Source organism: Aquarana catesbeiana, linkage group LG08, assembly GCF_042186555.1.
Source record: "Aquarana catesbeiana isolate 2022-GZ linkage group LG08, ASM4218655v1, whole genome shotgun sequence".
Taxonomy (NCBI): domain Eukaryota; kingdom Metazoa; phylum Chordata; class Amphibia; order Anura; family Ranidae; genus Aquarana; species Aquarana catesbeiana.
In genome coordinates, this window is record NC_133331.1 from 302,177,289 (window position 1) to 302,392,128 (window position 214,840).

The window sequence follows — 214,840 nt, forward strand, 5'->3', positions numbered from 1 at the left end:
GAGAGAGAGAATGAGAGAGAGGCAGAGAGAGAGAGAATGAGGAGAGGGAGAGAGAAGGAGGGAGAGGGAGAGAGAGAGAAGGAGAGAGAGAAAGAGAGAGGGGGAAGGAGAGAGACAGAGAGAAAGAGAGAGGGGGGAGGAGAGAGGGGGGGAAGGAGAGAGGGGGGAAGGAGAGAGAGAGGGGGGAGGAGAGAGAGAGGGGGAGGTGAGAGAGAGGGGGAGGAGAGAGAGAAAGAGTTGGAAGGAGAGAGAGGGGGGAAGGAGAGAGAGAGATGGGAAGGAGAGGGAGAGGGGGAACGAGAGAGAATGAGAGAGAGAGAAGGAGGGAGGGGGAAGGAGGGAGGGGGAGGAGAGAGAGAGGGCGGAGGGGAGAGAGAGAGAGGGAGTGGGGAAGGAGAGAGAGAGGGAGGAGAGAGAGAAAAGGAGAGAGGGGGAGGAGAGAGAGAGAAGGAGGGGAAGGAGAGAGAGGAGGAGAGAGAGAGAGAGAGAGGGGGGGAAGAAGAGAGAGGGGAAGGAGAGATAGAGAGGGAAAAGGATAGAGAGGGGGAAGTAGAGAGGAGAAGAGAGAGGGAGAAGGAGAGAGAGAAAGAGGGGGAAGGAGGGAGAGAGGGAGAATGAGAGAGAGGGAGAGAGGGAGAGAATGAGGGAGAGGGAGAGAGAGGGAGGGAGAGAGAAGGAGAGAGAGAAAGAGAGAGGGGGAAGGAGAGAGAGACAGAGAGAAAGAGAGAGGGGGGAGGAGAGAGGGGAAGGAGAGAGGGGGGAAGGAGAGAGAGAGGGGGAGGAGAGAGAGAGAGGGGGGAGGAGAGAGAGAGGGGGAGGAGAGAGAGAGGGGGGAGGAGAGAGAGAAAGAGTTGGAAGGAGAGAGAGAGATGGGAAGGAGAGAGAGAGATGGGAAGGAGAGGGAGAGGGGGAACGAGAGAGAATGAGAGAGAGAGAAGGAGGGAGAGGGAAGGAGGGAGGGGGGAGGAGAGAGAGAGGGCGGAGGGGAGAGAGAGAGAGGGAGTGGGGAAGGAGAGAGAGAGGGAGGAGAGAGAGAAAAGGAGAGAGGGGGAGGAGAGAGAGAGAAGGAGGGGAAGGAGAGAGAGGAGGAGAGAGAGAGAGGGGGGGAAGAAGAGAGAGGGGAAGGAGAGATAGAGAGGGAAAAGGATAGAGAGGGGGAAGTAGAGAGAGGGGGGAGGAGAGAGGGGAGGAGAGAGAGGGGGAAGGAGAGAAATAGGGGGAGGGAAGGAGAGAGGGGGAAGGAGAGAGAGAGGGGGGAGGAGAGTGGGGGGAGAAGAGAGAGGGAGGAGAGAGAGAGAGAGGGGAGGAGAGAAAGAGGGGGGAAGGAGGGGGGGAGGAAAGAGAGAGAGGGGGCAGGAGAGAGGGGGAGGAGAGAGAGGGGAGGAGAGAGAGAGAGGGGAGGAAAGAGAGGGGAGGAGAGAGAGGGGGAAGGAGAGAGAGAGGGGGAGAGAGGGAGGAGAGAGAGGGGGGAGGAGAGAGAGAGGGAGAGAGGGAGGAGAGAGAGAGGGAGAGAGGGAGGAGAGAGAGAGAGGGGAGGAGAGAGCGAGATAGGGGAAGGAGAGAGGGGGAGGAGAGAGAGAGGGGGAGAAGAGAGAGAAAGGGGGGAAGGAGGGAGAGAGGGGGAACAAGAGAGAGAGAGAGAATGAGAGAGAGGGAGAGAGAGAGAGAGAGAGAGAGAGGGAGGGAGAGAGAGAGAGGAGGGAGAGGGAGAGAGAAGGAGGGAGAGAGAGAGAGAGAGGAGGGAGAGGGAGAGAGAAGGAGGGAGAGAGAGAGAGAAGGAGGGAGAGGGAGAGAGGAGGGAGAGGGAGAGAGAAGGAGGGAGAGGGAGAGAGAAGGAGGGAGAGGGAGAGAGAGAGAAGGAGAGAAAGAGAGAGGGGGAAGGAGAGAGAGAGAGAGGGGGAGGAGAGAGAGGGGGGAGGAGAGAGGGGGAAGGAGAGAGGGGGGAAGGAGAGAGAGAGGAGGGAGGAGAGAGAGAGGGGGAGGAGAGAGAGAGGGGGGAGGAGAGAGAGGGGGGGGAGGAGAGAGAGAGGGGGGAGGAGAGAGGGAGAAGGAGAGAGAGAAAGAGTTGGAAGGAGAGAGAGGGGGAAGGAGAGAGACAGATGGGAAGGAGAGGGAGAGGGGGAACGAGAGAGAATGAGAGAGAGAGAGAAGGAGGGAGGGGGAAGGGGGAGGGGGAAGGAGAAGTAGAGAGAGAGGGCGGAGGGGGGAGTAGAGAGAGGGGGCGGAGGGGGGAGAGAGAGTGGGAGTGGGGAAGGAGAGAGAGAGAGGGGGAGGAGAGAGAGAAAAGGAGAGAGGAGGGAGGAGAGAGAGAGAAGGAGGGGGGAGGAGAGAGAGAGAAGGATGGGGGAGGAGAGAGAGAGGAGGAGAGAGAGAAGGAGAGAGAGAGGGAAGAAGAGAGAGGGGGAAGGAGAGATAGAGAGGGGGAAGTAGAGAGAGAGGGAAGGAGAGAGAGAGGGAAGGAGAGAGAGGGGGGGAGAGAGAGGGGGGGAGAGAGAGAGGTGGAAGGAGAGAGAGAGAGAGAGAGGGGGGTGAGAGGGGGAGGAGAGAGAGAGAGAGAGAGAGAGAGAGGAGGTGAGAGAGAGGAGGGAGAGAGAGAGGAGTGGGAAGGGGAGGGGGGGAAGAGGAGAGAGAGAGAGAGAGAGAGAGAGAGAGAGAGAGAGAGAGAGAGAGAGAGAGAGAGAGAGGGAGGGTATACAGAAAGAGAGGGTATACAGGGAGATATACAGAGAGGTATATAGGGAGAGAGGTGGAGAGGTATACAGGGAGATATACAGAGAGGAGTATACAGGAAGATATACAGAGAGGAGAATACAGGGAGATATACAGAGAGGAGTATACAGGGAGATATACAGAGAGGAGTATACAGGGAGATTTACAGAGAGGAGTATACAGGGAGATATGCAGAGAGGAGTATACAGGAAGATATACAGAGAGGAGTATACAGGAAGATATACAGAGAGGAGTATACAGGGAGATATACAGAGAGGAGTATACAGGGAGAAAGGAGCAGAGAAGATATAATATAAAAGAAGATGGATGGACAGAGAGAGGGAGGGAGACCTTCAGGGTGAAAACATGTGCTCTGCTTGCAGCCTCCTATTCACTTCTATTCACTTCACATTCCCGCCCTCCATTTCCTGCTTTCTGGTCACATGTTTCCTGTGACATCACTAGGTGAATCTGCAGTATAGGAACTAGCCGTTACTCCTGGGTGAGGGGTGAGGAAGTAAGAAGAAAATATTGTTGGAACTGGCAGCAGAGGAATTAAAAATATTAATTTATTTAGAAGGATCTCTACAAGGACATCATGATGGAGAATCAGCCGCCCCTCACACCACTGGGTAAGAGGAGACTTTATTGTAAAGGAGAGAGCAGTACGGAGGGTCCACCTAGATCCCCCATCATCTGATAAACACATAGAAACAATGTATTCAGTCACTGTGTGTGTTTCCTACAGATGGATCCAGTAATGAGAACCCACCAGAGAGATTTCCCGGTCCTCTGTATTCCCGGGATTCCAAACAAGAAGATCACACCATCCCTCACCATCATCAGGTAGGTGGGACTGAGCAATTAGAACTCAAATAGGTTGTAGAATTCTACGCTTCGAAATAACATTCTTCTATTTCATCTCTTGTTTCCTTTTACAAATACGTTCTATCATAATTGCACTTTAGGTTGAAGAACTGAAAGACATCAAAGTTGAGGTTAAAGTAGAAAAAGAAGAGAAGTTTGGGGATCAGCAGTCTATGGTAGAGGGTGATCCTCTGTATTCCCGGGATTCCACACAGGAAGATCACACCATCCCTCACCATCATCAGGTAGGTGGGACTGAGCAATTACAACATAAAAATATTCTAAGCTATGAGATGATATTTTTATATTAAATCTCTTGCTCTATTTATATATTGTTCTTTCATCTTTGGGGTTTAGGGTGAGAGATTTCCCCCTCTTCTGTGTTCCTGGGATTCCATGAATGAGGATCACACCATCCCTCACCATCATCAGGTAGGTGGGGTTGGGCATCTAGATGTCCTAGACCTAAATATATACATTCTAAGCCATGAGATTTCATTATTCTGTGTAGTCTCTTGTTTTGTTGAAGTGCAGCCTTTGTTACCCACAACCCCCATTCCCGTTTCTAGCTCCTTTTGAGCGCCCTACATTTTTCACGCTTCATTTTTATTTTTTAATATACATTCCTTTCCTCTGTGGGTCTCAAGCCCAGCCAAATGTCATTGAGGGTCCTCTTCATCCTTGTTTTGTACTTTTATATCTGCCTTGAGTTGACTAATAGATGTTTTCTATTATTTTTGGTGTAGGGTGAAGGGCAGATTAATATTAAAGCTGAGGTTAAAGAAGAAGAAGTAGAGATGTATGTGGGGGGTGATCAGTGGTCCATGGAGGAGGTCGGGATGATTATGAAAAGTGAACAGGAAGAGATTTCTCTACCTATCGACACAGGTAAGCAACAGACACTATGGACAAAACAGGTCACAGTCTCATTTTACTTCTGAGTATAAGGATTGTAGTTTAAGAAAAAATGTTAGATAATTATCAGATCTTCACATCATCCATTAGGCAGGTTTAAATATGTGTGGACCAGATGGTATCTGATTGGTCAGCACCATCACATGTAAATCGGAGACCAGGAGGGTGGGGAGGGGATCTGGTGTTAGGTCAGCTCTACAGTTCTTCTGTAGAGGTGATTGAACCATTGAAACTATTGCACTAAGGGCTCATTTACACTTGCTTCGGCTTCAACACACAGTAAAGCGCCTACTACATCAACATGCTTTTTTGATGCTTCAATGATGCTTCGGCTGTGTTTCAGTAGTGCTTTGGTGATGCTTTGATGATGCTTCGATGGTGTTTCAGTGGTGCTTCGGTAATGCTTCGATGATCCTTAAGTGGTGCTTTGGTGATGCTTCAGTGGTGCTTCAAGTGAGCTTTGTCATAGAACTCTATGGAGGCTTTGAAGATGCTTTGAAGCACCACTAAAGCAACATAGAGTATCATTTTTGAAGCAAAGCAAAAGCAAGGTGTAAACAGGACCGTGAGCTCACCATTTTATTTAGTGACAGGAGCCTTTGACTGGCGTTCAGAGAGCTTTAAGGGCTCATTTACACTTGCTTCAAAACAAGGCTTCAGACATAATGATTTTTTTAAAGCTCTCTTAACGCCAGTCAAAGCCCGTCACTAAATAACATGGTTGTCTTACAGTCCTGTTTACACCTTGCTTCAGCTTCGCTTCAAAAATTATACCCCATGTCGCTTTAGTGATGCTTCAAAGCATCTTCAAAGCCTCCATAGAAGTCTATGAAATCGCTCGCTTGAAGCACCTGCAGCTTTTGAGAGACTTTAATTCAGCTTTAGTTTCGCTTTGTTTTGGAGAAATTACAGGTATGAAATATCCACACACACATACACACATCTGCCAAACTTCAACAAAGCTTAAAAAGAGCATCACCGAAGCATCATAAACACATCATAAAAAAATTGTACCCCATGTCGCTTTAGTGGTGCTTCAAAGCATCTTCAAAGCCTCCATAGAAGTCTGTGACAAAGCTCGCTTGAAGCATCACCAAAGCACCACTGAAGAATCAAAAACAAATAAAAACATGTTGAAGCAGTAGGCGCTTTAATGTGTGTTGAAGCTGAAGCAAGTGCAAACTAACCTAACAGCTTAGGTTGTCTCCACACTGATGGAGGAGGGGTGGAGCCACCCTAGGACACCAGCATTGTAAATCTTGGAGGAAGGTTTTTTTCATATTTTGATGTTAAAGTTGTACCCAATTCCATGCCAGATCTCTGTGAAAGTGTTAACTGTTAGACCAACGTGACTTTTTTTTTTTTCTTGCTGACTCAGCTTGGAGTCCATATATGATCTGCAAACTCTTCATAATATAAAATCCAGCCAATCCGATGTAGTAACAATCCACTAACGCGTTTTGGATAATGAAGCCTCAGTCATAGCTATTTATTATTATAGAATTAGCAGATCATATATGGACTCGGTGTGAAGACTTTTCTGATTGATTTTGGAGGGAGAACAGGAGCCCAGCTGTGAGATCGGCATTTCCACTTATTCCACCGACGGGGAGGAGGAGCTAAAACTCCAGTTATTTGTCATCTACTGAGATTTATTATATTTTTTTACTTCTTTCCAACAGATGGATGTGATGTCAGGAATTCCTCGGAGAGACATCTTCTATTATCTACTGATTGTAAGTCAGAAGATAATGTCATCACACAGGATCCTCCAGGAGGAAATCCAAATACACAAAATATACATCACAGACCTTCCTGTCCGGAGACATCAATGGATCCCTCTGATCAGGGGGAATCTTCTCATCAATCACATACTATGATTGTAAATATCCATGTAAGATCTCACACTGCAGATAGATCAACAGATCTTTCTAATCCCGAGGAATCTTCCTCACCCCATGAAGGAGATCACCGAGGTGACAATCTATTCTCATGTTCAGAGTGCAGGAAATCTTTCACTCGGAAAGGAAACCTTGTGCAGCACATGAGAATTCACACGGGTGAGCGTCCATATATATGTTCAGAGTGCGGGAAATCTTTCGTTTACAAACCAAATTTTGAAAAACATCAGAGAATTCACACGGGTGAGCGTCCCTATATATGTTCAAAGTGCGGGAAATCTTTCACTTATAGATCAAGCCTTGTGAAACACCAAAGAGTTCACACAGGTGAGCGTCCTTTCCCTTGTTCAGAGTGCGGGAAATCTTTCACTCTGAAGGGAACACTTACTAGACACCAGAAAATTCACACAGATGTGCGTCCCTTTTCATGTTCAGAGTGCGGGAAATCTTTCACTCTGAAGGGAACACTTACTAGACACCAGAAAATTCACACAGATGAGCGTCCCTTTTCATGTTCAGAGTGCGGGAAATCTTTCACTCAAAAAGCAGTCCTTGTTACACATTTTAAAATTCACACGAATGAGAGTCTTTATTCATGTTCAGAATGTGGAAAATCTTTCACTCGGAAAACAGAACTTGATGCACATCAAAGAATTCACACAGGCGAGCGTCCTTATTCGTGTTCAGAGTGCGGGAAATCTTTCACTCAGAAAGGAGAACTTGTTACACATAAGAGACTTCACACGGGTGAGCGTCCTTATTCGTGTTCAGAGTGCGGGAAATGTTTCAATAGGAAAAGAAATTTTATTCAGCACCAGAGAATTCACACGGGTGAGCGTCCTTATTCGTGTTCAGAGTGCGGGAAATCTTTCATTCAGAAAACAGAACTTGATGCACATCAAAGAATACACACAGGTGAGCGTCCTTATTCGTGTTCAGAGTGCGGGAAATCTTTCCCTCGGAAAGGAGACCTTGTTACACATAAGAGACTTCACACAGGTGAGCGTCCTTATTCGTGTTCAGAGTGCGGGAAATGTTTCAATAAGAAAAGAAATTTTATTCAGCACCAGAGAATTCACACGGGTGAGCGTCCCTTTTCATGTTCAGAGTGTGGTAAATCTTTCCGAAAAAAAGATCATCTTGTTAGACACCATAGAATTCACACGGGTGAGCGTCCTTATTCATGTCCAGAGTGCGGGAAATTTTTTACTAACAAAGCACACCTTGTCACACATCAAAGAATTCACACGAATGACAGTCCTTATTCATGTTCAGAATGCGGGAAATCTTTCACTCAGAAAGATCGACTTGATGTACACCAGAGATTTCACACGGGTGTGCGTCCTTATTCATGTTTAGAGTGCGGGAAATCTTACACTCGGAAAGGAGAACTTAATGCACATCAAAGAATTCACACAGGTGACCGTCCTTATTCATGTTCAGAGTGCGGGAAATCTTTCACTCGGAAAACAGAACTTGATGCACATCAAAGAATTCACACAGGTGAGCGTTCTTATTCATGTTCAGAGTGCGGGAAATCTTTCACTCTGAAAAGACAACTTGTTGCACATCAGATAATTCACACAGGTGAGCGCCCTTTTTCATGTTCAGAGTGCGGGAAATCTTTCACTTTTAAGGGAGTCCTTGTTAAACATCAGAGAATTCACACAGGTGAGCGTCCTTATTCCTGTTCAGAATGTGGGAAATCTTTCACTGAGAAAGGAACCCTTGTTACACATCTTAGACTTCACACAGGTGAGCGTCCTTATTCATGTTCAGAGTGCGGGAAATCTTTCACTCATACGGGAACATTTGTGAAACATCAAATAGTTCACATGGGTGAGTGTCCTTAGTCATTTTCAGAGTGTGGGAAATCTTTTACTCATAAAGAATGCCTCATTGAACATCAGGTGAGCATCCTTTTTTATGTTCAGAGAGCGGCAATTTTTCACTAAGAAAGGCAACCTTGTGCAGCATCAGAGAATTCATATGGGTGAGCTTTCCTCAGGGATATTAAACTAAACCTGTTATACTTATCTGCTCTGTGTAATCATTTTGCACAGAGCAGCTCCGATCCTCCTCTTCTGGGGTCCCCCACTGGCGCTCCTGGCCCCTCCCACCTGCCGAGTACCCTCAGAGTAAACAGCTGGCTATGGGGTCACCCAAGCGGGCTCATTCTTGAGCTGTGGCTCTGTGAGTCTATTCAGGCATGGAGCCTTGGCCCTACCCCTCTCTCCCCTCATTGGCTCACTGGCTGTGATTAACAGCAGCTGAAACCAATGGCTCCTGCTGCTGCTGCTTCAGCCAATGAGGACTAAGAGTCCCCGGAGAGACGAGGCACTTGTGCACATCACTGGATCGAGATGGTGGAAGGAGATCTGCCAAGGAATGTAGTGTGGATGGTGGAGGAGATCTGTCAGAGAATGTAGTGTGGATGGTGGAGGAGAGCTGTCGGAGAATGTAGTGTGGATGGTGGAGGAGAGCTGTCGGAGAATGTAGTGTGGATGGTGGAGGAGAGCTGTCGGACAATGTAGTGTGGATGGTGGAGGAGATCTGTCAGAGAATGTAGTGTGGATGGTGGGAGGAGAACTGTCGGAGAATGTAGTGTGGATGGTGGAGGAGATCTGTCGGAGAATGTAGTGTGGATGGTGGAGGAGAGCTGTCAGAGAATGTGGTGTGGATGGTGGTAGGAGATCTGTCGGAGAATGTAGTGTGGATGGTGGAGGAGATCTGTCGGAGAATGTAGTGTGGATGGTGGAGGAGATCTGTAGGAGAATGTAGTGTGGATGGTGGAGGAGAGCTGTCGGAGAATGTAGTGTGGATGGTGGAGGAGAGCTGTCGGAGAATGTAGTGTGGATGGTGGGAGGAGAGCTGTCGGAGAATGTAGTGTGGATGGTGGAGGAGAGCTGTCGGAGAATGTAGTGTGGATGGTGGAGGAGAGCTGTCGGAGAATGTAGTGTGGATGGTGGGAGGAGAGCTGTCGGAGAATGTAGTGTGGATGGTGGAGGAGAGCTGTCGGAGAATGTAGTGTGGATGGTGGAGGAGAGCTGTCGGAGAATGTAGTGTGGATGGTGGAGGAGAGCTGTCGGAGAATATAGTGTGGATGGTGGAGGAGAGCTGTCGGAGAATGTAGTGTGGATGGTGGAGGAGAGCTGTCGGAGAATGTAGTGTGGATGGTGGAGGAGATCTGTCGGAGAATGTAGTGTGGATGGTGGGAGGAGGAGATCTGTCGGAGAATGTAGTGTGGATGATGGGAGGAGAGCTGTCGGAGAATGTAGTGTGGATGAACCACCTTGTCTCCCTTTCCACTTCAGTCAGTTACCTGCTTCTCTGCACCACTCTGTGAGTTCCAGCCTCCCATTACCAGCTCCTGTGCACTCCCAGCCTGTGTTACTCCTCTGTGTGTCCATGCACTCCTACGGAGTTAAGTACTTCCTTGTGTATCCACTGCCCCATATTCAGTGTTTCTCTTTCCACGTCATCCATTCAGCTTTTGAAAATTAATTTTCCATTTTGGATTTGCTCTTCAGCTTTGTAATATCTAGGGGTTCATATTCCGATATCTGATTTGTCTCACCACTTTTCTCTGAATATTGAACTCCTCTTTAATAAGACTGTATAGATATCAAAAATTATGAAAGGGAAACGCTTTTGTGGTTTAGAAGGATTAATGCTCTTGGACAATGAACCCCATTGACAGATTTTTGTTTTTTGTTTTTTTAAACTATCCCAATTTGGGGCCCATCTTATTATTATTATTTTTTTTAATTTTCAAACACTTTACTACTTTTGTCTGGATTTCGATACAACCTCCACTGAATAGTAAAATATTGTCTCTAACAAGAAAGAAGGCACAGGTGCCCCGGGCATTTCACTTTATTATCAAGCATGAGTCCTGGTGAGGCTTCTCCACTGGGTCCATAACTTTCCATTTAAGTTGTGGGTCCAGATCGATCAGTCTTTATCCCAACTTGATCTCTGGTCTCTCCCATGGACCTTACCAAAAAAAAAACTGAAGGACACAGGTTTTGTATTTCCACCTATGGACCAAACCCTAATTTAGTGGAATAAGTGGAGCACTACTTCCAATATGTCTGCATAGGTAGGCCCAATGACACCACTATTTGACAATCCGTCTTTTCCCATTGGTATACATAGATCCTTTATTGGTCCCTGGAGTGAAGCTTTAAAGTTCAATATCTTCTTCTGCCAATTCTCCATCTTCCCTCCTCAATATTATCTCTAATTTACCTGGAATACAGACTTTGTTCTCGAACCAAAAACTTACTTCTTTCATCCAATCTTTGCCAGACAGACGCAGGTTGGTTTCTTAGAGTACTTAGAGAAACTATTGTTATGTGGCTCCCCCCCCCCCCCCACTCGATTACCAAAATTTACACAATATTGTCTACTCTTGCTCACCCAAAACTTGAGAAAGAGAATTAGGCACAAAATTCAGCAGTGAGGATCGGTAGAAAGCATTTACTTTCTCTCATACATATTCTGTTGGTTATACGGTCCAAGAAATGAGCTTCAAGAGTTTCACAAAACAAGGAGATATGTACATGGTATTGTGAATAAACAAAATCTGTCACAGGATACAAGGTTATACAGAGAGATAACCTCACCTGGCATAATCCTATTGTGTTCAAGTGAAGGACTGTTTAAATAGCTAACACCTTGGCTAACAAAACTCATTGTATGAACTTTTAGGATGGTTTAGACAAACAAGTCATTTCTAAACACCCAGTGGGAATGTTCAAGGTCCATCTCAACACGTTAGAAAGAGTTGAATATTGTGCCAGTCAAAAATATTTTAAAAGTATCTATAAGGTTATTATAAGTCATTTCAAACTATTTATGACATTGTAGATCACAGAGACATATTATAATTTTGGCATCTGCGGACCCAACAACTTTGCTATGAAGAAAATGTATATGAAAGTGTGATTTTATAAGTAGAAGTGTTTTAAGAAACAAATTAGTATTAGGAAAAACATATAATTAGGATTATAACTATATAAGAGACTGTAGCCTATGCTTGGATAAACAAATATTCATTGGAGATACCAGAAGTTATACAGGTATCCATATAGATAATCATTTTTATGTAGTATTGATGAAATATAACAACGTGTGTATTTCCTAGATAGACCAGTCTTTATAGACATACATTTATAGAGACACATATATATGTAACCAGTGTATGTAATAGTGATTAATCAAGATTATACTGAGTGTATTTTACATTAGACCGATTACCAGAATATTTAAAAGTATATACTATCTTTACCATTATACACATTATGAAAATAGAACGTATTAACTTAAAGGATGGACTCAAAACACATGTGAGAGACCTGGTGGTTGAAGGTGGTATTATTTGAACTCACTAAATTTCCAGAAGAGGTTAATAATTAAGTCTCCTAACCCAATGGGAAGTGGCCACGTCCTTTTGGGCAGAGCCATTATAATTTTATGGTCTTATTATCTGAAATGGTATTTAGAGGAAAGTAAAAGAAAAAAAAAAGGGAGGAAGAAGAGAGCTCAGGGGGAGAGCTCAGGGATCCACCCTGAGGGGGGACACTGGGAGACACACACACTCCCAGACTGACACTCATGCACCATGCATGAATACATATCTTTACATCCATGAAGATTCCTCAACAACTAAGACTTAGAACTCGGAGGTCACAAGAAGTAAATCCTCTTTAAGAGTATCCATTTTGAAACTACGGCAGCCATCTTAACTCTGGTAACCAGCCGATAGGAACAGTAGCCATCCTGGAATGGGTAATTATGTCATGTTGATTTTATCTTGTATGTTCTCTCAAATATTGATGTATTGAATATTATTCAATTGATAATAATTCCCCCGAATCAATAACCGCCTTGTAGATTTTTCTCTAAAGATTCAAATTTTTCATTATAGTTTTCTTTTTGCATAGTTGCCACATTTATTGACAAAACAAACGTCTAATTTATTTCACAATTTTAACCACTTACTTACCTGCAGCAAAGTAACGGTTGTACGTGTGAAATACAGATGTTCTGTTTAATTGTCAAGTTCACAAGGTTATTGATTCTACCGAGAAGTTATCATGGTGGTATTATGTCAAAGGGACGGTACGCCCATTTTTGCAAGTGTTTTTATTGATTTTGAAGACGTTCATGTAACGCAATCGGTATCTTAATTTCATGTGATTATTTGTGTTTGTTTACCAATAAATTTCTATTTCGTATGATCACACGTCTCCGTGAATAATAGAGAAAATTATGCACTAAGTGTGCATTAGGGGTCGCCCTTAATGGATATTAGTGGCCACAAGTGAGTATTAAATCTCATAGATTGTTATATATAAAAGTGCACTAGAGTGCCATCTTTATTAAACACATTCAATATATAAAAAAATATAACAGTAGAATTTACAATTGTATAAAGTGCAAATACAAACACTATACATTCGCTTGCATATAGAGGATATAGCACCCATGTGCCTACAGCCCGCAGCCTGTATATGGAGAATCAGGCGGATGAGGTGTATGGCGTGTACCCGACATGTTTCGGAAATAGGTATGTATTACTCCTTCATCAAGGGATTTATGATTGGGTGCTCAAATCTATCTGTAAATATCAAAGGACAAAATAATAATAGAGAATATCTATGTCGTCATAAATTATATGCGACTGCATTTTTGCAATATATGCGATTTTAGTAGTTATTGAAAGAAGTAGTATAGAAAAGGTCTGGTATGGACTAATTATACTTACATCAATTTGATTCATAAAGACAAAAAACAGCAGTTAAAACAGTATAACTGAGAGCAGGCTGGCTTCTGGTTCACATGACACAAGGTGGGCAACCAGGAGTGTGATGCAGAGCGTTGCAGCACTTTCACAAGGGATGACCGATGGAGATCTGTGTATTTAAAGAGTGATGTTTGTAAGTGTACAAGGCATATAATTAAGCCAATGCTTTGCTGAAGGATAGAGTGACACAGTCATCCAAGGCCCACAAACTCAATCAACATCAACCACGCTAAATGTAGTCAACCTATCATCATATTCACTTAATGAACACGAATTGGCTGTTCTAGGACGTGGCCTCACTTTCTGCCCAGACACCCGTCTGGACAGATTTGGAGCCATTAAAGACATACAACTATTCATCCGCAAGGTTTTACTAAAAAGTCTATATGCAAAAAAACCCATGACGGAACAGAAGCTCACAAATCAAGAGATTCAAGCATTAGATAATCTTGTTGCTTTGCTAGACGAAAACGAACTTGAAAATCCTCTGACTCAGGAAAACACCCATGACCCCGACAGGAACATGGATGTTATACCTACCCCACATACGCAAGTATGTACATTGAAAAATAAATCCACCCTATATCCCTCGCCTAGCTCCAACCCCAACGCCGCAGCTTTTCTCAAATTGGTATCAACAGATATCAATAGAATGAAAAACTTCCCACATCCATACTCCAATTTCAGCCGTGATGAACGGTTGGCTCTGGAGGCGCTGTCACGTAACCACGACGTTGTCATTAAACCCTCTGACAAGGGTGGCAACGTCGTGGTTATGGACAGTGCACAATATACTGAGATGTGCATGGATATATTACAAAATCATGAGTGGTATCGCCCCATCCCCAAATCTCTATTGGACAAATTCACTCACGACTTTTATACACTTGTTGATACTGCATTTCAATATAATGCAATATCCAAACAACTTTGGGAGTTCATTAGGACTAGCCACCCCAAAGAGGCAACTTTCTATGCGTTACCAAAGTTGCACAAACAAAAGAAAAAACCACCGGGCAGACCTATCATCTCAGGCTGCGGAAGCCTAACAGAAAACCTCAGTCGTGTAGTTGATAACCATCTAAAGCCTTTAGTTACTTGCCTATCATCGTATGTACGCGATACAATTCATTTCTTACAGATTATTCAAGACATACACATAGAAGAAGGCACCCAATTGGTAGCCATCGATGTGGAATCCTTGTACTGCACCATTCCCCACGCTAAAGGGTTATCGGCCATACAACACATTTTGCAACAATATAGCGATTCTGAACCCAAATATATTGAATTCATCCTGGCCTCTCTTGAGTTTATACTCAACCATAACTTCTTTTGCTTTGACGGTTCCCACTACCTCCAGGTACAGGGCGTGGCGATGGGGACTTGTTGTGCCCCATCGTACGCCAACCTGTACCTGGGGGAGTGGGAACATTCACTGCTTGTCCAGGAGTCGTTGTCTGTGTATATGCGCCATGTTATTACATGGCGACGTTACATAGACGATATCTTCATGATATGGGACGGGCCAACTGAATTACTACATGAATTTCTTAATTGTATTAACAAGAACGACTTCAATTTAAAATTTACAATGACCCACAGTCCAAAGGAAATTACATTTTTGGATGTACTGGTCCAAAGATCACCAGATGGCAATCTCTCCAGTGAACTATACCGAAAACCCACAGCCGGTAATTCATTGTTGCACGCAAGTAGTTTCCACCCCAAGCCCCTTCTAACCTCTATACCATATAGTCAATATCTAAGAGCACGCCGTAACTGCTCCGATGATACTAGATTTAAAATGGAAGCCAATGTCCTAAAAAAGAGACTCCTCGAAAGAGGATACTCAAACACCTGTTTAAAAAAAGCGTATAAACGAGCGCTCAACCAATCTCGTCGTGACCTACTTAATGCACAAAAACAATCCAGTAAAGATGAAACAACTAGAATCATCACGACATATTCTTCAGAACATAGGCAGATAAAGCGCATTCTAAATAAATACTGGCACTTATTAACTATGGACCAAACTTTGGCCCCCTTTGTCCCCAGTGCCCCAACAGTCACCTATAGGAGGCCACCATCTATAGGAGACAAAATAGTTAACAGTGAGTACAAAACTTGCAAAGGCGATCCATGCAAAGTATTGGGAACATATATGTGTGGGGGCTGCCACTATTGCCAATATATGGACAAACGAAAAAATATTATTCTGCCTAATGGCCAAAGGTTTACCCCCAAGCACTACGTTAATTGCAAAACCCCAGCAATAGTATATTTACTGACTTGCGAATGCGGGTGCTACTATGTTGGTAAGACCATAAACGAGTTCTGGAAACGCATTTACCAACATCTTGGCACCATACGCAAACGCGATCCAGACCTCCCTATTGGTCGCCACATGGCAATGGCTCATCCCTCATCGACCCCCAAAGTATACTTTTTGGCCCTTGATCGCATCCACTTCAGTCCAAGAGGAGGAGATTCTAACAAGCGTCTTCTCCAATGCGAACTGAGATGGATACACAATCTACGGGCCAACCATCCACCTGGCCTAAACGGGGCCTTCAACTTCAAACCTTTTCTGCCTGGGTTCACATCAGGGGTCTGCGAACTAGATCTATAGGGACCTCCTAATACATCCCACTGTTTACTTTTACACTTTAATCTAAATGTCTCACCTTCTATTATGTTTTTTTGTCAGCTTCCAGACTTCATGTATTAAATAGTATTCATCGGTGTGGTAAAACATTTCCAGATAGATACAGGTATGGATACAAGACATTGTGCCCATATATATTTAGACTGTCTTTGATCTAAATCATCGTTATACGATAGGTCTGAACAATATGTATATCTGGGTTCCTTATACCGTTATAATACAAATTGCTCGATTACAATAATGAACACTTTGTGTTTACTTTAAAGATTTTGAAGATTTTGTTTATTTTATCAACATCGTTTGAAATTGACTGTTATTTCACAAACTGCCCATATGTAACCTCTGGTCATTTACAATATGTTTCCTTTTTTTTCTTGTTTTGCTCTTTTATGCTTCCTCATTTATTCACCTTTTTTATTCTTATTTTTCTTGTAATCATGTACAGCAGGCTGGCTTTTTGTTGATTCATTTTTGTTCACCTTCTTACATCCATCCACTAGATGGCGCAGTTTCTCCTTGGTGTGGATGTGCGCGTGCGCACGGACACCCGGCGGGTAAGCTCTACGCATGCATGGCCATGGGGCAGCACTTGGCTGCGCGCCCCATAGGCCTTCTGCATGTGGACGAGCTCTCGCACGGTTCCCGGTGTGGATTTCGTTAATCGCGCCGGTGTCTTATCGAATTCAGTCCCCTATCATATAGTGTCCTCCCTGTACTGCGCAGGCGCAGTACGGAGGACAAAAGAGACGCCGAAAGTCTCCGAAGTTCAACAGCTGATCGTCAGCTGTACACGGCGCCTGCGCATTTATTCTTACCCTATGTCCAGGTTCATTCCCTACTATCCAAGTGGACATAGAGTTAGAATAAATATTTGCCGAGCGCAGCGAGGCCGTGCCCGAAGCGTGGCGAGCGAAGCGAGCCCGCGAGGGGCCCTCTTACACAGCCATCCCTAACAGGTGCCCGAGCGCCGTGTACAGCTGATGGTCAGCTGATCAACTTCGGGCATTTTCGGCATCTCCTGCTCCTCCGTACTGCGCAGGCGCTGCGCCTGCGCAGTACGAGGCGGACACTATCTGATACGAGGACACTATATGGCAGAACACCGGGACCGCATACCCGCCGGTGACGTCAAGACGCGTGACGTCATCACGCCCCCATGGGCGTGGCTACGCCGCGCGCCTCGTCGTCTGGGGGATGCCCGATCTCCACACATGGCTGCTTGTTTTGCAGCTGACTATGTGGAGTGGACACTGATTGGCTGATGTCCAATCAGCTGTCCTATTTAGGACACAGACACTCCTTTGGCATCTGTCAGTCTTTTGAACTGCTGCCTGGAGGTCTGGTCTTGAGAGATCACTAAATAGCCACAAGGTAATTTGAATAGATACTTTGTTCTAGATCATCTGAATACTTTTTCTACACACCTACTCTCCCCTTTTAACCACAGCTGAATGACCACTCTATCCTTCAGCAAAGCATTGGCTTAATTATATGCCTTGTACACTTACAAACATCACTCTTTAAATACACAGATCTCCATCGGTCATCCCTTGTGAAAGTGCTGCAACGCTCTGCATCACACTCCTGGTTGCCCACCTTGTGTCATGTGAACCAGAAGCCAGCCTGCTCTCAGTTATACTGTTTTAACTGCTGTTTTTTGTCTTTATGAATCAAATTGATGTAAGTATAATTAGTCCATACCAGACCTTTTCTATACTACTTCTTTCAATAACTACTAAAATCGCATATATTGCAAAAATGCAGTCGCATATAATTTATGACGACATAGATATTCTCTATTATTATTTTGTCCTTTGATATTTACAGATAGATTTGAGCACCCAATCATAAATCCCTTGATGAAGGAGTAATACATACCTATTTCCGAAACATGTCGGGTACACGCCATACACCTCATCCGCCTGATTCTCCATATACAGGCTGCGGGCTGTAGGCACATGGGTGCTATATCCTCTATATGCAAGCGAATGTATAGTGTTTGTATTTGCACTTTATACAATTGTAAATTCTACTGTTATATTTTTTTATATATTGAATGTGTTTAATAAAGATGGCACTCTAGTGCACTTTTATATATAACAATCTATGAGATTTAATACTCACTTGTGGCCACTAATATCCATTAAGGGCGACCCCTAATGCACACTTAGTGCATAATTTTCTCTATAGTTCCAATTTCCAGGATATTGGCCCCCCTCCTCCCCTTTTGTACACACCTTGCTCTCATTTTCCTTTTATGTCTCCGTGAATAAGTTTCACAAGCATAGACAGTGTCATATTGATTGATTTTGTATCTTAAAAATATCTTCGTTAAAAATTACTCAATAATAATTATTGTACGGGAAACCTGTCCTTAAAAAGGCACGACTTATTCTGACTGAATATTCACGACAATTTGTATGTGTATGTTGTGAATGTGTGCATCAATTTAACTGTTTTTCATTCTTTTGTTTTGCCATAATTAAAAAGAGGGATGAGCCGAATGTATGTGTAATATATATATATATATATATATATATATATATATATATATATATATATATATATATATATATTTTTTTTTTTTTTTTGTCTGTAGGAAAAGGGTGTTTTCAGGTAGCCTAAAGGTCGATATTAAGAAAAAAAATCCTTCAAACGGCATGCTTAGGGGATGCATTAAAACTGTACATTGTTTCATAAATCATTTTGCAAAAATCCAAATCTTCAAGTGTCAAGTGTCATCAAAATAAATTCCAAGGCTGATAGCTGCACTCACTAATTATCCACACTAGAAAGAATATAAACCCATACAGGTGTTGTGCCGTCATATAAATAATCAGTTCACATGTGCTGCCAATCAAAAAATAAATAATATAAATCGAAAAGTCCCATTACTATCAAAATGAAGAAAAAAGAAAGGAAAATAGTCCAGTGAAAATACATTTCGCCAGTGAAAGTCTTTCAAAAGGAATAATTCAACGAAAACGCAATTCACAGGTAAAAAATCCTCATCACCACAAATGCATCCAAATGTGTAACACAGATTCTGCCTCCCAGAGGGTTAGACCCCCTATTCCAAAGAGGTCTAACAGCGCTTATGGGGGCACATCCCACCAATGGATGGATGAATTGTTAGGATCTGCTATCTTCAATTACACAATTTAATAGCTGGATGGATGGATAAATGAGTGTAAGCCTCCACATGCCTTAATTGGTAAGTGATTTGAAGTCAGCCTCCACATCTGTAATACGCCATCCTGGACGACAGGTGGATGGATTAGAGCAGGGGTCTCAAAATGGCGGCCCTCCAGCTGTTGCAAAACTACAAGTCCCATCATGCCTCTGCCTGTGGGAGCCATGGTTGTACCTGTCAGCCTTGCAATGCCTCATGGAACTTGTAGTTTCGCAACAGCTGGAGGGCTGCCAGTTTGAGACCCTTGGATTAGAACCTCCACTCCCACAGCTTGTTGCCCAAATGTATGGAAGCTATGCGTGTATCTCCACTGATTCAAGACACCACTGAGAGCCATCCTTCTCAACAGATTAAACAGGCAGCCCTCTGCTCAGCCACAAAGAAGGCAGCATATAAAAGAGGAAGAGAAAATTGCTTGTGGTGCAGTAAAAGACAAATTTATTTAGGAAAATCAGGCATCTACTCAAGTAGATAAAAGTCAAACAGCAAGTAAAAAAAACTCCCACATTGAACACCCCGTGGGATGACGTCACTGCTGAAACTCAGCCCTACGTCTTTTGTCCGAACGGACCTTGCCACTGGGGCAACGAATAACATTACAATTCTCAGGGACATGATCAGTGACAACATATTGTGTCATCAAATAAATTACATATGTAATCATTTTATTTTCCTTTCTCCATTGGCTCACATACAACAGTGGCAACCCAGTCCAAAAAAAGTCTTTATTAGGTAGGTTTTTCAAAGACAACACATTTTTGTTGTAGCAGTGTCAGACCATAAGTGAGCGCTGAAAGTAGCAGAGACAATGTGGCTACTACATACTAAAACAAAGAATTCAGCCACCTGTGCCTTAAAGCGGAGTTCCACACAAAAATGGAACTTCCGATTTTCGGAACCCTCCCCCCCTCCGGTGTCACATTTGGCACCTTTCAGGGGGGAGGGGGGTGCAGATACCTGTCTAAGACAGGTATTTGCACCCACTTCCGGCATAGACTCCCATGGGAGTCTATGCCTCTTCCCGTCCCCACCGCGCTGTTTGATGGGAACACACAGCTCCCAGGAGAGAGCGGGGACCACTTGGGACGCGCAGCGCGACTCGCGCATGCGCAGTAAGGAACCGGGAAGTGAAGCCGCAACGCTTCACTTCCTGATTCCCTCACCTAGGATGGCGGCGGCAGCTGCCGAGAACCAAGCGGGTTCTCGGCGTCCCCTGCCGACATCGCTGGACCCTGGGACAGGTAAGTGGCCATGTATTAAAAGTCAGCAGCTGCAGTATTTGTAGCTGCTGGCTTTTAATATTTTTTTTTTTGGGCGGTGTGGGTGGACCCCCGCTTTAAGAGTGCTGACTACCAAACCCTCCTCCATTCCGTCATGAGAAAACTTAAGGATGGAAACCTCATCCTCCAGGCGAAAACCCTTAGATGTATGCCAAGAGTTATAGCAAGTAGATGGCTCTTGTCGCCTTCTTTCTACTGTTCGGAAAAGTAGAAATAAGCTTATTGGATAATACCTTTTTCCTCAGGATTTCTTCTTCCTTTTTGGCAAAGTTGCTTTTTCTAAGATAGAGCAAGTAGATTGCAGCCAAAAATAAGAAAGTCTTTTCTATTTTTTTCAAGAATGAGTCAAATCAACACATTTTCACCATAGTACAGTCTATAGCACATGTGTTGACTACCTGCCTCACTGATGTTGTGCCTGTAACAGAATGTCCCACACTCCGCTTGAGTGCTTCCATCATATACCACTTCCTCTAGTCTGAATATAAATATTAGATATTATAGCCGCATGTTAAAACCAAGAACTAGGCAGGACTCGTTTGGCTGGAAAGCTGGAACTGTTTATTTGAACAAGAATGGCTAATCCCATCACAGAGGATCCTTAATTAACCACCTGGATGACTCAGATATCTCATTGCAGGTCAGACTTGCCGACTCCAAGTTTAGGCTGGATTCACACCTATGCAGTTTTAGTGCTTTTTGCATTTTGCAGATTTGCACTACAGTCCATTTAACATGGTTTCCTATGGAACACATTCTGTAGTGCAAATCTGCAAAATGCAAAAAGCTCTAAAAATGCATAGGTGTGAATCCAGCCTTAGAAGGTAAAATACACATAAGTATAAACTTTCAGGCAATAGGTGAGTTAATTAGCACAACTAACAATGGGTGAAAGACCCTTAGGAGGCACAATAGACCTACTTGCAATAAACACATTATAGTAGACAACCCCAGACAGGTGGCTTTCTGATGACATCAGCATCTGCTATGAGTCCCACAGTTTAAAGCAGTCCGTTCTGGAAATGTGGCATTTAGGCCCTTAACATGGTTTCAAGAGTCTGTGTGTCTTGGGGAGACATGGAATTGAATCTAAAGTAACATTACTCCAAGGGTCCCCAGGCATATTCCCAGAGCCATCTTTAATACTGATTGGACCCTGGGCAAACATTTTCTTGCCCCCCCCCCATGCAATTTCGCTCTTCATCTGTTCTGATTCTACAATAAATAGCAACTAGACTCAAAATCAGTTTACTGAATCAGATCAGCCAGCATTTGCGATTGGTTGCCAGAGGTTACAGTGTATCCTTACCACTCGCGGACTGGCTGCTAGAGGTTATAGCACACATTATGGCTCACGTATTATTTGCTAGAGGTTACAGCACATGACTTCTGTTTGTTGATTGGTTGCTAAAGATTACTGTACATCAATACTGCTCACTGATTGGTTGCTGGAGGTTACTGGACATCCTTAACACTCACAAATTGGTTGCTAGAGGTTACTGCACATTATTACTGCTTACTGATTGGTTGCTAGAGGTTACTGCATATCCTTACTGCTCAATGATTGGTTGCAAGAGGTTAGTGCACATCATTAGTGCTTACTGATTGGTTGTTAAAGGTTACAGCACATCATCTACTCACTGCCTGCACACCATAAACTGGGGAGGTGAGGGGACCCATCAATAGACAAAAAACTCCTAGAGATTTTAGGACTTCTGGGATCAGTGGCAATGCTGGCGGGAGAAGGGGTGTGATCAGTGGCAATGCTGTGGGGTTGATGGGATCAGTGGCAGTGGTGGGGGGATGGAATTAGTTAGGAGGCAGTACACTGTGGTAAATTCTGGATCATGTAGAGCAAAGCTGGGAATTTTTCACAAGTATATAGTGGGGGATTCTACAATGACCACCAATGTAATGGAGAATTTACAATGAACACCAATGTGAGGGAGGATTTACACTGACCACCAATGTGAGAGGGAATTAACACTGACCACCATGTAACAGGGGATTTTATGTCACCTACCAATATGAAGAGGGATTTCTTCACTGACACCAATAAAATAGGAGCATTTACACCAACTACCAGTGTAAGGGGGAATATACAATGTCCTCCATGTAAGGGGGAATTGGAATTTACACTGACAATCATGGTCAAGGAGATTTGTACTGACCATCAATGTGAAGGGGGATTTACACTGACCACCAGTGTAAGGGCAATTCTGTGCTTACCACCAATGTAAAGGGAAATGTACACAATGTAATGAAGAATTTACACTGACAACCAATGTAATGGGGGATTTTACATCAGCAACCAATGTAGTGGGGGATTTTACATCAACAAACCAATAAAGGGGGATTTCTACACTGCCCACCAATGTAAGGGGGGTTTACACTCACTACCAACTTAAAAAGGGCTTCTACATGGACTACCAATGTAAGGGAGGATTTGAAACTGACCACAAATGAAAGTTTGGATTTTTTTACTGATTACCAATATAAAAAGGAGTTTCTACACTGGCCACCAATGTAATGGGGATTCACCCTGACCACTAATGTAATGGGGATTTACACTGATCACTAATGTAATGGGGATTTACACTGACCACTGATCTAATAGGAGCATTCACAGGAACCACTAATGTAGGGTGGGATTTACACTGACCACAAATATAAGGGGGACCTTCACACTGGCCACTAGTGTGAATGAAAGGATTGTACACCAAGCCCCAATCTAATGAGAGGATTTCTACTGACCACCAATGTAACTGAGACATTTAGCCTGCTTTCACATTTGAGTGTGTGTCGGGAAAGCATTCAAAATTGCTTTCCTGACACCACAAAAATGTACTGCCCTTTAGCAGATACACAGAAGTGCCATTTATTGTTAATGACACCCTCGGGCATCGGCTGAGATGTGCGTATTCACATGCACCACAAGTTACGGTGCTGTGGCACCATGTTATTTTGAAAAAGGGTTCCACTTCCAATTTGCTTACCTTTGCAGAACAGGCTGTAGGACTTTCAAGCATGCCCCTTTACCTCCCCAGTGGGCAGCATTTAGCAGAAGTGATGGTGATATGAAACCAGGGGGGCATGATATACATATGAATGCCGCCTCTATTAGAATATCAATGCAGCCTCTCTGCAGCTATTTACATATTAATGCAGATGCTATTTACGTATCAATGCAGGTTATTTACATGTTAACACAGGGTCTGCAGGTGAGTCATCTGTACACGGCAATAGGCAGAGCTGAGCAGCATTAGTAACAGAACTTCACACTAAGATATCAGGACACAGCACGGGACTAAAACTTCAAGGGACAAGGACATTTGAGCTGGAATAGTTGGCAAATAGGAATGAACTTCAAGTTCGAGTCAAACCCATGTTCGACTCGAACATCGCCTGTTCAGTTGTTCGTCGAATTGTGAACGTTATGGGCCGTACGCGCCAAATTCGAGTGGAGTGTCACGGCCCATAATTCACTGCGGCATCGCAGTGCATTGCTGGCTGATGATTGGCCAAGCATGCACTATGACCCGCATGCTTGGCCAATCACAGCGCCGTCTGTACAGAGAGCCGTAATTGGCCAAAGCCAGGGTGGCTTTGGCCAATTATGGCTCAGGCAGTTTAGTACACGCCCCACACTATATAAGGCCGCCTGCGTGGCGGCCTTGTGTCGTGTGTTGTGGCGGCAGAGAGAGATAGACAGAGAGACAGTGTCATTTGATTTAAGTTAGATAGAGTAGGCAGGCGAGTCAGTTTGCTGCACTTACAATGTATTGTGCATATATATATGCATCCCAGGTGTTGTATATATATATATATATATATATATATATAAATATATATATATATACTGTATTCAGTTTAGCTAGATCCGTTCCTGTTATTCTCTTTCTAATATACTGACAGGCAGGCAGGTGTTTTTTACAGTATTTACAGTAAGTGTACTGTGTCCTCTGCACAGTGTGCAACTAAAGCTACCTGAAGACAATTGCTGGTGTTCTGATCCTATTAATACCACAGGCAGGCAGCTGCAGTATTTACAGTTAGTGTACTGTGTCCATTGCACAGTGTGCACCTAAAGCTACCCGAAGACAATTGCTGGTGTTCTGATCCCATTAATACCACAGGCAGGCAGCTGCAGTATTTACAGTTAGTGTACTGTGTCCTTTGCACAGTTTGCACCTAAAGCTACCTGAAGACAATTGCTGGTGGTCTTCTGATCCTATTAATACCACAGGCAGGCAGCTGCAGTATTTACAGTTAGTGTACTGTGTCCTCTGCACAGTGTGCACCTAAAGCTACCTGAAGACAATTGCTGGTGTTCTGATCCTATTAATACCTCAGGCAGGCAGCTGCAGTATTTACAGTTAGTGTACTGTGTCCTTTGCACAGTGTGCACCTAAAGCTACCTGAAGACAATTGCTGGTGTTCTGATCCTATTAATACCACAGCCAAGCAGCTGCAGTATTTACAGTTAGTGTACTGTGTCCTCTGCACAGTGTGCACCTAAAGCTACCTGAAGACAATTGCTGGTGTTCTGATCCTATTATAACCACAGGCAGGCAGCTGCAGTATTTACAGATAGTGTACTGTGTCCTCTGTACAGTGTGCACCTAAAGCTGGTGTTCTCATAATAATAATAATACTGGCAGGCAGTTGATTCTGCTAGCTGCAGTATGATCAGTATATATATACATCCCAGCTTTGTGCAGCTACATCTCACTGCAGGCCATTAGTATGTCTGGAAGGCCAACAAGGAGAGGCAGACAGTCACAAGCCAATAAAAGAGGGCAAGCAGGCTCTGTGTCTAGAGGCAACAGTGCTGGTCGTGGACACGGTGCATCCTAATCAGCACGTGGCCGTGGGACACGCTTGTCCTTTTTTTCGGGAGCTGGCCGTGTTGAGCCACAACATTGCCAGATGAACTTGTAAGTGGCTGCGGATCATGTCGTCCTTAGTGACCCAGAGGACTCTGGACAGAATGTCTCAGCAAACCTACGCTGCATGGCCTCCCTGATTCTGCAAAGCCTGCGGAAGGATCCTCGTATTCGTGGTATCAAGGAGAGGGATCAGTACTGGCAACACTCCTTGATCCACATTACAAGGGTATGGTTGTGGACCTTATCTTGCCATCGCAGAGGGAGCAGAGGATGGAACATCTTTGGGAGGCCTTGCAGAAAGGTCTGTGCAACGCGTTCCCAGAGACTGGGAGGTTGCAAACTCCTGTTCCTGGACAACGTGTTGCTGAGGCTTTGGTCAGTCAAAGAAGGAGCGGTGGAGAAGGTGGCCGTCTGACCGATGCATTCAGGCAATTTTTTAGTCTGCAGCCCCAAGGTACGATCAGTTCCAGCAACCATCGCCAGCGTCTGTTTTACATGGTGCAGAAATACCTAGGGGCAAGATCAGACTTGGACACCTTTCCCAACGAAAATCCTCTGGGTTACTGGGTCTTGAGGATGGATCACTGGCCAGAGCTTGCACAGTATGCAATTGAGTAGGGATGAGCTTTGTGTTCGAGTCGAACCCATGTTCGACTCGAACATCGTCTGTTCGCCCGTTCGCCGAATTCCGAACGTTATGGGCCATTCGCGCCAAATTTGTGTGGTGCATCACGGCCCATAATTCACTGCGGCATCGCAGTGCATTGCTGGCTGATGATTGGCCAAGCATGCACTATGAACCGCATGCTTGGCCAATCACAGCGCCATCGGTAGAGAGAGCTGTAATTGGCCAAAGCCAGGGTGGCTTTGGCCAATTATGGCTCAAGGGGTTTAGAACACGTCCCACACTATATAAGGCCGCCTGCACGGCGGCCCTGTGTAGTGTGTGTTCTGGCATTGAAAGAGAGATAGATAGACAGAGAGACAGTGTCATTTCATTTGAGTTAGATAGATTAGGCAGGACAATCAGTGAGTTAGCTGCACTTACAGTGTATTGTGTATATATATGCATCCCGGGTGTTGCATATATATATATATATATATATACACTGTATTCAGTTTAGCTAGATCCGTTCCTGTTATCTTCTTACTGACAGGCAGGCTTGTCTTGTTACAGCATTTACAGCTACCTGAAGAAAATTGCTGGTGTTCTTTTGATCCTATTAGTATCACAGTCAGGCAGCTAGGCTATTTACAGTTAGTGCAGTGCGTCCTGCTCACAGTGTTCAGCTAAAACTACAAGTTAGTGTAGTGAGACCTCTGCACAGTGTTCATCTAAAGCTACAAGTTAGTGCGGTGCGTCCTGCTCACAGTGTTCAGCTAAAACTACAAGTTAGTGTGGTGCGTCCTCCTCACAGTGTTCAGCTAAACCTACAAGTAGGGATGAGCTTCGTGTTCGAGTCGAACTCATGTTCGACTCGAACATCGTCTGTTCGCCCGTTCGCCGAATTGCGAACGATATGGGCCGTTCGCACCAAATTCGTGTGGCGCATCACGGCCCATAATTCACTGCGGCATCGCAGTGCATTGCTGGCTGATGATTGGCCAAGCATGCACTATGACCCGCATGCTTGGCCAATCACAGCGCCGTCTGAACAGAGAGCCATAATTGGCCAAAGCCAAGGAGGCTTTGGCCAATTATGGCTCAGAGGATTTAGTACACGCCCCACACTATATAAGGCCGCCTGCACGGCGGCCCTGTGTAGTGTGTGTTCCGGCGTTCATAAATAGAGAGAGACAGACAGTGTCATTTGATTTGAGTTAGATAGATAAGGCAGAACAGTCATTCAGTTAGCTGCACTTACAGTGTATTGTGTATATATATGCATCCCAGGTGTTGCATATTTATATATATATATATATATATATATATATATATATATATATATATATACACTGTATTGAGTTTAGCTAGATCCGTTCCTGTTATCTTCTTACTGACAGGCAGGCTTGTCTTGTTACAGTATTTACATCTACCTGAAGAAAATTGCTGGTGTTCTTTTGATCCTATTAGTACCACAGTCAGGCAGCTAGACTATTTACAGTTAGTGCAGTGCGTCCTGCTCACAGTGTTCAGCTAAAACTGCAAGTTAGTGGGGTGCGTCCTGCTCACAGTGTTCAGCTAAACCTACACGTTAGTGTGGTGCGTCCACCTCACAGTGTTCAGCTAAACCTACAAGTTAGTGCGGTGCGTCCTGCTCACAGTGTTCAGCTAAACCTACAAGTTAGTGAGGTGCGTCCTGCTCACAGTGTTCAGCTAAACCTAGAAGTTAGTGTGGTGCGTCCTGCTCACAGTGTTGAGCTAAACGTACAAGTTAGTGCGGTGCGTCCTGCTCACAGTGTCCAGCTAAAACTACAAGTTAGTGAGGTGCGTCCACCTCACAGTGTTCAGCTAAACCTACAAGTTAGTGCGGTGCGTCCTGCTCACAGTGTTCAGCTAAACCTAGAAGTTAGTGCGGTGCGTCCTGCTCACAGTGTTCAGCTAAAACTACAAGTTAGTGTGGTGCGTCCTCCTCACAGTGTCCAGCTAAACCTACAAGTTATTTTTTTGCGAGCTCTGTACAGTGTTCAGCTAAAGCTACCTGTAGAAGGTTGGTGGTGTTCTCATACTACAGGCAGGCAGTTGATTTTGCTAGCTGCAGTATCACTACATATATATATATATATATATATATATATATATATATATATATATTCCAGCTTAGTGCAGCTATAGGCCATTAGTATGTCTGGAAGGCCAAGAAGGAGAGGCAGACAGTCACAAGCCAATAAAAGAGGGCAAGCAGGCTCTGTGTCTAGTGCTGGTTGTGGAGACGGTGCATCCTCATCAGCATGTGGCCGTGGGACACGCTTGGCCTTTTTTTTGGCAGCTGGCCGTGTTGAGCCGCAACATGCGGAAGACTTGGTCGATTGGATGACCAAGCCATCCTCATCCTCCTCATCCTCTCTCACCCATGCCCAGGGTACTTTGTCTGGCAAAGCAGAGGCCTCTTCCCTTGGCTCAATGTCATCAGTGACTCCTTCCCTAGCCCCACCATGTCCTCCCGAGGAGTCCCTCGAACTGTTTGACCACAGTGTTGGGTACATGCTCCAGGAGGATGCCCAGCGTTTGGAAGGCTCTGATGATGATACTGAGCTCAATGAAGGCAGTAACGTGAGCACGGACAGAGGGGGTGCCCAGGAAGGACAGCAATCTGGCAGTCATACTCCCCCTGCTGCAGCATACTGCCAGGTTTGCTCCAGTGATGAGAAGGGAGGGGATGATGAGGTCACTGACTCAACGTGGGTGCCTGATAGGAGAGAGGAGGAGGAGGCACATCACCAACGAGGCAGGATGCCCTCCAGTGGCCAGCCTAAGGGCAGCACATTGACTGCATCACACCCCAAAGCTCCACATGTGCAGGGCGCTGCAGTCTCTGCGCGTTATTCAAAAAGTTCCTTGGTGTGGGCCTTTTTTGAGACGAGTGCATCAGATCGCACCACTGCTATTTTGCAACATATGTCTCAAGCGTATCTCGCGTGGCCAAAACATCTCCCGCTTGGGTACCACATGCTTGACCAGACATATGTTGACCTGCCATGCAGTTCGTTGGCAAGTGTATCTAAAAGACCCACACCAAAGAACAAAGAGGACCTCTCCTTGCTCCTCATCAGCTGAGATCTCCAACCCCACTATACCTTCAGTCCTCTCTGAGTCCTGCACTGAGAGGAATGAAGGTGTAGAATTAGGTGTGTCACAGCCAAGTACTTGTGGGCAATCTGCTTTTGGTACACCGACGTCAGATTGTTCCAGGCAAATTTCCCTGCCCCAGCTGCTGCACCGCCGAAAGAAGTTTGCTCCCAGCCATCCACATGCCCAGCGGTTGAATGCTAGCTTGGCAAAATTGCTAGCACTTCAACTGCTGCCTTTTCAGTTGGTAGACTCTGCCCCCTTCCGTGAGTTTGTGGAATGTGCGGTTTCTCAGTGGCAGGTACCCAAACGCCACTTTTTCTCACGGAAGGCGATTCCGGCTCCCTGCCGGCATGTGGAAGGCAATGTCCATGCCTCGCTGGACAGGGCGGTCAGCGGTAAGGTGCATATTACCGCTGACTCATGGTCCAGCAGGCATGGACAGGGACGTTACTTAAGTTTCACGGTGCATTGGGTGACTCTGCTGGCAGCTGGGAAGGATGCAGGACAAGGTGCAGTAGTGTTGGAGGTTGTTCCGCCACCACGCCTCCAAAATGCTAATGATTGTGACACACCTCTCTCCTCCACCCCCTCCTCTTCTTCTTCCTCCATGGCCTCTTCCTGTGCTTTTTTCTCGGAACCAGCGGTGCTCCGTAGCCGTTCAAGGGGCTACGCAAGTACGCAAGCCAAAAGATGCCAATGCGGTGCTTGAGCTGGTGTGCTTGGGGGACAGGAGCCACACTGGGGCAGAGGTTCTGTCAGCTCTGCAGGGGTAGGTTCAGAGGTGGTTGACGCCACGCCAACTTAAGGCAGGAATGGTGGTTTGCGACAATGGCACCATGCATGCATCAGTGACACTGTCCCCCTTGTCCACCTGTTGGAGCACACGCTGCGTGGAATAATGGACAGGGCACTTGAGGCAGAACAGAGGCAGGAAGAGGAGGACTTCCTTAGCTCTCAAGGCCCCCTTTATCCAGACAGTGTTCCTGCGTGCCCGCCGATCACACAGGAAGAGGACGAGGAGGAGGAGGAGGAGGAGGAGGAAGATTGTGTCAGTATGGAGGTGGAGCCTGGCACTCAGAATCAGCAGCAGTCTTTAAGGGATCAGTCCCAAGAAACACATGCACTTATACGTGGCTAGGAGGAGGTGGCTGCGGACCATGTCGTCCTTAGTGACCCAGAGGACTCCAGACCGAATGCCTCAGCAAACCTACGCTGCATGGCCTCCCTGATCCTGCAAAGCCTGCGTAAGGATCCTCGTATTCGTGGTATCAAGGAGAAGGACCAATACTGGCTGGCAATCCTCCTTGATCCACGTTACAAGGGTAAGGTTGCGGACCTTATCTTGCCATCGCAGAGGGAGCAGAGGATGAAACATCTTCGGGAGGCTTTGCAGAAAGGTCTGTGCAACGCGTTCCCAGAGACTGGGAGGTTACAAACTCCTGTTTCTGGACAACGTGTTGCTGAGGCTTCGGTCAGTCAAAGAAGGAGCGGTGGAGAAGGTGGCCGTCTGACCGATGCGTTCAGACAATTTTTTGGTCCGCAGCCCCAAGGTATGATCGGTTCCAGCAACCATCGCCAGCGTCTGTTTTACATGGTGCAGGAATACCTAGGGGCAAGATCTGACTTGGACACCTTTCCCACCGAAAATCCTCTGGGTTACTGGGCCTTGAGGATGGATCACTGGCCAGAGCTTGCACAGTATGCAATTGAGCTACTGGCCTGTCCTGCATTCAGCGTTCTTTCGGAACGCACATTCAGTGCTGCTGGAGGCTTTGTAACCGATCACAGGGTGCATCTGTCCACCGACTCGGTCGATCGACTGACCTTCATAAAAATGAATCAGGCTTGGATCACCACCACCTACCAAGCACCTGATGCTGATGTAACCGAATAATTTTTTTTGAAATCTCAGATCCCTTCAAAGACTGCCTATGCTGATGCTGAGTGACTATCCCTGAGTAATTATCCACTTCCTCCTCAATGATCACGCTGATAGCTTGTAAGAACATTTTTGGTTCTGGGCGCCACCACCAGTGCCTAAGGCCCAATTTTTCAGCCCCTGTTTAACAGGAGCGTGTAATTACAATTTTTGATGCAATACTTTGCAGCAAGGCTCGTTTCTGCATTCCAACTAGAGTATCTGTGAGGGGTTGCAGTGTTGTGGCACCAGCACCAGTGCCTAAGGCCCAATTTTTCAGCCCCTGTTTAACAGGGGCGTGTAATTACAATTTTTGATGCAATATTTTGCAGCAGGGCTCGTTCCTGCGTTCCAACTAGAGTGTCTGTGAGGACTTACAGTGTTGTGGCACCAGCACCCCCACCACCACCAAAGGCCCAATTTTTCTGCCCTTGTTCAACAGGGGCATGTAATTACAATTCTTGATCTAATATTTCACAGCAGGGCCCATTTCTGCACCCACCAAGAGCGAGTGAGGACTTACAGTGTTGTGGCACCAGCACCACCACCAAAGGCCCAATTTTTCTGCCCTTGTTCAACAGCGGCATGTAATTACAATTCTTGATCTAATATTTCACAGCAGGGCCCATTTCTGCGCCCACCAAGAGCGAGTGAGGACTTACAGTGTTGTGGCACCAGCACCACCACCACCACCAAAGGCCCAGTTTTTCTGCCCTTGTTCAACAGGGGCATGTAATTACAATTCTTGATCTAATATTTCACAGCAGGGCCCATTTCTGCGCCCACCAAGAACAACACCTAAGGCCCAAATTTCTGCTGAGTATATAGGGCAGGCCCCTACTTTCAAACATCTAACTTACAAACGAGTCCTACTTGCAAACGGAAGGAGACAACAGGAAGTGAGATGAAATCTACCCCTAGGAAGGGAAATTCTCTCCTGTAATATGGGAAAAACATTTCTCCTTTCCACTGATGCTTTCCAATCCTTGTTCCACAAAAAAACCCAAATTTTCAAAAAACATTTGTCATTGGGACAAAAAGTGAGGTGAAATCTTCTGAAGAGGAGGACAGACAGCAAAACAAATGTCACAGGGGTGATAACCCTTCCCTATGTTTTCCAAAAAGCTTAAAAAAGATTTTTTGGCTGCAGCTAAACACGTTAAAAATGTACCCGTTCAAAATTACAAACAGATTCTACTTAACAACAAAACTACAGTCCCTGTTTTGTTTGCACCGCCTGTATACTGCTGTTCAGAGTATATAGGGCCTGGTGGCCCCACACCTTTCCTTATTTTAATTTGGGTGCGGGGTTCCCCTTAATATCCATACAAGACCCAAAGGGCCTGGTAATGGACTGGGGGGTACCCATGCCATTTGTCTCACTGATTTTTATCCATATTGCCAGGACCCGACATTACATTAAAGCCGCAAGCAGTTTTAAATGACTTTTATTCCTTTAAAAAATAGGATTTTTTTTATAACAGCTTAAATGTAAAATCCTTTTCTTTTGATGTACATCACGGGACACAGAGCCTCAGTAAGTACTGATTGGTTATATAGGGTATCACTAGGTGATTGGACACTGATCACACCCTAAACATGAAGTTCAACCCCCTATATAATCCCTCCCCTTTCAGGGATACCTCAGTTTTGTAGCAAAGCAATATAAGTGTATTAGAAGAGGGGCGGGACCTCCGTGTCCCGTGATGTACATCAAAAGAAAAGGATTTTACAGGTAAGCTGTTATAAAAAATCCTATTTTCTTTCTCGTACATCACGGGACACAGAGCCTCAGTAATTACTGATGGGACGTCCCAGAGCAATGCTATCTGAGGGGAGGGGACCACACAACATAGGGTGTAATCAGACCTGAGGACCTCGAACTGCTGCCTGCAGCACACTACGCCCAAAGGCGATATCCTCATGCCTTCCCACATCCACCTGATAAAATCTGGTGAATGTATGGACTGAAGACCAGGTTGCGGCCTTGCAGATTTGAGCCATAGAGGCCCGGTGATGCACCGCCCAAGAAGCACTAATAGCCCTAGTGGAGTGTGCCCTGATCTGAAAAGGAGGAATTTTCTGTTTCAAACCGTAAGCTTGAACAATCATTTGTCGAATCCATTTAGAAATGGTAGACTTTGATGCTGCCTGTCCTCTATTGGGACCTTCTGGCAGCACAAATAAAACATCCGTTTTGCGAAATTGAGCAGTTGCTTCCAAATAAGCCTTGACTGCTCTTACTACATCCAAGGAATGTAGTGACCTTTGTTCCAGAGAACAGGGATCTGGAAAAAAGGAAGGCAGAACAATATCTTGGTTTAGATGAAAATCTGAAACCACTTTCGGTAAAAAACTAGGATGAGGGCGCAATACCACTCTATCCTTGTGTATGATTAAATAAGGCTCTTTACAGGAAAGAGCTGCTAATTCTGATACTCTTCTAGCAGAAGAAATGGCTACCAGAAAACTTAACTTTCTTGTCAACAAGACCAAGGGAATTTGATGTATTGGTTCAAAAGGCTGTTTCTGTAAAACTGACAGAACCAAGTTCAAGTCCCAGGGGTTTAGGGGCGCCCTAACCGGAGGATTAAGACGCGTCACCCCCTGCATAAAGTTTTGGACCAAGGAATGTGAAGCAATTGGCAGTTGGAACAATACTGATAAGGCCGAGACCTGGCCCTTGATGGTACTCAAGGCCAGCTTAATTTCTAATCCCATTTGTAGAAAGTCTAGAATTCTACCTATTACATATTTTCTGGGATGCCAACCCCTGGATTCATACCAGGATACATAAGCTTTCCAGACTCTATGATAAATTACTCTGGAAGCTGGCTTCCTTGCATTGATTAAGGTAGAAATCACAGGCCGTGAAAGCCCACGACTCTTCAGAACGTGGGTTTCAATAGCCAAACAGTCAAATTTAGCGTTTGTAAAGCAGGATGGAACACTGGACCTTGAGATAACAGGTCTGGACGTGACGGTAGGGTCCACAAGGAACCCACTGTCATCCTTACTATTTCTGCATACCAAGGGGGCCAGGCGGGGGCTACCAGAAGTACCGACTTCCTTTCCTGCCTGATCCTGCGAAGGAGTCGTGGCAGTAGCAGAATAGGCGGGAATGCATAAATCAGTGAGAACCGATGCCACGGAATCACCAACGCATCTGTCCCGTATGCAAGAGGATCCTTTGTCCTTGCCACAAACTTGTCGATCTTTTTGTTGAATCTGGATGCAAAGAGATCTACATCTGGAACCCCCCATCTTTGGCATATGGCCCGAAAGACGTCGTGGTGAAGAGATCATTCCCCTGGGAACAACCGCTGGCGACTTAAATTGTCCGCCTGCCAGTTTTCTATCCCTGGAATGAAAACTGCCGATATGCATGGTACATGCTTCTCTGCCCAGATTCAAATCTGGTTCACTTCTCTTTGAGCTGCCAGACTCCTGGTGCCTCCCTGATGATTGATATAAGCCACTGCTGTGGCATTGTTGGACTGGATCCTGACCGGGCAACTCTGTAGCATGAGAGTCCAGGCCTTTAGGGCTAGATATGCCGCACGGATCTCCAGAATGTTGATGGGTAAGGTCCTCTTGGTTTTGGACCATACCCCTTGGACCGCAGACTGTTCCAGAACTGCTCCCCAACCCGAAAGACTGGCATCCGTTGTTACCACCGTCCTGGTAACCGGTAGAAAGGATTTCCCTTTCTGCAGGCTTTTGGGTATTAACCACCAATTGAGGCTCTGGCGCACTGCATGAGACTGGTGCATCGGAAAATCTAATGCCTAAACTTTCTGTTCCAGGCCGACAGGATACTGTGTTGCAGCAGTCTTGAATGAAACTGAGCATAGGGAACTGCTTCGAATGAAGCCACCATTTTTCCCAGCAGCCTCATACAAAGGTGGACAGTAGGACCTTTTTTGGTCCTGACTACTAGAATCAGCTCCCTTAAGACAGTAATCTTTGCCTGAGGTAAAAATACCTTCTCCTGGCTTGTATCTATGATCAGACCCAAATACTCCAGTCTTCTTACTGGTTTTAGGAAAGACTTCTCTAGGTTTAGAATCCAACCTAGGCGTTCCAGATACTTGACTGTGGTCATCAAGTTCCCGCTCAAACAGGCTACCGACCGGTCTATTAAGAGCAGGTTGTCTAGGTATGCTATGACAGTTATACCTTGAGCCCTTAATCTGGCCAGAGGAGGAGCCAAGATCTTTGTAAACACTCGAGGTGCAGTGGCTAGCCCGAAAGGTAGAGCCACAAACTGGAAATAGCGCCCTTCTATTTCGAAGCGCAAGTACTTTTGATGAGCAGGAAAAATGGGTACATGCAGATACGCATCTCTGATGTCTATTGATGCCAGAAATTCTCATCCCTGCAGGATGGAGACTACTGACCGAATTGATTCCATGCGAAAGGATCGAATCCTTAGGAATCGATTCAGATCCTTTAGATCCAAAATGGGTCTGACATCCCCATTTGGCTTTCGGACCGTAAAAAGGTTGGAATAAAATCCCAATCCTTGATCCTTCGTGGGAACCACCATGATGACTTTTTGCGACAAAAGTCGCTCTAACGCTAGAAGGAGCGACTGCTTTTTCTCTGGATCTCTGGGGACATTTGATCTGAGGAAACGAGGAGAGGGGAATTCTTGGAACTCCAGTTTGTAACCTTAAGTTACCATGGAGATTACCTATCTGTCCTGGAAATCCTCCTGCCAGAGCTTTGAGAACTGTAGCAGTCTTTCCCCCACTCGAGCGAGCGGGGGCACCCCTTCATAAAAAGGCCTTAGCGTCTTGTCTAGCAGGCTTCTTCCCCAGGACTTCTTTTGTCCCTGGGGTCGACTCTTGTTTCTAGACCCGGACGGAGGAGGCCGTCTCGACTGCCTGGAGGCTGATGCTCCTGGCACTGGGGAAAGAGTCCGTTTGAAAGAGAGACGCTTACTCTTTTTCTTAACAGGTAAGAGAGTGCTTTTCCCACTAGAGATCTTTTGGATATAATTGTCTAGATCTTCTCCAAACAGCCTTGCACCACAAAATGGAAATCCAGCCAGAAGTTTCTTACATGGTGCTTCGGCTGACCAATTTTTCAACCATAAGATTCTACGCATATGCACCAACCCAAGTGAAAGACGAGAGGTTTGCATGATAGAATCTCTGATGGCGTCAACAGCAAAACATAAGGCCGCTGGAAGGTTAGCCAACCCCTGGGCCTGCTGTTCAGGTAGAACTTTGATGACCTGCTTAACATGGTCTCTAAAGTATTGACAGACTCCGATCGCTGCCACTGCAGGTTGAGCTACTGAACCTGCTAAGGAGAAAACATCCTTCAACAGGGATTCCATCTTTTTATCAATAGGATCCCTGAGCATCTGAGCATTGTCTACCGGACAAGTCAGACTTTTATTTACAGAGGAAATGGCGGCATCAACGGCCGGTATCCCCCACATCTTTGTAAACTTTTCTTCCATAGGATAAAGTGTTGAAAACTTTTTAGGCGGAAAAAAACGCGTATCTGGGTGATCCCACTCAGAATAAATGAGCTTTTCAAGTAAATTATGAACAGGAAAAGCATGTGTTGTTTGAGGAGGCTTCAGTGACCCCAAAGAAGAAGAGGGTTCTTTAACTGATATAGATACGGGTACTTTAAATGTGGAGCGGACCAATCCAGCAAGGATCTATACTAAGACTTTCTCATCCTGAGAAGCCAAAGAGGGCCCTTCTCCATTTGATTCCTCAGAGGAGGAATCATCCTTCCCATCCCGATCCTCTGAAAGGGATTCTTCTCCTTTATCCCAGAGTTCCTCAGCCTGAGGGTCAGGGGTAACAGAGGAAGACCTAGTGCGTTTTCTTCCACTGAGTGAAGATGCAATTACGGCCATTAATCTTTCCTCTAAACCATTAATGGTTGAGGAAAAAACCTCCTGTGTAATGTGAACAGGGGCTGAAGTGCCAGAAGCAGATGCAGCCCCTGACCCCAACGGCTCTCCCTGGCTAGCCGTTCCTGGTCCTTCAGGGGGGGAAGGTGCTGCAGAAGGGGGGTCCTCAGAACCTGAGGGAGATCCCCTAGAGCCTCTGGTTCTTGGGGTATTTGTACCTCTTCTACCCATAGTGCAAAGCAACAAGGTGGAGGTATCACAAAAATGAACACTGACTGCTGAGCGATGTAGTCCGGCAACAGCCACTGCTACCAATGCCCAGTCTAGTGTTTCTCAGTAAATGCTGCCTAGGGAATGCCTGTATCCCACCTTTACATGCGACCGTCAGCTCTGTGTCCCTCCATAGGCTGTGTGCACCTAACAAGTGTGCTTTATATAGCCTTGCAGCCGGCGATGTGGGCGTCTAATCACGCCGGACGTCGCACTGACGCTCCGCCTGCCCCCCTCTGACCACCCCCCCTTGTTTTTTTAAAAAAACAGTGCTTTCCCGCGCGACTGACCCTCCGGGACAAGTGTGGAGGGGAGGCTGGGGGTGGAGGAGGAAGGAGAGAGGCCAACAGCTGATGGGGGCTGCCATATGTAATGGCGGCGGTGGCGGCAGCGGTGATAGAGCGGTATACTACCGCCTCACATACCATCCTACCTGGAGCTCAGCTGGAGGAGCTTGTGCAGCGTGAACACCGAGACAGACAATCAAGTATGAGAAGGTATGTGCTCTTGGCAGCCCCCGGTGGCGACAATAGGCATAGCATACATTTACTTAAAGGAGAAACCTACTAGAATTAAAAAATTCTGTGGAATCTCCCTTACCTTATCCAGCTGCAGGGTTCTGTTACACAGACCCAATCTTCACCTCTCACGGTGGGCTCCGTTTGGAAAACCTTCAGAGACTGGGGCCCCCTATGGATAGGGGGATCCGCAGTTCTGGGCCTGTAAAGCACCCAGCCAAGAATAAGGCTAGAAAAAACAAATTCTGAAATGCGGGGTCCAGCTCTCTAAAAAGAGGAAGCGTTACAGGTAAAACCTCGTTTCTTCGGACACGAGGCCCGGGTACCATCCAATTCGGCCTAGAAAGGACACTTTGAAATGGATCCGGTTCGCCTGGCTTGCCCCAGTATAGGATATAGGATATTTCCTTTGGAGCTCAGCACAGGACATCTTTTACACGTCTAACACCTAAGACACTGGCGAAAAAACTGAGGTATCCCTGTAAGGGGAGGGATTATATAGGGGGTTGAACTTCCTGTTTAGGGTGTGACCAGTGTCCAATCACCTAGTGATATCCTATATAACCCATCAGTAATTACTGAGGCTCTGTGTCCCGTGATGTACGAGAAAGAAATGTCATTTTGTGCAGGGACTGTTCTAAGCACGGGAAACACGTGCCACTTTACAGGCATACTATAGACACCCCCCCAGGTACGATATTTAAAGGAATATTTCACTTTTTTTCCACTTTAAGCATCATTAAAATCACTGCTCCCGGAAAAACGGCAGTTTTTAAAACTTTTTTTGCATTGATACATGTCCCCTGGGGCAGGACCCGGGTCCCCAAACCCTTTTTAGGACAATAACTTGCATATTAGCCTTTAAAATTAGCATTTTTTGTTTTGACCGTTCGAGTCCCATAGACTTTAACGGGGTTCTAAAGTTCGCGCAAACTTTTGGTCCGTTCGCAGGTTCTGGTGCGAACCGAACCGGGGCGTGTTTGGCTCATCCCTATTGGCAAGTATGAGGCACCTGCTTCGGGCCCCACAACAGTGATGAGGCCCAGGGCAGATGCCCCTTTTGCCCTGCATATGCCTCACAATGAGTAGTGTTCCCTTAAAAGCCAGGGCCCATAGTCAGTAGGCAAGAGGCTAGCATTCAGTCCCCTCCAAAAACCTCTGTCCCGGGTGAGTCTGTCACAGTGCCTCTCCCTCATTTTCCTACTTTACAATATCTGGCACCCAAGTGCAGTAGCAGACCATATCATAATGCCCCTCACTGCAGCCAGTTTGACAGTAGGCTGCAGAAACATGTATGCCAATTGGTTTTCTCTGCCTGTTGTCACCTTCCGCTATGCTTCCATTGCTCTCCTCATTTGTGCAGTTTGCTCCCTGTACACACTGCCTCTCCTCTCTGCACACAATGTCACCCTTCCTGTAAACAGTGCCCCCCTTTCCACTGTAACCCCCCTGTACACTTTTCCTCCTTTTTTCTGCACATACTTCACCACTTCCTGTACACACACCCCACGTCCCCCCCCCGTTAACTCTGCCCCCTTTTCCCGTGCACGCACAGCCCACCCTGCTCACACTACTCCCCCCCTGTACAGATTGTCCCCTCCCCCCTGCCCCCGTACACAAATAGTTTTTTTCTGTCAATGCTGACTGCAGCTCCACCTTGCCCCTGAAGGTTAAAATACAGGCATCCCTATAGGGGAGGTACAGCCAGCATTGAGCCCCACCCCCTCTCCATTCTGATGCACTCTGTCTCCTTATCTCTTCTGTTTATTGCAGATTGAGGAAGACCCCACCAGCAGCTATTTAGGGCAAAAAGAGTGAAACTTTCAGCTACTACCAGGGGCATAACTAGAAATCACAGGGCCCCATAGCAAAATGTTGTATGCCCCCCCCCTGCAAATAGCCCCCCCCCCCCCACAAAAAAAAAGGAACTAATGCCATTGAACAACAGATTACCACACTCATGTGGCACAGTACCCAGGCAACAGCTTATATTAATTTTGAACAACAAAGTATGCAGTATACTGTATGCAGCCCCTGAAGGCCACACATGCATACCCCCATCAGTACAGACACCCACTACCTCAGTGCAGACCCCCCAGCAGTACAGACACTACCCTTAGTACAGACACCCTCCTAGTGCAGACCCCCCAGCATTACAGACCCCCTCTCAGTGCAGACACCCCCCTCAGTGCAGCACCCCCCCCAGCAGTACAGACCACCCCCTCAGTACAGACACCCCCCCAGTGCAGCCCCCCCAGCATTACAGACCCCCACAGCATTACAGACACCCCCTCAGTGCAGACCCCCTCGTTAGTACAGACCCCCCAGCAGTGCAGACCCCCCTCAGTGCAGACCCCCCTCAGTAGTACAGACCCCCCTCAGTGCAGACTCCCCCCCTTAATGCAGACCCCACCTCAGTGCATACCCCCATCAGTACAGACACCCCCCAGCAGTGCAGACACCCCCCTTAGTACAGACACCCCCCATTACAGACCCCCACAGTGCAGACACCCCCCTCAGTGCAGGACCCCCCAAGCAGTACAGACACCCCCCCAGTGCAGACCGCCTCCCCCAGTACAGACACCCCCCCAGTGCAGATCCCCAGCATTGCAGACACCCCCCTCATTGCAGACACCCCCCTCAGTGCAGGACCCACACAGCAGTGCAGACCCCCCTCAGTAGTACAGACCCCCCTCAGTAGTACAGACCCCCCTCAGTGCAGGACCTCCCAGCAGTGCAGACACCACCCCTCAGTGCAGACTCCCCCTCAGTAGTACAGGCCCCCTCAGTGCAGACCCCCCTCAGTGCAGGCTCCCCCTCAGTAGTGCAGACCCCCCCTCAGTGCAGATCCCATCTTAGTGCATACCCCCATCAGTACAGACACCCCCCAGCAGTGCAGACACCCCCTTAGTACAGACAACCCCCCCATTACAGACCCCCCCTCAGTTCAGGACCCCCCCTAGCAGTACAGACACCCCCCCAGTGCAGACCGCCCCCCTCAGTACAGACACCCCCCCCATTGCAGACCCCCCTCAGCATTACAGACCCCCCTCAGTGCAGACCCCCCCTCAGTGCAGGACCCACCCAGCAGTACAGACTCCCCCTCAGTAGTGCAGACCCCCACCTCATTGCAGACCCCCTCTTAGTGCAGGACCCCCCAGCAGTGCATACCCCCCCTCAGTAGTACAGACCCCCTCAGTGCAGGACCCCCCCAGCAGAACAGACCCCCCTCAGTGCAGACCCCCCCTTAGTAGTACAGACCCCCCTCAGTGCAGACTCCCCCTCAGTAGTGCAGACCCCCCCCTCAGTGCAGACTCCTCCCTCAGTAGTGCAAACTCCCTCTCAGTAGTGCAGACTCCCCCCTCAGTGCAGACTCTCCCTCAGTAGTGCAGACCCCCCCTCAGTGCAGACTCCACCTCAGTAGTGCAGACTCCCCCCCTCAGTGCAGACTCCCCCCTCAGTAGTGTAAACTCCCTCTCAGTAGTGCAGACTCCCCCCCTCAGTGCAGACTCTCCCTCAGTAGTGCAGACTCCCCCCCTCAGTGCAGACTCCCCCTCAGTAGTGCAGACTCCCCCCCCTCAGTGCAGACTCCCCCTCAGTAGTGCAGTTCCCCCTTAGTAGTGCAGACCCCCCTCAGTAGTGCAGACTCCCCCTCAGTGCAAACCCCCTCAGTAGTGCAGATTGCCCCAGCAATATAGACGCCCCCCTTACATACCTCAGAACAGCGCTGACAGTCTCCAGATACACACAGCAGAGTGTGTCCCTCAAAGCTCGAGCGCCGGCTCTTCCTCCTCTGTGGATGTAAACAGAGAGGAGGGGAGGCGGCTTTGGTCCGCGCAACTCAGGGACAGCGAGCGGTGTTAGTGGTGTGGCTGCCGCTACCCAAGGGTTTCACCCCTATGGCAGGTGTCACCCGGTGCGGCCCGAGCCCGTCTAGCAATGCCACTCATTGGGCCCTAACTCGACTGCTGGCCCCATAGCACCCGTGTGGGTCGCTATGGCGGTAGTTCCACCACTGGCTACTACATTTTCCTCTCTCGGACCAGTGTAGTAACTGGCTTGTACTGTTGTCAGCTTGTGTTTTGGTAAGCGAAAATGCACCTCTGGTTCTAGGTCCAGGCTCAATCTGCAAAAAATAGGATAGAGGAGGAGGCAGAGCACTTCACAGCAAAAGTTAGAAGGAGGAGGAGTAGATGGGAGTTATATGTGCTCTGTGTGCACTGCCTGTCATGCCCCTCTCCCTCAGTCTAGAACTCCATCTTCATTTGTCAGTATTGTGGGATATTGGCGGCAGCTATATGTCAACTGCTACTGTTGGACTTCTGCACAAATCTAAAGATGGACTGGTTTATAAACCGGATACATCCTAAATATAGAGCCATTTATCCAACTGTCCATCCAGAGCCTCTGGTTTATAGACCAGATACATCCTAAACGTAGGACCATTTATCCAACTGTCCATCCAGAGTCTCCGGATTAAAAGCAAAATACCGTACATCTTAAATATAGAGCCATTTATCCAACTTTACATCCGGAGCCTCTGGTTTATAGACCGGAGGCATCCTACATATATAAACATTTATCCAACTGTAGATCCAGAGCCTCTGCTTTATAAACCAAATACATCCTAAATATAAAGCCATTTGTCCAACTGTCCATCCAGAGCCTCTCATTTATAGACCAGATACTTCCTAAATATAGAACCATTTATATGGCTGTATTGGATTGTGAATGCAACCTTACTGTTTACTAGACATGTGCGGTTAGTTTCGTACGAATCGAAAATTCATACGAATTTCCGGAAATTCATTCATTCCGAAGCATCCGAAATACGAATTTCTATGCTTCCGAATACCATAGGAAATATTAAAATTTCATTGACGAATTTCGGATCCAAATTCCGGTACAACGGAAACATGACTGTTGTTTTGTTGACCAATCAGAGGTTTTCTTCTGCTGCTGAGTGAGGGTTGGGAAAATTGCCTTTTTTAATATGGGAGTGGGAGACTGGTACTGGTAGTCGATGGGAGATTCAGAATCGGACAAAATAAGAATGATCGTTAATATCTTTTTATTATTGTCATAATAATTACGATTATTCGTTATGATGAATTTAAAAACACAGGAAGTCAGCACAGCACAGGGATGGTGGGAGCCCCTCATATTAAGCACAGCACAGGGATGGTGGGAGCCCACTCATAATGAGCACATCAGGGGTACAAACCCAGGAAGTCAGAACAGCACAGGGATGGTGGGAGCCCCTCATAATGAGCACAGCAAGGGTACAAACCCAGGAAGTCAGCAAATCACAGGGATGGTGGGAGCCCCCTCATAATGAGCACAGCAGGGGTACAGCCCCAGAAGGAAGTCAGCACATCACAGGGATGGTGGGAGCCCCTCATAATGAGCACAGCAGGGGTACAGCCCCAGAAGGAAGTCAGCACAGCACAGGGATGGTGGGAGCCCCTCATAATGAGCACAGCAGGGGTACAGCCCCAGAAGGAAGGCATCACAGCACAGGGATGGTAGGTGCCCCCTCATAATGAGCACAGCAGGGGTACAAACCCAGGAAGTCAGCACAGGGATGGTGGGAGCCCCTCCTAATGAGCACAGCATGGGTACAAACCCAGAAAGTCAGCACAGCACAGGGATAATGGGAGCCCCCCATAATGAGCACAGCAGGGGTACAAACCCAGGAAGTCATCACAGCACAGGGATGGTGGGAGCACCCTCATATTGAGCATGGCAGGGGTACAGACCCAGGAGGAAGTCAGCACAGCACAGGGATGGTGGGAGCCCCTCATAATGAGCACACAGGGGTACAGCCCCAGGAGGAAGTCAGCACAGCACAGGGATGGTGGGTGCCCCCCTCATAATGAGCACAGCAGGGGTACAGCCCCAGTAGGAAGTCAGCACAGCACAGGGATGGTGGGAGCCCCTCATAATAAACATAATGAGTCCGACGACTGCCATATTGAGAAAGGTATTTTTTGCTTTTTAAATTAATCGTAATTGTTACGAAAAGTTAACGAACGAAAATTCATATTTCGTACAAATCCAAATTATATTTCGGACACGAATTATAAAATACGAATTAACGGCAAATACGAAACAGAACGAAACTAAACAAATTTATTGACGGCGCACATGTCTGTTTACAGTACTATGACTTACTGAAGTTGGGTCTACATCTATCAACCTGATATACTTTTAGTAGAAGTTTTTTTTTCCCTCCGTTGAGGAAATGGGATTTAATTTCATCCGGTCGTTACTAGTAAGCCCTGTTCGGCTAATGTTAAGAGATAAGTGACATAGGTACGAGGTGTAACCATTTATATATTTCTGTTATGTACCATAATTTTCATAAACAAAAAATCAATAAATAAATATGTTAACAATATATATATATAGAACCCTTTATCCAACTGTAAATCCAGAGCCTCTGACTTATAGACCAGAGGCATCCTAAATATAGAACCATTTATCCAACTGTTCATCCAGAGCCTCTCATTTATAGACCAGATATATCCTAAATATAGAGCCATTTATCCAACTGTCCAACCAGAGACTCTCATTTATAGACTGGATACTTCCTAAATATAAAGTAATTTATCCAACTGTAAATCCAGAGCCTCTGGTTTATAAACCAGATACATAATAAACATAGAATCACTTATCCAACTATCCATCCAGAGCCTCTGGATTATAGATCGGATACATCCTAAATATAGAACCATTTACCCAACTGTCCATCTAGAGCCTCTGGTTTATATACTGAATGTATCCTAAATATAGAGCCATTTATCCAACTGTCTATCTAGAGCCTCTGGTCTATAAACCAGATACATCCTAAGTATAGATAATTTATCCAACTGTCCATCTAGAGCCTCTGGTTTATAGACCAGATACATCCTTAATATAGAACCATTTATCCAACTGTCCATCCAGAGCCTCTGGTTTATAGACTGGATATATCCTAAATATAGAGCCATTTATCCAACTGGTCATCCAGAGCCTCTGGTTTATAGACTGGATATATCCTAAATGTCGTGAATAATCAGTCAGAATAAGTTGTGCCTTTTTAAGGACAGGTTTCCCGCACAATAATTATCATTGAGTAATTTTTAACGAAGATATTTTTAAGATACAAAATCAATCTATATAACACAGTCTATGCTTGTGAAACTTATTCACGGAGACGTGTGATCATACGAAATAGAAATTTATTGGTAAACAAACACAAATAATCACATGAAATTATGATACCGATTGCGTTACATGAACGTCTTGAAAATCAATAAAAACACTTGCAAAAATGGGCGTACCGTCCCTTCGACCTAATACCACCATGATAACTTCTCGGTAGAATCAATAACCTTGTGAGCTTGACAATTAAACAGAACATCTGTATTTCACACGTTCAACCGTTACTTTACTGCAGTTAAGTAAGTGGTTAAAATTGTGCAATAAATTAGACGTTTGTTTTGTCAATAAATGTGGCAACTATGCAAAAAGAAAAATATAATGAAAAATTTGAATCTTTAGAGAAAAATCTACAAGGCGGTTATTGATTCAGGAGAATGATTATCAATTGAATAATATTCAATACATCAATATTTGAGAGAACATATCAATATTTGAGAGAACATACAAGATAAAATCAACAGGACATAATTACCCATTCCAGGACGGCTACTGTTCCTATTGGCTGGTTACCAGAGTTAAGATGGCTGCCGTAGTTTCAAAAATGGATACTCTTAAAGAGGATTTACTTCTTGTGACTTCCGAGTTCTAAGTATTAGGTGTTGAGGAATCTTCATGAATGTAAAGATATGTATTCATGCATGGTGCATGAGTGTCAGTCTAGGAGTGTGTGTGTCTCCCAGTGTCCCCCCTCAGGGTGGATCCCTGAGCTCTCCCCCTGAGCTCTCTCTTTTCTTTTCTCCTTCCTCTTCCCTGGCATCTTACTTGCCTCTAAATACCATTTCAGATCATAAGACCATAAAAATTATAATGGCTCTGCCCAAAAGGACGTGGCTCACTTCCCATTGGGTTAGGAGACTTAATTATTAAACTTCTCTGGAAATTTAGTGAGTTCAAATAATACCACCTTCAACCACCAGGTGTCTCACATGTGTTTTGAGTCCATCCTTTAAAGTTAATACGTTCTATTTTCATAATGTGTATAATGGTAAGGATAGTATATACCTTTAAATATTCTGGTAATCAGTCTAATATAAAATACACTCAGTATAATCTTGATTAACCACTATTACATAAACTGGTTACATATATATGTGTCTCTATAAACGTATGTCTATAAAGACTGGTCTATCTAGGAAATACACACGTTGTTATATATTTCATCAATACTACATAAAAATGATTATCTATATGGATACCTGTATAACTTCTGGTATCTCCACTGAATATTTGTTTATCTAAGCATAGGCTACAATCTTATATAATTATAATCATAATTATATGTTTTTCCTAATACTAATTTGTTTCTTAAAACACTTCTACTTATAAAATCACACTTTCATATACATTTTCTTCATAGCAAAGTTGTTGGGTCCGCAGATGCCAACATTATAATGTCTCTGTGACCTACAATGTCATAGATAGTTTGAAATGACTTATAATAACCTTATAGATACTTTTAAAATATTTTTGACTGGCACAATATTCAACTCTTTCTAACGTGTTGAGATGGACCTTGAACATTCCCACTGGGTGTTTAGAAATGACTTGTTTGTCTAAACCATCCTAAAAGTTCATACAATGAGTTTTGTTAGCCAAGGTGTTAGCTATTTAAACAGTCCCTCATTTGAACACAATAGGTTTAAGACGGTATTATGCGGACTCCTTAAAATTTCCAGAGAAGGTTAATAATTAAGTATCCTAAACCAATAGAAAGTGAGCCAAACCTTCTGGGCTGAACTGGTGATATTTTTATGAGCTTATTATCCCAATTGGAGATAAAAGGCGAGGAGGGCCAAAAGGAAGGGATCACAGACCCCACACTGGATGCACTCCTGACATCAAGAAGTCTGTTGATATTTAACCCTTCCTGATCCTACTGGACTTTATGACGAAAGCCATTTGACGCGCTTAAACTTTATCGGAATTTGACTCTTCAGCTGATTGGTAAGATCCAGACACCAAATTTATTTAACTTCTGTCCTTGAAATGACGGATTATATGGTAGAGGTTATGTATTGATGTTTATGGACTGTCTGATATTGATCATATCTTAGAGGTTAATTATTGATGTTTATTGTTTGTTTAGGGGTGTAGTACTACCACCGTGTTTTAGGTAATTTAAACCAATATTTACATCGCTTTAAATGTCTGTAGCCCCAGGGAAGCTTTGTGACTCCATTTAAATTTTAGCTCTGTTGGTTTAATAAGTAATTCAAATGGGCAGTATGGTTCTGTTGACTCGGTGAGACAAAACTTTGAATTTCTTCCGGCCGGAGAGATTTGAAGAAGCTCTCCCCTGAGCAACAAGGGATACTGCGTTCTTGAAGACAAAGGGTAAAATTATACCCATATTTTTCCAACAGACCATTGTGACTCCTCTGGGTGATTATAATAATTTTCCTCACTACCCATACTGATGTTTGATAATGTATGTGTGAAGTCTCAATCACCAGAAAATTATGTTCTGTATAAAATTGTATGAATATATCCGCTAATGAATAAAGGGCAAATTAGTTACCTTTCAAGTTTGTTGGGACATATTTGATACATTGGTATGAAAACCCCATAAATCAATCAACTCAGGAAAGAATTGTGGTGTGCACCGAAAGTAGGAACCAAATTTAAAGAAATTACCGTAAGGTTGGAGGCACTGAAATAAATACTGAATCTTCATTAAGATTCCATACCACACTCACAACATTCCGAATACCATACGAAATATGAAATTTCGTTGACGAATTTCGGATCCAAATTCCGGTACAACGGAAACGTGACTGTTGTTTTGTTGACCAATCAGAGGTTTTCTTCTGCTGCTGAGTGAGGGTTGGGAAAATTGCCTTTTTTAATATGGGAGTGGGAGACTGGTACTGGGAGTCGATGGGAGATTCAGAATCAGACCAAATAAGAATGTTCGTTAATATCGTTTTATTATTGTCATAATAATTACGATTATTCGTTATGATGAAGTTAAAAAACACAGCAAGTCAGCACAGCACAGGGATGGTGGGAGCCCCTCATATTGAGCACAGCACAGGGATGGTGGGAGCCCCTCATAATGAGCACAGCACAGGGATGGTGGGAGCCCCTCATAATGAGCACAGCACAGGGATGGTGGGAGCCCCTCATAATGAGCACAGCAGGGGTACAGCCCCAGAAGGAAGGCATCACAGCACAGGGATGGTAGGTGCCCCCTCATAATGAGCACAGCAGGGGTACAAACCCAGGAAGTCAGCACAGGGATGGTGGGAGCCCCCCATAATGAGCACAGCAGGGGTACAAACCCAGGAAGTCAGAACAGCACAGGGATGGTGGGAGCCCCTCATAATGAGCACAGCAGGGGTACAAACCCAGGAAGTCAGCACAGGGATGGTGGGAGCCCCTCATAATGAGCACAGCATGGGTACAAACCCAGAAAGTCAGCACAGCACAGGGATGGTGGGAGCCCCCCATAATGAGCATAGCAGGGGTACAAACCCAGGAAGTCATCACAGCACAGGGATGGTGGGAGCCCCCTCATATTGAGCATGGCAGGGGTACAGCCCCAGGAGGAAGTCAGCACAGCACAGGGATGGTGGGAGCCCCCTCATATTGAGCATGGCAGGGGTACAGCCCCAGGAGGAAATCAGCACAGCACAGGGATGGTGGGTGCCCCCCTCATAATGAGCACAGCAGGGGTACAGCCCCAGTAGGAAGTCAGCACAGCACAGGGATGGTGGGACCCCCTCATAATAAACATAATGAGTCCGACGACTGCCATATTGAGAAAGGTATTTTTTGCTTTTTAAATTCATCGTAATTGTTACGAAAAGTTAACGAGCGAAAATTCATATTTCGTACGAATCCAAATTGAATTTCGGACACGAATTACGAAATACGAATTAACGGCAAATACGAAACAGAACGAAACTAAACAAATTTATTGAGGGCGCACATGTCTGTTTACAGTACTATGACTTACTGAAGTTGGGTCCACATCTATCAACCTGATATACTTTTAGTAGAAGTTTTTTTTTACCCTCCGTTGAGGAAATGGGATTTAATGTCATCCGGTCGTTACTAGTAAGCCCTGTTCGGCTAATGTTAAGAGATAAGTGACATAGGTACGAGGTGTAACCATTTATATATTTCTGTTATGTACTATAATTTTTTACATCATAGATTTTTATTGATTTTTGCGAAAAACATATATTAATACAATGTGCACATTGTATAGTAGATACATTACAATCGTTTAGATGTATACAAATAAACAGATTAACTGGTTATCGCTATAACATATAGCAAAGAACTGTCTTATTACCAATTTCGATAGCGGAAGTTAATTGTTGCATGAGTAGCACTACCCCTAATGGGAACACTTTTTCACCTGGGGGAGTGGCACTCTATGTGGAAAGTCTCTGACTTAAAGAGATCAGAAGTAAAAGAGGACCTATATTCAAAAGCAGTAGCAATATTCAAAAAACTTATCAAGAAAGAATGTTAACAATATGTTGCTTGTCAAGAAAATAAGAAAGGGTTTATAGATCGTCAGGTGCTCGGCTATGAAAGGAATGATGCAGCTCCAGACCACAACTCCCACGGCTCCCACTTATATTTCACAGTGTGTAAGAGGCCTGTACTAGAGGCCATCATCATTTCAAAACTGTAGTGGAGGTTCAACGTATCTAGAGTATGTTCAACGGAGGGGGTAGTATCCGTTTTCCATAGTCTTGCGATACATAATCTTGCAGCCAATAAAATATGAGTCACTATGTATCTGTATGGTGTCGGTACTGTTTCAATAGTGAGGTTCAGAACAGCTAAATCAGGTGTTGGGTGTAAGTCTTGGTGTGTAACGTCTGAGAGTATTTGGAAGATCGTGTTCCAGCAGTTACGCAGTCTTGGGCATGTCCAAAAGATGTGGAGTAAGTCTCCCCTGGCTGAACAGCGCCAGCATTGATCACTTGTAGAAGGATTAAATTTAGCAATTCTGGATGGGGTTAGGTACCATCTGAGATGCAGTTTTTGGGTGTTTTCCCAAAGCGTGGCGCATTTTGTGGATTTATAAATTGACTGGAGCGCTTTCTGCCATTGGTGTTCCGTGTAGGTCTGACCTAAGTCATGTTCCCAGTGTATATGGGGGGGTTTCTTGGTAAACTGCAGTTTGTGGTGTAAGATATTATAGAATAGGGATATTCCTTTGCGTTTGGGGATGGAGGACGTTAGATATTCCCATTCTTTAGGATGTATAGTGTACATCTGAAGGTGGGAGTCTCTAAGGCAGTGCGTGACTCGCAGGTAGGTGAAGAGGTCTGTTTGAGGTAAGTTAAATTCTTGTTTCAGGAGGGTGAAAGATTTGGGTTTGTCGAGGAGTAGAATATTTTGGATGGTTCAGATGCCTTTCTTGGCCTATTGGTTTAAATTCAAGTCTGGAGAGAGATGGTGAAGAGATTCAATAGGGATAGGAATGGGATGAGTGTTGGGTGTGTTGTTGCTGTTGTGTATTAGTTTTTTCCATGCTGAGATTGACGCCACCATGGTGGGAGGTGTTGCCGCCGATAGTTTTGGACCCCAGGGTGAGCTCATTATCCAAGATTGTAGGTTTGGACGAAGCAGGTGTGAATGCTCTATTGAGCTCCAAAGCTTGTTAGGCTTTGTGCTGAACCACTCATTGAGCTGGTCCAGTATCGCTGCTGTGTGATAGTCTTCGAAGTCTATTGTCCCTGAACCCCCCACCGATCTGTGATTTCTAAGTGTCGAGTGCGCGCATCTAGGTTTGGTTGCATTCCATATGGTTTTGTTAAGCATGGATTGCAACGATTTAAAGTAGTATTTAGGCAGGGGTATGGGGAGGGTTCTTAACATGTATAGAATTTGGGGTAGGTGGAGCATTTTGAATGCTGCCAGTCTACCTGACCAAGAAAGGTTGTGTTTGGTTATGGCTTGTGTTTCTACCTTTAAATTGGCGAGGAGAGGTTTGAAATTGGCTGCAAATAGGTGTTTAACTGATTTTGTAAGGTGGACTCCTAAGTATGGGATGCTTTGGTCAGCCCAAGCAAAGGGGAATTGTGCTTGTAATAGGTTTCTAGAAGTAGCGTCCAGTTTAAGGTCTAATATATGAGACTTGGTTACGTTAAGTTTGTAATACGATACGCGTCCGAACCAGTCTAGTAATTTTTGGGCTTCAAGAAGGGAGGAATTTGGATTGGTGAGCAGTTTAAGGTCTAATATATGAGACTTGGTTACGTTAAGTTTGTAATACGATACGCGTCCGAACCAGTCTAGTAATTTTTGGGCTTCAAGAAGGGAGGAATTTGGATTGGTGAGCACTAGTATGACATCATTAGCAAAGAGACTGATTTTATGTGATATTTTTCCTATCGTCAGTCCTGTGATTAGGGGGTTTGAGCGAACGTGTTCCGCGAGTGGTTCTATGAGCATGTTGAAAATCAGCGGGGACAATGGACAGCCCTGGCGGGTGCCATTTGTGATGTAAAATGTTTGTGAAAGCATATCTGCAGAGTACACCTTCGCAGATGGGACAGTATATAGAGCCAAGATAGCGTTGTATATGAGGTCTTTGAATACAAGTTTAGTTAGTACTGCTCTGAGGTAGGACCAGTGGACCCTATCAAACGCCTTCTCTGCGTCCAAAGAGAGGAGCAGAGAAGGCGTTCCGCTAGATTCGATATGGTGTATTATGTTTACCATCCTCCTGGTGGCATCAGGGGCTTGTCTGCCTCTAATGGACCCTGATTGGTCCGTGTGTATGAGATCAGGCATAACAACCATAAGGCGTCTGGCAATAGTTTTGGCATATATTTTTACGTCAAGATTCAATAAGGAGATAGGGCGGAAGTTTTGGGGGAGGTAGGATCTTTGCCTGGTTTCGAAATAGTAATTATAAGAGCGTTTAGTGATTCATCAGGAAATGTTGAAGAGGAGGCAGCAATGTTGAAAAATTCTGTCAGCTGGGGGAGTAATGCCCCGTACACACGGTCGGATTTTCCGATGGAAAATGTCCGATCGGAGCGTGTTGTCGGAAATTCCGACCATGTGTGGGCTCCATCGGACATTTTCCATCGGATTTTCCGACACACAAAGTTGGAGAGCAGGAGATAAAATTTTCCTACAACAAAATCCGTTGTCGGAAATTCCGATCGTGTGTACACAAATCCGACGGACAAAGTGCCACGCATTCTCAGAATAAATAAAGAGATGAAAGCTATTGGCCACTGCCCCGTTTATAGTCCCGACGTACGTGTTTTACGTCACCGCGTTCAGAATGATCGGATTTTCCGACAACTTTGTGTGACCGTGTGTATGCAAGACAAGTTTGAGCTAACATCCGTCGGAAAAAATCCTAGGATTTTGTTGTCGGAATGTTCGAACAAAGTCCGACCGTGTGTACGGGGCATAAGTGTCTAGAGAACCTTTTATAGTATTCTCCCGTTAGACCATCCGGTCCTGGGGCTTTGCCCTTTGGCAAGGAAGATATCGTGTCGAGAATTTCCCTGTCTGAAAATGGTTCATTGAGGGAGGTCAATTGAGAGTCTGTCAGCTTTGGTAGTTTAATTTGTTGAAGAAAATTATTGATATCTTCATGAGATGGTTGGTAAGTAGTGTGGTCATGTTTGATGTTGTAAAGTTTGCTATAGTAGTCGCTGAAGGCGTTCGCTATGTCCTGGGGGTTAGTCAGAGTGTCTGTTGAGTGTGGGTAGGATAAAGTTGGAATTTTTGATTTGATCCTTTGTCCCTTGAGGCGTTGCGCTAGTCTTTTACCTGCTTTACTGGATGTGGAGTATGTGGTAGCTTTGAGCTTGCGCTGGATCAGTTCATAGACATGGAGAAGAAGTGAGCGCAGGTCTTGTCTTAAGGTCAATAGTTGGGCTTGGGTGGTCGGGTCTGGGTTAGTCTTATGCTGGGATTCAAGAGTCGCAATTTGGGAAGTAAGGATGTCTATTTGCTGCGTCCTCTTCTTTTTACACACGGAGCTCAATTGCATGATAATGCCTCTAATAACCGCTTTGTGAGTGCTCCACACCGTCACGGGGTCCCCCACTGACCCTTTATTTAAATCAAAATAATCGCTTATATGTTTTTCTATATCTAGGGAGTAGGTGGGGTGTTGCAAGATATAATTATTCGCTCGCCAGAGGAACGTATTCTGCTGGGGCGGCGTATCATTAATGGAAATAGAGATTGGGGCGTGGTCTGACCACGTCACGGTGTGGATTACAGATGCGCTGATGTTTTGTAGTAACCATTTGTCTGTAAGCAACAAATCAATTCTGGAATAAGAATTGTGGCGGGGTGAGAAATAGGTAAAGTCTTTTTTTGGCCCATGATGGCATCTCCACACGTCAAAAATTTCATGTGACGTGAGGAGCTGCCTCAGGGGTGACTCTCTTCTTTTCGCAGGAGAAGTAGAGTCCATGTGGATATCAGGAACCATTTTGAAGTCCCCGCAAATTATCAAGTGACCCTTGCAGACTGCTCGAGCCTTAGTGAAGGCTTTCTTCAGGAAACTGATCTGACGAGTGTTGGGGCGTAGATATTCATTAAGGTATAATTAATTTTGTTGAGGGTGAAGGATAGAATGAGATATCTACCATTGGGGTCAGGAATTTGTTGTAGTAGTTGGAAGTCCAGCCCTTGTTTGATAGCTATGAGAACTCCTCTTTTCTTGGAACTATAGGTGGCATGGTATATTTGGGGGTATTGACGGTTGTGGCATAGGGCTGTTGCCGTGGGGAGCAGGTGAGTTTCCTGGACACAGAAGATGTCACAGTCCAATTTTACAGCAGTGTGCCAGAGGGAGTGGCGTTTTTCCGGGTGATTGAGGCCCTTGGCATTGAGGGACACAATGTTGCAGGGCATGCTCAGAGGTTAGTGGGTGAGGTGTGTTGAGTGTAGAAGTATCAATTACAGTTAGTTGCTTGTAGCGTGCGGGATGCTGGTGATGGTGTCGGTGATGAAGTTGCTGGACGGTCGTTCACTTGCGTGTTGTTGGAGATCCGGATCGGAAGCCGCAGGAGGGAGCTGAAGGGAAGCAACAAGTTAAAAGGCTGGAAGAGCCAACAATAAGAACAAGAACTTATAGTAGATTTATCTTTCTACTGCAATCTCGCTGTATAAGGAACGTGGCGGCGTAAATATCAGAGAGCTTATATGAAGCTATGCCGCAGGTGGGGGAAAACAGTTAGTGTTCAAAAAGAGAAAAACAGAAAAACTAGGAGCATTGCTCAAGGCAGCGAGGGAGAAATGAGCTGCAGAGGTTGTGACCCAACTTATTCAGGTATTCGTGTGGGTATGGTGGATCTTGGGATTCTGGTTGTTGCGCCTGTGGGAAGAATTTCGTTGTGGCAGAGGGGGGGATCCCTTCTGTTGGGGGCTCTAGAATGATGCCCCATTCATGCAGAAGGCGCAGACCCTTCATTAGGTCGTTGATAGCGTGGGTGGTGCCATTTTTCGTGATGAGGATGGTCGCCGGGTACCTCCATTTGTACAGGATTTTATGGTTGGAGAGGCCTTTTGTGATGGGGTTCAGCTTCCTCCTCATTTGTAGAGTGAACTTGGAAAGATCTGGAAAGATCTGTATTGCCTCGTAGGGTCTGGGCAGGGGAGCTTTGGCTCTGGCTTCTGTCATCATTTTTTCTTTAATGTGGAAAAAATGGATTCGCATGAGGACATCTCTTGGTACTGATGCAGCTAGGTGAGACGGTTTGGCAATCCTATGAATTCTATCGATAACGATATCTCTGGGGGCCGCGTCGGGTAGAATAGTGTGTATGAGGTCTTTGGCATATTTAGGGAGATCATTCGGGGGTATAGACTCAGGGACCCCTCGCAGTTTGACGTTGTTGCGTCGGGAGTGATCTTCCAAATCGGCCAGCTTGGCCCGGACCCAGTGTTGCTCATCTTTACTGTCATCCACCGCGTCTATAATGTCATTCATTGTGGCTGAGCACTCTGTCATGCCCCTTTCCATATTAGAGATTCTATTGTCCATAGAGTGCATCTCTGTGGAGATTTTACTTAATAGGGATGATAAATCTGTCATCAGAGAGGTTTGCAGGGACATCAGCATCTCTTTTAGGGTTGTGTCTATTGCTGGCTGGCCTGAGGTGGGGAAGGATGCCATGGAATTGTGCAGGGCCTGGTTAGACTGAAAGGGGTTGAAGGCCTGGGCCTGGGCTGCAGTGCTGACATGAGGAGAATGCGGGTGCGGTGTATCCATCCGCATCCGAGCCTTAGCAGGACTGGAAGTTAGGGGATCAGATCCAGGGTCATGAGTAGGGGATATAGGCAGAGGAGCTGTGCCCATTTCATTGTGGATGTCATCAGGGAGGTCTGTGTAAGCCTCTCTTGTTTCTGTCAGGCCGCCAGCGCCATCTTGGAAAGCACTGACCTTGTCCTGTGGAAACAGGAATGTGGTGAGTTTTCTGAGGCCTCGTTCTCCCATCCGTTTGCGGGACATTGTCGGTCGGCACTGTGGGCAGATGTGAGGTGATTTTGGGGCGAATCGCTCTGGTCTGTCGGGCGTTATTCGATCCAGTGTTCTCCCTCGCTGTGGAGCTGTGAGATCAAGCAGCCATCTTCAGTGCCGGCTAGCCACGCCCCCCATGTACTATAATTTTCATAAACAAAAAATCAATAAATAAATATGTTAACAATATATATATATATATATATATATATATATATATATATATATATATATATATAGAACCTCCAGAGCCTCTGACTTATAGACCAGAGGCATCCTAAATATAGAACCATTTATCCAACTGTCCATCCAGAGCCTCTGGTTTATAGACCAAATACATCCAAAATATAAAGCCATTTATCCAACTCTCATTTATAGATCAGATATATCCTAAATATAGAGCCATTTATCCAACTGTCCAACCAGAGACTCTCATTTATAGACTGGATACTTCCTAAATATAAAGTCATTTATCTAACTGTAGATCCAGAGCCTCTGGTTTATAAACCAGATACATACTAAATATAGAATCACTTATCCAACTTTCCATCCAGAGCCTCTGGTTTATATACTGAATATATCCGAAATATAGAGCCATTTATCCAACTGTCTATCTAGAGCCTCTGGTCTATAAACCAGATACATCCTAAGTATAGATAATTTATCCAACTGTCCATCTTGAGCCTCTGGTTTATAGACCAGATACATCCTTGATATAGAACCATTTATCCAACTGTCCATCCAGAGCCTCTGGTTTATAGACTGGATATATCCTAAATATAGAGCCATTTATCCAACTGTCCATCTGGAGTTGCTGGTTTGTAGAACAGACACAAAATAAATATAGAGATTGAGATCTTTGCCTATTATATTGAGTGGAACACAGAGACAGGAAGAGTGTTACGGTACAGACACAGGAAGTGATACTACAGCTGGAGAGGAAGTGATGTCAGGTGCAGACAGGAAGTGATGTAACTAAGGAAAAGGAAGTGATGTAGGGGTCTAATAAAGGAAGTCCTGGGTGGGAGGTGAGTTGTGAGGAAGGAAAGAAAGAGAAGATGTTGTTGGATTTGGCAGCAGAGGAAGTAATTATATTCATTTATTTAGAAGGACACAAGGATCTCTACAAGGACGTCATGATGAAGAATCAGCCGCCCTTCACATCACCGGGTAAGAGGAGACTTTATTGTAAAGGAGAGAGCAGTACGGAGGGTCCACCTAGATCCCCCATCATCTGATAAACACATAGAAACAATGTATTCAGTCAGTGTGTGTGTTTCCTACAGATGGATCCAGTAATGGGACCCCACCAGAGAGATGTTCCCATCCTCTGTATTCCCGGGATTCCACAGAGGAAGGTCACACCATCCCTCACCATCATCAGGTAGGTGGGACTGAGCAATTAGAACTTGAATATGTTGTAGAATTCTACGCTTCGAAATAACATTCTTCTAGTTCATCTCTTGTTTCCTTTTACAAATACGTTCTATCATATTTGCACTTTAGGTTGAAGAACTTAAATACATCAAATTTGAGGTTAAAGTAGAAAAAGAAGAGAAGTCCAGGGATCTGCAGTCCATGGTAGAGGGTGATCCTCTTTATTCCCAGGATTCCACACAGGAAGATCACACCATCCCTCACCATCATCAGGTAGGTGGGACTGAACAATTACAACATAAAAGTATTCTAAGCTATGAGATGATATTTTTCTATTAAATCTCTTGCTCTATCATTTTTATTTTTCTTTCATCTTTGGGGTTTAGGGTGAGAGATTTCCCCCTCCTCTGTGTTCCTGGGATTCCATACAGGAGGATCACACCATCCCTCACCATCATCAGGTAGGTGGGGTTGGGCATCTAGATGTCCTAGACCTAAATATATATTCTAAGCCATGAGATGACATTATTCTGTGTAGTCTCTTGTTTTACTTCGACATCTGAAATGCAGCCTTTGTTACCCACACCCCCCATCCCCGTTTCTAGCTCCTTTTGAGCGGCCTACATTTTTTTTACCCTCTATTTTTATTTTTTAATATAAATTCCTTTCCTCTGTGGGTCTCAAGCCCAGCCAAATGTCATTGCGGGTCCTCTTCCCCCTTGTTTTGTACCTTTTTATATCTGCCTTGAGTTGACTAATAGATGTTTTCTATTATTTTTGGTGTAGGGTGAAGGGCAGATTAATATTAAAGCTGAGGTTAAAGAAGAAGTAGAGACGTATGTGGGGGGTGATCAGCCATCCATGGAGGAGGTTGGGATGATTATGAAAAGTGAACAGGAAGAGATTTCTCTACCTATCGACACAGGTAAGCAACAGACACTATGGACAAAACAGGTCACAGTCTCATTTTACTTCTGAGTATAAGGATTGTAGTTTAAGAAAAAAATGTTAGATAATTATCAGCTCTTCACATCATCCTATAGGCAGGTTTCAATATGTGTTTGCCTACTAAAGGGTTAATGTGTGGTGTTGTGAGAGTTAGCACTTTTTGCTGTGATGTTCCTTCCCCTGCATGTGTCACTTCCTGCTTCTGAATCAGACCGGTCCTCATGGTCTGTCCATGTATGGGAGATGATCAGTGAGAACGCTGTAAAGAACTGAACTGTACGGTGGAGTTTTCCCTTAGCGGGACCACAGGATGGGTTCCAAGAAGGGTTGGGAAAAGAGGTGGGCTGGAGGTATGGCTGTCCTGGGTACAATGGTTTACTGTAGGGATGGGGGCGCCTTCTTTCTGTTACAAGGCTGATAGGAGTAGTGATGGCGACAGTGATTGACAAGGGAGTGACTGATCGGCGTAGGATCCCCTAAACTTGCACATCACGAATGGGGAGTGGGCGCAGTTTGGCATCTTTGCCCTGGGCACTGGAAGACTTTGTCCCAGCACTGGTTCCAAGGACTGGACTTTTGATGCTATTTACTAGGATGCAACTAAGCTATAAAAAGTTATGGACAACGCCGCACAGCCAAACTTCTATGGAACCTGGGCAGAACTGTAAATATAACTTTATTAACTAAGGAACTTATTGTTTAAGAGTAACCATCTGTGTTACTTTGGAAGAGAAGGGACTTTACAGTGTATTGGGTAGACCTGGGGAACAGAATGTACAATTCAGTTAAGTCTTGATGTCATGGAGTGAAGAGTGATAAGAAGGAGCCTCCAGTTCCGGGCAGAGAGAATGGTGGTGGCCAATGAAAGAGGTTCTGTAGATAAGGGTAGTTTGGCACCTGGCTGGACTCCTATGTTAGGGACCACTGCAGAACAGAACCCTGATAAGGACCCTGCTTGGAACCACGTTGTGCAAGGCCTTGCAAAGTGAGTGTGGTGGTTCCCATCTTTGCCATGTGCTGGGTTGTAGTCCATGCCAAGCTGACAATCTCCATCCTTTGGATGCTTTCAGCTTCTTGTACACTTCACATGATTGCATATTTTCCATCAGATTTATTCCCTTGTATTGCGGTATAAGTGAAGTGCAATCACCCTGCCACCTTTTTCTATTTATTCAATTTTCATGGAGTACGGAGCTTTACAATATTTAATATCCATGAATAGTTTATACAGAGTTGTCACAGATACTGGTACACCAGTGTATTTAGGTGTGTATATATACAGAGTACCGCCTCCTTTAACCCTTTCTTTGCCACTAATATATGATATACGCCAGCAGCAGATGGTTTTACACTGGACCCCATTCCCCCCCACTCCCGGTCCTCACTGTACTTACCGTCAACCATTCTCAGCTGTCAGGGCACTCTCACCACTCCAATGGTCAGGGGATATGAAATACCCCACTGCTCTCTCTCTTCTCCATACTGAGCTGCCAGGATGGACCAGATGGTATCTGATTGGTCAGCACCATCACATGTAAATCGAAGACTAGGAGGGTGGGGAGGGGATCTGGTGTTAGGTCAGCTCTGCAGTTCTTCTGTAGAGGTGATTGAACCCTTTAATAAACTATTGCACTAAGGGCTCATTTACACTTGCTTCAGCTTCAACACACAGTAAAGCGCCTACTGCTTCAACATGCTTTTTTGATTCTTCGATGATGCTTTGGTGATGCTTCAATGATGTTTTGGTGATGCTTTAGCGGTGTTTCAGTGGTGCTTTGGTGATGCTTCAGTGGTGCTTTGGTGATGCTTCAGTGGTGCTTCGGTGATGCTTTAGTGGTGCTTCAAAGCCTCCCCTGATGTTTATGACAGCTTACTTGAAGTACCATCAAGCTACCACCAAAGCTTCATTGAGAAATCACCAAAAACATCTCATAAAAGCATGTTGAAGCAGTAGGCACTTTAATGTGTGTTGAAGTTGAAGCAAGTGCAAACTAGACTAACAGTCTAGGTTGTCTCCACAGTGATGGGTCCATCCTAGGACAGCAGCATTGAAAATCTGGGGGAGGGTTTTTTCCATAATTTGATGGAACAGTTGTACCCAGTTCCATGCCAGAGCTCTGTAAACTGTTGACTGTTAGACCAACGTGACTTTTTTTTTCCTTGCTGACTCAAGTTGGAGTCCATATATGATCTGCAAACTCTTCATAATGTAAAATCCAGGAGATCCGATGAAGTAACAATCCACTAACGCATTTTAGCTACTGAAGCCTCAGTCATACCCTGTTTTCCCTAAAATAAGACCTAGCGTTATTGTCGGTGATGGCTGCAATATAAGCCCTACCCTCCAAATAAGCCCTACCCTGTTTCCCCGAAAAAAAAGCCCTACCCTGAAAATAAGACCTACAAGGACTTTAACTAGGGCTGATTTGGAGGGTAGGGCTTATATTGAAGCCATCGCCGACAATCACGCTAGGTCTTATTTTAGGGGAAACAGAGTAGCTATTTATTATTATAGAATTAGCAGATCATATATGGACTTGGTGTGAAGACTTTTCTGATTGATTTTGGAGGGAGAACAGGAGCCCAGCTGTGAGATCGGCATTTCCACTTATTCCACCGACGGGGAGGAGGAGCTAAAACTCCAGTTATTTGTCATCTACTGAGATTTATTATATTTTTTTTTTTACTTCTTTCCAACAGATGGATGTGATGTCAGGAATTCCTCGGAGAGACATCTTCTATTATCTGCTGATTGTAAGTCAGAAGATAATGTCATCACACAGGATCCTCCAGGAGGAAATCCAAATACACCAAATATACATCACAGACCTTCCTGTCCGGAGACATCAATGGATCCCTCTGATCTGGGGGAATCTTCTCATCAATCACATACTATGATTGTAAATATCCATGTAAGATCTCACACTGCAGATCGATCAACAGATCCTTCTAATCCAGAGGAATCTTCCCCACCCCATGAAGGAGATCACCGAGGTGACAATCTATTCTCATGTTCAGAGTGTGGGAAACGTTTCACTCGGAAAGGAAAACTTATTCAGCACAAGAGAGTTCACACAGGAGAACGTCCTTATTCATGTTCAGATTGTGGGAAATCTTTCTCTCATAAACATAGTCGTGATAGACATCAGAAACTTCACACAGGTGAGCGTCCCTTTTCATGTTCAGAGTGTGGGAAATCTTTCCCTCGGAAAGGAGACCTTGTTGCACATAAGAGACTTCACACGGGTGAGCGTCCCTTTTCATGTTCAGAGTGTGGGAAATCTTTCACTCAAAAAGCAGCCCTTGTTACACATTTTAAAATTCACACAGGTGAGCGTCCTTATTCATGTTCAGAGTGCGGGAAATCTTTCACTCATAAAAGAACACTTGTGATCCATCAGAAAGTTCACACAGGTGAGCGTCCTTATTTGTGTACAGAGTGCGGGAAATCTTTCCCTCGGAAAGGAGACCTTGTTGCACATAAGAGACTTCACACAGGTGAGCGTCCTTATTCATGTTCAGAGTGCGGGAAATCTTTCAATCATAAAGGAACACTTGTGATCCATCAAAAAGTTCACACAGGTGAGCGTCCTTATTCGTGTGCAGAGTGCGGGAAATCTTTCACTCATAAAGGAACACTTGTGATCCATCAAAAAGTTCACACAGGTGAGCGTCCTTATTCATGTTCAGTGTGCGGGAAATCTTTCAATCAGAAAGGACATCTTGTTACACATCAAAGAATTCACACAGGTGAGCATCCTTATTCATGTTCAGAGTGCGGGAAATCTTTCACTCATAAAGCAGACCTTGTTACACATAAGAGTATTCACACAGGTGAGCGTCCTTATTCATGTTCAGAGTGCGGGAAATCTTTCACTCGGAAAGGAAGACTTAATGAACATCAAAGAATTCACACAGGCGACTGTCTTTATTCATGTTTAGAGTGCGGGAAATCTTTCACTCGGAAAACAGAACTTGATGCACATCAAAGAATTCACACAGGTGAGCGTCCTTATTCGTGTTCAGAGTGCGGGAAATCTTTCCCTCGGAAACAGGAACTTGATGCACATCAAAGAATTCACACAGGTGAGCGTCCTTATTCATGTTCAGAGTGCGGGAAATCTTTCACTCGGAAAACAGAACTTGATGCACATCAAAGAATTCACACAGGTGAGCGTCCTTATTCATGTTCAGAGTGCGGGAAATCTTTCACTCGGAAAACAGAACTTGATGCACATCAAAGAATTCACACAGGTGAGCGTCCTTATTCGTGTTCAGAGTGCGGGAAATCTTTCACTCGTAAAGGAACACTTGTGATCCATCAAAAAGTTCACACAGGTGAGCGTCCTTATTCGTGTTCAGAGTGCGGGAAATCTTTCCCTTGGAAAGCAGAACTTAATGCACATCAAAGAATTCACACAGGTGAGCGTCCTTATTCGTGTTCAGAGTGCGGGAAATCTTTCACTCGGAAAACAGAACTTGATGCACATCAAAGAATTCACACAGGTGAGCGTCCTTATTCGTGTTCAGAGTGCGGGAAATCTTTCACTCGGAAAACAGAACTTAATGCACATCAAAGAATTCACACAGGTGAGCGTCTTAATTCGTGTTCAGAGTGCGGGAAATCTTTCACTAATAAAGGAACACTTGTGATCCATCAAAAAGTTCACACAGGTGAGCGTCCTTATTCGTGTTCAGAGTGCGGGAAATCTTTCCCTCGGAAAGGAGAACTTGTTACACATAAGAGACTTCACACAGGTGAGCGTCCTTATTCATGTTCAGAGTGCGGGAAATCTTTCACTCGGAAAGGAAGACTTAATGAACATCAAAGAATTCACACAGGTGAGCGTCCTTATTCGTGTTCAGAGTGCGGGAAATCTTTCACTCAAAAAGGAACACTTGTGATCCATCAAATAGTTCACACAGATGAGCGTCCTTATTCGTGTTCAGATTGCGGGAAATCTTTCCCTCGGAAAGGAACACTTGTGAAACATCAAATAGTTCACATGGGTGAGTGTCCTTAGTCATTTTCAGAGTGTGGGAAATCTTTTACTCATAAAGAATGCATCATTGAACATCAGATGAGCATCCTTTTTTATGTTCAGAGAGCGGGCAATTTTTCACTAAGAAAGGCAACCTTGTGCAGCATCAGAGAATTCATATGGGTGAGCTTTCCTCGGAGATATTAAACTAAACCTGTTATACTTATCTGCTCTGTGTAATCGTTTTGCACAGAGCAGCTCTGATCCTCCTCTTCTGGGGTCCCCCACTGGCGCTCCTGGCCCCTCCCACCTGCCGAGTACCCTCAGAGTAAACAGCTGGCTATGGGGTCACCCAAGCGGGCTCGTTCTTGAGCTGTGGCTCTGCGAGTCTGTTCAGGCATGGAGCCTTGGCCCTAATCCTCTCTCCCCTCATTGGCTCACTGGCTGTGATTAACAGCAGCAGGAGCCATTGGCTCCTGCTGCTGCTGCCTCAGCCAATGAGGAGCAAGAGTCCCCGGAGAGACAAGGCACTTGTGCACATCACTGGATCGAGATGGTGGAAGGAGAGCTGCCAGAGAATGTAGTGGGGATGGTGGAGGAGATCTGTCGGAGAATGTAGTGTGGATGGTGAAGGAGAGTTGTCGCAGAATGTAGTGTGGATGGTGGGAGGAGAGTTGTCGGAGAATGTAGTGTGGACGGTGGAGGAGAGCTGTCGGAGAATGTAGTGTGGATGGTGGAGGAGAGCTGTCGGCAGAGGCGGCTCTAGGCTTTGTGAGGCCTTAGGCAAAACTTACACATGAGGCCCCACGGACTGGGACGCTCCATGATGAGGCCGCTATTCCTCAGGCTGCGGGCAGTATCTGATTTGTCCATCAGCTCCTAAGCCACAGAGTCCCAGTGGGGGTAGGCGGAGCCGCCGGCATCAACTTCAGTGATTGAGAACAGGCAAATTAGGAGGCTGCGAGGCCCCTGTGAGTGCGAGGCCTTAGGCGACCGCCTAATTTGCCTAATTAGAGAGCCGCCTCTGGCTGTCGGAGAATGTAGTGTGGATGGTGGAGGAGATCTGTCGGAGAATGTAGTGTGGATGGTAGGAGGAGATCTGTCGGAGAATGTAGTGTGGATGGTGGAGGAGAGCTGTCGGAGAATGTAGTGTGGATGGTGGAGGAGATCTGTCGGAGAATGTAGTCTGGATGGTGGAGGAGAGCTGTCAAAGAATGTAGTTTGGATTGACAAGGGAGTGACTGGTCAGCGTAGGATACCCTAAACTTGCACATCATTAATGAGGAGTGAGCGCAGTTTGGCATCTTTGCCCTGGGTGCTGGAAGACCTTGTCCCAGCACTGGTACCAAGGACTGGACATACTGGGGAGAGCTGTCGGAGAATGTAGTGTGGATGATGGAGGAGAGCTGTCAGAGAATGTAGTGTGGATGGTGGAGGAGAGCTGTCAGAGAATGTAGTGTGGATGGTGGGAGGAGGAGATCTGTCGGAGAATGTAGTGTGGATGGTGGAGGAGATCTGTCGGAGAATGTAGTGTGGATGGTGGGAGGAGATCTGTCGGAGAATGTAGTGTGGATGGTGGGAGGAGATCTGTCGGAGAATGTAGTGTGGATGCTGGAGGAGAGCTGTCGGAGAATGTAATGTGGATGGTGGAGGAGAGCTGTCGGAGAATGTAGTGTGGATGGTGGAGGAGAGCTGTCGGAGAATGTAGTGTGGATGGTGGAGGAGATCTGTCGGAGAATGTAGTGTGGATGGTGGGAGGAGAGCTGTCGGAGAATGTAGTGTGGATGGTGGGAGGAGAGCTGTCGGAGAATGTAGTGTGGATGGTGGGAGGAGAGCTGTCAGAGAATGTAGTGTGGATGGTGGAGGAGAGCTGTCGGAGAATGTAGTGTGGATGGTGGGAGGAGAGCTGTCGGAGAATGTAGTGTGGATGGTGGAGGAGAGCTGTCGGAGAATGTAGTGTGGATGGTGGGAGGAGATCTGTCGGAGAATGTAGTGTGGATGGTGGGAGGAGAGCTGTCGGAGAATGTAGTGTAGATGGTGGAGGAGAGCTGTCGGGGAATGTAGTGTGGATGGTGGGAGGAGAGTTGTCGGAGAATGTAGTGTGGATGGAGGAAGAGCTACTGTATAAAGGATTGTGTGTCATGTCACACTTAACTGTTCTATGCTCCAACTGCAGGCCATTCCCTCTGTGTCCGTCTGCTTCCTCTAGCGCTGCAGCCAATCACACAGGGGTCACTATCTTAAAGGGCGAACAAGCGGTTGCTTACTTTTTGAATCACACATTCACATGCTAGCTGCCAGACCCCCTGTGTTCTCAGATGGTCTGTCTAGTGTTTTTCAGTACGGTCTCCATGACTTCTAGCGTCCGTCCAGCTCCTCTGTGTCTCAGCAGTTCTCAATCAGTCAATCCAGCCTGAACCCCTGAGCCTGATCTTGTGATTGTCCAGTGACCCTGTGCATTCCTGCCAGCATCTATTCTTCAAATTTTCTTCTTCACCACCTTGTCTCCCTTTCCACTTCAGTCAGTTACCTGCTTCTCTGCACCACTCTGTGAGTTCCAGCCTCCCAATACCAGCTCCTGTGCTCTCCCAGCCTGTGTTACTCCTCTGTGTGTCCATGCACTCCTACGGAGTTAAGTACTTCCTTGTGTATCCACTGCCCCATACTCAGTATGTCTCTTTCCATGTCATCCATTCATTCTTTTGAAAATGAATTTTCCATTTCGGATTTGCTCTTCAGCTTTGTAATATCTGTGGGGTTCATATTCCGATATCTGATTTGTCTCACCACTTTTCTCTGAATATTGAACTCCTCTTTAATAAGACTGTATAGATATCAAAAATTATGAATGGAAGACGCTCTTCTGATTTGGAAGGATTAATGCTCTTGGACAATGAACCCCATTGACAGATTTTTGTATCTTTTTTTTTTTTTAAACTATCCCAGTTTGGGCCCAACTTTATTAATTTTTTTAAATTTGCAAACTCTTTACTACTTTTTGTCTGGATTTCGACACAGCCTCCACTGAATAGTAAAATATTGTCTCTAACAAGAAAGAAGGCACAGGTGCCCCAGACATTTTACTTTATTATCAAGCATCAGTTCTGGCGAGGCTTCTCCACTGGTTCCATAACTTTCCATTTAAGTTGTGGGTCCAGATTGATCAGTCTTTATCCCAACTTGATCTCTGGGCTCTCCCATGGACCTTACCAAATAAACTGAAGGACACAGGTTTTGTGTTGCCACCTATAGACCAAACCCTAACTTAGTGGAATAAGTGGATCGCTACTTCCAATATGTCTGCATAGGTAGGCCCAATGACACCACTATTTGACAATCTGTCTTTTCCTATTGGTATACATAGATCCTTAATTGGTCCCTGGAGTGAAGCTTTCCAGTTCAATATCTTCTTCTGCCAATTCTCCATCTGCCCCTCTCAATATTATCTTCAATTTACCTGGAATACAGACTTTGTTCTCTAACCAACAACTTACTTCTTTCATCCAACCTTTGCCGGACAGACGCAGGTTGGTTTCTTAGAGTAACTATTGTTATGTGACTCGCACCCCCCCCCCCCACTCGATTTCCAAAATTTACACAATATTGTCTACTTGCTCACCCCAATCTCCCACCTTATACAATTACTTGAGAAAGAATTAGGCACAAAATTCAGCAGTGAGGATCGTTGGAAAGCATTTACTCTCTCTCATAAATATTCTGTTGGTTGTACAGTCCAAGAAATGAGCTTTAAGATTTTTTATCTATTGGTGTAGATGTTCAGATGTCCTTCACCATATCAATCCAACCTTGCCTAACGTGTGCTGGAGATGTCATAATTCAGTGGGCTAGACTTGACCAGATTGATTTACAGTGATGTCAAATGTGTAATTTTACTATGAAGGGGCATGAACGATATTAAATAAATGAGTCCTTCTGAAAGCGAGAAATACCTAAACATATTTCTGCAAGAAACACTATTTTTGGCCAGACTCTAGATTGCCAGGCTCTGGATTAGGGGAGCTCCCCCCACGCTGCAGCAATGGATCAGAGCTGTTAACGACACCCTCCCTTACAAGAAAGTGCTATACATCCACCGGGCTGCCCAAAGAAATACCATAAAATCTGGGACAGATGGCTGGAGGATTCCTCCACCTGCAACGAAGAAGATTAGGCACACCCTCTCCCGATTATCCCCCTGGCCCACCAATGTACATTCCCACTCCCCCCAGGTGGGCTTACACCACTGCACAATTTGATGGACTGTAATATGCCAGCACCCTTTTTTTTCCTCCCTATCTCATTTTGTCAAGCCGCAATGTATGTCAACAAAGTTATCCTGTATGTAGTGCCTGTTGCACTTTTCTCACACGTATGTTATACTTTACATGCTCAATAAACGTTGTTCCTGATCAAAATAAATGAGTCCTGTGTATATTGGTAATCATTTTAGAACATTGTTAAAAATTCATATATTAATATATATAACATTTGTATGTTGTGAATGTGTGCATCAATTTCACTGGTTTTCAATTTTTGTTTTGCCATAATTAAAAAGAGGGATGAGCCGAATGTACCTGTTTAACTCAGCAAATGCTAATAAGGTTTGAATCCTGAAGCCGTACCTTCGATATCAGTAATGGCCATTTTCAGGGCTAACAGGCAAGGGATTGTCAAACACAGAGCCTGAAGAATATGTACCAATGTTAAAAAAAAAAATATATATATATATATATATATATATATATATATATATATATATATATATATGTCTGTAGGAAAAGGGTGTTTTCAGGTAGTCTAAAGGTCGATATTAAGAAAAAAAATCCTTCAAACTGCATGCTTAGGGATGCATTAAAACTGTACATTGTTTCATAAATCATTTTGCAAAAATCCAAATCTTGCGCTAAAGTGTCATCAAAACAAATTCCAAGGCTGATAGCTGCACTCACTAATTATCCACACTAGAAAGAATATAAACCCATACAGGTGTTGTGCCGTCATATAAGTAATCAGTTCACATGTGCTGCCAATATAAAAAAAATCCAAATAAAAAAGTCCCATTACTATCAAAATGAAGAAAAAGGAAAGGAAAATAGTCCAGTGAAAATAAATTTTGCCAGTGAAAGTCTTTCAAAAGGAATAATTCAATGAAAACGCAATTCACAGGTAAAAAATCCTCATCACCACAAGTGCATCCAAATGTGTAACACAGATTCTGCCTCCCAGAGGGTTAGACCCCCTATTCCAAAGAGGTCTAACAGCGCTTATGGGGGCACATCCCACCAATAGATAGATGAATTGTAAGGATCTGCTATCTTCAATTACACAATTTAATAGCTGGATAAATGAGTGTAAGCCTCCACATGCCTTAATTGGTAAGTGATTTGAAGTCAGCCTCCACATCTGTAATATGCCATCCTGGACGACAGGTGGATGGAATAGAGCAGGGGTCTCAAAATGGCGGCCCTCCAGCTGTTGCAAAACTACAAGTCCCATCATGCCTCTGCCTGTGGGAGTCATGGTTGTAACTGTCAGCCTTGCAATGCCTCATGGGACTTGTAGTTTTGCAACAGCTGGAGGGCTGCCAGTTTGAGACCCTTGGATTAGAACCTCCACTCCCACAGCTTGCTGCCCAAATGTATGGAAGGTATACGTGATGCCACTGAGAGCCTTCCTTCTCAACAGATTAAACAGGCAGTCCTCTGCTCAGCCACAAGAAGGCAGCATATAAAAGAGGAAGAGAAAATTGCTTGTGGTGCAGTAAAATACATATTTATTTAATAAAATCAGGCACCTACTCAAGTAGATAAAAGTCAAACAGCATGTAAAAAAAACTCCCAGATTGAACACCCCGTGGGATGACGTCACTGCTGAAACTCAGCCCTACGTCTTTCGTCTGAACGGACCTTGCCACTGGGGCAACGAATAACATTACAATTCTCAGGGACAGGATCAGTGACAACATATTGGGGTTATTTACGAAAGGTAAATCCACTTTGCACTACAGTCACTGTAGATCTGAGGGGGACATGCAAGGAAAATAAAAAACAGCATTTTAGCTTGCACATGATTGGATGATAAAATTAGCAGAGCTTCCCGTCATTTCAGATCTTCGCCTCAGATCTACAGCGACTGCACTTTCAGTGCACTTGTAGTGCAAAGTGGATTTGCCTTTCATAAATAACCCCCATTGTGTCATCAAATAAATTACATATGTAATAATTTACTTTCCTTTCCCCATTGGCTCACATACAACAGCGGCAACCCAATCCAAAAAAAGTCTTTATTAGGTAGGTTTTTCAAACACAACGCATTTTTGTTGTAGCAGTGTCAGACCATAAGTGAATGCTGAAAGTAGCAGAGACGATATGGCTACTACGTACTAAAACAAAGAATTCAGCCTCATATACCTTAAGAGTGCTGGCATTATTTGCAATAAACACATTATAGTAGACAACCCCAGACAGGTGGCTTGCTGATGACATCAGCATCTGCTATGAGTCCCACAGTGTAAAGCGGTCCTTTCTGGAAATGTGGCATTTAGGCCCTTAAGATGGATCCAAGAGTCTGTGTGTCTTGGGGAGACATGGACTTGAATCCAAAGTAACATTACTCCAAGGGTCCCCAGGCATACGCCCAGGCCCGTCTTTAATATTGTTTGGACCCTGGGAAAAATTTTTCTTTCACTCTTAACCTGCTCTGAGTCTACAATAAATAGCAGCTAGACTCAAAATCAGTTTACTGAATCAGTACAGCCAGCGATTGTGATTGGTTGCAGGAGGTTACAGTGTATCCCTACCACTCACGGACTGGCTGCTAGAGGTTATAGCACACATTATGGCTCACTTATTATTTGCTAGAGGTTGCAGCACATGACTTCTGTTTGTTGATTGGTTGCTAAAGATCACTATACATAAATACTGCTCACTGATTGGTTGCTGGAGGTTACTGGACATCCTTACCACTCACCAATTGGTTGCTAGAGGTTACTACACATTATTACTGCTTACTGATTGGTATCCTTACCGCTCAATGATTGGTTGCAAGAGGTTAGTGCACATCATTAGTTCTCACTGATTGGTTGTTAAAGGTTACAGCACATCATCTCCTCACTGCCTGCACACCATGGACTGGGGAGGTGAGGGGACCCATCAATAGACAGAAAAATCCTAGAGATTCTAGGACTTCTGGGATCAGTGGCAATGCTGGTGGGAGGGGGTGTTATCAGTGGCAATGCTGGGGGGTTGATGGGATCAGTGGCAGTGGTGGGGATGGGATTAGCTAGGAGGAAGTACACTGTGGTAAATTCTGAATCATGTAGAGCAAAGCTGGAAATTTTGGGCAAGTATATAGTGGGGGATTCTACAATGACCACCAATGTAATGGAAAATTTACAATGACCACCAATGTGAGGGGGGATTTACACTGACCACCAATGTGAGAGGGAATTTGCACTGACAACCATGTAACAGGGGATTTTACATCACCTACCAATGTAAAGAGGGATTTCTTCACTGACACCAATAAAATAAGAGCATTTACACCATCTACCAGTGTAAGAGGGAATATACAATGTCCTCCATGTAAGGGGGAATTTACACTGACAACCATGGTTGAGGAGATTTGTACTGACCACCAATGTAAAGGGGGATTTACACTGACCACCAGTGTAAGGGCAATTCTGTGCTTACCACCAATGTAAAGGGAAATGTACACAATGTAATGAATAATTTACACTGAAAACCAATGTAATGGGGGATTTTACATCAGCAACCAATGTAGTGGGGGATTTTACATCAACAAACCAATAAAGGGGGATTTCTACACTGCCCACCAATGTAAGGAGGATTTACCCTCACCACCAATTTAAAGAGTAGGGATGAGCCGAACACCAGAACATGCGAACAGGAAAAAAGTTTGTTCGAACACGCGAACACCGTTAAAGTCTATGGGACACGAACATGAATAATCAAAAGTGCTAATTTTAAAGGCTTATATGCAAGTTATTGTCATAAAAAGTGTTTGGGGACCTGGGTCCTGCCCCAGGGGACATGGATCAGTACAAAAAAAGTTTTAAAAACGGACGTTTTTTCAGGAGCAGTGATTTAATAATGCTTAAAGTCAAACAATAAAAGTATAATATCCCTTTAAATTTCATAGCTGGGGGGTGTCTATAGTATGCCTGTAAAGGGGCGCATGTTTCCTGTGTTTAGAACAGTCGGACAGCAAAATGACATTTCAAAGGAAAAAAGCCATTTAAAACTACTCGCGGCTATTGCATTGCCGGTCCGACAATACACATAGAAGTTCATTGATAAAAACGGCATGGGAATTCGCCACAGGGGAACCCGGAACCAAAATTAAAAAAAAAAAAACGGCGTGGGGTCCCCCCAAAAATCCATACCAGCCCCTTATCCGAACACGCAACCTGGCAGGCCGCAGGAAAAGAGGGGGGGGACGAGAGAGCGCCCCCCCTCCTGAACCGTACCAGGCCACATGCCCTCAACATTGGGAGGGTGCTTTGGGGTAGCCCCCCAAAACACCTTGTCCACATGTTGATGAGGACAAGGGCCTCATCCCCACAACCCTGGCCGGTGGTTGTGGGGGTCTGCGGGCGGGGGGCTTATCGGAATTTGGAAGCCCCCTTTAACAAGGGGACCCCCAGATCCCGGCCCCCCCTGTGTGAAATGGTAAGGGGGTTTTGTACCCCTACCATTTAACTAAAAAACTGTCACACATGTTAAAAATGACAAGAGACAGTTTTTGACAATTCCTTTATTTAAATGCTACTTCTTTCTTCTATCTTCCTTCATCTTCTTCTTCTTCTTCTGGTTCTTCTTCTTCTTCTGGTTCTTCCTCGGGCGTTCTCATCCAGCATCTCCTCTGCAGCGTCTTCTATCTTCTTCTCCTCGGGCCGCTCTGCACCCATGGCATGGGGGGAGTCTCCCGCTCTTCGCTTCATCTTCTTCTTCTTCTTCTTCTCTGCTTCATCTTCTTCTCTTCTTCATTTTCTTCTCCGGGCCGCTCCGCATCCATGCTGGTATGGAGGGAGGCTCCCACTGTGTGACGGCGTCTCCTCGTCTGACGGTTCTTAAATAACAGGGGGCGGGGCCACCTGGTGACCCCGCCCCCCTCTGACGCACGGTGACTTGACGGGACTTCCCTGTGACGTCACGGGGAATGCCACAGGGAAGTCCCGTCATGTCCCAGGCATCAGAGATGACCCCGCCCCCCATTATTTAAGAACCGTCAGAAGAGGAGACACGTCACACAGCGGGAGCCTCCCTCCATGCCAGCATGGATGCGGAGCGGCCCGGAGAAGAAGATGAAGAAGAGAAGAAGAGAAGAAAAGAAGAAGATGAAGAAGAAGATGAAGAAGAGAAGAAGATGAAGAGAAGAGCGGGAGCCTCCCCCCATGCCATGGGTGCGGAACGGCCCGAGGAGAAGAAGATAGAAGATGCCGCGGAGGAGATGCTGGACGAGAACGCCGGAGGAAGAACCAGAAGAAGAAGAAGAAGATGAAGGAAGATAGAAGAAAGAAGAAGCATTTAAATAAAGGATCTGGTATGGATTTTTTGGGGGACCCCACGACGTTTTTTTTTTTTTGTGGCGCGGGGTTCCCCTTAAAATCCATACCAGACCTGAAGGGTCTGGTATGGAATTTAGGGGGACCCCCGTATCATTTTTTTTTTTTAATTTTGGCAGGGGTTCCCCTTAATATCCATACCAGATGTTAGGTACCTGGTAGTTGAGCCCGACTGGTAGAAGGAGACCTCTCTTAAACGCTGGTTCAGGAGCCACTGGAAGTGGGAAAAGTGGTCTCTTGAGCACAGTGGGTAGGAGGGCCTGATGCAGGTTCCTGCGGTAGCAAACACTGAAACTGGGAAGACGTCCATCCGAAATGGCTGAGCTGCGGATGCAGGTAGGCTGAAGCGGATCAGTAGGCAGACAGGTGGATGATTTGGCAGCAGCAGAACCTGGAGCTTGGCAGAGCAGGCTGGAAGCAGCGTCACAGGACACAGGCAAAGCAGAGTTAGACAGTCCGTTTGGCAGGAGATCAGGCAAGTATATAGCAGGAGGGATAATCCAAGAATAGTCAGGCAGGCAGGAGTTTGGCAACGGGTCACAAGACATAAGTGAGGTCAGGCAGGCCGGGTCGGATTGGAGACAGGAGAATGGTCAGACGGAGCCGGGTCACTAGCAATACAACAACAGGCAGGATACAGGAACTCAGGTGCAGAGCTGCAGATGAACAGCACCTGATGGAAGCATCTGACAGTCTTTTAAAGGGCCCTTGGCGCCAAACAGCGCTAGCACGAACGGGCGCGTGCACGGGTGTGAACGGGCATGCACGGGAGCGCTCCGGCACCCCCTGGTGGAGATTTCAGCAGAACTGCCCTGGGAAGGCCCCTCTTGCACCTGCACGCATGCATGTTCGCCCGACGCCCACTGATATGCCCCTGACATTGCCCCCTCCCAACGGGCAGCCTCCGGATGCCCAGATAACTTTTCTTTTCAGGATGAGCAGAGAAATAGGCATGGATCAAACGTTTAGCATGAATATTACTGTGAGGTTCCCATGAGTTATTTTCCGGACCATACTCCTTCCATTTAATCAAAAACTGTACTTGCCCAGATCTCTTTCTGCAATCAAGGATGGCCTCCACTTCGTATTCCTCATTTCCGTCCACCAAGACAGGTTAAGGGACCCTGGCGCCCCTATCAGGAAAGGGATCATCTACAGCAGGCTTCAAAAGCGACACATGAAACACAGGGTGGCTTTTAAGTGAGTCAGGTAAACACAGTTCATAGGATACCGTTGATTTTTCTTTTCACAGGGAAGGGCCCAATAAATTTAGGAGCAAGCTTTTTGGAAGGACAAGTCAACCTAATATTATTGGTAGACAGCCATACCTTATCTTATCACCAGGCTGAAGGTTTAGATCACCTTTTCTTTTTTGATCGAAGATCCTCTTGCTGTCTGCTTGTGCCTTGGATACCGCTTCCTGTAACATCCGGTTATTATGACTGAGGAACTGCACTGTGTCCTGGACCGCTGGAACTGAGGACTCTGGAAGAAAATCTGGTAAAAAAGATACATGAAAACCATAATTGGCAAAGAAAGGAGATTGATCAGTGGCAGAGTGACTAGCATTATTATAAGCGAATTCCGCTAGGGGCAGCAGGGACACCCAATCATCTTGCACAAAAGATGTGAAACACCTAATGTATTGCTCCAGTGACTGGTTTGTCTGGGAATGGTATGCTGAGGACAGGGCTAGTTCAATTTTCAAGATCTCACATAGGGCTTTCCAGAAGCGTGAAGTAAACTGCACCCCCCTATCGGACACTATATTTGCGGGGACTCCGTGCAGCCTAACAATCTCCTTGATGAACACACGGCCCGTTTCAACAGCAGAAGGTGTTCCCTTTAGGGGCACGAAGTGGGCCATTTTAGACAGCCGGTCGATGACCACAAAGATCGCCGAACATCCTTCAGAGCATAGTAGTTCAACTATAAAGTCCATTGCTATCATCCTCCAGGGTCTATCTGGTATAGGCAATGGTCTCAGTAGTCCCCAAGCTCTGTTCCTGGAAGTTTTATTCTGAATGCAAACAGAACAAGAGTTAACATACTTTCTGCAAAATTCCTGCAGGTTAGGCCACCAGAAAGTGCGTTGCACAAGCTCAAGGGTCTTGCGGACTCCAAAATGTCCTGCAAGTGGGTGGTCATGCAATAATGTCAGCACCTTGACTCGGGCGCTCTCCGGTACGAATATTTGACTTCCTCTCCACAATAATCCATCTTGGGGTGTTAAAGAGGATCCCTGGAGACTTGAAGGTTCTGGTGATGCTTCTCTGATCATGGACAGGAGATCCGTTTGAAGAAGTAGGAAGCTATTTGCCGGCAGGTAGGTGTCAGGTACTGAAAGGTCTTTAGGGTTGTCAAACATGCGCGACAGCGCGTCTGGTTTTACGTTTTTAGATCCAGGCCGGTAAGTGATGTGGAAACAGAAACGTGTAAAGAATAGGGCCCATCGGGCCTGTTGGGGTTTCAGTCTCTTAGCAGATCTTAAGTATTCGAGATTCTTGTGGTCAGTATATATCAGCACCGGATGGACTGCGCCCTCTAACAAGTACCTCCATTCTTCTAAAGCTGTCTTGATAGCAAGTAGTTCCCGGTCTCCCACATCGTAATTCCGCTCAGCTGGTGAGAGTTTTCTAGAAAAGAATCCTACGGGGTGCATCAGGTCCTTGTTACCCTGTCGTTGAGAAATGACAGCACCCACGGCCACTTCGGAAGCATCAACCTCCAGGATAAAAGGCAAGGATGGGTCAGGATGGCTAAGGATCGGAGCTGAAGTGAAACATCTCTTTAATTCTTAAAAGGCCCCCTGAGCCTCCTGGGCTCCAGTGGAAACGAGAGTTCTGCTTGGTTAGCTGCGTGATGGGGGAGATAATGGCAGAAAACCCCCTAATGAACTTTCTATAAAAATGTGCAAATCCAATGAAGCGTTGCATGCCCTTCTTGTCCAGAGGAGCTGGCCAATCTAGCACAGCGGACACCTTCTGAGGGTCCATTTTGATGCCGGTTCGGGAGATGACTAACCCCAGAAACTGAATCTCCTCTTGTTCAAATTCGCACTTTTCCGCTTTAGCATACAGTCCGTGCAAACGAAGAAGGTCCAGGACCCTACGGACATGTTCCCTATGTTGATTGAGAGAACTGGAGAAGATTAAGATGTCATCCAAGTAGACGATTACAAAGATGTCCAGGAAATCTCTGAACACATCGTTGACCAGATGCTGGAAAGTGGCAGGAGCATTGCATAGGCCGAAGGGCATGACCAGATACTCATAATGTCCGAAACGGGTCCGGAAAGCCGTCTTCCATTCATCTCCGGCCCGGATGTGGACCAGATTGTAGGCCCCTCTCAGATCCAGCTTGGTGAAGATGATGGCAGACCTCAACTTCTGGAACAGTTCAGGTATCAGAGGCAACGGGTAGCGGTTTTTGACCGTAACCTTGTTTAACTCCCGATAGTCCACACATGGACGAAGAGTCTGATCTTTTTTGGAGACAAAAAATATTCCGGCACCAGCTGGGGAAGTAGAAGGTCGAATAAAGCCCTTTTCGAGGTTTTCATTTATCTATATCTTAAGTGCCTCTTGTTCTTTTTCAGACAGCGGGAAGATGCGCCCGAAAGGAATCTCAGCCCCAGGGAGCAGCTCAATTGGGCAATCATAGGGACGATGGGGTGGCAGGGAGTCTGCTCCCTTTTTGCTGAACACATCCGCAAATTCCCGATAGGCCTCTGGTATGGTTTGAAGCAGGTCTTCGTCAATGTCTATACTAAGTAAAGTAGCAGCAGGCTTAGAGGGTTCAGGTAAGCAATGTTTTTGGCAGTAGGGTGACCGGAACTTGATTTCACTCGTAGACCAGTTAACGTGAGGGTTATGGGCCTGGAGCCAGGGCATGCCCAAAATGATCGGAAATAATGGAGATGAGATAACGTCCAGAGTTAGGCTCTCTTTGTGTTGAGATAAACAGGTGGCAGACAGAGGAAGGGTTTCTTGAGAGACTTGTCCTGATTTTATGTGGGACCCATCGGCCAGAAAAACTGAGAGTCTGTGTGTCTTGTCTTTTAGGGGAAGATTTTGTTGAGTAGAGAAGAGAGTAGCAGAGTCAATAAAGCAGCTACATGCCCCGGAAGCAATTATGGCGTTGACCTGGATTGTTCTTCCCTGGAGCTGTAATGAGAGAGGGAGAGCAAGTTGAGTTGCATTGGCGGTTAAGGCGGATAAACTGGCCGGAGTAGAAGGAAAACACTTACGAGTCTTGACTGGACAGTTGTTCACGTAGTGGCCCGCCCCACCACAGTAGAGACAGAGGTTTAGCTGGCGTCTGTGCGCCCGTTCTTCTGGGGGCAAAGTAGAGCGCATAAGTCCCAGTTGCATTGGCACAGGAGCATCAGGTGTTTGGGTGGCCGGACTTGGGCAGACAGGAGGTAGATACCGGGAGGCAGTCATCCACATAGGGTGCGATTGCTGGGAAGAGCGTTCAGACCGGCGCTCACAAAGGCGTCGGTCAATCTGGATGGTAAGAGCAATGAGTTCTTCAAGGGTATCGGGCATCCCTACCCAGGCAAGCTCGTCCTTTAGACTCTCAAATAACCCCATGCGGAACTGATGACGTAAAGCTGCGTTGTTCCATTGAGTGTCTGCGCTCCAGCGTCGGAAGTCCGTAACATAGTCCTCGGCCGGCCTGCGGCCTTGCTGGAGCGCGAACAAAGCTGCCTCAGCGGTGTCCGCTGAGGGTCCTCGTACAACTGGGCCATGGCTTCGAAAAAGGCGGACAAAGGCTGGATCTGTACAGAGTTGGTTTCAAGCAGGCAGTGGGCCCAGGTCTGGGGTTCCCCTTGAAGAAGGGATATAACAAATCCCACTTTAGTAGCCTCCAAGGAAAAAGTCTGTGGCTGCAGGGCGAAGTAAAGTTGACAGGCGCTGCGGAAGGCCAGAAACTTGGTTCGGTCACCAGAAAACCTCTCAGGGATGGGGACCCTTGGTTCAGGTGGGAGCATGACCACAGAGGGTGGTGCAGCGGCCTGTGCTGGAGCAGCTGCGGAGGCAGAGGCCACACCTCCAGGACCACTAAGGTTCAGCACTTGACCCTCCAGTCTGTTGTAGCTGTCTTGTAAAGTCTTTACTGCCTGGGTGAGTGCCGCTAGGTGCGTACAGATCTCCTTGATGGGAGAGGTCTCTCCTGCGGGCTCAGTCATGGCTGTTCGTACTGTTAGGTACCTGGTAGTTGAGCCGGACTGGTAGAAGGAGACCTCTCTTAAACGCTGGTTCAGGAGCCACTGGAAGTGGGAACAGTGGTCTCTTGAGCACAGTGGGTAGGAGGGCCTGATGCAGGTTCCTGCGGTAGCAAACACTGGAACTGGGAAGACGTCCCTCCGGGATGGCTGAGCTGCGGATGCAGGTAGGCTGAAGCGGATCAGTAGGCAGACAGGTGGATGATTTGGCAGCAGCAGAACCTGAAGCTTGGCAGAGCAGGCTGGAAGCAGCGTCACAGGACACAGGCAAAGCAGAGTCAGACAGTTCGTTTGGCAGGAGATCAGGCAAGTATATAGCAGGAGGGATAATCCAAGAATAGTCAGGCAGGCAGGAGTTTGGCAACGGGTCACAAGATATAAGCGAGGTCAGGCAGGACGGGTCGGATTGGAGACAGGAGAATGGTCAGACGGAGCCGGGTCACTAGCAATACAACAACAGGCAGGATACAGGAACTCAGGTGCAGAGCTGCAGACGAACAGCACCTGATGGAAGCATCTGACAGGCGCGCGCACGCGCGAACGGGCGCACGCGGGAGCGCTCCAGCGCCCCCTGGTGGAGATTTCAGCAGAACTGCCCTGGGAAGGCCCCTCGTGCACCTGCGCGCACGCATGTTCGCCCGACAGTCACTGATATGCCCCTGACACCAGACCTGAAGGGCCTGGTATGGAATTTAGGGGGACCCCACGTCATTTTTTTTTTTAATTTTGGTTCGGGGTTCCCCTGTGGGGAATTCCCATGCCGTTTTTATCAATGAACTTCTATGTGTATTGTTGGACTGGCAATGCAATAGCCGCGAGTAGTTTTAAATGGCTTTTTTTCTTTGAAATGTCATTTTGCTGTCAGACTGTTCTAAACACGGGAAACATGCGCCCCTTTACAGGCATACTATAGACACGCCCCAGCTACGAAATTTAAAGGGATATTACACTTTTATTGTTTGACTTTAAGCATTATTAAAATCACTGCTCCTGAAAAAATGGCTGTTTTTAAAACTTTTTTTTGCATTGATACATGTCCCCTGGGGCAGGACCCAGGTCCCCAAACACGTTTCATGACAATAACTTGCATAAAAGACTTTAAAATTAGCACTTTTGATTTCTTCCATAGACTTTTAAAGGGTGTTCCGCGGCATTCGAATTTGCCGCGAACACCCCTAATTGTTCGCTGTTCGGCGAACTTGCGAACAGCCAATGTTCGAGTCTAACATGTGTTCGACTCAAACTCAAAGCTCATCCCTATTAAAGAGGGCTTCTGCATAGACTACCAATGTTAGGGAGGATTTGAAACTGACCACAAATTAAAGTTTGGATTTTATTTACTGATTACCAATATAAAAAGTAGTTTCTACACTGGCCACCAATGTAATGGGGATTCACATTGACCACTAATGTGATGGGGATTTACACTGACCACTAATCTAATATGAGCATTCACAGGAACTACTAATGTAGGGTGGGATTTACACTGACCACCAATGTAAGAGGGACCTTCACACTGGCCACTAGTGTGAATGAAAGGATTGTGCACCAAGCCCCAATGTAATGAGAGGATTTATACTGACCACCAATGTAACTGAGACATTTAGCCTGCTTTCACATTTGTGTGTGTCGGGAACGCATTCAAAATCGCTTTCCTGACACCACAGAAATGTACTGCCCTTTTGCAGATACACAGCAGTGCCATTAATTGTTAATGACACCCTCGGGCATCTGCTGAGATGTGCGTATTCACATGCACCACAATTCACACTGCTGTGGCACCATGTTATTTTGAAAAAGGGTTCCACCTCTAATTTGCTTACCTTTGCAGAACAGGCTGATAGTAGGCTAAATGACCACAGTTGCAGGCAGGACTTTCACACATGCCCCTTTATCTCCCCGGTGGGCAGCATTCAGCAGAAGTGATGGTGGATATGACCCCAGGGAGGCATGATATACATATGAATGCTGCCTCTATTTGCATATCAATGCAGCCGGTTTGTAGCTACAACAGTGATGGGGCCCAGGGCAGATGCCCCTTTTCCCCTTCATACGCCTCACAAAGAGTAGTTTTCCCTTAAAAGCCAGGGCCCATAGTCAGTAGGCAAGAGGCTAGCATTCAGTCCCTTCCAAAAACCTCTGTCCCGGGTGAGTCTGTCACAGTGCCTCTCACTCACTTTGCTCCTTTACAATATCTGGCACCCAAGCGCAGTAGTAGACCACATCATAATGCCCCTCACTGCAGCCAATTTGGCAGTAGGCTGCATGAACATGTAAGCCAATTGGTTTTCTCTGCCTGTCACCTCCCTCTATGCTTCCATTGCTCTCCATATTTGTGCACAGTTTGCTCCCTATACACACTGCCTCTCCTCTCTGCACACAATGTCACCCTTCCTGTACACAGTTCCCCCCTTTCCCCTGTAAATATCCCCCTTGTACACTTTCCCCCGTTTTCCTGCACATACTTCACCATTTCCTGTACACACACCCCCTTGTATACTCTGCCCCCTTTTCCCCTGCACGCACAGCCCACCCTGCTCACACTACCCCCTCCCTGTACAGATTGTCCCCTCCCCCAGCCCCAATACACAAAAAAATTGTTTTTTTTCTGTCAGTGCTGGCTGCAGCTCCACATTGCCCCTGAAGCCTAAAATACAGGCATCCCTATAGGGGAGGTACAGCCAGCATTGAGCCCCTGACAGCACAGAGGTACAGCCCCAGGAAGTCAGCACAGCACAGGGATGGTGGGAGCCCCTCAACATGAGCACAGCAGGGGTACAGCCCCAGGAGGAAGTTCCTCCTGGGGCTGTACCCCTGCTGTGCTCATTTGGATCCGAAATTCGTCAACTAAATTTCGTATTTTGTATAAAATTCGGAAGCATAGCAATTCGTATTTCGGATGCTTCTGAATGTACAAATTTTTGGAAATTCGTACAAATTTTCCTACGAAACGAATCGCACATGTCTACTGGTTTATAGACTGGATACATCCTAGATATAGTGTCATTTATCCAACTGTTCATCCAGAGCCTCTGGTTTATAGACCAGATACATCCTTAATATACAACTATTTATCCAACTGTCAATCCAGAGCTTCTGGTTTTATGAAAACAAAGATTTGGAAGGGAACCAGTGTTGGAGCGTACCCAGGGATCACTGCCACATCCCAGAAAAGGAGGAAGACCAAGGAGGAGGATGTGCCCCAAAGGGGATAGTACAGGCAGTGTGTCACTGGGAAATTAATGAATGGTGCAAGCGTCAAGTATACAAAATATTATTGAAATTATTGACAAAAGTTTATTGGGTACAAAATAATACATAAACATATAAAATCACATGAGTAGAAGAGGCAATAGATAAAGGGTAATCAAACTGCTGAGGTGCATTGGTATGTCTTCCCAACAAGTTCAAAAATGACCCGCTGGAATGAAAATACCGTAGCACAGAATACTCTACATGTTTCGGAATATAGAGGAATTATGTTCCCTCTATGCAGTTTTTTGCTGTTTTTCTAGAAGAAAGACAAAGGAATATGTATATATATATATGTAGGGGTGTAAATCAATCAATGTATTTAGCACCAACATAGAGTATAAGAACGTTATATCTAGATATATGAGAGACTGTTAAATTTCAAACAAGGGATACGGACAGAACAGAATCTTAGACTGAGCAGATAAAAATTGTATAAATTTACTCACAAAGCGTGTGACTCTTCATCATATATGCGATATACAAGTAGGCTAAGAGAAGGACTCCCACTTCCTAGAGTCCAGAAGATTGCATCAATTTGTCAGAGATCCAAATATTGGGTACAGTTTTGGTAGATAGGAGCCCAAGAGAGGGGGTATAAGGTGATTTGCAAGTTCTGGCCTTGATAATGAACCCCGAAGGGACGGCAAACCAGGGCTCACAAGAGCCACCACTGCTGGGCGGACTGCACATGCATCTACAAAATCAGAAATAAGGAAAAAAGAAAATGGTTTTATTGAGAGGGGTATGTGTCTCATATTAGAGACATTGGTGCTAGTAAAGTTTGTTATATGTATGCAAAGGAATAAACTTTAGTAATAAATGTCATCACACAGCAAAGTGTGTGGAAAGTTGAAATAAGTGTGTGACAGGCATAATAAAGATTCACATACCTGGTCTCTGATGCTTTACAACATGAACCTGTCCTGCAGGGGAAACTCACTCCTCTTGGCTTGTATAGCACAGGAGGGTATATGGCAAAATAGTGCCATATATTCTAAGTGGAGTGGGGTGTGACACACTACTGACCAATCATTGATTGGTAAGGCGGGGTAACATAGGATAATGATAGCACAGCTGATTGTCTACCAAACCGAAGCAAATTGTCCGGCAGAGACATCAGCTGTGTATGGGCACGTTTGCAGCGTCCGCCCACTGTGGCTCCTCGCTCCTCGGCCTTAGGCACTGGTGGTGGTGCCCTGAAACAAAAATGTTCTTAGAAGCTAACAACATGAACATTGAGGAGGAATAGGATAGTCACTCAGCATAACAGGATAGTCACTCAGCATAGGCAGTCTTCAAGGGATCTCACATTCATAGAAAAATGAATCGGTCACATCAGTATCAGGTGCTTGGTAGCTGGGGATCCAAGACTGATTCATTTTTATGAAGGTTAGCCGATCAACTGAGTCTGTGGACAGGCGCACTCTTTCTTTGATCGGTTACAAAGCCTCCAGCAGCACTGAATGTGCGTTCAGAAAGAACGCTGGATGCAGGACAGGCTAGTAGCTCAATTGCAAATTGTGCAGGCTCTGGCCAGTGATCCATCCTCAAGACCCAGTAACCCAGTGGATTTTTGGTTGGAAAGGTCTCCAAGTCTGATCTTGCCCCTAGGTATTTCTGCACCATGTAAATCAGACGCTGGCGATGGTTGCTAGAACCGATCAGACCATGGGGCTGCGGACTAAAGAATTGTCTGAACGGTCAGACGGCCACCTTTTCCACCACTCCTTCTGTGACTGACCGAAGCCTCAGCAACACGTTGTCCAGGAGGACCAGGAAATTGTAACCTCCCAGGCTCTGGAAACACATTGCACAAACCTTTCTGCAAGGCCTCCCAAAGATGTTTCATCCTCTGCTCCCTCTGCGAAGGCTGGATAAGTTCTGCAACCTTACCCTTGTAAGGTGGATCAAGAAGGGTTGGCAGCCAGTAATGATCCCTCTCCTTGATACCACAAATCCAAGGGTCCTTTTGCAGGCTTTGCAGGATCAGGGAGGCCATGCAGCGAAGGTTTGCTGAGGCATTCGATCCGGAGTCCTCTGGGTCACTAAGGATGACATGATCCACAGCCACCTCCTCCCAGCCCCCTTCAAGTCCATGGGTTTCTGGGGACTGAAAACGATCCCTTGAAGACTGCTGCTGATGCTGAGTGCCAGGCTCCACCTCCATGCTGACACAATCCTCATCCTCCTCCTCCTCCTCTTCCTGTGTGATTGGCGGGCCCACAGGAATAGTGTCAGGATAAAGGGGGCCTTGAGAGGTAAGGAAGTCCTCCTCTTCCTCCCTCTGTTCTGCCTCAAGTGCCCTGTCCATTATTCTATGAAGTGCATGCTCCAACAGGAAGACAAGAGGGACAGTATCACTGATGCATGCACTGTCACTGCTCACCATCCTCACCAGCCAAGCTCCACTGACCCTGTCCTGGTGCCATACTAACACAGGTACTCATTGATGGCACTCTGCTGTGTGTGCAGCCGCTGCAGCATTGCCAACGTTGAGTTCCAACTGGTGGGCATGTCACAAATGAGGCAGTTTGCATTCCTTTTGAAGGTCAGCCAGCCGAGCACTGGCCTTATATGACCGGCGGAAATGCCCACAGACTTTCCTGGCCTGCCTCGGGAGATCCTGTAAGCCCGGGTACCTGCACAAGAACCGCTGCACCACCAAATTAAGGATTTGAGCCAAACAGGAAACATGGGTCAAGTGTCCCTGTCGGAGGGCGGAGAGGAGGTTGGTGCCATAGTCGCAAACCACCATTCCTGGCTGAAGCTGGCTTGGCATCAAACACCTCTGAGTCTGCCCCTGCAGAGCTGCCAGAATCTCTGCCCCAGTGTGGCTCCTGTCCCCTAAGCAGACCAACTCAAGCACCGCATGGCATCTTTTTGCCATAGCGTAGCCCCTTGAATGCCTACGGAGCACCGCTGGTTCCGAGGAGAAATCTGCAGAGGAAGAGGCCATAGAGGAAGAAGAGGAGGGGCTGAAGGAGAGAGGTGTGGCAGAATCACCACTACTAGCATTTTGGAGGTGTGGTGGCAGAACAAGCTACAACAATACTGCACCCTCTCCTGCATCCTTCCCAGCTGCCAGCAGACTTACCCAGTGCGCCGTAAAAGAAAGATAATGTCCCTGTCCATGCCTGCTGGACCATGAGTCAGCGGTAATATGCACCTTACCGCTGACCGCCCTGTCCAACGAGGCCAAGACATTGCCTTCCACATGGCCTTCCGTGAAAAGAAATGGCGTTTGGGAACCTGCCACTGAGGTACCGCAAATTCCACAACTTCACAAAAGGGGACAGAGTCTACCAGCTGAAAAGGCAGCAGTTGGAGTGCTAGCAATTTAGCCAAGCTAGCATTCAGCCGCTGAGCATGTCTATGGCTGGGACCGAATTTCTTTCTACGGTTTAGCAACTGGGGTAGGGAAATTTGCCTGCTACAATCAGGTGTTGGTGTAGAGATAGCAGATTGCCTGCAAGCACACCTAATTCTACACCTTCACTCCTTTCAGTGCAGGTTTCTGAGGGGACTGGAGGTATTGTGGGGTTGGAGATCCCAGCTGATGAGGAGCAAGGAGAGGTCTGCCTTGTTCTTTGATGTGGGTCTTTTAAGTGCTGTTGCCAACGGACTGCATGGGAGGTCAACATATGTCTGGTCAAGCATGTGGTGCCCAAGCAGCTGCTGTTTTGGCCACGCTTGATACGCTTCAGACATATGTTGCAAACAGAAAATGTGCGATCTGCTGCACAAGTATCAAAAAAGGCCCACACCAAAAAACTTTTCAAAATACGCAGGGAGTCAGCAGCGTCCTGCACATGCGGAGCTCTACGGTGTGATGCAGTCGGTGGCTGCCCTTAAGCTGGCCCCTGGAGGGCATCCTGCCTCATTGGAGATGTGCCTTCTCCTCCTCCTCCCCTCTTCTATCAGGCACCCACGTAGAGTCAGTGACCTCATCATCCCCTCCCTCCTCGTCACTGGAGCAAACCTGGCAGTATGCTGCAGCTGGGGGAACATGACTGCCAGTTTGTTGTCCTTCTTGGGCACCCCCTCTCTCTGGGCTCATGTTACTGCCTTCCTCAACCTTCCTCAACCTGGGTACCATCATCGGAGCCTTCAAAATGCTGCACATCCTCCGCTCTGAGGATGAGGAGGATGAGGATGGCTTAGTTATGCACTATACCAACTCTTCTGCATGTTGTGGATCAACACGGCCAGCTGCCAAAAAAAGGACAAGCGTGTCCCACGGCCACGTGCTGAGGATTCACTGTGTCCACAACCAGCACTGTTGGCTGTAAACACAGAGCCTGCTTGCCCTCTTTTAGTGGCCTGTGAGCGTCTGCCTCTCTTTGGTGGCCTTCCAGACATGCTGTAAAATTTTATTAGCAAAACACCGCCTGAAGTTTACTAGAAAGAGTACACCAGGAACGGCCTGCAGTCAAATATAAGCTTGGCTAGACTAGAATGCAGTGTATATATATATATGTAGAAGACAGTATATATATTTTATGCACTACAGATCACTGAATCACCTGCCTGAAAGTGTATTTGAAAACGTACACCAGGAACAACCTGCAGTCAGATATAGGCTTGGCTAGACTAGAATGCAGTGGATATATATATCTAGGGGACTGTATATATATATTTTATGCACTGCAGATCACTGAATCACCTGCCTGAAAGTGTATTTGAAAACGTACACCAGGAACAACCTACAGTCAGGTATAGGCTTGGCTAGACTAGAATGCAGTGGATATATATATATATATATATATATATATATATGTGAAATACACTGCAGCTAACTGAATCACCTGCCTGCCAGAAGGATAGTAGAAACAGTGAGTACACCAGGAATGTACTGCAGTGAGATCTAGCTAAACTGTATGCAGTGGATATATATGTATATATAAATACTAGACTGACTGTATATACAGTATCTCACAAAAGTGAATCCCCCTCTCACATTTTTGTAAATATTTTATTTTACCTTTTCATGTGACAACACTGAAGAAATGACACTTTGCTACAATGTAAAGTAGTGAGTGTACAGCTTGTATTACAGTGTAAATGTGCTGTCCCCTCAAAATAACTCAACACACAGCCATTAATGTCTGAACCGCTGGCAACAAAAGTGAGTACACCCCTAAGTGAAAATGTCCAGATTGGGCCCAATTAGCCATTTTCCCCTCCCCAGTGTCATGTGACTCGTTAGTGTTACAAGGTCTCAGGTGTAAATGGGGAGCAGGTGTGTTAAATTTGGTGTTATCGCTCTCACTCTCATACTGGTCACTGGAAGTTCAACGTGGCACCTCATGACAAAGAACTCTCTGAGTATCTGAAAAAAATAATTGTTGCTCTACATAAAGATGGCCTAGGCTTTAAGAAGATTGCCAAGACCCTGAAACTGAGCTGCAGCATGGTGGCCAAGACCATACACAGGTTTAACAGGACAGGTTCCACACAGAACAGGCCTCGCCATGGACCACCAAAGAAGTTGAGTGCACATGCTCAGCATCATATCCAGAGGTTGTCTTTGGGAAATAGATGTATGAGTGCTGCCAGCATTGCTGCAGAGGTTGAAGGGGTGGGGGGTCAGCCTGTCAGTGCTCAGACCATACACCACACACTGCATCAAATTGGTCTGCATGGCTGTCGTCCCAGAAGGAAGCCTCTTCTAAAGATGATGCACAAGAAAGCCTGCAAAAGACAAGCAGACTAAGGACATGGTTTCCTGGAACCATGTCCTGTGGTCTGATGAGACTAAGATAAACTTATTTGGTTCAGACGTAGTCAAGCATGTGTGGTGGCAACCAGGTGAGGAGTACAAAGACAAGTGTGTCTTGCCTACAGTCGAGTATGGTGGTGGAAGTGTCATGATCTGAGACTGCATGAGTACTACCAGCAGGGCAGTATTCCAACATAACAACCCCAAACACACCTCCAAGATGACCACTGCCTTGCTAAAGAAGCTGAGGGTAAAGGTGATGGACTAGCCAAGCATGTCTCCAGACCTAAACCCGATTAAGCATCTGTGGGGCATCCTCAAACGGAAGGTGGAGGAGCGCAAGGTCTCTAACATCCACCATCTCTGTGATGTCATCATGGAGGAGTGGAAGAGGACTCCAGTGGCAACCTGTGAAGCTCTGGTGAACTCCATGCCGAAGAGGGTTAAGCCAGTGCTGGAAAATAATGGTGGCCACACAAAATATTGACACTTTGGGTCCAATTTGGACATTTTCACTTAGGGGAGTACTCACTTTTGTTGCCAGTGATTTAGACATTAATGGCTGTGTGTTGAGTTATTTTGAGGGGACAGCAAATTTACACTTTTAAACAAGCTGTACACTCACTACTTTACATTGTAGCAAAGTGTCATTTCTTTGGTGTTGTCAAATGAAAAGATATAATAAAATATTTACAAAAATGTGTACTGTATATATGAAATACACTGCAGCTAACTGAATCACCTGCCTGCCAGAAGTGTAGTAGAAACAGTACACCAGGAACGGACCGCAGTGAGATCTAGCTAAACTGTATGCAGTGGATATAGATAGATATATATATATATATATATATATACATACTAGACTGACTGTATATATATAAAATACACTGCAGCTAACTGAATCACCTGCTTGCCAGAAATATAGTAGAAACAGTACACCACCAGGAACGGACTGCAGTGAGATCTAGCTAAACTGTATGCAGTGGATATATATATATATATACTAGACTCACTGTATATATATATATATATATATATATATATATATATGAAATACACTGCAGCTAACTGAATAATCTGCCTGCTCAATCTAAATGACACTCTCTCTCCGTCCACGCCGGCAATGACATACTACATGAGGCCGACGTGCAGTCAGCCTTATATAGTGTGGACATGGACTTAGTCCCCCTGAGCCATGATTGGCGAAAGGCACCCTGCCTTTGGCCAATTATGGCTCTCTTAGCTGAGGGCGCTGTTATTGGCCAAAGCATGCAGGTCATGGTGCCTGCTCTGACCAATCATCATACAGCAATGCACTGCGCGAATTTGGCACGAACGCCCCATAATGTTCGGTTTACGACGAACAGGCGAACAGCCAATGTTCGAGTCTAACAGGAAGCTCATCCCTAATCCTAAATATGGAACCATTTATCCAACTGTCCATCCAGAGCCTCTGGTTTATAGACTGGATATAACCTAAATATAGAGCCATTTATCCAACTGTCCATCTAGAGCCTTTGGTTTATTGACCAGATACATCCTAAATATAGAACCATTTATCCAACTGTCCATCCAGAGACTCTGGTTTATAGACCGAATACATCCTAAATATAGAACCATTTATCCAACTATCCATCCAGAGCCTCTGGTTTATAGACCAGATACATCCTAAATATAGAGCCATTTATACAACTGTCCATCATGAGCCTCTGGTTTATAGACCAGATACATTATTAATATAGAACCATTTATCCAACTGTCCATCTGGAGTTGCTGGTTTGTAGAACAGACACAAAATAAATATAGAGATGGAGATCTTTTCCTATTATATCGAGTAGAATATGGAGACAGGAAGAGTGTGACTGTACAGACACAGGAAGTGATACTACAGCTGTAGAGGAAGTGATGTTAGGTGCAGACAGGAAGTGATAGATGCAGAGGAAGTGATGTAACTAAGGAAAAGGAAGTGATGTAACTAAGGAAAAGGAAGTGATGTACAGGATCTAATAAAGGAAGTCCTGAGTGAGAGGTGAGTTGTGAGGAAGCGAAAAAGGAGAAGACTTTGTTGGATTTGGCAGCAGAGGAGGTAATCACATTATAATTTATTTAGAAGGTCATCAGGATCTCTATAAGGACGTCATGATGGAGAATCAGCCGCCCTTCACATCACCGGGTAAGAGGAGACTTTATTGTAAAGGAGAGAGCAGTAAGGAGGGTCCACCTAGATCCTCCATCATCTGATAAACACATAGAAACAATGTATTCAGTCAGTGTGTGTGTTTCCTACAGATGGATCCAGTAATGGGAACCCACCAGAGAGATGTCCCCGTCCTCTGTATTCCCAGGATTCCACACAGGAAGATCACACCATCCCTCACCATCATCAGGTAGGTGGGACTAAGCAATTAGAACTCAAATACGTTGTAGAATTCTACGCTTCGAAATAACATTCTTCTATTTCATCTCTGGTTTCCTTTTACAAATCCATTCTATCATATTTGCACTTTAGGTTGAAGAACTGAAAGACATCAAATTTGAGGTTAAAGTAGAAAAAGAAGAGAAGTCCGGGGATCAGCAGTCTATGGTAGAGGGTGATCCTCTGTATTCCTGGGATTCCACACAGGAAGATCACACCATCCCTTACCATCATCAGGTAGATGTGACAGCAATTGCAACATAAAAGTATTCTAAGCTATGAGATGATATTTTTCTATGAAATCTCTTGCTCTATTGTTTTTATTTTTCTTTCATGTTCGGGGTTTAGGGTGAGAGATTTCCCCCTCCTCTGTGTTCCTGGGATTCCATGCAAGAGGATCACACCATCCCTCACCATCATCAGGTAGGTGGGGTTGGGCATCTAGATGTCCTGGACCTAAATATATACATTCTAAGCCATAAGATTACATTATTCTGTGTAGTCTCTTGTTTTATTGAAGGGCAGCCTTTGTTACCCACAACCCCCATTCTGGTTTCTAGCTCCTTTGAGCGCCCTACATTTTTCACCCTCCATTTTTATTTTTTAATATACATTCCTTTCCTCTGTGGGTCTCAAGCCCAGCCAAATGTCATTGCGGGTCCTCTTCCCCCTTGTTTTGCACTTATATCTGCCTTGAGTTGACTAATAGATGTTTTCTATTATTTTTGGTGTAGGGTGAAGGGCAGATTAATATTAAATCTGAGGTTAAAGAAGAAGAAGTAGAGATGTATGTGGGGGGTGATCAGCCATCCACAGAGGAGGTCAGGATGATTATGAAAAGTGAACAGGAAGAGATTTCTCTACCTATCGACACAGGTAAGCAACAGACACTATAAACAAAACAGGTCACAGTCTCATTTTACTTCTGAGTATAAGGATTGCAGTTAAAGAAAAAATGTTAGATAATTATCAGCTCTTCACATCATCCTATAGGCAGGTTTAAATATGTGTTTGCCTACTAAAGGGTTAATGTGTGGTGTTGTGAGAGTTAGCACTTGGTGCTTTGATGTTCCTTCCCCTGCATGTGTCACTTCCTGCTTCTGAATCAGACCGGACCTCATGATCTGTCCATGTATAGGAGGTGATCAGTGAGAATGCTGTAAAGAACTGAACTGTATGGTGGAGTTTTCCCTTAGCGGGACCCCAGGATGGGTTCCAAGAAGGGTTGGGAAAAGAGGTGGGCAGGAGGTATGGCTGCCCTGGGTGCAATGGTTTACTGTAGGGATGGGGGCGCCTTCTTTCTGCTACAAGGCTGACAGGAGTAGTAATGGTGACAGTGATTGACAAGGGAGTGACTGATCGGTGTAGGATCCCCTAAACTTGCACATCACGAATGGGGAGTGGGTGCAGTTTGGCATCTTTGCCCTGGGTGTTGGAAGACCTTGTTGGACTTTTGATGCTATTTACTGGGACGCAACTAAGCTATAAAAGTTATGGACAGTGCCACACAGCCAAATCCAGTACAGTGTTATTAGAGAGAGGAAATGCAATTGTGATTCTGTATATCCCTGATATGTGCTTCTATGGAACCTGTACAGAGCTGTAAATATAACTTTATTAACTAAAGAATTTATTGGTTAAGAGTAACCATTTTGTATTACTTTGGAAGAGAAGGGACTTTACAGTGTATTGGGTAGAACTGGGGAACAGAATGTACAATCCAGTTAAGTCTTGATGTCATGGAGCTGTGGTCATCAACCCTGTCCTCAGGGCCCACTAACAGGCCAGGTTTTATGTATTACCTTGGGGAGATTCAGACTAGAATACTGCAATCACTGAGCAGCAAATGATATCACCTGTGATGTATTTCAGTTATCTTGCAAACCTGGCCTGTTAGTGGGCCCTGAGGACAGGGTTGATGACCACTGTCATAGAGTGATAAGAAGGAGCCTCCAGTTCTGGGCAGAGAGAATGGTGATGGCCGGTGACAGAGGTTCTGTAGGTAAGGGTAGTTTGGCACCTGGCTGGGCTCCTATGTTAGGGCCCACTGCAGAACAGAACCCTGATAGGGACCCTGCTTGGAACCGTGGTGTGCAAGGCCTTGCAACGTGAGTGTGGTGGTTCCCATCTTTGCCATGTGCTGGGTTGTAGTCCATGCCAAGCTGACAATCTCCATCCTTTGGATACTTTCAGGACCTGTAAGACCTCATTGGTGTTGCACTGGAGTTGGCAAATCTGTAGCATTGATCTGCTCAGTGAAAAATTACATGAACACATGCTTCTTTTACGCTTCACATGATTGCATATTTTCCATCAGATTTATTCCCTTGTATTGTGGTATAAGTGAAGTGCCATCACCTTACCACTTGTTTTATTTATTCAATTTTTCCATGAATAGTTTATACAGAGTTTTCACAGATACTGGTGCAGCAGTGTATCTAGGTGTGTATATACAGAGTACCGCCACCTTTAACCCTTTATTTGCCACTAATATATGATATATGCCAGCAGCAGCAGATGGTTTTACACTGGACCCCATTCCCCCACACCCCTGGTCCTCACTGTACTTACCGTCAACCATTCTCAGCTGTCAGGGCTCTCTCACCACTCCAATGGTCAGGGGATTTGAAATACCCCACTGCTCTCTCTCTTTTCCATACTGAGCTGCCAGGATGGACCAGATGGTATCTGATTGGTTAGCACCATCACATGTAAATCGGAGACTAGGAGGGTGGGGAGGGGATCTGGTGTTAGGTCAGCTCTACAGTTTTTCTGTAGAGGTGATTGAACCCTTTAATAAACTCTTGCACTAAGGGCTCATTTACACTTGCTTTGGCTTTAACACACAGTAAAGCGCCTACTGCTTCAACATGCTTTTTTGATGCTTCAGTGGTGCTTCAAGGAAGCTTTGGTGATGTTTCAGTGGTGCTTCAGTGATGCTTCAAGTGAGCTTTAGCATAGACATTGATGGAGGCTTTGAAGATGCTTTGAAGCACCACTAAAGCGACATGGAGTATAATTTTTTGAGGAAAAGCCAAAGCAAAAGCAAGGTGTAAACAGGACTGTGAGCTAACCATTTTTTTTAGTGACAGGAGCTTTTGACTGGCGTTCAGAGAGCTTTAAGGGCTCGTTTACACTTGCTTCAAAACAAGGCTTCAGACATGATTTTTTTTAAAGCTCTCTTAACGCCAGTCAAAAAGAGCATCGCCGAAATGCCACTGAATCACCACCGAAGCATCAAAAACACATCATAAAAAAATTGTACCCCATGTCGCTTTAGTGGTGCTTCAAATCATCTTCAAAGCCTCAATAGAAGTCTATGACAAAGCTCGCTTAAAGCACCACTGAAGCATCATCAAGGCACCACCAAAGTTTCATCGAAGCACCACTGAAGCATCAAAAACACATAAAAGCATGTTGAAGCAGTAGGTGCTTTAATGTGTGTTGAAGCCGAAGCAACTGCAAACTAACCTAACAGCTTGGGTTGTCTCCACACTGATGGAGGAGGGGTGGAGCCACCCTAGGACACCAGCATTGTAAATCTGGGGGAGGGTTTTATTTTTCCATAATTTGATGTTACAGTTGTACCCAGTTCCATGCCAGAGCTCTGTGAAACTGTTGACTGTTAGACCAAAGTGACTTTTTTTTTCTTGTTGACTCAGGTTGGAGTCCATATATGATCTGCAAACTCTTCATAATATAAAATCCAGCCAATCCGATGTAGTAACAATCCACTAACGCGTTTTTTATAATGAAGCCTCAGTCATAGCTATTTATTATTAAAGAATTAGCAGATCATATATGGACTCGGTGTGAAGACTTTTCTGATTGATTTTGGAGGGAGAACAGGAGCCCAGCTGTGAGATCGGCATTTCCACTCATTCCACCGACGGGGAGGAGGAGCTAAAACTCCAGTTATTTGTCATCTACTGAGATTTATTTTTTTTTTTTTTACTTCTTTCCAACAGATGGATGTGATGTCAGGAATTCCTCGGAGAGACATCTTCTATTATCTGCTGATTGTAAGTCAGAAGATAATGTCATCACACAGGATCCTCCAGGAGGAAATCCAAATACACAAAATATACATCACAGACCTTCCTGTCCGGAGACATCAATGGATCCCTCTGATCAGGGGGAATCTTCTCATCAATCACATACTATGATTGTAAATATCCATGTAAGATCTCACATTGCAGATCGATCAACAGATCCTTCTAATCCCGAGGAATCTTCCTCACCCCATGAAGGAGCTCACCGAGGTAAAAATCCATTCTCATGTTCAGAGTGCGGGAAATCTTTCAATAAGAAAGCAAATTTTATTCAGCACCAGAGAGTTCACACGGGTGAGCGTCCCTTTTCATGTTCGGAGTGTGGGAAATCTTTCACTCAGAAAGGAAACCTTATGCAACATCAGAAATTTCACACAGGTGAGCGTCCCTATCCCTGTTCAGAGTGCGGGAAATCTTTTCATAAGAAAGATAATCTTGTTAGGCACCAGAAAATTCACACAGGTGAGCATCTCTATTCATGTTCAGAGTGCGGGAAATGTTTCATTAAGAAGAGACAACTTCTTCAGCACCAGCGAATTCACATGTGTGAGCGTCCCTTTTCATGTTCAGAGTGCGGGAAATCTTTCACTCAGAAAAATAACCTTTTGCGACATCAGAAATATCACACGGGTGAGCGTCCCTATACATGCTCAGAGTGTGGGAAATCTTTCACTCGGAAAGGAGACCTTGTTGAACATCAGAGATGTCACACAGGTGAGCGTCCTTATTCATGTTCAGAGTGCGGGAAATCTTATGCTCGAAAAGGATATCTTGTTGAACACCAGAAAATTCACACGGGTGAGAGTACTTATTCATGTTCAGAGTGTGGAAAATGTTTCAATAAGAAAAGAAATTTTATTCAGCACCAGAGAATTCACACGGGTGAGCGTCCCTTTTCATGTTCAGAGTGTGAGAAATCTTTCCGAAAACAAGATCATCTTGTTAGACACCAGAGAATTCACACGGGTGAGCGCCCTTATTCATGTTCAGAGTGCGGGAAATGTTTCACTAACAAAGCAGTTCTTGTCAATCATCAAAGGATTCACACTAATGAGCGTCCTTATTCATGTTCAGAATGTGGGAAATCTTTCACTCGGAAAGAAAGCCTTGATGTACACCAGAGATTTCACACGGGTGAGCGTCCTTATTCATGTTCAGAGTGCGGGAAATCTTTCACTCGGAAAGGAGAACTTGATGCGCATCAAATAATTCACACAGGTGAGCATCCTTATTCATGTTCAGAGTGCGGGAAATCTTTCACTCGGAAAGGAGACCTTGTTAAGCATCAGAGTATTCACACAGACGAGCATCCTTTTTCATGTTCAGAGTGCGGGAAATCTTTCACTCGGAAAGGAGAACTTGATGCACATCAAATAATTCACAGGGGTGAGCGTCCTTATTCATGTTCAGAGTGCGGGAAATCTTTTGCTTGGAAAGGAGTCCTTGTTAGACATCAGAGAATACACATGGGTGAACATCCTTATTCATGTTCAGAGTGTGGAAAATCTTTCACTCATAAAGGAGACCTTGTTAGACATAAGAGAGTTCACGCAGGTGAGCGTCCTTATTCGTGTTCAGAGTGCGGGAAATCTTTCACTCAGAAAGGAACACTTGTGAAACATCAAATAGTTCACATGGGTGAGTGTCCTTAGTCTTTAGTCCTTAGGTGGGATGGAGCTGTTGGAGAATGTAGTGTGGATGGTGGAGGAGATCTGTCGGAGAATGTAGTGTAGATGGTGGAGGAGAGCTGTCGGAGAATGTAGTGTGGATGGTGGAGGAGATCTGTCAGAGAATGTAGTGTGGATGGTGGGAGGAGAGCTGTTGGAGAATGTAGTGTGGATGGTGGAGGAGAGCTGTAGGAGAATGTAGTATGGATGGTGGAGGAGAGCTGTCGGAGAATGTAGTGTGGATGGTAGAGGAGCTGCAAGAGATGATAGTATTGATTTTCTTAGGTGGAGCTACTGTGTGAAGGAATGTAATGTAGATAAGAAAATAGACATTTTCAGATTATTATTATTATTATGTGTATACATGTTTTTTCTCCTTACTCATTATATAAGTATACAGATTTGCTCTGTTTCTTTATCTTCTCAAAACGGCGGATACACCTGCATCCCACATATCAGAAGAATGCGGAGCTGGAGACAGAACCAGCAACAACCAAACCTCGACATGAAGTTTCTCCATTTTCTCTTCTATCTTAACCAATGAGATGTACCTATTAGACTAACATAGCAATGATGTATTTTTGTGTATAAAACATTAGCACTGCCTCGAATAAATTAGAAGTGTAACAAGTAATCGTGCTGAGCGTGTCTCAGAGTGTTTACTTCTATATGCATGCATATCCACATTTTCCAATTAGAGACAGCAGCAGATAACCTTGAGCTCGATTGAAGCTCTTAACCTTAACAGCTGGTGCCGAAACCCGGGAGCTTTAGGCTACAGTCGAAGCAAGACCGAGATAAGGGTCGGGCGGCTAAACTGAGAGAGAAGGAAGGGGTCTGCGCAGCCCTAACAGTACGGTAAGCATATATATTCTTACCACTGTACGACTTTCTTGTCTCTTGGTTAGCTGCTGGATTCTGTCAGTATTCTGAGACTGTTTTAGAGGCAGGTATCATTTCCTTGCCTAAGGCTGTTTTAACTAACCTGATGGGTGTCTGCTGACTGTATTATGTGTTCACTGTCTGTCGTTCTGAAAAACTGCAACTCAGCAGACTGAAAGTGCTGCAGATATGTATGTGTGTTCTTATCCCCAGATGAGCTGTCGGCCTCTGGAGTGAGATGTTATCCTGCAGCAAGTGTTTATAGATGGGTTACTCGAGGTTTGTAGGACCTCTGAGGGTTTATCTCAGCTGCTGGCTTCGCAGTCTGAAAGTGTTGCAGACGTGTATGTGTTCTCATCCCCAGATGAGCTGTCGGCCTCTGGAGTGAGATGTTATCCTGCAACAAACGTCTATAAATGGATTTTTCAGGTGAGTTGTCTGCCACTGTGGTTTATCTTAGTCTGCTGAAACTTTGCAGCTCAAAGAGTGGCAGGTGTAACGTCTGATCCAGAGTGTATTTGTGGTTTACTGTTTGCTATACACGAGAGGGGTTGGGGACTGGTGAAGGTGAGAGAAGGTGGCTACCGGAAGGATCTGTTGGGTCACAAGCCGTTACTCCCAACTACCCCTGACTTGCTTGTTCTGAGATTTACCGTACATTACTGAGCCTAAACTGCCCCTATGAAAAAACCTGGACCGAGAGAATGGAGGGACAACCCTGCCCTCCGCCTGACAACCACTCCCTTCACACCAACCCAGCCCAAGCACAACCCACTGTGACAACTCTGCCTGGTGGCCATCTTTATGCACCCATGCCTTCACTTCCTGCCCAACCCAGTGCAATTCCTGCTGGCGGCCATCTTGGTGCACCCATGCCTTCACTTTCTACCCAGCCCAGTGCACTTCCTGCCGGTGGCCATCTTGGTACACCCAGTAGGCTCAAACACAGCCTATACCCAGTCCTCCCAGTTCTAAACCAAGATGGTTCCTACCACACACCTGTCTTCCCCAATACGGAAGCACCACATTTACAGGCCGGATATGTTAATGATGAAGAAGCGTCTGAGTGGGAAGACCAACAACAGGCAGCAAGGCCACCCGCTGGTTTAACCCCCAATCCGGCTCCGGACTCACAGTTCCGAGAGGATCTCAAACATATGCTGGCAACTGTAAGGAACAGTGTCCCTTCTCAGCCCCCGCCCCAACAACAGTCTCTGTTACCAGAAGGGGCACCAATGATGTATGTCGCTTTTACCCCATCACAAGCAGCGGCCTTAGTGACAAGTCTGCCTGACCCAGAGAAGCAGCCAATGCCCTTCTACCGCAGGATAGTGCAGATACAAGAAATTTACTCCGCTGCCTGGAGAGACTTGATCAGCTTATGCCAAATTAAAGCAGGACATGTCTTTTGTCCGGTCATGCAGGTGGCCTTCAATGATGCCTGCCTGACAAGTGTCACTTCCTACACCTCAGGCATGGAGTTCTGTGCACAACTCCGCGACTGGGCCAATGAGAAATTGGCAGATAAGACCACCACAATCCAAGATATTACCCAAGATAATGGGGAGTCTGTGAAGAAGTATCATGCTAGACTCATATAGGCCTTTGATGATCTGAGCTTCCCCCACTATGAAAAGGCGCATGCACACACACACACGTCTCCTGCGTGGGAGTGGATGGGGTGCCCCGCTCCAGTCCACTTACTGAGCCACTCCAAGTGGGGACATTTCCTGATTTGCTTGCCAAATTTGTGGTGTCCTCTACATGTTCCTTGAATCTACTAGGAGCTGATGTGTTGTCCAGACTACAGGTCTCAATCATGTACACGCCTGAAGGGGGGATGAAGTTACATACTCCCCTATCCTTAGAAGACTCATCTGCTTTGTGTTCTCTGCCTCTCCTGATGACACTTCATGAAGCAATAACTTCAAGTTCAATACTGCAGGAAGTACTTGACAGAATCCCTGCGTGCCTATGGTCCACAGGACCGGAAGACAATGGTCACTTAACCTTCCTGGCGGTATGATTCTTTCGGATTTTAGGTGCTGAAAGCGGTACAATTATTTTGCATGGAAATTTGGCGTTTTATATTGTAGGTCTGTAAATCTACACAATAACGCACTTAAATCTGTCCAAACCAGAGTCTAGTAGATATCCCGGGTATGATAAAGTTTGAAACACAAAAACACAAATTATAATATAATAAATAAAAATAAATAATTAAAAAAAATAAAAATAAATAGTAATAAAATAAATTTCCCCACGATTCACTATCGCTCAATTCTGCAAGTGTTCTAATTTACTATCGCTGTTTTCTAGCTGGTCTAAAGCCACTTTTGACGTAAAGGGACACTTTTTGGTTGCTATGGACAATCTCCAGTTTCCAGGCAGAAAGAACAGTGTATATCATGTAAAATTGCATGCAGGGTATGGGCCAAAGCACTGGGGACAAAAGGGATGTGAAATCATTTCATACAGTACTGTAATCTGTAAGATTACAGTACTGTATGTGTTATGATTTTTACATTATTTTGAATTTGCCGCCAGGCTCCGCCCCCGTGCGTCGCGATGCTCGCAGGGAACGGAGCCTGGCACAGAGAGGCTTCGGAGGAGGACGGAGCCCTTGGACACTGCGGGGGACATCGCAGGATCCCGGGGACAAGGTAAGTAAGGAGGCACCAGGATCCTGAGATGTAATCCCGAGTGTGGCTCGGGGTTACCGCTAATGGTACTGAATTTTAACCCCGAGCCACACTCGGGAAAACCGCCAGGGAGGCTACAGGTTCCACCAGTTTCAGTCAAGCTCAAAGAGGGGGCATCATTGCCCCGGAAACCACAATACCCCCTAAAGTTAGCCCAATCTGCAGCTATTTTGAAGCATCGCATTTGTGTCAAATGAGGCCCTGATACCCTGTACATCTCCAGGCAACACATCTCTGTTCTCTAGGAAGAATAGAACCCCTAAGAGAGAACCAGCTACTTACGGGGGATGTCTTGGGCCACAAAGTACCTTACAGTGATGGACCTTACAAACGCTTTCACCCTCATCCCTCCTGCTGGTCCTTTTTGCATTCATCCACAGAAAGAAATGGCAATGTACCTAGACAGTTGTGCCACAAGGAGCATAGAACTCTCCAAGCCAGTTTGCAAAAGCTATGGCTATCATCCTTCAAAAAAGGAAACTGTCCCCCATGGGGGGTTTTCTGGGCAGCAAGAGATAAGAATATATCAAAAATTTGTATGGTAATAGAAATTCTTTATTTTATATTGTAACAAAGTATCAAAAAGTAGCTGTTTAAAATATATATAGTCAAAACATGAGCTGTAGTACATAAATAAAAAATAAAAGCAAACACCATAGAGAAGTGATATATGTATCTTGTATTTGAATTCTGGCACGTTTCGACCCCAACGGGTCTTCTTCAGAGGATTATGTAAACTGTAGAAAGGTTAACACATGTTGGAATTTTTAATTGATAAGGAAAAAAGGGGAGAACAAACAATAATAAACAATTTCCCATATTTACCAATCACAGTGTGTTAGGCCATGTTCAGTGCTCTCTGTATGAAAATAACCCCTGTATACGATCTCAACATCTCTCAATGGTTGGTACAGTCAGTAAGAGGGGAACCCACCACTCGTGGGCACCTTACGAGGAGTCACACAATGGAAAATCCCCAAAAAATTAGGGAGGCTGAGGAGAAGGACCGGCGGCACCTGTAGTCAAGGTATTGTATATGATATAATAGAATAAAATAAATGAACAGCTCAAGAGGATGGTGAGAGAGTATATATATGTATATACTTGCTATTCTATGGTATGCATTGTATGTGTATTGTATAACAATTACTGCAACTTGGATGGTCTGTGTGAAAACTTAGATGATAAAGACAAGAAAAGTGGGGAAGGGGAAAGGGGAGAGGAGGAGAAAGAAAAGGCAAAAAAAAGGCATGTGTGGGATGATCAGGTGAGGATTGAGGGAGGAAGGAAAGGGAGGGGGGGTTTATGTGGGTGGAATAAGTGAGGGATAGATGAGAGGAATAAGGGAGGAAAAGAACACAGACCAAAACCAGTGGCAACATAATAAATATAGTGTTGGGATTAATTGTAGTTGATTGTAACGATTTAAATTCAAAGTAAATGACTGGGTGAGTGTGGAAAAGCCAATTAGAAAATACGAGAGAGTGAAATGAAAGAAGGAAGTGTGAGGGTGAAATAAGGGTTAGGGTGCAAGGAAGTGTGCTAATGAACACCACAACCGTGACCGACCACACTGACAAGAAATGAACCTCATGTGACTGCAAAATGCCCAAAAACTGTGAATGGGAGGAAAAGAAAAGGGGGAGGAAGGTGGTGCTGGAGAAAGTGAAAAAATTATATGTAGTGGATGAACAACAATAAGATTACCTTAATTTGTGTAAGAGTATTCGTTCCAGTTAGGGAGAGGGGACACCCGGAGGGTGTGCCACCTTGGTGTATACACAATGTGAGATCTGCAAACATCAGAAATTATGATTGTGAATGCATAATTATAGCGACATTCATGGTGGAAAGCCCACACCATGAGGTCTAGTGTAGTGATGTAGCTAGTCTTACCAATCCTCAATTGACGCTGCAAACATGTGGATGTCCGAACATAGGGGATTTCAATAGATCCCCATAGTGCCCAGTCTCCTAATGTAGGTAAGCCTATAATAGGAGGAATTACCTTAACGATATACAGGTGCTGCCACTTCGCTCCCAGATGATCCCCCTCGCTAGGGATAGTGGCGCTGAACGTCACTCCAAGTGTGACTCCCCCAGCGTTCTGGAAGGAGAGACCTCGGCACCGCTGCTGCCTCCGCCGCAGTTGCGTGACGTCTATCGTGCGCGTGGGCACAACCATGGCGCACGGAGACAGTCCTGAATGCCGCTGACAGGGAAAAAAGTGCATTCCGGGTGGTGCTGCCACCCGGTGGATGCATGGGAAGGCGCAGAACTCTTCGCATGCAGGTTACTATTGAAGTACCTGCATGCGAAGGATGACTCTAATACTGAAACAGTCGATTGGTCAACATACAGCATGAAGGAATTTAAAGCCTTACGGTTTACGATTACGATTTAACTCTTCTCTATCAAGAGAATAACACAATAGATTTGATTGATCAAATCGATTTAGATGCTTTGTTAAACGAGGTTGAGAAATCAACCCGGAATCCAACTACCATGTTTAAGAAAGCCTCTACTTCATTTCCAAACTCCAATACTAAGCCGAATGTAACCATTTTTTTGAAACAGACTATTCGGGACATATCCAAATTATCCCGAACTAAATCTAATCCACACAACTTAACTACTGAAGAAAATCAAGCTCTCAATCGACTAAGCAAAAATATTAAGATTGTAATTAAACCCTCTGACAAGGGTGGCAATGTAGTCATCATGGACAATGAAGACTATACAACTATGTGTCTAAACATCCTACAAAACAAAGAATGGTACAAACAAATCTCCGTTCTAAACATCAATCAGTACAACTCTACGTTCTATAATATGGTAGATTGCACCTTTTACACCGGCGCCATTACCAATTACCTTTATGAGTTTATTAGAACCAAACACCCTAAAGTGGCTACTTTTTATAGCCTTCCTAAAATTCATAAGAACTTGAAAAACCCTATTGGTCGTCCCATTGTCTCTGGCAATGGGGCCATATCTGAAAATCGGAGTCGAGTAATCGACGCACATCTTCAACCCTTTGTCCTATCGCTGCCATCATTTGTCGGAGATACCATACAATTCTTAAAAATTATCAATAACCTTACCTTAACGGATCATTCCATCCTCGTCACCATTGACGTGGAGGCCCTATACAGCAGTATCCCCCACACTTCAGGCCCTTCTGTTGTGAAGAGGGTTCTTCAACATAAGTCACGTTATGATCCTGCACTGAATGCATTTATTTTGAATGGTTTGGAATACATATTGTACCATAACTACTTCAGTTTTGACAACTCCCACTACCTCCAGGTACAGGGCGTGGCTATGGGGACGTGTTGTGCCCCGTCCTACGCCAACCTGTACCTGGGGGAGTGGGAGCAGTCCCTCCTGGATGACGAGGGCCTCATCTTATACACTAGCCACATCACCAAGTGGCTTAGGTATATAGACGACATCTTTGTCATCTGGGAGGGACCCGAGGCCAGACTTATTGAATTCTTCAATTTGATCAACACCAATGATCGGAATCTGAAATTCACCATGGCCTATAATCAAGACAGTGTCACGTTTTTGGATGTCTTACTTTCAGATACACCGAAGGGTGTAGTACTCTCTTCCGTAAGAGTACCGCTGGCAACACGGTACTCCACGCCGATAGTTTCCATCCTTTACCTCTTAAGAACTCCATCCCTTATGGACAGTATTTGCGACTTCGTCGCAATTGCTCCAGTGACAGCCTGTTCATCAGAGAGGCCGGCAACCTCGAAAATCGATTGCTAGCACGTGGATACAGTCAATCATGCCTGAAGAAGGCATATAATCAAACCATGAGACAACCCCGACTGAACCTGCTGTCCAAATCCAAATCTCCTATGAGATCTGATTCCAACTCCACTCGCATTGTGATGCGCTACTCACGCCAACACGTGGCCATCAGAAATATTCTACAGCGACATTGGTGTATCCTTACCGATGACCCCAAACTCAGACACTTCATTCCTAATCAACCGGCCATAACCTACAATTGAGCGACCTCAATCAAGGATAGACTTGTCCAAAGTGAATATAAAAATGAACACAAAAGATCCAAACACTGCTCTATAACCGGTCCTTTTCCATGTGGGCACTGTTCTTATTGCCCACTAATAAGAAAAGAAAAGACCTTTCACCTTCCGAATGGAGAAGTATTCAAGCCCACACACTTTGTGAATTGCCAGACTCGAGGTGTGGTATATTTTATGGAGTTTGAGTGCGGCGCCTATTACATAGGCAAAACAAAACAGGAATTTTGGAGACGTATATCCAAACATATGTACAGTATGCAAATAGGTAACCCATACCTCCCAGTGGGGAGACGCGTCGTCTCCGCACATGGGTACATAGTACCTAAAGTAACGTTTACAGCTCTTTACAGGATGCACATACCAGATAGAGGGGGCGAATGGAACAAGGTTCTATTACAAAAAGAAAAAAAAATGGATATTCCAGCTACAGGCCACATCATTTCCGGGCCTAAATGAATCTATTTCATTTGCTCCTTTTCTACGAGGATTCTCTTCAGGTAGAACACACTGAAAGTGACGTGTCCATGCCCCAGTACCCCCATATGGGAACAGTCGCTCTGGAGTGGACACGCCATTTCAATTAATATAATGGATGTATTCATTTTTTACTAGTTTTCCTGAACCTCCTGGCAATTTTTCTGGTATTCTATATGCTTCTATCTATATTAGGTTATCCCTCTTGTTTTAGTTATAAACATTGAACACAGAGTCAGGATGGGTTTTCCGACTTAACATTTGTACATATTAGTTTCTAGACGTCTCCATACCGTTTCACTAATTGGACAGGAAGGCATCGCTGTAGGCGGCCCTACGTCACTCTCCTTATGATTGACATGTACTTAATTGAATTACATCAACCAACAAACATAATCACTCATATGCCCCGTACACACGGTCGGACTTTGTTCGGACATTCCGACAACAAAATCCTAGGATTTTTTCCGACGGATGTTGGCTCAAACTTGTCTTGCATACACACGGTCACACAAAGTTGTCGGAAAATCCGATCGTTCTAAACGCGGTGACGTAAAACACGTACGTCGGGACTATAAACGGGGCAGTGGCCAATAGCTTTCATCTCTTTATTTATTCTGAGCATGCGTGGCACTTTGTCCGTCAGATTTGTGTACACACGATCGGAATTTCCGACAACGGATTTTGTTGTCGGAAAATTTTATCTCCTGCTCTCCAACTTTGTGTGTCGGAAAATCCGATGGAAAATGTCCGATGGAGCCCACACATGGTCGGAATTTCCGACGTACGTGTTTTACGTCACCGCGTTTAGAACGATCAGATTTTCCGACAACTTTGTGTGACCGTGTGTATGCAAGACAAGTTTGAGCCAACATCCGTCAGAAAAAATCCTAGGATTTTGTTGTCGGAATGTCCGATCAATGTCCGACCGTGTGTACGGGGCATTATGCCCCGTACACACGGTCGGATTTTCCAACGGAAAATGTGTGATAGGACCTTGTTGTCGGAAATTCCGACCGTGTGTAGGCTCCATCACACATTTTCCATCGGATTTTCCGACACACAAAGTTTGAGAGCAGGATATAAAATTTTCCGACAACAAAATCCGTTGTCGGAAATTCCGATCGTGTGTACACAAATCCGACGGACAAAGTGCCACGCATGCTCAGAATAAATAAAGAGATGAAAGCTATTGGCCACTGCCCCGTTTATAGTCCCGACGTACGTGTTTTACGTCACCGCGTTTAGAACGATCGGATTTTCCGACAACTTTGTGTGACCGTGTGTATGCAAGACAAGTTTGAGCCAACATCCGTCGGAAAAAATCCTAGGATTTTGTTGTCGGAATGTCCGAACAAAGTCCGACCGTGTGTACGGGGCATTATGCCCCATACACACGGTCGATTTTCCGATGGAAAATGTCCGATCGGAGCGTGTTGTCGGAAATTCCGACCGTGTGTGGGCGCCATCGGACATTTTCCATCGGATTTTCCGACACACAAAGTTGGACAGCAGGAGATAAAATTTTCCGACAACAAAATCCGATCGCGTCAATTCCGACCGTGTGTGGCCTGTTCCGACGCACAAAGTGCCACGCATGCTCAGAAGAAATTCCGACACGGGACAGCTCGTTCTGGTAAACTTAGCGTTCGTAATGGATAAAGCACTTTCGTCACGCTGCAATGTAAAAAATGGTTTAATACAGCGCACTCTCTTCTTCTTTATAATGTGACAAGAATTAAGTCGTTTTGATGCTCATATTCACACACACTTCTCACAAACTTTTTTCGTTACTATTTATCGGGATTCCCTCAATATATTTTGATTTCTCACATCTGACAACATATTTTTTTTTTTTTACTTTAATGTAGAATCTTTTTTTGTGTTTCTCTTTTTATTTTTTTTGGGTGATTTTGATTAGTACTCCCGAAAATGTTTGTGTGTTTTTTGTGACAAGTTCCCACAACACCATTGATATGTTGTTCTATTTAATCTGTAGGAGATTGTTTGGTGTTGTTGTCCCTTGTTAATTTCACATTGTACTTTAGAAATGTACCTGAATCGTCACCAACAAACTGTCCTTTTTGGATGAAAACACACACACAGGAGAGTAGAATTTCCCTAAAAATATTTTATTAAGGGGTCACAACTATAAACAAAGAGGGAGGCAACGCTGGAGAAACTGCAGAAGTGGGTGAAGCCTTGGACCCCCAGGGCAGACATCAATTATTTAAAAGCAAAATTGGTGGCCTGAGGAGTCCTTATCTAAGGGAGGGCAGTCTGGTCCAGAAGTCCCAGAGATCCGGAAAGCAGCAGATGACATCTGTGTTCCCAGGCTGTGGTCATACGAGAGACTGCAGCTTTTGTCAGACCAGACTGAACCCAGGTCATCACTCTCAGGTCTTCTTTCCATGCTTCCTTACAGGCTTTGGCTGTGGTGGTGGAGTTGTGGCAGCAGGAGGAGGAGGAGGAGGATGATGGTCCCTCTCCATGACATCCGTCTTGTGTGTCAGTTCCCCACTCTCCCCCTTACGAAAGACTTTATAAATCAGGTCCTCAGAGATCTTGCGTTGGCCCTCCTGCATGCCCAGCAATTTGGTGGCAGCCATGCAGGCAAAGGCCTCTTCAGGACTGGGGAAGGCTCTGAGGGACGCCGAAGCCTCCTGGATCAGCCTGTACACTGAATCCTGCACAGGACTGGGAGTGGCCTTCCTGGCCCTTTTATATGACAGGCGGAGGGGAGGAACCTGAGACTCAGTCAGACTGCGACTTGTCCCAGGCTTCTCTTGGCTGACACTTAGCCCCGCCTCCTCCTGGCTGCCACTAATCCCCGCCTCCTCCTGGCTGCCACTAATCCCCGCCTCCTCCTGGCTGCCACTAACCCCCGCCTCCTCCTGACTGCCACATTCCACAGCCTCCTCCTGGCTGAGGTCTTCCTGTGTATGAAAAAGGGACATAGTTTTAGTATTGTTTTCATCAATCACACACAATTTTCACCTCCTGACTGCTGCAAATTGAATGTTAACAAATATAACAGACTATCCTTCTGAGCCCAGCAGTTTTCATTCTTGTCCCAATTTTGGGTGCCCACTACTGTCTATTGATATGTAAAACACTTTATGAAATCAGCAATTAGTGATCAATAATAACATCTAGTAAACATCATTTATTTATTGCTCAGAAATCAGTAGAACAATGCTATACCTGACTCCAGCTGGGCTCCTCCACTTCTTCCTGGCTGGAAGGCCCAGGTTGGACATCGGAAGCCTCAGCTGGGATGGAAGGAAGAGTGGAAGGAAGAATAGAGAGGGATTCCCTGACTTCAGTGTGGTCTGACAGAAATCGCAGTCTCTCATAGTACCACAGCCTGGGGACATAAATGTCATCTGCTGCAGCTCCGGATCTCTGGGAATCTGTGACCTTCTTGCGCTCCCTAAGATAAGTGCTCCTCAGCCCACCAATTTTAGCTTTTAAATAAGGGATGGTTGCTGTGGGGACCACCGGCTTCACCAACTCCAGCAGTTTCTCCAGCGCTGCCTGCCTCTTCTGTTTGTGGTTATAGTGGGGGTGTCTCACTTGCCACAGACAGGGCAGCTCCCTGTACTTGTCTATGAACAGGGGCAGGAAATTGTGGTCGTTGAACCCATCCATTTTCTCTGCAAGACACAACACAAGACAAACCCTAATGTCAGGCCAAACTCCCCTAATCTTGTTACAATATAGGCTTCAATTTCGAAGCAGTATAGGCCCAAGTTTAGATCCTACCTTCGTTAGCACGATCGGCGTCTCCGATGCTCCTTCCTCCGCTCACAGATCGTACATAAGACGCGCGCGTTACGATTTATACACACTGCGCATGCGTATAACTCCGCCCGCCCCTGACGTTCTTTCTATTCTATTCCCCGCCCCTTTTCGTTCGGCGCAGTGGAGGAAGAGCACATGGCGGAGAGACAGCAGGATAGTGCTAAGTACAGCAACGAGGAGGAGGGGGAGGAAAGGCCGGAGCCTGAAACGTCCCGATCCAGAAGGAGATTAAAGGACTCAAATATGTCCTTTGGGGAGATGTTGGAGATGGTGGACATCCTGAAGAAGGCCGACTATGATGGAAAGTATGGGCCTTACCCCAACCCCAATGTCCGAAAGGCCAAGATCATGGCGAAAGTGGTCAGGAGTCTGCACCGGAAATTCAGGGTACGACGATCGAAAGATCAGCTCAGGAAGCGGTGGTCGGACCTGAAATTACGAGAACATGAGCAGTACAGAAAGATCCGGAGAGTGCTGCAAAAAAGTAAGTAGTTGTGCTGTGTTCCTATTGTTCTTGTGTTTATTACGTTCGTGCTGCTCCATGTGCTTTTAGGAACTGTTGTACAGTTTAAAATGGCAACTTTCATGTTCATGGGCACATTATTCGTTCGGATCACACATTTTTATTTCGGACGATAAAATACCATTGTTTAGGCCATATGCATTTGGTCACCATTTTGACGCCCTATACTTGTCTTCAAAGAATTGGGTTGTGTAGATGGGTTTGTTACTAGAATGAAATGCAAACTAGATTGTGTGTAAGGAGAGGACACTGAGCAGCTGTTTTCACATCTGGACACTGGAGCACTAGTGTGGGACCCCAGAACACCCTTTTTATTAGGGGGGGCACACAGGTGCTCCAGTGTATACTATAGGGGGGCTACATCTGTGAAGCTTTTACCAAACAGGTAAAGTATTGCAGGTTGACAAAGGGCACTAAAAAAGCTACATCTTGGAACTCTGCTAAAATAGATCATTGTACCCCACTTCCAAGCAATGTTTCATCTTTCTATAGTTCTGCCATCAAATATCTGTGTGCTAAGTATACCATTTTTGTTTTACATAGGGGAGAAAAGACTCGGAGGACACCCCTCATCCGAGGAGACCAGAGCCCCCCCCCCCCCCTGGAAGAAGGGGAAATCCCCCCAACACAAGCTGAGCAGGAGGAAGAAGACGTGGTGGAAGTAGTCACCACAACAGGTGAGTGTCTGCAACCACAGGCTCAGATAAGAGATGGATGGCGGCATTTTTTGGCAAACCTAATTTATTTTGGGTTTCCTTTCTTTTTAGGTGATCGTGAGGTTGTGGATGAAGATCCTTTCACATCAGAAAGTGCCCAGATTGTGATCGGGGAGATCATGGGGTGTAATTTACAATTGGAAAACATCAAGCAAAACATCAATGATGTTATTCCAAAATATAAAAACATCATTGATGTTTTGGGGCGAGTTTAAAGCCCCTCCAAATCACTTTCTTCTTTTGTCTGCTACAATGTGCGAAATGTTTTTGTGATTTTTCCCAAAGCCAAATTTGGAGGATGCACACAGTGTGTCAACATGTGCTATCTGCCATCACGGGAGATCAATGGACGCGTTTTGGGGGTGCAACCCCTTCCTCAATAATAAAGTAGCGGTGAGGAAGGGCTTTCTCCCCCAAAACACGTCCCTTGATCCCCCGTGATGGCAGGTAGCACATGTTGACATTGGGCAATTTGTGTGCATCTTCCAAATTTGGCTTTTCCAGGGGTGATTTCCCCCCATCTGAACGCAATATCAAACACAGTTCCTAAATACTCATGTCTGATATTGCCCTCAAGTTCTACCATATGTGAACTTTGTAAGATCAAGATTTGTGTCTTTCTTGTGGGTTTTACACAGGCCTGTTTTCTATAAAATGCACATTTTGATTTTGGATAATGACACCACAAAATATGTTATACAACAAACATGTCGGTTTGTCAGAAAAACCTTTGGTAAATGCACATGTGATTGTGCAGGTATTAAAAAGATTGTTCATCAAGAATGTGTGGATTATTGTCTCAACACTACAACACTTTTGGGGTGATGTAATTGTTGTTTGATGAGAAAATGGGGGTAATTTCCTAAGGGGAAATCCACTTTGCACTACAAGTGCAGTTTCAGTGCAGTTGCAAGTGCACTTGTAGTGAAAAGTGTCTTTGCATTTAGTAAATAACAGCCAACAGTGCTTTGCATAAGGTTACACAATCACGACATTTTCTGGACTCCACACATTTCTGTCAGGGTCAGCTAAAACAAACACAAGCAGTAAATGTCCACAAAGAAGAGCCTGGGGGGAGATGCCTGTCGAGAACTTGAGGTCCTGCAGACTTCTCCCTGTGGCCAAATACCGCAAGGTAGCGACCAGCCTCTGTTCCGGAGCGATGGCTTGCCTCATGCAGGTATCCTGCCTGCTGATATAGGGGGTCAGCGAAGCCAACAAACGGTGAAACACGGGGTCCGTCATCCTGAGAAAGTTCCTGAAATCATCAGGATTATTCTCACGGATCCCACGGAGCAAAGGCATATGAGAGAACTGGTCACGCTGAAGCAACCAATTCTTGGTCCATGAACTCCTCCCCACCCTGTTCATGGACTGGACTTGTGTCAAGGTCAGGACCCCAACACCAAGCCCCCACACAGCACGAACTCTACGAGGAGTACGCATACGAAACATGGCTAGAAAACGGTCGGCTGCTCAGAACGAAGTAACAGAACGCACTGAAGAACAGCAAGGCCTGTGAAGAGCGACCTGAAAAACAGCAACGAGCGGACAAGATCGCACAGAAAACTCCGATACGAACTGACTGCACGCACTGAAGAGCAGATACAAACCCACAAGCACAAACTGAACGTCAGAAAACGATCTGAAAGCCACGAGTCTGAAAAAGCGCGAATCGTCTCTCACCAAACTTTTACTAACACGAGATTAGCAAAAGGAGCCCAAAGGGTGCCGCGCTTGGTTCTGAACCGGCCTTTTCTAGTCTCGTCGTACGTGCTTGACGTCACCGCGTTCTTGGCGATCGGAAATTCCGACAACTTTGTGCGACCGTGTGTAGGCAAAACAAGTTTGAGCCGACATCCGTAGGAAAAAATCCGAGGATTTTGTTGTCGGAATGTCCGATCAATGTCCGACCGTGTGTACGGGGCATTAATGATACATGGACTCTGCATCGCACCACACAGCACACAGGTTGAAATTTAAAAAATTTAAATTGATTTCTTTGTAATAATTGTGTTATGCTTGCCCACTGTAACTGAGCATATTTACTATCGGTGGTACATATATGGCATACACTATTACATGATGTATTGATGGTTATGCAATATTTGTTATGCTTTTTTGATCATTGGTCCTTTGCTTTTGTGTCCGTTTTGCGTTATATTTATTTTTATTTTATTTTTTCTCTCCTCCCTACTAGTTATACCATCCATCCCTGGTCTGTCGGCTCAGCGGGAGTGGGACCTACGCCACAGCGTTCCTTCCTGGCAGGGTGGGGAGGCGCAAGGGCCCTGTGCCTCCCAATGCATCCACTGGGTGGCAGCACCACCCAGAATGCACTTTTTTCCCTGCATAAGGAGACTGGGCACTATGGGGATCTATTGATATCCCCTATGCTCGGACATCCACATGTTTGCAGCGTCAATTGAGGATTGGTAAGACTAGCTACATTACTACACTAGACCTCATGGTGTGCGCTTTCCACCATGAATGTCGCTATAATCATGCATTCACAATCATAATTTCTGATGTTTACAGATCCCATTTTGCTCACATTGTGTATACACCCTCCGGGTGTCCCCTCTCCCTAACTGGAACGAATACTCTTACACAAATTAAGGTTGTTCATCCACTATATGTAATTTTTCACTTTCTCCAGCACCACCTTCCTCCCCCTTTTCTTTTCCTCCCATTCACAGTTTTTGGGCATTTTGCAGTCACATGAGGTTCATTTCTTGTCAGTGGTCAGTGTGGTCGGTCACGGTTGTGGTGTTCATTGGCACACTTCCTTGCACCCTAACCCTTATTTCACCCTCACACTTCCTTCTTTCATTTCACTCTCTCGTATTTTCACATTCACCCAGTCATTCACTTTGAATTTAAATCGTTACAATCAACTACAAATAATCCCAACACTATATTTATTTTGTTGCCACTGGTTTTGGTCTGTGTTCCTTTTTCTTCCTTCATTCCTCTCATCTATCCCTCACTTATTCCACCCACATAAACCTCCCCTGCCCCTTTCCTTCCCCCCTCCATCCTGACCTGATCCCACACATGCCTTTTTTTTTTTTTTTGCCTTTTCTTTCTCCTCCTCTCCCCTTTCCCCCTCCCCACTTTTCTTGTCTTTATCATCTAAGTTTTCACACAGACCATCCAAGTCGCAGTAATTGTTATACAATACACATACAATGCATACCTTAGAATAGCAAGTATATACATATATATACTCTCTCACCATCCTCTTGAGCTGTTCATTTATTTTATTCTATTATATCATATACAATACCTTGACTACAGGTGCCGCCGGTCCTTTTCCTCAGCCTCCCCAATTTTTTTGAATTTTCCGTTGTGTGACTCCTCGTAAGGCACGCACGAGCGGTGGGTTCCCCTCTTACTGACTGTACCGACCATTGAGAGACGTTGAGATCGTATAAAGGGGTTATTTTCATACAGAGAGCACTGAACATGGCCTAACACACTGTGATTGGTAAATATGGGAAATTGTTTATTATTGTTTGTGTTATGGAAATGATTAAGAGCTACAATCGAGCTCAAGGTTATCTGCTGCTGTCTCTAATTTGAAAAGTGTAGATATGCATGCATATAAAGTAAACACTCTGAGACACGCTCAGAATTGCTAACTCATTCCACTTCTGATTTATTCAAGGCGGTGTTAATGTTTTATACACACAAATACGTCATTGCTATGTTAGTCTAATAGGTACATCTCATTGGTTAAGATAGAAAAGAAGATGCATAATTTTCATAACGAGGTTTGGCTCTCTTTGGTCTTATCTCCAGTTCCGCGTTCTTCTGTGTGTGGGATGCAGGGGGTAATCGCCATCTTGAGAAAATATAGGAACAGAGCAAATCTGTATACTTATATAATGAGTAAGGAGAAAAATATGTATGCACATAAGAAAATAGACATTTTCAGATTACTATTATTATTATCTACATCACATTCCTTCACAATCCCCCCTAAAATGACTATTTTCTCTTTTCTGTCCCTAATACTAAAGGTCCTACTTTTTAGCCTGGCCCTTCTCCTCAGCAACTCTTTTAGGCTGTATATAGAATTGGGCAGCAACTGTTCACTTCCCTCCTCGATACAGCTGGAGAGGTGCAGTCAGGCGCTATCTATCCCTATAAACCTATAGGATTGTGAGATTATGGACAGGGAGTGACTGTACAGGAGTGAAGGGTTTGTCATCTTCCATCATAAGGAGGTCCTCTTCTTCTTGGTGGAGAAATGTAGGTGTGCTATTGTCTACAGCCTTGCTCATTAACTTTTTTACAAAAGGTAGAATACAGCATATAATCAGGGCTAAAAGGACCAGGATTATTAATACCGTTACCCGTATCTGGGCGAGCACCTTCTGCCACCCACTCATCCAGCTAAAATATTGGTCCCATGGGTCTGTGATACCTGAGTTCTTCTTCAACTCTAGTGACAGATCTTCTAATTTCTTTATAGCTAAAGTAACCTTACCATTTGGGCCAGTATTATCAGGAATGTATGTACAACAGGTTCCCGGTTTTTCCTATGATTTTACAAAACACCTCCTTTCCCCACTAGCACCATGTCTAAGGCCATCAGGTCCTGGAATGTCATGTAGGAAGTGGGGGCTAGCTGGTCAGCAATTCCCTGGAGGGCGTCTTTAGAGTAATTTACAAATCTCTGTTGGTTATAATATGTGTAGTGTCAGGTCACCTAGAGGCTGGGTGACAGATGCACACCGTTGGGATCAGGAGTGCACCGCAAGGTAGTAGACCCTACGGCTGACTGCTGCGGATTGTACCCTGGGAGGTTCAGGAATCAGGTCTACTGGATCACTGACACAGATCCCACTGGGAGCTAGAGCATAGATTCCCCAGGGCGCGGAGTCTAAGAGCCAGCGGGTGTTCACCAGAGCCTCTAGTGGTGAGGATGGACTGCGCTGCAGTCTGGCTCCAGGTCGCGGTCCCCAGGGTCTCACAGCTCACGCTCACGGTAGACTACAGGAGATGAGGAAGGAGGGAGCTGGCTGGAACATCAGGGTCACAGGCAAACAGGGATGGTCGGGAACAGGCCAAAGTCGGTAACAGGAATCAGATGTAGGAAACACAGCAAGTACACATAGAGGCTAACACACAGTGGTTGATCAGCACTGCTGGCTTGCAGTGCACAGGTTAATATAGGGTTCCCTGATATGGCCTGGGGTGGGGCCATGCTTAGAGGGGAGGTTACAAAAGCAGTCAGGTGAGGGTCAGCTGGTCTCTAGAGATGAACACATGGAGACAGGTATGCTGATCGACAAACTCTATTGCATAACCATGACATGTAGTTAATTCAATCTACATTCTTGCTGACAGTTGTTATGGGGATCAAAGACTCAAAACCAGCTTTTACCTGATCCCTGCCTTTAAACTCATCAGGGACCCCCCTTGTAACCCCTATGACATGTATGTATACATGAGGATCAAAGCTTCCGGAGAGAGCTGCTCGCTTCCTCCTCTGACTGTGTGCTGGGTCAGTGTATGTATCAGGGGTATCTTTGGTTAGGATATGGGGCTTTCTATTTTCATCTTTTTTGTCTAATGCACTCTGTGGTCGCCCAGTCTGGCCCTGTGTTCCAACCCACTGGCCCCCACAGAAGCCACAACTCTGTCCCCAGTAACTGTCTGTGTGGCATACATATATGTCCTTACCGTCAGGATATCACTGTACCAATGGCATCACCATGAAGGGTCAAACGGACAAGGTACTATGTCACAGTAATCTAAGGTAAAGGTGGTCACATGTGTACCTGAAGAGTTACACCAAAACGTAATTATGTTATCATTTTTGTGATGGCCACCTCCTGGGCCCCTCCCCCCTAGATCAAACAGAAAAAGGATATGCAGCACCCGAAAACACGCTCTCCTGCAGTGATAAGCGTGCATTCAGGTGTTCTTCCTGGCCAACTTGACTGAGGTGGCTGTGGTCAGCAAAACTTGGAATGGACCATCATAACTTGGCTCAAGGATCTCCAGACAGTAGTTGGTGTGTTCCTGTATCTAATTCAGGATCTGGAATGGAAGAAAACACCTGGACATGCATTCAGGTTAATTCTCGTGATAATGTGGTTACATAATTAGTCAACACATCAGACTGTAACTGTAACTGTTGTGGAAAGTAACAACCAAGTCTGGGAGCTGAACCAAACAAAATTTCATAAGGGGATAGGGCATGTTTCCCCTGGGGGTGTGTCTGACACTGAACAGGGCAATGGGCCAACTCATGTTAGTCTATTGGGCCATCTTTAACATCCTGTTTTTAGTGTCCCATTCATCCTTTCTACCTTCCCGCTACTTTGAGGGTGGTATGGGATGTGTAGTGCCAACTGAACCCCCAGTGCTGCCCAAATCTCTTTAGTAAGGGTTGTTGTTAGGGCTGGTCCCTGATCTCTCAATATCACCTCTGGGACCCCAAATCTACATACTATCTCACTCAGTAGTTTCTTAGCTGTGGTCCTGGCAGTCGTGACCACTTCCACTAGGGCGTTTTCAAATCTGTCACTTCTTGGCACTTGAGAATGATCAATTTGCATCCTCTGGAATGGGGTATAGGGCTTTTGCCAGGTGCTTCTTCTGTGCATTCTGGGTTACATTTGGTGCAGATAATGCATGATCTGCAGAAGCTGTCGGTCAGTGGATTAACTCTTGGTGCAACACTTGTTGATAAGAGAGTTCATAAAAGTCTTTGTCAAGTGGGCAGCTCCATGTGCCCATTGCACCACGGCTGGGTACATACTCCTGGGTAGACAAGGCTTCTTGTTGCACTCGAATAGTCCATTTCTGAGAGTTGTTCCTCTCCGTTTCCAGCTTTCCTTCTTATCCGGACTTGCTGTTTCCTGTAGTTCTTTTAGATAAACTCTGTCCACTGGGAAAGTCTGTAAGGTAAGCACGGGGTGGTCTTCTTCTACCACCCTGCTGTCCACTTCCCGCGGACCACCAGCTGTCTGTTTGGCAGCTGTATTGGCTCGATGATTGCCTTAAGCTTCTTTTGAGTTCATTTTGTCGTGTGCTTTTACTCAGAATAGTCACTTGGGTTGGGAGAAGCAAGGCATCAATCAAGTTTTCACAGGTGTTCCTGCAGCCATCAGGAATCCTCTGTCCTAGATAACACCATAATCATGGGCAATGCTGAAAGCATATCTTGAGTTCATATGAATGTTGGCTCTTTTTCCCTCTGCCCATTTACGTGCTGTAGTAAGTGCTTACAGCTCTGCATCCTGTGTAGACATCACCGGTGGTAAGGCTTCAACTTGTAGAACAGTGTTTTCAGTGGTGACCGCGTGTCCTGTGCGGTCACGGGGGTGACAAGTCAAGACTCTACTCCTCCTCCTCCTTTCCCCCCTCGAGAAGTGGAAGAAGGGTGGTAGGGTTCAGTGTTTGACAACTTAATAGAGTAATGCTGTCCAGTAGGAGGGAACACAGGAGTCTCAAGTGTCTGGTAGTGGACAAGTGTTTCGGCTGGATCTTGGTTGAATATGGCAACAACGTCATGGGGAACAAGCAGAACGAGGCAGTGTCCGAGGACCAAGTTCAAAGTTTTGTCAAGCAAAGCTTGTGTAGCAAATCCAGCTCGGAGACACAATAGGCCTCCTCTTGCTACCGCATCCAGCAGACAGGAATAATATCCTATGGGGCGTAGGCTGATGCCATGTGATTGGGTGAGTACACCTGCAGCATGTCCCAGACGTTCGGATACAAAGAGCTTGAGCGTTTTGTCGTAGGCTGGGAGCCCTAGCGCCGGGGGTGGCGCACTCAAGGGTTTCAAACTTTAGATATTTCTTCAGGAGACATCTGGAAGGGTCTGATTGCAGAGCATCAGTAGGAAGGCTTCTGGAATCCATGCTCTGCACTAGGAAATTAGTCCAAGGAAAATGACAGGTGTTGAGCACCACTGCAATTTGGGCTTTGAGGCTCTGCAGCCCTGGTTGGCAAGATAGCACAACAGGCTTTCTGAGGTGACTTCAACAGGGGGTAAGTCAGCTGCACAAAAGAGAAGGTCATCAACATGTTGGAAGAGAATCACTTCCGGGTGTTCCTTTTGTCATGTGTTAAGGATGATAGCCATAGCTTTTGCAAACTGGCTTGGAAAGTTCTGTGCCCCTTGTGGCACAACTGTTTAGGTATGTTGCCGTTTCTTTCCGTGGATGAATGCGAAAAGGTACCAGCAGAAGGGGTGAGGGTGGACACTGAAGAAAACGTTTGTAAGGTCCACCTCTGTGAGGTATTTTGCAGTCAAAGGCATCCACAGTAAGTACCTGGTTCTCTTTTTAGGATTCTCTTCTTGGGGTTATTGTGGTTTCCGGGGCAATGAAGCGCCCTCTTTTAGCTTGACTGAAACTGGTGGCACCTTTAAGTTACCGTTGTCTCCCGGTCCTGTGGACCATAGGCACGCAGGGATTCTGTCAAGTACTTCCTGCAGTATTGAACTTGAAGTTTTTTTTTTTTTTTTCTTCATTAAGTGTCATCAGGAGAGGCAGAGAACACAAAGCAGATGAGTCTTCTAAAGATAGGGGAGTATGTAACTTCACCCCCCTTCAGGCGTGTCCTGATTGAGGCCTGTAGTCTGGACAACACATCAGCTCCTAGTAGATTCAAGGGACATGTAGAGGACACCACAAATCTGGCAAGCAAATCAGGAAGTGGAAAGGAAAGAATTATTAGGCAGGTTCACCGCTCTCAACACACTTTTGGCTGCACCCCTGTCAATGAGGAAAGTGGTAGGTTTTTCGTCTGGGACATCTTGGGGCTCTGCATTCTTTCCTTATGTGACCCCGTTTCCCACAGTTGTAACAGGTGATCCTTACCCTGGTATTGGGCAGTGGTGGTGGACGAGTGTAGGCGGGATCTTCATCATGGGTTACCATGAGGGGCGTTGGTTTTTTACCTTTTTGATTTTCTATACCTCTGGCCACCAACAATAAATCAGACATTTTCATTGAATGGTATTCAGGGCGGGCCACCATCAGGCCTTTTCTGATATCCTCTCTGAGCCCTGAAACAAAAGCAGTTGATAACATGTGTGTGTGTGTCTTTATGAGTCTAGCATGATACTTCTTCACACACTACCCTTTATCTTGGGTAATATCTTGGATTGTGGTCTTCTGATCCGTCAACTTCTCCTTTGCCCAGTCGTGGAGTTGTGCACAGAACTCCACGCCTGAGGTGTAGGAAGTGGCACTTGTCAGGCAGGCATCATTGAAGGCCATCTGCATGACTGGCCAAAAGACATATCCTGCTTTGATTTGGCATAGGCTGATCAAGTCTCTCCAGGCAGCTGAGTAAGTTTCTTGTATCTGCACTATCCTGTGGTAGAAGGGAATTGGCTGCTTCTCTGGGTCAGGCAGACTTGTCACTAAGGCCGCTGCTTGTGATAGAGTAAAAGCGACATACATCACTGGTGCCCCTTCTGGTAACCGAGACTGTTGTTGGGGCAGGGGCTGACAAGAGGCACTGTTCTTTACGGTTGCCAGCATGTGTTTGAGATCCTCTCGGAACTGAGAGTCTGGAGCCGGATTGGGGGTTAAATCAGTGGGTGGCCTTGCTGCCTGCTGTCGGGCTTCCCATTCAGATGCTTCTTCATCATTAACATATCCAGCCTGGGAATGTGATGCTCCCGTATTGGGGAAGACAGGTGTGTGGTATGAACCATCTTGGTCTAAAACAGGGAGGGCTGGGTACAGGCTGTTTAAGCTTACTGGGTGTACCAAGATGGCCGCCGGCAGGAAGTGCACTGGACTGGGTAGAAAGTGAAGGCATGGGTGCACTAAGATGGCCGCCGGGCTGAGTTGTCACAGTGGGTTGTGCTTGGGTGGTGAGAAAGGAGTGGTTGTTAGACGGAGGGCAGTGCTGTCCCTCCCCTCCTTTGTTTAAAGTTCCAACATATCATCAGCTATACATACATAATACAATCGCCATCTTTCTTAACTTCCTTTATCCAATTTTCTTTATCACACAGGATTTTTCTCCCTGTTTCTTCTGCAACATAACTTTCGTCACTTCTTTCAACTTTGTTAACTATTTCAACATCTTCTTCTCTCCTTCTTTACAATATCACTTTCATTACAATATCACTTTCTGTTTCTCGGCTAACGGCTTGAGAGGGGAATACATACAACCAAGGAGTTAATATTTTTCTCAGCGTTCTTATCAGCAAATTCCTTCGGTGGGAGCTCATAAGACTAATGTACGGTTAATCTCAGAACAAGAACAAACACATTAGGGGTAGTGAGGAGCAACGGCCCGCGACCCAACAGATCTCCCGGGCAGCCCCCCTCCGACTTTAACCAGTCCCCACCCCCTCTCGTGTATATAGCAAACAATAAACCACAAATACAATCACGACAGGACATTACACCTGCCACTCTCTGAACCGTAAAGCCTCAGCAGGCTAAGATAAACGCAAGGGCAGACCACCCTGCAAAAATAAACCCGTTTATAGACGTTTTTCTACAGCTCTACACCAAGAGGCCGACAACTCTTCTTGGGGTGAGTCCTCTGTAACGCTTTCAGACTGCAAAGCCAGCAGCTGAGATAACTCTCAAAGGTTCCTTGAACCTAGAGTACACCTGTCTATAAACGACTGCTACAAAAAAACTATCTCATCCCAGAGGCCGACAGCTCGTCTGGAGATGAGACCATACATTCACGCATGTAGCACTTTTAGACTGCTGAGTTTCGTAGCCCAAAGAATGGCAGACAGTGAACAAATACAGTCAGCAGAAACCCATCGGCAGGTTCGTTAAACAACCTCAGGCGAGGAAATACCTGCCTCTAAGACAGTCTCAGCATACCGACAGAATCCAGCCGTCAACCGAAAGATAAGAGAGTCGTACAGTGGTAAGAATATAAATCAACTCACCGGTACTGTTAGGGCTGCGCAAACCCCACTCTCATTAATCAGTTAACGCCCGAATGCTTGTCGCGGTATAACTTCGACCGTAGCCTGAGGTCCCGGGTTTCGGCACCAACTGTTATGGAAATGATTAAGAGCTACAATCGAGCTCAAGGTTATCTGCTGCTGTCTCTAATTTGAAAAGTGTAGATATGCATGCATATAAAGTAAACACTCTGAGACACGCTCAGAATTGCTAACTCATTCCACTTCTGATTTATTCAAGGCGGTGTTAATGTTTTATACACACAAATACGTCATTGCTATGTTAGTCTAATAGGTACATCTCATTGGTTAAGATAGAAAAGAAGATGCATAATTTTCATAACGAGGTTTGGCTCTCTTTGGTCTTATCTCCAGTTCCGCGTTCTTCTGTGTGTGGGATGCAGGGGGTAATCGCCATCTTGAGAAAATATAGGAACAGAGCAAATCTGTATACTTATATAATGAGTAAGGAGAAAAATATGTATGCACATAAGAAAATAGACATTTTCAGATTACTATTATTATTATCTACATCACATTCCTTCACAGTTTGTTCTCCCCTTTTTTCCTTATCAATTAAAAATTCCAACATATGTTAACCTTTCTACAGTTTACATAATCCTCTGAAGAAGACCCGTTGGGGTCAAAACGCTTCAGCTTTCAAATACAAGATACATATATCACTTCTCTATGGTGTTTGATTATGGTCCATTACTATTGTATACCGTCATGTTGGTGACATTGCTTTTATAATTTATATTTTATTTTTTATTTATGTACCACAGCTCATGTTTTGACTATATATATTTTAAACGGCTACTTTTTGATACTTTGTTACAATATAAAATAAAGAATTTCTATTACCATACAAATTTTTGATATATTCTTATCTCTTGCTGCCCAGAAAACCCCCCATGGGGGACAGCTTCCTTTTTTGATAATTTCATACGGGGTGTGCAGCCATTTTTGTCTTCTCCCCTATGAGTGTCTTCCACTTAATGTTTATTGGCTATCATCCTTGACACATGACAAGAGGATCACCCGGAAGTGACTCTCCTCCAATATGTTGATGACCTTCTCCTCTGTGCAGCTGACTTACCCCCTGTTGCAGTCACCTCAGAAAGCCTGTTGTGCTATCTTGCCAACCATGGTTGCAAAGCCTCAAAGCCCAAATTGCAGTGGTGCTCAACATCTGTCATTTTCCTTGGACACTGTCCCCGGCGCTAGGGCTCCCAGACTACGACAAAATGTTCAAGCTCTTTGTATCCGAACATCTGGGACATGCTGCAGGTGTACTCACCCAATCACACGGCATCCGCCTACGCCCCATAGGATATTATTCCTGTCAGCTGGATGCGGTAGCAAGAGGAGGCCTATCGTGTCTGTGAGCTGGCTTTGCTGCACAAGCCTTGCTTGACAAAACTTTGGACTTGGTCCTCGGACACTGCCTCGTTCTGCTTGCTCCCCATGACATTGCTGCCATATTCAACCAAGATCCAGGCGAAACACTTGTCCACTACCAGACACTTGAGACTCCTGTGTTCCCTCCTACTGGACAGCATTACTCTATTAAGTTGTCAAACACTGAACCCTACCACCCTTCTTCCACTTCTCGAGGGGGGAAAGGAGGAGGAGTAGAGTCTTGACTTGTCACCCTATGACTGCATCGAACTAATATGGCTGAAAACTATGCATCTCCCCACCGTGAGTGAAATACCCCTGTAGAATCCAGACCTAACAAACACAGTTCAGCTATAAAAACTTGATAAATGCCTTGCTTCTCCCAACCCAAGTGACTATTCTGAGTAAAAGCACACGACAAACTGAACTGAAAGGAAGCTCGAGGCAATCATCTAGCCAATTCAGCTGCCATACAGACAGCTAGTGGTCCACAGGAAGTGGACAGCAGGGTGGTAGAAGATGACCACCCAGTGCTTGCCCTACAGACTATCCCAGTGGACAGAGTTTATCTAAAAAAATTAAAGGAAACAGCAAGTCTGGATGAGAAAGAAAGCTGGAAACGGAGAGGAGCAACTCTCAGAGATGGACTATTCGAGTGCAACAAGAAGCCTTGTCTACCCAGGAGTATGTACCCAGCTGTGGTGCAATGGGCACATGGAGCTGCCCACTTGACAAAGACTTTTATGAACTCTCTTATCAACAAGTGTAGCACCAAGAGTTACTCCACTGACTGTCAACTTCTGCAGATCATGTATTATCTGCACCAAATGTAACCCAGGATGCACAGAAAAGGCACAGAAGAAGCACCTGGCAAAAGCCCTATACCCCTTTCCAGAGGATACAAATTGATCATTCACAAGTGCCAAGAAGTGGCAGATTCAAAGACGCCCTAGTGGAAGTGGTCATAATTGCCAGGACCACAGCTAAGAAACTACTGAGTGAGATAGTATGTAGATTTGGGGTCCCAGAGGTGATAGAGAGTGATCAGGGCCCAGCCCTCACAGCAATACTTACGAAAGAGATTTGGGCAGCACTGGGGGTTCAGTTGGCACTACACACCCCATACCACCCTCAAAGTAGTGGGAAGGTAGAAAGGATGAAGGGACACAAAAAAAACAGGATATTAAAGATGGCCCAAGAGACTAACATGAGTTGGCCAGACAGTTTGCCCATTACCCTGTTCAGTGTTAGACACACCCCCGGGGGAAACATGCCCTATCCCCTTATGAAATTTTGTTTGGTTCAACCAGCCCCCAGACTTGGTTGTTAATCTCCACAACAGTTACAGTTGCAGTCTGATGTGTTGACTAATTATGTAACCACATTATCACAAGAATTAACCTGAATGCATGTCCAGGTGTTTTCTTCCATTCCAGATCCTGAATTAGATACAGGAACACACCAACTACTGCCTGGAGATCCTTGAGCCAAGATATGATGGTCCATTCCAAGTTTTGCTGACCACAGCCACCTCAGTCAAGTTGGCAGGGAAGAATGCACGCTTGCCCCTGCAGGGGGGCGTGTATTTGGGTGCTGCATATCCTTTTTCTGTTTGATCTGGGGGGGAGGGGCCCAGGAGGTGGCCATCACAAAAAAGATAACATAATTACATTTTTGTATAACTCTTCAGGTACACATGTGACCACCTTTACCTTAGATTACCGTGACATAGTACCTTTTCCGTTTGACCCTTCATGGCAATGCCATCGGTACAGTGACATCCCTGATGGTAAGGACATGTATGTATGTATCACAGACAGTTACTGGGGACAGAGTTGTGGTTCCTGGGGGGACAGTGGGTTGGAATACAGGGCCAGACTGGGCGACCACAGAGTGCATTAGACAAGATGAAAATAGAAAGCCCCTGATAAGCAGAATGACTTTCCGGAAGACAGGTATAAAACAGGGTCCAGTCCCTTGGTGATGTGTATTGGATCTGTGGGAATTTGAAAATCAGGACCAGATTAGAGGGAACCTGGACAGGTGAATGTGCCTTTGCAAAGGTCATTATGCCCCTCCATATCCTAACAGAAGATACCCCTGATACATACACTGACCCAGCACGCAGTCAGAGGAGGAATCGAGCAGCTTTCTCCGGAAGCTTTGACCCTCATGTGTACATAGATGCCATAGGGGTTACAAGGGGGGTCCCTGATGAATTCAAAGCCAGGGACCAGGTAAAAGCTGGTTTTGAGTCTTTGATCCCCATTATAACTGTCAACAAGAATGTAGGTTGGATTAACTACATATACTATAACCAACAGAGATTCGTAAATTACACTAAAGATGCCCTCCAGGGAATTGCTGAACAGTTAGCCCCCACTTCCTACATGACATTTCAGAACCGGATGGCCTTAGACATGGTGTTAGCTGAGAAAGGAGGTGTCTGTAAAATCATAGGAAAAATGGGAACCTGCTGCACCTACATTCTTGATAATACTGGCCCAAATGGTAAGTTTACTCTAGCCATAAAGAAATTAGAAGATCTGTCACTGGAGTTGAAGAAGAACTCAGGTATCACAGACCCATGGTATCAATATTTTATCTGGATGAGTGGGTGGCAGAAGGTGCTCACCCAGATAGGGGTAACGGTATTAATAATCCTAGTTCTTTTAGCCCTGTTTGTATGCTGTATTGTACCTTTCGTAAAAAAGTTAATGAGCAAGGCTGTAGACAATAGCACACCTACATTTCTCCACCAAGAAGAGAAGGACCCCCTTATGATGGAAGATGACAAACCCTTCACTCCTCTACAGTCACTCCCTGTCCAAAATCTCACAATCCTATAGGGTTTTAGGGATAGATAGCGCCTGACTGCACCTCTCCAGCTGTATCGAGGAGGGTAGTGAACAAGTTGCTGCCTAACTCTATATACAGCCTAAAAGAGTTGCTGGGGAAAATGGGCCAGGCGAAGTAGGACCTTTAGTATTAGGGACAGAAAAGAGAAAATAGCCATTTTAGGGGGGACTGTGAAGGAATGTAATGTAGATAATAATAATCTGAAAATGTCTATTTTCTTATGTGTATACATGTTTTTTCTCCTTACTCATTATATAAGTATACAGATTTGCTCTGTTTCTTTATCTTCTAAAAATGGCGGATACACCCTGCATCCCACATATCAGAAGAATGCGGAACTGGAGACAGAACCAGCAACAACCAAACCTTGACATGAAGTTTCTCCATTTTCTGTTCTATCTTAACCAATGAGATGTACCCATTAGACTAACATAGCAATGACATATTTTTGTATATAAAACATTAGCACCGCCTCGAATAAATTAGAAGTGTAACAAGTAATCGTGCTGAGCGTGTCTCAGAGTGTTTACTTCTATATGCATGCATATCCACACTTTCCAATTAGAGACAGCAGCAGATAACCTTGAGCTCGATTGAAGCTCTTAACCTTAACAACTGTAGAAAGGATTGTGTGTCATGTCACACTTATCTGATCCATGCTCCAACTGCAGGTCATGCCCTCTGTGTCCGCCTGCTTCCTCCAGAGTTGCAGCCAATCACAGAGGTGGCATTGTCTTAAAGGGTGAAAAAGCAGTTGCTCACTTTTTGATCAACGTGCACCTACCAGCTACAAGACGCCCTGTGTTCCCAGGTGATCTGTTTAGTGTTTTCCTGTTCCTCTCAGTACTGTCTCTAGTGCCTGTCCAGCTCCTCTGTGTCTCAGCAGTTCCCCCATGTCATCAGTAATTTCAGCCTGAACCCCCAGAGCCTGCTCCTGTGATTGTCATGTTCCCCTGTTGGTATCCCATTCCAGTGACTCTGTGCCCTTCTGCCAGCATCTATTCTTCTTCTTCATCTTTTCTTCACCATCTTTTCTCCCTCATGCATTTTAGTAACTTTTTTTTAAATTAAATAAACGTTTTTATTTCCAAAAGTATACAATTTTCCAATGCACAAACGTTTTTCTTTGTTCAGTACAGTCATTCCACATATAACATACAGTATATAGGTAACACGTAAAGTTCCTGATCGATTACAGAAGCTGTTGCTTTGTATTAGCACATTTGTTTTTTTTGTTAAAAGCATCAGCCTACTTTTACGATTATATTTACTTGAGGAAAGCAGTACGTATGACCCGGGCCCAGCTGGGCGGTACATGACAGAGGGAGGCGTATTCTGTAGTGCTATACACATGTGCAGTGGCGTTGCTAGGGGGTGGCTTTTGGGGCTATAGCAGGGGTCCCAAAGGGGAGAGGAGGCTCTCTGGGGACCCTGATTTAAGTGGGCGGCTCTCTGGGGACCCTGATGTAAGGGGGAGGCTCTCTGGGGACCCTGATGCAAGGGGAAGGCTCTCTGGGGACCCTGATTTTAGGGGAAGGCTCTCTGGGGACCCTGATTTTAAGGAGAAGGCTCTCTGAGGACCCTGATTTTAAGGGGGAGGCTCTCTGGGGACCCTGATTTAAGGGAGAGGCTCTCTGGGGACCCTGATTTAAGGGGGAGGCTCTCTGGGGACCCAAATGTAAGGGGGGCTGTCTGGGAATCCTGATGTAAGTGGGGGGCTCTTTGGGGACCCTGATGCAAGGGGGAGACTCTCTGGGGATCCTGATGTAGGGGGAGGCTCTCTGGGGACCCTAATGTAAGGGGGGGTTCTCTGGGGACCCTGATGTAAGGGGGGTTCTCTGGGGACCCTGATGTAAGTGGGGGGCTCTCTGGGGACCCTGATGTAAGTGGGGGGGCTCTCTGGGGATATATATACACACACATATATTGCTGTATACACATGTGTATGCCCGCCCAAGTGTATGACTTTCTTTACTACGCTGCTATGGGCTCTAGCCTCAGATCTTTTGTAGACCTAGCAACACCCTTGCATATGTGTCAGATGCAGCGGTCCCAAAGTTTGTTATATTTTGCAGGGCATCCTCTATTAACCACTTGCCGACTGCAGCACGCCGATATACGTCGCACAATGGCAGCGGTGGGCAAATGGGCATACTTCTACATCCCCTTTTAAGAAGCGCCGCATACAGTGTGATAATGCCCACGGGACCGGCGGACTCGATGTCCGCCGGTCTCCCAGCGATCGTGTCACGGAGCCACAGAACGAGGAAGTGTAAATAAGGCATTTCCCTTTTCTGCCTTGTGACATGACAGAGCTCACTGCTCCCTGTCATCAGGAGCAGTGATCGCTGTAATGTCAGTGGTAGCCCATCCCCCCACAGTTAGAATCACTCCCTAGGACACACTTAACCCCTTCATCGCCCCCTAGTGGTTAACCCCTTCACTGCCAGTGTCATTTACACAGTAATCAGTGAATTTTTATAGCACTGATCGCTGTATAAATGACAATGGTCCCAAAATAATGTAAAAAGTGTGCGATGTGTTCGCCATAATGTCGCAGTCCCGATAAAAATCGCAGATCGCCGCCATTACTAATAAAATAAAAAATAAAAAATACTATAAATCTATCCCCCATTATGTAGACGCTATAACTTTTGCACAAACCAATCAACATACGCTTATTGCAATTTTTTTTTTTTTTTTTACCTAAAAATATGTAGAATACACATCGGCCTAAACTGGGGGAAAAAAATCTTTTTTATATATTTTTGGAGTATTTTTTTTTTAAATTGTCGCTCTTGTTTTGTTTATAGCGCAAAAAATAAAAATCGCAGAGGTGATCAAATGCCACCAAAAGAAAGCTCTATTTGTGGTAAAAAAAAAAAAGGCGTCTATTTTGTTTGGGTGCAATGTCGCACGACCGCGCAATTGTCAGTTAAAGCGACTCAGTGCCGAATCGCAAAAAGTGCTCTGGTCAGGAAGGGGGTAAAAGCGGTTAATGTAGATGAACTTTTTGTAGGGCGATGTGATGTTTACATCAGTCTTCCAGTCAGTCTGGGGGGAGCCTGCCTCATCCAAAGTTTAGCGATTGTTTTCCGGGCAGAGAATAGTGTCTCATGCAAACACATTTTTGTATATTTGTCAGTGTCTGGGAAAATACCCAGTAGGGACGGTTTGGGGTCTAGAGTCTACAGGGACCCCATGTTGTCATGGAGGAAATCTACCACCTGTTTCCAGAATCCCTGCATGTATGGGCAGGACCAAAGGAGGTGGTAGAATGTGCCTGTTTCTTGATTACATAATAGACATGTGGAAGGTTGTCCTTGATTAAATTTAGCCATTCTTACCGGTGTAAGGTATGTACGGTGTAGAATGTATATTTTGGGTTAATCTGTCAGATAGTTTGGGTGAGACAGCTTTGTATGTGTCCATTGCCTCATTCCAGTCTTCGTCTTCTAGGTTCCCCAGGTCTCCCTCCCACCGTGTTTTTATATTATAGGCTATTTTCATTGACGAGGGAGTATGTAGCATGTTATCGAATAATGATATTGGTTTCTGGGGGTCATCGCTTTTGACTACTGCCATTATAGGATTGTGCGCGGGACCCAGGGCAGGACTAAAGGTGGTGGGGGCCCCTGGGCTTGAGTTGCTTTCGGGCCCTACCTTCTATACATTACCGTATTTATTGGCGTATAACATGCGCCGGCGTATAACACGCACCCCAAGTTTAGGAGGGAAGTTTAAGGAAAAAAACTTTTAGGAGGGAAGTTTAAGGAAAAAACTTACATTTAAATGCCCATCAATGCAGCCTTGCACAGCGTCCATCTGCAGCCTTGTCCATCCATCTGCAGCCTTGTCCATCCATCTGTAGCTTTGTCCAGTGTCATTTGCAGCCTTGTCATTGCAGTCTTGAAGTTTAAAAATGGCGCCGCCGAGATACAGAGTCCTGTGTATCTCGGCGGCTCTCAGGTCCTCTCGGCGGCTCTCGAGTGTTTGAGTACAGCATCACACAACTGCGCAATTGTCAGTTAAATCGACGCAGTGCTGTATCGCAAAAAAAATGATTGAAGTGCAAAATTTCTATTATTACATTGTTATATAAAATAAAATAGTTTAACTCACCATAAGCAGAATCAGTCGGAGCCTGAGCGTGTCACTTACCAACGTCACCTGCCTTCAGATGCGGATTGTCACTTGCCGCGTCACTGGTCAGCAGATGCAGGGTGTCACTTGCCACGTCACTTGCCAGCGGATGCAGGGTGTCACTTGCCACGTCACTTGCAAGCAGATGCAGGGTGTCACTTGCCACGTCACTTGTCAGCGGATGCAGGGTGTCACTTGTCAGCGGATGCAGGGTGTCACTTGCCACGTCATTTGTCAGCGGATGCAGGGTGTCACTTGCCAGGGGATGCAGGGTGTCACTTGCCAGCTGATCTTGGGGGGGTCACTTGTCATGTCGCCTGCCACCGGGTCAAAGGAGGCCCCATCAGGTAGGATGTACGGGGGCCCCATGATTTCTAACATTCAGGGGGGGGCAAACTACCGCCCGCTAGCCAACCCATTTCGTTGGCACCGCTGCTTATTTCACGGGGACCGATCAGGCTTGTGTACTCCCACTTCCTGGTAGCGGTGGAATGCACGATAGGGTGGACGTGATGTAATCAGCCGGAAATGATGCAAGACATGGGAGGCCCTATCTTGCGTTCCACCGCTACCAGGAAGTGAGAGTACACAAGCTTGATCGGTCCCCGTTAAATAATAAGCAGCCGTGCCGGCGGACCGGGCTGGCTAGCGGGCAGGAGTTTGCCGTGGATCCAGCCCTGCCCGCGGGGCCCCCTATTAGGCAGGGCCCATGGGCTTGAGCCTACTCAAGCCCAATGATAAGTCCAGCCCTGGCGGGACCAGGTATCGATTCTGGGAATTGGGATTGAATAGCATGTTGGACTTGTAGGAATCGGAAGAACATGCGATTTGGGAGGGTGTATTCTAGTTTTAATGCATTAAAAGTTTTTAATGTGCCAGCAGTGAGTAAGCGTGAGAGGTAGAAAATTCTACTTCTACACCAAGCCTCCGAATCTGGCACAATCAAGAGTTTTTGGAGTGCTCTCTATTATGCCAGATGGGAGAGTAGTCATTATGTACGGGTATATCTAGTTTGATAGAGGCAGTCTCCATATCTTTCTGTAGTGGGTTAGGAGGGAGTTATGTTCTTCTTGTTTGGTACTATTTTCGATGCCTGCTGCTATGGTGCAAATGGGGTCTGTTGTCAGTTGAGCCCAGGTAGGGCACAGGAATGAAGTGAATCGCTTCCTGTCCGTCTTGTCTATATGGAACAATTGGGATAGTTGGGATGCTAATGTCAGGGCTGGGCTCAGCCCTTCCTTCCTGGTTCCACATTTAGAGAGACATAATCGATCGGTGACCTAGTTACGCTCACCCCCCAGGTATCTGATACTATTGACTCGCTGTAGGGGTAATTGGGTCTGTAGTTCAGTTTGGGGAGCAAAATCAAGTGAGAGAATTTGTGACTTCTCCCAGTTGATCTTGAGTCCGGAAAATGAGCCAAAGTGTTCAATTGTTCATAGGGCCTCAGCCAGAGAGGGACCTAGATAAAGTAGCGTGTCATCAGCGTACATGCTTTTTTTTTCTTCTAGATCGCCTACGCGTAAGCCCTGTATCGATGGGTTGCATCTGAAAGATATTGCTAGAGGTTCTGTGGCCAAGGCATATAGTAGGGGGGATAGAGGGCAGCCCTGTCTGGTGCCTCTGGATAATTCAAAGGTATCTGACTGCCATCCGTTAGCTGTTACTCTGGCTACTGGGGCCTGGTATAGTAAACAGATCCATCTAAGCAATTTGGGGCCAAAGCCGTATTGTGCCAGGCAATTCCACAGGCAGTTCCACTCTACCGAGTCGACTGCCTTGGCCGTGTCGAGCGTTACCACTACCCTCTTTCCAACATTATTGTGATGTGCTTGCATGTTTATGAACAGTTTTCTGAGATTGAATAAGGTGTTCCTTCCCGGCATGAAGCCGGCCTGGTCTAAAGTAAAGTAGTAAATGGCCGCCGTGTATGGCACGAGGGATAAGGTCACCACTGCTACTCGCCTCTGACGTAGCTGGATGCTCGCTGGATACTGAGCCAGGGATAGCGCTCTGACAGGCCGGGGTGCTCCGGTAGCAATGCGGGGCCTATTCTATCTGATTTGTCTCATCACTTTTCTCTGAATATTGTAAGACTGTATAGAATATTGACATAAGACTGTAGAGAGATCAAAAATCGGGAAAGGAAGACACTGTCCTGGTTTGGAAGGATAAATGCTCTTGGACAATAGACACCATTGACAGATTTTTGTATCTGTTTCAAACTATCTCAATTTGGAGCCCACCTTCCTTTTTAAAAAATAAAATAAAATTTCAGAAACTATTTACTACTTTTGTGTGGATTTCAATACAACCTCAACTGACGTTGGTGCCCCAGACATTTCACTTTGTTGTCAAGCATCAGTCCTGGCGAGGCTTCTCCACTGGTTCCACAACAGATTGAGCAGTCTTTATATCGACTTGATCTCTGGGCTCTCCCATGGGTCTTACATAATAAGCAGAAGGATGCAGGTTTTGTTTTCCCACCTAAAGACGAAACTCTAATTTTGTGGAATAAGTGTATTGCTACTTCTAATATCTCTGCATAGCTAGGCTCAAGTACACCATGATTTGACAATCTGTCTTTTCCCATTGGTATGCATAGATCAGTAATTGGTCCCCGCAATAAAGCTTGCCAGCGTCAATATTTTCTTCTGCCCCATTCTCTATTTGGCCTTCCTCAATATTATCTCTAATTTGCCTGGAATACAGACTTGGATCTTGAACCAACAACTCACCTCTTTCATCCAATCTTTGCCGGACAGACGCAGTTTGGTTTCTCATTCTACTCCCTTTAGAGAAACTATTGTTATGTGACTTGCCGCAACCACACTCAATTTCCCAAATTTACTCAATATTGTCCACTTCTACTCACCCCAATCTCTCACCTTTTACAGCTACAGTACTTGGGAAAGAGGATTAGGCTCAAAATTCAGCAGTGAGGCTTGGGAGAAAGCATTTACTCTCTCTCATAAAATTTCTGTTGGTGGTAAAACCCAGGAAAAGACCACCTAAACTTGTATCCGTTGGTATAGATGTCCAGATGTCCTTCACCATATCAATCCAACTTTGCCTGACATATGCTTGAGATGCCATAATTCAATGGGCTGGGCTAGACTAGACCAGAATGATTTACAGTGATGTCAAATGTGTAAGTTTACTTTGAAGGGATAAGAACGATATTAAATAAATGAGTTCTGTGTATATTGGTAACCATTTTAGAATATTGTTAAAAATTTATATATATATATATATATATATATATATATATATATATATATATATATACACACACACAATTACTATGTGTATTTTGTAAATTTGTGCATCAATTTCACTTTGTTTTTCATTCTTTTGTTTTGCCATATATAAAGAGGGTTGGGTCTCTGATTCCTCCTGTATTGAATTGTATTGTAACCAGTGGTGGCCAGTCCACAAGGGGTGCAGGGGTGCTGCCCTCCCCCAGCCCACACAATCTGCCCCCCTAGCCTGCTTGTGTGTGTGTGTGTAGCTGTGCACTGTGTCGGGCGCCGGACCAACAGGTCTCCACCAGGTTTGTCACCCCCTCACAAGCACTTGAACAGAGCCCAAGGCCCTAATTGGCCTGTTTCATGTTGTCCTTGGGGTGCAGTGCTCTACGCCCCGAGGACAACATGAAACAGGCCAATTAGGGTCACCCTGCGATACCAGCAAATCAACACTCGGCTTCCAGCTTCCCGCCTCATCCAATCAGTACAGGAGACCGAAGACCCAGAACCCGAAAAGAAGACCGGATCCACAAAGCCGCAGCGCCGGGAACCAGGTGAAACAAGACCGCTGGAGGGTTCTGCCCATAAGTTGAGTGCTCGTCCGCGCCCCCCCCAAACTCCTCTAGCACCAGCCACCACTGATTTTAACTGTACTGTCTGCCCTAACATATTAAATCACTGTGCAAACTGTTGGCGCTATATAAATACTGTATAATAATGAGCCAGATGTACCTGCTTGATTCAGCAAATTCTAAAGAAGTTTGAATCCTGAAGCTGAATCTTAGACATCAGTAATGACCATTTTTTGGGCTAATAGGCAAGGGATTGTCAAGCATCTGTAGGCATCCGTCAGGAAAATCTTTATTAAAAAAGCTAAAATGTAGAACTCACTACAGATGCTGCACCTTGTGTGATCACATTTAAAAGGCAATTTTTGACCCTCTGTAATTCAAGGGTCCATTCCCTCAGGTGAGAGGCCATCTTATCCTTTGGTGGAGGGCTGCCTGAATCACTTCTCTGCTTACGGGTGTCCGCTCGCACTTGAAGATATTGATCTCTTTTATGGACTGATTTTATGTTTTTTATTTTCTATTTGGATTTTAGCGCTGCACTATCTGATATTTTATTGTGTTTAGGGATTTGTTCTTTGACCCTAGTGTTCAGCAGCTCAATTACGCATCTATACCATTTCGCGCAGATTTATCATTTTCTATTTTTAAGAGATTGTCAAACACAGAGCCTGAGGAATTTGTATCAATGCTAAAAAAAATGTTAAAAACCATTTTTCTGTAGGAAGAGGGTCTTTTCAGGCAGCCTAAAGGTCGATATTAAAAAAGCAAAAATCCTTTAACCTTTTCACGCTGGCGCCTCCTGGCCCTTTAAGAGGTTTATGATGCCGAGAGGCGGAGCTTAAGATTGGCGGTCATGTGATCCGAAAACTTGAGCTTTCGGTTAGGTGCCGGCACAGCTGTTTGAGCAGCAATACACGCAACTATGCGGCCCCTCTGCGCCAAGCACCAGGCGTTGAGAGGCCGCATATATGCATAAGGCCAGTGCTAAGGGGTTAAACTGCATGCTTAGGGGATGCATTTAAACTGTACATGGTTTCATAGAACATTTAGAAAAACAATCCTGTGCTAAAGTGTCATCAAAACAAATTCTAAGTCTGACAGCTGCACTAATTTTTCACACTAGAAAGAATATAAACCCAAACATGTGCTGCATCGTCATATACTGTAAATAATAATTTCAAATGTGCTGCAAATCAATCAAAATAAATCCAAATCAAAAAGTCTCATCGCTATCAAAATGAAGAAGAAAAAAGAGAAATAGTTCAGTGCAAATAAATGTTGCCAGTGAAAGTCTTTCAAAAGGTATAATTCAACAAAAACACAATTCATAGATAAAAAATCCTCTTCAAAAATCTCCACAAGGGCACCCCAAATGTGTAACACAGATTCTGCTTCCAAAGAGGTCTAACAGCTCTTATGAGGGGAACATCCCACCAATGGATGGATGGATAGAAACTGCAACCTCCAATTAAACTACTTAATAGCTGGATGGATGGATAGATAAATGAGTGTAAGCCTCCACTTGCCTTAATGGGTATGTAAATGGAAGTCGGCCTCCACATCTGTAATATGCTGTCCCGGCAAACGGATGGTAGGATTAGAGCCTCCACTCCCACAGCTTGCTGCCCAAATGTATGGAAGGTATGCGTGCATCTCCACTAATTCAAGACGCCACTGAGAGCCGTTCTTCACAATAGATTAAAGAGGCAGTCCACGGCTCAGTCACAAAGAAGACAGCATTTAAAAGAGGAAGAGAGAATCGCTCATGGTGCAGTAAAAGACATATTAATAAAATCGTACATCTACTCACATGGATAAAAAAGTCAAACAGCATGTAAAAAAACTCCCACATTGAACACCCCATGGGATGATGTCACAGCTGAAACTCCGCCCTATGTGTTTCGTCTGAAGATACGTCGTAACTGGGGCAAAGGAGAACATTACAATGCTCAGGGACAGCATCGGTGATAACATGTTACCTCATCAAATATATTACATATGTAACAATTTGCAGCAGCAACCCAATATGGTTGGTTTCCAGTCCAAAAAAAGTCTTTATTAGGTAGTTTTTTCAAAAACAACAAATTGATGTTGTAGCAGTGTCAGACCGCAAGTGAGCGCTGAAAGTAGCAGGAACAATATGGCTATTACAAAAAAAATCAGCCCCCTGCACCTTAAGAGTGCTGTCTGCCAATCCTTTCTCCATTCTATCAAGAAGAAACTCAAGGATGGAAGCTTTGTCCTCCAGGTGAAAACCCTTATGCCGCGTACACACGAGCGGACTTTCTATCCTACTTGGTCCGGCACACTTTCCGACGGACTTTGTCCGCCAGGTGCGCCGGACTTTAAAACGGACGGACTTGCCCACACACGCCGGGACTTTCCGGCGGGCTAAGTCCGCCCGTCTTTCCGACGGACTTTCGCCGGAGTTCCGGCGGACTTTCAGAATGAACGGACTTGCCCACACACGGACAAGTCCGTTCATTTTGAACGTGACTCAGGTGCGACGGGACTAGAAAAGGATGTCAATCTTGCCGCTTTTATCGGCGAGATTGACACCTTGCTAGCCCCGTCGCGGGGCATACCAGGCCCTTAGGTCTGGTATGGATTATAAAGGGGAACCCCGCTACGCCGAAAAAACGGCGTGGGGTCCCCCTAAAATCCATACCAGACCCCGATCCGAGCACGCAGCCTGGCCGGTCAGGAAAGGGGGTGGGGACGAGCGAGCGCCCCCCCCCTCCTGAACCGTACCAGGCCGCATGCCCTCAACATGGGGGGTGGGTGCTTTGGGGGAGGGGGGCGCCCTGCGCCCCCCCCCCCAAAGCACCTTGTCCCCATGTTGATGAGGACAAGGGCCTCTTCCCGACAACCCTGGCCGTTGGTTGTCGGGGTCTGCGGGCGGGGGCTTATCGGAATCTGGGAGCCCCCTTTAATAAGGGGGCCCCCAGATCCCGGCCCCCCACCCTATGTAAATGAGTATGGGGTACATGGTACCCCTACCCATTTACCTAGGAAAAAAGTGTAAGTAATAAAACACACTACACAGGTTTTTAAAATATTTTATTAAACAGCTCCGGGGGGGGGATCTTCCTCCGGCTTCGGGGGTCTTCTTCCGGCTTCGGGGGTCCCTCCGCTTCATCTTCTCCCGGCGTCCGGTTGGTTCTTCTCCGCTCTCCGGCCTCTTCTCCCGGTGTCGCAGGTCTTCGGCCGGCCCCTCCGCTCTCTTCATGTAGCTCTATTGCGAGCGGAGGTCCGGACTTCTGGGCTTCTTGGCTTCTTGGCTTCTCTTCTCTTCTCTTCCCCCAGATGTTGACACGACGCTCTCTCCGGCTGGACTGGTCTCTGAGGGCTGCGTTGTGACTTATATAGGCGGAGACCCCGCCCCCATATGATGTCACAGTCCTTGGGCATGCTGGGACTGTGACGTTTTAGGGGGCGTGGTCGACCACGCCCCCTAAAACGTCACAGTCCCAGCATGCCCAGGGACTGTGACATCATATGGGGGCGGGGTCTCCGCCTATATAAGTCACAACGCAGCCCTCAGAGACCAGTCCAGCCGGAGAGAGCATCGTGTCAACATCTGGGGGAAGAGAAGAGAAGCCAAGAAGCCAAGAAGCCCAGAAGTCCGGACCTCCGCTCGCAATAGAGCTACATGAAGAGAGCGGAGGGGCCGGCCGAAGACCTGCGACACCGGGAGAAGAGGCCGGAGAGCGGAGAAGAACCAACCGGACGCCGGGAGAAGATGAAGCGGAGGGACCCCCGAAGCCGGAAGAAGACCCCCGAAGCCGGAGGAAGATCCCCCCCCCGGAGCTGTTTAATAAAATATTTTAAAAACCTGTGTAGTGTGTTTTATTACTTACACTTTTTTCCTAGGTAAATGGGTAGGGGTACCATGTACCCCATACTCATTTACATAGGGTGGGGGGCCGGGATCTGGGGGCCCCCTTATTAAAGGGGGCTCCCAGATTCCGATAAGCCCCCGCCCGCAGACCCCGACAACCAACGGCCAGGGTTGTCGGGAAGAGGCCCTTGTCCTCATCAACATGGGGACAAGGTGCTTTGGGGGGGGGCGCAGGGCGCCCCCCTCCCCCAAAGCACCCACCCCCCCATGTTGAGGGCATGCGGCCTGGTACGGTTCAGGAGGGGGGGGGGCGCTCGCTCGTCCCCACCCCCTTTCCTGACCGGCCAGGCTGCGTGCTCGGATCGGGGTCTGGTATGGATTTTAGGGGGGGCCCCACGCCGTTTTTTCGGCGTAGCGGGGTTCCCCTTTATAATCCATACCAGACCTAAGGGCCTGGTATGCCCCGCGCTCGCCGCAATAGGAAGATTTGTTTTTCCTATTGCAGCGAGCGCGAGATGCAATACCATCCCCTCGTGTCGTATTTGGTCTGTCGGACCAGCCTACACACGAGCGGGCTTTCAGTCGGACCAGCACACACACGAGCGGACTTTCCGCCCGAAACTGAGTCCGACGGAAAGATTTAAAACATGTTTAAAATCTAGGTCCGGCGGGCTTTTGGGAAGAAGTCCGCCGGAAAAGTCCGCCGCCGCCCACACACGGGCGGATTGTCCGGCACACTCTGGTCCGCCGGACCAAGTATGCCGGAAAGTCCGACCGTGTGTACGCGGCATTACATGTACGCCAAGAGTTATAGCATTTCCAAGTTTGAAGTAGATGGCTTCTCACCTTCTTTCTGTTGTTCAATAAAGCATAAATTAGCTTATTAGAAAATCCCTTTTTCCTCAGGATTTCTTCTTCCTTTTTAGCAAAGCTTTTTCTAAGATAGAAGAAGTAGATTGCAACTAAAAAAGGAAAGTGTTTTCTAGTTTTTCCAAGAATGAGTCAACACATTTGTACCATAGTGCAGTCTACAGCACATGTGTTGACTGCGTGCCTCACCGATGTGCCTCTCCCTCACTTTCCTCCTTTTCCTTATCTGGCACCCAAGTACAGTAGCAGACCTCATCAAAATGCCCATCACTGCAGCCAACTTGGCAGTAGGCTGCAGGAACATGTATGTCAAATGGTTTTCTCTGCCTGTTGTCATCTCTCTTTATGCTTCCATTGCGCTCCTTATTTGTGCACAGTTTGCTCCCTATACACACTGCCTCTCCTCCCTGCATAAAATGCCACCCTTCCTGTGCACAGTGCCCCCCTTTCTCCTGTACACAACCCCCTCTTGCACACTTTGCCCACCTTTTCCTGCACATACTTCACCACTTCCTGTACACCCCCCCCTGTATACCCCCCCTTTTCTCTTGCATGCACAGCCCACCCTGCTCACACTACCACCTCCCTGTTCAGATTGTTCCCTCTACAGATTTCCCCCCTGCCCCGTACACAAAAAAAATATTTTTCTGTAAGTGCTGGCTGCAGCTCCACCTTCCCCTTGAAGCTTAAAATAGGGGCGTCCCTATAGGGGAAACATAGCCAGCACTGAGCCCCACCTCCTCTCCATTCTGTTGCATTCTGCCTCCTTATCTCTTCTGTTTATTGCAGATTGAGGAAGACATCCACCAGCAGCTATTTAGGGCACAAAGAGTGAAACTGTCAGCTACTACATTTTCCTCTCTCGGACTAGTGTAGTAACTGGCTTGTACTGTTGTCAGCTTGTGTTTTGGTGAACCAAAGTGCACCTCTGGCTCTAGGTTCAGGCTCAATCTGCAAAAAATAGTATAGATGAGGAGGCAGAGCACTTCACAGCAAAACCTAGGAGGACGAGGAGATGATGGGAGCTGTATGGACTCTCCCTCACTCTAGAACTAGAACAAATTTTATTTTTCATTATATATCTTCTCACAATCTTTGAGGTACCGAGATAGTCCAAACCTTCCCTTTTTCTTGCAACTGGCTATTCTGGGGTAGCCCCCAAATATTTATTATGTGTCTGTTCTACAATCCATCAACTCCAGATGCATAGTTGGATAAATGGCTCAATATTTACGATGTATCTGGTTTATAAATCAGAAGCTCTGGATGGACAGTTGGATAAATGGCTCTATATTTAGGAGAGTTTAAGGTGAAGAACTGAAAGACATCAAAGTTGAGGTTAAAGTGGAAAAAGAAGAGATGTTTGGGGATCAGCAGTCTATGGTAGAGGATGATCCTCTGTATTCCCGGGATTCCACAGAAGATCACACCATCCCTCACCATCATCAGGTAGATGAGACTGAGAAATTGCAACACAAAATTATCCAAAACTATGAGATGATATTTTTCTATTAAATCTCTTGCTCTATTTTTTATTGTTCTTTCATCTTTGGGGTTTAGTGTGAGAGATTTCCCCCTCCTCTGTGTTCCTGGGACTCCATGCAAGAGGATCACACCATCCCTCACCATCATCAGGTAGGTAGGACTGGGCATTTAGACCTAAATATATATTGTAAGCCATGAAATTATGTTATTCTGTGTAGTCTCTTGCTTTACTTCTACAGCAGTGCAACCTTTGTTACCCACACTCCCTATCCCCGTTTCTACCTCCTTTGAGCACCCTACATTTTTACCCCCATATTCTTATTTTTTTTAATATACATTTCTTAAGCCTAGTCACATGTTATTGCGGGTCCTCTTTCTCCTTGTGTTCTTCCAACGGAGGGTGCATACTGAATGATGTGTCCTTTGTGTCTTTTATATCTGCCTTGAGTTGACTTTAGTAGATGTTTTCCATTATTTTTGGTTCAGTGTGAAGAACGAATTAATATAAAAACTGAGGTTAAAGAAAAAGTAGAGACGTATGTGGGGGGTGATCAGCCGTCCACGGAGGAGGTCGGGATGATTATGAAAAGTGAACAGGAGGACCTTTCTCTACCTATCAGCACAAGTAAATAACAGACACTATGGAGGAAACAGGTCACAGTCTCATTTTACTTCTGAGTTCAAGGATTACAGTTTATGGAAAATGTTGGATAATTATCAGATCTTCACATCGTTCTGTAGGCAGGTTAAATATGTGTTTGTCTAATAAAGGGTTAATGTGTGGTGTGTGAAGGGTTAACACTTTGTGCTGTGATGTGCCTTCCCCTGCCTGTGTCACTTCCTGCTTCTGAAGTGATATATGTAGGAGACCAGACCTTGGGGTCTATCCGCGTTTGGGGGGGGGGGGGGGGGGGTGATCAGTGAGGACCCTGTAACGATGTGAACTGAACTGTGTGGTGGAGTTTCTCCTTAGTGGGACCCCTGGATGGGTTCTGAGGACTGGACTTTTCTTTCAATCTTAGTTTATTTCAAAAGTAAGAACACAAAAAATATAACAGAAAAATATCGTTCTTTACAGTGCAACATCTTAGATAGTATGCATAGATTAGCGAAGTGTACCTTAACCATGTATATACAGGAGTGATCATTTTAATATGCATCTTTAGGTGAACTACTGGTATATCATGTTATTTTAATGAATTCTTTGATATAGGAGAAGAATAATATGCGAGTGGGAGCCAACATATATTGAACCTTGTGGTTTTGCATGTTGGTGTTATCTGAGGGCTCCTTCTCAACAAATTAGAGTGCTGTAGGGATCTTTTATTCACCTATTATAGATAATCAAATCATTTAACTATTCCAAAGATATGATCTTTAACTATATGTGTGAGTGATTGGTTCAGTACTTAACGAAAGGAAAACGGAAAAATTCAGAAATAAGATCGAGAATAGAAGTAAGGAATGGTACCTGAGGTACTAGGCACTCCAGCATGGCTAATCGGCGGGTAAGGGTGGGGTATCTCTGACTCATAAGGAGAATTCATCAGAATAGCGAAACATTGACCACGAGGCCCAGGTGGCGGAAAACTGCTCCTCTTTCTCCGCCTCCTGCGCCAACAGACGCTCCAGATCTTTTTTTTGGTCTACTTCAACAGCCCATTCACCCAAGGAGGGCACATCTGCCGTTTTCCAATGTCGTGGGATTACCGTCCTAACTGCTGCCAGAAAGTGGCGCAGTACATCTTTTTTAATCGACTTGAGGGGGCCCGGGAGTATAGATAATAAGGCTATCTCTGGTGTGGGCTTGATTGATGTCGCCATCAGCCTGCAGTAAAGATCAAAGACCTTTTGCCATAGTTTCCAGATTGGGGGGCAAGCCCACCAGATGTGAAGCATTGTCCCTCTAGAGGACAGGCATCTCCAACACACGTCTGTCAGAGAGGGGTTAAACCGTTTAATATCCACTGGGCATCTGTACAACCTCGTTAACAAATCCTTTTTCTTGGTTCTTAGTTGCCAGGGAAATCCTATGCGTTAGGATAAAGCTTTTTTGCCAATCAGTGGGGGAGATGGAGTGTTGTAGCTCAGTTTCCCATTTCTGTGTATATGTTGGAAGGTCAGGGGCGTATTCGTTCAATAGTAGGGAATACAACAGTGATACTACATGTATTGGCGGGTCCGGTTGTAGAAGCAGCTCGTCGAAGTCTGATTGGTCGGCCAGTATCTCTGAGATGGAGGGGAAAGAACGTATGTATGACATTATTTGACCCCTTTGTAACCATGTTGTTGAGGGCCCTAAGTCCTTCCGAATAGGTATGTCCGTTCTCAAAGATGGGTCAGCGCGTAAGACCTGTGCTAAACGTCTATGGCTATCCCTACTCCAGGGTCCAAATCTCAACTTATTTGCTGCTGGGGGGAAGGCCGGGGTCCCAAAAAGAGGGGTCATTGGGCCCTGGATTTTAGACAATTTACTCGCTGAGATCATGCGGTCCCAAATCTGGAGAGTTTGACGAGTAAGAGCAGCAGAAAGTGTGCTGTCCCCACGCCGAGCTGTAGGAGTCCACGGCAGGGCGCAAAGATCAACCTCTTTAAGATATATCTCTAATTGAACCCAAAGTTTGGAGGAAGAGTGGTGGAGCCAATCCACCATACGCACAAGTACTGCTGCCTTATGGTATATAGAGGCATCTGGGACCCCCGCACCCCCCCTGACCTTCGGGAGAATCATTGTGTCATGTTTTGAGGACTGGACTTTTGATGCCATTTACTTGGATGCAACTAAGCTGTAAAAAGTTATGGAGAGCGCCACACAGCCAAATACAGTACCGTGTTATTAGAGAGAGTGGAAATGCAATTGTGATTTTGTATATCGCATATATGTACTTGTAACATGGAACCTGTACAGAACTGTGAATATTACTTTATTCAGTAAAGAACTTATTGGTTAAGAGTAGTCATCTGTGTTACTTTGGAAGAGAAGATGCCTTACAGTGTTTTGGGGAGAACTGGGGAACAAAATGTACAATTCAGTTAAGTCTTGAAATCATGGAGTGAAGCGTGATAAGGAGGAGCAACCAGTTCAGGGCAGAGAGAATGGTGGTGGCTGATGACAGAGGTTTTGTAAGTAAGAGTAGCTTGCACATGGCTGGGCCCCTATGTTAGGGCCCACTGCAAAACAGAACCCCCCCAGGGACCGTGCCTGGAACCATGGTGTGCAACGCCTTGCAGAGTGTGGTGGTTTCCATCTTTGCCATGTGCTGGGTTGTGATCTACGCCAAGCTGGTTATCTCCATCCTTTGTGTTCTTTTGGGACCTGTAAGGGTGTATGACCTTATTGGTGGTGCACTGGAGTTGGCACATCTGGAGTATTGATCAGCTCATAATTTCTCACTAAACACATGCTTCTTGTACTGTGTGCTTCACATGACTGCAAATTTTCCAGTGTCGGTTAGTAAGGCCATGGATGGTGTTAGTAGTGTAGTGGATGGTGATAGTAAGGAAGAGGATGATGTTAGAAGGGCAGTGGATGGTGTCAATTAGCAGGGCTGTGGACTGTGTCAATTAGTAGGGCAGAGGATGAGGTCAGTCAGTAGCGCAGTGATTTGTGTACAGGGGCTCACAGGAGAGAAGAAACTGCTCACATGCACAGATGGGAAGCGCCGAGTACACACTTTGCTTCTTTCTTCTGGCACACGGATCCTGGCCAGCCGTCCTCTATCATCCATCCTATGTGATGCCACACACGAACGCCTGGGATGGACATGAGTGGGGCTGCAACTAACGATTATTTTCATAATCGATTAGTTGGCCGATTATTGTTTTGATTAATCAATTAATTGGAAAAAAGTCATACAAAAAAAAAAATTAACATGCCGTTTTTTTGTTTATTTCAAATAATAATGAAAAAATGGAGTGCTGCACTTAAACTGCATCACAACATAACTACTAAAGTAAACTCCTCATTCATTACTGACAATGCAGTTGAGGGGGCTGGCCCCGAATGGGAGAGTGGGAGGGAGTAACCTAGTTTGGAGACCAGGCGTAGGGAGTAGGTTGGGAGGGAATTTGGAAGAGAGGAATGTGGGAGAGGAACCGGACCAGAGGGGGGTTGCGATAGAAAGGGAGTTTGGACCAGGGGCCAAACCCAAAAGGGGGGGGAGTAGGCTGGGGAAAGGGACCAGACCAAAGCGGGCTGGAGGAACCAGACCGGAGTGTGGGAAGGAGAGGTGGCAGCTCAAGATCGGAGTGTGAGAGGGAGAAGTCTGTGTATTCCTCAAACTGACACCAATGATGGGGCACTATTTCCCCCTCCCCCCAGGAACACCAATGATTTGGGCACTATCCCCCCCCCCAGGAACACCAATAATTTGGGCACTATTCCCCCCCCATTAACACCAATGATGGGGCACTATTCACCCCCCTGGAACACCAATGATGGGGCACTATCCCCACAGGAACACCAATGATGGGGCACTATTCCCCCCCCAGGAACACCAATGATGGGGCACTATTCCCCCCAGGAACACCAATGATGGGGCACTTCCTCCCAGGAACACCAATGTTGGGGCACTATCCCCCCCCCTCAGAAACACCAATGTTGGGGCACTATTCCCCCCCATAAACACCAATGATGGGCCACTATTCCCCCCCCAGAAACACCAATGATGGGGCACTATTTCCCCCCTTCCATGAATATTAATGATGGGGCACTATTCCCCCCGGAACACCAATGATGGGGCACTATTTCCCCTCCAGGAACACCAATGATGGGACACTAATCCCGTCCCTCCTTCCTCACAGAAAGTTCACTCACTGTATTTAAGTAAGCCACTATCTCTCTCTCTCTCGGCAGTGGGCAGGGCTGAGAAAGAATACCCCACTAATGTCAGCGAGGAGGGGAGAGGCGGACATGCCAGGTCACATGAGCGCGCGCTTTGAGAATACAGCAGCACAGGCTTGTACACAGAGGATTGTGCAGGACTTGGACAGAGGCGGGACTGGCAGGGAGGAAGGTGCGTACCGTTAGCAGACCAACTAATCGATAATGAAAATCATTCTCAATGATTTTCATTATCGATTATATTGATTAATCGTTTCAGCCCTAGATATGAGAGAGAGCTGGCCGGAATCAGCGCAGCATACCAGGCTGTTCCTTCCCTGCGCCACTCTGCAATGTGTGAGGAGCAGTCGGGGGGTCAGAAAAGCAGAATCGTCAATCAACTGTCACCCTCGACGGGTATATTGTGATCAACGGGTTGCTGAACCTCGCTGTGCAACATATGAAAGGTCCATCTCCATTCCTCAATATAACGTCATGTTCCCAACAAATGAGGAGGAGATACTGTACACCATATGAAAGGTCCATCTCCATTCCTCAATATAACGTCATGTTCCCAACAAATGAGGAGGAGATACTGTACACCATATGAAAGGTCCATCTCCATTCCTCAATATAACGTCATGTTCCCAACAAATGAGAAGGAGATACTGTACACGGGGCTGGGACAAGGGGTGGGCTGGAGGGATGGCTGCCCTGGGCACCACAAGGAAGTTAGGGGGAGGAAGAATTTGGGGGGCAGCAGGGGATAAGAGCTGTTCAATAAGGGGAATTTTAGGGAAGTGTGCTAGAAGTAGTGGTTTGAGGGAATTTGTGTTGGGAGGGGGGATGGGGGAATAAGATTTGTGCTAGAAGGGGGAATTTCGGGGGTTTGTGCTAGAAAAGGTAATACGGTAGGGGGGAAGGGGTATTTGTGCTAGGAGGGAAAGTTTCTTTTGGGGGGCATTGGTGCTAGCAGGGGTGATTAGGGGTGTTTGTGCTAGGAGTGGAAATTTTGGTGGGGATTTGTGCTAAGATGGGGGATTGGGGAGAATTTGTGCTCGGAGGGGGATTTGGAGTGGGAGGAGAGGATTTTTGATCAGGGGGGAAATTTGAGGGGTAGAGGACTTGTACTAGGAGGGGGGATTTGGTTTTTGTTTGCGGGGGACGATTTTTGCTGTGGGCATATGGGGAATGAGAGGATTTTTTTTTTCTTTTTTAATTCTTCATTTTCACAGAAACAGTGTTAAGGCCCATACACACGATTGGACTTTTTGACAACAAGCATGCAAATTAGCTGTTTTGGAGCAACATCCAACCATGTGTATACTCCATCGGACAAACTTTTTCTGTTTCCATTGGACTTTTGTTGGCTGTGCGAACGGACAAACTTTCCGGCAACAAAAGTCAGATGGAGCAAAGTCCGATCGTGTGTACACAAAAGCATCGGACTTTTGTACAAACTACAGTATGCGGCCGCGAGAATGTTTCTAGCGCAAACCCAAACCCCAAATTAGGGCAGCACAGTGGTGTAGTGGTTAGCACATTCACCTAGCAGCAATAGGGTCACTGGTTCAAATCCCGATCACGAAACCATCTGCCTGGAGTTTGCATGTTCTCCCTGTGCCTGCGTGGGTTTCCTCCAGGTACTCCGGTTTCCTCCCACACTCCAAAGACATGCTGGTAGGTTAATTAGATCCTGTCGAAAAATTGGCCAAATATGTGTATGTTGTATGTGTATGTGTTTGTAAGCGTGTCAGGACCCCATGGGGCAAGGACCGCGCTATACTGCAGATGGACACCGGCAGCAAAAAGTGCCCTGGGGCGATTCAGTTCGCATAGGTAGCACTATACAAGTCACTCATTCATTCATTCAACCCATCGCGCTGGTTCTCGGTGACAGGATACTGTACATCTCACGCTGGCTGCAATAGGAAAAACACATTTTCCTATTGCGGCGAGCGCGAGGGGGAATTCCCCTCTGGGGGCATACCAGGCCCTTAGGTCTGGTATGGATTTTAAGGGGAACCCCCTACGCCGAAAAAACGGTGTGGGGGTCCCCCCCAAAATCCATACCAGACCCTTATACGAGCACGCAGCCCGGCCGGTCAGGAAAAGGGGTGGGGACGAGCGAGCGCTCCCCCCTCCTGAGCCATGCCAGGCTGCATGCCCTCAACATGGGGGGTGGGTGCTTTGGGGGAGGGGGCGCCCTGTGGCCCCCACCCCAAAGCACTTTGTCCCCATGTTTATGAGGACAAGGGCCTCTTCCCGACAACCCTTGCCGTTGGTTGTCGGGGTCTGCGGGCAGGGGGCTTATCGGAATCCGGGAGTCCCCCTTTCATAAGGGGGCCCCCAGATCCCGGCCCCTCACCCAATGTGAATGAGTATGGGGTACATGGTACCCCTACCCATTCACCTAGGGAAAAAAAGTGTCAATAAAAAAACACACTACACAGGTTTTAAAAGTAATTTATTAGGCAGCTCCAGGAGTCTTCTTCCGACTTTGGGGGTCTTCTTCCGACTTCGGGGTTCTCTCAGGCCTCTTCTCCCTCTCTCCGGTGTCGTCTCCGTGCTCTCTGGTTCTTCTCCGGTGCCTTCTTCCCTCTGCCGGGCTCCTCCGCTATCTTCTGCTCTTTTGCCGCTCTTTTGCTAGCGGAGGAGCCCGGACATCTGGATCATCTTCTTCCCTCTTCTCTTCCAGAGATGTTGACACAACGCTCTCTCTGGCTGTAGTGCTGTCTGTGCGCTCTGCTATGACTTATATAGGCGGTGACCCCGCCCCCCTATGACCTCACAGTCCCAGCATGCCCCAGGACTGTGATGTCATAAGGGGCGGGATCACTGCCTATATAAGTCATAGCAGAGCGCACAGACAGCATTACAGCCGGAGAGAGCGTCGTGTCAACATTTCTAGAAGAGAAGAGGGAAGAAGATGATCCAGATGTCCGGGCTCCTCCACTAGCAAAAGAGCGGCAAAAGAGCAGAAGATAGCGGAGGAGCCGGCAGAGGGAAGAAGGCACCGGAGAAGAACCAGAGAGCGCAGAGACGACATCGGAGAGAGGGAGAAGAGGCCTGAGAGACCCCCGAAGTCAGAAGAAGACCCCCAAAGTCAGAAGAAGACCCCCAAAGTCGGAAGAAGACTCCTGGAGCTGCCTAATAAATTACTTTTAAAACCCGTGTAGTGTGTCTTTATATTGACACTTTTTTTCCCTAGGTGAATGGGTAGGGGTACCATGTACCCCATGCTCATTCACATTGGGTGGGGGGCCGGGATCTGGGGGCCCTCTTATGAAAGGGGCTCCCGGATTCCGATAAGCCCGCAGACCCCGACAACCAACGGCAAGGGTTGTGGGGAAGAGGCCCTTGTCCTCATCAACATGAGAACAAGGTGCTTTGGGGTGGAGGGGCCGCAGGGCACCCCCTCCCCCAAAGCACCCACCCCCCATGTTGAGGGCATGCGGCCTGGTACGGCTCAGGAGGGGGGCCGCTTGCTCGTCCCCACCCCTTTTCCTGACCGGCCGGGCTGCGTGCTCGGATAACGGTCTGTTATGGATTGTGGGGGGGACCCCCTCGCTGTTTTTTCGGCGTAGGGAGTTCCCCTTAAAATCTATACCAGATCTATGGGCCTGGTATGCCCCTGGAGGGGAACCCATGCCGTTTTTTTATTTAAAATTTGTCATTCCCCCTCGATTCATACCAAACACAGTGCCTGGCATTGGCGGGGATCCAAGTCGGATCCCCGCACCAGTGTGAACCCGGCTCGCAAGGTGTCAATCTCGCCGATAAAAAATGACGAGATTGACACAATATCAGACAACAATACAGAAGTTGACCAAAGTGTGGTGGTAAAGAGCTGAAAAACCACGTGATTTGGTGAAAGTTGCCTGGAAATGTCCTGCCATCTGTATGCAAGACAAACTTCTGGCCAACGCCCTTTGTACAAAAATCCAAGGGTAAGTTTGTACAAAGTCCTATCATGTGTATGGGGGTTTACAGTTACACACAAAAACAGCTTACAACTAAGACATCTATTATAAATCTTGCCCATCTCAAAGAGAAAAAATGTACTATTTCGGATACTGCTAGGCATAGGCGTCGTTAAGGGGTGGCTATTGAGGCTGGAGCCCCGAATCTGGGGCCCATAGCCCCGGGTCCGGGGTCTGGGGACTCTGTGAGAGATTCACAGGCTTCCGGACACCGCACTTCCTGCACAGCAACGACACTCTCACTGACACAGCCAGAGCCAGGAGATCAATGTGAGAGACAGTCTCCTCCCTTGCTCCGCCCATATCATAGCATCGGGAGGAACTTTCTCACACGAATCTCTCCTGAGATGGTAAGTGCTGACCATGGGGGAGGGGGGAACTGTATACCCAGCCTCTCTGTATATGCCAGCCTCTCTGTATATACCCAGCCTCTCTGTATATACTCAGCCTCTCTGTATTTACCCAGTTTCTCTGTATATACCTAGCCTCTTTGTATTTACCCAGCCTCTTTGTATTTACCCAGCCTCTCTGTATATACCAGTCTCTTTGTATTTACCCAGCCTTTGTATATACCCAGCCTCTCTGTATATACCCAGCTTCTCTGTATATACCCAGCCTCTTTGTATGTACCAGCCTCTCTGTATATACCCAGCATCTCTGTATATACCAGCCTCTCTGTATTTACCCAGCCTCTCTGTATATACCCAGCCTCTTTGTATATACCAGCCTCTCTGTATATACCCAGCCTCTCTGTATATACCCAGCCTCTCTGTATACCCAGCTTCTCTGTATACCCAGCCTCTCTGTATATACCTAGCCTCTTTGTATTTACCCAGCCTCTTTGTATTTACCCAGCCTCTATGTATATAACAGCCTCTCTGTATATACCAGTCTCTTTGTATTTACCCAGCCTTTGTATATACCCAGCCTCTCTGTATATACCCAGCTTCTCTGTATATACCCAGCCTCTTTGTATGTACCAGCCTCTCTGTATTTACCCAGCCTCTCTGTATATACCCAGCCTCTTTGTATATACCAGCCTCTCTGTATATACCCAGCCTCTCTGTATATACCCAGCCTCTCTGTATACCCAGCCTCTCTGTATTTACCCAGCCTCTCTGTATTTACCCAGCCTCTCTGTATATACCAGCCTCTCTGTATATACCAGTCTCTTTGTATTTACCCAGCCTTTGTATATGCCCAGCCTCTCTGTATATACCCAGCCTCTTTGTATTTACCCAGCCTCTCTGTATATACCAGCCTCTCTGTATATACCAGCCTCTCTGTATATACCAGTCTCTCTGTATATACCAGCCTCTCTGTATATGCCAGCATGCCTGTATAAACCAGCCTTTCTGTATACCAAGCCTCTCTGTATACCCAGCATCTTTGTATATACCCAGCCTATCTTCTGTATACCCAGCCTATCTTCTGTATATACCCAGCCTCTCTGTATATACCCAGCCTCTCTGTATATACCAGCCTCTCTGTATATACCCAGCCTCTCTGTATATACCAGCCTTTCTGTTTATACCCAGTCTCTCTTTATATACCAGCCTCTCTGTTTATACCCAGTCTCTCTTCTGTATACCTAGCCTCTCTGTATATACCCAGCCTCTCTGTATACACAATCAGCATCTGGTGGCAGGTGACGTGAAAAGCTATCTGGTGACCCCGATGTAATGAGGGGAGCTTTGGGGCCCCTTATGTAATAATATATAATGTTTATATAATATATATATACACATACATGTACTCTTCCACAACGCCAGGATACACACCTTCTTTAACCACTTCAGCCCCGGAAGATTTGGCTGCTCAATGACCAGGCCATTTTTTGTGATACAGCACTGCGTCGCTTTAACTGACAATTGTGTGGTTGTGGTATTTGATCACCTCTGCGGTTTTTCTTTTTCGCGCTATAAACAAAGAAAGAGCGACAATTTTGGGAAAAAAAGCAATATTTTTTACTTTTTGCTATAATAAATATCCCCAAAAAATATATAAAAGAAACAAATTTCTTCCACAGTTTAGGCCAATATGTATTCTTCTACATATTTTTGGAAAAAAAAATCGCAATAAGCGTATATTGATTGGTTTGCCCAAAAGTTATTGCATCTACAAAATAGGGGATAGATTTATGGCATTTTTATTAATATCTTTTTTTATTAGTAATGACGGCGATTTGCGATTTTTATCCTGACTGTGACATTGTGGCGGACGCTTTTGACACTATTTTGTAACCATTGGCATTTATACAGAAATCGGTGCTATAAAAATGCACTGATTACTGTGTAAATGTCACTGGCAGAGAAGGGGTTAAACACTAGGGGGGCGATCAAGGGGTTAACTGTGTTCCCTCAGCATGTTCTAACTTTAGGGGGATGGGCTCGCTAGAACATGACAGAGATCACTGCTCCCGATGACAGTGAGCAGTAGATCTTTCAGGTTGTTAGGCAGAACAGGGAAATGCCTTGTTTACATGGGCTTCTCCCCGTTCTGCCTCTCCGTGCCACGATCGCGGGCCACCGCCGGACATTGAGTCCGTGGGACCCGCTAGCCACGGATGACGCAGTGACATATGGGTACATACGTTGTTTTGAGCATCAATGCTACTTTGCCGACGTATATCGGCGTGAGCCGGTCGGCAAGTGGTTAAACATAATTGTTCCAACGTAGAAGGTGCTCGTATTACAGTAAGTGTTATTGGCAGTGATTGAAGAAAAGCGCTAAGCTGTATCCGGCGAAAAAAATCCAGATCTGAGGAAAAATGACATTCGATCTCTCTACTCGTCATCAAGCGATCGCCCGTTGAAAAAAAGCCTACTAGAGCCCCGTTGTAGTAAAGCATTAAAGCAAAGGTCTATCAGACCCGGATGAAAGGCCGGTGTACCCAAAATTGGAATTAAAGGGCTTGGATATGGCAAAATAGTAGTAGTTTTAAAGATCTTTTTAGTAGTCCGCAAAGTGGTGCTCACCATTGGGTGCCCTTTCACGGTCTGTGGGACATCTGTATCCAGAAGCCGTACAAGCCCTTCCAAAGGTAGGCCATCCGGCGCTTGTTCCATGTGGACCCATGGTTTCTTTTTTAAGCACGCACCAATCCACTACCCATGCCAAATGCGAAGCCTCATGATACTTAACTGGGTCGGGAAATCCAATCCCCCCTGGGAATGAGAGGATTTGAGCTGGGGGGGGCGAAGATTTGTGCTGGGAAGGGGATTTCAGCAGGGGGCGGATTTTATATGAGAGGAGGGGGGAATTTATGCTTAGGAGATAAGCATGCAGATTAGTGCTTGATTTTTTTTTTTTTTATTGGGGAGGGGGGGGTTTCTGACCCATAATGCTCATACATCTTGGGGGGCTCAATTTGACATGTTCGCCCTGGGCTCTAGATGAAGTTGTCCCAGCACTGACTGTACACCATATGAGAGGTCCATCTCCATTCCTCGATATAATGTCATGTTCCCAACAAATGAGGAGGAGATACTGTACACCATATGAAAGGTCCATCTCCATTCCTCAATATAATGTCATTTTCCTAGCAAATGTTGTGGAATCCCCATAGTCGTCACTAATAAACAAACACATTTTACGTAGTGTGTCATTGATGTTTTGGGTGTTTTTATATCCTTTACTATTTTTTTCCATATTTTGATGTTATAGTTGTACCCAGTTCCATGCCAGAGCTCTGTGAAAGTGTTGACTGTTAGACCAATGTGACTTTTTTTTCTTTCTGACTCAGCTTGGAGTCCATATATGATCTGCAAACTCTTCATTATTTAAAATCCAGGAAATCCAAAGTAGTAACAATCCACTAACGCCTTTTCGATAATGAAGCCTCAGTCATAGCTATTTGTTATTATAGAAATTGCAGATCATATATGGACTCGGTGTGAAGACTTTTCTGATTGATTTTGGAGGGGGAACAGGAGCCCAGCTGTGAGGTCGGCATTTCCACTTATTCCACCGATGGGGAGGAGGAGCTAAAACTCCAGTTATTTGTCATCTACTGAGATTTATTATATTTTTTACTTCTTTCCAACAGATGGATGTGATGTCAGGAATTCCTCGGAGAGACATCTTCTATTATCTGATTGTAAGTCAGAAGATAATGTCATCACACAGGATCCTCCAGGAGGAAATCCAAATACACAAAATATACATTACAGACCTTCCTGTCCGGAGACATCAATGGATCCCTCTGATCAGGGGGAATCTTCTCATCAATCACATACTATGATTGTAAATATCCATGTAAGATCTCACACTGCAGATCGATCAACAGATCCTTCTAATCCCGAGGAATCTTCCTCACCCCATGAAGGAGATCACTGAGGTGACAATCTATTCTCATGTTCAGAGTGCGGGAAATGTTTCCCTTGGAAAGGTAAACTTTTTCAACACCAGAGAGTTCACACGGGTGAGCATCCTTTCCCTTGTTCAGAGTGCAGCAAATGTTTTAAGCATAAACATGACCTAGTTAGACACCAGAGAATTCACACGGGTGACCATCCCTATTCATGTTCAGAATGTGGGAAATCTTTCACTCTTAAAGGATACCTTGCTAAACATCAGAGAATTCATACAGGTGAGTGTCTTTATACATGTTCAGAATGTGGGAAATCTTTTATCAAAAAAGGAACCCTTGTTAAACATCAGAGAATTCACACAGGTGAGTGTGCTTATTCATGTTCAGAGTACGGGAAATCTTTCACTGAGAAAGGAACCCTTGTTCATCATCAGAGAATTCACACAGGTGAGCATCCCTATCTATGTTCAGAATGCAGGAAATCTTTCACTGAGAAAGGAACCCTTGTTAAACATCAGAGAATTCACACTGGTGAGCGTGCTTATTCATGTTCAGAGTGCGGGAAATCTTTCGCTGAGAAAGGAGTCCTTGTTAAACATCAGAGAATTCACACAGGTGAGCATCCCTATCTATGTTCAGAATGCGTAAAATCTTTCACTTGTAAAGTAGACCTTGTTCGTCATCAGAGAATTCACACAGGTGAGCGTCCTTATTCATGTTCAAAATGTGCGAAATCTTTCACTCAGAAAAGACACCTTGTGCAGCATCAAAGTTTTCACACGGGTGAGCATCCTTACTCATGTTCAGAGTGCGGGAAATCTTTCACTCAGAAAGGACACCTTGTGCAACATCAAAGATTTCACAGGGGTGAGCCTCCTTACTCATGTTCAGAGTGCGGGAAATCTTTCACTCTTAAAGGAGTCCTTGTGAAACATCTTAGAATTCACACAGATGTGTGTCCTTATTCATGTTCAGAGTGTGGCAAATCTTTCTCTCAGAAAAGACATCTTGTTACACATCAGAGAATTCACACAGTTGAGCGTCCTTACTCATGTTCAGACTGCGGGAAATCTTTCACTCAGAAAGAACACCTTGTGCAACATCAAATATTTCACAGGGGTGAGCATCCTTACTCATGTTCAGAGTGCGGGAAATCTTTCACTAGGAAAGGCAACCTTGTGCGACACAAGAGAATACATAAGGGTGAGCTTCCTTAAAGCGCATTTCCACCTATTTTCACAAGTCTTTCTGATCTCAATGCAGTTCTAAATGAATATTATTCAATTCTTCCCCTAATCGTCTTTCAGGACAGCCACCTGAGAAACCTTGGCTCCTACCCTCTGTAGGAAACACCGTGCCAGCCTTCTATAAATTTCCTCCTCCCCTGCTGGCTCCTCAGTTATTTGTGTTCACTGGAACCAAGCCAGGAGAGCCAGGGAGGCTCAGGCAGCATGTCCTAAAAGGTAGCAGAGGCTCCTTGGACAGACCAGGAAGAAACTAACCTGGCGAAGATTGTCACCCCCGCATTCCTGAGAGCAGGTGGAGGTCAGGGGGGGTCCCTTTCAGCACCGAGCGCGGTGAGAGGAGGTGCATGTCGAGCCATCCCATGCCCTCAGCAGCGTGTGGTAGCACTGGCAGTGCAAACCATGCCGGGTATTGGGACCGCACGGAGCCGGTGGCCGGTAACGTCATGTCAGGCGGAGGGGGCATGTACTTCCAGGTTTGCGGCTTCCAGTTCCAGCTGCAAATTATGAAAAGGAGCCAGGCATGGACTGGAGAGGAGCCACACATGCTGTAGAGACAGCAGAGGGTCCGGTGGTGACATTATCATGTCAGATGCAGAAGGAAGGGACCAGACTACTCCAGCAGAGACCAGCTCCAGCCATGTAAAGGTGAGGGGAACCTAGGGTGGAACTCCCCTGGCCTGATCCCACCCCCCCCCTTAGGGAGTACATGGAAAGAGGGGGGTAGGTTAAGGTCCTTCCGATATCAGAGGGTGGTTCATGGGGCCCTGGTGAGGCAAGCCCACATGAAGAAGCTGCGCACCTGCAGTTTTGCAGGGGAGAGTTACTGAAGTATTAATACTGTGGGGTTTTCTTTCTTGTGTCTTTTCAGAAAACAGACAAAACCAGACCCCCCCTCACAGCTCAAAGAGGAGGTGCCCTTCTTGTAAAACTACACTTAGAGACTCCCAGGGGAAAGCATTATGTAAATAATAGAAAAGGTAAATAATGGCACAAAGACTTAAACATACATTATAGCAGCAATCAAACAATGGAATATAATAAATAAATGTTAAAATTGCAATAAAAGTCCCGGCAATGAGAGATGGGGGAAGATTAAAAGGTAGTTGGCACCAAGCGGCAGCTCCCTTGGGAGTAGAAGCAAATACTCTGGAAAACAAATAAAAAAAAGACATGGTGCGCCAATCTAAGTGCAGTAAGTATGAACAGTTTTAATGAAGATATAGTAAAGGTGGCCAAATGGCTACTCAAAACTTAGCAGTGAGAATCAAGCATGTAGGTACATATATTGGAGCCCATGGTCACTTGTGAATACCGCGGTAGAAGCACTGAAGAGGTCCCAGCAGGGTCTGGAGATGGATGCCCTTAGATGGAAGTGCACGGCAGGACGACCTGTGGGTCTTGCAGGTGATAGGCGCTGTCTTTATGCAAGCATGTTGGATATGCAGGTGTCCTGGGTATGGGGCTCAGCTACATGCCCTTTGGTAGTACTGGAGACCGGAACCGCAAAGACAACCAGCGTGGAATGCACCTACGGGGATGCCGGAAACCGGAACCGGAAGGACAACCAGCGTGGAACGCACCTACGGGGATGCCGGAAACCGGAACCATAAGGACAACCAGCGTGGAGCGCAAGCCTCAATGGATTCTGTATCGCAGAAGTGTCGCATGGACGTGTCAGATGACGCGTTTCAATGCATCTTCATTTTCCTCAGATCCTCTTCTTCATTATGTAAAGTAAAATTAGTACAGGAACATTCCACGGAGCAGGGCAGTGATCTAGCGGCATCTGTTAAAGAACTATCGAGTACTTTCAAATCCTTTAAAACCTTCTTTGAAGGGTTTCAGATCCTGCAGCTTCAGACTGCTCCCCCACCAGTACAGGCAGCATTACCAAAGATGCAAGCACTATCCTCCACTAGTGCAGGCTCTTCAGTAACCCCTAGAAAGGAGAAGGAAGAGGAGCCTGACAGCGCAGCATCCGGCTCCCAGGAATCAGAGGGTGAAGCTATAGCAGTCACGGTGGTGGCCAGAAATGTAGAGTTCTGGTTGAACCAAATTCAGGCACATATTGAGGAAGGAACTGCAAAAGAGCAGATTCTATATTCTTTTCCCACACTTCTGCGTGACATCGCGTATATATCGCAGACACATTAGCAGAGCTGGTACAGATGGCAGCCAGATCCTCTGCACTAGCCAACTCTCCCTGTGGCTAAAGACATGGCAGGGGGACTGCGCATCTAAAGCCAAACTTTGTGAGATCCCGTTTACAGGGGACTTGCTTTTCAGGCCAGGGTTGGAGAAAGTGCTGGACCATACAGCGGATAAAAAGAAGGCATTTCCGCTGAAACGCAAAACAACCTGGAGTCAGCCACAGCAGAATAAAAGGAGGCAAAGAGGGGACACACGATCCCGTTTTACAGCACCCAAGGCGGATAACCAGAAAAAACCTTGGTTTCCTGAGCAAACTCGCAATAAACAATGACAAATTAGTCACAGTGGAAGGAAGACTGGGGGCCTTCCTCTCACAATGGGAAAACATATCCTCCAATCGGTTTATTTTGAGAATGATAAGAGATGGGTATCATCTAGGGTTCTCAAGATCACCCCCAAGCAGGCTTTACACCACCAAGCTTCCAAAAAACAGAAAAAAGGCCAGAGGGTTAATGAGAGCCATAAAAGATCTCAGAAAACAAGGAGTAATCACCCAGGTACCAAAGAAAGAAAGAGGGCAGGGCTTCTACTCCCACATATTCAGAGTACAAAAACCCTCGGGAAAGGTCAGACCAATACTCAACCTCAAACCCTTTAATCTATCCATAACTTACAAGAGATTCAGAATGGATTCCATATACTCAGTGAAGGCTATATTACCTCCAAACTGTTGGTTTCCCTAGATTTAAAAGACACGTACCTACACATACCGATGCATCAAAGTTGTCAGAAATTTCTAAGGTTAGCAATAGAAACAAAAAAGGAAACCATGCACCTTCAATTCCAAGCTCTGCCCTTCGACCTTTCCTCTTCACCCAGAATTTTTACAAAAATTTTGACGGAAGCTCTGGCACCATTGCGAGTAAAAGGCACATCCATCATTGCCTATTTAGACGACCTTCTCCTTTTTGCAGAATCTCCTGGGAGATTGCTAGAAAACCTCAAATACACACAGACATTCTTAGAAAATCTAGGTTGGTTGATAAATATAGAAAAATCCAACCTACACCCCACTCAACAGATAATGTACTTGGGATATATAATAGACTTTGCTCAACAAAGAGTGTTCCTACCCAAGGAGAAGATAGAAAAAATTTAAAAGGAAATAAAAGCAACGCAGGCCAATCTACCATGTTCAATAAGACAGATAATGTCAACGCTGGGGTTACTAACTTCTGCAATCCCAGCGGTACAATGGGCAAGCCTACATTTTCGGCCACTGCAGATGTTCCTAATAAAAATATGGGATCACAAGCAGGAGTCTTTGGACACACGGGTTCTAATACCAGCAAGGTTAAAAAGAACCCTATGGTGATGAAGGAGAGCAGAAAATGTAAATGAAGGATGGCTATGGGTTGTACCCATTTCCCGAATTCTAACCACAGATGCAAGCGGTGTAGGGTGGGGAGCACATTTAGGCTCCCAGATACACACAAGGGACTTGGGAGAAGGAAGAGAGGATGAGATTATCAAATTGGAAGGAATTGAAGGCAGCATGGTTTGCGCTTTAATCCTTCCAGAGAGAGTTGAGAGGCCATCATTTGCAGATCAGGTCCGACAATTCATCGGTAATAGCCTACATAAACAACCAAGGGGGAACAAGAAGTGGAGCCCTGTGGACTTTAGCAAAGGAAATCTTGGACTGGGGAGAGGAAAACATACTCTCTTTGTCAGCAGTCCACTTAAAAGGGGATTTAAACAAAGTGGCAGATTTCCTCAGCAGGAAGAAAGTGAGAGAAGGTGATTTGGGTACTAAAACAGGAGGTATTCAAACAGATTACACAAAAATGGGGAACACCTCAGGTGGACTTAATTGCCTCGAAAGAAAGCAGAAAAGTTTGAGCGTTCTTCTCCCTGAGAAGAGAGGATGGAGTGCTTAGGGTAGATGCATTAGCACAGAGGTGGACATTCAACAAATGTTATGCCTTTCCTACACCAGTACAACTACCAGTGGTGATAAGAAAATTCTGTACAGAGAACACATCACTGATTATCATAGCACCTCACTGGCCCAGGAGACTGTGGTTCTCTATGCTCAAAGAACTCGCTATAGAGCCCCCCTGGTTACTACCAATCCCGGACGATCTACTCTCCCAGGGCCCAGTGTACTGTCCCCAGGTGAAAAGGTGAAACTTGGCTGCCTGGTATCTGAGGAGCAGCTGCTGAAAGCAAAGGGTTCCCAAGCCATTTAATAGATACACTGCTGAAAAGCAAGAAAGTTGAGACACGTAACATCTCCCAGAGAGTATGGAAGTGTTTTAACAGATGGTGCACAGAGAACAACTTCAAAGCACAAAGCTCAGTGGCAGTCTAATGCCGCGTACACACAATTGCACATTCCGACAACAAAATCCATGTTTTTTTTCCGACAGATGTTGGCGCAAACTTGTCTTGCATACACACGGTCACACAAATGTTGTTGAAAATTCCGAACGTCAAGAATGCGGTGACGTACAACACGTACGACGAGCCCAGAAAAATGAAGTTCAATAGCCAGTGCGGCTCTTCTGCTTGATTCCGATCATGCGTGGAATTTTGTGTGTCGGAATTGTGTACACATGATCGGTATTTCCGACAACTGATTTTGTTGTCGGAAAATTTGAGATCCAGATCTCTAATTTTGTTTGTCGGAAATTCCGACGGAAAATGTCCGATGGAGCCTACACAAGGTCGGAATTTCCGACAACAAGCTCCCATCGAACATTTGTTGTCGGAAATTCTTAAAATGTGTACGCGGCATTAGAGTTTCTACAGAGTGGTGTAGATAAAGGACTAAGCCTTGGTACACTAAAGAGTCAAGTGTCAGCACTGTTGGTTTACCAGGAAAGAAGTTTAGCATCCAATCCATGGATAATCAGACTCTTTAAATCCCTAAGCAGGCAGAGACCGATACAGAGTACAGCCTTTCCAAAGTGGGACATGTCAGTGCTGCAAACTATGACAGCAGACCCCTTTTAACCCATGAAAAAATTGCAGCCTGAAGAGGCTGACACTTAAAGCAGTCTTCTTGGTAGCAATTACTCAGTCAAAAGGGTGTGTGAGATAGGGGCCCTATCAATCAGACCCCCCTTTTGTCAGATTTTCCTGGACCGCATAGTCTTTAAAATGGATCCGGGATTTCTGCAATTTCTCACAGAGGCCGAGGAATTGTGTTACCATCATTTTGTCCAAATCCTTCTAAGAAACAAGAAATAAAGTTCCATAATTTAGACGTCAGGAGATGCGTCTTACATTATTTAGAGGTAACAAAAACACTTAGGAAGATGGATTCCTTATTTATTTTATTTTCTAGAGCTAAGCAAGGGCACAAGGCTTCAAGATGCACCATAGCCAGATGGCTAAGAGAAGCCATCGAACAGGTTTATAAGTTAGGAGGCATGCAGATCCTAGAGGGTATCAAGGTACACTCCGTGAGATCAGTGGCAGCGTTGCAGGCAGAGAGAGCTGGAGCAACGCCTGAACAGATTTGTAAAGCAGCAACATGGTTCAGCTTTGCCACTTTTGTAAGACACTATAGAGTGGACCTTTGGTCAGCCAAAGGTCAGACCTTTGGACGCAAGGTCTTACAAGCTGTGGTCCCACCCTAGGGGTAAGTGCTCGTTTATCCTGTCAGGTGGCTGTCCATAAAGACAATTGGGGGAAAAACGAAGTTACTTACTGGTAACGTCCTTTTCCAGAGTCTTTCAGGACAGCCAGGTACCCACCCAGATGTATATTAAAACATAAGATTTCCTTACAGGAAATGTGATATAGTTGACTGTGTATCATATGTTCTTGTGTCTCCCCGGTGGACTGGAGGTAGGTGCTCTTTAAAGAACCGAGGAGCCAGCAGGGGAGAAGGACATTTATAAAAGGCTGGCGCAGTGTTTCCTACAGAGGGGAGGAGCCAAGATTTCTCAGGTGGCTGCCCTGAAAGACTCCGGGAAAGAACATTACAAGTAAGTTCGTTTTTGGATGGTGGGAGGAGAGCTGTCAGAGAATGTAGTGTGGATGATGAGGGGAAAGCTGTTGGAGAATGTAGTGTGGATGGTGGGGGGAAAGCTGCCAGAGAATGTAGTGTGGATGGTGGGGGGAAAGCTGCCGGAGAATGTAGTGTGGGTGGTGGGAGGAGACTGTCGGAGAATGTAGTGTGGATGGTGTAGGGAGATGTAGGTTGTCTAGGGATATTTATTAGACCCTCGATAAGTCTGCATAAGGTGTACCTTACAATCCCCACAGGCCTGTGAGATTAGCCCATTGAGACAATGATAAAAAACTGCAAAAGTCTCGCCGAGCAAATCTAATCTTTATTCTTTGGTGTGAATATTTAAAGGGGGCTTTCAGAAACTACTGCCCCTTGACCGCGTCATACAAATTATCCAATAAAATACAGAAACAATTTATGACAAAAGTGAAACTAATTATTTTTGAGAAATCACGTGCTTTACGGGAAATTAAACAATAAAGATAACAGGGATGTGAGAAACGAAACTAGATTACATTACACTCCTAGTAATATGTGAAATGGAGTACAGGGAAAAACACAAAATGGAAACTAAATTATAAAATGGATGTGGTTAAGCTAAATATCCCTTCAGATGGTTGAGGAGACCTGTCGGAGAATGTAGTGTGGATGATGGAGGAGAGGTGTTGGATTATGTAGTGTGGATGGTGGAAAAAAAGCTGTTGGAGAATGGAGTGTAGATGGTGGGGGGGAGATGTCGGAGAATGTAGTGTGGATGGTGGAGGAGAGCTGTCGGAGAATGTAGTGTGGATGGTGTTGGGAGAGTTGGCGGAGAATGTATTGTGAGTGAGCTTTCCTTAGGGATATTAAACTAAACATGTTATACTTATCTGCTGTGTGAATGGTTTTGCACAGAGCAGCCCGATCCTCCTCTTCTCAAGTCCCCCGCTGGCGCTCCTGGCCCCTCCCTCCTGCCTCCTGCCCTCACTTGCTATGGGGTCACCCAAGTGGGCTCGTTCCCGAGCTGCAGCTCTGCGAGTCCATTCTGACATGGAGCGTTGGCCTGCCCCCTCTGTCTCCTCATTGGCTCACTGGCTGTGATTAACAGCAGCGGGAGTCAATGGATTCTGCTGTTGCCTCAACCAATGAGGAGTAAGAGTTCCTGGAGAGACAAGGCACTCATGCACATCACTGGAGCGAGATGGTGGAAGGAGAGCTGTCAGAGAATGTAGGAGAATGCAGTGTTTATGGTGGGAGGAGAGCTGACAGAATTTAGTGTGGATGGTGGAGGAGAGCTATCGGAGAATGTAGTGTGGATGGTGGAGAAAAGTTGGAGAATGTAGTGTAGATGGTGGGGGGGAGATGTCGGAGGATGTAGTGTGGATGGTGGAGGAGAGCTGTCGGAGAATGTAGTGTGGATGGTGTTGGGAGAGTTGGCGGAGAATGTATTGTGGATGGTGAGAGAGAGCTGTGAGAAATCACAGTATTGATGGGGGAGGTGAAGCTGCTGTAGAACATATTGTGTGTCGTGTCACACTCATCTGTTTCATGCTCCAACTGCAGGTTATTGTCCATCCACCTGCTTCCTCCAGCACTGCAGCCAATCACAGGCACTGCTAACAAGCTGATTGCTCACTCTGATGAACATGTCCACACGCTAGCTTCTAGACACCCTGTGTCCCCAGGTGATTTGTCCAGTGTTTTCCAGTGCCTCCCAATACTGTTTCCATGACCTCTAGTGTCCATCCAGCCTCTATTCAGCTCCTCTGTGTCTCAGCAGTTCTCAATGTCATCAGTCATTCCAGCCTGAAACCCAGAGCCTGCTCCTGTGATTGTCATGTTCCCCAGTCTGTATCCCACTCCCGTGACCCTGTGCACTCCTACCAGCATCCATTCTTCCTTCATCACTTGGTGTCCCTCTGCACTTCAGTCAGTTACCTGCTTCTCTACACCAATGTGTTTGCCTGTAAGTCCCAGCCAGCCTTCCATTACCAACAACTGTCAACATTTTCAGTCGGCGACCACTGTTATAGAGTAACATGTAGACCTATACAGCTCACCCCCCAAATACTTTTGTTGTTTATCATGCTGGGATCCATCAAAGCAGATAAAAAAAAAGATGTGCTCCATCTTTTTCTGATGGTGGCCAGGGCTGTCATCCCTCAACATTGGAAGCCTCCTGGGATCCCATCTGTTTTGGAATGGATAGGGTAGCTTAGATACTATCATGGATTTGAAATCTCTACTAGCCATTGAGCATGATAGACTGGATGATTATACTAGTACATGGGCCGCTTTTGAGTGTTTTCTATAATTCACAAGAGTATCAGGTTACTATATATAAAATTAAATATGAAAACACCAGGCAAAAAAATGAAATTCTTACCTAATATGGTGTTGGACCACCTTTAGTTTCCAAGATGGCTTGAGTTCTCATAAGAATTGACAAATATAAGCCTTGGATGGTGTATAATGGAATCTCATATCACTCTTCATGCAAAACTCATTCCAGTTCCCGCCGAGATGCTGGAGGAGAAAAACGAGCCCGAACCTTGTTCTCCAAAAATACCTATGTGATATTTTTTTCTGGTTTATATACTGTATACCATTGTTCTATATTTGTATTTGTTACTATATATTGAAGACCTAACACTGTAGTATTGAAAGATTTAGATATGTTTTATTATAATTTTGTTTGGAAAAACAAATAAAATTAGACTGATACAAAAATGGGAACTTACAGTATATTTGCCACAAAATAGAGTAACTAGACCAGAATGATTTACAGTGATGTCTAATGTGTAAATTTACTTTGAAGGGGCATGAACGATATTAATTAAATAAGTGCGGTGTATATTGGGAACTATTTAAGAACATTGTTAAACATTCATATATATACAATTAATGTGTATTTTGTGACTTTGTGCATCAATTTCACTTTGTTTTTCATTTGTTTGTTTACCACAATTAAAAAGAGGGTTGAGCTGAATGTACCTGGCTTTTTATTTAGCGCAGGTTCAGCAAATGATAATGAAGGTTGAAATTTGAAACTGAATCTTCGATATCAGTAATGGCCATTTTCTGGGCTACTAGGCAAGGAATTTGCAAACACAGGGAGGTAGATAGTGGCTTGAGTGATATGTACCAATGCTAAAAAAAAATAAATAAATTATTTTTATGTAGAAATATGGTCTTTTTGGGCAGCCTAATGTTCAATATTAATAAATAGAAAAACGCATGTCAGAGAGTTTAAAGGAGCTGCACACCCCAGAAAATTGCAAAATGGAAAGATTCTTCCAAGGGTTTTTTTTAGCAGCTAGGTATTCCAATCAAGGAAGTTTGCATAATTGATATTATTGTAAAATCTTTATTGGACAAAATTAATCCAAAAATAAGAAAAGGAATTAAAATATTAGTTCTGGCTACAGGTGTATGCAATCATGTTCCATTACAACTGTCAAATATTGCACAATGCAACTATCAATTGACAATACATTGCAAACATGATATCCACTTGAGCACCCCTAATGCTTGATATTAACCACTTCGCGACCAGGCCTTTTGGTAAGATTTGTTGCTTACAAGTTAAAATCAGCATTTTGTGCTAGAAAATTACTTAGAACTCCCAAACCCTATTTTATGTCACACTGTATTTGCACAGCGGTCTTTCAAACAGAATTTGTTTGGAAAAAAATGGTTACCTATTTAGAGCTAGAGGAGGTCTTGCATTAGATTTCTTGCTCTCGCTCTAACGATTGCGGTGATACTTCACATGACTGGTTTGAATACTGTTTACATTTGCGGCCCCGACTTACGTATGCATTTGCTTTGGCACACGAGAACAGAGAGATAGGGCGCTTTAAATTAAAAAAAAAATCCCTCAAACTGCATGCTTAGGGGATGCGTTAAAACTGTATATGGTTCCATTACAATCTTCAGGGACAGCATCAGTGACAACATATTGTATCAAATAAATTACAAATGTAATAATTTACTTTACTTTCCTCATTGGTTCACATGCAGCAGCGGCAATCCAATATGGTTGCTTTCTAGTCGAAAAAAAATCTTTATTAGGTCGCATTTTCAAAGACAATGCATTTTTGTAAAAGTGTCAGACCGTAAGTGAGCGCTGGAAGTAGCAGGGACAGTATAGCTTCATGAGTGAATCAGGGGGCTTCAGTAACCAAAACTGCAGTGTTTATCCTCATGACACAACACAGGAAGCACCTCCATGTTTAACAGAGGACAGAATTAAAATTAGACTTGAGAAACTTAACATTAATAAATCACCGGGACCAGATGGCTTGCATCCGAGGGTACTTAAGGAACTCAGTCAAGTGATTTCCAGACCGTTATTCCTAATTTTTACAGATAGTCCTAATTTTTACAGGTTTTACAGATAGTCTACTGACTGGAATGGTACCAGCTGATTGGAGAAAAGCCAATGTAGCACCAATATTTAAAAAGGGCCCAAAATAGATCCCTGGGAATTACAGACCAGTTAGCCTAACATCAATAGTATGTAAACTCTTGGAGGGGATGATAAGGGACTATATACAAGATTTTAGTAATAAGAACGGTATCATTAGCAGTAATCAGCAAGGATTCATGAAGAATCGTTCTTGCCAAACCAATCTATTAACCTTCTATGAGGAGGCGAGTTGCCATCTAGATAAAGGAAGGCCCGTAGACGTGGTGTATCTGGATTTTGCAAAAGCATTTGACACAGTTCCCCATAAACGTTTACTGTACAAAATAAGGTCCATTGGCATGGACCATAGGGTGAGTACATGGATTGAAAACTGGCTACAAGGGCGAGTTCAGAGGGTGGTGATAAATGGGGAGTACTCAGAATGGTCAGGGGTGGGTAGTGGGGTTCCCCAGGGTTCTGTGCTGGGACCAATCCTATTTAATTTGTTCATAAACAATCTGGAGGATGGGATAAATAGTTAAATCTCTGTATTTGCAGACGATACTAAGCTAAGCAGGGCAATAACTTCTCCACAGGATGTGGAAACCTTGCAAAAAGACCTGACCAAATTAATGGGGTGGGCGACTACATGGCAAATGAGGTTCAATGTAGAAAAATGTAAAATAATGCATTTGGGTGGCAAAAATATGAATGCAATCTATACACTGGGGGGAGAACCTCTGGGGGAATCTAGGATGGAAAAGGACCTGGGGGTCCTAGTAGATGATAGGCTCAGCAATGGCATGCAATGCCAAGCTGCTGCTAACAAAGCAAACAGAATATTGGCATGCATTAAAAGGGGGATCAACTCCAGAGATAAAATGATAATTCTCCCACTCTACAAGACTCTGGTCCGGCCGCACCTGGAGTATGCTGTCCAGTCCTCAGGAAGGATGTACTGGAAATGGAGCGAGTACAAAGAAGGGCAACAAAGCTAATAAAGGGTCTGGAGGATCTTAGTTATGAGGAAAGGTTGCGAGCACTGAACTTATTCTCTCTGGAGAAGAGACGCTTGAGAGGGGATATGATTTCAATTTACAAATACCATACTGGTGACCCCACAATAGGGATAAAACTTTTTCACAGAAGAGAGTTTAACAAGACTCGTGGCCACTCATTAAAATTAGAAGAAAAGAGGTTTAACCTTAAACTACGTAGAGGGTTCTTTACTGTAAGAGTGGCAAGGATGTGAAATTCCCTTCCACAGGCGGTGGTCTCAGCGGGAAGCATTGATAGCTTTAAGAAACTATTAGATAAGCATCTGAATGACCGCAACATACAGGGATATATAATGTAATACTGACACATAATCACACACATAGGTTGGACTTGATGGACTTGTGTCTTTTTTCAACCTCATCTACTATGTAACTAGTATAGCTACTACATACTAAAAAAAAAAAAGAAATCAGCCACCTGTGCATTTTGCCAATTCTTCTCCATTCGATCATGCAGAAACTCAAGGTTGGAAACCTCATCAACCAGGCGAAAACCCATAGATGTACACCAAGAGTTATAGCATTTCCACGTTTGACGTAGATGGCTCTTGTCACCTTCTTTCTGCTGTTCAGCAAAGTAGAAATCAGCTTATTGGTTAATCCCTTTTTCCTCAGGATTTCTTCTTCCTTTTTGGCAAAGCTGCTTTTTCTAAGAGAGAGCAAGTAGATTGCAGCTAAAAATAAGAAAGTGTTTTCTAGATTTTCAAAGAACGAGTCAAGTCAACACATTTGCACCATAGTGCAGTCTACAGCACATGTGTTGACTACCTGCCTCGCCGATGTTGTGCCTCTCCCTCACTTTCCTCCTTTTCACTATCTGGCACCCAAGTGCAGTAAGCAGACCTCATCATAATGCCCAGGGCTACTGTTAGAAATCACGGGGCCCACCTCCAGAGGCTGAAAGTGACTAATGACATAGATTTATCAGTCCCTTTCTCTGTAGCCTCAGCTGCACAGATGAATGAATAGGAAGCGCTCCGAGGCTGTCAGCAGATGGAAGGGGCGCATGTGCTAGAACAAATCCTCCTGCAATGCAGCCAGAGGGAGAAAGAAGAGGAGAAGCTGGCAGCGCTACAAAGGAAGGCAGAAGAGTATTGGTGTCTGCAAAAAGACAGTACAGCAGGTGCCCGGGCCCTCACTTTTGAACTGATGGGTTATGGGCCCAGCACAGGAGGGCTGGCTTTACTGCCTTATCAGTGGCCCTGATAAGGCCGGTCACTGCAGAAACTTGTATGTCAATTGGTTTTCTCTGCCTGTTGTCACCTCCATGTATGCTTTCATTGCTTTTCTCCTCACCTGTACATACTGTCCACTCCCTGTATACGCTGCCTCTACTCCCTGTACATGCTGCCTCCCTCCCCCATACACACTGTCACCATTCCCTGTACGCACACCCCTTACACGCTTTGCCCCCTTTTCCCTTGCACACACTGCCCACCATGCTCACGCTACCCTCCCTGTACAGACTGTCCCCTCTACATGTTGCCCCTCTGCCCCCTTCACAAATAATATTTTTTTCTGTCAGTGCTGATTGCAGCTCCGCCTTCCCTCAGAAGCCTAAAATATGGGCATCTCAATAGGGGAGGTACAGCCAGGACTGAGCCCCACCTCCTTTTCATTCTGCTGTGCTATTCCTCCTTATCGCTTCTGTTTATGCAGATTGAGGAAGACCCTACCACCAGATATTCAGAGTACAAAGAGTGAAATTGTCAGCTATACATGTTTTTCTCTCAGAAAAAGTGTAGTAGTTGGCTTGCACTGTTGTCAGTTTGTGTTTTCGTAAATGACAGTGTACCTCTGGCCGTAAGTCCAGGCACAGTCTGCAAAAAATAGGATAGATGAGGAAGCCGAGCACTTCAAAGCAAACTTAGGAGGAGGAGGAGGAGGAGGCGGGAGCTGTATGGGCTCTGTGTGCACTGCATGTCACACCCCCCTCTCCCTTAGTCTAGAACTCCATCTCCATTTGACAGTATTGTCGGATATTGGTGGCAGGGTCAGCTATCTGCCAACTGCTACTGTTGGACTTCTGCACAAATATAAACATAGACTGGTTTATAGACTGGATACATCCTAGATATAGAGCCAATTATCCAACTGTCCATCCAGAGCCTCTGGTTTATAGACCAGATACATCCTAAATATGGAGCCATTTATCCAACTGTCCATCTAGAGTCTCTGGTTTATAGACCGAATACATCCTATAGAGCCATTTACCCAACTGTTCACCCAGAGCCTCTGGTGTATAGTCCAGATACATCCTAAATATAGTGACATTAATCCAACTGTCAATCCAGAACCTCTGGTTCATATACTAGATACATCCCCAAATATAGAACTATTTATCCAACTGTCCATCCAGAGCCTCTGGTTTATAAATTAGATACATTGTGAATATTGAGCCATGTATCCAACTATGCATCTGGAGTTGATGGATTGTTTATGGTTTATAGTTTAGCCACATCCTAAATAAAGTGCCATTTATCCAAATTTTACTCCAGAGCCTCTGGTTTATAGACCAGATACATCCTAAATATAGAGCCATTTATCCAACTGTCCATCCAGAGCTTCTGGTTTATAGACCGGATACATCCTAAATATAGAGCCATTTATCCAACTGCACATCTATAGCCTCTGGTTTATAGACCGGATACATCCTATAGAGCCATTTATCCAAGTGTCCACCCAGAGCCTCTGGTTTATAGTCCAGATACATCCTAAATATAGTGACATTAATCCAACTGTCAATCCAGAACCTCTGGTTCATATACCAGATATATCCTAAATATAGAACCATTTATCCAACTGTCCATCCAGAGCCTCAGGTTTATAGTTCAGCCACATCCTAAATATAGAGCCATTTATCCACATTTTACTCCAGAACCTCTAGTTTATAGACCAGATACTGTATATCCTAAATTTGGAGCCATTTATCCAACTGTCCATCCAAAGCTTCTGGTTTATAGACCGGATACATCCTACATATAGAGCCTTTTATCCAATTGTACATCTAGAGACTCTGGTTTATAGACCAGATACAGCCTATAGAGCCATTTATCCAACTGTCCATCCAGAGCCTCTGGTCTATAGTCCAGATACATCCAAAATATAGTGACATTAATCCAACTGTCAATCCAGAACCTCTGGTTCATATACCAGATACATCCTAAATATAGAACCATTTATCCAACTGTCCATCCAGAGCCTCAAGTTTAAAGGTTCAGCCACATCCTAAATATAGAGCCATTTATCCCAATTTTACTCTAGAGCCTCAGGTTTATAGTTCAGACAAATCCTAAATATACAGTGCCTTGCAAAAGTATTCACCCCTTGGCTTTTTACCTACTTTGTTACATTACAGCCTTTGGTTCAATGTTTTTTTAATCTGAATTATATGTGATGGATCAGAACACAATAGTCTATGTTGGTGAAGTAAAATAAGAAAAATATATACATAAAACTATTTTTCAGAAATAAAAAACTGATAATTGGCATGTGCCTATGTATTCACCCCCTTTGTTATGAAGCCCACAAAAAGCTCTGGTGCAACCAATTACCTTCAGAAGTCACATAATTAGTGAAATGATGTCCACCTGTGTGCAATTTAAGTGTCACATGACCTGTCATTACATATACACACCTTTTTGAAAGGCCCCAGAGGCTGCAACACCTAAGCAAGAGGCACCACTAACCAAACACTGCCATGAAGACCAAGGAACTCTCCAAACAAGTAAGGGACAATGTTGTTGAGAAGTACAAGTCAGGGTTAGGTTATAAAATATCCAAATCTTTGATGATCCCTAGGAGCACCATCAAATCTATCATAACCAAAGGGAAAGGACATGGCAAACCTGCCAAGAGACGATTGCACACCAAAACTCACGGACCGGGCAAGGAGGGCATTAACCACTTCAATACCAGGCACTTAGACACCTTCCTGCCCAGGCCAATTTTCAGCTTTCAGCGCTGTCACAAACACTGTACTCAAACAATTTTTTTATCATTTTGTTCCCACAAATAGAGCTTTCTTTTGGTGGTATTTGATCACCTCTGCGGTTTTTATTTTTTGCGCAACAAATAAAAAAAGACCAAAAATTTTGAAAAAAAACAAGTTTTTCTTTGTTTCTGTTAAAATTTTTTGTCAATAAGTACGTTTTCTTCTTCAATGATGGGCACTGATATGGCTGCACTGACGGGCACTGATACGGCGGCACTGATGGGCACCGATGAGGTGGCACTGATGAGGTGGCACTGAGGGGCACTGATGATGGGCACTGATAGGCGGCACTGATAGGTGGCACTGATGGGCACTGATAGGTGGCACTGGTATGGGGTACTGATGTGCACTCGTAGGTGGCATTGATGGGTACTTAGGGGTGGCACTGATGGGTACTTATGGGTGGCACTGATAGGTGGCACGGATGGGCACTGATAGGTGGGCACTGATGGGCACTGACAGATGGCATGGGTGGACACTGATGGGTGGCACTGATGACACTGATTGGTGGCACTGATGCTCCTAAGGTTGGCATTGCAGAGCATGTAGGCAATATTATGGTGCCAATCAGTGCCCATTTGTGGGCACTGATTGGCACAGATTGGGCACTGACTGGGCACATTGGGCACATGTGGATGGCCATGGGGTACATACCTGGCCATCCACATGTTGCCCCTTCCCTGGTGGTCCTAGTGGCGATCCCTGGTGGTCCAGTGTGGTCATCTGAGGGGGGGCTGCGCTGATAAACAATCAGCGCAGACCCCCCTGTCAGGAGAGCCGCCGATCAGCTCTCCTCTACTCGCGTCTGTCAGATGCGGGCGCGCGGTAGCATGTTATCCTGCTGGATGTCATATGATGCCCAGTCAGAATAACGGAACCACTTCCCGGACGTCAATCCGCTATAGGCCAGGCGGGAAGTGGTTAATCAGAGAGGCAGCACAGAGACCTAATGTAACCCCGGAGGAGATTCAGAGTTCCACAGCAGAGACTGGAGTATCTGTACATAGGATGACAATAAGCCGTACGCTCCATAGAGTTGGGCTTTATGGCAGAGTGGCCAGAAGAAAGCCATTACTTTCAGCAAAAAACAAAATGGCACATTTTGAGTTTGCAAAAAGGCATGTGGGAGACTCCCAAAATGTATGGAGGAAGGTGCTCTGAACTTTTTGCCCATCAAAGAAAACGCTATGTCTAGCGCAAACCCAACACATCGTATCACCCAAAGAACACCATCCCCACAGTGAAACATGGTGGTGGCAGCATCATGCTGTGGGGATGTTTTTCAGCAGTCGGAACTGGGAAACTGGTCAGAGTTGAGGGAAAGATGGAAGGTGCTAAATACAGGGATATTCTTGTGCAAAACCTGTACCACTCTGTGTGTGATTTGAGGCTACGATGGAGGTTCACCTCCCAGCAGGACAATGACCCCAAACACACTGCTAAAGCAACACTTGAGTGGTTTAAGGGGAAACATGTAAATGTGTTGGAATGGCTTAGTCAAAGCCCAGACCTCAATCCAATAGAAAATCTGTGGTCAGACTTAAAGATTGCTGTTCACAAGCGCAAACCATCCAACCTGAAGGAGCTGGAGCAGTTTTGCAAGGAGGAATGGGCAAAAATCCTAGTGGTAAGATGTGGCAAGCTCATAGAGACTTATCCAAAGCGACTTGGAGCTGTGATAGCCGCAAAAGTTGGCTCTACAAAGTATTGACATTAGGGGGGTGAATAGTTATGCACATTGACTTTTTCTGTTATTTTGTCCTATTTGTTGTTTGATTCACAATAAAAAAAATCTTCAAAGTTGTGGGCATGTTTTGTAAATTAAATGATGCAAATCCTCAAAAATCCATGTTAATTCCAGGTTGTGAGGCATCAAAACACGAAAAATGCCAAGGGGGGGGTGAATACTTTTGTAAGGCACTGTAGAACCATTTATCCAACTGTACATCCAGAGCCTCTGGTTTATAAACCAGAGGCATCCTAAATATAGAGCCATTTATCCAACTGTCCAACCAGAGCCTCTCATTTATAGACCGGATACTTCCTAAATCTAGAGTCATTTATCCAACTATCCATCCAAGGCCTCTGGTTTATAGACCGGAAACATCCTAAATATAGAACCATTTATCCAACTGTCCATCTAGAGCCTCTGGTTTATAAATTAGATACATTGTGAATATTGAGCCATTTATCCAACTATGCATCTGGAATTGATGGATTGTTTATGGTTTATAGTTCAGCCACATCCTAAATATAGAGCCATTTATCCAAATTTTACTCCAGAGCCTCTGGTTTATAGACCAGATACATCCTAAAGATAGAACCATTTATCCAACTGTCCATCCAGAGCTTCTGGTTTATAGACTAGATACATCCTAATTATAGAGCCATTTATCCAACTGCACATCTATAGCCTCTGGATTATCGACCGGATACATCCTATAGAGCTATTTATCCAACTGTCCACCCAATGCATCTGGTTTATAGTCCAGATACATCCTAAAAATAGTGACATTAATCCAACTGTCAATCCAGAACCTCTGGTTCATATACCAGATATATCCTAAATATAGAACCATTTATCCAACTGTCCATCCAGAGTCTCAGGTTTATAGTTCAGCCACATCCTAAATATAGAGCCATTTATCCACATTTTACTCCAGAGCCTCTGATTTATAGACCAGATACTGTACATCCTAAATATAGAGCCATGTATCCAACAGTTTATCCAAAGCTTCTGGTTTATAGATCGGATACATCCTAAATATAGAGCCATTTATGCAACTGTACATCCAAAGCTTCTGGTTTATAGACCGGATACATCCTAAATATAGAGCCATTTATCCATCTGTGCATGTAGAGCCACTGGTTTATAGACCAGATACATCCTATAGAGCCATTTATCCAACTGTCCATCCAGAACCTCTGGTTTATAGCCTAGATACATCCTAAATATAGTGACATTAATCCAACTGTCAATCCAGAACCTCTGGTTCATATACCAGACACATCCTAAATATAGAACCATTTATCCAACTGTTCATCCAGAGCATCAAGTTTATCGTTCAGCCACATTCTAAATATAGAGCCATTTATCCAAATTTTACTCTAGAACCTCAGACAAATCCTAAATATACTGTAGAACAATTTATCCAACTGTTCATCCTGAGCCTCTGGTTTATAGACCAGAGGCATCCTAAATATAGAGCCATTTATCCAACTGTCAAACCAGAACCTCTAATTTATAGACTGGATACTTCCTAAATATAAAGTCATTTATTCAACTGTAGATACAGAGTGTAGGCTTTATAGACCATCCTAAACATAGAACCATTTATCCAACTGGCCATCCAGAGCCTCTGGTTTATAGACCAAATACATCCTAAATATAGAACCATTTATCCAACTGTCCATTCAGAGCCTCTGGTTTATAGACTGTGTATATCCTAAATATTGAACCATTTATCCAACTGTACATCAAGAGCCTCTGGTTTATAGACCAGATACATCCTAAATATAGAACCATTTATCCAAATGTCCATCCAGAGCCTCTGGTGTATAAACCGGATACATCCTAAATAGGGATGAGCTTTCTGTTTGGGTCGAACATGAATTAGTCTCGAACATCGGCTGTTCGCCCATTCGTCAAAAAACGAACATTATGGGCCATTCGCGCAAAATTCGAGCGGTGCGTAACAGCCCATAATGCACTGCGGGAGCGTAGTACATTGCTGTCTGATGATTGGCCAAGCATGCACTATAACCCGCATGCTTTGGCCAATCACAGCGCTGTCAGCAAAGAGAGCCATAATTGGCCAAAGGCATGGTGCCTTTGGCCAATTATGGCTCAGGGGGTTAAGTCCATGTCCCACACTATACAAGGCCGCTTGCACGTCAGCCCTGTGTAGTGTGTTGCTGGCGTTGACCGATAGAGAGTGTCATTTCATTTAGATTGAGGCAGGCGATTCAGTTAGCTGCAGTGTATTTAATATATATACAGTCAGATATATATATATATATATATATATATATATATATATATATATATATATATCCACTGTATCCAGTTTAGCTATATCTCACTGCAGTCCATTCCTGGTGTACTCTTTCTAATATACTTCAGGCAGGCAGGTGATTCAGTTAGCTGCAGTGTATTTAATATATATATACATACAGTCAGTCTCGTATATATATATATATATATATATATATATATCCACTGTATCCGGTTTAGCTATATCTCACTGCAGTCTGTTCCTGGTGTATTCTTTCTAATATACTTTAGGCAGGCAGGTGATTCAGTTAGCTGCAGTGCATTTAATATATATATATATATATATATATATATATATATATATATATATATATATATATACATATATATATATATATACAGTCAGTCTTGTGTATATATATATATATATATATATATATATATATATATATATATATATTCACTGTATCCAGTTTAGCTAGATCTGACTGCAGTCCTTTCCTGGCATACTCTTACTAATATACTTTCAGGCAGGCAGGTGATTCAGTGAGCTGCAGTGCATAATATATATATACAGTCTCCTACATATATATCCATTGCATTCTAGTCTAGCCAATCCTATATCTGACTGCAGGCCATTGCTGCTGTACGTTTTCAAATATACTTTCAGGCAGGCAGGTGATTCAGTGATCTGCAGTGCAATAAATATATATACAGTCTCCTACATATATATCCATACCTCCCAACAGTCCCGGATTGGGTGGGACTTTCCCACTTTGACACCTGTGTCCCGCTATCCCGCCATACAGGTGATTTGTCCCGCATAATGCTGTTGACTACAAGCTAATTTTTATCTCAATAGGACCTGCAGCAGTGTGCACATCCAGTACAGCCAGGGATTGCCTAGCAAGTCAGCTGGATGTGCACTGTGCAGCCCCAATGAGAGACGTCACATGTCAAAAAGAGAGTGTGATGTCGGGTAGGGGCGGGACTGCTATCCAGACCCGCCCCTTTGTCAAACCAGTGCATAGCGAAAGAGCCGGTGACACCACACCGGCATTCATAGATTGCTGGCCAGGATCAGCTATCTATTCCTCTCCCCCAGAGTTTTTTCAGCCTCCATTAGCCCTGCACTCACAGGCAGCTCCCCACTTTCACCTAAATACAGAAGCCTGGCTTCTGCAGTTGAAAGTGAAAGTAACAGCTCCTTCAACAGGCTCTCTGCTCTGCAGTCTGCACTAAAGTCAGGACAAGTGAAAGTCTGACTGCAGTGTGTTTGAGGAGGGAGGAGGGAGGAGGGGGGTGAGCTGCCCCCTAATCCTTATCTCCTTCCTGCTCCAGGAGTCGAAGATACCCAGTGCACTGAAAGGAGAAGGAAGCTGTGGTTGCACTGGATAGAAGACATCTACAGAAAGTTGCTACTTTTACAAAAGTGCGTGTGGTGTGTTATGTATGTGTGTGTGTTATGTATGTGTGTGGTGTGGTGTGTGTTATATGTGTGTGTGGTGTGGTGTGTGTTGTGTGTGTGTGGTGTGGTATGTGTTATATGTGTGAGTGTGTGTGTGGTGTGGGGTGTGTTATATGTGTGTGTGTGTGTGTAGGGAGGGGGGGTTCAGATGTTATAGTTGAGGAGAAGGGCAATAGTGACATGTGGATGGATGACTGCACTCTGTACCTAACGCTCTTGAACCCTTGCACTCTGTACGTAACGCACTCCAGAACCATGCACTGTGCCTGCACTCTGTACATAACACATGCCAGTACCCTGCACTCTATATGTAACTCCAGAACCCTGCACCCTGTGCATAACACACTCCAGAACCCTGCTCTCTGTATCTAGCCCTATCCTGAACCCTGCACTCTGTACATAACACACTCCTGAATCCTTTCACACTTTGTGTAATGCACACTTGCATAGTTTATGCAAAATCATTTGTAATGGAAGCTTTTTATTCTTATTTTTTTAAATGACTGTGCTGGGGTTTTTGTATGCATCAGTGAGAATCTTTCTTTTTGCCGCAGTGCACGTAGTGCGCGGTCAGTCGCTTCCTCCCATAAGTGTCCCTCTTTCTGAAGTTCAAAAGTTGGGAGGTATGTATATCCACTGCATTCTAGTCTAGCCAAGCCTATATCTGACTGCAGGCCATTGCTGGTGTACATTTTCAAATACACTTTCAGGCAGGCAGGCAGGTAGGCAGGTGATTCTGTGATCTGTAGTGCATAAAATATATATACAGTCTCCTACATATATATCCACTGCATTCTAGTCTAGCCAAGCCTATATCTGACTGCAGGCCATTGCTGGTGTACGTTTTCAAATACACTTTCAGGCAGGCAGGCAGGCAGGCAGGTGATTGAGTGATCTGCAGTGCATTAAATATATATATATATATATATATATATATATATATATATATATATATATATATTTATATGAGGATGAAACATCTTCGGGAGGCCTTGCAAAAAGGTTTGTGCAATGCGTTTCCAGAGCCTGGGAGGTTACAATTTCCTGGTCCTCCTGGACAACGTGTTGCTGAGGCTTCGGTCAGTCACAGAAGCAGCGGTGGAGAAGGTGGCCATATGACCGATGCGTTCAAACAATTCTTTAGTCCGCAGCCCCAAGGTCTGATCGGTTCCAGCAACCATCGCCAGCGTCTGATTTACATGGTGCAGGATTACTTAGGGGCAAGATCAGACTTGGAGACCTTTCCAGCCGAAAATCCACTGGGTTACTGGGCGTTGAGGATGGATCACTGGCCAGAGCTTGCACAATATGCAATTGAGCTACTGGCCTGTCCTACATACAGCGTTCTTTCTGAGCGCACATTCAGTGCTGCTGGAGGCTTTGTAACCGATCACAGAGTGCGCCTGTCCACAGACTCAGTTGATCGGCTCACCTTCATAAAAATGAATCATTCTTGGATCACCAGCTACCAAGCACCTGATGCTGATGTAACCAATTAATTTTTCTATGAATGTGAGATCCCTTAAAGACTGACTATGTTCAGTGACTATCCTGTTATGCTGAGTGACTATCCTAATAGCCCAATTTTTTCTGCCCCTGTTTAACAGGGGCGTGTAATTACAATGTTTGCTGTAATATTTAACAGCAGGGCTGATTCCTGCACTCAACTAAAGTATCTGTGAGGGGTTGCAGTGTTGTGGCACCACCACCAGTGCCTAAGGCCCAATTTTTCTGCCCCCGTTTAACCACTTGCCTACCAGGCCAATTCTGACATTTTTCTCCTACATGTAAAAATCATTATTTTTTTGCAAGAAAATTACATAGAACCCCCAAACATTACATAGTTACATAGTAGGTGAGGTTGAAAAAAGACACAAGTCCATCAAGTCCAACCTATGTGCGTGATAATGTGTCAGTATTACATTATATATCCCTGTATGTTGCGGTCATTCAGGTGCTTATCTAATAGTTTCTTGAAGCTATCAATGCTCCCCGCTGAGACCACCGCCTGTGGAAGGAAATTCCACATCCTTGCCACTCTTACAGTAAACAACCCTCTACGTAGTTTAAGGTTAAACCTCTTTTCTTCTAATTTTAATGAGTGACCGCGAGTCTTGTTAAACTCTCTTCTGCGAAAAAGTTTTATTTCTATTGTAGGGTCACCAGTATGGTATTTGTATATTGAAATCATATCCTCTCTCAAGCGTCTCTTCTCCAGAGAGAATAAGTTCAGTGCTCGCAACCTTTCCTCATAACTAAGATCCTCCAGACCCTTTATTAGCTTTTTCGCCCTTCTTTGTACTCGCTCCATTTCCAGTACATCCTTCCTGAGGACTGGTGCCCATAACTGGACAGCATACTCCAGGTGCGGCCAGACCAGAGTTTTGTAGAGTGGGAGAATTATTGTTTTATCTCTGGAGTTGATCCCCTTTTTAATGCATGCCAATATTCTGCTTGTTTTGTTAGCAGCAGCTTGGCATTGCATGCCATTGCTGAGCCTATCATCTACTAGGACCCCCAGGTCCTTTTCCATCCTAGATTCTCCCAGAGGTTCTCCCTCTAGCATTAAATATGTTTTTTTAGCAAAGACCCTAGATAATACAATGATGGTCATTGCAAATTTTTATCTCGCACGGTATTTGCGCAGCAATCTTTCGAATGCGTTTTTTTTGGAAAAAAACAGTTTTGTGCTTTAAAAAAAAAAACAAGACAGTAAAGTTAGCCCAATGTTTTTGCATAATGTGAAAGATGAAGTTACACCGAGTAAATAGATACCTAACATGTCATGCTTCAAAATTGCACACGCTTGCTACTTAAAAATCCCCTTAGGCGACGCTTTAAAAAATTTTTACTGGTTACATGTTTTGAGTTACAGAGGAGGTCTAGGACCAAAATGATTGTTCTCGCTCTAATGTTCACGGCAATACCTCACATGTGTGGTTTGAACACCGTTTTCATATGTGGGCGGGACTTACGTATGCGTTCGTTTCTGCGTGCGAGCTCACAGGGACAGGGGCATTTTAAATTTATTTTTTATTGTTAATTTCACTTTATGTATTTTAGCTTGACACTTATTTATATATAAATTTATACTCCATTCAAGAACCGCTTAATATATATTGTTATTCCTTTTTGTAGAAATTACTTTGATTGTACATTTTATGGCATATGTCAATAAGCTTTTTGTACTATTTCTTTGTACCAAATAAAAAAGTTTGTAGACACTTTTTTTCCCAAAAAATTTTTTTTGATCACTTTCATTTTTATTACAAGAAATTTAAACATCCTTTGTAATAGGAATATGGCATGACAGGTGCTCTTTACAGTGAGATATGGGGTCAATATGACCCCACATCTCACCTCTAGGCTGGGAAGCCTGAAATAAATAAAAAAAGATCACCGCTTCCCAGCCGAAGTGGCACCCTTTTTTGAATTCAGAGGCCGGGCGTGACGTCATAACATCGCGCCCGGCCTCCGAACGATCATAGAGACTCTGGCGACCATCTGGTCCACCGGAAATCTCTATTCTGAACATCCAGAGCTGGCGGATCCTGTGTCCGACACACCGATCGTAGCGGTGAGTCGGTAGAAGCACCGGAGGGCGGTGGGAGGGGGGACAGCCGCTATGATCATTCTTAGGGTGCACAGATTCGCCGGCTCTAAAAGACGATATCTGAATGATGCCTGTAGCTACAGGCATCACTCAGATATCCCCGCTCAAAGCCGAGGACGTCAATTGGCAAACGGCGGGTGGGAAGCGGTTAACAGGGGCATGTAATTACAATATTTTCTCTATTATTTCACAGCAGGGCCCGTTCCTGCGCTCAACAAGAGTATCTGTGAGGCTTTACAGTGTTGTGGCACCACCACCACTGCCTAAGACCCAATTTTTTTGCCCCTGTATAACAAGGGCGTGTAATTACAATTTTTGATCTAATATTTCACAGCAGGGCCCGTTCCTGCGCCCACCAAGAGTAACTGTGAGGGCTTACAGTGTTGTGGCACAACCACCACCACCAAAGGCCCAATTTTTTCAGCCCCTGTTTAACAGTGGCATGCAATTACAATTCTTGATATAATATTTCACAGCAGGGCCTGTTCCTGCGCCCACTAACAGTAATGCCCTGTACACACGGTTGGATTTTCAGATGGAAAATGTGTGATAGGACCTTGTTGTCGGAAATTCCGACCGTGTGTGGGCTCCATCACACATTTTCCATCGGATTTTCCGACACACAAAGTTTGAGAGCAGGCTATAAAATTTTCCGACAACAAAATCCGTTGTCAGAAATTCCGATCGTGTGTACACAAATCCGACGCACAACGTGCCATGCATGCTCAGAATAAATAAAGAGATAAAAGTTATTGGCTACTGCCACCGTTTATAGTCTCGACGTACGTGTTTTACGTCACTGCGTTCAGAAAGATCGGATTTTCCGACAACTTTGTGTGACTGTGTGTATGCAAGACAAGTTTGAGCCAACATCCGCCGGAAAAAATCCTAGGATTTTGTTGTTGGAATGTCGGATCAATGTCCGACCGTGTGTACGGGGCATAACTGTGAGGGCTTACAGTGTTGTGGCACCACCACCAGTCCACCACCACCAAAGGCCCAATTTTTCTGCCCTTGTTTAACAGTGGTATGTAATTGAAATTCTTGATATAATATTTCACAGCAGGGCCGGTCCTGCACCCACCAAGAGTAACTGTGAGGGCTTACAGTGTTGTGGCACCACCACCACCACTACCACCAAAGGCCCAATTTTTCTGCCCCTGTTTAACAGGGGCACGTAATTACAATTCTTGATATAATATTTCACAGCAGGGCCCGTTCCAGCGCCCACCAAGAGTAACTGTGAGGGCTTACAGTGTTCTGGTACCACCAACACCTAATGCCCAATTTTCTGCAGAGTATATAGGGCAGGCCGTATAGTATATACAGGCGGTCCCCTACTTTCAAATATCCGACTTACAAACGACTCCTACTTGCAAACGGAGGGAGACAACAGGAAGTGAGAGTAAATCTACCTCCATGAAGGGAAATTCTCTCCTGTAAGAGTTAATATGGGAAAAAGGTGTCACCACTAGGGATGAGCTTCGAGTTCGAGTCGAACTCATGTTCGACTCGAACATCGGCTGTTCGCCAGTTCGCCGAACAGCGAACAATTTGGGGTGTTCGCGGCAAATTCGAATGCCGCGGAACACCCTTTAAAAGTCTATGGGAAGAATCAAAAGTGCTAATTTTAAAGGCTTATATGCATGGTATTGTCATAAAAAGTCTTTGGGGACCTGGGTCCAGGAAGCGGTTAACAGGGGCATGTAATTACAATATTTGCTCTAATATTTCACAGCAGGGCCCGCTCCTGCGCTCAACAAGAGTATCTGTGAGGCTTTACAGTGTTGTGGCACCACCACCACTGCCTAAGACCCAATTTTTCTGCCCCTGTATAACAAGGGCGTGTAATTACAATTTTTGATCTAATATTTCACAGCAGGGCCTGTTCCTGCGCCCACCAAGAGTAACTGTGAGGGCTTACAGTGTTGTGGCACAACCACCACCACCAAAGGCCCAATTTTTTCGGCCCCTGTTTAACAGTGGCATGTAATTACAATTCTTGATATAATATTTCACAGCAGGGCCTGTTCTTGCGCCCACTAACAGTAATGCCCTGTACACACGGTCGGATTTTCAGACGGAAAATGTGTGATAGGACCTTGTTGTCGGAAATTCCGACCGTGTGTGGGCTCCATCACACATTTTCCATCGGATTTTCCGACACACAAAGTTTGAGAGCAGGCTATAAAATTTTCCGACAACAAAATCCGTTGTCAGAAATTCCGATCGTGTGTACACAAATCCGACGCACAACGTGCCACGCATGCTCAGAATAAACAAAGAGATAAAAGCTATTGGCTACTACCACCGTTTATAGTCTCGACGTACGTGTTTTACGTCACTGCATTCAGAAAGATCGGATTTTCCGACAACTTTGTGTGACTGTGTGTATGCAAGACAAGTTTGAGCCAACATCCGCCGGAAAAAATCCTAGGATTTTGTTGTCGGAATGTCGGATCAATGTCCGACCGTGTGTACGGGGCATAACTGTGAGGGCTTACAGTGTTGTGGCACCACCACCAGTCCACCACCACCAAAGGCCCAATTTTTCTGCCCTTGTTTAACAGTGGTATGTAATTGAAATTCTTGATATAATATTTCACAGCAGGGCCGGTCCTGCACCCACCAAGAGTAACTGTGAGGGCTTACAGTGTTGTGGCACCACCACCACCACTACCACCAAAGGCCCAATTTTTCTGCCCCTGTTTAACAGGGGCATGTAATTACAATTCTTGATATAATATTTCACAGCAAGGCCCGTTCCAGCGCCCACCAAAAGTAACTGTGAGGGCTTACAGTGTTCTGGTACCACCAACACCTAATGCCCAATTTTCTGCAGAGTATATAGGGCAGGCCGTATAGTATATACAGGCGGTCCCCTACTTTCAAATATCCGACTTGCAAACGGAGGGAGACAACAGGAAGTGAGAGGAAATCTACCTCCAGAAAGGGAAATTCTCCCCTGTAAGAGTTAATATGGGAAAAAGGTGTCACCACTAGGGATGAGCTTCGAGTTCGAGTCGAACTTATGTTCGACTCGAACATCGGCTGTTCGCCAGTTCGCCAAATTCGAATGCCGCGGAACACCCTTTAAAAGTCTATGGGAAGAATCAAAAGTGCTAATTTTAAAGGCTTATATGCATGGTATTGTCATAAAAAGTGTTTGGGGACCTGGGTCCTGCCCCAGGGGACATGGATCAATGCAAACAAAAATTTTAAAAAAGGCAGTTTTTTCCAGGGAGCAGTGATTTTAATAATGCTTAAAGTCAAACAATAAAAGTGTAATATTCCTTTAAATTTCGTACCTGGGGGGTGTCTATAGTATGCCTGTAAAGGCATATACTAAAGAAAATGACATTTCAAAGGAAAAAAGTCATTCAAAACTACTTGCGGCTATTAATGAATTGCCGGTCCGACAATACACATAAAAGTTCATTGATAAAAACGGCATGGGAATTCCCCACAGGGGAACCCCGAACCAAAATTTAAAAAAAAAATGACGTGGGGGGTCCCCCTAAATTCAATACCAGGCCCTTCAGGTCTGGTATGGATTTTAAGGGGAACCCCGCGCCAAAATTTTAAAAAAAATTGGCGTGGGGTCCCCCCAAAAATCCATACCAGACCCTTATCCGAGCACGCAACCTGGCAGGCCGCAGGAAAAGAGGGGGGGACAAGAGAGCGCCCCCCCTCCTGAACCGTACCAGGCCACATGCCCTCAACATTGGGAGGGTTCTTTTTTTTGCAAGAAAATTACTTTGAACCCCCAAACATTATATATTTTTTTAAAGCAAATGCCTACAGATTAAAATGGTGGTTGTTTCATTTTTTTTTCACACAGTATTTGCGCAGCGATTTTTCAAACGCATTTTTTGGGGAAAAACACACTTCTTTAAATTTTAATGCACTTAAACACTATATTGCCCAAATATTTGATGAAATAAAAAAGATGATCTTAGGCCGAGTACATGGATACCAAACATGACATGCTTTAAAATTGCGCACAAACGTGCAGTGGCGACAAACTAAATACATTTTTAAAAGACTTTAAAAGCCTTTACAGGTTACCACTTTAGATTTACAGAGGAGGTCTACTGCTAAAATTACTGCCCTCGATCTGACCTTCGCGGTGATACCTCACATACATGGTGCAATTGCTGTTTACATTTGACGCCAGACCGATGCATGCGTTTGCCTTTGCGCGAGAGCAGGGGGGGACAGGGGTGCTTTTTTTTTTTTTTTTTTTTATTATTTTTTTGCTTTTTTATCTTATTTTTAAACTGTTCCTTTCATTTTTTTTTTAATCATTTTTATTGTTATCTCAGGGAATGTAAATATCCCCTATGATAGCAATAGGTAGTGACAGGTATTCTTTTTTGAAAAAATTGGGGTCTATTAGACCCTAGATCTCTCCTCTGTCCTCAAAGCATCTGATCACACCAAGATCGGTGTGATAAAATGCTTTCCCAATTTCCCAATGGCACTGTTTACATCTGGCAAAATCTAAGTCATGAAATGCTCGTAGATTCCGGTTTCTTAGGCCATAGAGATGTTTTGAGCCACTCTGGTCTCTGATCAGCTCTATGGTCAGCTGGCTGAATCACCGGCTGCATTCTCAGGTTCCCTGTTGGGACAGGAGAGCCAGAGAAAAACATGGAAGACAGTGGGGGGGGCATTCCCTCCCACTGCTTGTAAAAGCAGTCTAGAGGCTAATTAGCTGCTAGGATTGCTTTTACATGAAAGCCGACTGCTGGCTGAAAAGAATGATACCAAGATGATACCTAAACCTGCAGGCATCATTCTGGTATAACCACTCAAAGTCCAGCAACATACCAGTACGTTGCTGGTCCTTGTTGGGCATATATTGTAAACTTTTTTTTCATGCAGCCTGTGGGCTGAACGAAAAAAAGAGATTGATCGGTGGGTATGCCCACCATTAGAATACTTCCCTTCATCCACCCACTTCTAATGATGGGCATACATGCACCGTATATATATGCCGAAGCATGGGGGCATCCTCCCGCAAAAGGTAGGAGCAAATCGCTCCTCCACCCTCTGCTGCCCCCACGCTTTGGCATATATGCTGAAGTATGTAACTGTGGTGGTGAAATCACCTCCGACAGTGCTGGAGTCACGGCTTTATGTATCGTGGGAGCAAACGCTGTTGCTGTCAAGATAAATAAATCCGCTCTGCAGCTGAATGGCGTACCTGAAAACAAAAAAATGGTTAACAATAAAACACAGTAAACAGTAAAGTATAAAAAAATTGCATATCTTAAAAGCAAACATGGTAAAACATAATAACAATAAAACATTGCAGAATAGAATACAGTAAAAAAGAGCAGAACAATAGAGAGAGAATAGAGAGAAAGAGAACAATAAAACGACAACTATTTTTGTTTTTTTTTATTTTATATATTTTTTTGTTTTTACTTTTTTTTTTACACTTTTTTTGTAACTATAACTTTTGTAACTGGTACCAGGTTTGGGTCTCTCAAAATGCGATAGCATCTTGGCAGACCCTGTGTTAGTGTGCCTAGTCTCTGCAGTGCTGTACCCTACGCTAATACTCAACTAGTGAATGGTAGCGTTCAAAACATTCACCAATGCAAAGACCAGGATTGTCAGGACAGGAGGGACAATAATACCGGGTGTCACGCCTATATCCGCACTTGCTGCAGACACGACATCTTCTTTAGGGGGCTCGTTGGGTAGGGGTGCTCGGGAGGACATATGGAAAATGCCTCTCATGCAGCCAGCTTACTGCATTTGGTTGGGGAAGGTGAGGTGGAGCACCGTCTGGAAACAGAAGGGCTCTGACGATATCTTCCTGGAATTTAAGAAAGGATCCAGTCCGTCCTGAAGCTCTGTATAGCACATGAGCGTTCAGCAAAGCCAATTGAAATAAATAAACAGACACTTTTTTGTACCAGCGTCTGGCCTTACGGGCAATTAGGTACGGCGCCAACAACTGGTCGTTGAGGTCCACCCCTCCCATATTTTGGTTATATTCGTGGACACAGAGGGGTTTCTCCACAACACCAGTCGCCATAGTAATTTGGACCGTCGTGTCTGCATGAAGGGAGGAAAGAACGAAAACATTCTTATTATCCCTCCACTTCATAGCGAGCAAATTATTACACTTGAAGCAGGCTCTCTCCCCCAGCCTAAGACGGGAATCTACAAACCGCTTTGTGATCAAGGGGTTAACCTTTATTAGGGTGGGTTAGGGGGGTACCCTAGACCTAAAGGGGGCTACCACTAACTGCCCTACCACTTATAACTGTCACAAACTGACACCAATGCAAAAAAAAAAAACTGCTATTGGTGTCACTGTGACAGGGGGTACAGGGGGGTGATGGGGGGTGAAATGTGTGCCTAGAGTGTTCTACTGTACGTGCAGTGTTTGGTGCACTTACTTGATGTCTTCTCTCCTCGGCGCCGGAACGAAAAGACCGGCTCGAGGAGAGATGACATCACTTCTTCTGCCGCTGTTTACATTACAGCAGCAGAGGAAGAATGTCATTGGCTGGGAGCGATTGTGAGGGAGTGGCCACGAATGGATGGCCTCCCCCTCACCTCTGATCGCTCCGGGACAGAAGCCGACCGCCTTGGGCACCAGGGGGGGTCCAATCGGACCCCCCGCCTGCGGGAGGCAAGTAACGTACCCATACGTTACTTTGCCTGCCCGTGCCATTCTGCCGCAGTATATCTGCTTGAGACGGTCGGCAAGTGGTTAAAGGAATATTTCACTTTTATTTTTTTTACTTTAAGCATTATTAAAATCACTGCTCCCGAAAAAAACGTCAGTTTTTAAAACTTTTTTTTGCATTGATACATGTCCCCTGGGGCAGGACCCGGGTCCCCAAACACTTTTTAGGACAATAACTTGCATATTAGCCTTTAAAATTCGCACTTTTGATTTTTCACGTTCGGGTCCCATAGACTTTAACGATGTTCGAATGTTCGTGCGAACTTTCGGTCCGTTCGCATGTTCTGCCGCAAACCGAACCAGGGGGTGTTCTAATCCTAAATATAGGACCATTTATCCAACTGTCCATTCAGAGTCTCTGGTTTATAGACCAGATACATCCTTAATCAAGAACCATTTATCCAACTGTTTTCCCAAAGCCTCTGCTTTATAAACCAGATACATCCTAAATATAGAGCCATTTATCCAACTGTACACCCAGAGCCTCTGGTTTATAGACCAGATACTCCTAAATATAGAACCATTTATCCAACTATCCATTTAGAGCCTCTGGTTTATAGACGGGATACATTCTAAATACAGAACCATTTATCCAACTATCCATTCAGAGCCTCTGGTTTATAGACCAAATGTATCTTATACATAGAACAATTTATCCAACTATCCATGAAGAGCCTTTAGTTTATAGACCAGATACATCCTAAATATAGAGCCATTTATCCAACTGTCCATCCAGAGCCTCTTGTTTATAGACCGGATACATCCTAAATGTAGAACACTTTATCCAACTGTCCATCCAGAGCCTCTGGTTTATTGACCGAATACATCCTAAATATAGAGCCATTTATCCAACTGTCCATTCAGAGCCTTTGGTTTATAGACCAGATACATCCTAAATATAGATCCATTTATCAAACTGTCCATCCAGAGCCTTTGATTTATAAACCAGATACATTGTGAATATTCAGCCATTTATCCAATTGTGCATCTGGAGTTGCTGGATTGTAGAACAGACACATAATAAATATACAGATGGACATCTTTTCCTATTATATCGAGTGGAACATGGAGACAAGAGGAGTGTGATTGTACAGACAAAGGAAGTGAAAAAACACAGCTGGAGAGGAAGTGATATCCGGTGCAGACAGGAAGTGATTTACCTAAGGAACAGGAAGTGATGTAGGGGTCTAATAAAGGAAGTCCTGGGTGAGAGGTGAGTTGTAAGGAAGGAAAGAAAACGTTGAAATTGGCAGCAGAGGAAGTAATCATATTATAACTCCTTTAGAAGGACACAAGGATCTCTACAAGGACATCATGATGGAAAATCAGCCGCCCCTCACATCACCGGGTAAGATGAGACTTTATTATAAAGGAGAGAGCAGTACGGAGGGTCCACCTAGATCCCCCATCACCTGATAAACATCGGTAGAAACAATGTATTCAGTCAATGTGTGTTTCCTACAGATGGATCCAGTAATGGGAACCCAACAGAGAGATGTCCCCATCCTCTGTATTCCTGGGATTCCACACAGGAAGGTCACACCATCCCTCACCATCATGAGGTAGGTGGGACTGAGCAATTGGAACTCAGATAGAATTCTGCACCTTGAAACAACATTCTTAAATGTCATTTCTTGTTTGCTTTTAGAAATACGTTTTATCATATTTGCACTTTAGGTTGAAGGACTGAAAGACATCAAAGTTGAGGTTAAAGTAGAAAAAGAAGAGAAGTCCGGGGATCAGCAGTCTATGGTAGAGGGTGGTCCTCTGTATTCCCGGGATTCCACACAGGAAGATCACACCATCCCTCGCCATCATCGGGTAGATGGGACAGAGCAATTACAACTCAAATGTATTCTAAGCTATGAGATTACATTTTTCTATTAAATCTATTTTTTATTTCATCTTTGGGGTTTAGGGTAAGAGAGTTTCCCCTCCTCTGTGTTCCATACAGGAGGATCACACCATCCCTCACTGTCATCAGGTAGGTGGGGCTGGGCATCTAGACCTAAATATGTATTCTAAGCCATGAGATGACATTCTTCTGTGTAGTCTCTTGTTTTACTTCAACATCTGAAGTACAGCCTTTGTTACCCACACCCCCATCCCCGTTTCTAGCTCCTTTGAGCTCCCTACATTTTTTTCACCCCCCATTTTTATTTTTTTATATATATTCATTTCCTCTGTGGGTCTTAAGCCTAGTGAAATGTCATTGTGAGTCATCTTTGTCATTGTGCTTTTCCAACAGGGTTTGCATACTAAGTGACTTGTGTCATTTATGTCCTTTTTTATCTGGGAGTTGACTTTAATAGATGTTTTCTATTTATTTATTTTCTGGTGTAGGGTGAAGAACGGATTAATATAAAAGCTGAGGTTAAAGAAGAAGTAGAGATGTATGTTGGGGGTGACCAGCCATTCACAGAGGAGGTTGGGATGATTATGAAAAGTGAACAGGAGGACATTTCTCTACTTATAGACACAAGTAAGTAACAGACACTATGGAGGAAACAGGTCACAGTATACGGAGTATACTGATTGTAGTTTAACCACTTAAGGACCGAGCCTCTTTCTGAGATTTGTTGTTTACAATTTAAAAACAGTTTTCTTTGCTAGAAAATTACTTAGAACCCCAAACATTATAATACCCTAGAGAATAAAATGGCGGTCATTGCAATACTTTCTGTCACACCGTATTTGCGCAGCAGTCTTACAAGCGCACTTTTTTTGGAAAAAAATCACTTTTTTTAATTGAAAAATAAGACAACAGTAAAGTTAGCCCAATTTTTTTTTTATATTGTGAAAGATAATGTTACGCTGAGTAAATTTATACCTAACATGTCATACTTCAAAATTGCGCCCGCTCGTGGAATGGTGACAAACTTTTACCCTTAAAAATCTCCATAGCCAACATTTAAAAAATTCTATAGGTTGCATGTTTTGAGTTACAGAGGAGTTCTAGGGCTAGAATTATTGCTCTCGCTCTACCAATCATGGTGATACCTCACATGTTTGATTTAAACACTGTTTTCATTTGTGGGCGCTACTCACGTATGCGTTCGCTTCTGTACGCGAGCTCGGTGGGACGGGGCGCATTTATTTATTTGTTTATTTATTTTTTCCTCATTTATTTTACCTTTTTTATTTTGACACTATTCTTTTTTTAAAAAAAAATGGGTCACTTTTATTCCTATTACAAGAAATGTAAACATCCCTTGTAATAGAAAAAAAGCATGACAGGACCTCTTTAACGTGAGATCTGGGGTCAAAAAGACCTCAGATCTCACATTTACACTAAATTGCAATAAAAAAAAAAGAAAAAAATGGCCCTTTTAAGAGTTATGGGCGGAAGTGACGTATTGACGTCACTTCCGCCCTGCAATGATATGGAGATGGTTGGGGGCCATCATCCCCTCACTCGTCTCCATACCAAGCCAGGAGAAGGACCTGATCACCTCCACCGCTACCGATGGCTACGGTAAGCGTCGGAGGGCACTGGAGCATGGCGGGGGGGGGGGCCTCTCCCAACACCAATAAAAGTGATCTCACTGCAAATCCGCCACAGAGACCACTTTTATCTAAAAGTGGACTGCCCGCTAAAGATGAGGATACCAGGGTTATGCCAGCTAGCTGCTGCCATAACAATGGTATTCCTCTTCAAAGTAGCGACGTAAAACTGTGGTGGGCGGTCCGCAAGTGGTTAAGAAAAAATGATATATAATTATCAGAGCTTCACATCATCCTATAGGCAGGTTCTAAAAGGTTAAATATGTGTTTGTCTACTAAAGGGTTAATGTGTGGTGTGGTAAGAGTTAACATTTGGTGCTGTGATGTTCCTTCCCCTGCATGTGTCACTTCCTGATTCTGAACCGGATTGGACCTCGTGGTCTGTTCCTGTATGGGAGGTGATCAGCGAGGACATTGTAAAGAACTAAACTGTGTGGTGGAGTTTCCCCTTAGCAGGACCCCTGGATGGGTTCCAAGCAGGACGGGGACAAGGGGTGGGCTGGAGGTGTGGCTGCCCTGGGCACAATGGTTTACTTTAGGGATAGGGGTGCCTTCCTTCTACAAGGCTGATAGGAGTAGTGATAGTGACAGTGATTTTGGCAAGGGAGTGACTGATCGATGTAGGATCCCCTAAACTTGCACATCATGAATGAGGAGTGGGAGCAGTTTGGCATCTTTGCCCTGGGCACTGGAAGATCTTGTCCCAGCACTGGTTCCGGGGACCGGACTTTTAATGCTATTTACTGGGATGCAACTAAGGTATACAAAGTTATGAACAACGCCGCACAAAAGAGGGAGGGGCTAGCAGCAAAGAGGAGGATACGAGCTGCTCTGTGCAAAACCATTACACAGAGGAGGTAAGTATAACACGTTTATTATTTAAAAAACAAAACAAAAAAAAAATGAGCCTTTACAATCACTTTAAAGACTAAACCTATTTCTGACATTTGTTTCTTACAAAGTTAAAATCAGTATTTTTTGCTAGAAAATTACTTGGAACTTCCAAAAATATTATATATACTTTAGCAAGATAAACCTAGGGAATAAAGTGGCGATTGTTGCAATATTTTATGTCACACTGTGTTTGAACAGCGGTCTTTCTAATGCAATTTTTGGGGAAAAAACACACTTCAATGAATTAAAAAAAAAAATTAAACAGTAAAGTTGGCCTAATTTTTTTGTATAATGTGAAAGAGATGTTATGCCACCAGAATCATGAGAGAATCGTGATCTTTATTCTAAGCAAAAAAATTGCTATTCTCATTTTAGCCAGAATCGTGCAGCTCTTTTCTACAGTTCTTCTATAGAGGTGACCTAACCCTTTAATAAACCATTGCACTACGGGCTCATTTACACTTGCTTCTGCTTCAGCACACATTAAAGCGCCTACTGCTTCAACATGCTTTTTTGATGCTTCGATGATGCTTCAGTGGTATTTCAGTGTTGCTTCAAAGATGCTTTAATGGTCCTTAACCACTTCGCGCCCGCGATATAGCCGAAAGACGGCTGCAGCGTGGACGCTATCTGCCGGGCGGCCATCCCTGGACGTCCTGGTGTTTACTTCCGTGATGCAGGCTCCCGCGGGCGTGCATCAGGGAAGTTCTGTGCTGGCCGTGTCCCTCGGACACAGCCAGTCACAGATCGCTGAAAACGGCCAATCATAGCGGCCGTTTTCAACACGATCGGCGGTGCCAATGGGAGACGATCTCATATGTTTACATATGAGATCATCTCTCATCGCCGGTGTTCTGCGGCTCTCCCTCCTCACACAGATAGCGTGTGAGGAGGGAGAGCGAACTGCTGCGGCGGTAAGTAAAAAAAAAAAAAAATGAAAATAAAGTGTCAAACTGCCATCTGTCCCTGCCATCTGTCCCAACTGTCATGTCCATGCCATCTATCCCCAGTGCCATCTGTCACTGTCATCAGTGCCACATAGTGCCATCTGTCATCAGTGTCATCTGTCATCAGTGCCACATAATGCCATCTGTCATCAGTGCCACATACTGCCATCTGTGATCAGTGCCACCTGTCATCAGTGCCATCTGTCATCAGTGCCACATACTGCCATCTGTCATCAGTGCCATCTGTCATCAGTGCCATGTATCAGTGCCATCTGTCATCAGTGCCATGTATTAGTGCCATCTGTCATCAGTGCCACGTATTAGTGCCATCTGTCATCGGTGCCACATATTAGTGCCACCTGTCATCAGTGCCACCTGTCAGTGCCACATATTAGTGCCATCTGTCATCAGTGTCACGTATTAGTGCCATCTGTCAGTGCCACGTATTAGTGCCATCTGTCATCAGTGCCACGTATTAGTGCCATCTGTCATCAGTGCCATCTGTCATCAGTGCCACGTCAGTGTCATTGTCCTGGTGCTCCAGGGCCTTCAAAAGTGTAATAGGCAATCAACAAGTTAGATGTGTAATTTATGCTCCTAGAACACCTAGGAGGTGCTCCCTGCATGTTGGGCCTCTCTATGTGGCCAGGCTGTGAAAAAGTCCCACACATGGTATCCCCATACTCAGGAGGAGTAGCAGAATGTATTTTGGGGCTTTTTTGTGGTATATACATGCCATGTGAGAGAAATAACCTATTACAATGACAATTTTGTGGGGAAAAGAAAAAAAAATCTTCATTTTGCAAAGAATTGTGGGAAAAAATGACAACATCAAAAACCTCACTATGCCTCTTACTAAATACCGTGGAATGTCTACTTTCAAAAAAGGGGTCATTTGGGGGGTATTTGTACTTTCCTGACTTGTTCGGGTCGCAAGAAATGAGATAGGCCGTCAGTACATCAGGTGTGATCAATTTTTTTATGATTTGCACCATAACTTGTAGACTCTCTAACTTTCACACAGACCAAATAATATCCACTAATTTGGGTTATTTTTACCAAAGATATGTAGCATTATAAACTGTGGACAAAATTTATGAAGAAAAATTACTAATTTGCAAAATTTTATCACAGAAACTAAGAGAAATGCGTTTTTTTTCATTTATAGCGCAAAAAATAAAAAACCCAGAGGTGATCAAATACCACCAAAAGAAAGCTCTATTTGTATGAAAAAAAGGACAAAAAATTCATTTGGGTACAGTATTACATGACTGAGTAATTGTCATTCAAAGTGTGACAGCGCTGAAAGTTGAAAATTGGTCTAGGCAGGAGGGGGGTTTAAGTGCCCAGTAGGCAAGTGGTTAAAGTGGTTGTAAACCCAAATATAAAAAAATAAACACCCTGCAAGACAAAAGCATAATGAGCTAGTACGCATAGCATACTAGCTCATTATGTATTACCTCAGATCGAAGCCTCCACAGCAGTCCTCGTCTCCCCCTCCGCCCGCCAACATGTCGCCCAGGGCTTGATTCCGGGTGACTTCACTCCTGCGCATTCGCGCGGGAGCCACCGGTAATGGCACGTCTAACTTAAGCAATGGCACAAAGCTTCAGTGCGCATGTGCCGATCACTTTCGCACATGCAGACACAGGGGGATATCTCCTAAACCATGTAGGTTTAGGAGATATCCAGGGTAGCTACAGGTAAGCCTTAAAATAGGTTTACCTGTAGCATAAAGTGAGTTGTAAGGGTTTACAACCACTTTAAGTGATGCTTCGATGGTGCTTCAATGATGATTCAGTAGTGCTTTGGTGATGCTTCAGTGGTGTTTCAGTGATGCTTCCAGGATCCTTAAGTGGTGCTTTGGTGATGCTTCGATGAGGCTTCAGTGATGCTTCAAGCTATCTTTGCCAGAGACCTCTATGGATGCTTTCAAGCACCACTAAAGCGACATGGGATATAATTTTTGAAGCAAAGCAAAAGCAAGGTGTAAACAGGACTGTAAGCTAACCATTTTATTTAGTGACAGGAGCTTTGACTAGCATTCAGAGAGCTTTAAGGGCTTGTTTATAGTTATATGACGCCTTTTTAAAGCTATCTTAACGCCAGTCAAAGCCCGTCACTAAATAAAATAGCTTACAGTCCTGTTTACACCTTGCTTTTGCTTTGCTTCAAAAATTATACCCCATGTAGCTTTAGTGGTGCGTCAATGAGTCTTCAACGCCTCCATAGAAGTCTATGACTAAGCTCGCTTAAAGCACCTGCAGCTTTTGAGAGACTTCAGATTCGCTTTGTTTTGGAGAAATTGCAGGTATGAAATATACATACATACACAAACACACACACAGCATCTGTCAAGCTTCAAAAGCGCATCACTGAAGCTTCATTAAAGTCCTACCGAAGCAGCAAAAACACATCATAAAGGAATTATACCCAATGTCGCTTTAGTGGTGCTTCAAAGCCTCCATTGATGTTTATAACAGCTCACTTGAAGCACCATCAAGCCACCACCAAAGCTTCATCGAAAAAACACCAAAAACACATCATAAAAGCATGTTGAAGCAGTAGGCACTTTAATGTGTGTTGAAGTTGAAACAAGTGCAAACTAGCCTAACAGTCTAGGTTGCCTCCACACTGATTGAGGAGTGATGGGTCCATCCTAGGACAGCAGCATTGAAAATCTGGGGGAGGGTTTTTTTCCATAATTTGATGGAACAGTTGTACCCAGTTCCATGCCAGATCTTTGTAAACTGTTGGCTACTAGACCAATGTAGACTTTTTTTTTTTTTTTTCTTGCTGACTCAGGTTGGAGTCCATATATGATCTGCCAACTCTTCATAATGTAAAATCCAGGAGATCCGATGAAGTAACAATCCACTAACGCATTTTAGCTACTAAAGAAATAGTTATAGCTATTTATTATTATAGAATTAGCAGATCATATATGGACTTGGTGTGAAGACTTTTCTAATTGATTTTGGAGGGAGAACAGGAGCCCAGCTGTGAGATCGGCATTTCCACTTATTCCACCGACGGGGAGGAGGAGCTAAAACTCCAGTTATTTGTCATCTACTGAGATTTTTTATATTTTTTTTTTACTTCTTTCCAACAGATGGATTTGATGTCAGGAATTCCTCGGAGGGACATCTTCTATTATCTGCTGATTGTAAATCAGAAGATAATGTCATCACACAGGATCCTCCAGGAGGAAATCCAAATACACAAAATATACATCACAGACCTTCCTGTCCGGAGACATCAATGGATCCCTCTGATCAGGGGGAATCTTCTCATCAATCACATACTATGATTGTAAATATCCATGTAAAATCTCACACTGCAGATCGATCAACAGATCCTTCTAATCCCGAGGAATCTTCCTCACCCCATGAAGGAGATTACAGAGGTGACAATCTATTGTCATGTTCAGAGTGCAGGAAATCTTTCACCTATAAGGGAGCACTTACTACACACCAGAAACTTCATACTAATGAGTGTAATTTCCCTTGTTCAGAGTGCGGGATATCTTTCACTCGGAAAGCAACCCTTGTTACACATCAGAGAATTCACACAGGTGAGCGTCCTTATTCATGTTCAGAGTGCGGGAAATCTTTCACTCAGAAAGGAGACCTTATTAAACATCAGAGAATTCACACAGGTGAGCGTCCTTATTCATGTTCAGAGTGTGGGATATCTTTCACTCAGAAAGGAGACCTTGTTAAACATGAGAGAATGCACACAGGTGAGCGTCCTTATTCATGTTCAGAGTGTGGGAAATCTTTCACTCGTAAAGAAGACCTTGATACACATCAAAGAATTCACACAGGTGAACGTCCTTATTCATGTTCAGAGTGCGGCAAAAAATTCACTCAGAAAGTAGACTTTCATACACATCAAAGAATTCACACAGGTGAGCGTCCTTATTCATGTTCAGAATGCGGGAAATCTTTCACTCAGAAAGGAGTGCTTGTTAAACATCAGAGAATTCACACAAGTGAGCGTCCTTATTCATGTTCAGAGTGTGGGAAATTTTTCACTCGTAAACAAAGCCTTAATGAACACCAGAGATTTCACATGGGTGAGCTTCTTTATTCATGTTCAGAGTGTGGGAAATCTTTCACTCGTAAACAAAGCCTTAATGAACACCAGAAATTTCACACGGGTGAGCTTCTTTATTCATGTTCAGAGTGTGGAAAATCTTTTACTCGGAAAGTATACCTTGATACACATCAAAGAATTCACACAGGTGAGCGTCCTTATTCATGTTCAGAGTGTGGGAAATCTTTCACTCAGAAAGGAGACCTTGTTAAACATCAGAGAATTCACACAGGTGAGCGTCCTTATTCATGTTCAGAGTGTGGGAAATCTTTCACTCGTAATCAAAGCCTTAATGAACACCAGAGATTTCACACAGGTAAGCTTCTTTATTCATGTTCAGAGTGTGGAAAATCTTTTACTCGGAAAGTATACCTGGATGCACATCAAAGAACTCACATAGGTGAGCGTCCTTTCTCGTGTTCAGAGTGCGGGAAATCTTTCACTAGGAAAGGCAACCTTGTGCGGCACCAGAGAATTCATATGAGTGAGCTTTCCTTAGGGATATTAAACTAAACATGTTATACTTATCTGCTGTGTGAATGGTTTTGCACAGAGTAGCCCCGATCGTCCTCTTCTCAGGTCCCCCCGCCGGTGCTCCTGGCCCCTCCCTCCTGCCCTCAGAGTAAACCACTTGCTATGGGGGTCACCCAAGCGGGCTCGTTCCCGAGCTGTAGCTCTGCGAGTCCATTCCACTCTCTCCTCATTGGCTCACTGGCTGTGATTAACAGCAGCGGGAGTCAATGGATTCTGCTATTGCCTCAGCCAATGAGGAGTAAGAGTTCCTGGAGAGACAAGGCACTCATGCACATCACTGGATCGAGATGGTGGAAGGAGAGCTGTCAGAGAATGTAGTGTGGATTGTGGGGGAGAGCTGTCCGAGAATGTAGGAGAATGCAGTGTGGATAATGAAGGAGAGCTGTCAGAGAATGTAGTGTGGATGGTGGGAGGAGAGCTGACATAGAATTTAGTATGGATGGTGGAGGAGAGCTGTCGGAGAATGTAGTGTGGATGGTAGAGGAGATCTGTCGAAGAATGTAGTTTGAATGGTGGAGGAGAGCTGTTGGAGAATGTAGTGTAGATGGTGAGAGAGAGCTGCAAGAAATCACAGTATTGATGGGGAGGTGAAGCTGCTGTAGAACATATTGTGTGTCGTGTCACACTCATCTGTTCCATGCTCCAACTGCAGGTTATTGTCCATCCACCTGCTTCCTCCAGCACTGCAGCCAATCACAGAGGGGGCACTGCTATCAAGCTGATTGCTCACTCTTTGATCAACATGTCTACATGCTAGCTGCTAGACCCCCTGTGTCCCCAGGTGATTTTTCCAGTGCCTCCCAGTACTGTCTCCATGACAGCTCATCTGTGTCTCAGCAGTTCTCAATGTCATCAGTAATTCCAGCCTGAAACCCCAAGCCTGCTCCTGTAATTGTGTTTCCCTGTGAGTCCCAGCCAGCCTTCCATTACCAACACCTGTCAACATTTTCTTGTGGACCATCAGTGGTCAGCGATCACTGTTATAGAGTAACATGTAGACCTATACAGCTCAACCCCCAAATACTTTTGTTTATGATGCTGGGTTCCAAAAAAGCAGATAAAAACAAATGTGCTCCTTAATTTTCTGAGGTTGGCCAGGGCTGTCATCCCTCGACAGTGAAAGTCTCCTGGGATCCCATTCATTTTGGAATGGATAGAGTAGCTTAGATACTATCATGGATTTTAAATTTCTACTAGCCATTGAGCATGATAGACTGGATAATTATACTAGTACACAAGCCACTTGGAGTGTTTTCTATAATTCACAATTGTGTCAGGTTACTACTATATGTAAAAAGTACCATGGTTGGACAAAATTATGAAAACACCAGGCAAAAAAATGAAATCCTTACCTAATATGGTGTTGGACCACCTTTTGGTATCCAAGACGGCTTGAGTTTTCCTAAGAATTTACAAATATAAGCCTTGGATGGTGGATAATAGAATCTGATACCACTCTTCATGCAAAACTTGTTCCAGTTCCTGCAGAGATGCCAGAGGTAGATAACAAGCCTGAACCTTGTGATACCTTTGTGATATTTTTTTCTGGTTTATATATTATATATATATATATATATATATATATATATATATATATATATATATATATTATTGTTCTATATTTGTATTTGTTGCTATATATTGAAGACCTAATACTATAGTATTGAAAGATTTAGTTATGTTTTATTATAATTTTATTTGGAAAAACAAAAATTAGATTGATACAAAAATGGGAACTTACAGTATATTATCCACAAAATAGACTAACTAGACCAGAATCATTTACAGTGATGTCTAATGTGTAAATTTACTATGAAGGGGCATGAACAATATTAATTAAATTAGTGCGGTGTATATTGGTAACTATTTTAGATCCATTTTAGAACTATTTAAGAACATTGTTAAAAATTCATATACATATATATATATATATATATATACACACAATTTATGTATATTTTGTGAATTTGTGCATCTATTTAACTTTGTTTTTCATTTGTTTGTTTCGCCACAATTAAAAAGAGGGATAAGCCGAATGTACCTGGGTTTTAATTCAGCACAGGTTTAGCAAATTCTATTGAAGGTTGAAACTTGAAACCAAACCTTAGTTAATGCCCATTTTTTTTGCTGGAAAATTACTTAGAACCCCTAACCCGAGAGAATAAAATGGCGGTCATTGCAATATTTTATGTCACACTGTATTTTCACATTGGTCTTTCAAACGTAATTTGTTTGGAAAAAATACACTTCAATGAATTAAAAAAAAAACAACTAAACAGTAAAGTTAGACAATTTTTTTTTATATAATGTGAAAGACGATGTTACGCTGAGTAAATAGATACCTAACATGTCACGCTTTAAAATCTATTTAGGGTTACAAAGGAGGTCTTGCATTAGAATTATGCTCTCACTCTAACTATTTCGGCGATACCTCACATGTGTGGTTTGAATACTGTTTATATTTACGAGCGTGACTTTGCGTTTGCTGTGGCACGCAAGCATGGAGGGATGGGGCACAAAAAAATGTTTTCTTATTTATTTATTTATTTTACACTGTCCCTTAAAAAAAAAAAACAATTTTGATCACTTTTATTGCTGTCACAAGGAATGTAAACAACTCATGTGACAGTAATAATAAGTGACAGGTACTCTTTATTTGGACCAGTGCTCAAAGCAAGGTCCTTAAAGACATGGATGAGGACCCCAAACCCCTCCTCTGCACTCAAAAGTATATAAACACCAAGATCGGCGTTTCTGAATACTGTGGATTTTCTAAAACAGGCGCCGTTGGCTGCCGAGTAAACCTGGAAGTGACACCGTGATGTCGCTTCCAGGCTACTACATGGGAGACCCGATCAAAGCCAATTTCGGACAAGCCGGCTGGTGGCTCTGGATTCCCGGTGGGATGGGAGAGCCCGGGTGAGCCACGGAAGGCAGCGGGATGTCTGCATCGGTTGTTATTATAATAAAGCCGACTGCCGGCTCTTAAAAAGGGTACCTGGGTGATGCCTGCAGCTGCATATCACCCGGCACAACCACTTGAGCAAAATCACGTACAGGTATGAGATTTTGCGACAAGTGGTTAAAAAAAAATCCCTCAAACTGCATGCTTAGGGGATGCGTTAAAACTGTTTATGGTTTCATTACAATCCTCAGGGACAGCATCAGTGACAACATATTGTGTCATCAAATAAATTACAAATGTAATAATTTACTTTGCTTTCCTCATTGGTTCACATGTAGCAACAGCAACTGAATATGGTTGCTTTCTAGTCGAAAAAAAGTCTTTGTTGGGTCATTTTTTCAAAGACAACACATTTTTGTTGTAAAAGTGTCAGACCATAAGTGAGCGCTGGAAGTAGCAGGGACAGTATAGCTACTACATACTAAAAAAAACAAAAAAATCAGCCACCTGTGCAATCTGCCAATCGTTTCTTCATTCCGTCATGAAGAAACTCAAGGATGGAAACCTCATCAACCAGGCGAAAACCCATAGATGTACACCAAGAGTTATAGCATTTCCACGTTTGAAGTAGATGGCTCTTGTCAACTTCTTTCTGCTGTTCAGCAAAGTAGAAATCAGCTTATTGGATAATCCCTTTGTCCTCAGGTTTTTTTCTTCCTTTTTGGCAAAGCTGCTTTTTCTAAGAGAGAACAAGTAGATTGCAGATAAAGATAAGAAAGTGTTTTCTAGGTTTTCCAAGTCAGCACATTTGTACCATAGTGCAGTCTACAGCACATGTGTTGAATACCTGCCTCACCGATGTTGTGCTTCTCCCTTACTTTCCTCCTTTTCACTATCTGGCACCCAAGTATAGTAGCAGACCTCATCATAATGCCCAGGGCTGCTGTTAGAAATCACGGGGCCCACTTCCCCAGGCCGAAAGTGACTGATGACATAGATTTATCAGTCCCTTTCTCTGTAGCCTCAGCTGCACAGATGAATGAATAGGATGTGCTCAGAGGCTTCCTGATCATTTCCAAACTGAAGCATAGTAAATCCAGTTTACTATGCTTCAGTGGCAAATGGACACAAGAGTGATTGGTACCGATCGCTCATTGTGTTCTTTCAGGAATGGAAGGGCCCAGTAAAATACATATTTACCGCCCCCTTCTACCACACTCCAGAGGAGAGGAGGGAAGCCAGCTGTACAGCGGGGGAAAGGGGCACACAGGGGGACCGGACAGCAGATGGAAGGGGTGCATGTGCTAGAACCAATCCCCATTGCAATGCAGCCAGAGGGAGAAAGAAAAGGCAAAGCTGGCAGCGCTGCAAGGGGAGGCAGAAGAGGATTGGTCAAACACAAACTATAACCATATAACACAATGTGGCATACTAAACATTAATAAAGTGCTAAGTGCTTTCAATAGTGATCAATATTGATGAATATGTGCTTCCAATTGGATGATATCCCCTCTCGTGACCCCACTCACCAGAGTTAATGGACCCTCAGTTTTGCAGTCCAGGGGTCAAAACAGGCTTATAATGTAGGGAGGTATAGCGTAGATGTCCAAATTTCCAAAGGTGATGGGTCTCAGAGGGAACCAGGGTATTAAGATATGACGAGGTAAAAGAGAGAAAATATACATGTGAAGTACTGCCAGTACAACACACTGCGCTGCTAACGTATGTCACTCACAAGACAGTAGGCAAAAACAGGCATCAGCGTGTTTCCGGGTCCGCACTATCCGCGTCCGCCCTGGAGGAGGGGTGAAATGCGTCGACGTATTTCCAGTATAGTGAACCAGTGACCCTACTTCCAGTTCCCGTGGAATGCATCCAGAGCCTCAGGTTTATAGTTCAGCCACATCCTAAATATAGAGCCATTTATCCAAACTTTACTCCAGAGCCTCTGGTTTATAAACCAGATACTGTACATCCTAAATATAGAGCCATTTATCCAACTGTCCACCCAGAGCTTCTGGTTTATAGACCGGATACATCCTAAATATAGAGCCATTTATCCAACTATCCATCCAGAGCTTCTGGTTTATAGACCAGATGCATCCTAAATATAGATCCATTTATCCAACTGCCCACCCCCAGCCTCAGGTTTATAGTTCAGCCACATCCTAAATATAGAGCCATTTATCCAAATTTTACTCCAGAGCCTTTGTTTATAGACCAGATACTGCACAACCTAAATATAGAGCCAGTTATCCAACTGTCCACCCAAAGTTTCTGGTTTATAGACCGGATACATCCTAAATATGGATCCATTTATCCAACTATCCATCCAGAGCTTCTGGTTTATAGACCAGATACATCCTAAATATAGAGCCATTTATGCAACTGTACATCTAGAGCAGGGGTCTCAAACTCACATTACATGAGGGCCACAGGGCAAATTTACACATCCAATGGGGGCCGCATACAAACTGTCCTTTCCCCCAGCATTGGTGTCAGCGGACGCACTATTAACCCCCAGCACTGCTGTCAGTGGATATTAACCCCCACTGCTGTCAGTGGATGCAATATTAACGCCCAGCACTGGTGTCAGCAGATGCGATTTTAACCCCCCAGCACTGGTGTCAGCGGACACAATATTAACCCCCAGCACTGGTGTCAGCAGACGCAATATTAAACCCCAGCATTACCCCCTACACTCCACAAATATCCCCCCCAAACACACACACTCCACAAATACCCCCTCTTCACAAATTTCAACCCCAGTCACGCAACTAAGGACTTTGCTCAGCCTCTGTGTGATAGCTCACTTACCTCTACTCCTGGCAGTCAGCTGGTGGCCTGATCTTCTGCCTCCCGGGTCCTCTCCTCCTGTCAGGTCCTGGCTTCATTACAGGCCTAGTGGCAGAGCAACCTGAGAATTCCACAATCTTCCACCCTGAGGTGGCAGCAGGACCCTGGATCCGGGGCCAGTGTTCTGTTGAGAAGTGCCCGCTATCGAATAGTGCCCGGGATGAACTGCGCATGCGGCGTACATAATAGCACAACAGCTGATTTTACGATCAGCTGTTGTGTCGGCGAGACGGCGCCTGCGCACAATAGCCTGACTGAAGACATTTTTCAGTCAGATTGTGCCTCGCGCTGCCGAGGCATGTTCATGTAGGTAAGGGGCGGAATTTAACATGAAGGGTGCGGATGTTTTCAATGATGGCCAGTGCTGCAAAGATTGGGGCAGAATTTTTAACGATGCCTAAACAAATCTGCTAAACAAATCTTTATCTGCTATTCTTCCTGGAGGGCCTATTAACTAGCTAAATGTTTAAAATTCTGCCCCCATCTTTGCAGAAGTGGCCATCCTTAAAAACATCCGCCCCCTTCATGTTAGATCAGCACTGGCCATCAATGAAAACATCTGCCCCCTTCATGTTACGTCAGCACTGGCCTTCAATGAAAACATCTGTCCCCTTCATGTTAAATTCCGCCCCTCACCTACATGAACGTGCCTCGGCACAATCTGACTGAAAAACTTCTTCAGTCGGCTATTGTGCACAGGCACCATCTCACCGACACAACAGCTGATTGTAAAATCAGCTGTTGTGCTATTATGTACGGCGCATGCGCAGTTTACAGGTGTTCTGTCAAGAAATGCCCCCCATCGAATAGTGCCCGGGCTGAAGGGCGCATGCGCAATGCATGCGCCGTACGTAACATCACAACAGCTTATTTTACCATCAGCTGTTGAGACGGCGCAGGTGCACAATAGCCGACAGAATTATTTTTTTGGTCAGATTGTGGCCCGCACTCCCATGGCGAGTTCATGTCCATGATGGGTGGATTTCTACACGTTGTGGGTGTATTTATGGGCACATGGGGGCAGAATTACATGTCCAGTGCTGCAAAACAAAACTTTGGGATGGGCGGATTTCTACATTTCTTGTGGGCGGATTTATGGCCACTTTGGGGCGGTATTACATGGCCAGTGCTGCAAAAAAATAAAACTTTCTGATGGGCAGATTTTTACATTTCTTCTGGGCGGATTTATGGGTACTTTGGGGTGGAATATCACAAAGTTTTATTTTTTTGCAGCACTGGCCATCTAATTCTGCCCCAAAGTCATAGTTGCCAACATTGTAAAAAACATTTTAGGGACACTTTTTTGGCTGTAGGCGGAGTCTTGTTATAATCAGGGGTGGGGCATGCATTTGTGGGCGTGGCATAGGGGGAGTAAAAATGTGGTGAAATAGTTTACGCGAAATAGTGGGCTAGTCTTAAATGGGAGTGGCTCAAAAGGGGTGTGGTTAGAGTCTGAGATGAATGAGGGATGGAGAGGGAAATGGGGGGGAGGGATGGATGGACAGCAGCCCCAGATCCTACACAACAATGGAAATATGTATATTCTAGAAAGTTTAACAATCAGCAGATAAAGATACTCCAAACACCTGGTTTTAGCACTTAAATCATCCCGGCACCATGGTTGTTAAGGTGTCAGGATAATTGAAGTGCATTATTTCTATTATTACATTGTAATATAAAATGAAATCATTCAACTCACCATAATGCTGAATCAGTGGGATCCATGAGCGTGTCCTTGCATCAGGAGTCCCAGCAGAGTCCGTCCTTGCATCAGGTGTACCAGCAGAGGCCGTCCTTGCATTAGGTGCCCCCAGCGGAGCCCCCCTTACATCAGATGTCCCCAGCGTAGCCCCCCCTTACATCAGATGTCCCCAGCAGAGCCCCCCTTACATCAGGTGTCGCCAGCGGAGCACCCCCTTACATCAGATGTCCCCAGCGGAGCCCCCCTTACATCAGATATCCCCAGCGGAGCCCCCCTTACATCAGATGTCCCCAGCGGAGCCCTCCTCATACCAGGAGTCCCCAACGGAGTCCCCCTCACATCAGGAGTCCCTAGCGGAGCCCCCTTCACATCAGGTGTCCCCAGCGGAGCCCCCCTCACATCAGGAGTCCCCAGTGGAGCCCCCCTCACATCAGGAGTCTCCAGCAGAGCCCCCCTCACATCAGGAGTCCCCAGCGGAGCCCCCCTCACATCAGGAGTCCCCAGCGGAGCCCCCCCTCACATCAGGAGTCCCCAGCGGAGCCCTCCCTCACATCAGGAGTCCCCAGCGGAGCCCCCCTCACATCAGGAGTCCCCAGCGGAGCCCCCCTCACATCAGGAGTCCCCAGGGGTGCCCCCCTCACATCAGGGGTCCCCAGCAGATCCTTCCTCACATCAGGAGTCCTCATCAGCAGAGTCCTCTTTACATCTGGTGCCCCCCTGTGACATCCAGACTATACAGCCCCCCTGTTACCTCCAGACTATACGGCCCCCCCTTGACATCCAGACTGCCCCCTGTGACATCCAGACCACCCCCCTGTGACATCCAGACCAGCCCCCCCTGTGACATCCAGACTGGCCCCCTCGTGACATCCAGACCGGCCCCCCGTGACATCCAGACCAGCCCCCCCGTGACATCCAGACCAGCCCCCCTGTGACATCCAGACCAGCCCCACTGTGACATCCAGACCAGCCCCCCCGTTGCATCCAGACCAGCCCCCCGTGACATCAAGACCGGCCCCCCCTGTGACATCCAGACCGGCCCCCCCCTTGTGACATCCAGACCGCCCCCCCGTGACATCCAGACCGCCCCTCCCCCCTCGTGACATCCAGACCAGCCCCAAAGTTGGTCGAGCTGAGCCGCATGGTTACAGTAGAGATTGAGCTGCGGCGCCGCCCATCCCCCGCCCCTTTCCATAACAGGTCACAGAGACTGGCAGCAGGGCAGAGCGGGCCGGGGGGTTGGCGGCGCCGCACCTCAATCTCTATTGTAGCCAGCCTACGGTCTCCTTGAAAATGGCGGCGGGCGGAGACATCATCTAGCGGCCGGCGGCGAAAACGGGAAAAACCGAATTTCTCGGGACATCTCCCGGGAAACAATTAGATCTGGAAAAGGGTCTAAATCCCGGGAATGTCCTGAGAAATTCGGGACAGTTGGCAAGTATGCAAAGTGCACATAAATCTGCTCACAAGAAATGTAGAAATCCACCCATCACAAAGTTTTGCAGCACATCACAAAGTTTTGCATGTAATTCCCCCCTCAAGTGCCCATAAATCCGCCCACAACATGTAGAGATCGGTGAGCGCAGAGCACAATCTGACAGGAAAAAAAAATTCTGTCGGCTATTGTGCACCAGCACTGTCTCAACCAGCTGATGGTAAAATCAGTTATTTTGATGTTACGTACGACGCATGCACCTCCAGCCCGGGCACTATTGGATAGGGGCATTTCTCGACAGAACAGGTGGTTTGTGCATATTGAACCATTTATCCAACTGTCCATCTGGAGTTGCTAGATTATAAAACAGACACATAATAAATACAGAGATGGAGATCTTTTCCTACTATATTGAGTAGAACACGGAGACAGGAGGAGCATGATTGTACAGACACAGGAAGTGATACTACAGCTGGAGAGGAAGTGATGTCAGGTGCAAACAGGAAGTGATAGATGCACAGGAAGTGATGTAGCTAGGGAACAGGAAGTGATGTAGGGGTCTAATAGAAGGGTTGCGACTAGTTCCCATCCTGCAGATTCACCTAGTCAATTTTGAGGATGGGATCTAGCTTGCTCAATGTGAACTGGCTAGTTCCTATCCCACAGAATAACCTGTTTGCCCCTAGTGGTCAGGTCATGTAGAAGGATGGGAACTAGACAGTTCACTATGAAGGAGGTAGTTCCCATCCTGCTAAATGACCTTTCTTCATTATTACCATACAGGTCATATACATAGTTGCCAACAGTCCCGATTTTCCTGGGACAATCCCGATTTTGGGACCCTCGTCCCGATTGGAGGCTGTCCCGAATCGGGATTTTCCATAAGGAAAATCGGGAATGTTGGTTTTTCTGTTTTTTTGGAGCAGCGGGCTCCAGCAAAATGGCGGCCGGCGCCGCCGCTCTATCTTCCTCTAGTGTTGAGTGGAGAGGGGAAGGGGGCTCGATCTGTGCAGCCAATGAAGAGGCTTCTTTAGATGCACGGCCCCTCCCCTCTCCACTGAAGCGAGCAGAAGACACGTCGCCGTCGCCGTGTCTTGCTGAAAGTTCCCCAGCCCCGTACTGCGCAAGCGCTGCGCCTGCGCAGTACAGGGGGTCCTCCATTGCCGAGGGGAACTTTCTCGGCAGAACACCGGCCGCTCCTGCACTGAGCGGGGGCCAGGCTGCATTGAGGGGGGGCTGCACTAACTGAGGGGGGCTGCACTGAGGGGGGATGCACTAACTGAGGGGGGGCTGCACTGAGGGGGGCTGCACTAACTGAGGGGGGGCTGCACTGAGGGGGGGCTGCACTAACTGAGGGGGGCTGCACTGAGGGGGGCTGCACTAATAGAGGGGGGCTGCACTGAGAGGGGGCTGCACTGAGGGGGGGTCTGCACTAAAAGAGGGGGGGCTGCAATAATAGAGGGGGGCTGCACTGAGGGGGGTTTGCACTAATAGAGGGGGGTCTGCACTGATGGAGGGGGTCTGCACTGATGGAGGGGGTCTGCACTGAGGGGGTCTATACAGACTCTGGCGGGGGCACCTGATGCAAGGACAGACTCTGGCGGGGGCACCTGATGCAAGGACAGACTCTGGCAGGGGCACCTGAAACATTGAAAAAAAAATACGTGGGACACTTTTTTGGCTGCAGGCGGAGCCGTACAATAATTAGGGGGCGGGGCATTCCTTTGTAGGCGTGGCTCAGGGGAAAAATTCATAAGTGTGGCGCGCCGCGGCAAAAAATTGGCGTGGCTTACGTGAAAAGTGGGCGTGGCTTACGTGAAAGTGGTCGTGGCTTAAATGGGCGTGGCTCAAGAGGGTGTGGTTAGAGTCTGAGAAGAATGAGGGATGGAGAGGGAAAGGGGGAGAAGGAAAGGGGGAGAAGGAAAGAGGGAGAGGGAAATGACGGGACAGCAGCCCCAGATCCTACACAATAGAAATATGTGTATTCTAGAAAGTTTAACAATCAGCAGATAAAGATACTCCAAATGCCTGGTGTTAACGCTTCAATCATCCCGGCACCATGGTTGTTATGGTGTCAGGATGATTGAAGCGCATTATTTCTATTATTACATTGTAATATAAAATAAATCATTCAACTCACCATAATGCCGAATCAGTGGGTTCCCTGAGCGTGTCACTAACCACGTCGCCTGCCACCAGCAGAGTCTGTCCTTGCATCAGGTGCCCCTGGCAGAGTCTGTCCTTGCATCAGGTGCCACCAGCAGAGTCTGTCCTTGCATCAGGTGCCCCCGCCAGAGTTTGTCCTTGCATCAGGTGCCCCCGGCAGAGTCTGTCCTTGCATCAGGTGCCCCCGGCAGAGTCTGTCCTTGCATCAGGTGCCCCCGGCAGAGTCTGTCCTTGCATCAGGTGCCACCAGCAGAGTCTGTCCTTGCATCAGGTGCCCCCACCAGAGTCTGTCCTTGCATCAGGTGCCCCCGCCAGAGTCTGTCCTTGCATCAGGTGCCCCCGCCAGAGTCTGTATAGACCCCCTCAGTGCAGACCCCCTCCATCAGTGCAGATCCCCTCCATCAGTGCAGACCCCCCTCTATTAGTGCAGACCCCCCTCAGTGCAGCCCCCCTCTATTAGTGCAGCCCCCTCTCAGTGCAGCCCCCCCTCTATTAGTGCAGACCCCCCCCTCAATTAGTGCAGACCCCCACTCAATTAGTGCAGCCCCCCTCAGTGCAGCCCCCCCTCTATTAGTGCAGCCCCCCCTCAGTTAGTGCAGCCCCCCTCAGACTGCCCATGGCCATAGCCAAGTCTTTTTTTCTGCCTAGTGCCTAGGGGGCGATATAACCTTATGGTTCTGAATAAGGAAGCGCTGTGTCTGTCAATGAGAAATGGTTTTAACGGTATGTCAAAAGTCCTATATTCTTCATCATTACCATACAGGTCATATAGAGGGATGGGAACTAGACGGTTCACTATGAAGGAGCTAGTTCCCATCCTGCTAAATGACCTTTCTTCATTATTACCATACAGGTCATGTATAAGGATGGGAACTAGACAGTTCACTACGAAGGAGCTAGTTCCCATCCCGCTAAATGACCTTTCTTCATTTTTAATATACAGGTCATATAAAGGGATGGGAGCTGGTTGCGACTAGTTCCCATCCCGCATATTGCCCCTGTCCTTTCTGAGGATGGAATCTAGCTTGCTCAGTGTGAGCCAAATAGTTAGCCTTCCCTCAGATGGCCTTTTTTTTGCCCGCTAGTGCTCAGGCCCTTTATAGGGATGGGAACTAGACAGTTTACAATAAAACAGCTAGATCCCATCCTGCTAAAGGACCTTTCTGCATTAAAGCGGAGTTCCAGGCAAAAATCGACCTCTGAAACAAAAGCACACTCCACCCCCCTCGTTTTTGGATATTTATCTTTTTTCATACCTTTTTGGTATGTTTTCTTCAGGACTTTTGTCCCATGGCCCTGCAGTGAGGTACGTCATTTCCACGTCTATTTGGTGCCCTTCTCCCCCCTCTGGGACCCGTGTGTGTCCCAGAATATGACAGGTCCATTCAGAACAACTCGTGCATGCACAGTAGGAAACAGGCTATGAAGACACAAGGCTTAACTTCCTGTTTCCCTTAGTAAGGATGTTGGTGCCTAGACCCGGAGCCGATGGATGGGTCGGCTTTGGGTGCTGACATCACGGGCTCCCTGGACAGATAAGTGTCCTTATATTAAAAGTCAACAGCTACAGTATTTGTAGCTGCTGACTCTCCCCCCCCCAGGCTGTAACTCTGCTTTAAGTCAATATAGGTCCTTTATGAGGATGGGAACTAGTTCGTTCACAATGCAACAGCTAGAGCCCATACTGCTAAAGGACCTTTCTGCATTATTTCAATTCAGGTCCTTTATGAGGATAAGAACTAGACAGTTCACAACGAAACAGCTAGATCCCATCCTGCTAAAGGACCTTTCTGGGGGATCCTCAAAATTTCTGTGCATGGTGTTGTGGCGAGTACGTGTTTGGGATGTGCACTAGATTCACGCAATGAAAACATTCCTGGCAGTGGGTTTACTAAATATTATGTGCAATAACTGATTGCCTTGCCGGTACAATTTGAAATGTAAAAAGTGAAGGGTGTAACTGTGACAAAAGGTAGAGACAGCTTGATTTTATGGAAATAACGTTTATTTGAGAATATACATACACACTTAGGATCATTTTATTGCATTGTAGTGATTTATAAAGTTTTCCACTTTTCACTGATCTCATTCTTGTTTCTTTTTGTCTTTAACTTCTTAACCTGGGAAATTTATAGTTGAAAAAAGGATCTTCCCTGTGCCTTTGGGGGAAATATACCACACAATAAGAAGTTGTTTCCTTAACAGTAGGTTCAATCTGTGCACATTTCACACAGAGGTATGTTTGATGTTACTTATTCACTCTATAAAGCCTCATGCACACAGGGCATTTGAAAAAATGAGCTGCAAAGCAACTACCAACGCCAGGAAAAGGTGGCTGTAAAGATGTGCTTTTAGTAGCTTTTTGTATTGGCATAAATTCCCGTTTACCCACGCTAGCTTTAAACAGCGTTTCACTGCCTCTATTTAAAATCAGTAATTCCTTTGAGTGCCCATTGATTTGAATAGAAGTCGTACCACAAATCAGATCATGATAATCCGACTTGCTGTGCAGTTTGTGCGCTAAGGATCTTAAAAGAGAACCCTCGCCAAAATAGAGAGACACACACACGCCGTGTTTAAGGGGGGGAGAGAGAGAGACACACACAGGCCGTGTGTAAGGGGGGGAGAGAGAGAGACACACACAGGCCGTGTGTAAGGGGGGGAGAGAGAGAGACACACACAGGCCGTGTGTAAGGGGGGGAGAGAGAGAGACACACACACGCCGTGTGTAAGGGGGGGAGAGAGAGAGACACACACACGCCGTGTGTAAGGGGGGGAGAGAGAGAGACACACACACGCCGTGTGTAAGGGGGGGAGAGAGAGAGAGACACACACACGCCGTGTGTAAGGGGGGGAGAGAGAGAGACACACACACGCCGTGTGTAAGGGGGGGAGAGAGAGAGACACACACACGCCGTGTGTAAGGGGGGGAGAGAGACACACACACGCCGTGTGTAAGGGGGGGAGAGAGAGAGACACACACACACGCCGTGTGTAAGGGGGGGAGAGAGAGAGACACACACACGCCGTGTTTAAGGGGGGGAGAGAGAGAGACACACACACGCCGTGTTTAAGGGGGGGAGAGAGAGAGACACACACACGCCGTGTGTAAGGGGGGGAGAGAGAGAGACACACACACGCCGTGTGTAAGGGGGGGAGAGAGAGAGACACACACACGCCGTGTGTAAGGGGGGGGAGAGAGAGACACACACACGCCGTGTGTAAGGGGGGGAGAGAGAGACACACACACACACACGCCGTGTGTAAGGGGGGGAGAGAGAGACAGACACGCGCCGCGTGTAAGGGGGGAGAGAGAGACACGCGCGCCGCGTGTAAGGGGGGAGAGAGAGACACGCGCGCCGCGTGTAAGGGGGGAGAGAGAGACACGCGCGCCGCGTGTAAGGGGGGAGAGAGAGACACGCGCGCCGCGTGTAAGGGGGGAGAGAGAGACACGCGCGCCGCGTGTAAGGGGGGAGAGAGACACGCGCGCCGCGTGTAAGGGGGGAGAGAGAGACACGCGCGCCGCGTGTAAGGGGGGAGAGAGAGACACGCGCGCCGCGTGTAAGGGGGGAGAGAGAGACACGCGCGCCGCGTGTAAGGGGGGAGAGAGAGACACGCGCGCCGCGTGTAAGGGGGGAGAGAGAGACACGCGCGCCGCGTGTAAGGGGGGAGAGAGAGACACGCGCGCCGCGTGTAAGGGGGGAGAGAGAGAGACACGCGCGCCGCGTGTAAGGGGGGAGAGAGAGAGACACGCGCGCCGCGTGTAAGGGGGGAGAGAGAGAGACACGCGCGCCGCGTGTAAGGGGGGAGAGAGAGAGACACGCGCGCCGCGTGTAAGGGGGGAGAGAGACACGCGCGCCGCGTATGGGGGGGTGAGAGACACGCGCGCCGCGTATGGGGGGTGAGAGACACACGCGGCGCGTATGGGGGGGTGAGAGACACACGCGGCGCGTATGGGGGGGTGAGAGACACACGCGGCGCGTATGGGGGGGTGAGAGACACACGCGGCGCGTATGGGGGGGTGAGAGACACACGCGGCGCGTATGGGGGGGTGAGAGACACACGCGGCGCGTATGGGGGGGTGAGAGACACACGCGGCGCGTATGGGGGGTGAGAGACACACGCGGCGCGTATGGGGGGGTGAGAGACACACGCGGCGCGTATGGGGGGGTGAGAGACACACGCGGCGCGTATGGGGGGGTGAGAGACACACGCGGCGCGTATGGGGGGGTGAGAGACACACGCGGCGCGTATGGGGGGGTGAGAGACACACGCGGCGCGTATGGGGGGGTGAGAGACACACGCGGCGCGTATGGGGGGGTGAGAGACACACGCGGCGCGTATGGGGGGGTGAGAGACACACGCGGCGCGTATGGGGGGGTGAGAGACACACGCGGCGCGTATGGGGGGGTGAGAGACACACGCGGCGCGTATGGGGGGGTGAGAGACACACGCGGCGCGCATGGGGGGGTGAGAGACACACGCGGCGCGCATGGGGGGGTGAGAGACACACGCGGCGCGCATGGGGGGGTGAGAGACACACGCGGCGCGCATGGGGGGGTGAGAGACACACGCGGCGCGCATGGGGGGGTGAGAGACACACGCGGCGCGCATGGGGGGGTGAGAGACACACGCGGCGCGCATGGGGGGGTGAGAGACACACGCGGCGCGCATGGGGGGGTGAGAGACACACGCGGCGCGCATGGGGGGGTGAGAGACACACGCGGCGCGCATGGGGGGGTGAGAGACACACGCGGCGCGCATGGGGGGGGTGAGAGACACACGCGGCGCGCATGGGGGGGTGAGAGACACACGCGGCGCGCATGGGGGGGTGAGAGACACACGCGGCGCGCATGGGGGGGTGAGAGACACACGCGGCGCGCATGGGGGGGTGAGAGACACACGCGGCGCGCATGGGGGGGTGAGAGACACACGCGGCGCGCATGGGGGGGTGAGAGACACACGCGGCGCGCATGGGGGGGTGAGAGACACACGCGGCGCGCATGGGGGGGTGAGAGACACACGCGGCGCGCATGGGGGGGTGAGAGACACACGCGGCGCGCATGGGGGGGTGAGAGACACACGCGGCGCGCATGGGGGGGTGAGAGACACACGCGGCGCGCATGGGGGGGTGAGACACACACGCGGCGCGCATGGGGGGGTGAGAGACACACGCGGCGCGCATGGGGGGGTGAGAGACACACGCGGCGCGTATGGGGGGGGTGAGAGACACACGCGGCGCGTATGGGGGGGTGAGAGACACACGCGGCGCGTATGGGGGGGTGAGAGACACACGCGGCGCGTATGGGGGGGTGAGAGACACACGCGGCGCGTATGGGGGGGTGAGAGACACACGCGGCGCGTATGGGGGGGTGAGAGACACACGCGGCGCGTATGGGGGGGTGAGAGACACACGCGGCGCGTATGGGGGGGTGAGAGACACACGCGGCGCGTATGGGGGGGTGAGAGACACACGCGGCGCGTGTAAGGGGGGAGAGAGAGACACGCGCGCCGCGTGTAAGGGGGGAGAGAGAGACACGCGCGCCGCGTGTAAGGGGGGAGAGAGAGACACGCGCGCCGCGTGTAAGGGGGGAGAGAGAGAGACACGCGCGCCGCGTGTAAGGGGGGAGAGAGAGAGACACGCGCGCCGCGTGTAAGGGGGGAGAGAGAGAGACACGCGCGCCGCGTGTAAGGGGGGAGAGAGAGAGACACGCGCGCCGCGTGTAAGAGGGGAGAGAGACACGCGCGCCGCGTATGGGGGGGTGAGAGACACGCGCGCCGCGTATGGGGGGTGAGAGACACACGCGGCGCGCATGGGGGGGTGAGAGACACACGCGGCGCGCATGGGGGGGTGAGAGACACACGCGGCGCGCATGGGGGGGTGAGAGACACACGCGGCGCGCATGGGGGGGTGAGAGACACACGCGGCGCGCATGGGGGGGGTGAGAGACACACGCGGCGCGCATGGGGGGGTGAGAGACACACGCGGCGCGCATGGGGGGGGTGAGACACACACGCGGCGCGCATGGGGGGGTGAGAGACACACGCGGCGCGCATGGGGGGGTGAGAGACACACGCGGCGCGTATGGGGGGGGTGAGAGACACACGCGGCGCGTATGGGGGGGTGAGAGACACACGCGGCGCGTATGGGGGGGTGAGAGACACACGCGGCGCGTATGGGGGGGTGAGAGACACACGCGGCGCGTATGGGGGGGTGAGAGACACACGCGGCGCGTATGGGGGGGTGAGAGACACACGCGGCGCGTATGGGGGGGTGAGAGACACACGCGGCGCGTATGGGGGGGTGAGAGACACACGCGGCGCGTATGGGGGGGTGAGAGACACACGCGGCGCGTATGGGGGGTGAGAGACACACGCGGCGCGTATGGGGGGGTGAGAGACACACGCGGCGCGTATGGGGGGGTGAGAGACACACGCGGCGCGTATGGGGGGGTGAGAGACACACGCGGCGCGTATGGGGGGGTGAGAGACACACGCGGCGCGTATGGGGGGGTGAGAGACACACGCGGCGCGTATGGGGGGTGAGAGACACACGCGGCGCGTATGGGGGGGTGAGAGACACACTGTGTGGGGGGGAGAGAGAGAGACACACACACACACCATGTCCTTCTCCTGCATCACGTTCTCCATCCCATATCCTCCTCCTCCTCCTCCTCCATCCCAGGTCCTCCATTCTATGTCCTGCATCCCATCTCCTCCATCCCATGTGCTTCTCCTACATCCCATGTCCTGCATACCACGTCGTCCTCCTCCATCGTATGTCCTGCACCCCATGTCGTCCTCCTCCATCGTATGTCCTGCACCCCATGTCGTCCTCCTCCATCGTATGTCCTGCATCCCATGTCCTCCTCCATCTCATGTCAATGAGTGCATGGGGGAGGGTCTGTGGGCTCTCCTGTGGTCTGTGCAGTATACAAGGAGACAATCTGTCTCCTTTCCCTCCCTGCAGATGGGATTAGAATGCCCAGCTACCATTAAACGTCTGAGCCATTCTTCCTCCTCCATACCTCTGTGCAGGTTTCAGTGGAAGCGCTCGATCCCTCCTCCCGGCTGTCTTGTGTAGACAACTAGACATGAGGGAGATCTGGTACAGATCGCGGTCTCCCTTTAGCTACAGCCCAGTGATGGGCTGGTCTTTTTCTAAGGTGAACCACCAGAGACTGCACACTCATTGGCTGCCACCAGCTTCCCGCCACCTCCTTCTCCACCATATAGATTGTGTAATGGGGTATGGCGCTCCCTTTAGGATAATGGGATATTAGAGTGTTGGGGAAAGGTTTTTCTGTTGCAGGGTTCCTTGTGACTGGAACCAATTATTTACTCCAGCTATACCCCTATTAGTGGTACGGAGTACCATCAACCCAATAAAGTGAAGAACCTAATGTGCAACAATGCAATCTTCAGATGAAGCAATACATAATTCATACAAGTGACAAAAAAAAAAAAATATTCCCAATTTCAGGTGTGCTAAATCAGTAATTTTCCCTTATATCACATGGACTTCCAAGTGCATTCTTACTCAAATAAGTGCAAGTGTGTGCAATGACAATTTAGTGGTAGATAATGTGTACAACAACAATTTGGTAATAAGTAATAAATAATAAATAATTATAGTCCATGTGGTGATCAAAATCTTCAAGTCCGATATTCAAATGATTTCTAAACAAACTGTGACAACGGTGCTTTCAGATGATAATGGTGACTTATTGTGCTCCCCACTCACCGAATCCTGCAGCCCCTGCAGGGGCAAAACAGCTTAGGGTATCACGGCCACAAACTCCTCTCCACCGCGATCATCTGAGGTATCCAGTTTTGGTCTCCACTCCCCGTGTTTTTCTCAAATGGCTCCCTCCAGAGAACATGGACTGCGGTCATAAAGGCGCACTCAGCACAGACAACCTGCTGCACCAACAGAGCCTGCTTTGGTGTTGGTGCAGCAGGTTGTCTGTGCTGAGTGCGCCTTTATGACCGCAGTCCATGTTCTCTGGAGGGAGCCATTTGAGAAAAACACGGGGAGTGGAGACCAAAACTGGATACCTCAGATGATCGCGGTGGAGAGGAGTTTGTGGCCGTGATACCCTAAGCTGTTTTTGCCCCTGCAGGGGCTGCAGGATTCGGTGAGTGGGGAGCACAATAAGTCACCATTATCATCTGAAAGCACCGTTGTCACAGTTTGTTTGGAAATCATTTGAATATCGGACTTGAAGAATTTTGATCACCACATGGACTATAATTATTTATTATTTATTACTTATTACCAAATTGTTGTTGTACACATTATCTACCACTAAATTGTCATTGCACACACTTGCACTTATTTGAGTAAGAATGCACTTGGAAGTCCATGTGATATAAGGGAAAATTACTGATTTAGCACACCTGAAATTGGGAATATTTTTTTTTTTTTTGTCACATGTATGAATTATGTATTGCTTCATCTGAAGATTGCATCGTTGCACATTAGGTTCTTCACTTTATTGGGTTGATGGTACTCCGTACCACTAATAGGGGTATAGCTGGAGTAAATAATTGGTTCAATGTCACAAGGAACCCTGCAACAGAAAAACCTTTCCCCCAACACTCTAATATCCCATTATCCTAAAGGGAGCGCCATACCCCATTACACAATCTATACATTTTGCGGAGTCTCCTTAGGAAGCTCCTTTAGGGGGGCTGCATACTTTACACTTTATCCTAAGCGCAGCACTTTTATATATACTAATCCTTCTCCACCGTGCCCGCTTATCTGTTCCCACCGCCTGCGCACCGGCCTGACACCACGGGGTGGTTGGGGGGGGGGGAATATGGGGAGCCATACTAGGCTCTCCCCATGCCAAATCATCTTCCAAGCCTCTGCCAGACTGATCGATCACTTTGCCAAACACAACTGGCTTTCGGGCTACAAAATAAATTACATTTTGACCCAAGCCCACAATTCAGCTTGTCCTTGTGACAGTGAATGAGACATACAGTGTGAGAGAAAGTGAGAGTAGCACAGTGTGGCTCTTTAAATGAGACAGTGTATGGCAGAGACCATTTAAAAGTGAGAGTAACAGTGTGAGTGACATGTAAATGAGACAGTAAGTAAAAAGACGCTGAGAATAATGGAATGTGTGTCAGAGAGTCAGGTGAGAGCGACACACAGCGGGGGGGAAGGAGAGAGAGAAGAGAGAGAGAGAGGAGGGGGGGAAGGGGAGAGAGAGAGAGAGGGGGGGAAGGGAGAGAGAGGGGGGGGATGGAGAGAGAGAGAGAGAGAGGGGGGGAAGGGAGAGAGAGAGAGAGGGGGGAAGGGAGAGAGAGAGAGAGGGGGGAAGGGAGAGAGAGAGAGAGGGGGGAAGGGAGAGAGAGAGAGAGGGGGAAGGGAGAGAGAGAGAGAGGGGGGAAGGGAGAGAGAGAGAGGGGGGGGAAGGGAGAGAGAGAGAGAGGGGGGAAGGGAGAGAGAGAGAGGGGGGGGAAGGGAGAGAGAGAGAGGGGGGGGAAGGAGAGAGAGAGAGAGGGGGGAAGGGAGAGAGAGAGAGAGGGGGGGGGAAGGGAGAGAGAGAGAGAGAGAGAGAGGGGGGGAAGGGAGAGAGAGGAGAGAGGGGGGGAAGGGAGAGAGAGAGAGAGAGGGGGGGAAGGGAGAGAGAGAGAGAGAGAGGGGGGGGAAGGAGAGAGAGAGAGAGAGAGAGGGGGGGGAAGGAGAGAGAGAGAGAGGGGGGGAAGGGAGAGAGAGAGAGAGAGGGGGGGGGGGAAGGGAGAGAGAGAGAGAGAGGGGGAGGAAGGGAGAGAGAGAGAGGGGGGAAGGAGAGAGAGAGAGAGAGGGGGAAGGGAGAGAGAGAGAGAGAGAGGGGGGAAGGGAGAGAGAGAGAGAGAGGGGGGAAGGGAGAGAGAGAGAGAGAGGGGAAGGGAGAGAGAGAGAGGGGGGAAGGGAGGAGAGAGAGGGGGAGGGAGAGAGGAGTGGGGGAAGGAGAGAGAGAAGGGGGAAGGGAGAGAGAGGGGGGGAAGGTAGAGAGAGAGAGAGAGAGGGGGAAGGGAGAGAGAGAGAGAGAGAGGGGAAGGGAGAGAGAGAGAGAGAGGGGAAGGGAGAGAGAGAGAGAGAGGGGGAAGGGAGAGAGAGAGAGAGGGGGGGGAAGGGAGAGAGAGAGAGAGGGGGGGGAAGGGAGAGAGAGAGAGAGGGGGGAAGGGAGAGAGAGAGAGTGAGAGAGAGGGGGGGAAGGAGAGAGAGAGAGAGAGGGGGGGAAGGAGAGAGAGAGAGAGGGGGGGAAGGGAGAGAGAGAGAGAGGGGGGGAAGGGAGATAGAGAGAGAGAGGGGGAAGGAGAGGAGAGAGAGGGGGAAGGGAGAGAGAGAGAGGAAGGGAGAGAGAGAGAGGGAAGGGAGAGAGAGGGGAAGGGAGAGAGAGGGGGGGAAGGGGAGAGAGAGGGGGGAAGGGAGAGAGGGGGGGAAGGAGAGAGAGGGGGGGAAGGGAGAGAGAGAGAGGGGGGAGGGGAGAGAGAGAGAGAGAGGGGGGAAGGGAGAGAGAGAGAGAGTGAGGAGAGAGGGAGAAGGAGAGAGAGAGGGGGGGGGATGGAGAGAGGAAGGGGGGGTAGGGATGTAGTGAGGGGAGGGAGAGGGGGGAAGGGAGAGAGTGAGAGTGGGGGAAGGGAGAGAGAGAGGGGGGGGAAGGGAGAGAGAGAGAGTGGGGGAAGGGAGAGAGAGAGAGGGGGGGAAGGGAGAGAGAGAGGGGGGGAAGGAGAGAGAGAGAGAGGGGGGAGGGAGAGAGAGAGAGGGGGGGGAAGGGAGAGAGAGAGAGAGGGGGGAAGGGAGAGAGAGAGAGGGGGGGAAGGGAGAGGAGGAGAGAGAGAGAGGGGGGGAAGGGAGAGAGAGAGAGAGGGGGGGGGAGGGAGAGAGAGAGGGGGGGAGGGAGAGAGAGAGGGGGGGAGGGAGAGAGTGGGGGGGAGGGGAGAGAGAGGGGGGGAGGGAGAGAGAGAGGGGGGAGGGAGAGAGAGAGGAGGAGAGGAGGGGAGGGAGAGAGAGAGAGGGGAAGGGAGAGAGAGAGGGGGGGGGGAGGGAGAGAGAGAGGGGGGGGAGGG

The 214,840-nt window shown here is 45.9% G+C and overlaps 2 protein-coding genes and 1 long non-coding RNA gene across 3 annotated transcripts in view; all 3 read left to right on the forward strand.

Moving 5' to 3' along the window:
- The window catches only part of LOC141106872 (uncharacterized), a 136,952-nt gene extending 124,315 nt beyond the window's left edge, over window positions 1-12,637 (forward strand). The window contains 6 exon segments of the mRNA XM_073597800.1: window positions 3,299-3,341; window positions 3,458-3,555; window positions 3,678-3,821; window positions 3,934-4,008; window positions 4,323-4,464; window positions 6,174-12,637. Of these exon segments, the coding sequence (XP_073453901.1) occupies window positions 3,299-3,341; window positions 3,458-3,555; window positions 3,678-3,821; window positions 3,934-4,008; window positions 4,323-4,464; window positions 6,174-8,347 (2,676 nt within the window). The 3' untranslated portion in view covers window positions 8,348-12,637.
- Window positions 12,638-16,879: 4,242 nt separating this feature from the next.
- LOC141105044 (uncharacterized) lies at window positions 16,880-17,974 on the forward strand. Its single transcript, XR_012235530.1, has 2 exons — window positions 16,880-17,551; window positions 17,699-17,974. It is a non-coding gene; the product is annotated as an uncharacterized lncRNA (long non-coding RNA).
- Window positions 17,975-56,219: 38,245 nt separating this feature from the next.
- On the forward strand, window positions 56,220-194,970 carry LOC141105028 (uncharacterized). The gene is made up of 10 exons (XM_073594816.1): window positions 56,220-56,397; window positions 56,514-56,611; window positions 56,734-56,877; window positions 56,991-57,065; window positions 57,391-57,529; window positions 60,253-62,394; window positions 93,003-94,405; window positions 108,406-108,410; window positions 150,254-151,248; window positions 191,616-194,970. The coding sequence occupies exons 1-10, from the start codon at window positions 56,286-56,288 to the stop codon at window positions 192,683-192,685; spliced, it is 6,183 nt and encodes a 2,060-aa protein (XP_073450917.1). The 5' UTR covers window positions 56,220-56,285; the 3' UTR covers window positions 192,686-194,970.
- The last annotated feature ends 19,870 nt before the right edge of the window (window positions 194,971-214,840 follow it).

Bases quoted from the DNA above. Each gene is read 5' to 3' on its own strand.
- LOC141105028 (XM_073594816.1), top strand. From the start codon at position 56,286: ATGTTGTTGGATTTGGCAGCAGAGGAAGTAATTATATTCATTTATTTA. The intron at 56,878-56,990 runs GTAGGTGGGACT...TTTGGGGTTTAG, and splicing joins CCATCCCTCACCATCATCAG to GGTGAGAGATTTCCCCCTCC. The intron at 151,249-191,615 runs GCAACCTTGTGC...TCACTCGGAAAG, and splicing joins GAAATCTTTCACTAGGAAAG to CAACCCTTGTTACACATCAG.